The sequence below is a fragment of the Aotus nancymaae genome, unplaced genomic scaffold (assembly GCF_030222135.1).
Source record: "Aotus nancymaae isolate 86718 unplaced genomic scaffold, 86718_ANA_hifiasm-v0.15.2.pri h1tg000008l, whole genome shotgun sequence".
NCBI classification, from domain to species: Eukaryota; Metazoa; Chordata; class Mammalia; order Primates; family Aotidae; genus Aotus; species Aotus nancymaae.
Window position 1 is genome coordinate 58,380,585 of NW_026988419.1, and position 288,358 is coordinate 58,668,942.

The 288,358-nt window shown below is 39.5% G+C and overlaps 6 protein-coding genes and 1 non-coding gene across 22 annotated transcripts; 5 read left to right on the forward strand and 2 right to left on the reverse strand.

The window, feature by feature from the left end:
- The first annotated feature begins 19,078 nt into the window (after nucleotides 1–19,078).
- On the forward strand, nucleotides 19,079–70,428 carry LOC105728262 (Bardet-Biedl syndrome 5 protein homolog). Of its 4 annotated transcripts, none has more exons than XM_064373350.1 (17): nucleotides 19,125–19,264; nucleotides 21,790–21,872; nucleotides 27,004–27,069; nucleotides 28,061–28,110; nucleotides 28,244–28,371; nucleotides 38,898–39,033; nucleotides 39,749–39,844; nucleotides 43,466–43,528; nucleotides 45,318–45,452; nucleotides 48,863–48,982; nucleotides 50,077–50,100; nucleotides 53,464–54,585; nucleotides 58,611–58,768; nucleotides 58,891–58,998; nucleotides 62,596–62,781; nucleotides 64,952–65,098; nucleotides 69,930–70,428. In XM_064373350.1, the coding sequence occupies exons 1-17, from the start codon at nucleotides 19,206–19,208 to the stop codon at nucleotides 70,039–70,041; spliced, it is 2,793 nt and encodes a 930-aa protein (XP_064229420.1). In that variant the 5' UTR covers nucleotides 19,125–19,205; the 3' UTR covers nucleotides 70,042–70,428. The 4 variants fall into 4 exon arrangements, with proteins under 4 accessions (XP_021524670.1, XP_064229420.1, XP_021524667.2 ...); XM_021668992.2 differs by having other exon boundaries at nucleotides 48,863–48,946; XM_064373351.1 differs by lacking the exon at nucleotides 43,466–43,528.
- Nucleotides 70,429–72,224: 1,796 nt separating this feature from the next.
- On the reverse strand, nucleotides 72,225–113,674 carry FASTKD1 (FAST kinase domains 1). 4 transcript variants are annotated; one of them, XM_012468570.3, is made up of 15 exons: nucleotides 112,071–112,151; nucleotides 111,783–111,944; nucleotides 109,785–109,853; nucleotides 103,960–104,085; nucleotides 99,726–100,124; nucleotides 96,523–96,633; nucleotides 94,484–94,615; nucleotides 90,710–91,196; nucleotides 89,109–89,223; nucleotides 84,718–84,846; nucleotides 82,408–82,536; nucleotides 81,638–81,751; nucleotides 75,613–75,751; nucleotides 74,861–74,975; nucleotides 72,225–74,197 (listed from the first exon to the last, which is right to left on the reverse strand). In XM_012468570.3, the coding sequence occupies exons 4-15, from the start codon at nucleotides 104,013–104,015 to the stop codon at nucleotides 74,102–74,104; spliced, it is 2,022 nt and encodes a 673-aa protein (XP_012323993.1). In that variant the 5' UTR covers nucleotides 104,016–104,085; nucleotides 109,785–109,853; nucleotides 111,783–111,944; nucleotides 112,071–112,151; the 3' UTR covers nucleotides 72,225–74,101. The 4 variants fall into 4 exon arrangements, with proteins under 4 accessions (XP_012323993.1, XP_021524671.2, XP_012323994.1 ...); XM_021668996.2 differs by lacking the exon at nucleotides 111,783–111,944 and having other exon boundaries at nucleotides 112,071–113,674; XM_012468571.3 differs by lacking the exons at nucleotides 109,785–109,853; nucleotides 111,783–111,944; nucleotides 112,071–112,151 and adding an exon at nucleotides 104,785–109,285.
- An 8,750-nt stretch (nucleotides 113,675–122,424) lies between these two features.
- Nucleotides 122,425–172,384, forward strand: PPIG (peptidylprolyl isomerase G). 2 transcript variants are annotated; one of them, XM_064373353.1, is made up of 14 exons: nucleotides 122,425–122,544; nucleotides 138,148–138,199; nucleotides 138,449–138,598; nucleotides 138,684–138,758; nucleotides 140,048–140,155; nucleotides 140,820–140,864; nucleotides 142,418–142,505; nucleotides 147,775–147,804; nucleotides 147,895–148,034; nucleotides 164,235–164,445; nucleotides 165,220–165,387; nucleotides 167,721–167,808; nucleotides 170,735–170,871; nucleotides 171,063–172,384. In XM_064373353.1, exons 3-14 carry the CDS (start codon nucleotides 138,538–138,540, stop codon nucleotides 172,165–172,167), a joined length of 2,256 nt encoding a protein of 751 aa, XP_064229423.1. In that variant the 5' UTR covers nucleotides 122,425–122,544; nucleotides 138,148–138,199; nucleotides 138,449–138,537; the 3' UTR covers nucleotides 172,168–172,384. The 2 variants fall into 2 exon arrangements, with proteins under 2 accessions (XP_064229423.1, XP_064229424.1); XM_064373354.1 differs by lacking the exon at nucleotides 122,425–122,544 and adding an exon at nucleotides 122,929–122,949.
- A 14,343-nt stretch (nucleotides 172,385–186,727) lies between these two features.
- On the reverse strand, nucleotides 186,728–231,961 carry CFAP210 (cilia and flagella associated protein 210). Of its 5 annotated transcripts, none has more exons than XM_012468559.3 (10): nucleotides 231,815–231,903; nucleotides 226,338–226,445; nucleotides 225,689–225,915; nucleotides 221,429–221,602; nucleotides 221,138–221,331; nucleotides 206,444–206,600; nucleotides 195,788–195,927; nucleotides 192,209–192,401; nucleotides 191,331–191,495; nucleotides 186,728–187,497 (listed from the first exon to the last, which is right to left on the reverse strand). In XM_012468559.3, the coding sequence occupies exons 2-10, from the start codon at nucleotides 226,426–226,428 to the stop codon at nucleotides 187,156–187,158; spliced, it is 1,683 nt and encodes a 560-aa protein (XP_012323982.2). In that variant the 5' UTR covers nucleotides 226,429–226,445; nucleotides 231,815–231,903; the 3' UTR covers nucleotides 186,728–187,155. The 5 variants fall into 5 exon arrangements, with proteins under 5 accessions (XP_012323982.2, XP_012323981.2, XP_012323984.2 ...); XM_012468558.3 differs by having other exon boundaries at nucleotides 195,788–195,939; XM_012468561.3 differs by lacking the exon at nucleotides 226,338–226,445 and having other exon boundaries at nucleotides 231,815–231,961.
- Nucleotides 193,740–193,846, forward strand: LOC135273799 (U6 spliceosomal RNA). Its single transcript, XR_010341600.1, has one exon. It is a non-coding gene; the product is annotated as a U6 spliceosomal RNA (small nuclear RNA).
- Nucleotides 231,962–232,026: 65 nt separating the features above from the next.
- Nucleotides 232,027–241,406, forward strand: PHOSPHO2 (phosphatase, orphan 2). Of its 5 annotated transcripts, none has more exons than XM_012468554.3 (4): nucleotides 232,027–232,298; nucleotides 232,741–232,773; nucleotides 234,277–234,447; nucleotides 240,651–241,406. In XM_012468554.3, exon 4 carries the CDS (start codon nucleotides 240,674–240,676, stop codon nucleotides 241,397–241,399), a length of 726 nt encoding a protein of 241 aa, XP_012323977.2. In that variant the 5' UTR covers nucleotides 232,027–232,298; nucleotides 232,741–232,773; nucleotides 234,277–234,447; nucleotides 240,651–240,673; the 3' UTR covers nucleotides 241,400–241,406. The 5 variants fall into 5 exon arrangements, with proteins under 5 accessions (XP_012323977.2, XP_012323978.2, XP_012323980.2 ...); XM_012468555.2 differs by having other exon boundaries at nucleotides 232,027–232,178; XM_012468557.3 differs by lacking the exon at nucleotides 232,741–232,773 and having other exon boundaries at nucleotides 232,159–232,178.
- Nucleotides 241,407–271,906: 30,500 nt separating this feature from the next.
- On the forward strand, nucleotides 271,907–287,110 carry KLHL23 (kelch like family member 23). Its single transcript, XM_021668998.2, has 4 exons — nucleotides 271,907–271,954; nucleotides 272,832–274,046; nucleotides 278,772–278,924; nucleotides 286,790–287,110. The coding sequence occupies exons 2-4, from the start codon at nucleotides 272,834–272,836 to the stop codon at nucleotides 287,098–287,100; spliced, it is 1,677 nt and encodes a 558-aa protein (XP_021524673.1). The 5' UTR covers nucleotides 271,907–271,954; nucleotides 272,832–272,833; the 3' UTR covers nucleotides 287,101–287,110.
- Nucleotides 287,111–288,358: the final 1,248 nt, after the last annotated feature.

Genomic DNA, 288,358 nt, shown 5'->3' on the forward strand with positions numbered 1-288,358 from the left:
GAATGTTATTTTTAAGGGCTCAAAGAGAGCTTGGTAAATGTACAATGAGATGAAAGAAGAGGGAAAACCACTCAAGTTCTTTAGACATTATGGTTACCAATTATATTAAATTGGTCAGGGTGTTGGGTGTTTGCTGGAGTGACAAGTATATTTGTTATTTTATTATCATGATGTTAAGAAAATTCACTTTTGTTGAGACAGTCTCATTCTGTCACCCAGGCTATAGTGCAGTGGTGCCAACACAGCTCACTGCAGCTTCAATCTCCTAGGCTCAAGAGATCCTCCCACATCAGCCTCCTGAGTAGCGAGGACTACAGGTGGGCACCATCACACCCAGGTAATATTTTTTTTATTTTTACTGGAGATGTGGTCTTGCTACATTGCCCAGTGTGGTCTTGAACCCCTGGCTTTAAGCAATCCTCCACCTTGGCCTACCAAAGTGCTGGGATTATAGGCATGAGCCACCATGCCCAGCCAGAAAATTCACTTTTAATAATATTGAGGTTCAAGGTTTGGATACAAAACAAGATAGAATCATCTAAAGAAGTATAACACTTCTTCTAGTGTTAATTTTACTAGAAAACTTGCCTCAACACCCAAAACTAGATGTTAATGGGGAAAATATTTAGAACTGTCTATTGGTGTTATAAACCAAAAAGTATCTGAGACAGGTCTCAATCAGTGTAGAGGTTCATTTTGCTGAGGTTGAGGACACACCCAGGAAAAAGAGATACAAGCCACAGTAGGCGCTGCAGCCCATTCTTTTTCCTAAGAAGGAGGGAGATTTGCTTGTTTATTTGTTTATTTGGGATGGATTCTCATTCTGTCACCCAGGCTGGAGTGTAATGGTGTGATCTTGGCTAACTGCAACCTCCATCCTCCTGGGTTCAACCTCTCTCTCCTCAATTCAAACAATTCTCCTGCCTCAGCCTCCCAGGTAGCTGGGATTACAGGCAGGTACCACCATGTCCAGCTAATTTTTGTATTTTTAGTAGAGATGGGGTTTTGCCATATTGGCCAGGCCGGGATCCAACTCCTGACCTCAGGTGATCTGCCTACATTGGCCTCCAAAAATGCTGAGATGACAGGCATGAGCCACTATGCCCAGCCCCAAAGAGGATTTTGAGGGCTTTAACATTTAAAGGGGAAAAGTGGGCATGGGGGGAAAAGGGAAAAAAAAAAAGAGGGAAGGTATGGTGATATTCTTGTGAATCCACATATTGCACATGAAAAGGAGAGGGTAGAGGAATCAGTCAATTATCTATTCATCTCATGATCAGTAAATCTGTACTTTACATAAGAAAAAGTAGGCCAGACATGGTAGCTCATGCCTGTAATCCCAGCACTTTGGGAAGCAGAGGCGGGTGGATCGCCTGAGTTTGAGACCAGCCTGGCCAACATGGCAAAACCCCATCTCTAGTAAAAATACAAAAATGAGCCAGGCATGGTGGCACACACCTGTAATTCCAGCTACTCAGGAGGCTGAGGCAGGAGAATCACTTGAACCCAGGAGGCAGAGGTTGCAGTGTGCTGAGATTGCACTACTGCACTCTGGCCTGGGAGACAGAGCAAGACCTTGTCTCAAAAAAGAAAAAAAAAAAAAGGTAAACATACAGTAGACCAAACAGTCAAATATGCATTTGCAGGGAGAGGGATGATTTCTAATCTCCTCTTGACCTGCACCCATGAAGATAAGCTGTTAATTTTTATTGTCAGGGTTGGGGTGGGAGGTCCCCTGTGCAGACATGTGGCCTTTTATCTGTACCTATCACTTTGGAGCAAAAGGAAAGGCAGTTTTTTTTGTGATTCAGTTTTCAAGCTTAACTTTTCCCTTTTGACATAATGAATTGGAGGTCCCTAGTTTTTATTTTACTTTCACGATGGAATGATCTAGAATTCAATCTAAAGCAATGAGTTTACTGGATGTGAGGGTTGGTAGGTGACAATGTCACCTTTGAATGCCAGGTGGTTCCGAAGACTGCATTTAGGTATATATGTGAGTCCATATCCAATACAGAAGTAGATGGTGTAGGGGAAGAAAAAAACTCCTTTTTTACTCATCTTAAGTTCTCTAGCTGGTGCCATGTAAATTAGGCTGGCCAAAGACAGATTAACAAGACAAAATTAAACAGATGTTTATTAGCACATACCTGGTGCTTACGTAGGGGCATACTCAGAATTGATTGACTACATTAGGTGGTTAGAAGTTGGCTTTCTATCATCTTAGGCTTAAACGAGGAAAAAAGACTTTTAGTCTTCTGCATGGGGGAGGCAAGTGAGGGGTAGATGACCAGGAAAAGTATGATAAACAAGGGTTGTTTACAAGGTTTGTTATACAGATGGAAATGTATAACAAATTCCATTGTTTGTTATACAACAAATGTATAACAACTCCATTGATAGGAGTTGTTAAGGGTACTCTTCCTTCTGGTATCAGAGGGAAGTGCCATTTCTAAATGTAAATTGACTTTCTACATGTAATTTACTGGTCTTCTGGTTCTTAGCGGCCTTTAGCTCAAAATAAGCCGTATGTCAAATAGGCATATTTTCGGGTAGCACATTCTAGTACTCCTCAATATTCATAGGAAACTGAATATAAACTGTCTTGGAGATTGACTCTCAAACATCCAAGAAGCTCAGCTCCAGAAGGGCTGCTACTGGAATGAAGCCTGCAGAATCTGCATTCAGAAATGTGACTGCCTTGGAGAATTAAGAGAAAGAAAAATAGGAAAACACCAATCCAGCTATTCGAATGGTTTTTGATGTATGGGGGCTAAATTCTCACAATTGGTTGTGAACAAGTAAATATGCTAAAATCACCCATCTGTAAAGTTGAGGGTTTTGTCCTAAGAAGCAATAAATTATAAAAAAAAAAAAAGGGGGATTTTAGTTTTAGAGATATATTATTTTAAAAAATGCATATATATATATATATGGAGAGAGAGAGAGGCAGGCAGACAGACAGAGAGAGTATTTTGCTCTTGTTGCCGTCTGGAGTGCAATGGCACGATCTCGGCTCACCTCAACCTCTGCCTTTTGGGTTCAAGTGATTCTAATGCCTCAGCCTCCCAAGTAGCTGGGATTACAGGTGTAAGCCACAGCGCCTGGGTATCTTTTTAATTTCTAAAGTTACTATGGATGTCTACATCCCTGTATTCCCCCACAACTGCCTTTTTTTTTTAAAGACCTGGTCTCACTCTGTCACTGAGGCTGCAGTGCAGTGAGGCCATCATAGCTTACTGCATGCAGCCTGGAACTCCTGGGCTCAAGCAATTCTCCCATTTCAGCCTCATGCACCACCACATCCAGCTAATTTTTAATTTTTTTTTTTTTTGTAGAGATGGGGTCTCACTGTGTTGCCCAGACTGCTCTTGAACTCATGGCCTCAAGTGATCCTCCTGCCTTGGGCCCCCAAAGTGCTAGGATTATAGGCAAGAGCCACCACACCCAGCCCTTCTTCATTTCTTATTCTGAGAGGCTGAGACTAAATGGAGGAGAAGAAGAATGATGTAGTTTGGAAGTATAAAATTATTCAATTTGGCTACTTCTATGTTTAAACTGAGAAAAGAAAAATGGGTCAGAAACTTTGAGCTATCTGTGGTGTGCAACATCTAACAGGCGCAGAGAGACAGGAGGATGGAACTTCAGTAACAGTCCTGCCCAACATGCCCAGGGGCAATTATTTAAAGACATTTTATTCTTTCTTTTCTTCTCTGTAGTTTCCTCACCAGCTGCCTCCCCATTATCTTTGTGTTCCTAGAATTTGTTATACAAGGAACAATGTAATGCAAGGAACAAGCCAATCAAAAACTTATGTTATCTTAATATAAATTCTGGGTAAATAATTTAGAAACTGCCTCTTTCTTTTTTCCTTTAAAAACTGACTTGTGCCCAGTACAGTGGCTCATGCCTGTAATCCCAGCAATTTGGGAGGCCGAGGTGGGTAGATCACTGGAGGTCAGGAGTTCCAGACGAGGCTGGCCAACATGGTGAAACTCTGTTTCTATTAAAAATACAAAAATTAGACAGTCATGGTAGCATGCACCTGTAATCCCAGCTACTCGGGAGACTGAGGCAGGAGAATTGCCTGAACCCAGGAGGTGGAAGTTGCAGTGAGCTGAGATTGTGCCACTGTGCTCCAGCTTGGGTAACAGAGTGAGACTCTGTCTCAAAAAAACATAAATAAAGGCTGGTCGCAGTGACTCACACCTGTAATCCCAGCACTCTGGGAGGCCAAGGTGGGCAGATAACCCAAGGTCAGGAGTTCAACACCAGCCTGGCCCACGTGGTGAAACCCTGTCTCTACAAAAATACAAAAATTAGCTGGGCATGATGGCAGGTGCCTGTAATCCCAGCTGTTCGGGAGGCTGAGGCAGGAGAATCGCTTGAACCTGGGAGGCTGAGGTTGCAGTGAGCCAAGATCGCGCCATTGCACTCCAGCCTGGATGACTGAGAAAGACTCTTTCTCAAAAAAAAAAAATAATAATAAATTAAATTAAAATAAATAAATAAAATAAAACCAACTTGTAACTGCTGCTAATCAGAGAATATATTCAGGGCAATTTGAATCAATGCTTCTGGGTTATAGTCCTTAAACTGGCCCAAATACACTTCCTACTTACATTAATTTTGCATCAGTATTTTCTTTTAGGTTGACATATCTGGTGTAAGTCAGCAGGATTTAAAATGGCAGCCTGCTGACCATCTGGCATTCCTTCTCTGATTCAGTGGTTGGTACCAGCACAAACCCACTGTATTCTTCCAGCTCCAGAAGGTTCAGTGGCCACAAAAGTTTCAGTCCTGAATCTGGGTTTCCCTTTCCTTTTCAGCTGGGGTCTAGATTTTATTTGGGCTGTGTTTTTCAAATCCTCTCTTTCATGGCTGGGCATAGTGGCTCACTTTTATAATTCCAACACTTTGGGAGGCTGCGGCAGGAGGATAGCTTGAGGCCAGGAGTTCAAGACCAGCCTGGGCAACAGAGTAATACCCCATTCCTACAAAAAATTTAAAAATTAACCAAGCATGTTGCCATGTACCTGTAATTCCAGCTACTCAGGAGGCTGAGGCCAGAGGATTGCTTGAGCCCAGGAATTTGAGCTTGCAGTGAGTTATGATCACATCATTGCACTCTAGCCTGGGCAAGTGAGTGAGATTCCTGTTGTCATGGAATCCTTGGGGTGTTGCTTTGCCAGCCAGAAACCTCTGTGCTGGCAGTACATTCTGCCCGAGTGTTGCCTGCACCTGCTGGGCTCATTCTGCCCACTTGGCCTGTCAGGCTACACTCAGCTTACAGTACCGGCCTGGATCCCACACCTACCAAAGGTGAGCCGGGCACAGAGTGGTGGGGGTGTGTGGGTGTGTGAGTGCAAGGTGAGGCCACAGTGCACAGCCAGGAATGCTGGCTGCTACAGCAGGGCAGGCAGCTCCAGGCTCTGGCACATGTGCCAGCTTCATGTGAGGCTGTGGCTGGACCAGATGTATCACATGCAGCTTCTGCTGCAGGCACCCACGTCTGGACAAGGAGAATGTAGTGGCAGCCAGAAGCTTGGAGGTGACAGGAACCACAGAGCCCCAAAGAGGGTGTCACAGCCCTGGCTTGGAGATCCCCTAGGTCTGGGTTCCCTGAAGGGCCACAGCTCTTTTCCCCTTCTCATTGCCCACAGCGTGGTGAGCAGGGCGGGCTAGGGGTGCATGTTTCAGCTCCATTTGTGTTACAGCTCTTTCAGTGCCGTCATTGAGCAGTTCCTGAGTTCTTATCCCACATACAGGAAGAATGTGGTACACAGACAACTGGAGGGCGAGCAAAGCAGGGAGAGACTTCATTGAGTGACAGAACAACTCCCAGGAGACCCAAGGTGGGTAGCTCCTTTCTGCAGCCAGGTTGTCCCGATGAGTGTCCAGCTCTCAGAAGAGAGGAACCCAGAGCGGGTAGTTCCTATTTGAGGCAGGCTATCCTGACGTCTGTTTGAGTCCAGGATTTTTATGGGCTCAGAAGGAAGGAAGTGCATGATCATTAGCCCATAGGAGATCATGGATGGACTCAGAAAAAGCACCATAAGCTCTCACTTTAGGCGTGGCCTCCACCTGGAACTGGCAACCCCGCCCCCAGGCTTCAGGCCATCCCTCGCTTGAAGGTGAGCAGGGACCTGCCCCTTTCTGCCCAGCAACCTACCTCCTGCCATCAACATGCCATCCATGGCACCCAGGCTGTGCATTGCAACGGGCACCTACAGGCCCACACCGGGCTACCCTCGGCACCCCTCCCGCACTCATCAGTGCCCAAGGTCCAGAGGAGGCCGGGGTGGCATGTCAGCACTGTCCCAAGAGCACACACACCCGGCCGGTTCACGACAGCATCTAGGCTTGGCCACAACTTAGCTTCTGCAACCGAGTGGGCACAGGGTACAGGGGGAGGCCAGGGAGTGACAGCAGACACTTCTGAGCCTGTGGGACCAGCAGGGGCTTCCCCAGGAACACAGGATACCTGGGTCTGGAGCTGCAGCTACAGGGCTGCGGCTACACTCAGGGAGCACAGGGTTCCTACCCTGCCAACTTGGAAGCGAGCAGGGCTCCCGCCTGTTCCCAGCTCCTGTTGGCTCCATGGAACATGCAGCCCTGGCTGCACTTCCCCCACTGTAGCCAGCATCTTCACAGCAGCTGCTCCAGACAGGCTGCCGCTGTCTCTAAAAACTAAGAAAAAAGTCAAACCCTCTCTTTCCTCTAAGAGTGAGGGCCTTGGTCTCTGTGTTTGAATGTGAAATTTGGGTAAAGAGCTCTGCAGAGAACTGCCTTCTCTGCCTCTACCTCAGGACAGGAAGTTCAGGTTATAGTATGGGCAGTCTGGTACCAGCAGTTACACATGTTTTGGCCTAAAATTACATAGCATGCTTTAAAACTTGCAGTTGTTGTTGCACACCACTGGGTGTGGTGGCATCTTTACAAAAAATTAAAAAATTAGCCAGATGCACTGGCACGCACCTATAGTCTCAGCTACTTGGGAGGCTGAGGCATTAGGATTGCCTAAACCCAGGAGTTCAAGACCGCAGTGAACTATGACGGTACCACTATACCCCAGCCTGGGATCCAGAGTAGGAGCCCATCTCAATCCATCAATCAATAAAGTAAAATAAAAACTGCAGTTCCTATCTATTCCTTGTAGTTTAGACTTGTATTTTCACTTATGACCAATTTCTGTTAGTTTCAGACTGAAAGGTGCATAAACCTGAGTTTTCTTGCCTCCAAGAGAAGAGGCAACTGCTCCCTCTGACGCATTTGAGTGTCCTGAGTGGCTACAGACTGGACAGCGGCATCAGACTATTGCCTGGGATGTGAAGCAGCCTCATAGGGCATTTTTCACCAGAAGAACATTTTAGGGAATCCAACTCATCAGGAAAGGTTAAAAATTAAGGAGTTGGTTACCCCAATACCTTGAGCACCCTACTGCCGCCTGGCAGTTAGAGGCAGTCTGAGACACATAACAGAGAGATTCTTGACTCTCGGGTGACACCTGAGGAGTGACACTCAGAAGAAGCACACTTCAATGCAAAATGCATTTCTGGCCTTGGTCACTTTTGAAAAGTTTCTAAATTATGGGAATTCAAGCTTCAAAACTGGAGTGCTCTTTTAAGGGACAGTTCCTTTAGAAACACCAGCTGGTTTTTACATACAATACTTACAGGGTGTCCTCTTGTTAAATCCAGGAAAACGGACCCACATAACCCAGGATGGTCATAAACAGCAATGGCTGAAATGAGGGTCCTTCGAAATGCTTAAAATAACTCATGTGTGTGCACAATTGGAAAAAGCTGGTTTTAGAACCAGACAAATTGAAGGAGAACTACTCTCTGTTTGTGCTGGCTGAAATCTGAAAAGAGATTTGAAATTTTTTTTTTAAAGTTCTGTAGTTAGAAGTCAACTTAATTAAAAGCTGATTATTTAGGCTATAATTTTTTTTTTTGGAAAAAAACCTCTCTGCTTTTTCTGTTTTGGGTCCTGTTTCCGAGACTTTTTTTCAGTCAACTGAAATCCTTCATAAAATATGTTTGGTCCCTCTGTTTGCTTGCTTTTCTGTTAACACGATTCTACTAATAAGAATGTAAAACTTCACTGGCCTTTTAGAAAGCTTCAAACCTCCCCAAATTGGCTACTGTAGACTTGCTCTTCTATTTCCTTCTACTTCTACTCCTCTTCACTTTTGCCATTTTTAAAACCACATCACAAAATCTAGGAAACCAGCCTGACCAACATGCTGAAACCTCGTCTCTACAAAAAAAAAAAAAAAAAAATACAGGCTGAGCGCGGTGGCTCACACCTGTAATCCCAGCACTTTGGGAGGCCGAGGCGGGTGGATCACTAGGTCAACAGATCGAGACCATCCTGGTCAACATGGTGAAACCCCGTCTCTACTAAAAATACAAAAAATTAGCTGGGCATGGTGGCGTGTGCCTGTAATCCCAGCTACTCAGGAGGCTGAGGCAGGAGAATTGCCTGAACCCAGGAGGCAGAGGTTGCGGTAAGCCGAGATCGTGCCATTGCACTCCAGCCTGGGTAACAAGAGTGAAACTGCATCTCAAAAAAAAAATACAAAAATTAGCTGGGTGTGGTGGTGGGCACCTGTAATCCCAGCTACTCGGGAAGCTGAGGCAGGAGAATTGCTTAAATCTGGGAGGTGGAGGTTGCATGAGCCAAGATGGTGCCATTGCACTCCAGCCTGGGCAACAGAGCAAAACTCTGTCTCAAAAAAAAACAAAAACAAAAAACGGGCCGGGCGCGGTGGCTCACGCCTGTAATCCCAGCATTTTGGGAGGCCGAGGCGGGCGGATCACGAGGTCAAGAGATCGAGACCATCCTGGCCGTGATGAAACCCCGTCTCTACTAAAAATACAAAAATTAGCCAGGCGTGGTGGCACACGCCTGTGGTCCCAGCTACTCGGGAGGCTGAGGCAGAGGAATCGCTTGAACCCAGGAGGTGGAGGTTGCAGTGAGCCGAGACTGCGCCACTGCACCCCAGCCTGGCAACAGAGCAAGACTCCATCTCAAAAAAAAACAACAAAAATAAATAAATAAATAAAAATAAAAATTAGCCAGGTGTGGTGGTGTGCTCCTATAATCTTACCAACACAGGAGGCTGAGGCAGGATAATTGCTTGAACCCGGGAGGCAGAAGTTGCAGTGAGCCGAGATCGTGCCACTGCACTCCAGCCTAGTAGACAGAGTGAGACTCCGTCTCAGAAAAAAGAAAAAAAATCTAGGGGAGCAGCCTGATACCCCTTGAGGAACACAGAAAAATGTGCCCTCCCGGCCCACATACACACCTCCTCTTGGGGTCCTCTCTCTCCTTTGTGGAGTCTCAAGAGGCATGGGCAGGTTCCTCTCAGATGAAGTCAAAGGGCTTTGAGGGTATGAGGGATTACTTTGTACTGTGAGAGAGAACCTGACTTTGATGGGTCTGATGGCTGACAAGTCACTGGTAGGGGACTCCTTGTTTCTTTGCGTGATTAGATAACAAAGGTGTGGTTTGAATATGTGGGGGCTGTGGAAAAACTTGCCATCAAGGGATGAGAATGCCATGGGGAATGGGCTGATCACAGTGGGCAGATTGGTGTTGGGGGAATGTCTTCGTAGTGAGGAGCACTGCAGGATGTCATGCAGCCCTGTTGCATGGTGTTTCCCTCTTTTGAGGGACTCACAATTTGGTATAAAAATGGGATTTTTGATTCTGAAAGATCTCGATGCTCTGCCTTCTGGTTGTGCCTGCTTTTCATATATTTACATATTAGGCCCTGAAAACTGCAAATACTTTCTTTACCCTTTACACTGAAAGGCTCTACCCTGAAGTCAGTAATTGAATTAAGAAAGATGCTAAATGAATAAGGCCACCATTCTGACTAAATCAGTCTCCAAAATATAACTTTCTGATATTTACCTGACTATTTTGAAACTCTTTGTAAAAGAAATTTTTATCTATTAAGGAAATTTCCATTTGTAAGGGTATCTCTCTCTTTGCACCTAAACCATTGGACACTTTCATCACAAGGAATATATTGGCTTAAAGTTTATGTAACATACCTTACCTATTTAAGACACTCTTCCTGGCATCTCAACTGCGCCTTTATCTATTCTCTTCTTTGTCTCAGCAAGTAACGGTGTTTGTATCTAAATTCTATGCCTTTGAGATGTAAATTTTCTACCTTGTTTCATTTAAAGTTCTGTCTTTGTCAATGCAAATTTAGGGTTGCCTAGCTGACAACTGTTTAGGGCAATGGAACAGGTAATCAAAAGATTGATGGTCTAAAGGAGGGACAAAAACTTTTGAAAACTGGTGTTAAACTATTAGAGTAGGTAGTTAGCCAGACGTGAGCAGGACAGAAGAGCTTCTCCCAACTCCAGGAACATCGGGCAACCATCAGGTGATGATCACGGTGTTGTTAAACTGTCTCTCTGAAAATAATAATTGTTTGCAGCTGACACCAGAGAAAGCTTCCCAATAAATAGAAAACAGCTGAAGCTGGTGATAAACAGCTTCCCAGTAAGATCTCAGGAGTTGGGTGGGTTCAAGCATGGGGACTAAGAGGCAAGTGGTGGAGTTTAACTGGTATATGACCTTCCTCTAGAATACTAGACTGGTGAGGGAAAAGTGTCTCTAATGAGCATGCACACGACTTCAGCAAACACACTGCGCAAGCAGCCCCTCCCAAGTGCTGGCCAGCCACCATGCTTGTGGACAGCCTGCTCCAAGGGAAGACTGAAGGGAGAAGAAACACAAACCCTTGAACTACACCAATGTATAAAACCCCAAGTCAAGGGCCAGACGGGGCACTTGGATCTCAAGTCTCCCACTTGGCCCTCTTCCAAGTGTGCTTTACTTCCTTTTGTTCCTGCTCTAAAACTTTTTTTTTTTTAGACAGAGTCTTGATCTGCTGCCCAGGCTGGAGAGCAGTGGCGTGATTTCAACACACTGCAATGCCCTGCCTCCCGGGTTCAAGCGATTGTTGTGCCTCAGCCTCCTGAGTAGCTGGGATTACAGGCACGTGCCACCATGCCTGGCAAATTTCTGTATTTTTAGTATAGACATGGTTTCGCCATGTTAGCCAAGCTGGTCTTGAACTCCTGACCTCAAATGATCTGCCCACCTCAGCCTACCAAAATGCTGGAGTTACAGGTGTGAGCCATCATGCCCAGTCCAAAACTTTTTAAGAAACTTTCACTTCTACTCTAAAGCTTGCCTCAATCTCATCCTCTGCCTTAAACCTATTTTTGCTCCTCAGCTCAATTATTTCCTGCAGACCTGTATGGATTCAATGCTGGTAACAAACCTAATTTAAAAAGGATGAAAGTGACACCTCGAGACTCCTGCTGGTTACCCCACTGGCTGTTGTCTGCCCCACGTCCCTGTCCTTGTTTTGGCTGAACCATTCCCAGGAGGCAGAACCTGTGCTTCCTCCACCTCTGTGTCCCGCCTCAGGCCTAAAATCTGCCCCTAAACGGGGACAGTGGGGGCGACTGGCGGGCTCTGACAGACTGAATGTTCGTTCCCCCCCCTCCCACCCAATTCCTGTGTTGAAGCCCTAATCCAGGATAGATGATGGTATTTCGAGATGGGGCCTTTGGGAGTTCTTCAGGGTTAGAGGAGATCATGAGAGTGGGGCCCTAATATTGGGATTAGGGCCCTGGTAAGAAGCAGAGACCCCAGAGCTCTCTCTCCCCGACACGAGGACACAGTGAGAAGGCAGCCATCTGCAAGCCAGGAAGAGAGCCCTCACCAGAACCTCACCACACTGGGACCCTAACCTTGGACTTCCAGCCCCCAGACTGTGACAAATACATTTCTGTTTTTAATATGCTCCCCCAAGTCTATGGTCACTTTGTCCTAGCAGCCCTATGTGACTAGCACAAGTTCCATCATCTCAGGAACTTCTTTCCTAACTGGTATCTGGAAACCATGCATCAGAGCCATGGGAAAGAATGAAGAAAGGCTCAGTCCTTTACGATGGTCAGCACACAGCTTAAAATTGTTCTTTTAATACAATCAGTAAACTTCACAATCTGCTGATGCTAAAATAATAGAGGAGATTCAAATTAAGAATGCCAGCACTGAAAGAGAAGATATAACCACAGATCCTGTAGTCACTAAACAGGTAATAAAAGAACATACTAACAACTACATGCACACTCATGTTAAAAACTGACATGGGCAGGGCACAGTGGCTCATACCTGTAATCCCAGCACTTTGGGAGGCCAAGGAGGGCAGATAACCTGAGGCCAGGAGTTCAAGACCAGCCTTACCAACATAGAGAAACCCTGTTTCTACTCAAAATACAAAATTAGCCAGGTGTGGTAGTGCATGCCTGTAATCCCAGCTACTTAGGGGACTGAGGCAGGAGAATCGCTTGAACCCAAGAGGTGGATGTTGCAGTGAGCCGGGATAGCGCCACTGCACTCTGGGCAACAACAGCAAAACTCCACCTCAAAAATAAAAATAAAAATAAAAATAAAAATAAATTAGCTGGGCTAATCCCAGCTGCTCCAGAGGCTGAGGCAGGATAATCACTTCAACGCGGGAGGCAGAGGTTGCAGTGAGCCAAGATGGTGCCATTGCACTCTAGCCTGGGCGGCAAGAGCAAAACTCCTACCAAAAAAAAAAGAAAAAAAGAACTAGCCAGGCATAGTGGCATGCTCCTGTAGTCCCAGCTACTTGGGAGGCTGAGCCAGGAGAATCGCCTGAACCCGGGAGACGTGCACCATCCCACCCAGCTAATTTTTCTGTATTATTTGTAAACATGGGGTTTCACTACGTTGGCCAGGCTGGTCTCACAACTCCTGATCTCAGGCAATCCACCCACCTCAGCCTCCCAAAGTGCTGGGATTACAGGTGTGAGCCACCATGCTCAATACATCCTTTTCAATAAGCTCTCCTCTCTGACGTGACCCAAAGAGCCAGTACGTCCTAAGATTCCCATGTGTGTCAGAAGCCTGAAGTCAGTGAAATGAAGCCCAACATCAAGAATCAGAGTAAACCAACTTGTGGGGCAACAATGTAAAGAAAACACTGGGTAGTCTGGCTACAGTATAATTAAATTTTCTTGTTTTCAAAAGTTTGAACTCCAATAAAAGGATTTTCAATGTGCTATTTTTGCAATTTTCAGTAACAAATGTGTGTATACAGAAACAATAAAACTGACATATTCAAATAACATTAAAAACTTTTTTTTTCTTTAAAAAAAAAAAAAGGCTGCATGATGAATCAGTTACATGGCTTTGGCCCAGTACGGAGTGGAGCTCAGTTTCAACCCAGATGCTTCTGACTTGGAAGGCCATTCTTCCAGGCATCTTTTTCCTAGTATGTTAGATATACATTCTGACTCCAGGTCTAACTCCAGAGACTACACTGTTTTCACAATACCATGTCTTCTAAACTGAACAAAGCACTTGCACAAAATGGTTGATTCTCTTCTCCCAATTTCTTTTCATTCAGGAAAAGGGAAAGAAAACACATTTAATTAAGCATCCAATAAATATAAATAAATACAGTATTAACATTTAAATGCTTTCTCAGCAATATTCTTTTAAATGATAAACCATGTATCTAACACACTAGAAAAAAGATGCTAGCAATTAAGGAGTGCAACCATTAACGTTGTAACTACATGCAATCAGGTAAGTCACTGGGAAGTGAAAACCACCTAAATTTCTTCTAGTTAAAACCAAATTAATAACTCTCATCTTATAAATATGATAGCCAAATGTGAGACACTACCCACAAAATGCAGAGGGGCACAGACAAGCCGCAGCAATATCATGACCCCTCAGTTCACAAGTAAGGGAGACACACCATTATCTGAGATATACTGTAAAGACACCAATACATATGGCATTGCAATGGCTGTTTCAGGAAACATCCATTTACACTGTTTTCTGGATTTCAGGCATAAAAACATGATTGAAGACATATACCGGCCCTATTGCCTTGCCAATTCATAACCATTGTTAACAGTTACCATTTCACTACTCAGAAGATTATAAAAAAATTGCATTTTTCATAAGACTCTATGACCTAAGACCTACTACCCGTAACTCTGACATACACATATTGTACAACCTTAATATATAATTATCAAATCTGATAACCAACGTTCTGTAAATTACCAGATATTACAATATTTTGGTGTTTGCCTGTTAACCAAGCTGAGGGGAGGAGGGGGAGGTTGGAAGAAGCCTCATTTCACCTGCCCTTTCCAAAATTTCACTTCAAGAGTGTTCAAAAACTCAGTATGTCCAGGTATAAATCTCCAAGTTTGTCTAATTTTCACTGCTTAGCAAAAGCGACGTAGAGAGCAATTACTGTATCCTCCATCAATCTTTTCAGATTGCACAGAATTTCTTCCAGAAAACTCCAACAGAAAAAAAGACAGGTATTCCCATTTTAGTATGCATGTCGTCTTTCGCACAAGTCAGTGGAGAGTGACCTTTAAAACGTTTCAATGTTCCTGGTATTGCTTTCCGATGAACATGATAAAATAGACAAATAATCCATATTTACAAAGATTAAAAATGCTTCCACCACGTACGGAAAATCTCTCCAAAAACACAAAATCTAATTCAAACATTATAAATAACAAGAGACATGTAAAAACAATTGCATAAACAAACTTGGAAATGCATATGGGGTTGACAATACTGAAGCCATTACTCAAAAGAAACCTCTGTAAAACCAAGAACGCACAATCGACGCTGGAGAAAGCCAAACCAGAGGGGCTGTGCAGTCCCGCATTGCAAATTTCAACACACTCACTCCTAGACGAATACATCCAAGGCCACTCACTAAGAAGAAAAGTGCGTGGCTCTCCAGAGCACGCAAGTTTACCCGCCCGCATCAGGAAGCGGGCTGCGCCGGCGCGAGGACTGACCCGTGGGCGTTCCGGCAACCTACAGCTTGCAAGGACCACGGCCGTCCCCCGGGCCTAGGAAGGGTGGCCCGAGGGCAGGCCCGCGTCCCCAGGGTGACCTAACCCGCCCCTCCCCGCTCACCGCACCCAACTGCACAGCGCCGCCGCCCCCCGCCCGCCGGCCTCCCAGTTCTGCTTCAAACAAAGCGCGCGCTAAGGGGCCGGCAGCGGCCAGGGAAGTGGTGACAGGAGAGTGGCGGCCATGTTGGCAGGGGGCGGCGGAGATGGGGAGACGGAGTACGGGCCAGCGAAAAAGGAGCGCGCGCCCGCCCCGAGGCCCAGGCCCGCCCCGCCCGGGTCCCCGCCGCGACCCAGCCGGCAGTGGGCGCGGTGCGGGCGCCGCCGGAAGGACAATTCCCCACCCGGCCCCGTGCGGGCCGCGCTCACCTGCGCCCCCGGTCAGGCCGCCGCACCCCTGGCCCGCCCGCAACCCGCACCCTCTCATGGGCCTGCACGACCCACGCTCTCCCGCGCGGATCTTACCTGCTGGCCGCTGAGGTCGCCGTCCACATGCCCGCAGTTGCCGCCGTTACTCGTTCGCGCTCCCGCCGGCCCCAGCGCGAGCCAGAAGGCGCCTCCCTGCCCCCGCTCCCTCGCGGCGGACGCCGCTGGCTCCCCAGCAGCCAGCGAACCCGCGGCACTGCGCCCGACCGACTACAACCACCGCCCAGGGGCCGGGCGCCGACTGCCCACTACGCAGGCGTGGTGGAGCGGGGCGGGGCGATGGTGGGGGCGGCTAAGGCGGGGCCCGAGCTCGAGACTTCCACGTGCGCGCCGGGAATTGGCGGCGGCAGGCTCCCGGAGCCCAGAGAAGGGCTTCGTTTTTGCGCAGTAGGACTTTCGTTTTTTTTTTGTTTTTTTTTTTTTCTTTTTTGGAGACGGAGTTTCGCTCTTGTTACCCAGGCTGGAGTGCAATGGCGCGCGATCTCGGCTCACTGCAACCTCTGCCTCCTGGGTTCAGGCAATTCTTCTGCCTCAGCCTCCTGAGTAGCTGGGATTACAGGCACGCGCCACCATGCCCAGCTGTATTTTTAGTAGAGACGGGGTTTCACCATGTTGACCAGGATGGTCTCGATCTCTTGACCTAGTGATCCACCCGTCTTGGCCTCCCAAAGTGCTGGGATTACAGGCGTGAGCCACAGCGCCTGGCTTCATTTTCAATAAAAGCCTTCATTTCTTCCTTGCATTGTTTGTGCGTTTTGTCCAATTCTTTGTTCAAGATACCAAGAACCTGGACACCCTCCACCTTTTAACAAGTCCACATGATAATAAAGCTCCACCTGCTTTAATTCTTACACACAAAAATAGGTAGGCTGAAATAACCTGAGGCTGACTAATCAGTTATTCTCTATTATTCAGCTCCTTGTCCCTGCCTTACAACGAAAGTAATTTTGAAAACACCGATCTGCTTTTTGATCTTCATTTTTGCCTTCTTCAGCCTTTTCTGTCTGTTAAGCCAAACCCCTCCGCTCAGCTCATTGGAACACTTACTCTGTTCTATGTAATGAAGCACTGCTGCAGCCTAGAACCGAAAATAAAGCCAACAGAGATCTTTACATTAAATTGGTTATAATTTTGTCTTTTGACACAGGAAGTCTTTGGTATTGGTTTGATTCCCTGGCTCACATGCAGCCTTTTGGAAAAGAAAGAGAAGGTAAACTCTGGGGCATGGGGGCTCACAGGCCACAGCTGTTAACCCCTCCCCTCCCCCCTCCCCTCTCCTCCCCTCCCCTCCCCTCTCCCTCCGCTTTCCTCTCCCCCTCCCTTCCCTCCCCTCTCCCCCTTCCCTCCCCTCCCCCTTCCCTCCCCTCCCCCTTCCCTCCCCTCCCCTTTCTTGAGATCGAGTTTGCTCTTATTGCTCAGTCTGGAGTACAATGGCATAATCTCAGCTCATCGCAACCTCCGCCTTGCCTCCTATATTCAAACGATTCTCCCACCTCAGCCTACCTAGTAGCTGGGATTACAGGCATGCGCCATCACGCCCAACTACTTTTTGTATTTTTAGTAAAGACGGGTTTTCACCATGTTGGTTAGACTGGTCTCCAACTCCTGACCTCAGGTGATCCACCTGCCTCGGCCTTCCAAAGCGCTGGGCTGCTGGGCGTGAACCACTGCGCCCGGCCCAACCCCACGTTTTCTCAGGAACTGCCGGGCGCAGTGGCTCACGCCTGTAATCCAAGCACTTTGGAGGCCAAGGCGGGCGGATCACCTCAGGTCGGGAGTTCAAGACCAACCTGACCAACATGGTGAAACCCCGTCTTAAAAAAAAAAAAAATAGAAAGCAAGTTACGGGCGTGCTGGGCTGCCCCGGGCCGCTAGGTCGTCTTCTTTCCCAGGTTCAGTGCTCTCATCAGAGTGCGCCTTTCCGGAAGCAGGGAGAGGACCAGGAAAGACACCTGAGCCGGAGAGTGGGCACCGGCCGGCGACAGGTAGGACTGGCCGCTGGGGTCAGAGTGCAGCGCCGGTGTGGGGCAGTTCTGCCACTCAGCTGCGACTCTAAATGAATGAGTCACTTCTCCTCCCCGGGCGAGCTCCTGGTTGGGGAACTCCCGGGATCAGGAAGGTCCCAGAGAAACTCCCCAAAGGGGACGCTAAGGCCGTTCTGAGAGATCCAGAGTACACACAGTGCCAGTGCCAGCCCCACATCCCCGACCACCGGCCCAGGGCTGGTTCCACGCCGTCGTTTCCGCTGGCCCCAGCCGCGGGGCCACCTCCAGACACACGGACCCGGGCTCCTGCCTGGCGGCGTGACCTTGGGTTAGTCCCGAGCCTCCTCTAGCCGGGTTTCCTCCGCCACATGCTAGGACCGCGTGCGTAAGATTTCCTCTGTAGTAGGGGCGGTTTAATGAGTAACAGAACTGGCTGTTGGTTCTTGACAATTGCCCAGCTGCTCCACGGAGGGGAGAAGCAATAGCGGACGGAGGCTCCCGGCACCTTCCCGGCCCGGGATGGGAGGGGGACGGGGAAGGCGGGGCCTGTCCGCGGGCGGGCTCAGGGTGCGGTCCGCTGAGTCAGTGGGCCTAGGGCAGGCGGGGCCAGAGCCAAGCGGCGACCCCTGGGCGGGGCGCTCGCAGACTCTATTTGAGATTCACCTTGCAAGTGGTTCTCTCATTCGAGTGGTCTCGGGCACAGACCCTCGCTCCGCCGTCCGCGAGCCTCGCGAGAGCTGCTCCTTCCTTGGGCCCTGGAGCAGAGCGTTTGTCGCCGGTGTCGCCGTGCGAGGATGCCGCAGCGGGTGTAGGGTCCCTGCAGGCCGAGCGGTGAGTCGCCCGCGGCCCGGCTTCTGCCGTTCTCTCTTCCCGGGAGGCTGGCCAGTCCCCTGCCTCGGCGACGTGCCCGTTTACCTGTAGGCGCAGGTGCTGAGAAGGTGCGGATAGCAGGCCCGGGGCGGCTGCGCGGGGAGGAAGGCGCGCGGCCGGGAGGTTCCGGGAAACGGTGTGTGCGGGGCGAGGTGGGCGTCGGGGGAAGCGCGCGGGTGGGATGGCTTCATTGGGTCCACACGGTGCCCACCTCTCTCCCACGTCCCGGCGACCGAGTGCGAGGGAGGCAGAGCTGGCAGGGTCAGGTCCCGCAGGGCGCAGGCGGGCGCTTCTCGCAGCCCAGACCCGGGCGGGGAGTGCGGGAACCCCGAGAACTGTGCTGGGAGCCCCGGGCAGAGAGGAAGGAGTTGGTGACTAAAGTGACGAAGTGATGTTTTGTCCCCACCGCCTTTTAAAGGGAGAGGGGATAAAATTTCATTTGGAGGCTGATTGTTACAGGAGCCCTCCGAGTTCAGATGGAGTCAAGTGTCCTTTGAGTCAACATTTAATCAAATCGAATTCTTGGTCTCAAGTGATTATCCATCCTCGGCCTCCCAAAGTGCTGGGATCACAGGCAGAAGCCACCATGCCCAGCTTTAAATTTAAATCTCTTTACGGTGAAGAGAAATACAGAGAAGGGTAAAACGGCTAAAGGATGTCTGTTTGGAGGCAAGGAAGGTCGCCCAGAGGTCAGGCACGCTCCACCGCGCCCCCCCGCCCCGCCCCCCAACCCGTCGGCGGAAACAGCTGGGCTTCTCCGCGACTCCTAAACCCTACCTCGCATCTCTAATCAGCTTAACAACGCGAACCAGCTGGGCGACGCGCGCGCACTCTCGCGGAAGCTTGAGTCTCGGCGCCCACCGTAGACGTCGCGGCAGAGGCAGCCCGTTGCTTTGGAGCCAGCGAGACGCGGCTGGGCCTCCACCTCTGTGGAGAGGGCCCGCCGCGGGCTTTGTTCAACATGTCGGTGCTGGATGCGCTTTGGGAGGACCGAGATGTCCGCTTCGACCTGTCCGCGCAGTGAGTCTCCAAGATTCCCGAGGGGTCTTTGGCCTGTAGAGGGCGCCGCGGTGCGCGTTGGGGACCCGCGGGCGGAGCCTGCAGCCCCGCTGCACTCCACGCTGGCGAGAGTAGGATGTTTGCGTCCCTTGTCGGCGCCTCGAGAGTCCCCAGGCCGGTTGGGCCACTGCGGCCTTCCAGAGGCCGGCGTCGTGGCAAGAGCGCGTCTGGATACGTAGTTTTGGTCCCGTGCGACCGTCGGTCCCCTATCCTGGTCTGCGGGACAGACCAGGAATGTGAACCGGAGCACAACCAGGACCACCCAGGGCTTGGCATTCTGTATACACCCACCTGAGCTTGGGATTTCAGTTTCATGGAAGGAACGTAGGTCAGGGGCTCAGGAAACTAGGGTTCTAAAACTAAGTCTGTAATATCGACACACTGTGTGGGCCCTTGGACAAATGTCTTCATCATTCAAGCTGGAGTCTTCATGTCTGTAAAATAAGAGAGGTGGGGAGTAGGCAGTCTTCAGAAATTCCTAACCACGCAAACTTTATGTCCTTGGTAAGCTTTCATCTAGTTATTCATCTAAATCACCAAGAAGAAGAAGGAGCCCTCTTTTGCAGCCCTGTTTTTGGAAATTATCATACTTTAAATAGAAGCCCTGTTTTGGGAAATTATCATTCTTTAAAGAGAAGGTGGTTAGAAACCTCCTGCTCCAAAATCCAGGGGGGGAAATGCAGGTTGAGAAAATACTAAGTGTTGAGAAACACTAAAGCTAAGATTCCTGGGTTAATGGCATAGAGCTGCTTAGCTACCTCTTATCATTCCTTATAGACCTCACTTCCTTAGATAGAAAAATGAAATATTGATACATTTTCCAGGTTAAGTAGTGGCTGGATATCTAATACTAACATGTTAGATCCTTTAAGAAGATCAAAGAGAAAGGAATTTGTAAAATTACGGACCATAGTTACATATTGTGACATTCTATGACATTTTCTGTCATTTTTGTAGGGTTCTTAATGCAAACAAAAGGCCATTTCGTTAACATTAATAAACATTCATCAGTGCTTACTATGTGCTAATTACTATGCTGATAGCTAGAGACAGAAAATAATGGAAATAATACTCATATCCCCCTATTCTAGTGCAGGAGATATACAGACAACTGCTATAATAAATGTGGTAAGTACCATTCTGAAAAAATGAACGAAAAGCTGAGACTCATAGAAACAGAACAATTTATTCTGCCTGGTGAAGTCCTTGAAGAAGAATAAATATTCATAGTATTTGAGTTGGTCCCTGAAGAATGGGACCCTTATCAGGGTACACAGGAGGAGAGTATTCCAGAAAAGAATTAAGCATAAGAAGCAGAGTCTTGGAGTTGTAACCTCTGGCTAGAAGGCAGGGTCTGCTGCAGAGAGAGGTTGGAGGTACAAATAGAAAGATGAATTAGCCAGATTGTGACATTTTTAGCTCAGGATTTTGGACTTCAACTTCTAGGCAGCCGGAGGACATGGAAGGCTTTTAAGCAGGGAAATGAATCTGTATTTTCAACAGGTGATTGAGTTGGCTATATGGAGAGTATATTAGAAGGCTCTACTAGATATTTGCTGGGTTTTTTGGGACACTGTAGAATGTATTCTAGCAGTTAGCAAGCTGCCTTTATTTCCTTTTGTCACCTGTATCAATTTGCCAAGTTCCGAAGATGCTTTTCATATAGCTCTTCTTTAACCATTCCTTCCATAATTTCCTGATGTCCTTTCCTCTACTCAGAAACCTCTGGAGGTTCTCTCCTGTCCACAGGATAAGGCCTAAACCTAACAGGCTGGCATTCTGTGTTCTCCATAGTCTGGTTCCTCCTTAGTTATCCAACAGTATTTCTCTCACTACCTCCCAATATGGCCCTTCTTCTCTAGCTTGGCCAGTCTTCTCACATGTCCTTACTATTTCTTTTTCCTGGTCCTTAATGATGGATTCTCTTTTCATTTTTCAAAATTCTGTACCTCCTACTCATCTGGCTTACTCCAGATGGCCCTGGTCACTCCAGGCCCCACTGATCTTTAGGTTCTTGAAGTTCTTGAAGACCTTATCTTTAAATGAATGAACATTTGGTACAACATGACTTATGCTGTTGGCTGTTTTATGTACATATGTCTCTTTTCTCCCTAAATAGATTGTAAGTAGGTATAGTTGTAGGTATAAAAATCAACCCTTTAGCCGGGCGCAGTGGCTCACGCCTGTAATCCCAGCACTTTGGGAGGCTGAGGCGGGTGAATCACGAGGTCAAGAGATGGAGACCATTCTGGTCAACATGGTGAAACCCCGTCTCTACTAAAAATACAAAAAATTAGCTGGGCGTGGTGGCGCGTACCTGTAATCCCAGCTACTCAGGAGGCTGAGGCAGGAGAATTGCCTGAACCCAGGAGGCGGAGGTTGCGGTGAGCCAAGATCGAGCCATTGCACTCTAGCCTGGGCAACAAGAGCAAAACTCCATCTCACAAAAAAAAAAAAAAAAAATCAAGCCTTTATATTCACTTTAGGCAAATGAAAACAAGACCAGGAGAAGTCCTTATTGATTGTTTAGATTCAATTGAAGACACCAAAGGAAATAATGGAGATAGAGGTGAGTATATTTTTACATGTATTTTACATTCCTGGTTTAATTTGCAAACGTTGAATCATATTAGCTAGAGAATTTATGAAACAGCATCATTTTTCAGTGTAATTGTGAAAATGGGAGAGTTAAAACCACGTAAGACTTTTCTCAGATTTAAACAGAAGAAAGGGTAGGCATTAAACTTGTAGTTTGGTCCTTTACTAAGTCCTAGTTCTAACATCACCTTTATCCAATGTAACTGTTAAAACTCAAGGAGACCTGTTTGCAAGGGACATTAGTTCTGACCATTGGACCTGTCTCCCTAAAAAAGGATATGGGGTAGTGAAATATAAGGAGATCATAGCTGTAGTACCTGGAGCCATGCTTCCTTTTAAAAAATTTAGGAGTAATGAACCATCAATCACCTAGACATGGATATGTGGGGAACAAATTTAATGCTGCACTGTGAAATCTATTTGTAATTCAAGTACTGGATAATCCTGTAAGACTTCTCTGTCACTGAGGACCAGCAACGGCTGGACCCTAGAGTCCCTCCCAAACCAAATCTCCCCAAGGTTGCAACTTTTAAAAGTCCAGGCTGCCTATAGCAGCTGTCTTTGGAGCCAATGACCAGTAGGTCTTGGAAGCATCATTACTGTTCTTCAAGGAAAAAAATAGAAGATGTGGAATGACAGCTTAATGTATCCAGAAAATGTTTTAGGGGAGAGGAAGTTTAGGAGGGAGGGACGTAAACCTCTTACTTGAAAGGGGTAAGTGGGGAAATAGAGCAGACTTCATTCAGAAAAGGGGGAATCAATAAATCATCAAGAAGGAATGGTAACCCTTATTGGCAGAATATGCTTACTGTACCCCTTTGACTGGCTGCTTGCTTCCTGATACTTTCTTCTGATCAGCTCTAGGTTGGCATGTAGGCAGCAGGCCCTGTTGTAAGCTTTTCTTCTCTGAGGGTGGTTCCCCTCAGAGACCTTATTTTTAAATGCATGAACTTTTGGTATAGTATTATTTATGCTGCTGGCTCTTTTATATACATATGTCTCAAACTCCTGACTTCAAATGATCTACCTACCTGGGCCTCCCAAAGTGCTGGGATTACAGGCATAAGCCACTGCTCCTGGCTAATGTACATATGTCTCTTTTCTCCCTAAATAGATGGTAAGCAGGTATAGTGGTAGCTATAAAATTAAGGCCTTTATATTCATTTTAGGCAAATGAAAACAAGACCTGGAGATTTAGATTCAATTGAAGACATCAAAGGAAATAATGGAGATAGAGGTGAGAGTGGTTCCCCTCAGAGAAGAAATGCTTCCAAAGAGACCTGCTGCCTACAGGCCACCACCTATAGGTAGATCCTTTTAGTGGCTACAGGCCACCACCTATAGGCAGATCCTTTTAGTGGCTGGGGCCCATCCTTAAAGTAATGCTTAGATCACACTTCTAAAATGCTTCCTGGTGTCTGTCAGGCTCAGATGAGAGTGGAGTATGAAGATCTAGCAGCAAAAAAGTCTTAGTTTGTGCTTTTGAGATTGGAAAAATAATCCCAACTGTCAAGATGGCTGTATCTTGACAAAATCTGAATTAACTTGAGAAGGCCAAGATAAAGTTTCATACAGATTGGCAGGAACTTTTAATAGAGCATTTTTCAATTCTTCAAATACTCATTGAGTGCAGAATCCTGTACTAATACTTCAGAGTAGGAAGGACAGAAAGCCTCCCTGACCAGAAATCTCCAGTGCCTGAAATCCTACTATTAATAAAAACAGCCCAACTACGGTGGCTCATGCCTATAATTCCAGCACTTTGGGAGGCCAAGGTGGGAGAATTGCTTAAAGCCAGGAGTTAAGAGACCAGCCTGGGCAACATAACAAGATCCTGTCTCTACAAAAAATAAAAAGAATTAGCCAGGTATGGTGGTGCGTGCCTGCGGCCCCAGCTACTGGGGATGCTGAGGTGGGAGGATCACTGGAGCCCAGGAGGCTGAGGCTGCAGTAAGTCATGTTCGTGTCCCTGCACTTGGCCTGGGTGACAGTGCAAGACCCTGTCTCAAAATAAAAATAGAAATAACTGTGTGTGTGCACAGACCTCAAAAACCTTTTGAAATTTTACAGGAGTATACAGCACTTCTGATCATTAAGGAGTTAAAAAATGGAAGGGGAATCCTGCTTTCTAGCCCTCCACTTCCCCTCCCTTTCAGCAGTTTGGAAATGATCAAGTTGAGGCATTGCCAAGTTCAAGAGCCCCTACGTTAAAACTGTAAATATCCCAGAAGATTAGCACATTTAATCAATTTTCACCTGTTAGTACCCTGACTTGAAATTATCAGATTAGCTTTGCACAGTGCCTATAGTTCATAGCCTAGTTGTAGAGATAAAATGTTGCTTAGGTAAAATGTCATAAAGAAAACATAACCAATGTATCTATAATTTAAAAAGTCATAGAAATGAGTTTGTACAGGATTAAAATATTTAATAGCTGGTGAGAATAAAAGGGACAGCTATATTTCAGTGTTTGGGAGATTAGTAGAAACAGGGACAACCATATTTTGGTATTAGGCAGGATGGAGAGGAAAGTCCATGTGTGGAACACTGGGTTTGGAGCTGTAGGCTGGGGTCCTTCAGCAGAAAAGAAGTAGGGGTAAAAATCGTAGAGATTGTAGGAGATATTCCAGGAGCAGAGAAAAAGGCAAACGGGTGGTTGGGGTTTTATGTGGCAAACACTTCCCACTCCATAATTTCTCTTGGGACTGACAAAAAAATATAAAAGAATCAATAGATGTCCTGAGCCCATAGCCCATTTGTAGAAATAAAATGTTGCCTAGGTAAAATGGCATAAGGAAAACCAGTGTATCTATAACAAAAAAAGTCAAAAATTAGTTTGCAAATGATTATTTTTTAAATAACTGTTATTTTGGGAATGTTTATTGTTTACCAGTCACTGTTCTGAATCTTTTATATAGATATAACCTCATTTAACATTAATAAAAATAGGCCGGGCGTGGTGGCTCATGCCTGTAATCCAAGCACTTTGGAGGCCAAGGCGGGCAGATCACCTGAGGTTGGGAGTTCAAGACCAGCCTGACCAACATGGTGAAACCCCGTCTTTAAAATAATAATAATAATAATAATAATAATAATAATAAAACAAAAAATTTAAAGTAGATGCAGTCATATTTATTTTCAAATGAGGAAACTGAGGAATAGAGAGGTTAGTTCACTTTTCCAAGGTCATGTAGCTAAGTGATGAACCTAACTGCCTACATTGATTTCTAAACTGGTAGGGTCACATTATTCTCTTCTCAAAAATTTTTAGTCCTTCCCAATTCCAATCCTAAACCCCACCCCCAACTCTACTGCCTCTATTGCTAATAGGTCTAAGTCTGAATTTTTTTTGTCTAGCATTAAAGGACTTCTAATATGTCCAAAAACAATGTTTATCGCCTGTGCTACTATCTTCCATTTGTCCTTCCAGGTCTGGCATTCTTCTCCACCCTTTTCCCCTTGCCCTGGAAACATGACTTGTATAGAGTACATCTAAGGATTCCTTGTGTACTCTGGCTTCCAGTTGGAAGAGTCATGGCAGAAGATCAAAAAGAGGCAGGAGCATGAGGTCTGGGTATCTATTCCCCTGAGAGGTTGGCTGTCTCTCCTCTCAAAGCAGTCAGCTCCATAGGACTCTTGTTTTTTCCAGATTTCATTAATTGCTGCTCCCTCTTTTGTAAATAAACCTCAGTTATCCTAACTTGAGTGTACCATCTATTTTCCATTGGACCAATGACTGAAAGATGCAATACCTAGTCTTCTATGATCTTGTATGATCCTTACACTCCAGCCATGCTGAATTACTTATTATTTGTCATACATAATCTGTAATTTTCCACAATCTCCCTTGAGAATGCCTTTCCTTTTTTTTTTTTTTTTTTAAGAGACGGAGTTTTGCTTTTGTTACCCAGGCTGGAGTGCAATGGCGCGATCTCAGCTCACCGCAACCTCCGCCTCCTGGGTTCAGGCAATTCTCCTGCCTCAGCCTCCTGAGTAGCTGGGATTACAGGCACATGCCACCATGCCCAGCTAATTTTTTATATTTTTAGTAGAGACAGGGTTTCACCATGTTGACCAAGATGGTCTCGATCTCTTGACCTTGTGATCCACCCGCCTCGGCCTCCCAAAGTGCTGGGATTACAGGCGTGAGCCACCGCTCCCGGCACCTTTACATTTTTTAAAGCCACCTTTGTTATCCAGTTTCACTCCAGTATTCATACAGACCTAGTTTCTCTGATTTTAGACATTCTAGAGGTTTTCAGAAAGAGTATGACCTGGCTGGCTATAGATTACTCATCAAAAGAATTTTATGTTTGTAATTTGTTGGTGAAATAATGTGTTTAAACAAAATGTCTTATTATTTCAGAATATCTCAAAGCTGTCATAAAATGCTAATTTGTATTATACATTTCTAATACACCTAGTATGCCATTCTCAAATTTATTTTTTTTCTTGGAGCATCTATAAGGGATCACTGTTGTACAGGACACATTTTGAGAAATGAAGTATCTGACTTTGTATTTCAGTGTATGAACATCAGTCTGATGCTAAGATCAAAAAGTATAAAGCCTTAAGGAGACTTCAGCCTGACCATAACTTCTTAGGAACAAAGTAGTTTGCTCACAGCAAAATTGTGTGTATAAATATATGGTTCATTTAAATGAGAACTGCTAAGAAAGTACTCATATAGCAAGGATTAGCGTGTATGTGAGAGTTCTTTGAAAATCACAATTTCAATGAATGGCTGTGTAATTATCCTGTATTCATTCTCAGTTGACTTGTTGGGACTCCAGAACAGCTTCTACTAAGACAAAAAAACTAGTGCACAAGTCTTTCCTCAGTCAGAGTTAGAGCAAAGCTGTTGGCAGAGAACATCTGTATCCCTTATATAACTGTCAAATTTCGTTTCTCTGGGATTCTGAATCATACATTGTACACCTTATATAGGTTGGATATGCACAATATTTTCAGTTAATAAGCACATGAAAAATATCTATAAGTGTTGCTTCTGATACTAACCCAGAAGTTCCATATCCACCTCATTCAGTGCTGCAAAATGGGTCCTTATTTAAGTTAACCTATTTTTGTCTGTCTGCTTTTAGGTAGACTCTTGGTAACAAATTTAAGAATTCTCTGGCACTCTTTGGCATTACCAAGAGTCAATGTTTGTAAGTATCTTTGTTAGATAAGTCTGAAGAAAAAAAACTCTTTGTCACGTGAACTTGCATGGTGCCCTTGATACCAAAGAAGTATGTGGAAATATGTGTAAATCTTTTTTTCTCTTCTTTTTGAGACAGAGTTTCACTCTTGTTGCTCAGGCTGGAGTGCAATGGTGCAATCTCAGCTCACCACAACCTCCACCTCCCGGGTTCAAGCAATTCTCCTTCCTCACCCTCCCGAATGGCTGGGATTACAGGCATGCACCACCATGCCTGGCTAATTTTGTATTTTTAGTAGAGACAGGGTTTCTCCATGTTGGTCAGGCTGGTCTCAAACTCCCGACCTCAGGTGACCCACCCGCCTTGGCCTCCCAAAGTGCTGGGATTACAGGTGTGAGCCACAGCGCCAGACTAGAAATCTTAAGTTAATAAAAATAAAAAACCGTCAGAAATCCTAAACATTATAATGCAAACAGAATTATCCATTATTATTTTGGTCTGTCTATTTTGTGTCTTGGACATATGTGAGATTAGGGCTTTAACCTTGGTTATTTTTTTATTTTTTTGAGAACATGCTATCACCTGTTTAATCCCAAAGAAGTAAGATATAAGCTGTAATAAAAGTATAATATTTTCATTGTGTTAAATTTTGTTTCACTTATTTTTTTAAAGTATTTTAGATTACCCAGCTAGACTTGTTCTTTTGATGTAGTAGTGCTAAAACTTTCAGTAAATAATGTTGCAGAGGCTTTAGGGATGAAGACTTCCTTTTTCCTGTGTTACATTTTTGTTTGTTCAAAGAGACAGAATTAACCCTCTAGTTTTTTTTTTTTAATTATTTAAATTTATACTTATTTCTTTTAAACTTTTAAAAGTGTATTTCTATATATGTTTAATTTCTAAACTGTTAAAAGTTCTGTATATATATATTTTTTTTAGAAAAGTATTTTTCTCAGTGTACCATATCATGTTCTTTACATTCTTTGCTTTTGGATTTTAGCTGTCGGTTACAATTGCATACTGAATATTACAACAAGGACTGCTAACTCTGTAAGTCTAAAAATTCTTATTGAAATATATATATATAGTGAAGAAACTAGATATTTGAGGTTGATGTTTGTTTTCACTATAATGGAGAAATTGCTCCTAAAATCTGAACTTTGAAATAAATTTGTCCTTACAGAAATTACGAGGCCAAACTGAAGCTCTTTATATACTAACAAAATGTAACAGTACTCGTTTTGAATTTATATTTACAAACCTGGTTCCTGGAAGCCCTAGACTTTTTACTTCTGTGATGGCAGTACACAGGTATAGTAATACTTTATGGATTATTGAATATTTTTAGCTTATTCTATGGTTTTAGACTGCAACAGTCCCCAACCTTTCTGGCACCAGGGACCAGTTTTATGGAAGACAGTTTTTCCATGGATTGGGTGAGGGTATGGTTTTGGGACGATTCAAGTGCATTACATTTATTGTGCAATTTATTTCTATTATTATTGTTATATACTCACCAAAAGGTAGAATCAGTGGGAGCCCTGAGCTTGTTTTCCTGCAACTAGATAGTCCCATCTGGGGGTGATGGGAGACAATGACAGATCATCAGGCATTAGATTCTCATAAGGAGCACACAATCTAGATCCCTTGCATGTGCCGTTCACAATAGGGTTCACATTCCTATGAGAATCTAATGCTGCTGCTGATCTGACAGGAGGCATAGCTCAGCTTTGTTTGCTCACTCACTTGCCGACCGTTCACCTACTGCTGGGCAGCCTGGTTCCTAACTGGCCACTGACCAGTACCCATCTGTCTGTGGCCCAGGGATTGGGGACCTCTGTTTTAAAGAATAAAGCTTAGAAGTGTGGTACTGTTTTCTTCCAAGCTCTATTGTAAATATCAGGAAGATATTGAGAAGAACATATTTCATTATCATTTAATAAACACTTTGAAGGTATTTATAAAACACATAAAACTAAAGATTCATTAAAAATTTCTACTGATGAACAGATTAGATTAGCTACCAAGGTAGGTAAAGTGAAATAAAGAATTCAATATACCTAAACAAGTTGCATAATTAATTTAAAAGATTATTTTTCTAGCAGGTAGAAGGCACATTTGAGTGTCTTCCCTGAAGAGTTTTGTTGGTGGTTTTTTTTTTTAGGTTTGTGGCTTTTTTTTTTTTTTTAAATAGACATAGGGTCCTGCTTTGTCATCCAGGCTGGAGTATAGTGGTGCAGTCATAACTCACTGAAGCCTCAAACTCCTGAGCTCAAACGATCTTCCTGCCTTAGCTTCCTGAGTAGCTAGAACTACAGGCATGTGATGCTATGTCCTGCCAATTTTTTAAAAGTGTTTTTGTAGAGCTGTACATGGTGGCTCACGCCTGTAATCCCAACACTTTGGGAAGCTGATGTGGGTGGATCATTTGAGGTCAGAAGTTCAAGACCAGCCTGGGCAACGTGGTGAAACCCTGCCTCTACTAAAAATACAAAAAAATTAGCTGGGCATGGTGGCACATGCCTGTAATCCCAGCTACTCAGGAGGCTGAGGCAGGAAAATTGCTTGAACCAGGGAGATGGAGGTTGCAGTGAGTTGAGATCACTCCACTGCACTCCTGCCTGGGTGACAGAGCAAGACTCCATCTCAAAAATAAAAAATAAAAAAATTCTGATCTCAGAAGCTAAGCAGGGTCAGGTCTGGTTAGTACTTGGATGGGAGACTGCCTGGGAATGTCGGGTGCTGTAGGCTTTTAAAAAAATTTTTTTTTAATTAAAAAAATAAATTAATGAATTAAAATAAATAATTAAAAATAAATAAATAAATAATAAAATAAAATAAAATGAAAATTGTAGAGACGGGATTCTCACTTTGTTTCATAGGCTGGTTTCCAGCTCCTGGGCTCAAGTGAGTCTCCTGCCTCAGCCTCCCAGAATACTGGGATTACAAATGTGAGCCACTTCACCAAGCCTGGTTTTTTTTAATTATTTATTTTTTCTTCTTGTTTGCTAAATTCTTCTCTTTTTACTACCTCAGCTTTTTCTTTTTTAAACCAGCCCTAAGTACTATGATTTTTTTTAAATGTGTGTATATAATTGTTTAATTTGTATTTGCCAGTGAAGTTGACATTTTTAATCTATTTTATGTATTTTTTGGCTTCTTATAAGTTTCTTAATTATACCCTTAGCTGTCATATATATTGCCAATATTATTTTTAGTTTCCTAGTTTATTTGATTTTTAATTTTATTGATGTTTTGATCTATATAATGGTTTAATTTTTTAATTGAAATATAATTTACATAAAATTTTACATGTAAAATTTACAATTTTAAAGTATACAGTTTGATAGTTTTAGTATATTCACAGTAATATTCAGCTATTGCAAAGATCCAATTCCAGAATATTTTCATCATTCTCAAAATAAATCCCTTACCTATAGCATTCATTTTCCATTCCCTCACCCCAACAGTCCCTGATAACCTCTAATTTACTTTGTGTCTCTATGGAATAGAGTAGAATCATGTAACATGTGGCCTTTTATGCCTGACCTCTTTCACTTACACAGTGTTTTCAAAGTCCATCCATGTTGTAGCATGTATACGTAGTAGTTCATTCCTTTTTGTAGCTAAAGAATATTCCATTGTATGGACATACCACATTTTGTTTATCCGATCATGAGTTGATGGACTTTTGAGTATTTTATTTATTTATTATTATTTTTTTTTTAGTTCATTTTATTGCCCTTATCTTCTTCTTTTTTTTTTTTTTTAATTGCATTTTAGGTTTTGGGGTACATGTGAAAAACATGCAAGGTTGTTGCATAGGTGCATACATGGCAGTATGATTTGCTGCCTCCCTCCCCTTCACCTATATCTGGCATTTCTCCCCATGCTATCCCTCCCCAACTCCCCACCCCCCTGCTGTCCCCCCTCCCCCCGAACAGACCCCCGTGTATAGTGCTCCCCTCCCTGTGTCCATGTGTTCTCCTTGTTCAACACCCACCTATGAGTGAGAACATGTGGTGTTTGATTTTGTGTTCTTGTGTCAGTTTGCTAAGAATGATGTTTTCCAGGTTCATCTATGTCCCTACAAAGGATGTGAACTCCTCGGTTTTAATGGCTGCATAATATTCCATGGTGTATATGTGCCACATTTTTCCTGTCCAGTCTATCATCGATGGGCATTTGGGCTGGTTCCAGGTCTTTGCTATTGTAAACTGTGCTGCAATGAACATGTGTGTGCATGTGTCCCTATAGTAGAATGATTTATAATCCTTTGGATATATGCCCAGTAATGGGATTGCTGGGTCAAATGGAATTTCTATTTCTAGGTCCTTGAGGAATCGCCACACTGTTTTCCACAGTGGTTGAACTAATTTACACTCCCACCTACAGTGTAAAAGTGTTCCTTTTTCTCCACATCCTCTCCAGCATCTGTTTTCTCCTGATTTTTTAATGATCGCCATTCTAACTGGCGTGAGATGGTATGTCAATGTAGTTTTGATTTGCATTTCTCTAATGACCAGTGATGATGAGCATTTTTTCATATGTGTGTTAGCCTCATGTATGTCTTCTTTTGTAAAGTATCTGTTCATATCCTTCGCCCATTTTTGAATGGGCTTGTTTGTTTTTTTCTTGTAAATCTTTTTTAGCTCATTGTAAAATCTGGATATCAGCCCTTTGTCAGACGGGTAGGCTGCAAAAATTTTTTCCCATTGTGTTGGTTGTCGATTCATTCTATTGACTGTTTCTTTTGCTGTGCAGAAGCTGTGGAGTTTGATTAGGTCCCATTTGTCTATTTTGGCTTTTGTTGCCAATGCTTTTGGTGTTTTGGTCATAAAGTCCTTGCCTACGCCTATGTCCTGAATGGTTTTGCCTAGGTTTCCTTCTAGTGTTTTTATGGTGTTACGTCTTATGTTTAAGTCTTTAATCCATCTGGAGTCAATTTTAGTGTAAGGTGTCAGGAAGGGGTCAAGTTTCTGCTTTCTGCATATGGCTAGCCAGTTTTCCCAACACCACTTATTTAACAGGGAATCCTTTCCCCATTGCTTGTTTTTTTCAGGTTTGTCAAAGATCGGGTGGTTGTAGATATGTTGTGTCGCCTCCGACGCCTCTGTTCCATTGGTCTATATCTCTGTTTTGGTACCAGTACCATGCTGTTTTGATTACTGTAGCCTTGTAGTATAGTTTGATGTCTGGTAGTGTGATGCCTCCCGCTTTGTTCTTTTTGCTTAGAATTGACTTGGCTATGCGGGCTCTCTTTTGGTTCCATATGAAGTTTAAGGTGGTTTTTTTCCAATTCTGTGAGGAAGGTCATTGGTAGCTTGATGGGGATAGCGTTGAATCTGTAAATTACTTTGGGCAGTATGGCCATTTTCACGATATTAATTCTTCCTAACCATGAACATGGAATGTTTCTCCATCTGTTTGTGTCCTCTCTTATTTCGTTAAGCAGTGATTTGTAGTTCTCCTTGAAGAGGTCCTTTACGTTCCTTGTTAGTTGTATTCCTAGGTATTTTATTCTCTTTGTAGCAATTGTGAATGGCAGTTCGTTCTTGATTTGGCTCTCTTTAAGTCTGTTATTGGTGTATAGGAATGCTTGTGATTTTTGCATATTGATTTTGTATCCTGAGACTTTGCTGAAGTTGCTTATCAGTTTCAGGAGATTTTGGGCTGAGGTGATAGGGTCTTCTAGATATACAATCATGTCGTCTGCAAATAGAGACACTTTGACTTCCTCCTTTCCTAATCGAATACCCTTTATTTCTTTTTCTTGCCTGATTGCTCTGGCTAGAACTTCCAGTGCTATATTGAATAGGAGTGGTGAGAGAGGGCATCCTTGTCTAGTGCCAGATTTCAAAGGGAATGCTTCCAGTTTTTGCCCATTCAGTATGATATTGGCTGTCGGTTTGTCATAAATAGCTTTTATTATTTTGAGATACGTTCCATCGATACCTAGTTTATTGAGAGTTTTTAGCATAAAGGGCTGTTGAATTTTGTCAAAGGCCTTCTCTGCATCAATTGAGATAATCGTGGTTTTTGTTTTTGGTTCTGTTTATGTGGTGAATTACATTTATAGACTTGCGTATATTGAACCAGCCTTGCATCCCCGGGATGAATCCTACTTGATCATGGTGGATAAGCTTTTTGATGTGCTGTTGTAATCAGCTTGCCAGTATTTTATTGAAGATTTTTGCATCTATGTTCATCATGGATATTGGCCTGAAGTTTTCTTTTCTTGTTGAGTCTCTGCCGGGTTTTGGTATTAGGATGATGTTGGTCTCATAAAATGATTTGGGAAGGATTCCCTCTTTTTGGATTATTTGGAATAGTTTCAGAAGGAATGGTACCAGTTCCTCTTTGTATGTCTGGTAGAATTTGGCTGTGAAACCATCTGGTCCTGGGCTTTTTTTGGGTGGTAGGCTCTTAATTGCTGCCTCGACTTCAGACCTTGTTATTGGTCTATTCAGGGTTTCAACTTCTTCCTGGTTTAGGCATGGGAGGAGGCTACTGTCCAGGAATTTATCCATTTCTTCCAGGTTTTCTAATTTATGTGCATAGAGTTGTTTGTAATAATCTCTGATGATGGTTTGAATTTCTGTGGCATCTGTGGTGATATCCCCTTTATCATTTTTTATTGCATCTATTTGGTTATTCTCTTTTCTTTTTTATTAGTCTGGTTAGTGGTCTATTTTGTTGATCTTTTCAAAAAACCAGCTCCTGGATTTATTGATTTTTTGTAGGGTTTTTCGTGTCTCTATCTCCTTCAATTCTGCTTTGATCTTAGTTATTTCTTGTCTTCTGCTAGGTTTTGAGTTTTTTTTGATCTTGCTCCTCTAGCTCTTTCAATTTTGATGATAGGGTGTCAATTTTAGTTCTCTCCTTTCTTCTCATGTGGGCCCTTATTGCTATATATTTTCCTCTAGAGACTGCTTTAAATGTGTCCCAGAGATTCTGGTATGTGGTGTCTTCGTTCTCGTTGGTTTCGAAGAACATCTTTATTTCTGCCTTCATTTCAGTGTTTATCCAGTCAACATTCAGGATAAAGTTGTTCAATTTCCATGAGGCTGTGCGGTTCTGGGTTGGCTTCTGACTTCAGAGTTTTAACTTGATTGCACTGTGGTCTGAGAGACTGTTTGTTATGGTTTCCGTTCTTTTGCATTTGCTGAGGAGTGATTTACTTCCACTTATGTGGTCAATTTTAGAGTAGGTGTGATGTGGTGCTGAGAAGAATGTATATTCTGTGGATTTGGGCTGGAGAGTTCTGTAAATGTCTATTAGGTTTGCTTGTTCCAGGTCTGAGTTCAAGTCCTGGATATCCTTATTAATTTTCTGTCTGGTTGATCTGTCTAATATTGACAATGGTGTGTTGAAGTCTCCCACTATTAATGTGTGGGAGTCTAATTCTCTTTGCAAGTCTTTAAGAACTTGCCTTATGTATCTGGTTGCTCCTGTATTAGGTGCATATATATTTAGGATCATTAGCTCTTCTTGTTGCATTGATCCTTTTACCATTATGTAATGTCCTTCTTTGTCTCTTTTGATCTTTGTTGCCTTAAAGTCTATTTTATCAGAGATGAGAATTGCAACTCCTGCTTTTTTTTGCTCTCCATTTGCTTGGTAAATCTTCCTCCATCCCTTTATTTTGAGCCTATGTGTATCCTTGCATGTGAGGTGGGTTTCCTGGATACAGCACACTGATGGGTTTTGGCTTTTTATGCAATTTGCCAGTCTGTGTCTTTTGATTGGGGCATTTAGTCCATTTACATTTAGGGTTAATATTGTTATGTGTGAGTTTGATCCTGTCATTTTGATGCTAGCTGGCTGTTTTGCCCATTGGTTGATGCAGATTCTTCATTGTGTTGCTGCTCTTTACCATTTTGTGCGTTTTTGGAGTGGCTGGTGCTGGTTGTTTTTTTCTATGTGTAGTGTCTCCTTCAGGAGCTCTTGTAAAGCTGGTCTGGTGGTGATGAAATCTGTGAGTACTTGCTTGTTCACAAAGGATTTTATTTTTCCTTCACTTATGAAGCTTAGTTTGGCTGGATATGAAATTCTGGGTTGAAGGTTCTTTTCTTTAAGGATGTTGAATATCGGCCCCCACTCTCTTCTGGCTTGTAGGGTTTCTGCTGAGATATCTGCTGTGAGTCTGATGGGCTTCCCTTTGTGGGTAACCCGACCTTTCTCTCTGGCTGCCCTTAGTATTTTCTCCTTCATTTCAACCCTGGTGAATCTGATGATTATGTGCCTTGGGGTTGCTCTTCTAGAGGAATATCTTTGTGGTGTTCTCTGTATTTCCTGGACTTGAGTATTGGCCTGCCTTGCTAGGTTGGGGAAGTTTTCCTGGATAATATCCTGAAGAGTATTTTCCAGCTTGGATGCATTCTCTTCGTCACATTCAGGTACACCTATCAAACGTAGATTAGGTCTTTTCACGTAGTCCCATATTTCTTTTGACTCTGTTCATTCCTTTTTACCTTGTTTTCTCTAATCTTCCCTTCTCGTTTTATTTCATTGAGTTGATCTTCGACTTCTGATATCCTTTCTTCTGCTTGGTCAATTCTGCTGTTGAAACTTGTGCATGCTTCGCGAAGTTCTCGTGTTGTGTTTTTCAGCTCCATCAATTCACTCATATTCCTCTCTAAGTTGTCCATTCTCGTTAGCATTTCATCAAGTCTTTTTTCAAGGTTCTTAGTTTCTTTGCATTGGGTTAGAACATGTTCTTTTAGCTCACAGAAGTTTCTTATTATCCATTTTCTGAAAGCTGATTCTGTCATTTCATCACACTCATTCTCCGTCCAGTCTTGTTCCCATGCTGGTGAGGAGTTATGCTGCCTTGTAGGAGGAGAGGTGTTCTGGTTTTGGGTGTTTTCATCCTTTTTGCGCTGGTTTCATCCCATCTTTGTGGATTTATCTGCCTATTGACTTTGTAGTTGCTGTCTTTCTGATTTTGGTAATTTTAAGTCTGCAGCAGCTGAACTCATAAACCCCCTTTTCTTCCCCCCAGGTGTTCTGGCCCAGGGGGTTAGGGCTTTATGCTTTTCAGCTGTGTTGCTACTGTTTTCCCTGCCCACAAGGTGGCAGTCTAGTCACACTCAGCCTGCAGAGGCTTCACTGAGCTGCTGTGGGCTCCACCCAGCTTCCGTGTGAGCTTCCCTGCAGTCCTGTTTATATGGGTGTAGTTAGAACTGCTTCCGCTATGCTGGCCTGCCCCTGTAGTGACGGAGTCTCTGTAGTGGCGGGTTGTCTTGGTTACAGCAAATTGCCCCGGGAACTGCAGGGTGTTTCCCGATGGAGGACGCCCCTCCCCCACAGAGCTGGACCGTCCCAGGTTCAGCCGTGTTTCCAGGGGGGCCCTCTTTGCCCGGGAATCTCTTGGGTTGCCTCCTTGCCTCAGCTCCCCTTGCTGGCCCAGAGGGGACACAGTCTCGTTCACTTTGCTCAAGGAGCCGCTGCTCCCTGCCCCCGGTGCAGGCCGAGCGGCTGCTCTGGTCCAACCAGCGGCGCTGGGAACCCGTGGAGCTTCTCCGCCTGTGAATCTCCTGGTCTGTGGGCAGTTAAAATCCGCTGCCCTGTGTGCCGCTGCGTCAGCCGAAGCAGCGGCTCTGAGATTCGTGGCGCGTCCTTGCCCGGGGGTCTCCTGGCTTGAATCCCTGCTTCAGCTCCCCTTGCTGGCTCAGAGGGAACTCTGTCTCTCTCGCTCTGCATAAGAAGCCATTGCCCCCCACCCCAGGGTGTAGGCTGAGCGGCCATGCCGCTCAAACAGGCGGCGCTGGCAACCCGTGGGGCTTCTCCTCCTGTGAATCTCCCGGTCTCTGGGCAGTAAAAATCCGTCTGGAAATGCGGCGTCCACTCACCCTCTGCGCCTTCTCTCGGAGCTGCAATCCCGACTTCCTCCTAAGCGGCCATCTTGGATCTTCCCTTGAGTATTTTATTTTTTAGTGATTATGAATAACGTTACTATGAACATTTGTGTATAAGTTTTGTGTGAACATATGTTTTCAATTCTCTTGGGCATATACCTAAACCTTAGCTCTTTATTTCATTTAGAGAAGTACTATGAAAAGTTCTAAATGGAATATGAAAGGAACAGAAGCTGCTTTTCTTAAATAATATTAAAAACATTAGGCCAGGTGTGGTGGCTCACGCCTGTAATCCCAGCACTTTGGGAGGCCAAGGCGGGTGGATCACTTGAGGTCAGGAGTTTGAGACTAGCCTGACCAACATGGTGAAACTCCGTATCTTAAAAAAAAAAAAAAAAAAAAAAAAGCTATCTAAAAAAAGAAAAAAAATATTATGTGCTTCTCCCCAAAAAATAATTTATAGCATAAATAGTTTCCATTTCTTCCACTGGTTAAGTATTGATGATAACAGCACTAAAGAAAATTAAGACTTACAAGCAGAATGCTCAAATTCTGCTCTTTCACAACTTACATATTAGAAGATTAAAGTAAAAATTAGAAGTTCAACAATGAATATAATTTATATAAGTGAATTCTGATGTTATTAAGGTTAAGAAAACTTTACTTTTGTTAAATGGGTAACTTAGCCTGTTTTATGTGAAATATTAAAATTAACTAATCAAAAGTTAATTGGGGTTTCTTTCTGTGTTTATTATCAGTAGACATTGAAAAAAATTACAGGGATTTAGGCCAGGCGTGGTGGCTCACGCCTGTAATCCCAGCACTTTGGGAGGCCAAGGCGGACAGATCATGAGGTCAGGAGTTCAAGATCAGCCTGGCCAACATGGTAAAACCCCCTCTCTACTAAAAATACAAAAATTAGCTGGGCATGGTGGCATGAACCTATAATCCCAACTACTTGGGAGGCTGAGGCAAGAGAATTGCTTGAACTGCAACCCAGGAGGTGGAGGTTATAGTGAGCCCAGATTGTGCTGCTGTACTCCAGCCTGGGCTACAGCTCAAGACTCTATCTCAAAAAAATAAAGATTATAATTCTCTTTCTCTCCCTTCCCCTCTCCTTTTTCCTTCCTCTCTCTCCCCTTCTCCCTCCCTCCCAGTTGTTCTCTTCCTCCTTCCCCCTTCTCTCCTTAGGGTCCCTTTTGGATTCAGTACAGATTCATTCTAGTTTTCTGTGTAGAGGTAGATGTGAGCATGTTTTCAGGTTGCAGTGAGAAAAAGTAATTGTTTTGTTCTTGTTTTTGTTTTTGTCTTTGAGACAGAGTCTCGCTCTGTGGCCCAGGCTGGAGTGTGGTGGCACAATCTCCACTCACTGCAAAATCTGCAGTGGTTTCAAGCAGTTCTTCTGCCTCAGCCTTCCAAGTAGATGGAACTACAAGTGTGCGCCACCATGCCCGGCTAATTTTTGTATTTTTAGTAGAAACAGGGTTTCACCATGTTGGCCAGGCTGCTCTCAAACTCCTGCTTCAAATGATCTGCCCACCTCGGCTTCCCAAAGTGCTGGGATTACAGGTGTGAACCACTGCGCCCAGCCAAGAAAAAGTATTAATAATTAGATGCCTGTTTATGTCCTTCAAAAAACAGGGAAATGAAGAAAAGTTAGCATTTTGATAGAAAAAACAATTTCCATATGTATTTAAAAATAGGTTATTGTGATAAAATATGAAAATACTATACTGACAAATTCTACAGAAAACTGTAATTGCCAAACCTTTTTAAAAAGAAAAATATAGCTGCATGCAGTGGCACATGCCTACAGTCCCAGCTACTCTGGAAGCTGAGCCAGGAGATCACTTGAGCCCAGGAGTTTGAGTGATGTACATAAATACTAACAACTATATATTTTAGTAAATAAGTAAACATAACCCCAGAAAACCACATCTTCAGTTTGGGTTGTCTTTTGTCTGTTCTTTTTCACAGAGCATATGAAACTTCTAAAATGTATCGTGATTTTAAATTGAGAAGTGCACTAATTCAGAACAAGCAACTAAGACTGTTACCACAAGAACATGTATATGATAAAATCAATGGAGTATGGAATTTATCCAGTGATCAGGTATTGTGCAAAGAACTAGTGAACCTTTTGGGACAGTGTTTTGCTAATCATTTTTCCATTCGTCATTGGATTTATATAGTCAATTCTAATTGTTAAAATTAGCATTATAGGAAAGCATATTATTTTTCAGTAAGTTAATTCAATAAAACGGTATTCCAGTCCTGGACTGTCTCTTTAATTAATGAATCAAAAATTCCTGGTGCTATGCTAGGTGGTAAAGATCTAACTATGGAAGTCCTACCCTTATAAACAATGCAATCTAATGTGTTTTGATGGGGGTTATTACATATGTTTTGTTTCTCTTTCTTGACACAACTTCTTTGCTTTGACTTATCCAAGGTTTTGAATACTAATTTTAGTAAGGTCTAACATTTGTAGATTGCTTACTATGTGCTAGGCACTGTGCTAAGGGATTTATTTATATGGGATATTTAATCAGATCTCCATTTTTACATTTGACAAAATACATCAAGAAGAAATTTCCCCATGGTCAGACAGTTGGTAGGTACTAATGGTTTAATGATTAGGCAGCCTGACTCCAGAGTCCAGGCTGTTAGTTATCTAATTGTACTGCTATCAATGAATGATGAAGTCATTAATACTCAATTTTGGTATTATTTGCTGCTGTAATAAGAATTATTCTGGTGATTAGAAAATAAAGACTAGGTATCCAAAAAATGATCATTTCTATATCTCTCATTACTGTCTTTTACAGGGCAATTTAGGAACATTTTTTATTACCAATGTGAGAATTGTGTGGCATGCAAATATGAATGATAGTTTTAATGTCAGTATACCATATCTGCAAATTGTAAGTACATACATTTTGATGACCTTATTTTCATGTAGAATAAATATTTTTTGTTCAATAGTTAATGGGACTTTTAGGATTAGATGAGTTCTTGCCCCCTTTTTTAAGTGGTAGCAGTTATTAGCTGAGAGCATATTGTAAAGATGTTGATAATTTACTATGAAATATTTCAACATAGAAAAGATCTAATTGTACTTACTTTCCAGAGAAGCAGCACTATTACCAGCTTGCTAGTAGAAGAGAAATATACTGGATTCTAAAAATTTAAATAGTTGTACAGAGTAAGGTGTCTCTCAGATTCCATCCAGAGGGCTTTAACTATGAAAGTTTTCTGTAACCTTTTTGTGAGGCAAGTATATGGTGGTTCCTTGGCATAGCTTTAGCACACTGATCCACAGTTTTTCTTGACTCTCTTATCACTTTCTGCTCCAAAGCTTTTAAAAGCCAGAAGGAATTTATTAATTCTTAATTCTGTGAATGAACTACTTTCATTGTATTTAGATACAGAATGTAATACAAGCTGGATTCATACCACAGGTTTAATGAAAGGAATCAAGATGATTTTTAGTGATAATACTTTCAGCTTAAGTTCAGTTAAAACTATTAAAATCAGGCTGGACATGGTGGCTCATTCCTGTAATCTCAGTACTTTGAGAGGCTGAGATGGGAGGATTGCTTGAGGTCTGGAGTTCAAGACCAGCATGGGCAACATAGCTAGACCCTTTCTCTATTTTTTTTTTTTTTACAAAAAAACCAAAACAATTAAAATTCAAAATAAGAACTGACTATATCTGAGACCAATTTGTTTGGGGAGTAGGTAAAGATAGTTCTTTTTATTCTGTTGCTGCTATGATAAATAAGTGACTCAGTGAAACAAACTGTAAATTCTAATACACTAATTTTGTTTTATATAAAAAAACTACTTTCAGAATTCTAGTACAGATTAGATGGAACATAAAAATAGTTAATGAAAATCACATGAAGTTATCCTGTGATAACTGCCCTTATTGTAGGATGTATAGTCTTAAGACTATGGAGTTTTATTAATATTTATTGAGTAGACAGAATGTATGTGATACCTAGAAAATACCATTTTTAAGAAAAGAATTCCTGGCCCATGAGATGAATAATTCTTTGCAAAATATTCCCAACCCTATCTTTGGCTAAATTATTTGATTTCTGAGTTTTAAATTTCTGATAATTCATGCATTTATATGCTAAATTTTGAGCACCTACTCTGTGCCAGGTGCTAGAGATACAGTCATGAAAATCATGAACCAGTATACAGTTCCTCCACCATTCAGTCTGGTGGAGAAAAACAACATATTAAACAGAAAGTCATAGAATCGCATAGGAAGAAAATTATTTCTGGCCAACAAAAGAAATATAAAAATTTATAATCAAGGCTGAGATGATGTGACAAAATCTACATAGGTATTTGACAAATTGGTGTTTGTATTACTATTGCTTTTTTATATTGCATTAACGTATGTTACAGCTTGCCTAACCTAACTTCTATTATGCTGAATAATTACTGAGTAGTAAACAACCTTGTGCTTTCTGTTCTTTTTGTTATTTAAGAATAGAGTTGCCAAATATGGCCTCTGGAATGAATTCAGGCTGGCCCAAACGACTTGCAATCTGATATCATCACAGTCTGTCAGGGCCGCAGTCATTTTCTAACTTCAGCTCTGCACCTCAGCCATTACCCTGACCCCACTCCTAAAGATACATATATATCAGCTTCTTGCCAGTTTCTGTCTTACCAGCCTGTGTCACCCACAGACACCTGGTTAGATTACCTATTGAAAGCCAAAGTGCCAGTGTTCTATGATACTTTTTCTTTCTTTTCTTTCTTTCTTTCTTTTTTTTTTTTTTTTTTTTGAGGCAGGGGTCTCACACTGTCACCCAGGCTAGAGTGCAGTGGCACAGTCTTGGCTCACTGCAACCGCCGCCTCCCAGACTCAGGTAATCCTCTCTCCCTCAGCCTTCTGAACAGCTAGAACCACAAGTGTGCATGCCTGGCTAATTTTTTTGTAATTTTGGTAGCAACAGGGTTTCATGATGTTTCCCAGGCTGGTCTCAAACTCCTGGACTTAAGCGATCTGCCCAACTCAGCCTCCCAAAGTACTGGGATTATAGGTGTGGGCCACCACCCCTGGCCAGTGTTCTATGATTCTTAACTGGAATTGTACATATTCTTGTGGGGTATAAAGTAGTCCAGATGAAAGGCCATGTTTTCATAACAATTATCATCAAAGCCTTTCTTCTTTTTCTCAATCTCTTTCTCAAAGTTGCCCATCTGTCTAGAAGCATGATATTCCAACATCACCTGCCAAATTACCCTTTTCTGGGTTTTTGGTCTGCTGGTCATAGTGTTAGGTCCTCCATGGTTCTCCCCTATCCTGCCAGCAGGTACATTTTATTTCACTTCTACAGGCCCTACCTGCCATGCTGCTTCTACTCTCCCCTTCTCCCAGGCCTCTAGTCAATGCCCATCTTCCGCTGACCAAGCTTAGTCCTCATTTACCAGCTGATGTTAATTACACTTGATCTATCCCGACCTTCCTTGATGCCTAATGATAAATATTCAAACTTCTTTTTGTGTGACAGTGTCGTGCTCTGTTGCCCAGCTCACTGCACCCTCTGCCTCCCAAGTTCAAGCAATTCTCCTGCCTCAGCTCACCTAGTAGCTGGGACTACAGGCACCTGCCACCACACCCAGCTAATTTTTTGTATTTTGAGTAGAGACGGGGTTTCACTGTGTTAGCCAGGATGGTCTCGATCTCCTGACGTCAAGTGATCCACCCACCTGGGCGTCCCAAAGTGCTGGGATTACAGGTGTGAGCCACTGTGCCTGGCCCAAACTTATTTTAAAAACATAAATAGAATAGAGATTCTTTTAAGAATTTAGCCAGCTATGATGTAAGAAACAGAAGGCACTTGTGGCTTTAAATACTAATCTAGCCTTAGGAGCTACAGAAGACACTGGCTTACCAAAACTAAAAGATTGCTAGCCTTTTGTTTAAAAGTTGAGGCTGGACACCATGGCTTATGCCTGTAACCCCAGCACTTTGGGAGGCCAAGGCAGGAGGATTGCTTGAAGCCAAGAGTTCAAGATCAGCCTGGGCAATGTAGTATGAGCCCATCTCTCCAAAAAGAAAAAATTAGCTGGGCATGGTGGCACATGCCTGTAGTTCTAGCTGATCAGAAGGCTGAGGCAGGAGGAGGATCTATTAGCCCAGGAGTTTGAGGCTTTGGTAAGCTGTGATCACACCATTGTACTCTGGCCTGGGTGGCTGAGTAAGACCTAATTAATTTAATTGTCTCTAATTTTTAAAAAAAGTTCACTCCCTGGAAGTGAGAAATATTTGAGTCTGATAATTTTGTACATATTTCAGAGCTGTCTTTCTTGTATTGCCTCTTAAAAGTTTGCCACCTATTTTCAGTGTGAGTCTTGTTTCTTTTACTTGATCTCTGTGGGAGTTTGATGAAAGGAGGGAGAATTCTGTTCTTTAGACTATGAAAAGTAAATACTGTGTAAAGTTTAAAAACTGTGTTAAAGAGTCACTATTCAGTTAATAAAACCATGCATGTTTTCCTTTTTCATTTTACCTCTAGCGTTCAATAAAGATTAGAGATTCAAAATTTGGTTTAGCTCTTGTCATAGAAAGCTCTCAGCAGGTAAGATTTTGTATATTTTTATTAATCTCTGATTTTTAAAACTATGTGACAGTCTAGATTTTTAGTTTTATTTATAATCAGTTTACATCTGAGAATATTCGCTTTAATATGAAGTTTATATGAAGTGTTTGAAGTCTTATAGAAACTGTCCCCAGAGGAAGAATCATGCTTATATTTTTTTGTTGGACAGACATAATCACTTGTGATCATCACTTTTATTATTAATGATAGAATCAAGTCACTGTGCTGAGAGCTTTTCATGCATTATCCCAGTCTTTACACAATCCTACAATACAGCTACTATTTTTCCCCCATTTTACGGTCAAGAAAACTGAGGCTTAGAGAAGTTCGGACTTTGCCCATGATCTCACAACTAGTAAGTGGTGGAGCTAAGTTTTGATCTCAAGTCTGACTGATTTACCAAGACTGTCTCAGAAAAACATAACCATATATTTGTGTACACACACACACACACACACACAGTTTGAGATCTTATATTCTCATACATACATATGCTAACTAATTATATAACCTTCTGTACTCCGTTATGCCAGGTTTTTGCAGAAATGCATTTGAATAAAACACTCTGGTCTGATGGTAGTAGGTTTGACTGGCTAAGAAAAATTTTAAATACATATTTAAAAAGTGATTTATAAAATTACTTATCTAAATTCTAAATTTAAACATGAATGTCTGCTCATTCCTTCCCCCGCCTACAGCTGCCATTTATTGTTTACTCTGTTCCAAGAACTATATCAAATGTCATATATATATTTATCTTATTTAATATGACAACTTGATAATCATTTTATGGTTAGAAAATTGAGACTTAAAAAGGTTAAGGAAAGTTTCTGAGTGTCCTACAGCTAGTGAATTAGTGGTAGAACCAGAATTTGAACATAAAAGCAGTGCTCTCAACCCAGAGCATATACTCTTACCTATTATAGTATGCTACTTCGTTTTTTAACACTCCTCAAAACACTCTATCATGGCCCAGTTTCTTTCCTAATTCTTCAAGGAGATAGCCACAGATGGCCCATTTCCTTTCTTCTTTTCATGTACTCTGTTCCTTTTTAAGGCCTAGCTCGGCCGGGCGTGGTGGCTAACGCCTGTAATCCCAGCACTTTGGGAGGCTGAGGCGGGTGGATCACAAGGTCAAGAGATCGAGACCATCCTGGTCAACATGGTGAAATCCCGTCTCTACTGAAAATACAAAAAATTAGCTGGGCATGGTGGCACATGCCTGTAATCCCAGCTACTTGGGAGGCTGAGGCAGGAGAATTGCTTGAACCCAGGAGGCGGAGGTTGCGGTGAGCCGAGATCACGCCATTGCACTCCAGCCTGGGTAACAAGAGCGAAACTCCATCTCAAAAAAAAAAAAAAAGGCCTAGCTCAAGAAAAACTTAGTTCTCTTGGCCTTCACAATCTACAGTATAATTTTTAAATCTTGAAAGGTTACCTTTGATATTTCAGATGAAATTATATTTGGATATACTTCAAAATAAGCCTGTGTTGGAGGTGGGGGGTTTCAGGTGAGGGCGAGGTTACCGATGAAACAGAGTTGGCCACATGTTGCTGCTTCTTGAAGCTGTATGATGGCTCCGTGGAGGCTCCCTCGTTTGTACTCTTCTGTTTCTGTATATGCTTGAAATTTTTCATAATAAAAAGTTTAATTGAAAAAATGAACATACATATTGTGCTCTAAAATAAGGACTATTAAATTTATCATATAAATGCAATTCTTGAGACGTGTTTTTTTTTTTTTTTTAATAATTATTTTCTCTTGTAGAGTGGTGGATATGTTCTTGGATTTAAAATAGATCCTGTGGAAAAACTACAAGAATCAGTTAAGGAAATCAATTCACTTCACAAAATCTATTCTACCAGTCCCATATTTGGAGTTGATTATGAGATGGAAGAAAAGGTAATTTGTTGAGTATGTGAAAAAAGTTTGCTGAATTAGTTTTATGCAATCTGTAAAAGTCAGATATAAATATCAGTGTGTACCATTTAATTTTGAACTGTGTTTAAAATGGTGAATATACAGATTCTGCTCAAGTGGGCACAGCTCCTGGATTAATACTAATTTGTACCTACCACCTGTCTTCTAACTGGCTGCTTCATCATTCATTCATTCCTGCCCTCCATACTTACCCTTGTAGGTGGGCAGCCATCTGGGTAAATTTCCATGTGCAGTGCTCCTCTGATACAGACAGACTTGAGTCTCTCACTCTGTCAGCTTTATTTTTATTTTCAGCCCCTTATTACCATAGACAAGCCTTATAGGTCTCATGAATACCATCTTCTTTAGTACTCCACAATATAGCAACTCCAAGAGTTGGCTACATCAACACAGCCTGCATCCATTCCTGTTGATCTGTGCCATATCAGTCATGAAATATTTTGCATATCCTGCCCACTTGTCTGCTCTTTGTCTTCCTCTGATTTCTTTCCTGGTTGCTGCTAGTATTCCCTGCTCTCCAGGTACATCAGCTTTCTTTTGGCTTCACTTGTCTCTGCAGCTGGGACCCTCATTATCCAGTCTATCAATGGTGTCCTCACTACCCACTCCATTAGGGGTGTCCTTACTGTCCACTTTATCACCAGTACCCTTGCTAGGGGCACTAACTCTGAGGTACTTGCTGCCCCCACTGTCTGCTTTATCACTGGGACAGTCACTGTCCATTCTGTCAGAGGTGCTCTTGCCATCTGTTACACTGCCCTTGTTGTCCTCTCTGTCCTGGTCCCACCACTGATCACTCAGTTGTAGACTCCCTTGCTATCTGTTCTTTTACTGGGACCCTCATTATGCACTCTATTGCTGGTGCTCTTGCCATTTCCTTTATAATCAATGCCCCTGCTGTGGCTCAGCATGCTGAGCCATGTCACAGCCATTACTTATATCTCTCCTTCTGCTCTTGGACTACAGCATGTGACTTTAGTAAGGCCCTTATTGCCTGGTAATGCTCCTTGTACTTTATTTTTTCTCTCCTTATCAAATTCCATATCTTTCTCCTTCTAGCTAAAACTTCCATCTGAGTTACTGACATTATATTACATACATTATATGTATTTCATCATCTGAACCATCCTTTCTTTTTCTTCCCAACATGCTCTTTCAGCATTCTTCCTTTCACTCTGCCTTCTCTGTATATTCCTTGGTAATATCATCTGCTCATTCAGCTTCTTCAACTTGTACTTTTATGGATGACTCTAGAACTTTCCTTCTGACCTTGACATATTCTTTCAGCTTATGTTTCCAAATACCCTTGAATATTTTCATATAGATGAGCATGCCAAATGAGATGAGTGGAATTTCTCATTTCAGATTTATCTTAGTAATTTAAATAATTATGCAAGTCAATAAGATACACTAGGACTTAGATGAGCATCTCAAACTTGGCATACCTAAAACTGGCCTCCTCATCTTTTTCTCAAAAGCAGCAACCTACTGATTTATTGATTTGTTTACTTATATATTTTTGGCACTGTCAAAGTCAGCCGTACTCAAAACTTTGAAGTATTCCTTCATTTTTCCCATTATCTTAATTTAAACTTTCAGTTATACCCATCTCTTCTCTGTTTCTAGTTATTACTCTTCCTTGTAGAATAATGTTGTAGAACAAGCATGGTCCTTGGAGCCTGACTTTCAATCCCAGTTTCACCATTTATTTGTGATCCTAGGGAAATCTGAGCTTCAGTTTTCTCATAAAATTGAGATAGGGTGGGCCACAGTGGCTTATGCTTGTAATTCCAGCACTTTGGAGTGGCTGAAGTAGGAGAACTACTTGAGGCCAGGAGTTTGAGACCAACCTCAGCATAGTAAGACAACATAGTGACACCCTGTCTCTACTAAACTTTTTTAAATTTTTAAAAATTAGCCAGGTGTGGTGGTGCCCACCTGTAGTCTTAACTACTCAGGAGGCTGAGATTGAGGTCAGGAGTTTGAGGCTGCAGTGAGTTATGATCGTGCCATTGCACTGCATCCTGGGCAACAGAGCAAGACCTGTCTCTTATAAAAGAAAAAGAGAGAGAAAAACAGACATAATCTTTCTTAGAAAGTTAATTGATCATGTCCATAAAATGCCTGGCACATAGGAGACACTTGATATGTTAGTTCCCCTACCCATTTGTTCTCTTCTCCTTTTCTTTGACCCCAGTACATAATAGCAGCTAGCCATAATGTCTCACTGTTTCACTTCATATAAGTTCCTAATCAAATGCCATATCTTCAGGCTCTTCGCTGACTATTCTCCTAAAACAGCAACTCCCATCACCTTATTCTGTTTGCTGGCTTTCTGTCTCTCCCCTTCCTCCCTTTCTTTCAGAATTAATCAGTCTCCTCCGTTAGAACTTATCTCCATGAAGTCAGGGGTTTTTGTCTGTTTAATGACTATATCTCCAGCTGTTGAAACTAGCACATAATAGGCTCTTAGTGAGTACTCATATGTGTTGGATGACTGTGTTAAACATCTGCTGTTTGTCATTCACTGCCTTAGGAACTATATGCACCATCACATTTAATCTTTCCAACAATACTGTGAGAAGTATTATCATTATCCTTATCCCACAGTTAAGGAGACTGAGGCCTAGTTAATTTACTTGCACATAGTTATGCAACTCTGTACATGGTTGAAACACTGAGGCTATCCACAGCTTTGTTATAGCTGCTTTTCGTAGGTTGAAGCATATATTGATATTTTATCATTTTTGACTTATAAAAAATGGCAGTTTCATATGGTTCAATATAATATTTAGTTATTTGTCATTGAGCTTTATCTTTATCTCTACTCAGTAAATTATAAATCCTTTGTGGGTAAGGGTAGGATTTTATACCATTGGTAGCACTGGCATAGTATCTAATATAACAAAGGGGATATTCAAATATTTGAAAAATGAACAAATTAATAAATATTAGCTCTATATTTTATTCTTTACCTTTAGAACAGTCCATAAAAATATTCTTTTACTTTTCACAAATTATATATAATGATTCTTTTGAGGAAAATTGAACATTTGCTATTAGACAAAACTTAGCTTTTCTAAACAATGTGAAAGAAACTCATAAAAGTCAGAGTTTTTTCTTTAAAGATATCTGAGTATTAAGTATGTATAAATGTCTCTCTTTAGTTCTTTTCATGATATTGACTTCAGATATGAAAGCTTAGGTTTAATTGACTAGTTTTATTACTCATTAATTTTTTAATAAAATAAATTATACCATGATTTTTATAAGACTTTAGTAGCTTGTAATTGTTATTTTTAAAGTATTTACAGTTCTCATGGTACATTTAATATTGTCTCTGATGCATTTTAACATCTGCTGATTTTCAGCCACAGCCGCTTGAAGCTCTGACAGTCGAACAGATTCAAGATGATGTAGAAATAGACTCTGATGACCACACGGATGCTTTTGTGGTGAGCATCTTAAAGGAGAGCGTTAAATTTCTTAAGGTTTTTATCTCAGTCTTGTTTAATAAAATAATGGTGCAAATGTGTGAAACACCATATAACTTGAGACTTTTGATGATATCTTAAACATGAGTTTGAAGATGATATTTTTTGTGAGGGATTTCTTTTGTGACAATAACTTTTAAATTATCAAAATCAGAAATACTTTGAGGCCAGGCACAGTAGCTCACACCTGTAAGCTCAGCACTTTCGGAGGCCAAGGCAGGTGGATTGCTTGAAGGCAGGAGTTCAAGACCAGCCTGGCCAACATAGCAAAAATCCGTCTCTATAAAAAAAGAAAAAAAACAAAAGAAATATTTTGAAAACACAGTTATTCAGAGAGTTTTAGGATTTTAGATATGTAAAGTTTTTTCATACCATGAATAGAACATGGTAAATATTATAGTTAATTAAATTTAAAATCTATACTTTCCATAATGAATTTTTATGAAATGTCTTCTCTTAATTTATAGGGATCTTGTTTTAAAAAGGACATGTATTTGAACAATAGCTTTCCTATTTCCAAATTGGTATCATTTAACTTATAACCAAATTATAGTGCTTTCTCCATTCTGTGGCTATGAATCTGACTAGAATACCTGTCTGGTAACAAATGCTTTGAAACAAAAGTGTGAAATTAGTATAAAATAATTATAAACTACTACTACCTCAAACTATATGCATTTGCTGACACATGGAAGTACTTGTTTTGTTTTGCCAGTATCTTCTAAACCAGATGTAGAAAAGAAATTTTATAACTTCTAAATTATTTTTTCTCTTCTTTTTTTCTCTTTTTTACCTGCTTCTTACCATATGACAGTTAAGTCATGCTTTTTTTAATCTCCTTTCAAGTTAACAGTGCTAATCATATATTACAAACCACATTTTTTAGTTCTTAAGGTAAAAGTCTTATAGACTTTAGCAGAGTGAATTCTGCTACCAGCATTGCAGAGATAGGTGAAAAAAAATTAGATAACACAGTAACAGAATATGAAATACATTTATAAAATCATTCTGCAAATTAAGTATCTTAGCCCACTGATCTGTTGGAATATTGTATGTCCAGTATGTGAAATACAATTTTCTTTGTCTTATAGGCTTATTTTGCTGATGGCAATAAGGTAAGGACATTTATTTTACCTATAATATATGAAAAAACTTTCTATATTCCAAAATTTAGCATTCACAAACTTATGTGAAACCTATTTTTTTGTTTTATCCTCCTCTTTGCCCACCTTCTCGATTCCCATCTTAACCTCTTGTCTCCCAAAAAGCAACAAGATCATGAACCTGTATTTTCAGAAGAACTGGGGCTTGCAATAGAGAAACTGAAGGATGGATTCACCCTGCAGGGACTTTGGGAAGTAATGAGTTGATCTTGAGTTGAGATGGATTTCTATTTAAAGATATCTCAAGTTTAAAGATACTAGTCACCTGCCATAAGTCATGGAATAGTTTTTATATTTACAACATTTATATTTAAAGCTTTTAAGAGTTTTTTGATGATTGAGGAAAAACTCATTTAGAAAACTTAGTTTTCTAAAAATTATATTTAAAATTGTAATCAAAATGTATCTTGTTTATAAATGTTTATTTTGTACTTAATGCCTGTAAAGTCTTAGTTTTCAGATATTAAGTGACTGTATCATGTTGGGTTTAATAAAGAATTTATGCAGCACCATTTAACGTTTTGAAAGTATTATTTAAAAGAGAAAGACTGTTCTTATGGAATAATCAAAATTCTACTTTCTTAATTATAAAATTTAATAATGATTTAAAATTTAATATGGTTTAAATATATTATCCCATGGCTCCTGGCCAGGCACGGTGGCTCATGCCTGTAATCTCAACAATTTGGGAGGCCAAGGCAGGTGGATCACTTGAGGTCAGGGGTTCGAGACTAGCCTGGCCAACATGATGAGAGCCCCCCATCTCTACTAAAAATATAAAAGTTAGCTGGGCATGGTGGTGGATACCTGTAGTCCCAGCTACCTGGGAGGCTGAGGCACAAGAATCAGTTGGACCTGGGAGGTGGAGGCTATAGTGAGTCGTGGATCACACCATTGCACTCCAGCTCGGGCAACAGAGCGAGACTCTGTCTCAGTAAATAAATAAATAATCACATAGCTCCAAATGTGCACCAACTCTAATACAAACTGTAATTCTTACACTTATCATTTTTAGGGATCATTTTTGTAAAAACTAAAAATTATAACTAACTATGGAGTACATCAACCACCCTGTAAAATATTTTGGATGCTATTTTGTAAAGAATTTCAATGTAGTTTTGTCAAGAATACGTTTACTTTTTAAGAAAATAGTTCTGTTTATTAACTTTCTCTTTGTATTTATTGAAACTTCTTTGAGGTTTTCTTGTTGACCTCTCTAGCATCATTCAGTGGTTTTGACCACTATTTCCACGTAAAACGCATTGTAAGGAACCTTTTTCACATAACTGAAATTAGCCAATGGAGCCCTCTTCTTCCAGAGGGAAAAGTATGTAAAAACATCTAAAATAAGATGCAACTCTGTGTACAACCGTAGACATACAGTACAACCAAGTGCTAACCTAAGTTTATTAAAAATCAATGAACAAAAGCTACAGATTGGTTTTTTCATTTAAATGGAAAAAGATTTCTACATTTTATGGGTTGAAATTATAATTAACTACCTTTATGACGGAGGGAAAGAGTGTATGAAAAGTTTGTACTGGTCACATAAAATGCTGCCATAGCTATTGTTTAAATATTGTTTTTCAAGCAAAAGAGACTTTATAAAATTGCCGACTAGTAAGGAATAATCTCAGATGTCATATGGTGTTTGCATCTGACTCATTAATCTTTTCAAATGTTAGATGTTACGTGTAGAGAAATGAGTCATTTATTGTTTAAACAAGGAAGCAGCTGTTAGTTTTTTCTAGTGTGTTAAAACCTTTAGTGACATCTATAAATGGAAAAAGAGTCAATGAGCTCTTCTTTCAGCTGTTGTTTTAGCAGCTGACAGTACCATTGACTTCACTGTGATGTAAAATAAAAGAAAAAGCCTTTACTCGTGGATAGAGACCCTGAAGTTTAAAAATACATAATTCCCTGATCTGGAGCGTTCATTCATTCAACAAATATTTATGAAGCACTCACAAAACCCCTAGGCTATAGCATTTGAAAAGAAAAGACACTCCCACAATCCCTGTCTTCATGGAGTTTATGTCTTTTGGGGCATGTGTAAGAATACCAACCTTGAAATTATAGTATTTCTACAGCCCTACTTGAGTTTAGATAATGTTACAGTATGACTCTAATAATCTGTAATAAAGTATTTAATGAAGTATATGATACCATCTATATATAAACAAAGGACAGTTTTCTTTCAAATCATGACTTCTGCATCCGTAATTAATATGGTATTCTATTATAATCAACAACTTATGTCCCCAGTTATATACTCTTTTTTAAAAAAAAGGTGGGGGCTGTTCTCTCTGCTGTAGGACTTCATCTTGATTTTGCTGTGTTCTAGTTATAACATTGTTCTCATGGGATTATATCTATTTTTTAACCTTTAATGAATAATTTTTGGCACTTAAAATTACAGATTATCTTTAGTGATCTTATTTGTATGTGTGTGGACTTTTTCATTCCCTAGCATTGACTTTTAATTATTTTTTTCTGGCCCTGTGATTCCTTTTAACCTTTTGCTTTTATTTTACCTTATTATCGTTTGCCACATTAGATCCTTTGTACAACATGGCAGGATATGAATAAATAATTTTATAGTTTAATTCAATATTAATTAGTTTTTCCACAGAATAAAAATAATTTTAAATGTTTTAGAAAATTAGCAATTCCTCTGCATCCCTTATTTCAGTTATCATGGCAACATTAAAGGTTTTGTAAAACTATAGTACATAAGTAAACATCTTTAAGTTTACTACTTCTAAAAGAAATATCTATATCCTGTTTTGAGTAGAAAGTAAAAATTTGTATGTAACAATTATTGGAAATGGGATCTTGCTTATGAGTATTCAAATGAACACATCTCATATTCTTGACCTTTACATCATTAATTCACAGAGCCAAGTAGCTTGACACTAGAACGTATTTAGAGGAGTGATTCATTTTTATGATTCATTTTTCTGTTAATTCAATAAACATTTTCTTGTAGTAGCCTTTATTAGTATACCGCCTAATGCATTATGTATTTTTAAGCTTTCAATTTCACTTAAATGTCTTGCTTCTTAGCTGTTTCCTTAGTGATTAAAAGTTCCAGTTGTTACTTTCAATCTATAACAGCTGCTACAACAACTCTTCTTTCCAAGCCAGCTCTCCTAAATTCCCGTTGTTAGAGTTGGTATCTATATTTAGCCGGTGGGATTAAATTGCAAGGTCTTCAAGCCGGGCAAAGCACACTGATCTGCCTTTTTACAGCTAGACCGCTAGACCCGTGTGCTACAAGGAGCTAAGGCTTTCAGTGTCCCCTTCCTCGCCCAGGTTACTCGTAAAATGGATTCCCAGCGGGAACTTGCAGAGGAACTGCGGCTTTACCAATCTACCCTTCTTCAGGATGGTCTAAAAGATCTCCTGGATGAGAAAAAATTCATCGATTGCACCCTAAAAGCAGGTGACAAAAGTCTTCCCTGCCACAAATTGATTTTGTCAGCTTGTAGTCCTTACTTCCGTGAGTACTTTTTATCTGAAATCGATGAGGCGAAAAAAAAGGAGGTAGTACTAGATAACGTGGATCCTGCTGTACTTGATTTAATCATCAAATACCTGTACTCTGCCAGTATTGATCTCAATGATGGAAACGTGCAAGATATTTTTGCATTGGCCAGCCGCTTTCAGATCCCCTCAGTGTTTACTGTCTGCGTTTCTTATCTTCAGAAAAGACTTGCTCCTGGTAACTGTCTAGCCATCCTAAGATTAGGACTTCTTCTTGACTGCCCGAGACTCGCCATTTCTGCCCGTGAATTTGTGTCTGATCGCTTTGTACAGATTTGTAAGGAAGAGGACTTTATGCAGCTGTCTCCACAGGAACTGATCTCAGTCATTTCAAATGACAGCCTAAATGTAGAAAAAGAAGAAGCAGTATTTGAGGCAGTGATGAAATGGGTGCGAACTGACAAGGAAAACAGGGTTAAAAACCTAAGTGAAGTGTTTGATTGTATCCGTTTTCGCCTTATGACAGAAAAATATTTTAAGGATCATGTTGAGAAAGATGATATAATTAAAAGCAACCCAGAACTCCAGAAAAAAATCAGAGTTCTAAAAGATGCTTTCGCAGGCAAACTCCCAGAACCTAACAAAAATGTGGAGAAGTCTGGGGCTGGTGAGGTGAATGGTGATGTTGGTGATGAAGATTTACTTCCTGGTTACCTGAATGACATTCCCAGGCATGGAATGTTTGTAAAAGACCTCATCCTGATGGTTAATGACACAGCAGCAGTGGCTTATGATCCCATGGAAAATGAATGCTACCTTACTGCACTGGCTGAGCAGATTCCCAGAAATCATTCCAGCATTGTTACCCAGCAAAATCAGATATATGTGGTAGGAGGACTATATGTGGATGAAGAAAATAAGGATCAACCTCTACAGTCATACTTCTTCCAGGTAAGAAGGACTTTTTATAGACACAGTTGCTTAAAGGGAAGGCTGTTACTCACCATTCAGTTAGCTAATTTGTGAATTATTCAGGCTGCTTGCATTTTACTCTAATTGATGTTCTCTAAATGATGCCCTTGCACTTTTGCTGTTTAGAGAGTTGACAGAAGAATATTTGACTGCTTAGTTAATGTGTAATAAAAGTTTGGTGAATAATGAGGTTCTAATTAATGTTTAATGACTTAAGATGTTCTTTATACTATTTTACCAAAAATGCCTTGTTTATAGATGATGGTGACTGTAATCCCTCAAAGCCTAGTATTTTAGTAAAAACTAAATTTATTTTTTCTTGGCAGAGACAAGGTCTCACTATGTTGCCCCAGCTGATCTTGAACTCCTGGGCTCAAGCAGTCCTCCCAATCTAGCTTCCGAAAGTGCTGGGATTACCGGCATGAGCCACCGTCCCCTCTGTAAAAACTAAATTTAATCTTGTACACTCTTACCTATTAAAAATAGGTTAATGTCTTTCCCTAAATAGTTTCCCTAAATCAAAGTTCTTTACATATTACAAAGAAGTAATAATTGGTCAGATTTTCTTTTTTAGCTTTTTTTCTTTTTCATCTGCTGGCAGCTCTAAATTGGTCAGATTTCCTACCTTCTTCCAAGTTTTCTTGAACTCATTTAAAGTTCTTGGAGGTAGCATTTCATCTCTTATTTATAGTTACTACCTAAAATATAATTTTGTTGAAAATGAAGAAAACTTGTGTACATATTCGACATACTTTGGATTATCTTTTAGGAAAAACTGTCTACACAAAAGTCACTAATTTGAATTAATTATAGATAGAAGTTTTTATTACATTTATTTGGATCAGAGTTATACTTAGACATTATTAGAACTTAACAATCTGTTCTGTGAAACCACAGAATTTTCCAAGTAAATTAATTCTCCTAAACTAATAGATTCTTAGTAGTTTGTTTGAAGGGAGTTTGTCTTATATTATCAATGTATTATATCAATTTATGAAGGAATTGACTTAACCTTTGTCTTCAATAATGCCAATACTGAAACTTTGTAGCTTACAACTGGCTCAAAAGAGTTTGTGTAGGTCATAGCTAATCATGGCCTGTGGCTTATGGGCACTTCAGTTAAAAAGGCTAAAGATAAGCAAGTATTAAATGTCATACCACAGTCAGTATGCTCTCGAGGTGTGTGACATACTTTGCATTCAAAAAATACTATTATATCTTTCATCAACCTTTTATAATCTTGAAAAATGTAGTTGTAATAATACATATTAATCATGTTTCTTAATTTTCAAAGTTCTAGTGAAGAATGTTATAAGTATTTGAATGTGGGTCAGAAAATTTCCCAAGCCCTAATTTTAAAGTCAAATAAACTTCAAAAAGGGCAAAGTCAATGAAAAAGGCTATAAATGACATCCAGGAAGTAAGAATGACATCAAAACACAGACAGATAGGTAGCTACCTACAAATGACAGATCTACGGAATAGTTAGTGCCATAGAATAATTCTCCAAAACTACTAGAGTTTTAAATTTCATTTCATATTTACTTTATTGAATATATCTATAACACAGTCCTTTTTACTTTCAAGTGTTCAGTTTAATCTTTATCCTTCTCTTCCAGACTAATAAAACATTTACTTTTACTGACACAGCTTCTCATTTTTGGTTTAAGAAACCTATTTAATATTCCTTATAACCCCAATAACAATTATACAAAGTTGGAAGGTCAACTCCCTCTCACTACAAATGCCTTGCTGCTTTTAAAAAGCACTAATAGAACAGGATGCTAGGATAACACTTCACCATAAAAGAGGTGAAGTGATTCATCAGATAATATTTGTATGAGAATTTCAGGTTTTATATTTTTCTCCTTGGTCATATCTATTTAAAATGCATTAATTTAGGAGTAATTTGACCTTTCATTGTATGCTATAAATAGATTATAAGAATTTTTTTTTTTTTTTTTTGAGATGGAGCTCACTCTGTTGCCCAGTCTGGGTTGCAGTGGTGCAATCTCGGCTCACTGAAACCTCTGCCTCCCGGGTTCAAGCAGTTTGTGCTTCAGCCTCCCAGTGGCTGGGACGACAGGCACGCGCCTCCATACCTGGCTAATTTTTTGTATTTTGAGTAGAGATGGGGTTTCACCATGTTAGTCAGGCTGGTCTCGAACTCCTGGCCTCAGCCTCCCAAAGGGCTGGGATTACAGGCATGAGTTGCTGCACCCAGCCCCAGATTATAAGAATTTTTTATCTTGGTAAGAGAGGTTTTTTTCCCCCACTCATGAATTTGATGAATTAATAGATTCATCAAGTTTTGAACAGGTCTTAAAGTAATTTAGGTCCAAACTCTAATTTTAACAATGAGGAAAGAGGAACTCTGAGAAGTTAAATAGCTTGATAGCTCATCTATAACTGTTGCATCTGCTGTAGAAAGTGGCCTCTAAGGGGTAATATGGGAAGGTAGACAGTACTGTACAGTATGAGAGTTAAGTCCTCAGATATGGGATTATGATGGGTGCTGTTCCATTTTTTGTTGTTTTTTTGTTGTTGTTGTTGTTTTTTCTTGACATGGTGATTGTAGTTAGCTGTGTCTGCTGTTCCATTTTTTAAAACAAACTATGGATTTAGATGGCTTGGATTTAAATATCACCTAAAAGCTCTGTGTATTTGGGCAAATAATTTCATCGTTCTGTGACTCAATTTCCTCATCTGTAAAATGGGGATGATAGACATGCCTATACTGGAGAACTAAATAAGGTTACCTGTGAAAAGCATTTCATTCAAAACCTATGACAACAGTCAAAACTCCATAAATATTCATTATTATTTCTACACACTACCTTCATCATCAAAGAATTTCTTTCAAAAGTGGAAACATAAGGGATCAAAATCTAGCTACTGAAATTAGTGAATGCAAAGCTAACAATGCACATGTGGAGATTAAACCTCTCTTGTCACCTAGTCTTAATTAGAGCTTTGTTTAACTTAGGTTACTAGACCACATATAGATAGGCTTCCACAGACATCCCTGTCTATACAACTGCCATTTTATGCACATCTATCCTTAGTATCCAATGAAACTGGGTTTTATTCATTTTGTTTTTGCAATCTAGAAGTGGCACCACAGAGAACAACAAATCTGCAACTGTACTCTTGTAGAAAAGAGTTTTCTTGTGCCTTAGTATGCTAAAATGCAAAATGTAAAACCTTTAAATTACCAAAAGTAAGTGATGAAACAAGATGCCACCATGCCAGAATCACCTACCCCAGAGCATGGGCACAAGGAGATTTTCCTCCTTGGGAAAATCTTAAGCTTACAGAAGTGGTAGTGAGCAAAAACGAGCAGTTACTTATTAATATAAATAAATAAATAAAACAATAGAGAAGGGTATTTCAAATGACTCCCAACAACACACTAGGAAATTCACTTTAACACCTGCCTGTATCAGAAAGAAAAAGGCAAAAATACAGATAACCTAAAATGTTTGTAAAGAAAGAAAAAAAAGGTATTGCCTAACATCCCAGTTGTCTGTGGACTGAGCGACAGGTCCAGCTGTCCCAGCCGCTGGCATGGGGAGCATGTTAAATATAGTATGCAGGGGTCATTCACATTCTGTGACCCTCCCTGCTCTGACAGCCTTTCTTTCCCCAGTGTCTTAAAAGTATGAGGATCTCCTGTTTCAAAGCTGAACAAGGCAACATGGGAGAAAATCTGACAAGAAACCTCACAGTTCTAACTAACTTCTGGGGATTCTAATTTATTCTTTCTTTTCTTGAAGTCTTGAAGATTTTGGTATCTTTATCTGGTAGGCCAAATAGATGTACTTATTCTTCTTAGTAATTATGAGCTACAATATGATACTTTGAGATTGTAGTTTTATTTACTTGTGAGATATTTGGCTATCTCAATAACTTCTAAATAACATATAAAGTGTAACTGTTTTTTTGTATACTTGTAACTTTTTTCTAACAAGCTCCACAATCCCTCATACATGTATTTTTTTCAGCTCGATAGCATAGCATCTGAATGGGTTGGACTTCCACCTCTGCCTTCAGCCAGGTGTCTCTTCGGTCTGGGAGAGGTAGATGATAAAATCTATGTAGTTGCAGGCAAAGATCTTCAAACAGAGGCTTCGCTGGATTCAGTATTATGCTATGATCCTGTGTAAGTTGGCATGATATTCCTGTTCCCTAAGCATTCAAGTATATGCGTGCCTACAACACATTCATATTTTCAAAACCTGGAATTTACTGAAAGTACATAAATTCTGTCTCCTTTAATTTTAGGGCTACAAAATGGAACGAAGTAAAAAAACTTCCTATCAAAGTCTATGGCCATAATGTGATTTCACATAAAGGGATGATATATTGTCTAGGAGGAAAGACAGATGACAAGTAAGTACCTGAACTCTCGTGATTTATGTCCAAATGACTTTTTTTTTTTTTAAATAGAGATGGGGTTTCACCATGTTGGCCAAGCTGGTCTCGAACTGGCCTCAAGTGATCCACCCACCTCAGCCTCCCAAAGTGCTGGGATTACAGGTGTGAACCACCACGCTCAGCCCAAATGACTTTTTATTAGAAAGGTTTCTTCCTCTTTTTATTTGGATCTGCATACTAAAATGGGACATGGTTCTCACCTATCATATTGTGGAGGGAAAATCTTAAAATAAAATTTCAAGTTGCTGAAGTAAACATGTAGATACTCAGCATACTGCTAGGAATGAGCCTCGTACCCCAATCATAAGCATCCTTACAGTACAGGCAACATCTAGGAGCATAATCAAGTCCTCTATTTCACTGATTTACAATTGTATTTTACTACATTAAAACCAATGGGCTTTCTTATTCATTTAGCTATAAGTATTTGAAATGTATCTTCTAAGATAATTGTGCATAAAAAAATCATGGATTTGTACTTTACATTCATAAAAGGGACTTTAGCTAGGTCAGTTTGAAAGAAAAATATGGTGATTGAAAAGAGGGCAGTATCCCAGGAGCGGGGGACCACCAGGTTGCCTAAAGAGGGGTGAACCAGCCCAGGTCGGAAACGGAGCAGGTCAAAACTCCTGTGCTGATCAGTAGTGGGATCGTATCTGTGAATAGCCACTGTACTCCAGCCTGGGCAACACAGCGAGACCCTGTCTCTTAAAAAAATAAAAATTAAAAATTAAAAAAGAGGGCAATAAAAAAGACAAAATAAAAACAAAAAATGGGCCAGGTGAGGTGGCTCATGCCTGTAATCCCGGCACTTTGAGAGGCCGAGGTGGGTGGATCACAGGGTCAGGAGTTCAAGACCAGCCTGACCAACATGGTGAAACTCCGTCTCCACTAAAAATACAAAAAGTAGCCGCCTGTAATCCCAGCTACTCAGGAGGCTGAGGCAGGAGAATTGCTTGAACCCGGGAGGTGGAGGGTGAAGTGATTCAAGATCACACCACTGCACTCCAGCCTGGGCAACAAAGTGAGACTCCATCTCAAAAAAAAATAAGAAATGAAGGCAGTTATTTCTTCAACAGTGTTCCACATATTTACTCCCTGACAGAGGTAATATTCAAAATGGCTAACAACTGTTCAAAAACGGGCTCCCAGTGGCACCAGTCTCTGTGAGAAAACCAGGATGAGGTTTCATATATAAAGCTAACTGGATTTCTAGTCAATTCTCAAGGAATCAGTAATTGGGAAAGAGATCTTATAACTCAGAGAGAGGAAAAGTGAGTGAGCACCAAATACTCCAGCGACAGTCAAACCAGTATAGCCTGTCTAGTAAAATGAGCATTTTCAGTGTAGATGGTGAGAACTAATATTCTGACCCTGAAAACTCTGCCTAATTTGGCTTGTCATCATTTGCTCAGGCGGTTGAATTAATAGAGATGTCCAACCCTGAAAAGGGAGCCAAATTAAGAATTGTAAGGACAAAGCAGGAAAGGAGAGTAAACTATGGAAATGTGTTAGATGCCAAGAACTCTATTCTAGAGTTAATGATTAATGGGTATTAGTCAATTAAAATGGTAAATATAACACGGAAAAAGTGATTTTAAAAAGCAACGGTTTTTTTGATCTAGATGATTTGCCCAGTGTCGGGGGAGGGGGAAGCAATGGTTTTTAAACATCCACCTGTATTCAAAGATAATATATTCTAAAATGTTGATATCCTCCTTAATCCCACCTATTCCTATCAAATTTAAAGGAAGGTGTATTACAAGCTCACCTGGTGCGAGATCTTATTTTGGGCATTTTTCCTGAGTAAATGGAATGGAAAATCACTACTAAAGAGCGTTCTGACTTTGGAAACACAGGAACCTGCCAAATGATTTAAATTGTTTCCTTCAAGGAGCATTAGTAACTAGGAAATTGATATGTCAGTAAGAAGCATACAGTTCTTGTCAGTAGGAATATATTAATCTTGAGAATATGATTAACCAACACAACACTGCTTGACAAATGTCAAAGTCAAGAACTTTGAAGTGAGTCATTATCTAAAAGTAAGTGCTGAATTGCACCAGTTCCCATGAATTTGAAGAACATGATTTTGGATAACGTTCATACCCATAGTCAAGTATCAGAGGAAATGCTTATGCTCCAGATAACTGGTCTTTTATACAGTTAAGAAAAAACTGTCCTCACAAAAAATGTTGAGGTGTTTTTCATCACCAAATATATCCAGTTAATCAGTTATTATTTGGAATTCTGAACTCCCATCAAATTATAGATAACTTTAAGGAACCATAAAAAATACTAAGGGCTGGGTGCAGTGGCTCACACCTATAATCCCAGCATTTTGGGAGTCCGAGGCTGGAGGATCACTTGAGCTCAGGAGTTCAAGACCAGCCTGGCCAACATGGTGAAACCCTGTCTCTACCAAGCATAGAAAAAATTAGCTGGGCGCAGTAGCATGCACCTATGGAGTCCCAGCTACCTGGGAGGCTGAGATGGGAGAATCTCTTGAGCCCTAAATGCGGAGGTTGCAGTGAGCCAAGATCATACCACTGAACTCCAGCCTGGGTGACAGAGTGAGACCCCATAACATACTAAGAATAATTCAGATGAGTCCAGGTCTTTCTGGTAGCATTTAGCATATAAAACTCTTCTCATTATTCATCAGCTCAGATGATTCATTGTCTAATCTATAGTCCCAGATTTCTTAAAATGCACTGGTATATTTGTGCTAATATAAAATGATGTATCATATAAAATTCAAAGTAGATATATTTGCACCTAATTATTTTTTTAAGTTAACTAATTAATTCCTAGGATATTCAGATAATAAATAAACTTACCATTTGTTATTGAGGTACAATAAAAGGTTTACACTTTTATTTTTTTACTCAAATAGAGTAAAAAAAAAAATCTTAAATTGAATTTAGTAGATACGATTAAAATCAGCTTTGCCTGGGCTTCTAAGCAGCTACCCAGATGTAAAGGTACCCTACCTTCCAGTAGCCAAATTAAGTTATAATTTTTTTTTTTTTTTTAAGATAGGGTTTCACCATGATAGCCAGGCTGGTCTTGAACTCCTAACCTCAGGTGATCCACCCACCTCGGCCTCCCAAAGGGCTAGGATTACAGGCATGAGCCACTGCGCCTGGCCTTATAAAATAGATTTGATCCCCACATTTGGGCTTGTCCTTTGCTTAGTGGCATATGTTCAAATTAAGAATTCTTTGGGGCTGGGCATGGTGGCTCATGCCCGTAATCCCAGCGCTTTGGGAAGCCAAGGCAGGCGGATCACTTGAGGCCAAGAGTTTGAGACCAGCCTAGCCAAAATGGCAAAACCCTGTCTCTTTAAAAAAAATAAATAAATAAAATTTTTTTAAAAAATTAAAAAAAAATAATTCTTTGGAGTTTTTCTGATCTTATGCCTTACTACATATTTCTTATGATAAGCAAAGCCAAATTATTATGCCTTACTCCCTATTTCTTATAAGCAAAGCCAGAGGTGCTTTCAGAGAAAGAAGGTTCTAAAAGGAACATTTGTTTTTTTGTCTACAGAAAATGTACAAACAGAGTGTTTATCTTCAACCCAAAAAAAGGAGATTGGAAAGACGTGGCTCCAATGAAAACTCCTCGTTCCATGTTTGGAGTAGCAGTCCATAAAGGCAAAATTGTGATTGCAGGAGGTGTCACTGAAGATGGTCTTTCAGCTTCAGTTGAAGCTTTTGACCTTGCAACCAATAAGTTAGTTGCCACATCTTAGTAGAGCATATGAACAACTATATATTTTAATTGTTAACTTTGGATAAAAAGTAATCTTTCTAATTAGGATGTGTGGAGGGGAGTGTAGAGAACCACATATTACGGAGGAGGTATTTTCATCTGGGTTTCTTTTGCTGTTACTGGATGTAAATCTCATCTAACATTCTGATGCATTACATGTTTGTAATTTGGAACATATGACCCTCAAGTTTGTATTGTCATGCCCTATTTATCCTTGTTACTAACTTTGTGAACTTAGATATGCAAAGGTAATACTTGTGAATAACTTTATTTTTTTTTTATTTTTAAGAGACAAGGTCTGGCTCCATTGCCCAGGCTGGAGTGCAGTGGTGAGATCTCGGCTCACCACAACCTCCGCCTCCCAGGTTCAAGTGATTCTCCTGCCTCAGCCTCCCAAGTAGCTGGGACTACAGGTGCATGCCACCATGCCCGGCTAATTTTTTGTATTTTTAGTAGAGATGGGGTTTCACTATGTTGGCCAGGCTGGTCTCAAACTCCTGACCTTGTGATCTTCCCACCTCGGCTTCCCAATGTGCTGGGATTATAGGCATGAGCCACCATGCCTGGCCAGAACTATTATTACTTTTTTTAGGAACATGTATCCTGACTACAAAACAGACTTTAGTATATGAAAATTGCAAGGAACTTTTGTGGAACACGATTTAAATTATCATTAAAAACATATTTTTGAAGACTGTAATATGGGTAAACACTCATGATATAAGTTTAACAAGCAGCACACAAAATTGTAAATATCTTCTTAGTATCATTTATATGTATGGAAGTTTATATGTACATGCTTTTTAAAAAGATGACAATATTATATCAAATTGTTCCAAATTGTTGCTTGTGGTTATGTCGTAAGGTATGATTTTGGAGATACTTGCTTTCTTGTATATCGTTCCGTACTTTCCAGATTTTGTCAAACTTTTTTTTGTTTGTTTTTAGACAGGGTCTCACTGTGTCACACAGGCTGGAGTGTAGATTTTCTATAATGTGCATTTTCTTTTTTCTTTTTTTTCTTTTTTTGAGACAGAGTTTTGCTCTTGTTGCCCAGGCTATTGTGCAATGGCACTATCTCGGCCCACTGCTACCTCCGCCTCCTGGATTCAAACGATTCTCCTGCGTCAGTCTCCCAGTAGCTGGGATTACAGGCATGCGCCACCATGCTCCACTCATTTTTTGTATTTAGTAGAGATAGGGTTTCACCATGTTGGTCTGGCTGGTCTCAAACTCCTGACCTCAGGTGATTCACCCACCTTGGCCTCCCAAAGTGCTGGGATTAGAGGTATGAGCCACCGTGCCTGGCCTTAGAGTTGATGTATTGAAGGGTTTCTGTTTAATGAAGTTATATCTTTCAAATATTTTCTAGTAGCAAACTTAGTTTTCTACTTCTGGATGCCTATGCTACTTGAATTTTTTTTTTCTTAAAGACAGGGTTTTGCTCTATCACCCAGGTTGGAGTGCAGCGGTGCAATCATAGCTCACCACAGCCTTGACCTCAAGGGCTCAAGAGATCCTCTCAAGTAGCTGGGACTATAGGAACACACCACCAGGCCTGGCTTTTTTTTTTTTTGTAGAGACAGTTTCATTTTGTTGCCCAGGCTGGTCTCAGACTCCTTGGGGTCAAGCAGTCCTCCTGCTTCAGTCTCCCAGTGCTGAGATTACAGGCATGAGCCACCACATCTGGCCACTACTTGAATTTATTTACTTATTTATTATTTATTTACTTATTTATTTATTTATAATTATGGAGTCTCCCTCTGTTGCCCAGGCTGGAGTGCAGTGGCACAATCACAGCTTACTGCAACCTCCACCTCCCAGGTTCAAGTGATTCTCCTGCTTCAGCCTCCCAAATAACTGAGATTACAGGTGCGTGCTACCATGCCTGGCTAATTTTTTGTATTTTTGATAGAGATGACATTTCACCATGTTGGTCAGGCTGGTCTCAAACTCCTGACCTCAGGTGATTTGCCTGCCTTGGTCTCCCAAAGTGCTGGGATTACAGGCATGAGCCACTGCACCAGGCCACTACTTGAAGTTTTAAATTACGATTTCTTATACTTGTTCAGTAAGTACATATCTAGCATCTCTTAAGTTTTACACTGACTATATTTTTAATGACACCTAGATGGGATGTAATGACTGAATTTCCCCAAGAAAGAAGCTCCATCAGTTTGGTCAGCCTGGCTGGATCTCTGTATGCGATTGGTGGTTTTGCTATGATTCAACTGGAGTCTAAAGAATTTGCACCCACTGAAGTCAATGACATATGGAAGTAAGTTCTCATGACTTCAATTTTCAGAAGCACATTTTAAATCAGATGACTGAAAAATGATTTTGTAGTAAATAATAAGCCAGATTTTCCCAACATGCAAGCTACTTCTTGGTAGCAGACTAAATATTTCAAACCTAATTGAACTTTTGTACATGCCACTTACCTGAGTAAGTAACTATTTCTAATTGGCTGTGAGCCTGGGAAAGAAATTATCTGGGCCTGTTTCTTACAGTAAAATGAGAGTTGGAACTTTGATACTCTAAGCTTCATTCCAGCTCTAAGAGTGCAATGCTGTAGGCATCCAGTAGAGTGAAGGCCTCTTTGCTCCAGAGTAGTTTAATTTCCTAAGAAAACAGAGTTCTAAAGAAACATTTATTGATGTATTGATTTATACTTTTTAATTTTATTGATTTATTTATTTTGAGATGGAGTTTCAGTTGCCCAGGCTGGAGTGCAGTGGCACAATCTTGGCTCACTGCAACCTCCGCCTCCTGGGTTCAAGTGATTCTCCCACCTCAGCCTCCTGAGTAGCTGGGATTACAGGCATGCACCACCATGCCTGGCTGATTTTTATATTTTTAGTAGAGATGGGGTTTCACCATGTTGGCCAGGCTGGTCTCAAACTCCTGACCTCAGGTGATCCACCCACCTCGGCCTCCCAAAGTGCTGGGATTACAGGCCTGAGCCACCACGCCCAGCCTAAAGAAGCATTTAACTCTTGAGTTTTCCACTACTACTTTGGTTCTGTTTTGAATCTAAACAGCTTCCCAATTGTTTGAGGATTCAGCTAACAAATGCTTTTTTAAAATGAAAAAAGTCAAAGTAGCAATCCATTTTACCTCCTAAGTAGTTGCCAGGTAGTTCTCCCAAGTATGACACTTGGAGTTGTTACTCAATTGAACTATTTTAGTGAAGCTATTTTAAAAAGTTTGTTTTTATCTTATTTGAGCTGAGATTGTGCCACTGTACTCCAGCCTCAGCAACAGAGCGAGACTCTTGTCTCAAAAAAAAAAAAAAAAGAAAAGAAACAGAATCCTACATCCCACTGTATGAGAATCTGTATTTTAACAAGATTCCCAGGTGAACTCTTCGCACATTTAAGTTTGTAAGTACAGCTTTGGAAGAGTGCCATTTATACTTAATCGGTGAAGGCATTCCACTAAGCTTGAGACTGGAAAGTGGGTATTATTTGTTCTGTAACTCAACCAGCAGATGCTTTATTCCCAGATGGTGAAACAGAAAGGCTGAAAAGCTGGTACCTTAAGCAAACAATGATTTGTGCATTAGACATCATTTCCCCATGTTGTAATATTAACTAGCTGTGTAGAGGGCAAGAAAAAAAGTGGCTATATAAGGAAATTAACTATTATCCCTCTTCCCCCAAAAAAATAGGGAGGAAGAGAAGAGATTTCCACGGAGCAAAGAGGCTAGAATTAACAAGACAGTGAGATGGGAAAAAGCTGGAAGCAGTAGGAAAAAAGGATGAACTAATGAGGGCTGGGAAGGTTAGGGTTTTTTTCCAAAAACAGGGCCAGGTACCAAGTATAAATGGGCAGTGATTCTCAACCATAGCTATATGTTACAATCATCTGGGATGCTTTTAAAATACACCAGTGTCTGGGCCTTAACATAAACCAATTATATCAGAATTTCTGGAGGTAGAGTTGAGTGTATCTAGTTCCTAAAACCTTCCCAGGTCATTTTTTTGTGAGACAGAATCTCACTCAGTCGCCCAAGCTGGAGTGCAGTGGTGCAATCTTGGCTCACTGCAACCTCTGCCTCCTGGGTTCAAGCAATTCTCCTGCCTCAGCCTCCTGAGTAGCTGGGACTACAGGTGTGCGCCACCACACCCGGCTAATTTTTGTGTTTTTAGTAGAGACGGAGTTTCACCATGTTGGCCAGGCTGGTCTCAAACTCCTGACCTCAGGTAATCCACCCACCTCGGCCTCCCAAAGTGCTGGAATTACAGGCATGAGCCACTGAGCCTGTCCCCAGATGATTCTAATCAGCAGCCAGGGTTGAGAAACACTGATATTAAGGAATTGTGCTGTCAGTGGAACCTCACCAAAGCCCTTCTGGTTCCTAAGGGTTGTCAAAAGTCATGCTGCCCCTGCAGGGAAAAGCCACAGGCAGCAAAGGAAAGTACAGAATCTCCTATTAAAGTAGCCCTGACATTATTCAAGGGAACCTTGAAGTAATGAGGGATTATTATTGAACCTTGAAAGAGGGATCCTCTCTGATTGTGGTTTATTTTGTGATTAGGGCAGTGGTTCCCAAAGTTGCCCACACATTGGAATCACCAGCGTGCTTCAAAAAATACTAACATCTGCAAACCCCATGTAGCTGGAAAAAAATCAAAAGAAAAAAAAAATACTAACATCTCTGTCCCACTTATATTGACTGTGATTTAATTGGTGTGAAGTACAGTCTGAGCTTTGGAAGTTTTAAAAATCCCTGGATGTTTCTATATGTGTAGACACATTTCAGAACCACTGGATTGGGTAAAGAGAAGACGAGGACATTCATCACTATCTGCTTGGCTTTTTAGAGACTGGTATTTTCTAATTTGGGGTACTATCTGGAGCATGATTCTGAAACTTTGCTGCATATTATAATTACTTGGGGAGCTTTAAAAAATCCTGATGCCCAGGCCACCCTTCATTCCAATTAACTCAATCTCCAAAGTAGGACCCAGGCATCAGTATCTTTAACATCTCCAGATGGTTCTATTGTGCAATTAAGTTAGAGAACCAGTGATCTACTACAGTACTTCCCAAAGCAACGTCAGCATCACCTGGGTCCTTATCAGAAAGGCAAATTCTCAGGCCTCACCTCAAATCTATTGAATTAGAAATTCTGAGGGTGATAGGACCATTGATCTGTGTTTTACAAACCCTCCAGGAGACTTAGATGTGTGGTAAAGTTGAAGGCTGCTGATGTAGAGAAATGTGGCTGCCTATTTGCCCTCCATTTCCTAGTGAACCTCTCTACCCACACATGCAGAGGTGAAAACTCTCAGTATACCACATTCTAAACACAGACCCTCTTACTATGGTATGTTAAAAAAAAATCCATTCTTGTATTTTTTTCTTAAAATTGTTCTATTATTTGGGATTTACCAAGCTGAAAGTAAAAATATAACTACCAGGAAACAAACATTTTTAAGCCTCATTAAACCTTAACTTCGTATTGTTTAAATGTGGTCACTTTGTTTAGGTCATTTAAAACTATTTATCTCTTAATTTGTTGCCCTGAATTTTATGATTGAGGTTCTTCCCTTTATTAGTAGCAAAATTTTTTTGTATGCTGTCCTCTACATAAAAATTATACCATGAGTGCATGGTATAATGTTGAGAATTTGGAACACTGATGAAATTAAATCAGTGAATATTGTATGTAGGTACAAGCTAATTTTAATAATTATTTTAAATATCCTTCATTCATCACAGAATGATTTGGATAAATCTTTTTGTTTTTTTAATGGAGTCTTGGTCTGTCACTCAGGCTGGAGTGCAGTGGTGCAATCTTGGCTCACTACAACCTCTGCCTCCCGGTTTCAAGCAATTCTCCTGCCTCAGCCTCTGGAGTAGCTGGGATTATAGGCACATACCACCACACCCAGCTAATTTTTATATTTTTATTAGAGATGGGGTTTTGCCATATTGGCCAGGCCAAGGTCTTGAACTCCTGACCTTAGGTGATCTGCCTGCCTTGGCCTCCCAAAGTGCTGGGATTACAGGCATGAGCCACCATGCCAAGATGATTTGGGGTAAGTCTTGTGCCAAGTCTTCACAACTTGTGGAGAGATATTAAGGTGGATAAATATATTATTTGTCCTCAGATGCCTTCGGGGCTTGAGGACATTGACATGGGGGGAAAATTAAAATGGAGTGATAATTGCTATAATACCATATAAAGGATGATATGAGAAATGAAGAGAAAGCAACCAACTGTGCTTGAGGAAGGTGAGAAAGGTTTCAGAGAGAAGGCAGCATTTAGAAGCTTCCCACACAGAGAAAACATTCCTGGCACCAGGCAGAGCAGACATGTTCGGCACACATGGTACAAGGGAATTCAAGTTGTCTATATCTTTATAACCTTGAATATTCAGAGATGAAGACCAGTCCTTACCAAAGTCAAGTGCAAAGTCTAAGAGCTGTCCTCAAACAGAACAATAAAGGGGAAGGGGAACAAATTTTCATTAAGTGACTGCTGTGTATCAGGTGCCATGCTAGACACTAGTGTATAGGAACAACTGAAGGCATAACTAAGGCTACCGATAGTCTGCTCTCCCTCAGTTTTTCTCTTAAGCAAGAGTCTCCTTACCTTGACTCAAAGAGACCAGCCATCTTCCATCAGTTCAAAGGTGAAGAATGTTTAACTGCTTAGCTATTTATTCCTCTTCTCTGTGCAGTCTTTAATTCCCAGAGGAGGCTGAACTGAGTGGACGCAGTGGCTCATGCCTGAATCCCAGCACTTTGGGAGGCCAAGGCAGGTGGATCACAAGGTCAAGAGACTGAGACCATCCTGGTCAACATGGTGAAACCCCGTCTCTACTAAAAACATTAAATATTATTTTAAAAAAAGAGAGAGAAGGCTGAACTGCCTAGGCATCCAGATTAAATACTGTAGCAGTAGTATTTTCAGATACATGCTCATTCAGACTGCATATTTATTTGGGAGATATTCAAGTGCTGTTCTACCAGGCAGGTGCATCTTCCTCTGAGTAAGAGCCACTAGGGTTTTTTCAAAGATCCACATTTGTATACCAAACACAGGGAAACTTATAGAACTAAAGCTGCTTATTGATTACTTTTTTTTCCTCTATCAGGTATGAAGATGATAAAAAAGAATGGGCTGGGATGTTGAAGGAAATACGCTATGCTTCAGGAGCTAGTTGCCTAGCAACACGTTTAAATCTCTTCAAACTGTCTAAACTATGAACAAGGTGACAAAACATAATGGGGAGGTAGTTTGTTTGGTGAATGGGGCTTTAATTTGTTTTTTAAAAGCTTGTACAGATAATCATGTAGAAATTTTTCAGAAAATTGTCTTAGAGATGAGCAGTAGGTAACAAAACCTTAGTCACTGACTCTTCAATGTAATGTTCAGAACTTAAAACCATTTTCTAATAAGAAATTAAATATTCAGTTGAACAAATTATTTTGTGAATGTTTCACTCAATGGATTGTAAAGAAGCCTCCTAAATTTGAGTTATTTGCTAATCATTTCATTTGCATTGTTAGCGTATCTTTACACTACTCTTCTGTTACAATTGGAAGTGGAGAATATGTGCATCTACATTAAAAAAATGTTTAAGATATCAAAAACCTCTCCTCATGCTTCAAAATGACAGGAATCCTGTGCATTTTACTAAAAATTACATGCCGTAAGAAGACTTCAGAAATGTAATAAATGGATGGGGAAAAGTCTCTTCTAAGTAAAAATAGTCAAATTCAAATGGCCATTTTTCTCCTTTTTTTGTTGCTTTTTTGCAACACTGGCACATTATTTGTGGTTTCCAAACCAAATTTTTATTAAAACCAGTAAATCAGTCTTCAAGCCAATAACTACAGCATCTGTGGCAGGAGGGTAAGAGAGCACCCTTAGGAAGTGGATTGATTCTTTAATGCTGGGGCAGAAGTTGGGGTCAGTGGGAGATGTGGAGGAGGATGTGTATTCACTGATTTAAATTTTGGCTACTCTGTGAAAGGGCTATTTGCTAAATTTCTGACTGCAAGGAAGGTGACTGTATTACTTCATTTTCTGGGATGTGATGTCCTCCATTCACTGTTTCTTCTTAGTGCATATAGTAAGTTGACTCCTCAGTCTGCTCATAACCATCACATTCAACTCTGCAATTCATAAATTAATCATCACTTTTAGCCACACACCAACTTATGGGTCTCACATAGCTTTCATAGACATATATTTGACTTCTATCCTTACACGTTATTTTCTGAAAAACCTGACTTGGGACTGATTTGGAACATTCATGATTATTTGTCAAGGAGCTGCATAAAGAACAGACCTAAGTATCCATACACCATTTTTTCTCTATCATAAATACAGAAATATATTTAACGGAAACAAGTTTTATTTTGGATATTTAAAGTAGAATCCTGATTACTCCTCTTCTATATTGAAAAATACTTTTCTTAATTATAGCATGAATACAGAATCAAGAAATTCCCAAAGTGGAAAACCCTACAGGTTCTTCAACAAATAACTGTTAGGAAGCAAAAGGGACACTTTTAGACTCAAAAAGGCTGCAGGAAGAGGGGCCACAGGGATTATGGTATCCAGAAGTACACATCTGGGTGATAAAATTGTAAGAATCTCTTACTATAAAATCAGGATTGATGCTACTTTTGGGGAGAGAATGCCAATCTACATAGATGTAAAAATAAGTTGTAAAAATAATGCTTCTTGCAGGGTTTCTTTTGAGGATGATGATGTTCTGGAATCAGATATGGGTGATGGTTACACAAATATACTAAAAGCCACTGAATTATATACTTTTAAAGGGTGAATTTTATAATATGGGAATTGTATCTCAATAAAAAAATGCTTTAGTTTATAACAAGCTAACTTATTTAGATAGAAATATCATCAATCAAAAATATAATAGTATCTATATAAAGAAAACTATTTGCATCAGATAGCCTGGAGCAGAGTTCCCAACTGGCCCACACAGCAAGAGGCAAGCAGTGGGCAGGCAAGCTAGCATTACCACCTGTGCTCCACCTCCTGTCAGATCAGCAGCTACATTAGATTCTCATAGGGGCACAAACCCTCATTGTGAACTGTACACATAAGCGACCTAAGTTGTGAGCTCCTTATAAGAATCTCACTAATGCCTGATTTGAGGTTTTATATTGAAACAATACCATCCCCTCACTCTGTCCATGGAAAAACTGTCTTCCACAAAAATGATCCCTGATGCCAAAAAGCTTGGGGACTGCTGCCTAGAGAGAGTAAGAGATGTGACAGGTGAAAAGTTAGATCATATGTAACAACCAGTGAAAGTATACCAGGGTTATTTTCAATCAGGAGTTCCATGTTCCTCAAGTATATAATGACTAAATTTTCACTTATATCCAAAGGAAACCTTTTATAACCCTCATCAGCCTAATCATTTTATTCTAAAATTGCATAATATAATATTTTAACCTAACCAAGGGTTTAGTTCTTGTCATCATTTGCTTGAGAAATAGAACACAATCATGGAAATTAAACACTCTGAATTTAGCATTTCCACTAATATAAATCAATATGAGGAAATTTAGAAAGAGGAAGAGACAATGAGACATCTTTCACTTACTCTTCTGATTGTTTTTCACAAAACGTTTTGTGAAGTTAATATTCCACAAAATCATTAAGTATTGGAGTTCAAATCATGCAAAGTCATTGGATATTTTAAACATGTACTTCAACTAAGTCTAAGCCAAATATCAGTGAAGCAAATTACATGCAAGACACATATTTTAAAGCTATGCTTATGATTGAAGTGAGAGCGTCATAAGGTCAGAAGATAGCCACGTTTCAGATGGCCAATTACCGCCACCATCACCAGGTGGCCTCAGTGAGGGTAGTTAGGCTGTGGCCTGCTGAGCACAAAACCATCACTCTTAGAGGAAGGGTTGGGGATTATATCACATAGTAAGCCCTCAGTAACCATTTTATTTAATTAATGTGTTGTAAGACAGGGAAAATACCATTATTCCCTCAACATGTGTAGGCTCAGACCAGGTCAAGATTGGTCCACTCACCTACGACCCCATTTCTTTGCTTCCATTTAGGAGAAAACGTATATCCTCCCATTTTCTCTTGAACTAGTCAGGCTTTCACATGTGCCACTTCGAAATGACTCTTTTCAAAGTACTAATGATTTCCATGTTGCTAAATTTAATAGCCATTTCCCATTTCTCATCTTACCTGACCTATCAGCAGCATCTGATACAACTACTCACCTCCCTGAAATGCTTTACTCACTTGGCTTCTAGGAAGGATTACTACCTTCTTTCCTCCTATCTCATTGGCCATCCCTGCTCAGTCTCCTTTCCTGATTCCTCTTCTTCCTATTAATCTTTTAATGTTGGAACACCTGAGAACTCAGTCCTCGGCCCTCTCCTCCATTCACACTCTTATCTCATTTTAAGTGATTTCATCTACTTAATTTTATTTTAAGTGATTTCATCTCAGGGCATTGAATACTGCTGACAACTTATACATTGTATCTGGGGCCTGGATCTCTTCCCTGACCTCCAAGCTCATTTACTGAATTCTCTATTTGGTATATCCACTTAGATGTTTAAAAGACATCACAAACTCAACATATCTAAAACAAACCCGTGATCAACCCCACCACCTGCCCCATCTTGCTCGTCCTGTAGACTATCCCCATCTCAGTTAATGCTAATGACATCCTTTTAGTTGCTTAGGACAAAAACTTAGAATTATCCTTGACTCCTATTTCTCTCATACCTCATATCCACTCAGTGAGCAAATTCTGTTGCCTTTATCTTCAAAATACATCCAAAAATCTGACTACTACTCATTACCTCCACTGCTACCACTCTCTCCAAGCCACCATTCATTTCTTGCCTGGATTATTGCAATGACCTCATAGAGGGTTTTCTTGCTTACACATTTGCCTCATCATAGTCTTTTCTTATCTCAACAAGGTAGCCAAAGTAATGCAGTTAAAATGTGAGTTCATATCATTCCTTGCTTGAATCCCTCCAATGGCTTCTCATCTCACTCCAAGTAGCCAAGAGGTTGTATTTGACTCTGTTATCTCTTTCCTTTTCTCTTATATACTCCCACCCCACTCCCCACTTGTTCTGCTTCAGCCACACTGGATCCTTTGTTATTCTCAAACATGCCAGGCAGGCTCTCACCTTAGGATATTTGTACCTCTTATTTTATATTAAGTCAGGCCACTTAATTAAAATAAGTCCAAATGTGACACATGATAACATTAATTTTAAGTAACTACAATCATGATTTCACTTCTCCAAATATACGTTCTCTCAGGTAGTCCATCCTAGCATCCTTTGTTGACAGTGCCATAGAGTTCCATTCAAACTGAGAAATCTGTAAAATAAGTAATGTAATTTGAATGAAAGTTTTAAAGCAATAACAAAAAACACTGAGGAAGACATGTAAGTACTACTGATCAAAGCTGTAGGAATCCTGTGAAATTAGTTTACATAAGGATAGTCTGTGAACCTTTATTGGAAGCCAAGTGGGTCCTTCTGACCTTGCCTGGAAGACTTTTTTTCTGCTCCTTTCATCCTCCATTTCCTACAATATCAATGATGGACATTTTTTCCTACATAGTCTTCTATATTCATACACTAGTTGTTTCCTCTGATAATTCTACCCATTTTTACAGTGCCTCTCTCCTTTCCAAGGTATAGAAATCATAAGATATAGTCTAAAGACAAAAAAATAAATGACAACTTATATTTATTTATTTTTATGAGACAGACTCTTGCTCTGTCACCCACACTGGAGAGCAGTGGGATGATGATCATGGCTTACTGCAGCCTCAATCTCCTGGGATCAAGCAATCCTCCCACCTCAACCACCCAAGTAGCCACAGGCATGAGCTACTGCACCTGGCCTGTTTGAGGGATACATTAAAAAAATATATATTTTAAAAGATAATTCTGGAACTTACACATTAAAAGAAAGCACATGTACAGCTAGTGTCTCTGGGCTTTTTAGAGGCTGAATTACATGAGTATTTCATACCTGAATTACACGATAGCCCAAAATTTCCAAATGTCGTTTTTTCATAGCAGATTTTCCTTTTATGTGAGGAATATTTCTACAAAATGATTTCGAATCCAAAAATTCCAAAGCAATCCTACGTAAGACAAAAAATATTTACTTCCAAAATCAATATAAGAAACTGAATAATTACAAGCTTTTCAGGAGCAATATTGCATCTTTATAAACTAACAAAAGCCAATGAATATAAATGAGTATACCAAGTTACATTTCTGCTAAGAAATTAATAACTGATGACAAACCTATTAAGTTACACAAAATTATTGTAAATATCTGTCTGCTTTCATCCATTTTTTTGTCCAATATATATTTACACATGCCTATTATATGTAAGCCACTGTGAGGGGTACAAAGATGAAGTGACACAGCTTATAGTCTAACAGAGAACACATGATGTATATTAAGTTACTATAATGCAGTGTAGGAAGTGGCTAAGTGCTACGGGAAAAGTAGAGAAGTAGGGGAGCACAAAAGAAGATACTATTTTACTTCTAGTTGAGGACAATTCTTCTAGCACTATAGGGAGATTGCTAGGCTTTGGACAGAAGAAGGGAGACCATTAAAGCAAAGGGACAGGAAAAGCAAAGTTACAAAGGTGGAATGCATGACATAGGAAGAACAGATTCTACTACCTTCAATCCTTGATCACTGACTTCAGTATAGTATGCCAAATTTAACATTTAGATATTAATAACATCTAAGAAACAAATTACCTTTCAGCTCCTGGTGGCAGCCTTGATCCAACTATTTCGGTATTTGATTCCCAGGGCATTTCTGGTCGTTGTCCCAATGTTATATTATGGCTTCCATAAGGAAGAGGTTTTTTTTTTTTATCCAAGGCACACTCAAAATCTTAAGGAAGCATAGAAACTAGCAGTATGAATTAGGTAAAAGTTTACAGATAAAAGTTTAAGATATACTGAAATGTATATGCATATATTTATACACATACACACAAAAGAATGATGAACCTCTCAAATTATTCAAGTTATTTTATAAGATCTAGTTCAATGGCACCTCTCTTTGGAAATCAATCAATAAAAAAATCAACCAGAAAAATTACAAATAATATTAGGTACTGGGCTACATTTAGTACTGGGCTAGGCCAAATCGCATTAAAGAGTTTTAATCTCACTGGGCACGGTGGCTCATGCCTGTAATCCCAGCACTTTGGGAGGTCGAGGCGGGCGGATCACAAGGTCAGGAGATCAAGACCATCCTGGCCAACACGGTGAAACCCCATCTCTACTAAAACTACAAAAATTAGCTGGGCGTGGTGGTGCGTGCCTGTAGTTCCAGCTACTTGGGAGGCTGAGGCAGGAGAATCGCTTGAACCAGGGAGTCGGAGGTTGCAGTGAGCCAAGATCATGCCACTGCACTCCAGCCTGGCAACAGAATGAAACTCTGTCTCAAAATAAAAAAAGAGTTTTAATCTCCTTAAGTCTCTTGGTTATATCTGGAGGAAGCTAAACCAACTCATCTGAAAATTAATAAACAAAAAGATCCAAGCATTTATCCTGTCTCTCCTACATGAATTGCATATAAGGGTAACTAAACAGTTGATATGGGAAAGCTCTTTTGAGACAAATTCCGGCTAATAAATGTAGAAGGCATGATAGATGTAGAATATCACTACTTTACCACCCCTCTGAATGATGGATTTAGGCAATGAGTGATCATTAATAACTGCTAAAATCAGCAGGTGAAAAGCGGACAGGGGAACTTTCTGTTGAATGAATCAGCTGACAACATACAAACCCACGAATGAGTCCTAATATATAAAAGATAAACAGGCCAGGCACGGTGGCTCACACTTGTAATCCCAGTACTTTGGGAGGCCAACGCAGGCAGATTGCTTGAGCGCAGGAGTTCCAAACCAGCCTGGGCAACATGGCAAAACCCAATCTCTACAAAAAAATTTTAAAAATAAGCCAGGTGTACTGGCAGCTACTCAGGCTGAGGAGGCTGAGGTGGGAGGATCCCTTGAACCTAGGAGGTCGAGGCTGCAGTGAGCCATGCTTGTGCCACAGCACCTCAGCCTAGGCAACACAGCCAGACTCTATCTCAAAAAAAAAAAAAAAAAAGAAAAGAAAAGAAAAAGACAAAGACAACCAGCATTGTGTGCCTCCCGATAGAATGCAATAAGAAGTACAAGCCACTTATGAAGTTTCTGGCCAAAAAGAAAAACCTTAAAAAAAAAATTACTAAAATCTAATCAAGTCTCTAGATATCACTAATGGTTTACAGCAAACCGAGGTTTCCAGTAAAAAACATTTAAAACTGTTAGATGTCATATTAAATATTATCACAGGGTTGCAATTAGAAAAGTTCAAAATGTGAAAAAAAAACCTTATTCTCAAATAAATTTTAAGTTAAAAAAGGAGAAGTAGAAAAGAAAAAGTTGAACCAGAAACTGCAAACCAACCAAGTAGAATGTTAAGATCCCAATTTGAACAAATAAATTGTAAAATAAACATAAAAGACACTTAAAACAGGAAAAGCAAAGGTATAAGTGTGGAGTGAACGAGATGTATGAGGAACAGATTCTACTACCTTTGATGCTTCATTGAGTTCATTATAGTATGCCAAATCTAACATTTTGATAAAATGTTAAATTTTATTTAAAATGTCCCATATCTCTCTATTTATGTTAAATTTCCCATAATTCCACTGCCTTCAATCCTTGATCACTGAGTTCATTATAGTATGCCAAATCTAACATTTCCATAAAATGTTAAATTTTATCTAAAATTTCCCCTCTCTACTTAAAATTCCCATACCTCTCTACATTTCTTAAAAGATGTTAAAAAATTATTAATTGTTATAGGATGATAAAGATATTGTTGTTATGTTTTTAAAGTCATTCTCATCCTTAGATATACATCCTGAAATGATACAGTGTCTATGATTTGAAAAGAATGAGATGGAAATCAGGTGAAAAACTCAGGCACTGAACCATCTTTAAATTAATTATGAAACATGAAATATATAGCTTTCTCATTAAGAGAATGAATTCTAGAGCCAGAATGCCAAGGTCAAATCCTGGCTCTGTCATTTGCCAGGTATGCAACCTTGGGCAATCAATAATGTTTGTGGGTTTCAGTCTCCTCATGTGTAAATAATTTATATACCTCATAGGGATATAAGTTTACTATACACACACACACACATACAAGTACTTATAAAGCACTTAAAATGGTGTCTAACACATAATAAGCAATATGTCAAGATATCTCTATTATTGTTATATGAAATTGCAGCATTGTTTGACAGATGGACATAACAGCAAAAAAAATCTTATAGATTGATTAAATCATAGCATACTCAATGAAATATGCAGTAACTAAAAAAGATGTATAAGCATATCTGTTGGCATAGAAAAATATTCACAACATATAAAGTTATAAACTGCTATGATCTGAATATGTCCCTAAAGTTCATATGTTGAAACTTAATCATCAATGTATTAATAATAATAGTGGGACCTTAGGCCAGACATGGTAGCTAATGCCTGTTATCCTAGCACTTTGGAAGGCAGAGGTGGGAAGACTGCTTGAGCTCAGGAATTTAAGATCAGCCTGTGCAACATGGTGAAACCCCATCTCTACAAAAAATACAAAAATTAGCGTGGTGTGGTGGTGTGCGCCTGTAGACCCAGCTATTTAGGAGGCTGAGGTGGGAGAATCACTTGAGCTCTGGAGGCAGAGGTTGCAACGAACCATGATCATGCCATTGCACTCCTGGACTGCACTTCTGTACTGTACTCCAACCTAGGTGACAGAACAAGATGCTTTCTCAAAAAAAAAAAAAAAAGGCAGAACCTTTAGGAGGTGATTAAGTCATGAGGGCAAAGCCCTCTTTAATGAGATTAGTGACCCTATAAAAGAGCACCGTTTTTGCCTTCCTATCTCTTCTACCATGGGAGGACACAGCATTCAAAGTGCCATCTTGAAAGCAGAGATCAGGTCCTCACCAGATACCAAACCTGTTGATAACTCGAGCTTAGACTTCCTAACCTCCAGAACTGTGAAAAATGAATTTCTGTTGTTTATAAATTAACCAGTCTCAGGTATTTTATTGTAGCAGCAGGAAAGGACTAAGACGCAAACACTACAGAAGAAAAACATTTTTGTCTTTTTTTTAAAAAGTGAGGAAAACAGACACCAAAAGCAAACAGTGGCTATATCAATGGGTGATTTTTCTTTTTTGTTATCTTCCTTTTCTGGTTTTTCTATGCTATGCATGTCTCATGTAATTTTTTTTTTTAAGAGATGGGGTTATGTTCATATGGTTCTGAAGAAAAAAAGAAACATTTTAAAAAGAGATGTGGTCTCAATATATTGCCCAGGCTGGACTCAAACTTCTGGGCTCAAGTGATCCTCTTACCTCTGTCTCTCCAAGTAGCTAGAATTACAGACTTGTGCTACCATGCCCAGCTTCAATGTTTGTTGTCTTTGTTTTTGTTTTAGAGACAAAGTCTTGCTCTGTTACTCAGGCTAGAGTGCAGTAGCATGATTGTAACTCACTGTGGCCTCAAACTCCTGGGCTCAAGACATTCTCCCACCTCAGCCTCCCAATGGGACTACACAGGCATACCACCTTGCCTGCTAATTTTTATTTATTTATTTATTTATTTAGAGACAGGGTCTCACTATGTTGCCACCATGCCCACTAATTTTATTTATTTATTTATTTAGAGACAGGGTCTCACTATGTTGCCCAGGCTAGTCTCAAACTCCTGAGCTCAAGCCATCCTTCCACCTCAGCCTTCCAAAGAGCTAAGATTATGTGCATGAGCCATAATCATGCACATATTTATGGATTTTTGTTATACCCAATTCAATCCTGATTAATATAAAATCAAATAAAGGAAAGTATGTGTTTTGTAGCACAAGTTGAAAGTATTAGTGATTATCTAGTTCACCTTCCTGCCCTGTGCAGAAATCATACACATGTATCATCTGAATATTCAGCCTCTGCTTCAACATTACTTCTTCAGAAAGCAGCCAATAATTCTCCTTATACCAAGTTAAAATCTGCTTCCTTTCATTTTTACCATTTTTTCATCCCTGAGATAGAGATATCTAGTTCTTCTACTTAACAATCCTTCAAACGTTTTAAAATGTTATGGTCCCCATAAGACTTCTATTTTTCAGAATAAGCATCCTTTTTTCATTCTCAAATAAGATTTATTGGGCTGGGCACAGTGCCTCACACCTGTAATCCCAACACTTTGGGAGGCTGAGCTGAGGCAGGAGGATCATTCAAGCCCAAGAGTTTGAGACCAGCCTGGGCAATATAGTGAGACCCTGTCTCTATAAAAAAATAAAAATAAAAATAAATTTATTGAGCAATTACTATGTTCCAAGGGTAGTGTTAAAGGCTTTACATGCAATATCTCAGTTAATCCTATGAAGTAGGCATTATTATCTCCATTTCACTGATGAAAATCCTAATAAGGTTCAAAAGAACTTGCTCAAGGATAGAAATCCATCCAATCCTAGTCCTCTCTAGTTCTTTCTAAGACTTGATTAGACAAGATCCTTCACTATCTGTCCTCCTTTGTTTCTAGACCCTACTTGCCACTATCTCTTAAAAAGGATAAAATGCAAATACACACACACACACACACACACACACACACACACACAATATTAAGATGTCTGAAAAATAGAATACAATGGGATTACCAACTTTTTTGTTATTATTAACAATATGGTTTAAATAGTATTTGATTTTTGGCTACCATTTACATTGTTAGTTTATAACAAGTTTATAATCCCTTTAAATAGCCTATATATATGCAGAGGTTTTCTAAACCTAAATGTAGAAAGTTTATGTTAATTATCTAAAAATTTTATCTTTTTCATTTAAGATCACCACTTGAATGTATTAACATCTTTGAAAATTTTATATTGCCATCAGCATAAGCCAGTCCACTAGCTTTATATGATCCATAATCTAATCATAATGCCTTCTACAACTAGACCAGTTAAGAAACAAGATTAATCAGGTTAGCATCAAGCACAGTAGCTTTTCAGATGAACTTAAAACAATGAAATAGAGATAAAAAGTCATTTCTCTTATTTTCACACACTGAATGGAGAGGACAGAATCTTTTGAAGATCTGGAAATGTTCAGTGAATCTGAATCTGGGTTTTACTTAGAATTGGTAGAGGACTAACCTTAAATTTTTTTTTTTTCCTCAAGAACATCAAAATGCTCCTGGTTATCAACACTGGGCCACAGGAACTTGAGGATTTATTCTATTGTTCTTTCTACTGTTTGGAAATTTTCAATAATAACAACTTGAAAAAACTCAAAACGACTTTTTTTTTGAGACAAACTCTCACTTTGTCACCAGGCTGGAGTGCAAAGGCATGATCTTGGCTCACTGCAACCTTTCCCCTGCCTCCTGGGTTCAAGTGATTCTCCTGCCTCAGCCTCCCGAGTAGCTGGGACTACCGTGCGTGCCCCATGCCCAGTTAATTTCTGTATTTTTAGTAGAGACAGGGTTTCAACATATTGGCCAAGATGGTCTCAATCTCTTAACCTCATGATCCGCCTAGCTCGGCCTCCCAAAATGCTGGGATTATAGGCGTGAGCCACCACACCCAGCCAAAACAACTTTTAAAAATTCCAACCGAAAAACAAAAACAAAAATTCCAACTGATAAGATGATTCTATTCAAATTAGTTTGATTTTCTGAAAGTAACTAATAACCTACCAATAACTTACCTACTGTGTGGTAATAAGGCGTAAGAACTGAGGCTTTTACACAATTGATTCCTCCTAGTACCTCTGCTAACATTTCATAAATCTGCTGTTGTGCTCTATTCATGACACCAATACCTTTATAAAAATAAAAATAATTAGTCTACTTAATCTTTTTTTTTTTGAGACGGAGTCTCACTCTTGTTGCCCATGCTGGAGTGCAATGGCACGATCTCAGCTCACCACAACCTCCGCCACCCAGGTTCAAGTAATTCTCCTGCCTCAGCCTCCCAAGTAGATGAGACTAAAGGCACCCACCACCATGCTCAGCTAATTTTTATATCTCTTTAGTAGAGATGGGTTTTCACCATGTTGGCCAGGCTGGTCTCTAACTCCTGACCTCAGGTGATCTGCCCACATCTGCCTCCCAAAGTGCTGAGATTACAGGCATGAGCCACAGCACCCAGCCTTATTCAGTTTTTTAATGAAAATCATCCCAATTCTACAAACTGAAAAATAAAGATTAATATTTCTAATAACAGCTTCAATGTAATATCTTACGGAATGACACTAAATTCAAGTTCTTTGCTCTCAACTAAAAGAGCGTTATGTTCCAAATATTAAGAAATTCTTATAATGTTCCACCTACAATATCTCACATAAAATATTAAACATGTCATGATACTCTCGGGATATCTTGTGTCATGTTTAGGTATAACAAGATTAACAATGTACTACCTAATAATTTACTTTAGAATTAAATTTTGCTATCTAAACTAAAAGAAAACTCAAACCTTTATTATATTGTTGGCAGAAGCGGTCATGAAACCATGGAATCTGAAACTCAGGGCATTCCAAGCAGACTGATCTATTTAACTCCATAAGACGAAACTGGACTCTTATACTTAGAGATGAAGGTAAAACTGAAATTAATAAAATATTAATGAATTTTGACAGCTGAGACCTAGAACGACAACCCATTTTTTTCACATTCATTTATCCCCACTACTGGTAGATTCTTTTATTCTAATACTATAAAAACACTTCATTTACATATATATGCTTTATATTTTTAAATTATTACATTCAGTGGCATGATTAGGACCAACTCGTGCACTGTTCTCATTAATCATGAATGTTAAAAACACATTTAAAAAATACTCCCAAGAATTCTCATTCACCTAATAGTCCACACTTAGGTTTTTATCCTAAGGAAACAATGATTCATGTATAACAATTCATTACTTACAATAATGAGGAATTGGAAACAATCTGTAAGATGACAAATTTTATTATATCCATGTAATGGGATATGATGTAGCCAATAAAAATCATGACATCAAAAAATATTTAATAACATTAAAAAATTGTTCAAAATATAGTCAGATGGAAAAAGGCAGCATACAAAAGTGATATATAGCCGGCGTGGTGGCTCATGCCTGTAATTCCAGCACATTGGGAGGCCAAGGTGGGCAGATCATGAGGTCAGGAGTTTGAGACCAGCCTGGCCAACATAGTGAAACCCTGTCTCTACTAAAAATACAAAAATTAGCCAGGTGTGGTGGCATAAGCCTGTAGTCCCAGATACTCAGGAGGCTGAGGCAGAAGAATCACCTCAACCCAGGAGGTAGAAGTTGCAGTGAGCCAAGACTGCGCCATTGCACTCCAGCCTGGGTGACAGAGTGAGACTCCATCTCAAAAAAAAAAAAGTGAATGTATAAATAATCCAAATTTTGTTTTAAATTCATATAGGGGCCAGATGTGGGGCCTCTCGCCTGTAATCTCAGCACTTTGGGAGGCCGAGGTGGATGGATCACTTGAGGTCGGGAGTTCAAGACCAATCTGGCCAACATGGTGAAACCTCGTCTCTACTAAAAATACAAAAATTAGCCGGGTGTGGTGGTGTATGCTTGTAATCCCAGCTACTAGAGAGGCTAAAACAGGAGAATCAATCACTTGAACTGGGAAGCCAGAGGTTGTAGTAAGTCAAGATTGTGCCACTGCACTTCAGGCTGGGCAACATAGAAAGACTCTGTCTCAAAAAAAAAAAAAAAAAAAAGAAAGGAAAAGAAAGATGGCTCATGCCTGTAATCCCAACACTTTGGGTGGCTGAGGCAGGAGGACTGCTTGAGGCCAGCGGGTAGAGACTAGTCTGGGCAACATAGCAAGACTCTGTCTCAAAAAATAAAAATAGGCTGAGCGCAGTGGCTCATGCCTATAATCCCAGCACTTTGGGAGGCCGAAGCGGGTGGATCATGAGGTCAAGAGATCGAGACCATCCTGGTCAACATCGTGAAACCCCGTCTCTACTAAAAATACAAAAAAATCAGCTGGGCATGGTGGCGTGCACCTGTAGTCCCAGCTACTTGGGAGGCTGAGGTAGGAGAATTGCTTGAACCCGGGAGGTGGAGGTTGCAGTGAGCCGAGATCGCGCCATTGCACTCCAGCCTGGGTAACAAGAATGAAACTCCAACTCAAAGAAAAAATAAATAAATAAATAAAAATAAAAATAAAAAATTTAACAAATTAAAATTAAATACAGGCTGGGTGTAGGGGCTCATACCTATAGTTTCAGCATCTGGGAGGCTGAAGAGGGAGAATCACCTGAACTCAAGAGTTTGAGACCAGCCTGGGCAATACAGTGAGATCCCATCTCTTAACAAAAAAAAAAAATTAGCTGGGCATGGTGACACATGCCTGATGGTCTCAGCTACTCAGGAGGCTGAAGGGGGAGGATCACTTGATCCTGGAGTCCTAGGCTTCAGTGAGCTATGACTGCACCACTGCACTCCAGCCTGGACAACAGAGTGTGACCTTGTCTCAAAACAAAACAAAAAAACACAGATATATAAACATTCACACAAGAGAAGGAGAAAGACAGAAAAGAAATACTCCAAAACATTAAAAGTGGTAGTTTTACTTGTTACTAAGATGGGTATCTTTTTATTTTCTATGTTATACCTGTGTTTTCCAAATTTCTACAGTAAGCATGCATACTATTAGAAACAGAAAAAAGTTATTAACATTTAAAGTCTTCAGTATAGGTAGACCTGATACTTGGATATAAAGTACAACGGATAATGAAATAAAAGGTAGATACATACCTTCAAGTTGAGAATCCAATCTAGCTAAGAATTTGATGTTAAAAATTGCCTTTAGCAGATCTTCTGGAAAATATTCAAGTGTCGCCAAAGAGAAACCAAGAAGCACTAATATATGGGGATCGAATATACCTAAAAGAAAATCAAGATTCTTTTTAAAGGTATAGTTGCCTCACTTATATATAAACTTACAATTTATTCAGGCAAGGCCAGGTTTAAAAAAAAAATGATACATGGCCTTGACAAAACTAATCTATACTGTCAGGATAATATAATAGTTAAGTGCTTACCTTTGGGTGGGGGTCAAGTTGGAAAAGGAGATAAGAGGAGAAGGGTACTGTGATAATATTGTGTGTTTTGATCTCGGTACTGATTCCCTGGGTGATTCAATTTGCATAAATTCACACTATTATACTAAAGTTACATGAACATTTGTTATTACACTTTAGTAAGTTGTTTTAAAAATAGCCTTGGAAAAGGAGGCGGAGGTTGCAGTGAGCCGAGATTGCGCCACTGCACTCCAGCCTGGTGACAGAGCAAGACTGCATCTCAAAAAATAATAGTAATAATAATAGCCTTGGAAAAAGAAAGAATCCAAAACAAAAATGACAGTGGTGTATGTAAAAAGAAGTGATCTCAGTATTGGCGATAATAATACAAGAGTGTTCAGAGTATGTTACATACCGTTCAAAACACTTCACATATATTAACTCATTTATATCCTATTTCCATAATCAGTAGAAACAATTATCTCTGCTTTATAAACAAGCGCTAAGAAGCACAAAGAGGTGAAATGACTTGCCCAAGATCACAGAGTTGGCAAATGAAGAGTAGGTTTAACCCAGAAAGTCCAGCTCTGGAACCTGGACCATTATACTATGCTGCTCTCTGGGGATCTCAGATCTTCAAGCAGAGTGTACACGTTTGAGGCTTAGGTCTTGCCTAGCACCTCCTCCTTTACCTGTCACCCAGGAGCACGGCAGATGTCCCACAGTGTAAGGCTTCACCTATTTACCTGATTTGCCTCATCCAAGGGACATTTCTAATGTGGGGGAAAGGGTCACCTAAAACGCCTGATTGGCATCAATATTCTTACTAAGGACAAAAGGGACAACATTAAGTCTCTCCTTTTCCATTTTTTGCTGAGTTTATTTAATAAAGAAAGACTAGGTCATAAATGAAGTTAATAGTGAAGATCTCCATGAGCAAAACCAATCTGTCAAAATTCATCTTTACTTCAAAACAAAGAAAATTATTACTCCATTAGTTATTTAAAATTGTACTTACAAAGTTCCCTAGGAATTTTTACAACATTCTCCGATTAAATTTTAAAAACTCAAAGCTGTACTTCTCAATCTTTCTTCCCTTATACTCTTTAGCGAGAAAAATTTCTAATTTCTAAGACTCTATTTGGAGAATATGGGAAGAGATGTACTTTTATTTCCTTCTGGTTGTTGACACATGACTCAACAACCAGGAGAACAGACTCTAAGTCTCATCTTTCTACATATAGTTGTGTTACTAAAAAGGGGTATAAATGTATGCCATACATGTAACACATTCATATACACATATACATACACATATCACAGCCTCATGTTGTAGGCTGTGACACAGTAGTATCAAACATGGTTAGATGCTATCTGGCCTATAGATCCCACAAAAATGTAGCAAAGTCCATTAGCTTGATGCAGACACAATTAATATATTTATACTGATTTCAAACCAGCTTCACCAGAGGTCTAAAGGTCTATATAAATCCCTAATGTAGAGCCTAACATGTTATGCTGGATATGGAAGCTCTCAGTATCTGCTACTTGGTAGATTACTGGGTAATTATTCTTACTCTCCAGGCAGAGCAAAAAGATCTGAGGAAATCAGTCTCTGGCTGTCTCCCCAACTTTATCTCCTGCCAAGTCAGTCTCCCTCACTCCACTCCTGCCACACTGAATCTACTGTTCCTGAAAAAAACCAAACATGTTCTCATCAGAGGGCCCTTTCCACTTGCCTTTCTTTCATCCTGGGATTCTCTTCCCTATCTATTGACATGGATCACTCCCTTACTTCATTTAATCCATGGTTAAATGACATCTCCTCAGAGAGGCAGTCCCTGAATCCCTTATCCAAAATAGCACTCCATCTCACACTTACCATGATGCCCCAGCCTACACACTTTACCCTGCTCTAATGTTCTTGAAGGTACTTATTACCACATGATCTTAGAGGCTTGTTTATTGCTTGTGACAGTCTCCCCCTACCAGAAAGTAAACTCAATGATGGCAGTTTATCCATTTTTACTCTCTCCTGTATCTCCAGTGCCTAGACGAATACCTGATAGTAAGTACGTGGAAAGTGTTGACTGAAAAGGCAACGACTACTGAGCATTTCTCTTCTAAAACTTCTGTATCATACTGACAAGTACATAGCATCAGTCTGAAAAGAAAAGTCTCATAAAGCTCTACTCCTTGAAGGTCAAACTGTTCCAAACCCAACTCAGGATCCAAAATAAAAAGGAAAAGGAAAAAGTAATTTCCTGTCTCTGCTGTCCTCATATATTGTTTCTGCTAAGGCCAACAGCAGGAAGGACTATTTCTATTCTACTTTTGGTACTGAAACATTTACCAAAAGACTTTTTTGGCCGGGTGTGGTGGCTCATGCTTGTAATCCCAGTACTTGGGAGGCCAAGGTGGGAGGACTGTTTGAGCCCAGGAGTTTGATACCAGCCTGGGCAATGTAGCAAGACTCCATCTCTAAATTTAGGATAATTTTTTTAAAAAGACCTTTTTAAGAGATGCAAAATAATCAGCACAAGAGAAGCAACTCTTCAAACAATTCACAAACAACTATTAAGTTTCTTAAGAAACATTTTTTACTTTCTAAATCTACAGAAACAATCAGATATTATGTGCTTCCAGATGTGATAGAAATATAAGGTACACAGCACCACATACAAGTTATTTTTGCTGCAAGTGGTTAATCTGAACCTAACCAAGCATCTATACCTAACTTCTAGTTTACTACAAATGCAGGAAATGGAGAAGCAAGTTAAAGGAAAACAATCAGACAAATCCAGAATGTGCCACAATTTATAATAAATGGCCAATCATTTTATAAAAATAAATATCAAGCAAAATAAATGGAGGAAAAGACATAACCACTCAATGTTGATTGTTTAAAAAAAGTTATAAGAGATAAGTTAGTGACAACTGGGAAAATCTGATTATGGGCTAGGTAGTAGATGGTAATTGTTAATTTTCTTTGGTAATGGTAATGATACCAGTATTACAGTTACACAGGAGAATGTCCTTATAACCTGAAGTACACAGAGCTGACAACTGGAAGGTTCATCATACGCATACATGCTTATGCTCATACACAGAGCAAATGCGGCAAAGTTAATCAATACTCAATCACGATTGTGGGTCTACAGTATATTATACAGATGTTTGTTATATTGATGTTTCAATTTTTCTGTATATTTGAAAACCTGGATAACAAAAAGTTCAGAAAAAAACAAACAACCAAGTCAATGCGAAGAAAAGAAAAAAGGGAAAAGAAATTCCTGACTATAAGAGACTGAAGAGATAACAACCAAACACAGTAAGTAAATCCTGGATCCAAAACAACTACTCCAAAAGGTATTTTGGGAGTACTTAGGGAGACTGAAAAATGAACTGTGTATTAGATATTAGGGGATTAGGATTAAGTTTCTTAGGTGTGCCAACAGTATTGTGGTGGTATAGAATAATGTCTTTATTCTTAGGAGATGTATGCTAAAGTAATTAGGGGTTAAGGGTCACAATGCCTGCAACTTTGAAGTGGCTCAGAAACAAATAGAGTCAGAGAAACAAACGGATCAGGCAAAAAGGGTAAAATGTTAACATTGTTGAATCTACACAGTGAGTATATATGTGTTCTTTGTTCAATTCTCTACACAAGTTTGACTTTTTTCAAAATTAAAATGGATACAAAAGTTTTTTTATGGCTGGGCGCAGCAGCTCACGAATGAAATCCCAGTACTTTGGGAGGCCCTGGTGGGTGAATCACCTGAGGTCAGGAGTTCAAGACCAGCCTGGCCAACATGATGAAACCCTGTCTGTACTAAAAACACAAAAAATTATCCAGGTGTGTGGTCCCAGCTACTTGGGAGACTGAGTCAGGAGAATTGCTTGAACCCAGGAGATGGAGGTTACAGTGAGCTGAGATGGAGCCACTGTACTCCAGCCTGGGAGACAGAGCAAGACTCTGTCTCAAAAAAAAAAAAAAAAAAGTTTTTTTAGGTAGACAATTCACGGCTATTATGGATACCCTTTAAATGAGGGGCACGCCTAGCTGAGCAGCAATAGGTATCCTCTGACTTATTCACTCAATGCATTACCAAACAATATACCTACCTAAGTAAGAATTAAGATGTTGCATGCACGTTTCTAAAAATTCATCCCTTTGATGTGGATCATAATTCAAAACGCTGAATGGAAGAATAATAGCAAAAATTGTAAAAGGATGGATCTGTATAAAAAGAACAAATAAACCAGTCTAAACTTGAGGAAAATAAGACACAATTTTAACCTAATTATTTTTTAGGAGAACTCTTTTCCTACAATTGCTATAGTTAAATAATAAACTTATCACTTGCTTATTAATTTTTCTACCCTGCTATAATTTATTTAACCCCATCAACAATTATTAAAAACTCCAAAAGTGTTACCAAGAAAAAAAGTAAATCAGATAATCTACAAATTTATTTTGTTAGGTGTAAAATTCTGTTCTGGTTGGGAGTGGTGGCTCATGCCTGTCATCCCAAAACTTTGGATGGCTGAGGTGGAAGGATCACTGAGGCCAGGAATTCAAACTAGTCAGGCGCCGGGCGTGGTGGCTCACGCCTGTAATCCTAGCACTTTGGGAGGCTGAGATGGGTGGTTCACCTGAGGTCAGGAGTTCAAAACCAGCCTGGTCATCATGGTGAAATCCCATCTTTAAAAAAAAAAAAAACGACTAGTCAGGGCAACATAGTGAGACCCTGTCTTTATTTAAATTTAAAATAAATGAATTAATTACTTAATTCTGTTTCAGAATTCATTAGTCACTAAATTGAATAGGAAACAGTATCAGCAATTTCCATGATAATCAGTACATTTTATAGAATAATCATAATGTAGTTAAAGAAGTTTCTTAATTTATAATCATTAGTATTTATTTTTCTTTCATTTGCTTTTTTATTTTATTTTTCACTCATTCATCCAATACTTAATGACTGCCAGGCACTATACTAAGCAAGTAAGACAAATTTTTTATTTTCATTTGTGAGAAACATTGTCTTTTAAATAAAGGCCTTTCCCTGATATATTTATGATAGTGATTTTATAAGTAAGCTGCTTCTCACATAATCCATAAACAGGCATTTTACAAGTAAGTCCCAGAAATAAATCTGCAAGAAGATACAATGACAATTTAAGAATACTGTTGCCAATGGATACCTTATCACTTTCTGTGTTCAAGCTTATCTCACACTTTTGAATATATTCCTTTAAAATGATAAAAGTAATACCACAGGATTATAGAAAATAAGAAAAAGTAAAACCGAAAATCATTCATACGCCACTATCCTAATACGAGTATCCTCAAAGAATTAATTCCTAATCTTAATATTGTAAAGAACCAAAGGATGACTGCTGATCTTTCCAAATCTGCAATGTTGGAAGAACAAAGTGGCTTTAGGGTTTTTTAAGAGACAAGGTATCACTGTCACCCAGGCTAGAGTACAGTGGCAGTGCTGTGATCATAGCTTACTGAGCCTTAACTACTGGGCTCAACCCATCCTCCCACCTTAGCCTCCCAACTGCTGGAATTACAGGCATGAGTTAACCACATCTGACCCAGAATTTAATTTCTAAACTTCAAATTCCAATCCAGGTTCTCAAAGTGCCTATGATAAAAATTATGCTTGCATAAGTTGACAACTCTATAAAATTAAAGTCTAACATTCAAATTTCACCTTTTCAATCTGCTGAACAGCCACTGAGGCTATCCTATCAAGTAGCAAAGTACTGAGGTAATTAGTTTTAGAAATAAAATATGCAATCTCTGCAACATTTATGTAATTAATTTCATCCCTGAAACGCTGTAAAGCAGCAATCATTTCTTCAATAAGTGACTCAGGAAACACGTCTCCTTTGAGAGATTTCAGTTCCTTCCATAACAGATCAAAACTGTTGATGTGTTGTAGTCTCTGATGACTATAGTGATCTAATTTCTGAAGTAGTTTCAGTTGTTTCCCAGTATTACTATCCAAATGCATGTGGTCATACTGAATCCATCTTAAAACAGATGCGGAAAAACTAGTCAGCTTATTTAGGTCACATTGTGGTAAAACTGCTTCAATTCGGGATATCCCCACTTCATCCAAGTGAGGAGAAGGAAGCATGGAAATAGCACAGACCAGAAAGGACATCTCAGTTGGTATGAAACTAATTTTCAAATAACTGCAAAATGAAAAGAACAAAATTAATACATCAGCAACAAAACCAAAATATATATGTATTAAAATATGAATATACATAATTAGTACTGCAATTAATAGGTAAGATGGTGATTCAAAAAATCTCTTTCAAGCTGTGTTTTTCCTCTACTCTCAAACCACAACAATCATCAATACGGACGACTTCTGTGACCAAATGTGTGGGGGTTCTTCTAAGCAGTGGACACTAGCTGGGTGTCCAATTCAGTTCTGACACTATCTACCTGGAGACAGTGTCAGATCCCACAAGCTGGGAACTCAGTCTCTAAGACTGACCTCTGCCACAGAAACCCTATACTCCAGTTGCAAATGTAGGCCTCCAGAACTTCTGACCAACTGGCTTCAAGTTGGAATTCCCACAACCTCCTCTTTGGGTTTGATTAATTTGCCAGAGTGGTTCACAGAACTCAGGGCAACACTTACTTATGTTTACAGGTTTATTATAAAGGAAGCTATAAAGAATGCAGATGAAGGGACAGTAGGGTGAGGTATGTGGGAAGGAGTGCAAAGCTTCCATGCCCTCCCTGAGCACGCCACCCTTCAGGAATCTTCACGTGTTCGGCTATCCAGAAGCAGTCCAAACCCATTCTTGTTGGGTTTATATGACCTTCATGATGTCAGCATTTCTTCACACAGAGTGTAGGGTGGGATCTTTCAGGGGAGGGTCTTAAGACCCACAATCAGAAAGGTGGAGAAAGATTAGTCTTGCTTTGGGGCAGGAGAAAGATTCTGCTTCTGGAGGCCTAACACACCCAACATTGTAACAAAAGGTTATACCAAGAGCTATAAAAGTTATGAATTAGTAACTGTGAATGAAAGCCAAGGTATGTAACCATCACAGGTGGGCATAACACAAGCTAATTTAAGAAGAGTTAGATAGGCCAGGCATGGTGGCTCGCAACTGTAATCTCAGCACTTTGGGAGCGCAAGGCGGGCGGATTGCCTGAGGTCAGGAATTTGAGACCCATCTGGCCAACATGGTGAAACCCCATCTCTACTAAAAATACAAAAAAATTAGCTGGGCGTGGTGGCGTGCACCTGTAATCCCCAGCTACTCGAGAGGCTGAGGCAGGGGAATCGCTTGAACCAGGGAGGTGAAGGTTCCAGTGAGCCAAGACTGTGCCACTGCACTCCAGCCTAGGTGACAGAGTGAGACTCTGTCTCAAAAAAAAAAAAAAAAAAGAAGTTAGATAAATTCAAACATGACAGGTCCATGAAGGATTATTCAGGAAAGCCTAAGACGTTCTGAAGCACAGGTCAAAATTTTTTATTCAAAAATAAAACCACAGTCCCAGGGAAACAAAAAGCCCATGTCAGAACATGTGTTTCCAGTGCTGCTGCTGCTGAAGAAAGAATTTGGGTTCAATTTCTGATATGACCTGTCAGGCCCTGGCATACAGTGATCACATAATAAATTGGTTCCTTTTTCGCTTCTGATACGTAGTCCAACTTTTAAAACAAACAAACACCAACAAAAGAAACAGGACATACAGTTGACCCCATTCTCTACTTCTTTCCCAAATCCCCATGGTAAGAGTCCCAGGACACTAGGGCAACAATTGTTTAAAAAAAAAATTTAAAAACTAGGTGCCGGGCATGGTGGCTCACACCTTTAATTCCAGTACTTTGGGAGGCCAAGGTGGGGGATAGCTTGAGCTCAGAATTTCGAGACCAGCCTGGCCAATATGATGAAACCCCATCTCTACTAAAAATACAAAAAACTAGCTGGGTGTGGTAGCACATGCCTGTAATCCTAGCTACTAGGGAGGCTGAGGCATGAGAATCACTTGAACTCAGGAGGTAGAGGTTGCAGTGAGCCGAGATTGAGCTACTGTACTACTGCCTTGGTGACAGGGCAAGACTCCATCTCAAAAAATAATAATAATCTTTAGGTACAGAAGTAGTGGAAAGAATAATGCAATCTAAATTAAAATAAAATTGAGTTACTTTTAAAATACTTTTAAAATTATTATTATTATTATTATTATTATTATTATTATTAATTTTGAGACAGGGTCTCATTCTGCTGCCCAGGCTAGAATGCAATGGCGCAATATAGCTCATTGCAGCCTTGACCTCCTGGGCTTAGCCTCCCTACACACTAGGAATACAGGCACATGCTACCCCACTTACCTAATTTTTAATTTTTTGTTGTTGTTAAGACAGAGTCTTGCTTTATTGCCCAGGTTGGTCTTGAACTCCTGGGCTCAAACAATCCTCCCAGCTCAGCCTCCCAAAGTGCTGGGATTACAAGCATAAGCCACTATGCCTAACCACTTAAAATTTTTAAATTAGCCTACTAAAATAATCATAATATTAATAGTCAATGTTAGCAAGGGTGTACTGATACAGGCATTCTCATTTATTATTAGTGAACTTAAAAAGTTGGTGTAACTCCCTGGAAAGTTATTTAGCAGTATAGCTTGAGAATTTTAAAAGTATTTTAATTGTAACATTTGACATGGTCAATACCTGTTTGGGAAACTAACCTAATAGACTAATATAAAACCCAGGAAAGAGGGAAGCCTTTTGCTGTCGCAGTGGCTTACACCTGTAATCTTAGCACTTTGGGAGGCCGAGGTGGGTGGAGAACAAGGTGAAGAGATTGGTGAAACCCTATCTCTACTAAAAATACAAAAATTAGCTGGGCATGGTGGTGCACGCCTGTAGTCCCAGCTACTTGGGAGGCTGAGGCAGGAGAATCACTTGAACCCAGGAGATGGAGAGCCGAGATCATCTTACTGCAATTCAGCCTGGGTGACAGAGTGAGACTCCTCAAAAAAGAAAAGAAAAGAAAGAAAGAAGAACCTTTTCACTAACATCACCATTATACCTTATTCTCAAAATTTTGAATTTAAAAATTTAATAAGTCCTAAAATAGGCATGCATGCAAGACTGAAGGGCCCTAAATGTGAATGCTCCCAAATGGAGTTTAACTTTGATCAGCAGCCCCCATCTTTTCATGGTTATCCATTCTGCAGGAAAGGAGAATGGCTTTGCTATTCATCAGTTTACTGCCATTCCTCTCCTAGGGAACTCACTACCCTACTGGCCTCATTTCCATTTCAAAATATACCCAGCATGGGCATTGGCAGAATGGGCACGGAGGGAGATAAAGTGTCATAACATTTTTACTAATAAGCTTCACAATTTTGCCTCCATAATTTCTAGCACCTCTGTACATAGTTAAACAAAACAAATATTGTGGCTAGAAAATGAAATACTAAACAAACATTTCTATTTTTATCTTACCTAAGGAGTAATTCTCTAAGTTTCACAAAAAACTCCTTACTTTGGAAATGCAGAAAAGTCAATGCTTGAGTTATCTTCAACAACTCTAATGGTTTATAGTTATCCAAATGTTTATACAGAACTGAAGCAACTCTAAAAAAGGATTGATAGAGCATATATTATAACCAATGCATTCATTTATCACACATTTGCTGTGGTGCTTTCACTCCAGACACTGCTCTGTGCTGGAAAAACAGCAATGAATGAGACCAGATTTTCTATTCTTGAAGAAATGTCTCAAGATGGCTCTAGAAATGTAAACAACTAAAACAGAATGAAGTAAAAACGATCAATGAAGTATGATTGAAACAACATTCAATTATTAATTGCACAATAAAAGCATAGTTTCTTCCTCAATTAAACAAATCTCACAGAGCATCAAATTCCACATCCTCCCCATAACAAAATCTTTACCAAGAGTTACTAATAATTAGCAAAACTAATTTAATTTTCTTCCTTAAATCCACTGGCCATCAAATGAAGAACTAAGGGAAATACTAAGAGGCAATAAGTCGGAAAAAATAGGACATAAGAAATAGTAAAATAAAGGAACATATAATAGGTCATGAAAAATTAAGCATATGCAATTAAGCATATATTAAAATATATGTGCAATTAAGCATTTATAAAAAATAACTATATTTTCTCTTCTGAAATCTCAAGTTACCAAAAAGCCAACAAATGGCAGTATGATTTCTTTTGTTTTTCTGTTTGTTTGTTGATTTCAAGGTAACTTTGTGGTATGAGACAGTTCAAGTTTATAAAGACATTAACTGTGCTGCAGAAACTTTCCTTTTGAAAATTATGGCCTTGGTCATAATTTTGGGAGAATTGCTTGAGCCCACGAGTTCAAAACCAGACTGGGCAAAATAGTAAGACTCAAGCTCTTTAAAAAATTTTAAAAATAAGAAAGTAAGAAAGAAAAGAAAGAAAAAGAAAAGAAAAAAGAGGATATTTTCTCTATGCTCTCTATTTCACAAGGTTATGATGCTCCGCTTGAGTGCAATAGCACCAAATAAAATTTTTAAAATGCTATAAACAATTGTCTTTCTACTTTGAAAAACAAACTAGCACTTTGGGAGGCTGAGGCGGATGCATTCCTTGAGCCCAGGAGTTGGAGACTGGCCTTGGCAACATGGCAAAACACCATCTCTACAAAAAATACAAAAATTAGATGGGCATGGCAATAAGTGCCTGTAGTCCCAATTACTCAGGAGGCTGAGATGGGAGGATCAATTGAGGCTCAGCACTTTGGGAGGCCAAAGCAAGCAGATTGCTTGAGGTCAGGAGTTTAAGACCAGCCTAAAGGGCCAGGTGCAGTGGCTCACACCTGCAATTCTAACACTTTGGGAGGTGAAGGTGGGCGGATTACTTTAGGTCAGGAACTTGAGACCAGCCTGGCCAACACAGTAAAACCTTGCCTCTACTAAAAATTCCAAATTAGCTGGGTGTGGTGGCAGACGCCTGTAATCCCAGCTACTCCGGAGGCTGAGAGGAGAATCACTTGAACCTGGAGCAGAGATTGAGGTGAACCGAGATTGTGCCACTGCACTCCAGCCTGGGCGACAGAGTGAAACTCATCTCAAAAAAAAAGAAAAAGAAAAAGACAAGCATGACTAACATGGCAAAACCCTGTCTCTACTAAACATACAAAAATTAGCTGGGTGTGGTGGTAGGCACCTATAGTCCCAGCTACTCAGGAGGGTGAGGTAGGAAAATCGCTTGAACCAGGGAAGTAGAAGTTGCAGTGAGCAGACATAGTACCACTGCACTCCAGCCTGGGGATCAGAGTGAGTCTCTGTCTCAAAAAAAAAAAAAAAAAAAAAGGAAGAAAAAAGAAAAACAAAGTGGAACATAAAGAGATAACAGTGCCTTAAGCATTAATTCCTCATTTCTTCAAAACAACAGGTAGATTAAAGAAGAACACCATTTTTCCTCTGAAAAAAATAGGTACTTGTGAATGACAACAAACTTAACATCATAAATTTCAGAAAAGAAACCTTTTAATCAAATGTGAATTTCTGCTTTCCATATCTTCCAGTGCTCCCAACACTGCCAGGGCTTGCTCGCCGGTTAGCTTCTCTGCCATCAATAACATAGTTGATTTAAGTCTAGAAGAAAAAAAAAAAGTTTTTGGTTGAAAAACTGAAAATTAACCTGCAATTTTTCCTTTTTTTTTTTTTTTTTTTTGAGACGGAGTTTCGCTCTTGTTACCCAGGCTGGAGTGCAATGGCGCGATCTCGGCTCACCGCAACCTCCGCCTCCTGGGTTCAGGCAATTCTCCTGCCTCAGCCTCAGGAGTAGCTGGGATTACAGGCACGTGCCACCATGCCCAGCTAATTTTTTGTATTTTTAGTAGAGACGGGGTCTCACCATGTCGACCAGGATGGTCTCGATCTCTTGACCTCGTGATCCACCCGCCTCAGCCTCCCAAAGTGCTGGGATTACAGGCGTGAGCCACCGCGCCCGGCCTAACCTGCAATTTTTAAAAAAATAACAATTATTGGGTAACAAATGGGAAAAATTAATGTAAACAAAAACTGAATCCAGCATATAATTCCAGTGTTCTACATTTCTTGGAAATAATATAAAATATTACTGAATAAAGAAAAATATAATGTCTTCAATGCAATTCAGGCCTCAGTATAATCCAATCTTAAACTGTTTGAAAAATATAGATAAATGATCTTCCAAAGGTTATAATGGTTATAAAATACTATGATTCAGTGAAATTATTCAATACTAGGGAGCTAAGAAATGAACAATTGATATTCTGACAATTTCCCACATGCTTTAAAATTGAATAGTAACCAACTAGGAAGTCAATAAATCTACATATTATCAGAAATCTCATATACTAAACACTTGATATAACAGTATAAACTGAAAATTAACAAAGATGGCCCATTTTGACTATGACTAGTTATCATTTGAACTTCCAAAGTAGTGCAGTAATGTAAGTATCAATGATATAACTATGTCTTTCAGAATCATTTAGAAAGCAAGCTCAAAACATGACATCTGAGAATAGAATAAAGTAATTTATTCACACTGGATAACTCTATGCCATCCTTTCCACCAACCTTTTCAAACGTTTCAAACCCTGTTTCTCCCCATATTTTTCCCAATCAATTCAGTCTCTATTTTTCTCTCACTTCTGTCTGCTCACAGCACTATCCATATCACCAATTTTATTTATTCATAAACTATGTTGTTATGGTATTTACATATTTCAATTGTATCTATCCTCTCAATTGCGATATAAATTTCTTGAAGGCAGAGACTCAGTTAAATCCAACTTTTATACTGCTTTAGCATTGAGATTTTAATAGTATTTAGTCACAAAAAAAGGTTCCAATAAAGTTTTTTTTTTTTTTTTTTTGAGATGAAGTCTCACTCTGTTGCCCAGGCTGGAGTGCAAGGGCATGATCTCAGCTCACTGCAACCTACCAGCTTCAAGTGATACACTTGCCTCAGCCTCCTGAGTAGCTAGGATTACAAATGCCTGCCATTGCAACTGCCATCACTCCTGGCCAGTTTTTTGAAGTTTTTTTTTTCTTTTTTCTTTTTTTTTTCTTTTGAGGTGGGAGTTTCGCTTTTGTTGCTTAGGCTGGAATGCAATGGCGTGATCTTGGCTCACTGCAACCTCCGCCTTCCAGATTCAAACAAGTCTCCTGCCTCAGCCTCCCGAGTAGCTGAGATTACAGGCACCCGCCACCCAACCCAGCTTCTTTTTGTATTTTTGGTAAAAACAGTTTCACCATGTTGGCCAGGCTGGTCTTGAACTCCTGACCTCAAGTGATTCACCTGCCTCAGCCTCCCAAAGTGTTGAGATTACAGACATGAGCCACCACACCTAGTCCTCTTTTTTTGTATTTTTAATAGAGTTGGGGTTTCACCATGTTGGCCAGGCTGGTCTCAAACTCCTGACCTCAAATGATCTGCCTCAGCCTCCCAAAGGGCTAGGGTTAAAGGTGTGAGGCGCTGCACTCAGCACCGATAGTTCTTTTTAATAATCACCTTATCACCTTGTTTCCATCTTGATATAGACATGCTCTTAAATTTTTTCATATAATTCAAAGTATTCTTAAAAAATAAAACTTTCTCCATAAAGTTTTCCCTATCAGAGTAATGATACAGATTCCCCTATTATGCAATTCTTGGAACCCCTGCTTAAGTGAATCTACTAATCATACTTACGTGTTAGGACTATTATATAAAATTCTTTATTTTATTTTATTTTTTTTTTTGAGAGACGGTCTTTATTCTGTGCCCAGGTGGAATTCAATGGAGCGATCTCAGCTCACAGCAGCTTCAACCTCCTTGGGTTCAGGTGATCCTCATGACTAACTGGGACTCCAGGTGCGCACCACCACACCTGGCTAATTTTGTATTTTTTTGTACAGAGAAGATTTCACCATCTTTCCTAGGCTGGTCTCAAATTCCTACGCTCCAGGGATCCACCTGCCTTGGCCTCTCAAAGTGATGGGATTACACCATGCCCGGCTTATCATTCTAAACATTTCATACAATTATGCTGGGTGGGGGAAGTTTATGTCTAGTATAAATCCCATCACATGGCCTAGGAAGAGAGAATCTTATCTATTAACCATACTTATATATTAATTTAATATTTATTCATCATTATATCCCAAAGATTTCTACCTACATCAGTATCTAGCAAAACTGGAAATTCCTAAATGAGAGACGCCACATAAAATTTGCTCAAACCTGACATGGGGACATATACTGAGTGCATAATAAATGCTTTGATGACTGCCGGGTGTGGTGGCTCATGCCTATAATCCCAGCACTTTGGGAGGCCTAGGCAGGTGGATCATAAGGTCAGGAGATCGAAACCATCCTGGCTAACATGGTGAAACCCCATCTCTCCTAAAAATATAAAAAATTAGCCAGGTGTGGTGACACACGCCTATGTCACCACATGGTGTTTCCCCTCATTTTTTTTCATGTTGGCTAAGTATCAGAGGTTTACCTTTCAGAATATAGTAGGAGACTAAGAGTTTGAGATGTAAATCAGAATAATCAGAAAAAGAATCAAGGAGCATAGTGTAAGAGATTATTTTCCCTTCCACAACCTAAGGGGGTGATACCTGTACCTTCCAGAGCTGCAAGGAGACCTAAGCTTGAAGCCTCCATAAATTCACAACAAAAAAAGTAATGCATTTTAAACTGAACTTACTGTTTCTTTTCTTCAGGTCCTGCAATGGGTCCCAATGCTACAAATAATTTTACAAAGCTAGCAGGATGATTAAGCAGAGGAGTCATTTCAGTTAGCTTCTTTTTAGCCACCATAATAAATTTAAAACTATTAAACTGTAGAAATTTGTGTAGACTAAGTATTTTACTGATGGAATCCAAATCGAGGTGGTCCACATTACTTAAAAATATATTATTACACCTTTCTAATAGTGGTTGATAACGATATCTAACATTTCGAAGAAACTGTACTATTCTTTTTGCAAAGTCGACCTCAGAAGAATCCATGGTGTCAAAAAGAAGTTCTGTTTTGTTCACCAATTGTTCTTGAAAATGTCGTGATATTAAAGAAGATATGTTGACCATTAAGACAGACAAGGAACTGAAAAAGAAAAAAGATGCAAAGATTTTTACATTATTTAAGAATGATCAATTCTTTTTTTTTTCTTTTTCTTTTTCTTGAGACAGGGTCTTGCTCTGTCATCCACTCTGGAGTGCGGTGGCATGACCACAGCTCCTGCAACCTCCATTTCCCAGGCTCAAGCCTCAAGCTATCCTCCATCTCAGCTTCCTGAGTAACTGGGACTACAAGCCCAAGCCAACATGCCCAGCTATTTTTTTTTTTTTTTTTTGGTAGAAACAGAGTCTTGCTATGTTGCCAGGGTTGGTCTCAAAAATTATCTCAAACATTAGGATAGTGAGACTGTTGCTATTTTTCATTTCCAAATTTCTCTAATCGTTTTAATAAAATTAATTTAAAAAAAAATCTCCAATTGTACAATATTTTGGTTTCTCCAGTTACAATGTTTAATGTCAAGATTAACATTATTAACCTACATTGCTTTTTAATTTAACCATCACTCTCCTAAAATGATTTTTTTTAATGTGTAGATTCTCAAAGTGGTCTATAAGAATTTTTAAGCAACAAGCTAAAATAATTACTTTACAGCCATTTTTTTTTTAAGACAGGTTATCATCCTGTCACCTAGGCCAAAGTACAGTGGTATGATCATGGCTCATTGCAGCCTAGATCTCCCAGGTTCAAGCAATCCTCCTGCCTCAGCTCCCAAATAGCTAGGACTACAGGCATGTGCCACCATGCCCTGCCAATGTTTTATTTTTTATAGAGACAGAGTCTCACTATGTTGCCTAGCTTGGTTTTGAACTCCTGGCTGCCAGTGATTCTCCTGTCTCCACCTCCCAGAGTGCTGAGATTATAGGCATGAGTCACATCACCCAGTCCCACAATTCTTTAAAATGAGCAAAAGACGGCCAGGCATGGAGGCTCACATCTGTAATCCCAGTACTTTGGGAGGGTGAAGTGGGTGGATCACCTGAGGTCAGGAGTTCAAGACTAGCCTGGTCAACATGGCAAAACCCCAACTCTACTAAAAAATACAATTAGTGGGGCATGGTGGTGGGCACCTGTAATCTCAGCTACTGGGGAGGCTGAGACACAAGAATTGCTTGAATTGGAGGCAGAGGTTGCAGTGAGCTGAGATTTCACCATTGCACTCCAGCCTGGGCAACAGAGTGAGACTCCATCTCAAGGAAAAAAAAAAAAAATTAGCCGGGCATGGTGGCAGGCCCCTGTAGTCCCAGCTACTTGGGAGGCTGAGGCAGGAGAATCGCTTGAACCCAGGAGGTGGCAACTGAAGTGAGCCAAGATTGTATCACTGCACTCCAGCCTGGACAGCAGAGCAAGACTCCGTCTCAAAAAAGAAAAAAAAATTAGAACACTAGTTGCTGACATAGTAGGGAGGTAGAACTGACTGAGAAGGAACATGAGGGAACTTTCTTAGGTGATGCAACTATTCCCTACCTTGATCTTGATGTAGGTATATATTTGTCACAACTGATGTAACTGTACCTTTAAGATTTGTAATATCACATATTAATAAAGCCTTACTTTTTAAGAAAATAGCAATCTTCCTGCATAATTAGTGTGTTTATCCAGAAGTATGTTAAAAAGTATTTGTGATTGGAAAAATAAAACCACCCTCAGGTGAGAATCTTAGGCAGCCATGGGGTAGCGCATATATATATATATATATATATATATATATATATATATATAAAATACATATACACACACACACATATATACTCATATATATATATACACACTCATATATACATATACACACATGCATATTTATTTATTTATAAAGATGGAATCTTGCTCTTGTCACCCAGGCTGGAGTGCAATGGCATGATTTCAGCTCACTGCAACCTCTGCTTCCTGGGTTCCAGTGATTCTCCTGCCTCAGCCTCCAGAGTAGCTAGGATTACAGGCACCTGCCACCACACCCAGCTAATTTTTGTATTTTTAGTAGAAACAGGGTTTCACCATGTTGGCCAGGCTGGTCTCGAACTCCTGACCTCAAGTGATCCACCCCCCTCAGCCTCCCAAAGTGCTAGGATTACAGGTGTGAGCCATCGCCCCCGGCAGCATAGGTATTTTTTTTTAAAAAGGCAGGGGGCCGCACATGGTGGCTCATGCCTGTAATCCCAGCACTTTGGGAGGCTGAAATAGGCAGATATCACTTGAGGTCAAGAGTTTGAGACCAGCCTAGTCAAAATGGTGAAACCCCATCTCTACTGAAAATACAAAAAATTAGTGGAGTATGGTGGTGGGCACCTGTAATTCATGCCTTGGGAGGCTGGGGCATGAAAATCACTTGAATCCAGGAGGCAGAGGTTGTGTCACTGTACTCCAGCTGGGACAACAGAGGGAGACTCCATCTCAAAAGGAAAAAAAAAAAGGCAGGGAGATAGGGTGGAGTGGGACAAGAAAAGCAAGAAACTACTATAATTTAATTTTACCAAAGTGCTAGTCACTTTGTAAATATGGTAGAAAAAGCTGTATCTGCAACACCAAAGATAATCATAGTACTGGGTTATGAAGTTTAGCATTGACAGTAAGTAATCTTACATTAAAAATAAAACAAACCCACAAGCCACTGGTGTGAAAACCAGAGAAACTCCTCAAATGTTACTTTCAAATGAATAGTTCCTTGACATTCAGCAAAGGTAATTATTAAGTCTTCTTTAAGAAGCTGAAAAGAAAGTATTCCCAGACGGAAAAAATAAGAAAGACATAATTGCATGTAAAATTTGTGAACTCATACTTAATTTACTTATTATTTATTTATTTATTTACTTCTTTGAGATGGAGTCTCACTCTCTTGCCCAGGCTGGAGTGCAGTGGCACAATCTCACCTCACTGCAATCTCTGTCTCTTGGGTTCAAGCAATTCTTTTTTATTGTTGTTTGTTCTGTTTGCCTTTGAGTAACAAATATCTTTCTTTCTATTCTTTTATTTTTTTAGAAAGCAATTCTTGTGCCTCAGCCTCCTGAGTAGCTAAGCTTACAGGCACCCACCACCACACCCAGCTAATTTTTTATTTTTTTGTAGAGACAGGGTTTTCACTATGTTGGCCAGTCTGGTCTCGAACTCCTGACCTCAAGCGATCAACCCACTTTGGCTTCCCAAAGTGCTGGGATTACAGGTTTGAGCCACTACACCTGGCCAGTAAATTCATACTTAAATACTTCTTGGGTTTACTTTATGATATAATAACATCTACCATCCATTACTGAGAAATTTCTGTTCTAGATACCTAGAGACCATTTTCTGTGGGTTTCTGACTGCCTTTGTTCAGAACTATCTTTTCAAGGATATTTATGTAGCAAACATCCTAGAAGAATAGAGGTAATGTCTCCTGTTGGTGTAGAGTAGGCATGCGTTATTATAAAAGATTCAGGTTTCCTAAGCTCAGAGTTCCTCTCCTGGAACACAACCCATTGTGGGACAAAAGCTCAAGGAATCAACATAAGAAAATGCTAGTACTCTGCTACTGCTATTGCTATAAAAAACAAAGTCCTCTGTCTCTGACCTAGGAGTCTCAGGTCTTCCTCCAGCACCTATCAAAATGTGGCAGACAAGCTTAGCTTGCAAATAAGGTAAAATCTCAGATCCTCCACAGATCTCAACAATATTGTATTACACTTTATGTACCTGATGTCTAATCCCCACAGCAACACTGCAAAATAGCTATTACTATACCTCTTTTGCAGATGAGGATAATGAACTTCCAAGAGCTTAAGTAAATTAGCCTTAAGTCACATAAACTAAGAGTGGCAATTCTGATTGCATCCACATCCAAAGCGTAGGATACTTCTACCACAATACAAGATTTCCTAAATAAATTTACCTTAAGTCCTGTGTGGTTTCCAAGTTCCTATGAACAATATCAGCTATTTTTCCCATTAATGGACTAAAATATAAATGCTGCTCTGCTAGGCAAGAGGAAAATTCTGATAGCAGCTTAATATCAAACCTATTCAAGGAAACAAACAAAGGAGATCATTACCATTTACTTTCACTTAAAACACATAATACATAGTTACAAAATTAAAAGCAATCAAAATAGTAACATATTACTCACATAAAATAATTTTTTTCTAAAATGTTGATTATTATTATTATAAAAGTAACAAATGGTAACAGTTAAAAAGTCAGATATCCACCAGGCATAGTGGCTCACGCCCATAATCCAAGCACTTTGGAGGCCAAGGCGGGCAGATCACCTGAGGTCGGGAGTTCAAGACCTGCCTGACCAACATGGTGAAACCCCGTCTTTAAAAAAATGAAAAAAAGTCAGATATCATAGAAAGATTTTAAAAGGGGGAAAATCACTAAAAATTATTTGAATTACATACTTAATTTTTTGAGATAACAACAATTTTGACTCAAGGTTGCATATTAACAAATGTAACAGCTGCTACTACAACAGTGCTATGAAAAACTTCATAATTTTCTTTTCTTGAGGCAGAGGTTCGCTCATCACCCAGCTGGAGTGCAATGGCACAATCTCAGTTCACTGCAACCTCCACCTACCAGGTTCAAGCAATTCTCCTGCCTCAGCCTCCCAAGTAGCTGGGATTACAGGTGTCCGCCACCACATCCAGCTAATTTGTACACTTTTAGCAGAGATGGGGTTTCACCATGTTGGACAGGCTGGTCTTGAACTGCTGACCTCAGGCGATTCACGCGCCTCGGCCTCCCAAAGTGCTAGGATTACAGGCGTGAGCCACTGCACCCAGCCTCAGAATTTTTAATAGGAGAAATGATCCAATTTTTCCATGAGTAATTGGCAAGACAAAAGAGAGGAAAAAGGGACTGTTATAGATTGTATGACCTTGAATTCACTAAAAAACAAGCATAAGAAAGTTCGTAACAACACATATATAATAGCAAAAACCTGCAAAAAACCCAAATGTCCATCAAGAGTACAATGGATAAACTACACATATTCATACAATAGAATAAAATTACAGAATCATAAACATAATGGACAAATCCTAAAAATATACTGAACAAACTAAACTATAAACTATAAATTAACAAATTAATTTAATGGTGTTAGAGGTCAAGATCCTCTTGGAGAGGACTAAAGAGAATATGAAAAGAATTTATGATGTTGTTTCCTGATCTTGGTGCTGTTACATAGAAGTGATCAGTATATCAAAATTTATCATGCTGTATATTTATGATTGGTGTAATTTTATATGTTTTTTTCTGTAACGTTTACTTAAAAAGAGATGAAAAAAACTTAAGAGACACAGTAATTGTGAACCTTACTCAGAAACTGATTTAAACAAACTGCCTATAAAAAGACCTTTATAAGACAATCAAGAAAATTTGAACACCGATAAGGTACTAGGTAATACTAAAAATTTTAATTTAATTTCACCAATTTTATTATGTTTTTAAGAGACAGTGTCTCACTATGCTGCCCAGGCTAGACTTGAACATCTAGATTCAAGTGATCCTCCCACCTAAGCCTTTTTACTAAAACTAACAAAAAGGCCAGGCGCGGTGGCTCACACCTGTAATCCCAGCACTTTGGGAGGCCGATGGGGTGGATCACCTGAGGTCAGGAGTTCAAGACCAGTCTGACCAATATGGTGAAACCCCGTCTCTTAAAAAAAAAAACTAAAAAAAAAAATTTTTTTGTGGGTACATAGTAGGTATATATATTTATGGGGTACATGAGATTTTGATACATGAATGCAATGCAAAATAAACACATCATGAAGAATGTATTCATTCCCTCAAGCATTTATCCTTTGAGTTACAAAAAATCGAATTATATTCTAAGTTATTTTAAAATGTACAATTAAGTTATTATTGACTATAGTCACCCTGTTGTGCTGTCAAATAGTAGGTCTCATTTATTCTTTCTATTTTTTTATTACCCATTAACTATCCCCACTTCCTCCACAACCCCTCGTTACCATTCCCAGCCTCTGGTAACTATCTTTCTACTCTCTACGTATATGAGTTCAATTGTTTTGATTTTCAGCTCCCACAAATAAGTGAGAGCATGCGATGTTTAGCTTTTTGTGCTTGGCTTATTTCACTTAGCATAATAATCTCCAGCTCCACCCATGTTGTTGCAAATGACAGGATCTCATTTCTTTTTTTTTTTTTTTTTTTGAGATGGAGTTTCGCTCTTGTTACCCAGGCTGGAGTGCAATGGCGAGATCTCAGCTCCGCAACCTCCGCCTCCTGGGTTCAGGCAATTCTCCTGCCTCAACCTCCTGAGTAGCTGGGATTACAGGCACACACCACCATGCCCAGCTAATTTTTTGTATTTTTAGTAGAGACGGGGTTTCACCATGTTGACCAGGAAGGTCTCGATCTCTTGACCTCATGATCCACCTGCCTCAGCCTCCCAAAGTGCTGGGATTACAAGCTTGAGCCACCATGCCCAGGATCTCATTTTTTTTTAAAGGTTGAATAATACTCCATTGTGTATATATACCACATTTTCTTTATCCATTCATCTGTTGATGGACACTTAGGTTGCTTCCAAATCTTAGCTATTGCATACAGTGCTGCAACAAATATAAGAATACAGATATCTCTTCAATATACTGATTTCTTTTCTTTTGGGTATATACCCAGCAGTGGGATTGCTAGATCATATGATAGCTCAATTTTTAGTTTTTGGGGGAACCTCAAAACTGTTCTCCACAGTGGTTGTATTAATTTACATTCCCAACAACAATGTATAACGGTTCCCTTTTCTCCACATCCTCACCAGCATTTGTTATGGCCTGTGTTTGGATATAAGCCATTTTAACTGTGATGAGATGATATCTCATTGTAGTTTTGATTTGCATTTCTCTGATGTTGAGCACCTTTTCATAAACCTGTTTGACATTTGCAAGTCTTCTTTTGAGAAATGTCTACTCAAATCTTTTGCCCATTTTTCGATGGATTATACTTTTTCCTATCAAGTCATATGAGCTCTTCATATATGCTGGTTATTAATCCCTTGTCAGGTGTGTAGTTTGCTAATATTTTCTACCCTTCTGTGTATTCTCACTTTACTTTGTTGATTGTATCCTTTGCTGTGCCACCTCAGCCTTCTCAGTAGCTGAAACTACAAGCATGTGCCACCATGCCCAGCTGGTTATATATTTTTAAAAAGTCCTTCTCTCAGAAAAACATACTGAGGTATTTAAACATGAAATGATATCATTATTTAAAATATACTAAAGTACACTGAGAATGGGAGGTGATACAGATAAAACAAGACTGGCTATATGTTGATAATTGTTGAAGCTAAAGGACAGGTACATGAGACTTTATTGTACTACTCTTTCTCCTTCTGTAAACGTTTAAAGTCTTCTATAATAAAAAGTATTTTTTTTTTAAATTTGGATTTCTTGGGATGCCAAGGTGGGAGGATCCCTTGAGCCCCGGTGTTCAAGATCAGCCTGGGCAACATGGTGAAACCCCATCTCTACTAAAAATATAAAAATTAGCTGGGCTTGGTGGCATGCACCTGTGGTTCCAGATACTTGGGAGGCTGAGGTAGGAGAATGGATTGAGCCTGGAAGTTTGAGGCTGCAGCGAGCCCTGGTTGCGCTACTGTAACACAGCCAGACCCTATCTCAAAAGAAAAAATATATATATGGATTTCAAATACATGTTAATTATCCTTGCCACAATCCATCATATAGTACTAATCCAGAATAATCTATCCCATTTAAATCATTAAAAATTATATTTATAAAACATAAGTTCATAGACATTTTAGCAAGATCACTGTACTACTTATTTTGAAATAAAAATTTATAAGAAATGCTTGATTCACTATAAAATACAATCATACATGTGTAATTTAATTAATATAGTAATTGTAAAACACAAAAGACCATCTATTTTACAAGTGATTTGTTCAAGCTGCATAATACACATAGTGCAATGTTGCTTTGAAGAGAAATAAAATGTTGTGACCTATTATCAACACTGACCAAATTTAATCCCAAAGATCCAGTGAGTAGATAATTCGTACTGTTAACAAAAGGAGTAAGATTACTCTGCTTACCTTCAATATGGTTATAGGTAGAGAGCATAAAAGAAGACAGATGGATTTAGATAATTAGATTAACTAAAATCACAACTTAGTAGATACAGAATTTCTAAACCTAGAGAACTGTTCTGTCCCTTAATTTAATCCAGCTACTGTAATAAAAGCTTACAGAGTTTACCAATGTATGTCTGTAAGTATTTATTATAGTTTAAGCTTTAAGAGGCAATATGTTAAAAATACTTTAAAAATCAGAATGGTCACTCCTCTCTGTCTACAAATAAATAGCCTGTTGTTTCTCCTTCATCTTAGTCAAGCCTTTCCTGTCTGGTTTCTATTTGACCTAGAGGGAGAGTTGCTCTGTAGTTTTTAATATCCTCCTATCTCTTCCTCACGCTGATTTTTCTCTTTCCTCCTTAACATTTGCCTTACTTTACTAACAATAGACTACAATCATCCAGAATTCTTAGATTAAAAAATTCAAAGTTTTCAGAAATAGATGAAGATTTCCCAAAATGAGTCTGCTATTATCTCAGCCCTTTTATAAATAAAGAGCTTCTGATATATACTTAGAGAATAAATTTCTCTATACTCACAAGATTTTCTATTTTTCTGGATGATTATACTTTGGCAACATGCTAAAAGCAGAGCTCTGTATAGTATAGGAAATAGATCTAAATTAATACCATCCACAGTAGTGGACCTGAAGCTCACTTTCTTTAAAAAGCTTCTAAGTCACCTATAAGCTCTGGTCATTACCTCTCCATAAAAATGGAGTAACAGACAAGTAGCTACAGATGCTACTTCTAGGTTTTTATTGTTAGCCAATTAATCAAGAATCTTTCCTTTCTGAAGTATTCTTCTAGAAAAGAAGATTCAAAAAGGCGAGTTCATAAATAGCTGTGACTCTATCTTATTTATATTTCAACTAATTACATACGTGGAAAAGTATACTATTCCCCACTCTTAAAGAGAGAATATATGAAATACTTTCTTTTCTCTCTTAAAGAATACACAGCCAGGCATGGTAGCTCATGCATATAACTCCAGCACTTTGGGAGGCCAAGGAGGAAGAATTGCTTGAGCCCAAGAGTTTAAGACCAGCCTGGGCAACATGGCAAGGCTCTTAAAAAAAAAAAAGGGGCCGGGCGTGGTGGCTCACGCCTGTAATCCCAGCACTTTGGGAGGCCGAGGTGGGTGGATCACAAGGTCAAGAGATCGAGACCATCTCAGTCAACATGGTGAAACCCTGGCTCTACTAAAAATACAAAAAATTAGCTGGGCGTGGTGGCACATGCCTGTAATCCCAGCTACTCAGGAGGCTGAGGCAGGAGAATTGCCTGAACCCAGGAGGCGGAAGTTGCGGTGAGCCGAGATCTCGCCATTGCACTCCAGTCTGGGTAACAAGAGTGAAACTCCGTCTCCCAAAAAAAAAAAAAAAAAAAAAAAAAAAATGGGAGAGAGAAAGAGAAAGAAAAAAGAAAAGAATATACATTACACAATCAAAAAGTTTCAAACTAAACTGAGTTTAAATATATTTTTTACAATGAAGCTTGACAGGCAATCAGCTCCTGTTCTTTTCCTTCAAGATTTCACTGTGTTAACCCTGAAAAGGATAACCCTGACCTTCAAGATGCACCCAGAGTACTTGCCTTTCTAGCCTTCTCCATGATTCTGTAACTAGTGCTTCAACTAGCGGGTCGAAGGCCTCACCAGCAAACCTTAATAAAAAAGAAAGAAAGAATCCTCTATATATAATTATTTTAAAATCATCAAAAACATACGCAGTAAGAATTATAATGCAAAAGTGAACTTCAAGTTATCTTCCTCTTATACGAGCAGTCCTTATTTCTGGTCCACTTTTATTTCAGTATTCTGATTTCTTGATAAACATCTAATAAACATCTATACTTTATCCCTCTCACCCTTTTATCTGCTCATTTCAATATGCATGCCACTGACCAATGATAATGTTCAACAATATATTTATGTTAAAAGTACCTATAATATGTCTTACTTTGTTTTGATTTAAATATCTGTGGCCAGGTGTGGTGGCTCACACCTGTAATCCCAGCACTTTGAGAGGCTGAGGCGGATGAACACTTGAGGTCAGGAGTTCGAGACCAGCCTGGGCAACATGGTAAAACCCCATCCCTACTAAATATACAAAAATTAGCTGGGTGTGATGGCATGTGCCTGTAATTCCAGCTACTCAGGAGGCTGAGGCAGTAGAATCGCTTGAAACCCAGAGGTAGAGGTTGCAGTGGGCCAAGATTGCACTGTACTCCAGCCTGGGTGGCAGAGTGAGACACCATCTCACAGATAAATAAATAAAATAAATAAATAAAATTAAACAGCCAATAGTCACCAATCACCTTATTCATAAAGATTTAAGCATATCCTTCAAGTACCACAGGGAAAAAAAACTTTGTAACCAGGGAAAGACCACCAAAAAACATGGAATCAGGCTGGGAGTGGTGGCTCACGCCTGTAATCCTAGCACTTTGGGAGGCCGAAGTGAGTGGATCACCTAAGGTCAGGAGTTCGAAACCACCCTGACCAATGAGGTGAAACCCCATCTCTATATTAAAAAAAAAAAAAAAAAAAGAAAAAACAAAAACAAAAAAAAACCCAACATGGAATCATCCTTTTTTAGTTTAACACCAATCCCCAATATAAGCTTTAAGCCCCTCTCCTATAAATGCTAATTCTCTAATAAAAACAATTTATATCTCTAATTTATGTAATGCTGATGTTTAGAGCCATTTAAATAACTCCCAATGGTTGGGTCATCATATGAGAAAACTGCTGTTTTTCACCAATAAAACTGATAAACAGATTAGTTATAACTTTTGTATGTTTTTCATCCTTGTACAACTGTTGAATCCTTCATTTAGGGAACCCAGTTATTTTGAAGGCTGGATTTCCTTGCAAACAACATATTTCTTTTTTCCTCATCATTTTTTTCCTTCATAAATCCCACAACTGGAATGTAATATTTCTTAACATTTAACTTTATCTTTCAGTTTTTCCTTTGACACCAAGGAAGCCCTTTTTTATGTAACACCTATCAACAATTCACATAATTTGTACAACATTGTTATCAAATATAAATGAATCTATAAAATCATTTTATTTCCTTTTCCTTTTTTTAAAGAGATATTATTGAGAAACAACCTATTATACTAATAGCCCCTAGAAAACATATATGCCACCCATTTAATTACAAGAACCAAATTGCAAATAGGTTATTACAATTTTACAATTTACTAACTGCTGATTATTATTAGGCATTAATCTTTTTTTTTTTTTTTTTGGTGCCGTGACTTGGATATTTTTTTAAGACAGAGTGTCCCTCTGTTGCTCAGACTGGAGTATTATGGCATGATTTCGGTTCACTGCAACCTCCATCTCCTGGATTCAAGAGATTCTCCTGCCTCAGCCTCCCGAGTAGCTGGGATTACAGGATGCCCACCATCACGCCCAGCTAATTTTTATATTTTTAGTAGAGATGGGGTTTTACAATGTTGGCCAGGCTGGTCTTGAACTCCTGACCTCAGGTGATCCACCCACCTCAGCCTCCCAAAGTACTGGGATTACAAGTATGAGCCACCATGCCTGGCCAGTTAATCTTAAATCTAACTGCTTACCTACTATATCCTCATGTGCAGCCAACCAGATTTTTACAAAATTCCACAATAATCCAGTTTCAAATATCCGAAGTTAATCATTTCCTCTTTCATGATTGGTTACATTCTGATTTTTACAAATGTAATAAAACTAATAGGTATCAAAGAATATCATCCAAACATCTATAAAATATTAGATTATCAGGAAAAATACTGGAAAAAATTATTTTTCATTTTAAAGAGACTTTTAGAAAATTAAAATATAAACTATATAATCATTTCTATAAAATATAAGAGTAAATTACTTACTGTTGTGTGATGTATAACACATTCACCAGGGTATTGTCATTCATTAATTTGAATTTATTCATAGCCAAATTATGAAGAGTAAGAAATTGAGGATGGTCTCTGACATACTCCACATTTTTTACCAGGCTGGTCTTCTGCTTTTGAAGCTTCCAAAGCATATTAAATGCACATCCCACTTGCTGTTCTGAAAGTATGGCTTTGTTTCTTTCAATAAAATCAAATATTTGCTCCTCATCTGTACACTTATTCATCTGAATAATTAGTGGTTCAAAACTGATGGGTCGAAACTGAAACACTCTCCAGGAGAATGGACAAATACCTCTTAGACGAAGCATGTTTGTAACCAATCAGTCTAGGAAAACAGGTGTTTTTTTCATTTATATCACAAATTTTCTTAGGTAAACAAAACCATCTGCAATAGTCTCAAGTACAATAAGCAAGGATACAGAGAACTGTTTTTCCTTCATGCATTTTGCTTGCATTACAAGGACTGTAAACCCATTCCAATGTACAGCTTCTATAAAAGAATTAGTTTGCATTGTTATGCTTATATCATTAATATCAAAATAATTCCAAAATTCAAATTAAAGTAATACGTTTTATCTGCATTAACTAAATACTTTTTCTTAGTTTAAACCAGATAGCAGAATTTGGGGCTTCTTTCTGCATCCCATTTTAAAAGTGTTTTAAGTTTCACATTCACATAAAGTTTTCAAATTTATCACAAAAGGAAAAAAAAAAAAGCCCACAAACTTGAGCTGTCGTTTTGAAAAACAGGAAAATTGTTTAAAATAATCACCTTTAAAGTTTCTAAAAAGTGTAGGCATTAATTCAGAGCTATATATTTTTTTAAGTTTTCAGATGTATGATCTCTGGTTCATTTGCTTTCAGGATAATTTCTTGCTTCTTTTTCTTGTGCCCTTAAAGAGCTCAAATAATTCCTTCCCGAAGAAAAAAAAAATTAAAAATAAATAAATAAAAGAAGTCATACAATTTAATTATTACAGACCTTGGATAGGTTTTAACCAATAAACAAGACAATTAAAGCACCAATCAAGAAATACTAAGAAATTAAATAACGTTTCAAGCCATGCTGAAACAATATAAGAACTAAGGATAATTATGAAAAAGAATCATTTGTTTTAAAAATGTGCTATTAATGTTTACATTTATAATTGAGAAGCAATAGTTAGAAAAGTGAGGACTAGGCCGGGCGCAGTGGCTCACGCCTGTACTCCCAGCACTTTGGAAGGCCGAGGCGGGCGGATCACAAGGCCAGAAGTTTGAGACCAGCCTGACCAACATGGTGAAACCCCATCTCTACTAAAATACAAAAAAAAATTAGCGGGGCGTGGTGGCGCACGCCTGTAATCCCAGCTACTCAGGAGGCTGAGAGAGAAGAATCGCTTGAACCCAGGAGGCGGAGGTTGCAGTGAGCCAAGATCGCGCCACTGCACTCCAGCCTGGGCGACAAAGCGAGGCTCTGTCTCAAAAAAAAGAAAAAAAAGAAAAGAAAAGCGAGGACCAAAGTCATATAATCCAATACTTCTGCAACATGTTACCATTTACAAAGAACGTTTGAAACACATTATCTCATTAAATTCCCTCAACTAACCTTCCAGGTAGATATTATTTCCATTTTACAGATAAGGAAAAATAAGGTTCAAAAGGTTTTAAAAGTTGTTCTAGTACTAGTGAAGCTGGGACTACAACCCAGTTCTTTCCACTTGAACAGCCTCATTACACCAACAAATCAACACTGTATCACTAAAAGTCCGCTTGAGAACCCTCTCTATGGCTATGCCAAACTCTGGTCACAAGAAAAAACGACGCGACAGTACAGGCTATTTTGTAGCAAGCAGTACAGCATCCTGACCCAGGCTGACCTGGGTCACACACCCGCACAAGAAAATCCTGCACAATCAAAGGTATCCTCAAGATACTACCCATCCACTGAGCTGCTCAAAGTGGAAGCAGCTCAATGGTTAGCAAAGAAAGGTGTCGAGTCCCAAGCTTTGTCCCATCTGAATGACCTTGGGGAAGGAACTTAACTACAGGAGGGACCTTGGGACTCTTAAGGGGAGTATCCTCTGTGCCGGACGTACAGGAGAGCTGAACAAATGAGTGAATGAATGTGGTCTCTGCCCTGCCCTAGATCATAGGCACTTCAGAGAACCCAGTATCCGGAAGGGAGCCTCTGTATCTCAACCGAACCCTATGTCCTCAGTTCAAAAACCTGTTGGGTGAGAAAAGAAAAACCGCCGCCGCGACCCAGTCCCGACTTGCCAGCAAGGTTTTCCCTCAGCGCGCCGTAACTTTTCTGGAGGATCCTGGGGTTATGAAAGCTCAGAAGTCAAGATTATTCCTTGTCCCAACATGGAACGCAACAAGCTTGGTTGTCTCGCCCAACCCTCATAACCCAGGGTTTTACTGCCTTTCCTCGAGAGACATCACCTTTCCTACCGTAGAGCTTGCCCCTAAACCAGGAAAAAATGTCCGGTGAGGGCAGCGTGCACTGCGGAAGTCACGCACCACATATCCCAGGGGGCGCCGCGGCGATGTGGGTGAAATAGACGTCGCCCACGTATTTTGGGGGACTTCTGGGCATTGTAGTTCCTCATTCCGGGACGCTCTAGCGTAGTACATGGCTTAAGATGTTGAAGAAGATATAGGTCGTTTAGGTGATTCTCTACTATGTGAGGTTTTTCTCCTAGTCCTTGGAGGACTACTACTTTTATAATACACACAAAAATATGTTTAGGAAAATGAAATTTAAAAATGTAAACATGGAAAAGGCACGTAAAGATTTTTATTATTTTTAGCATATATGAAATAACTGTCGAGTAGCTTTGAAAGTATGCAAACTCTTACTCTCAATTTCTGCACTTATGTCGTGGATAGGTACGAGTTTTCAGACCATATTTTAAAAAAATTACCATGGTACTTGAATAGTCACAAGATTTGACACTTCAAAAAAAAAAAAAAAAAACCACTAATAAATAACCAAAGTGGAATGCTTACCAAATTTACAAGAGACGTAATGTTCAGCTGAGAATCGCTTCAACAAAGTAAGGCTCTAAAGGTACCAGACAAACTGATACTTGTTGGAACACGCTGTGCAAATTTCTTATTGTGTGGGTTACAGAGGAGGCTCTGGGTTTATGTGGTCAGGGTTCTTGTCATAAAACCAATTTCAGCACAGTTTTTGTTTCTTTTCTTTTTTGAGACAGGGTCTCACTCTGTCTCCCAGAACAGAGTGCAGTGGTACAATCTCAGCTCACTAGAACCTCTGCCTCTTGGGTATAAGTGATTTTTCTGCCGCAGCCTCCCAAGTAGCTGAGACTACAGGTGTAAGTCCTCATGCTTGGCTAAGATTTTGTAGTTTGGGTAGAGACAGGGTTTCCCCATGTTGTCCAGGATGGTCTCGAACTTCTAGGCTCAAGCCATCTACCCACCTCAGCCTTCTGAAGTGCTTAGGATTACAGGCATGAGCCACTTTACCTGGCCTAAAATTTCAATAGTTGTGACAGTGTATGCAAGATGCTGAGGAATGCCTTCCCCTGGAAAAAAATTAAAACTTGAAGACTTCCTTCTAGAATTTTCAGTAACCAATATATATTTATTCTGACATTTCTGAAAACAGAGCAAAATAAAATTGAATAGGTGCTGGCATATATCTAATATATCAGGTTTACTTTATGACTGACTAGTCTTAATACTTCTAGATTTGGGGGCATATAGGCAGCAGAATATTTTAAATTTGTTCAAGTAGAATAAAGGAAAAATTAGAGTCAAATGAGAATACATTTTTTGTCTAGTGTCAGTAACCTTCAATTAACCATGAAGACATAGGGGATTGTTAAGCCATCAAAACTAGTTTTTTTTTTGTCGTTGTTGTTGTTTTTGTTTTTGTTCTAGATGGAATCTTGGTCTGTTACCCAGGCTGGAGTGCAGTGGCTCAATCTTGGCACACTGCAACCTCCACCTCCTGGGTTCAAGCAATTCTCCTGCCTCAGCCTCCTGAGTAGCTGGGACTACAGGCACATGCCACCATGCCCGGCTAATTTTTGTATTTTAAGTAGAGATGAGGTTTCACCACGTTGGCCAGGCTGGTCTCAAACTCCTGACCTCAGGTGATCCCCCTGCCTTGGCCTCCCAAAGTGTGAGATTACAGGTGTGAGCCACCACTCCTGGCCTGATTGGATTTCTTCATTGGAAACTTGATTGGTCATTTGACTTCCTTTCTCACTAGCCTGCTAAGACACAGACATGGTTTCTGATAGTTGGGTCTTAAAAAAAAAAGTTAACTTTCATTTCAAGTCTTGTAAAATTTCCTAGCTTTCATAGGTTGTCAATATTTATATTGGGTGATTTTGTCTGCTTCACTTTTTGGTTTGGAGATGAACATTTACTCATAAAAAAATTGTTTCCCTCGGCCGGGAACAGTGGCTCACACCTGTAATCAGCACTTTGGGAGACTGAGGCAGGCAGATCACGAGGTCAGCAGTTCAAGACCAGCCTGGCCAATATGGTGAAATCCCATGTCTCCTAAAAATACAAAAAATTAGCCAGGCATGGAGGCACATGCCTGTAATCCCAACTACTCTGTAGGCCAAGGCAGGAGAATTGCTCGAACCCAGGAGGCGGAGGTTGTAGAGAGCAGAGATCACACCATTGCACTCCAGCCTGGGCGACAGAGCAAGACTCCACCTCAAAAAAAAGAAAAAATGGTTTCTCTCAACCAAAAGCTGTGGTTTTGAGATCTGATACCAATGATGCCCTCGCAAGTTTTATTGCTCTTCCTCTCAAGTTTTTTTCTCAGTTATAGGTACATCCAATCCCATGGCTTGCTTGGTGATTTGTAGCATCTCTGCAATGCACCAAAGGGTATTTTTTTCCATCATCTCTGGATTGCAAATTATAGCCCCCAGAGTGTGGAAATAGCCACTTTCTTCTTTATATCTGTAGTGCAAATAGGTTCAGGAGCTATTCCTATGTTTTCCAGGTCTTCTAGATTTAGCCATGATATTGGTTTACTTTATCAACTTCATCATCCTAAGAGGCCACAAAGTAGGCAGAGTTAGAAAGCAGCAACAGCACATCCACATCTCTGTGAGTAGCACCAAGGAGGGTGCACCCTGAAAATTGTCGCTGTAGCCAAGCAATAAAAATTACACCATAATACATTTTAATATGAAATAAATTCAACTCCTATTAATTTGTGCTACTTTCATCTTAGCTTTTAATATTGGCATTAATATCTACATCAGCCAGGTCAGGCACGGTGGTTCATGCCTGTAATCCTAGCAATTTGGTAGGCCAAGGCTCAGGAGTTCGCAACCAGCCTGGCCAACATGGTGAAATCCCGTCTCTACTAAAAAATACCAAAAAAAAATTAGTCAATGTGGTGGCACATGCCTGTAATCCCAGCTACTCGGGAGGCTGAGGCAGGAGAATCACTTGAACCTGGGAGGCAGAGATTGCAGTGAGCTGAGATTGCGCCACTGCACTCCAGCCTGGGCAACACAGTGAGACTTTGTCTCAAAAAAAAAAAAAAACCTAGGATTCCTTCTTTATATCCCCTCCCATAACAGCGTGGGAGCTCTAAAAAAAAAAAATTACATCAGTCAAACATGATCCTGAGTCAAAAATATGTCATAACAAAAAGCACTTGGCACATAACAGATGATTTAAAAATGTCCGCCCTCCCCACCCCCCATTTTTTTCTAAAATCTCAGCTGTGGTCCAGGTGCGGTGGCTCACACCTGTAATCCTAGCACTTTGGGAGGCTGAGATGGGTGGATCACGAGGTCAGGAGTTCAAGACCAGCCTGGCCAACATGGTGAAACCCCATCTCTATATAACAAAAAATTTAAAAAATCTCAGCTGTGGTAAATACTTAGTTGTCCCTCCATCAACCCTTCGGGGGTGGGGTGTAAAGAACACTTAATATAAACAAGAGACGCCCCAAAAAAAGTTCCCTATGTACTTGCCTACCCCCAACGTTTGCAGCTCCAAAGGAAAAGCTGCTCTATTCAGTTTTGTTTTCCCACCAGTGAGGTAAGCCCTCTTTCCACACTATGAAGACATAAATTACCAACACCAGGTGAAGCCTGACCCCTGCAACAATGGTTGCTGAAAGGCAGTGTCTTCAGGGGACATTAATATCAGACTTTGAAGAAGTAATCTACAGGAAAAATTTAACCCCACAGGAATATTAACCATAAACCCCTGCAAAAAGGAAAAAAACCTTGAACGTCATGGCCAGAACACCGACAGACTTGGGCTCTGTGGCAGCGGCTGCATGATTGGCAGAGCCTGTGGGAGTCCACCATCATCTGTCAGTCTGTCCAGTGGTCCATGCCTCCATGCTCAGACAACCGCCTGCCCCCAACCCCATGCCTGCAACAAATGCTGCCAATGCAGCAAGTGCAATAGGGGAGCACCAAGTCACTCCCAGTGGACACGTCTAGCTTCTGGATGCTCACTTCCTGACAGCTGGCAGCCCACACTTTTTTTTAAAACAGCTTTACTGAGATTTAATTTACATTCCATAAATTTCATCCATTTAAAGTATACTATTCAAGGGCGTTTTAGTATAGTCACAGAGTTGAAAAACTATCGCTAATATCTTAGAACATTTTCATAACTCCAAAAAGAAACCCTGTAACCATTAGCAGTAATTCCCCATGTCTCCCTCACCCCTTCTTGTCCTCCAATACCCTTGACTACCACTAATCCCAGACAATAATTTTGTACAGCACTGATTCGGGTTGCTTGGATCAACTGATAATAGATCTGAGATGAAGGTAATCTGAATGCACAGTATAGAAGGGGTTTTTAAACAAATGTGAGAAAAACATAGAAATGAAACAGCATGATTTATGTCATTGCCTTCCAGTCAAAAACCACCAGAAACACACATATAATTAAACAAAGTTGTGTTTATTGACTGGTTGCAATGAAGTAAACTATACCCTAAGAGGTGTCTCCATAAGAAGGTGTTAGAAAGAGATCATAATAGTATTTAGTCTTGGCCAGGCACAGTGGCTTACACCTGTAATCCCAGCACTTTGGAAGACCAAGACAGGTGGATCACTTGAGGTCAAGAGCTCAAGACTACCCTGGCCAACATAGTGAAACCCTTTCTCTACTAAAAATACAAAAATTAGCCAGGCATGGTGGCACATGCTTGTAATCCCAGCTACTTGGGAGGCTGAGGTGGGAGGACCACTTGAATCTAGGAGGCGGAGGTTGCAATTGCCAAGATTGTACCACTGCACTCCAGCCTGGGCAACAGAGCTGACTCTTGTCTCAAAAAAAAAAAAAAAAGTATTTAGCATATGTTAAGTGATTTTTCGAGAGTTTTAAAGTGGTTTCTCTACATTGGATGCTGTGAGTAAGCAAGGGTAATTCTATTTTAATAATCTTGATCTAGAAGGCAGGAAGAATGAAGTGAGGTTAAAGCTGTAATTGATAAAGAAACAGCAGCTATTCATATTAGCAAGAATAAATGGATGTTTGGTCATTTTTTTTTTTAAGACGGGGTTTCACCATGTTGGTCAGGCTGGTCTTGAACTCCTGACCTCAGGTGATCCACCCACGTTGGCCTTCAAAGTGCTTGGATTACAGGCATGAGCCACCACACCTGGCCTGTTTGCTCATTTTTATGGTTTGTACAATGTTCTTGTTTCCTTTTGTTGTTGTTGCTGTTTTGAGACAGTCTCACTCTGTGGCCAGGCTGGAGTGCAGTGTCACAATCTCGGCTCACTGCAATCTCTGCTGCTCAGGTTCAAGCGATTCTCCTGCCTCAGCCTCCCGAGTAGCTGGGATTACAAGTGCCCGCCACCACACCCAGGTAATTTTTTAATATGTTTTTTAGTAGAGGTGGGGTTTCACCATCTTGCCAGGCTGGTCTGGAACTCCTGACTTCGTGATCCACCCGCCTTGGCCTCCAGATGTGCTAGGATTACAGGCGTGAGCCACTGCACCTGGCCTATACCACATTTATTTATCCATTAATCTGCTGATGGACACTTAGGTTGCTTCCAAATCTTGGCTGTTGTAAACAGTGCTGCAACAAGTAAAAGAGATATCTACATGTCTCTTTGATAATGCTGATTTCCTTTCTTTGGGGGTATATACCCAGCAGCGAGATAGTAGAGGTTAGATGTTCACTTTGTAAATAAATGTATTAAGCTTATTTATGATTTACGAATGTATGCTAAATTTTAATTTAAAATCTTACCTTAAAAAAAGGCTGGCCAGATGTGGTGGCTCATGCTTGTCATCCCAGCACTTTGGGAGGCTGGGGTGGGCAGCTGAGTTGAGCCCAGGAGTTGGAGACCAGCTTGGGCAAAATGGCGAAACCTCATCTCTACAAAGAAATGCAAAACAAATTAGCCAGGTGTGGTAGCATGCACCTGTAGTCCCAGCTGCCTGGGAGGCTGAGGTGGGAAGATCACCTGAGCCTGATAGTGATCAAGCCACTGTACTCCAGCCTGGGCAAAAGAGTGAGACCATGTCAGAACAAATGAAAGGAAGAAAGGAAGGAAAAGAAAGAAAGGAAAGAGAGAAAGAAAAAGAAAGAAAGAGAGAAAAGAAAAGAAAAAAAGTCATGCAAAGTAAGTCAAAGACTAAAGCCACACTGGGAAATCTGTTTTGATGATTGTAAAAATATTTTTGTTAACAATTTTTTTTTTTTTTTTTTGAGACGGAGTTTCGCTCTTGTTACCCAGGCTGGAGTGCAATGGTGCGATCTCGGCTCACCGCAACCTCCGCCTCCTGGGTTCAGGCAATTCTCCTGCCTCAGCCTCCTGAGTAGCTGGGATTACAGGCACGCGCCACCATGCCCAGCTAATTTTTTGAATTTTTAGTGGAGACGGGGTTTCACCATGTTGACCAGGATGGTCTCGATCTCTTGACCTCGTGATCCACCCGCCTCGGCCTCCCAAAGTGCTGGGATTACAGGCGTGAGCCACCGCGCCCGGCCCTAACAATTTTTTTTTTTTTTTTTAATGGAATCTCCATAAGCCGCCAGGCTGGAGTACAAGTGGCATGATCTCGTCTCACTGCAACCACTGTCTCTTGGGTTCAAATGATTTTCCTGTCTCAGCCTCCCGAGTAGCTGGGATTACAGGCATCCACCATCATGCCTGGTTAATTTTTGTATTTTAGTAGAGACGGGGTTTCACCATGTTGGCCAGACTGGTTTTGGACCCCTGACCTCAGGTGATCCACCCGCCACGGCCTGCCGATTTCACAGGAGGTGGCTCTCAGGAGGTAATGCTTGCTTGCCTGCTCCTTGCCTTCTGCTGTGTGGCTGCTTTTCTAACAGGCCATGGACCAGTACCAGTCTGTGGTCCAGGGGTTGGGAACCCCTGTTTTAAGGTATTGCAGAATTGTCCCCTCCCCCTCCCTGCCCCACTGCAAAATGTAACTCCATTTAATCTCTGAACTGTCTAAAAATGAATATGCTGCTGCTCTCCTGCTATAAAGGGCAATGACTTAAAAGGAGCCGGAGTGGAGAGGCAGAAATGCCCTCTGTTTTACTGCTATGTAAAACTGGTCAAGCCTCTTAGATGCACCACCACCCCAACTGTTGTTGATAATTAATTTACCTGATGTAAGTGAGTGAAAAATTTAGATGACCATAACTTACGTTGCTTTTAAACGACAGGAACTATTTAAGTTTTCTAGTTAGCTAGTTCCTTTAAAACACACCCCACATTCATACCAGAATCGCTACCTACCTCCCCTCCTCCGCCCAAACAGCAATGGTTATTTATTTCTAACATAATCCGGGGACTCATGCCCCTTAAAATAAATAATATATGCCATATTTTCTTAGAAGGCACTGGATTTGGCATCAAAAGATTTGTCTTGGTATTCAGAAAACAGTGTGTTTGAGGAGGAAGCACTTATCTTTCCTGAGCCTCAATTTCTTTATCTGTAAAACAACAAAGAACATCAAAGCTCTTTGTAATTTCTTCCTCTTTCCTCAAATAACACTTTGTTCATCACCGCGTTTTTAGAACTTGTATCCTAGCGTTAAGTGGAAGCTTAACTGGAAGCTCCATGAAGGTAGGCCTTCCTTTCTAATAACCTGGCGTAATATCAATAAATGTTTATTAAATGAGGCACTTGACGTCACGAAGGATATGGCATTTTAACTGTTACAAGCGTTCCCAGTCAACCTACCCACAAAGCATTACGCTACTTATAACCTTAGGTATTTAAAAGGGACCAAAATCCTAGAAGTCCCGGGAGGGCGTGGTGACGCAAGCAGGTGAACGCTGGCAGATGCCGTCAACCCACTCCTGACGCACTTCCGGTGCGACGCTGTCTCTCCACGCCAGGACTGAGTTGTCGGGGAGGGAGGCGGTTAGCGGGCTTTAGCGCCTTTTCTGGCGGCGGTAGATTTGAAGCGCTTCAAAGGACCACACCCAGAGAAGAGGAAACTCTACCGGTGCAGGTAAGTGGCGTGAGGCTCTTGTTTTGGTGGCGTCATTTCAGTACTCCCGGGGTACGAAAGCGGGAAGGGCCTGGGGAGAGGGGCGGAGCCGGCGCGGCAGGCCCGGCCGTGTTAACTGTTTTTCCCCTGAGGTATCGGGCTGTTTGGGCCCAGAGGAGGTCCCTGAAGGCCGCAGCAGTGGCTTTGCCGCTGTTGCAGTAGGAGAAGGCTTGCAGTCGAGCCCCGGGGCCTGGGAACCGTCCTTCCTCTGCCAGCCCCCGCCCTCCCTACTCAGGCGCACACCTCCCTTACTGACGCATTTTGCCGCACAAGCTGTAACATGGCGGCAGCGGCTGCGGCCTGAACTCTAGGAAGCCAGGTTGATTTTTAAAGCTTCAAAATCATAAGACTGAGCACTGCTGCGGGGTAGGTGGCGGGGCTGGTGGGGAACGGGAAGACACAGCCTGACGTCCTGTCGGGCTAGGGTTGGAGAGTGACGGGTGAAGAGCCTGAATCACAGGGATTAAATTGAAGACTAGCTTTCCTCCTCTTTCGACCTTTTCCTCTCACACTACAGTGGCTGTCGTGCAGTTAAGTGGCACAGGCCACTTTGTTAAGCATTCTCCGAAAACTCAAGTCCAGGGTCTTACCTGAGCTCTCGTGAAGTTCTCCCATGTTTTGGAGGAGCTGTGAGCTGCGCAGGCCTTTTAGAAGGAGATAACTACTCTTTGGGAGATGATTTTTCGGAGCTCTGTATGCGTAAAGGGGAAGTGTGCTAATTTGGCTCATGTTTAGTCTTAATGAGCAAAGTCTAGATCTGCTGGCGAGAAATATGCACAGTCGTTTTGGAAATGTTATAAAAGCCTCATTTTGTGCATTGATTTTAATTTCTTCCCACAATAGCACTTTCTTCTATAACCAAAATTTTACGGTAGTGAACACAAATACAAAAGTATTTGCTTTTGTAGTTTGGTACTAGCATAGTTGTCCAAAGAACAATTAGATGTCTTAGAAATTAAGGGGTTCCATATTAATTTTCAGTAGTTAAAACCAGGAAAAAAAAAAAGTGTGTGTTTGTGTGTCGGTCACACACACGTTTTTGTATTTGTGTATTCCCATTTGATAACAGGATGGCCCGTAATTGCTATTCGTAACAATGATGGGGGGGAGGGGATTAAACGCTTTATAAATTTTGAATCGTGCCATAAAATCCAGAAAATATACAGACATTTAGAATGGCTGCTTCTCTCATGTTTTTTTTAATATATCCTGAAAATTTACTCGTTTTAGCCCTCCTTCCTTTTTAATTGGGACTGAATTCTTTCTGTAACAAATTACATGGTTCTGTGTCTTAAACAGAGCTCATCATACATTGTTTCGCTCTTTCTTTCTTTTCTTTCTTTTCTTTCTTTTTGAGACAGAGTTTTGCTCTTGTTGCCCAGACTTCGATCTTGGCCCTCCGCCTTCCTCAGCCTCCTGAGTAGCTGAGTTTACAGGCGCCTGCCACTACACCCAGCTAATTTTTGGTATTTTTAGTAGAGACGGCGTTTCACCATGTTGGCCAGGCTGGTCTTGAACTCCTGACCTCAGGTGATCCACCCGCCTCGGCTATTTCTTTATGATTCAATTATTGATGCTCTGAGATCCTGTAGGGTCTTGTAGTAGGATTCTGCGCATTTGAATGGTTGCGTTTCCTTCTTAAGGCTTTTGTCTTCTCTGCAGGTTGTCAGGGTTGTCTTCCCCTGCTGTTAGGAGTGTGTAAGTATGTAAACTTCCTAGGTTAGAAAATTTGGATTTTCTGTCTCAATCATCTTTCTGAGCTTCAGTTTCTTTATACCTACTTGCAAAATGATATTTTGATCTCCAGCTCCCGTCAGCTATGGGCTTGAAAATTAAATACTCAGGTTTGGTAAAATTGTGTGTGTAATTAGCTTTCATTAATTCAGTGGTTCCTTTATGAGTGAAGAGTGCTCATTACATTTATTTTTGACCATATACTCGATGTATTGTCGTACTTATTGTGGTCTTGCAGTACTGGTGGCCTCTACATATTTTTGATATTTTGCCTTAAATTAGATTTTCTGTGAGGCAGCACTATATTAAGATAAAGTGCTTTTAATTTTAAAAAATTAAAATTAATTTTTTTTTTTTTGAGGCGGAGTCTCCGTCTGTCTCCCAGGCTGGGGTACAGTGGTACGATCTTGGCTTACTGCAACCTCTACCTCCTGGGTTCAGGCAATTCTCCTGCCTCAGCCTCCCAAGTAGCTGGGATTACAGGTGTGTGCCACCATGCCTGGCTAATTTTTGTATCTTTTTTTAGTAGAGATGGGGTTTCACCATGTTGGTCAGGCTGGTCTTGAACTGCTGACCTTGTGATCTGCCCGTCTCGGCCTCCCAGAGTGCTGCGATTACAGGCGTGAGCCACTGCGCCTGGCTTAAAATTAATTTCTTAATTTTAAGAAATTAAAAGCACTTTATTAGAAGTGCTTTAATAGAAGCACTTTATCTCTCTATTATGAATGAAGTGGTGGCCATTTGTAATAGAGAGATAAAGTGCTTCTATTAGGACATTATCTGGGGTTAATTCTTTAAATAGTAGTTGCCCCTTTTAGTTTGGCTTTTTTCCTTCTTATTAGTTTATATGCAGAATATTTAAACATAATTATAGCATTTTTTATTTTTAGTATCCCAGTGTACTAAGATGTCATGAAGGAATCGGTAGATAATTGATTCAAATGATCTGAAGAGTTTGTTGCAAGTCTTTCTGCTGCATTATCACGTTACATGCTTTTTGCTTTTATTTATTTTTATTTTTTAATTTTTTTCAGACAGGGTCTTACTCTGTCTCCCAGGCTGGAGTGCAGTGGCATGATCTCAGCTCACTGCAACCTCCACCTCCTGAGTTCAAGCGATTCTCGTGCCCCGGCCTCCTGAGTAGCTGGAATTATAGGCCCCACCACCACACCTGGCTAATTTTTGTATTTTTAGTAGAGATGGGATTTCACTATGTTGGCTACGCTGGTCTTGAACTCCCGACCTCAAGTGATCTGTCTGCCTTGGCCTCCCAAAGTGCTGGGATTACAGGTGTGAACCACCGTGGCCAGCCTGCTTTTTGCTTTTAATATTAGCACTAAACTTCAATTCTTTTTTTTTTTTTTGAGACAGGGTTTCACCATGTTGGTCAGGCTGTTCTTGAACTCCCGACCTCAGGTGATCTGCCTGCCTCAGCCTCCAGAAGTGCTGGGATTACAGGTGAGCCACCGCGCCCAGCCTTAAACTTCAATTCTCTCTCTCTCTTTTTTTTATAATAAAGATGGGGTTTCACCTGTTGGCCAGGATGGTCTCCATCTCTTGACCTCGTGATCCGCCCACCTCAGCCTCCCAAAGTGCTGGGATTACAGGCGTGAGCCACCGTGCCTGGCCTTAAACTTCAATTTTCATGTTGCTTAAATGTCAGCAATTTTTCCCTGGTTTAATGCATAAATGGTCTCCATAAGAACTCAGGGTATTTTTATTTCTGTAGGACAAAACTTAAATCTTGAAATTTACTACAGACTGTTGTTATTGGGAGTTTTTTTACTTTTAGCAGTAGACAAGAAAACTTTTGAACTTTGTTTTAGAATGGTGGCTTAAAATGATCACACACTTTTTGATATTTTTATAACAGTTATAAATGTAAACATCAATCTTTTATATTAAAATGATTATTTTAAAAACATGAATGATTCCTTGTTTTAAAAATGAAGCATATTTGTGTTTGTGTGTGTGTGTATATACTAAGCTGTTAATTATTGTGTACATTTCAGCTTAAAGTTTATTTATAATTAAACCATTGAATTATGGTTATATCGTGAAAAGTATAATTAAGCCATTATGTGGAATATTTTTAGTGAGTCAACTAGTTTTTACAGTCAAGTTGTAGAAAGTACTAAACCAGAACTTTTGCTTTTTTCCATATGTGATCTTGAGTCAGTCATTTCATCTCTCTTGTCCTCTTGTTCTTGATCTATAAAATCAGAAGATTGGACAAGATCATCTCTTAAAGTTCCTTGAAACTCCAAATGTCCTTATTTTTTTATGGCGGAATTACTGGATTGAATAATGGAGTTAGAACTGTGTATATAGCTCTAAAAGCAGTGAGGGTAATTTTTTTTTTTGACTTTAGTAAATTTATTATTATAAAAACTTAGGTAATTGCCAAGTAAAACATTAGCAGTATTAGCCAAGATTTCCCAGTTAGTATTTGCTTTTGTAGTTTGGTACTAACCTAAGTTGTATTAATTTTTATGTCTCTCAGATCGTGTATATATAATAAGTATATAATATACTTATTTAACACTGCATTAGGCAACATTGTGGGTTATCTCTGTAAGTTTTCTAAAGGATTTAAGAATTTCAGAAGTGTCTGTACGCTGTTAGTCATGTTGCTACCAGTGCAGTGGTTTGCATCCGGGTGGTTTGTGTCCATCAGAAACATCAACGTTTGGGACGCTATATGAAAGAGCCTAATTGACTTTCCTGACACCTCAGAATGTTAAGCTTGTTTTTACTTTATTCATTAGCAACTTGGTATTTGTAAATGTACTCAAATGTTTTTGAAGCAGTGCATTTTCTTTTGTTTTTACAGAGTCTCGCTCTGTCGCCCAGGCTGGAGTGCAGTGGTGTGATCTCAGCTCACCGCAACCTCCACCCCCGGGTTCAAGCGATTCTCCTGCCTCAGCCTCCCGAGCAACTAGGAGTACAGGCATGTGCTACCACACCCAACCAGTTTTTGTGTTTTTAGTAGAGACAGGGTTTCACTTTTGGTCTCTTGACCTCATGATCCGCCCGCCTCCGGCCTCCCAAAGTGCTGGGATTATAGGCATGAGCCACCATGCCCAGCCTGAAGGAGTGCATTTTCATTTCTCATTTGATCTATGTGAATTACATGAGGATTAGACTAAAGAGACTGATAGGAATGTTAAAACTACTTTCCGTGAAAGTAATATGAAAGATCTACTATAGTTTTAAATTAATTCAACTTACATGATTTCACTTAGAGGTGGAAATCTTGTATATCAATTGTCTCCTGATTGATCAAATTTAGTGGATAAGTATAATCCTTCTTTGTTTCTTGGTGGTAAACTGAAGTGGATTCTCGTTTTGTTTTTTTTTTGTTTTTTTTTCTAAGAGGGAGTTTTGCTCTTGTTGCCCAGGGTGGAGTTCCATGGTGCAATCTCAGCTGACTACAACCTCCGCCTCCTTGGTTCAAGCGATTCTCCTGCCTCGGCCTCCTGAGTAGCTGAGAATACAGGCGTGTTCCACCACGCCTGGCTAATTTTTATATTTTTAGTAGAGACAGGGTTTCTCCATCTTGGCCAGGCTGATCTTCTCCTGATCTCAGGTGATCTGCCTCCCAAATTGCTGGTATTACAGGCATGAACCACCGTACCCAGCCGAGTTTTTTTTTTTTTTTTTTTTAAGGAACACTTATAATTTAGGAAATGTGTTCTGTTTCAGTTGTGGAGGAGGCAGAGAGGATGATTGCTGGTGGTAGGCTCTGGGAGAATTTACTGACTACAGATATATATATATAAGCAATACCCCCATGTAAGAAGTAAACAAGTACATATAATTGGATAGACACCAGATTACGATAGAGTCTAGTTCTGCTCATGCCTTAGTTAACATTCTTTCAGTTTGATAATGTCACTGTGCTTGGTGTTGAAGATAAAGATTTCTCAGCGGGCTCAGTGGCTCACGCTTGTAATCTCAGCACTTTGGGAGGCCAAGGTGGGTGGATCCTGAGGCCAGGAGATTGAGAACATCCTGTCCAACATGGTGAAACTCCATGTTTACTAAAATACAAAAAATTAGCCAGGTGTGGTGGTGCACACCTGTAGTTCCAGCTGCTTCAGAGGCTGAGGCAGGGGAATAGCTTGAACCTGGGAGGCAGAGGTTGCAGTGAGCCAAGATCATGCTGCTGTACTCCAAGCTGGCAACAAAGCAAGACTCTGCCTCAAAAAAAAAAAGGTTTCAAATTGGTGGAGTTTACAAACAAGTTTATTATAAGAAAATAATATTTAACAAGGGAGGGTCCTTTAAACCTCAAGAGAGTCAGAGTGAAGTTCCCAGAGAGAACTCTGGCTACCTAATTACCTGGCTAAGTTGCCGTCTTAAAGGACACATGGGAATCAGGGATAAGAATCTGAAGGGGCAGAGACTTGCTTGGCATCTTATAGTTAAAATTAATTTACTCAGAGTAGGCAGTATACCTACAAAAAATTTTAAAAATTAGCTGGAGGTAGTGGCTTGCACCTGTAGTCTCAACTACTTGGGAGGCTGAGGTGGGAGGATTACTTGAGCCACAGTACTCCAGGCTGAGGTGAACTATGATCTCACCACTGTACTCCAGCCTGAGCGATAGAGCTAGCCCCTGTCTTTAAAAAATAGCAAGAATTGGCTGTGCTCTGTGGCTCACACCTGTAATCCCAGCAGCTTGGGAGACTGAGGCGGGCGGATCACCTGAGGTCAGGAGTTCAAGACCAGCCTGACCAACATGGTGAAACCCCGCCTCTACTAAAAGTACAAAAATTAGCCGGGCTTGGTGGCATGCGCCTATAATCCCAGCTACTCAGGAGGCTGAGGCAGGAGAATTGCTTGAACCTGGGAGGCAGAAGTTGCAGTGAGCTGAGATTGTGCCACTGCACTCCAGCCTGGGTGACGGAGTGAGACTTGGTCTCAAAAAAAGAATTTACTTTCTATTCTTTCTAGATTGGAAACTCAGTGCTATGCTGACTTCCTCATAATGTGTGAAACTTCCAAATAACTTTTAAATATAGTAAAGTCACTGTATGTTAAGTACAAATGCCATGTCCACTACAATATATTTTAATAATTAGTTGCCTATATTTTTGTGCTCTTTTTTTATTTAATCATGTTGTTTTATGATGAATATGGAAAATATTTTATGTATGAAACTACAAGAATAAACTTTTTTACATGTTAACTGGTTAACTCTTACTGATAGTTTTTATGAAATGTATTTGTTGCAGATGTTTATAAATGATACCAATTCCTGATATTTTAAATTGTATTACTTTATTATTGAAATACAAGTGACTATATTATTGATAAATATTAAAAATAATGTTGTAATCACCTATACAGAAATAATAATATAATAAAAGTATTAAAAGCTATAGCTAAATTTTAGAATTTTTTTGCATTTTGTATGATTAATTTTTTCAGTGAGCTTATTAGCTTTATTGCTTATCTTGTTAAAATGTATTTTTATTATGATAAAAAAAGTAGATTTAGTATCTTATATTTAAATTTCTGAAGGAGTTGAGCAGGTGAGGTAAGTACATAAGGTCAAGTAGTAGACAAATTTCTTTTGAGACAGAGTTTAATTCTTGTTGCCCAGGCTAGAGTGCAATGGCACAGTCTCAGCTCATGGCAACCTCTGCCTCCCAGGTTCAAGTGATTCTCCTGCCTCAGCCTCCCGGCTAATTTTGTATTTTTAGTAGAGACAAGGTTTCTCCGTGTTGCTCAGGCTGGTCTTCAACTCCAGCCTCAGGTGATCTGCCCGCCTCAGCCTCCCAAAGTGCCGGGGTTACAGGCATGAGCCACCTCGCCCGGCCCCGACAAAACATTTTAACAGGTAATAAGCAATAGCCAGAATTAGGTCAAACTAGAACATATATATGTCATCTATTGGGAGCAGACTATGCTGATTGCTGTGTAGAAATGGGGCACAGTGCCAGATACAGTGATTTTTTTTTCTTTCAAGAAAAATTTAAGTCTGGATTTTATATTTCGTTCATTCAGACTAACAAATTTGCAGCAAACAAATCACCCATAAACTACTACTATGAAAACTTCAATTATATTCTAGTATTTTTAGGCAATTCATGAATTTTTTTTTTTTTGGCCTCCCTATGTGCTGGGACTGCAGGTGTGAGCCACCACGCCCAGCAGTTTTATTCATATATACATAATGTTTTGAGACGGAGTCTTGCTCTGTCTCCTAGGCTGGAATGCAGTTGTGCGATCTTGGCCCACTGCAACCTCTGCCTCCGGGGTTCAAGCGATTCTCCACCCCTCCTGACCACGTAGCTGGGATTACAGATGCCCAACACCACACCCAGCTAATTTTTGTATTTTTAGTACAGATGGGGTTTCGCCACGTTGGCCAGGCTGGTCTTGGGTCTTGAACTCTGGACCTCAAGTGGTCCACCTGCCTCAAAGTGCTGGGATTATAGGTGTGAGCCACTGTGCTTAGCCTATTCATTTTTATAATAGTTTCTTCAGTGTCTTCAAAGTTACTCTTTTCTTAATTTTTGTGGGTATAATAGGTATATTTATGGATTACGTGCGATATTTTAATACAGGCATGCAATACATAATAATCACTTTAGACTAAATGGGGTATCCATCTCAAGCATTTATGCTTTTTGTTACAAACTATCCACTTATACTCTTTATTTTTAAATATATGATTAAACTATTTTTGACTATTGTCAGTCACCCATTCTGCTAGCAAATACTAGGTCTTATTTTTAACTATTTTTTTGGACCCATTAAACATCCTTACTACCACCCCTACTAACCTCTAAAGTGTCTGGTAACTGTCTCTCTACTCTCTTATTTCCAGGTGTTCAATTGTTTTAATTTTTAGCTCCCACAGATAAGTGAGAACATGTGAAGTTTGTCCTTCTCTGCCTGGTTTATTTTACTCACTATAACGATCTTCCAGTTCCGTCCATGTTATTGCACATGACAGGCTCTCATTCTTTTTTATAGTTAAATAGTACTCCATTGTGTATATACCACTTTTTTTTTTCTTTTTGAGCCAGAGTTTCACTTTGTTGCCCAGGCTGGAGTGCAGTGGTGTCATTTTCGGTCACTGCAGCTCTGCCCCCTGGGTTCCAGTGATTTTCCTGCCTCAGCCTCCCAGGTCTGGGATTACATGCACCATGCCCCACTAAATTTTGTATTTTTAGTAGAGATGGGGTTTCACAATGTTGGCTGGGCTGGGCCGGAACTCCTGACCTCAAGTGATCCCCCTGCCTTGGCCTCCCAAAGTGCTGGGATTACAGGCATTAGCCACCATGCCCAGCCAAAAATTTTGAGTGACCTGAATCCCCAGATCCCAGGGAAACAGCCTTGGGGAAAAGCTGATGGTGCCAGAGGTAATGGCAGCAGAGCAGCTCACCTCACCTCCTTCAGGCTGCTTAGTGAGGCAGGAAAGCAGAGAACTTTCTTATAACACTCAGCAGCCTGAATGGCCTCACTCCCTATGAAACCTCAGGAAAGTTGAAGACTTAAAGCCTCCAGGGGTCACCTAATGCAGCAGTCCCCCAACAGTGTCTGCCTTAGGGATCACCCAACCAGCGCTAGTATCCTTCTGGTCCATTTTTCTTCTTAGAGTTTTGCTCTGTTACCCGGGCTGGAGTGCTGTGGTGCGATCTGGGCTCACTGCAACCTCTGCCTCCCAGGTTCAAGCGATTCTCTTGACTCATTCTCCTGAGTAACTGGGACTACAGGCATAACCACCACGCTCAGCTCATTTTTGTATTTTTAGTAGAGGTGGGGTTTCACCATGTTGGCCAGGCTGGTGTCGAACTCTTGACCTCAGGTAATCTGCCCACCTCGGCATTCCAAAATGCTGGGATTACAGGTGTGAACTACCATGCTCGGCCCACATATACTTTATCTAGTAATCTGTTAATAGATACTTAATGTTACTTCCAAATCTTGGGTATTGTGAATAGTGCTGCAATAAACATAAGAGTGAAGATACCTCCTCGATATACTGATTTCCTTTCTTTTGAGTATATACCTAAGAGTGGGATATGTTGTAATAATTTTTAATATATAATCATGTGGTATAAAATTGAAAACATATGAGGTTATAAAGTGAAAAATCTTAGCCCTCTTTTCCAGTTACCCATTTTCTCTCTCCCTAGATGATGCTTTGTTAAACAAGCAAATATATACTTGTAAACTTTAATTTGTTTTTGGAGACAGAGTCTTAGGCTGGAGTGCAGTGGTGCTATCACAGCTCACTGCAGCCTTAAAGTCCTAGGCTCAAACTGTCTTCCTACCTGATCCTCCTGAGTAGCTAGGGCTACAGGTCCATGCCACCATGCTTGGCCCCACTTTCATTTTACTCTCTTCTTTTAAAAATATGCAAAGATAGTATACCATACACAAGTCTGTACCTTGCTTGTTTGTTTTTAATAGAAACAAAGTTCTCCCTTTGTTTCCCAGGCTGGTCTGGAACTCTTGAACTCAAACAATCTTCCTGCCTCGGCCTTCCAAAGTGCTGAGATTATAAGCATGAGCCACCATGCCTGGGTGACTTTCTTTCTTTTTTTTTTTTTGAGACGGAGTTTCACTCTTGTTACCCAGGCTGGAGTGCAATGGCGCGATCTCGGCTCACTGCAACCTCCGCCTCCTGGGTTCAGGCAATTCTCCTGCCTCAGCCTCCTGAGTAGCTGGGATTACAGGCACGCGCCACCATGCCCAGCTAATTTTCTTTGTATTAGTAGAGACGGGGTTTCACCATGTTGACCAGGATGGTCTCAGTCTCTTGACCTTGTGATCCACCCGCCTCGGCCTCCCAAAGTGCTGGGATTACAGGCTTGAGCCACTGCGTCCTGCTGACTTTCTTTTTTTTTGATACAGGGTCTCACTCTGTTGCCCAACCTGGAGTGCAATGGCACGATCTCAGCTCACTGCAACCTCCACATCCTAGGCTCAAACGATCCTCCTGCCTCAGCCTCCCAGGTAGCTGGAACTACAGGCGTGTGCCACCACGCCTAGCTAATTTTTGTATTTTCTGTAGAGACAGGGTTTTGACATGTTGCTGAGGCTGGTCTGGGACTCCTGGACTCAAGCAATCCACCTGTCTCAGCCTTCCAAAGTGCTGGGATTGCAGGTGTGAGCCATCACATCTAGCCTTTTTTTTTCTTTTTCATTTAACAAAATAAGTTAACATTTACATATTTTAGGAAATAGTTCTTCCTATCTTGCAGACAGCAGTACATGAACAAATTCCTCATTGTTTTTAATAGCTTTGTATATTACATTTATATTATTTATTTTGTATGTTATATACTATAAATTATATATACATTATTAGTATTTATATTTATATAAAGGTACATATTTATATAAATAGGTTTATATTTGTATAAATATAGGTATAATATAAATATAGGTGTGTGTGTATATATATATGTATATATTTACATAACCTTTCCCTCCTTGATGGACAAATTATGGTACATTGAATAACCTTGAACATATCTTAATTTGCAAATGTGTAAAGATGTACGTAAAGTAAATTCCTAGAGTGGAATTACTGAGTCAGAGGGTATTAAAGGCATTTGTAATATGGATATTTGTTGTCAAATTGACAATCAAGTAGTTCTATCAATTTATCCCTTTACTAGCAGCAACAGTGAATAAGGTCAACATTTTTTATTTTTGTCAATTCAGTTGGTGAAAAAATGTTACCTTTGTAATTTTAACATGTAAGATTATGACTTCTGATAGATAGTATTTTATTTCACGGAGGTTTTTTAAAAGTAAGTCTTATTACTGTAGAATCATATTTTTTCATTTAGCTTTTAACAAACTTTTTCATGAAAAATGCCTATTCTCATCACAAATTAATTTAATTAACTATTGTGTTAGACATTTAGGTTGTTTGTGCTTTCTGTTATTAAAAAAAAAAAAAAAACCCAAGGACTGTTTTATTTTAAGTGGTTACCTTTACAGATATTCCAATACATAGAATTACTAAAATGTTAAAAGGTACAATAAATATGAATATATTCAAGGTTCTTGGTCTGTAATGCCAAGTTGCTTAAGAAAACTGCTGGTACCTTTTATGGTTTTTTGTATTTCACTTTTTGTGAATTTTCTGCTCATATACTCTTAGGTGGTGTTTCAGCTTTAATTTGATAGAGGGACATTGAGAGGTTTTGGTTGTCACAGTGACTGATAGTTAATAGTCAGGGCAAGGGTTGCTTAAGGTTCTGCGGTGAGTTGGACAGCCCTACTCAATGAATTGCTCTGGTGCCCCCATTCCTAAGCACTGTTATACAGTAAGAAAATTAATACATTGTCATAGTTGCTGAGAATATTTTCCCCAATTTTTTACTTTTTAATTTCACATAGACAAGTAGAAATAATAATTTTTTTCATTAGTTCAAATCTGTTTATTATTTACTTCATTAGTGAATCTAAAAAGCTATTTAATATCCAGAGTTCAGGTAAATATTCTTAGTTTCTGTTTTGGAAGGAGGTACACATTTTGTGAGGAAAATAAACGTTCTCTTTTTTTTGTTGTTGTTGAAACAGGGTCTCACTCTGTCACCCAGGCTGCAGTACAGTGGCTTGATCTTGCAACCTCGCCCTCCCAGGCTCAAGTGACCCTCCTACTTCAGCGTCCCCAGTATCTGGGACTATAGGCATGTGCCACCATGCCTGGCTAATTTTTGTATTTTTTGTGGAGACAGGGTTTCCCCATGTTGCCCAGGCTGGTCTTGAACTGTAGGACTCAAGCAATCTGCCTGCTTTGGCCTCCCAAAGTGCGGGATTACAGGTGTGAGCCACTGCTCCTGCCCTCCTAAGCTCTTTAACTGTTAAACAGCAGTACTAGTTGAGTATCTCTTACCCAAAATGCTTTGGATCATATTATTTCAGATTTTAGAATGTTTGCAATGTACTTACCAGTTGAACCTTCCAACTCTGAAAATCCAAAATGCTACAGAGAGCATTTCTTTTGGGCGTCTTTTTGGCACTCAAAAAATTGAAGATTTTGGGTTTTCAGATTTGGGATGCTCAGTCTGTAGTAATCATGACAGTGAGACACTTTAAAAAATGTCATTGAAAAACAAAAATAAGAAAAAAGAAAACAAAAAAAGTCATTGAAGATTTTAATTACATGCTTACCGGACTTTCTTTTGTAAGTCTGCTGTATAAAACCTAGGAAATGCAAAAACTGAAATAAAAATCACCTATAACTCATTTTCTTAGAGATAGACTCTGTTTCCTATTTTGTTTTACTGTACAGATATTTTAAATTTTTATCAATTTTAAGTTTTGAGAAAGTAATACGTGAACATACACTTATTGCAGAAATTCAAACCTTATACATAAAGCTGAAGTCTCCGTAAGACTTCCATTTCTAGACCCAGTCCCTTTTGCAGAGCTTCCATGAGAAGTTTGGTATATGTAGTATTCTTAAGATCTCTGTCTCTGTAGAAATAGGGAGTTATCTTATGGTGTTAAAAGAAATACAGACGATTTACTTTTTTTTCCTTTTCAACTAAACAGGTTTCCTGGCTTTTGTTACAGTGAGACTTTTAACTGCCACATAGTATTAAATAGCATGTTTATACCTTAATTTGTTCAGTTTCTCTCCTATTGTAAGATATTTTGAGTGTTTCAATTTTTTGGTTGTTATTACAATTTTGCATTCTCACTTATGCCTATCCTCTCACATTTATTCGTTCATTTAATAAATACTGATTTCTTGTCATATGCCAAGCACTGTTTGAACACTAAGAATTGAGAAAGGAGTAAGACTGAATATTCAGGTCTATCACATCATGGAACTTATATTCTAGCGAGAGAAGATGGATATAAAAATTGAATACTAATTAGCAATAAATGCTTGAAAGAAAAATAAAGCAGAATAAGAGGATGTAAAGTGTTAGGAGGATGAGAGCTCCTTTCTTAAATACAGTAGACTAGGAATGGGCCTCTATGTGAAGGTGATAATTGAGCAGCAAGGGGATGAATTATGTGAAGGGGATGAACTACGTGAAGATGGTTTGAGAGTATTCCAGGTGGAGGGAACAGCAAATGTAAAGGACCTGATGAAAGCGTAGGCTGTGGGATGTTATGGGAGGGGGGACAGCTGGATACCAATGTAGCTGAAATAAAGTTGAGGAAAATATTAGAAGATGTTAGGAAATGAAAGTTGAGGAAAATGCCTAGAGGTCAACAGGAGCTAAAATATTTAGAGCCATATAATTGAAATTACAGTAGCCACAAGCCACATATGCTGATTGAGCACTTGAAATGTGGCTAGTCTGAATTAAGATATGCTGCAAGGATAAAATATACACTGGATTTCCAAAGACTTGTAAAAAAAAAAAAAAAGTATATATATATATATATATATGGTGCCCCATCCCCAGGATATATCATGTATGTGTAAGTATTCCAGAATTCAAAAAAATCTGAAACACTTCTGGTCCCAAGCATTTCCTATAAAGGATGTTCAACCTGTACATACCAAGTTACATAGAATATATTAAAATTAGCCTGCTTTTAAGCAATTTGTCAAAATACGGCCACTAAAATTTTTTAAATTACCTATGTGGCTCATGTTTTTATTGAACGGTGCTGGTCTAGAGCCTAAAATCTATGCTGAAACTTTTCAGATAAATGGAATGTTAAGACAGTTTTAAGCAGGGAAATGATATGATAAGGTTTTATTTTAAAAGAATCATTTCGGCCAGGCGCCGTGACTCACGCCTGTAATCCCAGCACTTTCGGAGGCCGAGGCGGTCAGATTGCCTGAGCTCAGGAGTTCAAGACCCTCCTGGGCAACACATGAAACCCTGTCTCTACTAAAATGGAAAAAATTAGCTGAGCATGGCGGTGTGCACCTGTAGTCCCAGCTACCTGGGAGACTGAGGCAGGAGAAGCCCTTGAATCCGGGAGGCGGAGGTTGCGTGAGCTGAGATCATATCACTATACTCCACCCTGGGCGACAGAGCCAGAGTCTGGCTCAAAAAAAAGAATCATTCCACTCTGGCTACTTTGTGGAGAATAGGCAGTACAGAATTAGTATAATCAGAGAAAACAGTTCGGAGGCTATTGGAATAGTCTAGATAAGAAATAATGATAATGGTAAAGGTAATGAAAACTTTTGGGATAATTTTTGAAGCTGGAGCTAAGTTAGCTTCTTAATGGTTTGGATAATGAGTTGCTAGGGAAAGTGAGTGGAACTGAAGATGACCCCCAGGTTTTCAGCCTTAGCAGCTGGCTTGGAGAGTGATAATGTTTATGAATATTTGAGGGAATGGAGGTAGAAGAATAGAGTTTGTTTTAGTTGTATTATTTTTAATAAAGTAAATTTGTATCGAGGTGTATAACATAGCATATGAAACTATCATTTTTAGAGTCCATCAGTTTGGATACTATTTACACTTCCTGCCTTTGTTTCTTCTACCCTTTACCTTACCTGTCAGCTTCCAACAGATATTAGAATTCAGCATTTTAAGTCCTTAAAATAAATGTCTTATCAAAAGAACATCTGTTAAATAATAGCTTTCTGTTACAGAGATAAAGCTGTTACACAGAGTATCTCTTTGGTATTTTTGTATGTGTGTCTATACTAGCATATCTGTAAAGGCTGTTGCTCATAATCAGAAAGTACCCTCATATGTGAAATTGAATGTTGTACTTTTACTCAAAATGTAAATCTACCACATACGCTATTTAACAATACCATACTGTCATTAAAATACCCCACTTTTTCTTCTTAGATGATTTTTGCTTCTTAAAAGTCTCACATTTTAATCAGAGCTCTCATTTTTTCTTCCCCCGCCCCAGGAGCAAAGGGATCAGTTGTCCTTGGTTTTTTTGGTCTTTTCTTCGTTTGAAGGTAATCTGCTTATTGAGTTCACTAATCATAGAGAATACAATTTTCTGTGTGGGCTATTAATCTATATTCTGGTTGATAAATAGAAAGTTGATTATATAATAATGGTTAAGACTTTGAAGTCTTTTCTAATTGCCTCACAAAATGCAATCAAATTTCTTAAAAAAAAAAAAAAGCACTAATCATGTCATTTACCTCACAGAAATAAATATCAAAATAAATTCAAACTTTATTTCTAATTTTGTTTCACAGAACTTTTTTTCCAGCAATTTGTGAAAGATCTTTGCTACTTTAGTCTCCTTGTCTGAAAATATTTTACTCATAGATTAAGTATTGGAGCCATGGGAATAAAGGTTCAACGTCCTCGATGTTTTTTTGACATTGCCATTAACAATCAACCTGGTAAGAATACTAGTTAACATTTATAAATGAGTGTTTAATATTTTAAATTAGTGAAGAAGTTTAAACCAACTACCTTCTTTTTCAGCTGGAAGAGTTGTCTTTGAATTATTTTCCGATGTGTGCCCCAAAACATGCGAGAACTTTCGTTGTCTTTGTACAGGTTTGTTCACATTTTCAGCTGCTCTAATAGTAGTCTCTGTTGACCATGGCTTGCCTTTTTTATTTTTATTTTTTAAAGAGACAGGTTCTTACAGCGTTGTCCAACTGGACTAGAACTCCTGGGCTTATCAGTCCTTACACATAAACTTCCTCAGGAGCTGCGATTACAGCTGTGAGCTCCCACACCTGGCATAGCTTGCTTTATTTTTTTATTCACTCTATTTCAGATTTCTCCATGCATATTACTTCTTTTCTCTTAACATGAAGATTGCACAGCAGTGACTAGGGCATTAAAGTAATTCTTAGAAATATTATGGCTGGGCATGGTGTGACTGGGCATGGTGGCTGACACCTGTAATCCCAGCACTTTGGGAGACTGAGGTGGGTGGATCTCTTGAGGTCAGGAGTTCAAGACAAGCCTGGCCAACAAGGTGAAACTCGGTATTTACTAAAAACAAAAATTGGCTGGTCTCATGCCCATAATCTCAACACTTGCGGTGGCCAACATGGGCTGATCACCTGAAGTCAGGAGTTTGAGACCAGCCTGGGAAACATGGTGAAACCTGTCTCTACTAAAAATATAAAAATTAGCTGAGCGTGGTGGTGGGTGCCTATAATCTCAGCTACTCGGGAGGCGGAGGCTGGAGAATTGCTTGAACCCAGGAGGCAGAGGTTGCAGTGAGCTGAGATCACACCATTGTGCTTCAGCCTGGGCAACAAGAGTGAAACTCTGTATCAAAAAAATAAAAACATAGAATATTAGTTTGGAATAGTGGTGTGCTCCTCTAGTCCCAGCTACTCCGGAGGCTGAGATGGGAGAATTGCTTCACCCTAGGAGGTGGAGGTGGCAGTGAGCCAAGATGGCACCACTGCACTCCAGTCTAACCGATAGAGTGAGACCCTGTCTCAGTTTTAAAAAAGAGGCCGGGCGCAGTGGCTTATGCTTGTAATCCCAGCGCTTTGGGAGGTGGAGGTGGCCGGATCACTTGAGGTCAGGAGCTTGAGACCATATTGGATCACGCTACTGCACTGCATCCTAGGAAACAGCTAGACTTTGTCTCCAAAAAAAAAATTAGTTGTAATGGGATATTATTTGAGATTGATTTCTACATTGTCCAGAAATACATGGGTGATTTTTTTAAATGAATTTTTAAAAAAATTCATGAAAGGAGTGAAAGTAAGATTTTTTTAATTCTGTAAGGTTCAAGAGAGGCATATTTAACATTGCCCTTGCTTTCATACTACTTTGATTTCCTTTCTATTAAATATCTTAATTTTTCATCTCTTCAGGTGAAAAGGGGACAGGGAAATCAACTCAGAAGCCATTGCATTATAAGAGTTGTCTCTTTCACAGAGTTGTCAAGGATTTTATGGTTCAAGGTGGTGACTTCAGTGAAGGTGAGGCTTGAAAAAGTCCTGTATTATTCTCTGTTAAATATCACAGATCTCAAAGTTAGACAAGTGCCTAGAAGTTTTAATCTAATTTTCTTGTTACTCTCACTCCATTTAATCTTTGGTCAATTAGAAGTACTCATAGAAATATGTAAAAGAAGGAAGCTCATAGAAAATAATTTTGCCTTTGACACATGAATTAATTTCAGAAATATGCTTCTGGATACAAAACAAACACTGCATTCATCTCAGTAATCTGTCAGTATGTGTTTGATTTTGTCACAAGTGGTAATCATTACTACAGTATAAGTTTTACTTTTTTATTGTAAAAATATCAAAACTGTACTTTTAAACACTTTGAAAAAAATGTCATTAACCTGTTGCAAGACCAGAGTAATTATAATTAGAATCTGAAAGTTACTTTTTTTTTTTTTTTTAACATATTTTAATGGTCTTTGTTACATTCTTACTATCATATCATAGTGGAAAGAAAGTAATTTGGGACCTTGTTGTTATTGACATTAATTTTTTTTATGATTTGCTGTAGTCTTTGAATATTGTTAATTCAAAATTATTTAAAAATCTACTTTTTAAGAAGTATTTTGTTTAGGTAGCACCTTTGAGGAGCTTAATATCTTGAGAGTTATAAGAGTATGTTTTTCGTTTTTAGGAAATGGACGAGGAGGAGAATCTATCTATGGAGGATTTTTTGAAGGTAAAAATGTTTACATTTGTGTTTTAAATATTTTCTCTTTTATTCTATCTTGTTCTCTATTGAATCAATAAAATTATTCATTAAAAGGTATATTAATGTCTGGCTGCCTTCAACTAATCTGAAGGTTAATTTTCTAGTGAAAATTGCTTTTTATAGAGATGGTTTTTTTTCCTTCTTAGGACATTTTTACAACACATCATTTGAAAGGGTTTCAACAATCTGTACTTAATTCTTAGAATTATGGTGCTGGAATAGGAACTTCCGTAGATCAGTCTTAACCTTTATTGAAGGAGATTCAGCAGTATTTCTTATTGACAATACCCAAGTTTTTAGATCATTTTTCCTATGAAAAATTTTTAAAATATCTTTGGTTTTCTAAAATTTGACTATAATCTTTTGCAAAAATTGAAGTTTTTTTCTGGAATTTTTTTATTGATGTGAAGATCATTTGGAAAACTGTAAACATATTTAATGTGGAAATAATATTTTCCATGTTTTACTTTTGACATTTAGTGAAATTTTGTTTCAGAGTCCACGATTTGTTCTTAATATTCTAACCAAGATTGGAAAACAAGTTCCTCCCTTTGCAATAAGTGATGCTATGGCAGAAGTTAAGTTAATGAGTTCAGACTAAATAATACTATGTGAGCCTGTCTGTGCTCAGAAATGAAGCAGATGAAATATAAAGGAATCTAATCTGGACTTTCTCATTTTTTTTTAAGAGATGGGATCTCAGGCCGGGCGCGGTGGCTCACGCCTGTAATCCCAGCACTTTGGGAGGCCGAGGCGGATGGATCACGAGCTCAAGAGATCGAGACCATCCTGGTCAACATGGTGAAACCCCGTCTCTACTAAAAATACAAAAAATTAGCTGGGCATGGTGGCGCGTGCCTGTAGTCCCAGCTACTCAGGAGGCTGAGGCAGGAGAATTGCCTGAACCCAGGAGGCGGAGGTTGCGGTGAGCCGAGATCGCGCCATTGCACTCCAGCCTGGGTAACAAGAGCGAAACTCCATCTCAAAAAAAAAAAGAGATGGGATCTCAATGTGTTGCCCAGTCTGGAGTGCAGTGGCTTTTCACAGGGGTAGTCATAGTGCATGTTAGGTTCAAGCTCCTGAGCTCCAGTGATCCTCCTGCTTCACCCTCCTGAGTAGCTAGGACTACAGCCACATACCACCATGCTCAGCTGTTTTTATTTTATTTTATTTTATTTTATTTTCGCTGTTTCTTGTTTTTAAGGACAGTTTCATTTTTTTACTTAAATAAACAAAGTGGTTTTTTCTTTTACAGAAATCGTGAAGGACAAATATAAATGGAAAGGAAGGGGATTGAGATAGTATTTGAGTTTTATAAGCAAATGATAGAATATTAGTATCTGTCTTAGAAGATGGAAGGGAAATTGATCATATTGGATTTCATTCTTCTTTCATAACCTAACTTTGTTATCTAAGTAATTCGTGTCTGGCACTAAAGAATACATCAGATATGAATAGAAGTGAAAATGAAAGTTTTTTTGGAGGTTATACCTATAACTGAAAACTTTACTTCTCTATAGATGAGAGTTTCGCTGTTAAACACAACAAAGAATTTCTCTTGTCAATGGCCAACAGAGGGAAGGATACAAATGGTTCACAATTCTTCATGTAAGTATTTATAATCTGGTCATTTAAAACATCCCATTTTGGTCTGCCATTTCTCTGTGTGCCTGCCATTGATTACTAATAAATAGGAGAGGAATCTACAAGGGGGGGAATTGCTGAAGGAGGGGGAACAAAGAATTCGTTTTTTTGTTGTGTTTTTTTTGTTGTTGTTTTTGAGACAGAGTTTTGCTCTGTCACCCAGGTGAGTACAGTGGTGTGGCACAGTCACGGTTCACCACAGCCTTGACCTCCCTGGCTTACGCAGTTCTCCCCGCCTCAGCCTCCTGAGTAGATGGGAGTACAGGTGTGGGCCACCACACCTGGCTAATTTTTAAATTTTTTTGTAGCAACGAGGTTGCCCAGGCTGGACTCCTGGGCTCAATCAATCCTCCGACCTTGGCCTCCCAAAGTGCTGGGATTACACATGTGAGCTATGGCACCTGGCCAAAATTGTTGAAGAGGGAAAATCTTGAAAGGGGGGAAGTTAAATTGTTTCTGCTAATGTTTTGAAATAATGAAGACTTGTCAAGAGAACACAGGAGCCAAGTTAAAGGTTTCCCTCAAAATAAATAACAGTCATATTAGTTTATGGTCAAATAGGAACCAATAGTCTACATTGGTATAAATAAATGAATAAATAATGAAGGAGAAGGGAAAGCTGTTCCCATATTAGAATGTCAACTAATACATTTAAAAGGAATGGTGGAATTAGAAAAGTCACCATTTTGTAATCATCACAGTAATGATTGACTCAGGCAAGAATCTTCTATTAATGCTAAATTTAGAAGGGTGATTTCAGTGAGAAACTGGATGTTTACACAGAAAATTTCTCCATAAATTACTTAATTACAAAAAATGCAGTCAGTTCTCACTATTCATAGATTCTGTATTTGTGAATTTACCTTCTCACTAAAATTTATTTGTAACCTCCAAATGCTATTCTTTTCCAGTTCTGACTACAAAAAAATTGTGACCAGGCCTCCTGTCAGTAATGCCTATTTTTTAAATCTTGTCTTATGGGTGCAAGTTTGCTCTCTTCAGTAGCCTTGAACTCTCCTGGTCTCTGAGGAATTTAATCTGTCAGCACCATGTGGATTATTCTATTGTTTCCCTATTCCATATTTGTGACTCTTCAGCAGTGAGAAATCTGACCCCTGATTATCTTCAACATTTCTTTTCATTTATTAATCTTCAAATAAACAATTGCTGTACCATACTACTGTAAACAAGGACCTACTGACTAGAGTCCACTATTTATTTATGGTTGTTTTTGTTTTTAGACTGAGTGTAGGTAGTTAAAAAACAAGTTTAAAAGTGACTTAAACACTTTTTGGGTTTGGTTTTGTGATTCACTCAAAATACGTTAGGCTTATTCCTTTCTGATTGTATTTCATTTTGTTCTCCTTCCTACCTTGTTTTGACTTAGGTTTTATTTTGTTTTCCGCATTTTTTAAAGTTTATGAAATAGTAACATTTCCAAAGTCAAAAAGAATACTGTGAAGTGTCTCTCCCAGCCATCCCTTCTACTCCATTCCCATTTCCTTGTTTTTTTCACCCCAGTTCCATCTATCCATGTTAATAATCAACCTAATTTCCAGTTTATCTTCCTGTATTTTCATTTGTAAACATAAGCAGATACATGTATACATTTTCTCACTTTCCCTTATACAGTAGATGGCATACCATGTGTATTGTTTCACTCTTCACTTAACAGTATATCCTTTAAAACATTCCATGTCAGTTTATAGAGATCATTCTTACTCTTTTTCGCAGCTGCATAGTACTCTATTGTTTGTATATACCATAGTTTATTCAACTAATTGCACATAATGTGGGTCTCTCTGATTTTCTTTTTAAACAAAACAATTTATGGCTGGGCGCAGTGGCTCATGCCTGTAATCCCAGCACTTTGGGATGCCAAGGCAGGTGGATCACTTGAGGTCTGGTGTTCAAAACCAGCCTGGCCAACATGGTGAAACCCTGTCTCTACTGAAATACAAAAATTAGCTGGGCATGGTTGCAGGTGCCTGTAATCTCAGTGACTGGGGAGGCTGAGGCAGGAGAATGGCCTGAACCTGGGAGGTGGAGGTTGCAATGAGCCAGGGTTGTGCCACTACACTCCAGCCTAGGCGACAGAGCAAGACTCCATCTCAAAAACAAATAAACTACACAAAACAACTTATAATTACTTCTTTGTTGTTAAAAGAAAAAAAAACACAGATAAGCCACAAAAAAAAATCTCCAGAGCATCTTTCTATGCAATAAAAATGTTTGTAGAGTGTTGCTCTATAACTAACTTTTGGCTATAATACAGATCTCTGCACATCATTAAATATTAGAGTTTTAGTGGCCACATGTTAATCTCTTGCTTGAATGTACTGTGTATTATTAATTTCATTTTTTGACATTTTATTTGCTTCTTGTTTTTCAAACTACTCCAGTGAACATTGTGCCTATCATTTGATGCAGTTTTAATATTTGTTTATTTAATTAACCATTTACACATTTTTAAGCCTTTGCATATATGTATTGTTATGTTGACTTCCAAAAGGAAAGGATAGTTTATATACTACTCTGGCACCAGTAGTATGTAAATGCTAATTTCACCACATTCTCAGCAGAGTATTATAACTTACTTTCCTCTTTTAAATAAAATCCTTTCTGTGCTAACCAAAACTCCTATGTTAACATCATATAATCTTTCATACATATTTTCGGAATCTTCCCTCTAAATTTTGATTTTACCTTCTATCTTCACATTTTGTAGGTAACCTTTCTGTGTTCTGTATTTTAAAGGAAATTATGTCAATTTTTAGAGAGCTTCAGTCTTTAAAAAAATTTTTTTTGTACTGTAACATATATAAGATTTGCCATTTTAACCATTTGTAAGTGTACAATTAATTGATTAATTAATTCATTTATTTGAGATAGAGTCTTGCTCTCTACTCAAGCTAGAGTGCAATGGCACAATCATAGCTCACTGCAGCCTCAAAACTCCTGGGCTCAAGTAATCCTACCGCTGCAGCCTCCCAAAGTGCTGCGATTACAGGTCTGAGCCACTGTGCCCAGCGAGTCATGTTTCTTCACAGTGTTGTACAGTCATCACCACTATTTCCAGAATTGTTTCATCGTTGCAGAGACTATGTAACCATTTCCCCTTTTCCCCAATCCCTGGTAACCTCTGTAAATTTGCCTGTTCTGGATATTTTATTTAAGTGGAATCCTACAACTTTTATCCTTTTGTATCTGGCTTGTTTTACTTAAAAATGTTTCCAAGGGGCCTGGTGCTGTGGGTTCATGCCTGTAATCCCAGCGCTTTGGGAGGCCGAGGTGGGAGGATCACGAGGTCAGGAGTTCGAGACCAGCCTGGCCAACATGATGAAACTTCATCTCTACTAAAAATACAAAAATTAGCTGGGCGTGGTGGCGAGCGCTTCTAATCCCAGTTACTCAGGAGGCTGAGGCAGTAGAATTGCTTGAACCCAGGAGGCAGAGGTTGCAGTGAGCTGAGATTGAGCCATTGCACTCCAGTGTGGGCCTGGGTGACAAAGCAAGACTCCATCTCAGAAAAAAAAAATGTTTCCAAGGTTTGTTTATATATGTGGCATATATCAGAACTCCATTCTTTTTTACGGCTAATACTCCACCGTATGTATACACCACATTTCTTGATTTGTTAGTGGACATTTGGCTTGTTTACACATTTTGGCTATTGTGAATACTGCTGCAGTGAGCATTGGCATTTGAGTTTCTTTTTTCAGTTCTTTTAAATATATACCTAGGAGTTAATTGCTAGGTTATATGGTAATACTCTGTTTAGCTTTTTGAGGAACTTACATAGTGTTTTCCATAGTGGTTGCACTATTTTACATTCCCATTAGCAATCATTAGTTCTTACATTTCCATATCCTTGCCAACACACTTATTTGCCACTCTGTTTGTATCTGTGAATTACCATGTAAGCACCACAAACTGTAATTTTTAAATTTTGGGATTACAAATAAGTTTTAGTGAGCAGGCAGATTTGCAAATAGAGTATCAGTGAAGTGAGGATCAACTATATCTAGATGTAAATTGTATATATGCATTGTGACTGTAACATGTTATATGAATACACATATAGTGTACACCTAGGTTTTTATAGGTAATTTTTGTGAGTTAAGCATAGAGTTACAATGAGGAAACAATAGTAGGTCATTAACTTTATAGTTAGGTAAACCTAAAAATTCAGCTATGTGTTATAATTTTTTCAGTGGTATGGTACATGCTTTAACCAAAATTAGCATAAATTATGTTTTTTTTTTCAAATTTCTAATAGCTTTTTGATAAGGTTTTTTAAAATAACAAATCTCATAAAATACCAATCTTTAATTTTCATGCTAGTGTTTTTAGTACATATTCAGGTAGCAGCCTTCTTAACTACATAGCTTTAAGGTTGATGGTTGGGGGTGGAATTTTTTAAAAAGTAACTTTTTTGCCACAAAAATGCTTATTTTAATTTTTGTCACAACTCTTAATCCAGATCTTTTGCATCTAATTAAAAAACTTGTAAACACTCAGCTTGGCACAGTGGCTGATACTTGGAATCCCAGCACTTTGAAAGGCCAAAATGGGAGGACCGCTTGAACTCAGGTTTGAGACTAGCCTGGACAATATAGTGAGACCTCTCTCTACAAAAAATACAAAAATTAGCCAGGTATGGTGGCATGTACCTGTAGTCCCAGCTATTCAGGAGGCTGAGGCAAGAGGATGGCTGGAGCTCAGGATGTGGAGGCTACAGTGAACCAGCATTGTGCCAGCACTCCAGCCTGGACAACAGCATGAGACCTTGTCTCTAAAACAAAAACAGAAACAACTTATAAACACTATGTAAACCATTTCTGTTCAAGTCCAGCAGTATACGTCTGAGGACCATAGGAAGATAGCCTGCGCTTTACTGTTTAAAACGTTAAGATTGAAAAGTTCAGTAAGAACTCAGTTCTAAGTGCAAGAAACATGAATGGATAGAAATAATACTGAAATGTATATTTTAGTTACATACACGTTTTCAGCAGTGAATACCTATTGCTTTTATAATTAGAACAAGTTTGATACATTTTGTGGAAAGCATTTTGCCTTCTGTTCTAGTTAAGGTAATGTGATTAAGATAGCAGTTGATGTCTTTGTTTTCAACTTTGTTTCCAATACAGTTATTTTCTTTTCCTTTTTAGAGATGCTAACTTTGTTTTTCTCTGACTTTGTTTTTATTCTTCTATCTGATGACTTCCAAAAGAACAACAAAACCAACTCCTCATTTAGATGGGTAAAGATTATTTTTTTTTATTTTACAACTGTTTTAAATTAATCTTGAAATAAGAAGCTTTTATTTAATCATTTTTACTTGACACTTTAGGCATCATGTTGTTTTTGGACAAGTAATCTCTGGCCAAGAAGTTGTAAGAGAGATAGAAAACCAGAAAACAGATGCAGCTAGCAAACCGTTTGCGGAAGTACGGATACTCAGTTGTGGAGAGCTGATTCCCAAATCTAAAGGTAAAAATAAGTACAGATTTCTGAGAATACTTTAAGCAGAGACGCTCTAAATAATTAGCATGAACTTCATACTCAGGCTGATATAAAAATGAGGTTTTTGTTTTAAAATGTATTTTTGTGCTTTTTTTTTTTTACTTTTTTAAGTTGACACATAAAAATTGTATTTACTTACTGTGAACAATATGATGTTTTAAAGTATGTATACGTTGTGGAATGGATAAATAGAGCTAATTAACATGTATTATCTCACATATTTAATATTTTTTTTGTGGTGAGAACACGTAAAATCTCTCAGTGATTTTCAAGAATATGTTATTGTTAACTGTAGTCATCACATTATGCAATAGAATTCTTGGACTCATTCCTCTGAGCTAACTAAAATTTTATATCCTTTAACAACATTTGTCCAATACATTCCCCTCTCTAATCCCATGGAACCATCATTCTTCTCTCTACTTCTGTGACTTCAGCGTTTTTATATTTCACATGTAAGTGAGATCATATGGTATTCATCCTTTTGTGCCTCACTGATTTCATACAACGTAACTTCTTCTGGGTTCATTGATGTTGCTCCAGATGACGGGCTGAATAGTCTTCTGTTGTGTATATAAACCGCAGTTTTTAAAAAATCCATTTATTGGCTGAGTGCGGTGGCTCAAGCCTGTAATCCCGGCACTTTGGGAGGCCGAGGCGGGTGGATCACGAGGTCAAGAGATCAAGACCATCATGGTCAACATGGTGAAACCCCATCTCTACTAATACAAAAAAATTAGCTGGGCATGGTGGTGCGTGCCTTTAATCCCAGCTACTCAGGAGGCTAAGGCAGGAGAATTGCCTGAACCCAGGAGGCGGAGGTTGCAGTGAGCCGAGATCGCGCCATTGCACTCCAGCCTGGGTAACGAGAGCCAAACTCCATCTTAAAAAAATAAATAAATAAATAAATAAAATCCATTTATCCATTGATGGAAACAGATCAATTCCATATCTTGGCTATTGTAAATAATGCAGCAGTGAACACGAGAGTGCAGTTAACTCTTCAACATACTGATCTCATTTCTTTCAGATATATACCTAGTAGTGGGATTGCTGGATCATGTGTTAGTTCTGTTTTCAATTTTTTAAAATTATACTTTAAGTTCTGGGATACATGTGCAGAACGTGTAGGTTTGTTACATAGGTATACACGTGTCCTGGTGGTTTGCTGTACCCATCAACCTGTCATCTACATTAGGTACTTTTCGTAATGCTGTCCCTCCCACACCCAGTATGTGATGTTTGTCTCCCTGTGTCCATGTGTTCTCATTGTTCATCTCCCACTTGAGTGAGAACATGTGGTGTTTGGTTTTCTGTCCTGTGTTAGTTTGCTGAGAATGATGATTTCCAGCTTCATCCATGTCCCTGCAAAGGGCATGAACTCACCTTTTTTTATGACTGCATAATATTCCATTGTGTATATGTGCCACATTTTCTTTATCTATTCTGTCATTGATGGGCATTTGGGTTGGTTCTAAGTCTTTGCTATTGTGAATAGTGCTGCAATAAACATGTGTGCATGTGTCTTTATAGTAGAATGGTTTATAATTTTTTGGGTATATACCCAGTAATGGGATTGCTGGGTCAAACGGTATTTCTCATTCTAGATCCTTGAGGAATCACCACACTGTTTTCCACAGTGGTTGAACTAATTTATACTCCCACGAACAGTGTAAATGTGTTTTTATTTCTCCATATCCTCTCCAGCATCTGTTGTTTCCTGATTTTTTAATGATCGCCATTCTAATTGGCATGAGATGGTATTTTATTGTGGTTTCGATTTGCATTTCTCTAATGACCAGTGATGACCTTTTTTTCGTGTTTGTTGACCACATAAATGTCTTCTTTTGATAAGTGTCTGTTCATATCCTTCACCCACTTTTTGATGGCATTGTTTTTTCTTGTAAATTTCTTTAAGTTCCTTGTAGTTTCTGGGTATTAGCCCTTTATCAGATAGATGGATTGCAAAACTTTTCTCCCATTCTGTAGGTTGCCTGTTCACTCTTGATGGTAGTTTCTTTTGCTGTGCAGAAGCACTTTAGTTTAATTAGATTTCATTTGTCAATTTGGCTTTTGTTGCCCTTGCTTTTGATGTGTTTAGTCATGAAGTCTTTGCCCATGCCTATGTCCTGAGTAGTATTGTATAAGTTTTCTTCTAGGGTTTTATCGTTTTAGATTTTTATTTTTAAGTCTTTAATCCATCTTGAGTTAATTTTTGTATAAGATGTCGGGAAGGGGTCCAGTTTCAGTTTTCTGCGTATGGCTAGCCAGTTTTCCTAACACCATTTATTTAATAGGGAATCCTTTCCCCATTGCTTGTTCTTGTCAGGTTTGTCAAAGATCAGATGGTTGTAGATGTGTGGTATTATTTCTGAGGCTGCTGTTCTGTGCCATTGGTCTATATATCTGTTTTGGTATCAGTATCATGCTGTTTTGGTTACTGTAGCCTTGTAGTGTGGTTTGAAGTCAGGTAACTTAATGCCTCCAGCTTTGTTCTTTTTGCTTAGGATTGTCTTGGCTATATGGGCTCTTTTTTGGTTCCATATGAAATTTAAAGTAGTTTTTTTTCTAATTCTGTGAAGAAACACAATGGTAGGTTGATGGGGATAGCATTGAATCTATAAAAATTATTTTTGACAGTACAGCCATTTTCATGATACTGATTCTTCCTATCATGAGCATGGAATGTTTCTCCATTTGTGTCTTCTTTTATTTCTTTGAGCAGTGGTTTGTAGTTCTCCTTGAAGAAGTCCTTCACATCCCTTTTAAGTTGTATTCCTAGGTATTTTATTTTCTTTGTAGCAGTTGTGAATGGGAGTTCACTCATGATTTGGCTGTTTATTATTGGTGTATAGGAATGCTTGTGATTCTTGCACATTGATTTTGTATCCTGAGACTTTGCTGAAGTTGCTTATCACCTTAAGGAGATTTTGGGCCAAGATGATAGGGTTTTCTAAATATGCAGTCATGTCATCTGCAAACAGAGACAATTTGACTTCTCTTCCTATTTGAATACCCTTTATTTCTTTTCTTTCCTGATTGCTCTGGCCAGAACTTCCAATACCATCTTAAATAGGAGTGGTGAGAGAGGACATCCTTGTCTCGTGCCAGTTTTCAAAGGGAATGCTTCCAGCTTTTGCGCATTCAGTATGATATTGGCTGTGGGTTTGTCATGAATAGCTGTTACTATTTTAAGATACGTTCCATCAGTACCTGGTTTATTGAGAGTTTTTAGCATGAAGTGGTGTTGAATTTTATTGAAGGCCTTTTCTGCATCTGTTGATAATCATGTCGTTTTTGTCATTGGTTCTGGTTATGTGATGAATTACATTTATTGATTTGCATATGTTGAACTAGCCTTGCATCTGAGGGATGAAGCCGACTTGATCGTGGTGGATTAGCTTTTTGATGTGCTGCTGAATTCGGTTTGGCAGTATTTTTTTTTTTTTTTTGAGGATTTTCGCATTGATGTTCATCAGGGATATTGGCTTGAAATTTTCTTTTTCTGTTGTGTCCCTGCCAGGTTTTGGTATCAGGATGATGCTGGCCTCATAAATGAATTAGGGAGGAGTTCGTCTTTTCCTGTTGTTTGGAATAGTTTCAGAAGGAATAGTACCAGCTCCTCTCTGTACCTCTGGTAGAATTTGGCTGTGAATCCATCTGATCCTGAGCTTTTTTTTTGGTTAGTAGGCTATTAATTACTGCCTCAATTTTATAACTTGTTACTGATCTGTTCAGGGATTTGACTTCTTCCTGGTTTAGTCTTGAAAGGGTGTATGTGTCCAGCAATTTTTCTGTTTCTTCTCAATTTTCTAGTTTATTTGCTTAGAGGTGTTTATAGTATTCTCTGATGGTAGTTTGTATTTCTATGGGATCAGTGGTGATATCCCCTTTATCATTTTTTTATTGTGTCTATTTGATTTTTTTCTCTTTATTAGTCTGGCTAGTGGTCTATCTATTTTGTTAATCTTTTCAAAAAACTGTCTCCTGGATTCATTGATTGTTTTGAAGGACTTTTCATGTCTCTGTCTCCTTTTCAGTTCTGCTCTGATCTTAGTTATTTCTTGTTTTCTGCTAGCTTTTGAATTTGTTTGCTCTTCCTTCTCTACTTTTAATTGTGACGTTATGGTGTCGATTTTAGATCTTTCCTGCTTTCTCCTGTGGGAATTTAGTGCTATAAATTTCCCTCTATAAACACTGCTTTAGCTATGTCCCAGAGATTCTGGTTGTGTCTTTTTTCTCGTTGGTTTCAAGTAACTTATTTGTTTCTGTCTTATTTTGTTATTTGCCCAGTAGTCATTCAGGAGCAGGAGTAGGTTGTGCAGTTTCCATGTAGTTTTGTGGTTTTGAGTGAGTTTCTTAATCCTGGGTTCTAATTTGATTGCACTGTGGTCTGAGAGACTTAGGATTTCCATTCATTTACATTTGCTCAGGAATGTTTTACTTCCAATTATGTGGTCAATTTTATAATAAGTGGGATGTGGCGCTGAGAAGAAAGTATATTCTGTTGATTTGGGGTGGAGAGTTCTGTAGATGTCTATTAAGTCTGTTTGGTCCAGAGCTGAGTTCAAGTCCTGACTAGCTTTGTTTATTTTCTGTCTCATTGGTTTGTCTAATACTGACAGTGGGGTGTTAAAGTCTCCCACTATTATTGCGTGAGAGTCTAAGTGTCTTTGTGGGTCTCTAAGAACTTGCTTTATGAATCTCGGTGCTCTTATATTGGGAGCATTTATATTTAGGATAGGTAGCTCTTCTTGTTACATTGATCCCTTTACCGTATGTAATGCCCTTCTTTCTATTTTTAATTTTTTGAGGAACTTTCAGTTTTCTAATAATAGCTCTACTGATTTCCATTCCCACCAACAGTGTACAAGAATGTCCTTCACATCCTCTCCCTTGTTTTTGTTCCTTTTTGCATCTTAGCCGTTGTGTGAGGTGCTGTCTATCTCATTGTAGTTTTAATTTGCATTCCTTTGATGTTTAGTGACATTGAACATTTTTCCCATATACCTGTTGGCCATTTGTATGTCTTTCTTTGAGAAATGCCTCTTCAGGTCCTTTGCCCATTTTAAAATTAGGTTTTCCTGCTGATGAGTTGTTTGCATTTTTTATATGTGTTTTGGTTATTAACCCGTTGTCAGATGTATGGTTTGCAAATACTGTCTCCCATTTCAGAGGTGGTGTTTTCACTCTGCTGATTGTTTCCTTGGCTGTGCAGAACCTGGTTAGTTTGATGTAATGCCATTTGCCTGTTTTTGCTTTTTGTTGCCTGTGCTTTTGGGGTCATATCCAGAAAAATCATTGCCCAAACTAATGTCATGGAGCTTTTTCTGTGTATTTTCATTTAGTGGTTTTACAGTTGCAAGTCTTAAGTCTTTAAACCGTTTTTAGTTGATTTTTATATATGTTATAAGGGTCTGATTTTATTTTTTTACATGTGGATATCTAGTTCGAACACCATTTATTGAAGAGACTGTCCTTCCCCCACTGTGTGTTCTTGGCAGTTTTGTGTTTTAACTATGTTTTACCCTACTTCTCACTTTGTTCATTTACCATGGAATCACTTAACTTTTTCTGGTTATTAATTTGTAATAATTTACCCTTTTGCTTCCACTGAGTTTTTTTTGTTTTTGTTTGTTTGTTTGTTTGTTTTTTAGCAGTAGTTGTCTGAATAAGTTAGTAAATAAATACTCTTATAGAGGAAGAGACTCGGGCTAGATGGCAACTGAAGAGAGAAGATAGATTAAGAAACTTTGAGGGAATAAATTATTTTTTCTTTAAGCACTCCTTAGATTCAGAAGCATCCTACATGTTTGAGAAATTTCTTTTATTTAGACCAGACCATTTGAAGCTAACATGACTAATTTGATATATTGTCTGAAATGGTAAGAACTTTTAAAGTAAATATTTTCAGTCTTTATATTTGAAATATGTGGCTGGTACTATTTTATTACAGATACTGGGTTTAACATACTAAAAGTAATAATGGAGTGAGATTACCTTCAAACCTGTATAGAAAGCAGTAAAACCTTAAACTGACTCTGTTCTTACTACTAATAATATCCGTAATTAGTTTCTTAGGGTTAGCACGTGTGAGAATCATCTATAATACTTTCTGATTCTCACAGTAACTATAGTATTATATATCCCTATTTTACAGACAAAGACAGTCAAGAAGATTAAGTTCTTTACCATGTCAGGAAAAGAGACTTCAAACCCAAGTTCAAGAATTAGAGCTTTTTCTGTTATATGTTACTGACTCATTAAAGTTTAAATGTCTTTAACATTTCTTAAGAATTGCACTTAGTAGATCATTCTCATCTCACCTTTTAGGTATACTGATTTCCTCTATAATATTTAGAAATACTTACATTTTGTTTTGTTTTAATTATAAAATACTCCAGATGGCCATAGAGAAGGCAAAATGATTTTTTAAATTTTGTTTTTGTCTCTGCATTCCATTTTGAGTCTGCTAATTTCATTTTCTTCTCTGTGATGTCAAAAAAAATTTGCAGGTAAATGATTGCAGGTATATGCTGCAGCTCATGGGATTTCTTGATGTACATGAGGCGGGCTATCCTTACTTAAAAACAACAGGTGTAATGTATGCTTTATTTCTTGAAGATTCAGTAAAAAACAAGATGTTGAGAATCTTTGCATGATAGTCTACAAATGCAATTATTTAAATTAAAAAAAACTAAAAAACAATCTATAATGATGTTTGTTACTTCTAAACCCTGAACCTCCTACTAATGTTTAAACTTTAGAGCGTTTTTAGTATAGTGGGAATATTTTCGCTTAAGTCGCTTAAGGCAGTATTCTTCCCAAGTCATCTAGAAAATCTTCATTATATTTTAGTCTTTAAGGTCCCTTGTGTTAGGATCTTTTTGCCTCCTTGTAAAAGTTAAGTGGCCAGGCACAGTGGCTGACACCTGTAATCCCAGCACTTTGTGAGGCTGAGGCAGGAGGATTGCTTGAGCCCAGAAATTTCATACCAGCCTGGGCAACATTGTGAGACTCTTCACTACAAAAAAAAAAAAAAAAAAATTTTTTTTTTAAATTAACCACCTGTAGTCTGGCATCTTGGGAGGCTGAGGCAGGAGGATCACTTGAGCCCAGGAGTTTGAGGCTGCAACCTGGGCAACAGAACAAGACCCCATCTCTTAAAAATATTTAAGTAAATAAAGTTAACGATGCTCTGTGGTTTATATATTCAGAAAGAGATTGAGGTAATAAAAGAGTTTTTGGCCAGAGGCTGACTCACACCTGTAATCCCAGCACCTTGGATGGCTGAGGTGGACAGATGGATCACTTGAGGTCAGGAGGTCAAGACCCTCCTGGCCAACATGGTGAAACCCTGTCTTTACTAAAAATACACAAAAGTTTGTATTTTAAACCATAAACAGTAATCATAGACTCTCTAATAAATTTGTCGTAAATTGTCACTAAAAAGGCAGTACTTGAATATGTCTCTAAAAGAGGAAGTAAATGAATATAGCTCTTTATATACTACTTAGGTCTTTATAATGTATTGTAACCTAAAGAAATAAATGATAGTTTTGTCCATGCCATTGGGGCGACGAAGTTGATGTAACATCCAACTGTGTGTCCCTCAAACTCATGCTAAGCTAGCATACCTTGCCTTCATAAGTTTCAACAACCTGAGAATATTTAGCCCTTTATTAATATGTATCTGCTCAGGAATTTCTTAAGGGTCAGAGTTGTTTTGGGCCAGACCTCCAATGCCTACTCTTTTCTGAATCACACTGTGAAGAGGAAAAGATGTTTACTTTGAAAACACACACTTGGGCCCCTGTTACTCCATAATCCTTCAATTACCTTTCAGAACATCGGTCAGAATAGGTTTTGTCATGCATCTTAAAAATTTGATGGCCTCCTTAAAATAATTAGTTGGGAACAGGCAAAAAGCATTGTGTAGCACTGTGGTATTTATCTTCATTATATTTAAAGCCTTGTGTGAGAGAATTATACCCCAGTTTAAAAAGAAATAAATACAGAAAATTTTTTTTTTCTTTTTTTTAAACTTCCTGAAAGAAAACAAAAAGACTTCTGAAGAAATCTGACTGTCTGGGCCCATCTGTGTATGGTCTTGGTGAGTCTGGGCAATCAGTCTTCCTGGGCCTTTCTCTCTCAGCAATTTTGAGGTTGGAGATCCTGCTTTTTGTGGCTATTTGAGTGTGCCAGAGAAAATTCAAGGTCATGAGAAGAACCTTCCGGCAGATGCAGAAATGGAATGCTGGAAGCTAATAAAAGCTGCATCCCCTGTAGAGGCTCAGCAAAGGGCTGTCAAAAGTCAGAGTGGAGGATAGAACACAGACCAATACCTTGACTAAGGTATTTCCTGGTTTTTCAGGAGTCGATGTGACCTCAGATCATGCTCTTCTCTTTAGAGTTCACTGTAGTTGTTAACTCATTTATGCCAGAGGTTACAAATATTTTGTGTGAAAAATCAGATCTTGGTGATGACGTTGAGCAGTAGGATATACATACCTCCCACAAGTTTAGTGTTCCATTAATGGAACTAAGAGATGAGAGGATTGCTGTGTTACATAGTACACAGAAACAAGAACTGAGTTGTGGCAACATGGCAGTAAGTAGTTCTATGAGAAGAAATGGCAGGAGTTAGATTGCCTGGCAGTACAGAAAGAATAGCACAATAGAGGAAGCAGCTGGTGAATCTTGTACTCTGGAGACAAGTGAAGAGGAAAACTAGAGATTCATTTCTATGGTGACAGGGTCCCATTTCAGTGTCCTTATTCTGAAAGTAATTTTGGCACTTTTACTGGAAAGTAGCGGGATGTTAAACTTAGAAACAGTTTAGGAGATGAGACCCATGATGTGAAATGAGATTGTCTAAAGACCATTTTAGGAATAGTTCTGTTCTTTATTTCAAATCCTATTTTGATGGTGATTTCAAAATTTCTTTCATTTTCAAGGTTTCAAGTGAAATTTATTGGTATAAAATCTGTAGGTCTCAAAAAAACAGTGCAGCATTTTCTACCTTACAATAAAATAATCTGGAGTTATTTCTGGTTTTGTTTTGCTTTTTTGAGACAATGTCTTGCTCTTTTGCCAGGCTAGAGTACAGTGGTATAGTCATAGCTCACTGCAATCTCGAGCTCCTGGGTTTAGGCAGTTCTCCCACCTCAGCCTCTGAAATAGCTAGGACTATAGGTGCACCCAGCTACTTTTTCTATTTTTGGTGGAGACAAGGTCTCACTATGTTGCCCAGCTGGTCTCACATTTCCTGGCTCAGGCGATCCTTCTAACTTGACCTCACACGGTGCTGGGATTACAGGTGTGAGCTATGGACTTCTGTTGTTTTTTGTTTTGTTTTGTTGTGTTTTTTGAGGTGGAATTTTGCTCTTGTTGCCCAGGCAACAAGCAATTTCAGCTCACTGCAACCTCCGCCTCCTGGGTTCAAGCAATTCTCCTGCTTCAGCCTCCTGAGTAGCTGGGATTACAGGTGCATGCCACCACGCCTGGTTAATTTTTGTATCTTTAGTAGAGACTCAGTTTCACCATGTTGGCCAGCCTGGTCTTGAACTCCTGGCCTCAAGTAATCTGCCTACCTTGGCCTCCCAAAGTGCTATGCCCGGCTGGAGTTTGGTTTTTAACCTTCACGTTATATTAATAAGTTCAATGACTAATTGATAGGGTTATATCACACCATACTCCCAAGTAAAGGTCAGTGAGGAAGCTTGGGAAATCATTCTACATAATAATAAGCAAACTGCATAATCTAATTAACCAGAAATGGCCTGAATTGAAAGTGTTATTACTCTTTGTAATTCCTTTTTATTCATTATAATTCTTAACTTGAATCGTGGTTTTTGCTTTTAGTACTGTTTCATTTTACCTTTAGGATACTTAATATGCTTGTCAAAGAAACTTTGAAATCAGTTTTGTGTAAGTAGTTAGGCAGGAAGTAGGGTTTTTTTGAAGAGTCAGCTGAAAACTGTTGCCATATTTGGAATTTAAAATTTTTAATTGAGAAATTATCACTGTATATATTTATAGTATGCAATGTGATGTTATGATAGATGTATACAATGCAGAATGATTAAAACAAGCTGTTTAACATAGCTGTCACCTCAAATACGATTTTTGTGGTCAGAAATCTGAAATTTACTATCTCAGCAATTTTGAAATGTACAATACATTATTAGTAATTATATTTACCATTCTATGAAAATAGATCTTAACAAATATATTCTTCCTGTTTAACTGAAACTTTATACCTTAATCTTAAAAATTTAATACATTTATTTGGTTCACAATTTAGAAAGTATAAAAGGATAATTGGTGAAAATCTCTTTACATGAATTTCCATTCCCACATTTTGTACATTATTCCATGTGTATGTCAGTGTTGATCATGAAGAATAAATTTCCTTGAAATGGAATTGTCAGTTTACAGAGGTCGTGTATTTGTAATTTGGTAGACACTGCTACCAGAATAGAAGATAATAAGTTGCCCTACACCCTGTATAAAACCACATATTATCATAAACTCATCTTTGCCAGCCTAATGGTTTGTTTTTTTAACAAATGCTAGTTTCAATTAGCATTTCTCTGAGGAGTGTCATATTAGTGTCTCCTTAAGAGCTATTTGTTTCTTTTTATATGAACTGATTGTTAATTCCTTTACCCCCCATTATTTACCATTCTTTTGTTCTACTTTTGGAAGTTCCAAGCCTCCTTCTGTTACTTCTTTTCTCTTTGGAGAACTTCCTTTAACCAATTTTTTTTTTTTAAGGTTAGGTCTGCTGGTGACAAGTTATTCTAGTTTTCTGAAAATGTCTTTATTTCAGTGGGGTGTAGGGAATGGTTTCAGGATGAAACTTTTCCACCTCAGATCATCAGGAGTTTTATAAGGATTGCTCAGCCTAGATCCCTTGCATGCACAGTTTACAAGACGGTTTGTGCTCCTTTGAGAATCTAGTCCTGCCACTGATCTGACAGGTGGAGCTCTGGCAGTAATGCTCACTTGCCTGCCATTCACCTCCTGCTGTGTGACCTGGTTCCTAACAGGCCACAGATCAGTACTAGGGACCATGGCCGTTCATCTCCATGTTCTGACATTATGTTGACTTATGTGTGTTGATATACTTCATTTAAATAATACTTGTTGACTTTGAGAAGGATACAGTTTCAACCATATTCTCAATATGCCTTAATCATATTTTAAAATTTAGGTTAACATACATTTCAAAACTCAAGCCACAGTCTTAGCAGAATCAATATTGATATTGTCATGTCTCCAATTTTTTGCCTTTTTACCCTTCTGTCCTTTAACTGCCATGTCTTTCTCAGTTGTTTTCTTTTTTTTTTTTTTTTTAACAGACTTATAGGAAAAGGAAGGTAAATTAAATTTGCCAAATATCAAAAGAAAGGAACTTTTCTTTTTTGAAATAGAGTCTCACTGTGTCTCCCAGACTGGAGTGCAGTGACATGATCTCAGCTCACTTCAACCTCTGCCTCCCGGGTTCAAGAGATTCTCTGCCTCAGTCTCCCGAGTAGCTGGGATTACAGGTGCCCTCTACCACACCTAGCTAATTTTTGTATTTTTAGTAGAGACAGGGGTTCACTACATTGGCCAGACTGGTTTTGAACTCCTGACTTCAGGTAATCTGCCCTTTTGGGCCTCCCAAAGTGCTGGGGTTATAGGTATGAGCCACCACGCCTGGCCAAACTTTTTAATCTTAGAGCTTTTTTTTTTCTTTTTTTTAAACTGAGACGGAGTCTCACTCTTTCCCAGGCTAGAGTACAGTGGCACGATCTCGGTTCACTGCAGCCTCTGCCTCCCAGGTTCATGCAATTCTTGTGCCTCAGCCTTCCCAGTAGCTGAAACTACTGGCGCCCATCACCATGCCCAACTAATTTTTGTATCTCTGTAGAGATGGAATTTCACCACGTTGGCCAAGCTAGTCTCGAACTCCTGACCTGAAGTGATCCGCCCACCTCAATGTCCCAAATTGCTGGGATTACAAGCACGAGTCACCGTGCCCAGCCTATTTTCCTTTTATAGTTAATGCTGTCTGATTCTCAGGCAGATTATATTCCTATAAAAATAGTTATAAATCTCTTTCTGGCCTTCCACTTTATGTATTTATTTACTTGGAGGAGGAGTCTTGCTTTGTCTCTCAGGCTAGATTACAGTGGTGCGATGTTGGCTTACTGCAATCTCCACGTTTGGGGTTCAAGCGATTCTTGTACCTCAGCCTCCCGAGTAGCTGAGATCACTGGTTTGAGCTACCACACCTGGCTGATTTTTATATTTTTAGTAGAGATGGTTTCACCATATTGGCCAGGCTGGTCTCAAACTCCTGACCTCAAGCGATCCACTTGCCTTGACCTCCCATAGTGGTAGGATTACAGGCGTGAGGCATTGCACTGGACTTTACATATTATTATGATATCTTGCTTCACTGAAATGTTTTATTCAAAAGCAATGTGTAGATTAAATAATTGTTAATGAAATGTTTTCAGTACACTTGGTGAGTGGGCTTCCTTTGTGTGGTATGGTTTTTTGTTGTTTTGGAGATAGAGTCTCACTCTGTTGCCCAGGCTAGAATGTAGTGGTGCCATCATGGCTCACTGCAACCTCGACCCCTTGGGCTCAAGTAATTCTCCCTCCTTGGCCTCCCAAAGTGCTTAGATTATAGGCGCCATGCCCCCGGTGACCTTCCTGGCTCAAGTGATTCTTCCTCCTCAGAAGCCATGCTCCTGTTCAGTGGGCTTGCTTTTTTTTTTTTAATTTCAGACACTAAATGGGCTTGCTTTTAAAGTACATCCACTGTGATATATTTTTCATAGGAAAGAATCTCAATGCAAAATAAATAGAAATCAGAGCTGGTAATTAAAGCTTTGTTAATTGTGGGGTAGAGTTACTATATTTTAACAAGTATATTTTATGTTTAGTGTGGTATTTTTATTTTGCTTATATAATTTTATGTTTTTATTTCATTATGAATTTGTTTTCTGTGTTAGAGTTCTTTAAAATTTGATCCCCCCCTCCCCCATCTCCCTCAGGTTTTAGTTTAGTGTATATAAGGAGATTTTTCAGGTTATATGTGTTTGCATACCCACTCTGTCTCACCAGCAGCATTGGTATTGGATTCAGGTTAACAGTTGGGTTCATGAGACAAAATAAGCTTCATCTGGCACTAAGTTTACTTACCCTTAAGAAAGGATATAGGACAGGAAATGGCATGCTGGTACATCAACAGCATAGAAGAGCTCTCATGATTTCCAGGCACAGCTTGCATACATCCTAGACATCTCACACATGATAATGTAGATGTTTCTTAGAAATACAGCTGGGTAAAGAAGGATTACCTTAGTTCAGTGAAGCCATTACATCTACCGTCTCGTTAAATTTTTTTTTTATTTTGACACGGGGTCTTGCTCTGTTGCCCAGGCTGGAGTGCCTTGGTGCGATCTCAGCTCACTGCAACCTCTGCCTCTCGGGTTCAAGCGATTCTCCTGCTTCAGCCTCCTGAGTAGCTAAGACTACAAGCATGTACTACCACGCCTGGCTAATTTTTGTAATTTTAGTAGAGACATGGTTTCACCATGTAACTTCAGCCAGATTTTCATGTATCTTTTGTTTAGATATTCCTACAAATTATCAGTTACAAATTGCAAGGATGATTCAGGCACAGCAGCACACATGCCTGTAGGTCTAGCTGTTCAGGAGGGTGAGGCAAGGAGGATTACTTGAGCCTAGGAGTTTGAGGCCGGCCTGTGCAACATAGCAAGACCCCGTCTTCAAAAATATATAAGTAAATAAACAAGGCTAGACATGGTAACTCACACCTGTAATCCCAATGCTTGGGAGGTTGAGGCAGGAGGACCCCTTGAGCCAAGGAATTCGAGAACAGCCTTGGCAACATAGGGAGACCTTGTCTCTACAGAAATAAAAATAAAATTAGCAGGGCATGGTGGTATACACTTGTGTTCCCAGTTACTCAGGAGGCTGAGACAGAAGTAACACTTGAGCCTAGGAGGTCAAGACTGCAGTGAGCTGTGATCGGCATTTTAGCCTGAGCAACAACAATAAAAATAGCAATGCCAAATATCAACTCTTAAGATGTTCCTGAGGCTAAGGTGGGGCTAAAGGAAAGGTCACAAATCAGGTGATAACCTTTCAACTAAGGTTCTGTAACCAAACAGCCAACAGATAATCCAAAGATAAATTTTCTTTGTTTTCCTTGGCTATTATGGAAAACATTAATTTATACATAAGTGAATAAAATAGTATAATAAACAACTGTTCTTTACCTAGCTTCAGGAGTTTATTTATGGCCAATCTTGTTTTACTCATCACTAGCCACTTTTCCCTTTCCTATTATTTTGAAACAAATTCCAGGCGTAACATTTTATCAGTAAATATTATTTCTAAAAGATGATTCTTTGAAAAGCAGTACCATAATGATACATACATACACATTCCTAAATATAAAAAATCCTGACAGTGTTCAGATTGTAATTGTTTCATTAATGTTTTTTGTTGTGTGAATCAATCCAAATAAAGTTCAAACATTTAAATTGGTCTTGTAAGCTGTTTTTTGTTTTTTAATAAATTCTCTTACCATCTTATTTTATGTTCCCTTGAAATGTATTTGTCAAAAAGGTAGGTCATTTGTCATGTAGTGTTTTCTATAATTTGAACACACTGGATTTTACTAATTGAGTACTTACTGTGTTATGTAATGTTGATGAGATATAGTTGTGACTTGAAGAAATTCCTTTTAATGAAAGCAGGAGTCACACAGGACAAGCTGTCTCTGTATTCTGCAGCCACCATGGGTTATCAGTGCCTCACAAGAAGTTGTAAAACAATGATATTCTAACACTATAATTTCTTCTTCATTTATTCCTGGAGTACTTCTGATAAAGAGCTATTTCTCTTCATCTATTTTAATAGCCAGGGGTGTAGTTTGTACCAGAAAGGCAAGATAAATGCTTTATGAATATCACTGTGAATTAATAGATTTTTCTTTTTTTTTCTTTCTTTTCTTTTTTTTTTTTTTTTGAGATGGAGTTTCACTCTTCTTGCTCAGTCTGGAGTGCAGTGGCATGATCTTGGCTCGTCACGACCTCCGCTTCCAAGGTTGAAGCAATTTTCCTGCCTCAGCCTCCCAAGTAACTCAGATTACAGGCATGTGCCACCATGCCCAGCTAATTTTGTATTTTTAGTAGAGACGGGGTTTCTCCATGTTGGTCAGGCTGGTCTCAAACTCCCGACCTCGGGTGATCTTCCCGCCTTGGCCTCCCAAAGTGCTGGGATTACAGGCATGAGCCACCATGTCTAGCTGGATTTCTAATATAATCTGATGTATTTCAGTTTCTGTAGTTCTCATCTATATGTCAATATTGTCCCATCTTTGGCCCAAGTTAGCCTCTTCAGATCCACCATGATTTGAATGAGTATACCTTTAGAAGGGTCAAGCTCCTCCTAGTTTGTAGTATCTTCTTCTAATTCCTGTTACAGTTCACCTTCTAGCTTCACTTATTTATGTTAATTGACTGATCCTTTGAACTCTGAGTCTTTTGACCCTTTTAAAGTTACTGCTTCCTTAAACAAAATAAAATTTCAATTTAAAATGACTTTTTGTAGAGTCCCCAAAACATACTATTCATCATGGGCAATTGACTTCCCTCTGTTATGATTCTTCTCTTGGGCTAAATTTCTTAATTATTAGAAGATTCCTCAGGTATTGAAATAAAAGCCCATGCCAACGAAATCAATTTCTTATCTCTTCATGTTTCTGTAAAGTAGTTTTTCTGTTATTTCCCTGCACTAGTTCTACTGCCAATCTTGATAATAAAAGGGAAAGTGGAAAACAACAAGATTAGAGTGTGGGACTCTGCATTGTTATTCTGTGCTTTTTAGAAACTTTCTTATTCAGATGTTTATTAATATTAGTTTAGCATTTTAGACTCACCTATTTTTTAAAGTTCTTTGAATTCATAGATATAACTTTGACCATTGAATTCTGGAGATCTGGATTCTAATCCTGAGTCTTGACTCCTTTCTTGTACAGTCCAGTTCACATAGCTAGATGATCTAAGTGCTAAATCTCATCCCACCAAGTTTGTTTCAAAATTGTTGATCAAAACCCTTTTGTTTTTATTAAAGTTAAGAAAGAAGAAAAGAAAAGGCATAAATCATCATCTTCCTCCTCCTCATCCAGTGACTCAGATAGCTCAAGCGATTCTCAGTCCTCTTCTGATTCCTCTGATTCTGAAAGTGCTTCTGAAGAAAAATCAAAGAAAAGAAAAAAGAAACATAGGAAAAATTCCCGAAAACACAAGAAAGAAAAGAAGAAGCGAAAGAAAAGCAAGAAGAGGTCTTAATTTTACTTTGCTAATGCTAGCTTTAAATTCTGATTCCCCTTTTATAAATAAATTTGTTAGGATTTTGGGTCAATTATATGAGACTGTTAAAATAGTAAGAAATATTGTATAGCATGGAGCATAAGACTTTTGATATTCTACAGTCTTTAGATTAAATTTTGGATACAATAATTTTCTTTTGAAACTTATCAGTTCATTTTTTGTGTGTACTCAATGAAATGGCTTTGGTGTTATAGATTTGTATATTTTATAGGAGGATTGTGGGAATCATGAAAATTACAGGAAACCACAAGTTGTGTTTGCTATTTCCAGTAGCAGTCCCCTTTGCTCTTATGATAGCATTCAGGTAGAAAGCAGATAATATCAATTTATTTTACTTTGTTTTCCATTTTGTTTGAAATAATCTGTGTTTGTACTGAAACTTGTCTTCATCTGCCTGTTGACTCAAATGCAATTAATTTCTTTACCCATGTTTTAAAGTATTTTAAATTTATCAGAGTGCATTGCCCACATAGTTTCATATTTTTGATCCATTTTGTAGGAAAATATTTTTTGAGAGTGTGATAATCGAAACATTTTGTTTTGTTTTTGATTGGTTAGTTGGTTTGTCAGAGGAATAGAAGATTTTTCCCATGCGATCACATCTTTGGTAAGGACAGGACGTTTACATTATAGTGATACAAAGGAAAGAAATACCAACAATTGGATATTTGCGTAAGGATATAATAACCAAATGTAACTTGTTTTTTGTATTTCTATATATTAAGTGCATCTAGTGAGAGTGAAACTGAAAATCTTGAAGCACAACCCCAGTCTACTGTCCGTCCAGAAGAGATCCCTCCTATACCTGAAAATAGATTCCTAATGAGAAAAAGTCCTCCTAAAGCTGATGAGAAAGAAAGGAAAAACAGAGAGAGAGAAAGAGAAAGAGAGTGGTATGTGAATATGTAAATTTTGTCTTACATGGTTTACCATAGAGTTTTTCTTACTTTTAAAAATGTTTGTTTATTTTAAACAAGATTTAATTGGTGACCTTGTCCGAAGATTGAAATCTTTTTAATAAAATGTTCTTGTTCTTCCACAATTCTTTTTTGCCAGCCACATAGCTAGAAAGGTAAATTGACTTATGTTACAAGTAGATTCTGAAGTAAAGTTACACATAATAAATACTAATACAAAAAAGATATTAAGCAGTGTTCCAAACCAATAACAAGATACTGTTTAACCAGTAAAACAAGATAGTATTTTATCATGTTATTTGCATATATTAAACCTTTAAGCAAGTAATAACCTTGGTTTTTCAGTTTGTGTAATAGGAAAAACTGCTGTTTTCCCTACTTGGTTTACAATATCGTAATAATAAAAATTGATGTCATGTTCAAATCCTGAAAACAATTTTACTACATAAATCTACATTAATATCTGTAATGCTAATGGCTCTTAAGTCATTTTAATAACTATGTCCAAAAATAGAAAAAGGAATATTGAAATCTTAGTTTTGATCAGAAATACACTGTCATAATGCAAGTAATACAATTCTTGGCCAAGCACAGTGACTCACACCTGTAATCCCAGCACTTCGGGTGGCCTAGGTGGGCAGATTGCTTGAGCTCAGGATTTCGAGGTGAGCCTGGGCAACGCAGCAAAACCCCACCTCTACTAAAAATAGAAAAAATTAGCTGGGTATGGTGGTGCACACCTATAGTCAGTCCCAACTACTTGGGAGGCTGAGGTGGGAGAATCACCTGAGCCCAGGAAGTCGAGGCTGCAGTGAACAGTGATCATGCCAATGAGCTCCAGCCTGGGTGATGAGAGTGAGACCCTGACTAAAAAAAAAATTTTGAGCATTCTTCCTATACTTCAGTCTTCTCTATACAATAAAAATGTAAAAATAAGATGTAGTATTTGAAACTTCGTAATTTTGATGAATTGGATTGAGTTAATTTTTCTGCTAGTATCGGAAAGGACATTTCCAAGGAAATAAAGATTAAAGAAAAAATAATTGAACTACTTTTCAAATATCACTTACATGGATGTTATTAATGTACTAATTAAATAATAACTGATATACTATTTTTGGAAAAGAAACAGCTTCCCTTTTTGGTATAGACCATCACATGAATGTTTAACTAATTCAGACCAGCTTGTTTCTGCTTAGTTCAGGTTACTTAGCATTTCTCTATAGTTCTGTTACCAGTGAACGACTGTTTAAAGGATAATAAGGTACTTTGGGATAAGATAGTTTTAAAATTGTTGTCTCAACAGCATGTAGCCCCTTCTGAGCTCTTTTACATTGATTTTTCTTAGCACTATCAAATTAGTTTCATCTTAGTAATTCTAATATATGGCATTATCAATAAGATATGATTGGCATTTTGAGACAGGAAAGTTCTTCATGCTGACACATTTCAAGGCCTTAGCATTTCTGACTCCTGGGTCCTACTTAACAGTAGCACTCTCTAGTCATGGTATTTTTGATTGATAACCACTGATTATACATTTATCTTTTGTATCCATGGGGAATTGGTTTCAGGACCCCTTGTAGATACCAAAATATGCAGATGTTTAAGTCTTATTAAAAAATGACTTAGTATATGCATGTAATCTAATATTCCCATGTATTTAAAATCATCTCTGGATTACTTATACCTTACCTAGTGTGTTATAATAATCTATAAAATAAAATAGTGTAAATTCTGTGTAAATATTTGTTTTACTATATTTTGGGGTTTTTAAAAAAAATTATTTTTCAGTTGAGTTTTTCTCCTTCAAATAATTTTGATCCCTGGTTGCTTCAATCTGCAGATGTGGAACCTCCGGATACAGAGACCAACTCTCCATAGAATTTTAAATTTGTTATTTTAGATGAGTAAAGCTGTATTCTACAGATTCATTTTTATTAAAATAACATGTCATGGGGCCAGGCATGGTGGCTCACATCTGTAATCCTAGCACTTTGAGAGGCCTTGGCAGGTGGATTGCTTGAGCTCAGAGGTTCAAGACACGCCTGGGCAACATGGTGAAATCCCATCTCTACCAAAAATATAAAAAATTAGCTAGGCTTGGTGGTGTGGACCTGTGGTCCCAGCTACTTGCAAGGCTGAATTGAGAGGTTAGCTTGAGCCAGGAAACCGGAGGTTGCAGTAAATCAAGATCACACCACTAAACTCCAAACTAGGTGACAGAGTAAGACCGTGTCTCAAAAATAATAATAATAATAAAGGATGTTTTTTAAAAATGTGTTAACTTTCTCTTTGCTTCCTTCTAGTAATCCACCTAACTCCCAGCCTGCTTCATACCAGAGACGACTTTTAGTTACTAGATCTGGCAGGAAAATTAAAGGAAGAGGACCAAGGGTAGGTGACTTTCCCCAGAGATTTTCATACTATTGCATTTGTCTTCCTTAAATAATTTGAGTGTTTCTTAAATATTATTTTACTTTGCAAGTAACTAAAATTTAGGGGAGAAGGAGGTATTGAATTATATATTCTCTTTCTTAAGCAGCTTCTGTATGTTGGTACTTCCCAACAGAAAAATCCATGAGATATAAATAGATTTTACATTTACATGGCATAAAATGGGATTGAGATCTTTCATGTCACCCTTATTACTTTGCAATAACTGTATCTCTATTTTTGTTAAACATAAATAAAAATTAACCATATTCTTGTATTTCATTCTTTTTCTCTTTACTAGATTGTCCTCATCAGAATTTAAATATCTTGTGCTTTCAAAACTTTATAGAAACTTGGCTACACTTTTCTCTCTTATGTCTTCACTTCCTACTTATTCCTCAAGCACTTCTACTACCTTTGTTCTGCTGAAAACAGCACTTCATATATAATTAGCTCCATGTCACAAAATCCAGTGAATCCTTTTCAGTCTTTATCTTAACTTAATCTTGCTCCTTGTAATACTTTTTCCACATTTCTTTTTTTTTTTTGAGACTGAGTCTTACTCTGTTGCCCAGACTGGAGTGCAGTGGCACAATCTTGGCTCACTGCAACCTCTGCCTCCCAGGTTCAAGTGATCCTCCTGCCTCAGCCCCCCAGTAGCGGGGATTACAGGCACGCCCCACCATGCCTGGTTAATTTTTGTAGTTTTAGTAGAGGCAGGCTTTTGCCAGTCTCGTCTCGAACTCCTGACCTCAGGTGATCCACCTGCCTTGGCCTCCCAAAGTGTTGGGATTACAGGCGTGAGCCACCGCGCCTGGCCTCCACATTTCTTTCATCACATTTTCTTCCTATCCCTCTAGCCAGTTTATCGTAAATTTCTAATGCTAGTTCGTACTCCTTAAACTGACCTTTTTTTGAGACAGGGTCTCACTTTCACCCATGCTGGAGTGCAGTGGTACAATCAAGGATCACTGCAGCCTCAACCTTCTAGTCTCAAGCAATCCTCCCACCTCAGCCTCCCAAGTAGCTGGGACTACAGATGTGCACCATCACATCTGGCTAATTTTTGTATTATTTTTGTAGAAATAGGGTTTCGCCAAGTTGCCCAGAATGGTCTCGATCTCCTGAGCTCAAGCGATCTGCCCACCTGGGCATTCCAAAGTGCTAGAATTACAGGCATGAGCCACCATGTCTAGCCATTTACCTAAGTTTTAAATACTGTAGTACATCAAGGTTCCCATTCAACTCTTCTCACACTGCATATACTCCTTCAGCATGACTCGTAACTGTCAAATTTTTATCTGCACTTTTCAGCTCCAAAGACTTGCTTGACTAATGAATACCTCAAACTTAGCTTTTACGAAGCTGAGCACAAGTTCTTCATCTTCAAATCTGATCCTTCTTTAGTGTACTGATTTTAGTGCCTGGCACCACCACCTGTGCAGTTCCTGCTCAAGAATAATCTGATTCTCCCCTTTCAGTTTATACCTTAACTATGGTAAGATACACGGATATATCTTACCCATCACCGAATACTGTCTGTTCTGCCTCCTGAATACTTGGAAATTCATCTGTTTCTCTCAAGCTTTACCCCTGCCATGTTAATTCAACTCCATCATATTGTCTGAACTGTAAATTTTGATGGTTTTCAATTATTTTTTTTTTAACCTTAATACCTCTTTCATGTTAAAAATTACTGAGGACCCAAAAGAACTTTTGTTGGTGTGGGGTATATCTATCAATAGTTACCCTTTTAGGAATTAGTACTGAGAAATATTTAAAACATAATATATAAGCACACATTTCATTGGCTGTGAAAGTAATGATATCAAAACATGTATACTGAATACACTATTGTGTGATAATGAAAGAATGAAAATGGAAAAGGCAAATACTGTGATATTATGAAGATAGTTTTAACCCAGGAGTCTTTGGATCATAGATCCCACTTTGAGATTCACTGTCTAATCTTTTTTTAAAAATAGTACTATCACCATTTAAAAACGAAAATCTGATTTTTTGTGCAGCTCATTTACAATTGATCTTAGGATAAACCCAGACTTACTACCATGGCCTATGGCATTTCATAAAACCTAGTCCTTGCTTACCTCATCAATATTATCTAGTACTACTTTCTCTTGCAGTTTTTAGCTTTGGCCATATTTGGTCTGTCTTACCAGCATTTTTTAAGCATGCTATGTTTCTTCTTATCTCAGAACCTTCCTGTCTCAGCATCTTTTCCGTTTTCCTTTTATATCCATTTTATTGTAGCTGCATATATATTTAACATATGTAATTATATATTGATTCACATGCTCTCCAAGTCCTGTAGAATGTAAGTTCCAGGAAAGCACACTCATATATCTTGGCTCACTAATGGTCTCAGTACGTGGTAGAGTGTTTGATCATCCTAAGGGTTGAATAAGTGAACATGTACACATTTACTCTGTTTTCCCCACAATGTGGGAAATACTTGCTTTGAAACATTAAGTATTTATAACAGATTGGAACCTGGCAACTTATAAATTGCTCTAGCATTGGATAGGACTTTTCCATGGAGAAGATGTGTATGGCTGGTGGCTAGAGTTTTTGTGATTAATGTTTCTTAACTTGGAATTTGCAACATGACTACTTAAATTTCTCTATCTCATTGATTTCCTAAATGAAAATTGGAAAATTTTAGTAATTTTCAGGGCATAGAAATACCAGACATTTTATTTTAACCTAGAAACATACACTTTTTAGCTACTGTTATAATGCTTTTTATATATTTTTTTTATTTTGTACCCCTTTCTACCCCATGACCCTCGCCCCAGTACTTCGCTCCCTCCATGTGAGTCCCTCTATACCTTTATACCTTAATTTTCCCCCTTTTAATTTTCTTTAGCGTTATCGAACTCCTTCCAGATCCAGATCAAGGGATCGTTTCAGACGTAGTGAGACTCCTCCACATTGGAGGCAAGAGATGCAGAGAGCTCAAAGAATGAGGGTGTCAAGTGGTGAAAGATGGATCAAAGGGGATAAGTAAGATTTAACTATTATTATTCAAATGTAATAAGTATTTGTTTTTACCGTTATACATAAAGTTATTTTATTGTCATTTTAATTATTGTTAAATACCTTAAGAAAAGTTGAATATCATTTTAGCTAATAATATCTACCATTCTTTTCCTAATAACATTTCCCCAATTCTTTATTTTTTCTTATTTTTTTAGGAGTGAGTTGAATGAAATAAAAGAAAATCAGAGAAGTCCAGTTAGAGTAAAAGAGAGAAAAATAACTGATCACAGGAATGTATCTGAGAGTCCAAACAGAAAAAATGAAAAGAAAGTTAAAGACCATAAATCTAACAGCAAAGAGAGAGACATCAGAAGAAATTCAGAAAAAGATGATAAATATAAGAACAAAGTGAAGAAAAGAGCCAAATCTAAAAGTAGGAGTAAGAGCAAAGAGAAATCAAAGAGTAAAGAAAGAGATTCAAAACATAATAGACATGAAGAAAAGAGGATGAGATCAAGGAGCAAAGGAAGGGATCATGAGATTGCTAAAGAAAAAGAAAAGCAGTCTGATTCTAAAGGAAAAGATCAGGAAAGAAGTAGAAGTAAAGAGAAATCTAAACAGTTAGAATCAAAGAGTAATGAGCATGATCATAGTAAAAGTAAGGAAAAGGATAGACGTGCACAATCCAGGAGTAGAGAATGTGATATAACTAAAGGTAAACACAGTTATAATAACAGAACAAGAGAACGAAGCAGAAGTAGAGACAGAAGCAGAAGAGTGCGATCAAGAAGCCATGACAGAGATCGCAGCAGAAGTAAGGATTACCATAGATACGGAGAACAGGAATACAGGAGAAGAGGACGGTCACGAAGCCGAGAGAGAAGAACACCACCAGGAAGATCAAGAAGTAAAGATAGGAGGAGGAGGAGGAGAGACTCACGGAGCTCAGAGAGAGAAGAAAGTCAAAGCAGAAACAAAGAAAAATACAGAAACCAAGAAAGTAAGAGTTCACACGCAAAAGAAAATTCTGAGAGTGAAAAAAGAATGTACTCTAGAAGTCGTGATCATAATAGCTCAAATAATAGCAGGGAAAAAAAGGCTGATAGAGATCAAAGTCCCTTCTCAAAAATAAAACAAAGCAGTCAGGATGTTGAATTAAAGTCCTCCACATTGAAAAATAAGGAGGATGAGAAGATCAGATCCTCAGTGGAAAATGAAAACCAAAAATCAAAGGGTCAAGAAAATGACCATGTACATGAAAAAAATAAAAAATTTGATCATGAATCAAGCCCTGGAACAGATGAAGACAAAAGTGGATGAGTGAGTTATATAAACTTACTTCCATTCTATTTTGAATTTTAAGCTTGAGAGACTCGCTAATGAATCTCCTTTATGTTGTTTTCCTTTTCATTGTTTTTGGGTTGTTTTATGTTTGTCCTTTTTTTAATGTGCATTTCATTGAGTTGATCTTTTGATAAACTGCAATCTGGATAATTTGTACTGCTAAAGTTTTAATAAACTTGAAATGAGAAAAACACTTTGGTGTAGTACTGTGTGCTGTGTTTATTTTATGTATGCATTACAGCAATCAGCCAATCGTATTCTAATTTGTTTACTCAGCCATTTGGAATGGTTGCAGTGCATTGTTACGAAAGCTTGTGTTTCTCATGATTAAAGTAACTTTAGAAGCCAGTAGAAGACATCTTGTATAGATTTTCTGATTGTGTTAATAATAGAGATTTGCAGCAGTTTCTTTTAATTACACAGAAGCAGGGTCCTAATAACCTGAGATCTTAAGTCATCACTTGATTTTATAGTAATTTGTGCTTTAAAATAGATGTTTATTTATATTACACTCATACTCTGTTCTTTCTAGTTCCAGCCATAGCTTGTTTCCTATTAATGCTTTTCCTGTCTTAGTTGTGTTTTACTTAACTGCCTATAAAAATCATAAGAGTACTTTTTTCATTTGATGTACTGATTGAGCTTGAGTTGCTGTTATACAGCATTTGACAGGAACTATACTGTGGAAAATCAGATTGTGATTCTCAATTCTGTGTTGCTTTTGGTTTGAAGAGTTTTGGAAACATTTTAATTATTATTACCCTTCTCTAAAATTAAAAAAAAAAAAAAACTTTTCTCATTAAAACCTACCACTTGTGCAGGTCCTTAAGCTATACAGATTCTAAAATTGTTAGTATTGAAACATTACTATTGAAACATTAACTTCTAAGATATCTCTTTTTTGGCCTCCTATTATAGAGTTGAGTGTTAACTCTGCATGGATTTTTTTTGTTTTAATTGAACTGACTTCTCTAACTCATAGCTGTGAGTTCCAAATGGCAAGAAAATGCATCTTTTCTATATATGTATCATGGTAGGCTATAGCATGTTTATGACTCTGGTTTCTTTCTATTCAGGTGGTTTTATACCATTACTGTTAATGTTATTTTAACTTGGCATGTATTACATTGCCATATAGAGTAGAGTAGAAAGTTGCAAATTTTGATAGCTTACAGAGTTAAACAGTAAACATATCCAAAGTCCATTTAGAGTTTTGGGTGTTGTATTTTGCTATTTTTGTGATGTGTGGCTTTTTATTCTGTAATCTCTCTTCTAAATAAAACATTGAACATCCAGCAAACATAAAACCTGCCTCATTTGAAGAGAAATTTCAAAATTCCAATTAATAGTATTCTTTAGAGAGTTTTGTACTTTAATATTTGTCAATGTAGTGTCAGCTCTATTACCAAGGTAGCTTCTTGGTAAATCCGGTAGCTACTTAATGCTATTTGTACTGAATAAAGCAATGCTTAACATGATACTTCCCATTATTGATTATTACAATATTGATATATTTGGCGTTGTGGTAGCTGTTGCAGAATCAATAGTGTAATGCCATAAGATTGCTTGGAAAATTGTGATAAAGATACCCACAATGAATTCTTTACATTTTTTTTTTCTGATGATAAAAGTAGTAGATGTTTATTATTATCCAGGGTGATTGATTCCTTAGAGACTGACCACAAACCCACATTAGGGATAATTGAGTTTGAGTGCCCAAACTATATAATGTTACATATTTTAAGTAAGTTATTATTTGTCTTAATTTTAGTTAACTGCATTTTAAAATCGCTATTTGAGCTTTAAGAAAGGTGCTATTTAAGAAAGGATTTCTAATAAACAGTTAAATATTTTTTTTAGTCCATGCTAGGTAAGTATATGTTGTCCTATCCCAGAACTTTATCTACTAAGAATTATTCACAAGGATTTCCAAATCTTAGGGTTTCAAAAAGTAACCGTAGAGGAAAAAAATACAGCAATTTCTTTAGGCAGTATTCTGTTTGAGTTATCAAAAGAGCAACTCCATGCTCTACGTTATTTATAATCCTTATTTTAAAGTTTTAGTAGGTCTCAACAGAACAGATGTGAAGGGATTGAGAGGACAATAATCAACTAGATTTTATTTTTGGAATATAAAGAACATTCTAAAAATGATTAAACAGCATTAACTGTACCTCAAGATCTGTGCATGCATCTCAATAGCACATGGCTCAAATGGTTCTTTCCTTTTGTTACATTTAATAGTTGTGTCATCTTTAGTTTTCGCTTTGAACATTGTAAAGTCAACTATTACTTTCCCAAGTTGATTTTATAGTTGTCTGAATTTATGGTTCATGTCAAAGTATCTTTGAGTTAATGTCTTTTTAAAGATATTTAAACTGATTTATTTTTATTGCTTGGTTGGTGATAGCTGAGAAAATTTTTTGAATATGTAGAATTTTCATGGTTATTTTGTGTGAGTTATTTTTCTGGATAAGCCATCTGCCAAGAAATTGACACTAAGGTGAGATTAACGTTAATGAAGTGAGCAGTAGAGAAGCGACTGGATTGCTTTAAAACATTCTTTGATGAAATTACTCGATAGTTGGTGAGTTCATAGAGCAATATAGTTTTCTCATTACTTAATTGAAGCCCTCAGTAGTTGCAAAGAATTTATCTGATGAATCTGCCTTTGCACAAGTGTGATACGGATGCATGGAAGGCTTTGCTGAATGGCCTTTGATATTTGTGGCTAGTGGAAGGTATGGAGCTAAACAATTAAGATTTCTTCATTATGGATAGGCACACATTGGGTCTCCGGTATTTTGGGTAGTGGTATTGACAATTCTAATTTATTTTAAAGTTAGTATGTGTAGCAAGTTAGTATGTTTCTTAGTTGTTTATTGTACTTCATTCCAGTTGATAATATAGTTTTCATCACACTAAACTTTTTATACTAAATTTCTGTAGAAGCTTGTTGGGTTTACCTTCACCAGAAGGTATTTTAAATACCTACCATATAGCTGATTGTTATAAAGAAACAAAATTGAGTATTTTTCTGTTTCCTTTTGATTATGTCTACTATTATGTTATTTAGGATTTGTACATTTACAATTGAATAAACTATTATAGGTTGATGACCTGTTTATTGTGAAAAGATGTGTTTTTTTGTATACAAACTACTTGTTTAAAAATTAATAAGCCCCAGGAAGTACAGCATTGACTGGCACAACTGCCCATAGTGGGCTTCCCAGCTAACTGCCTTTAATGGATTCAGGCAAATGCAAAGTTTCTAGCCTGTTGTGTAACAAAGAAGTATATATTAAAGGAAAAGAAAAACGAATAAGAGTTCCTTCAGCAAGGTTGGAGTAGGGAGTGGTTGAGGTGTTTGATTTGTTTTTTGGTATGGAAGGGAGTGGTGGGGTGATTTGTGTTTGACTTTTTTTTCTTTAAGCAAATTCTATATGTTACCGAAAGCACATGCTGTATATTTTCTTGCCCTTTTGTGTGTATATAGTATTTTGAAAGATAAATGAATTGGGTATTTGTATGTGGGGATGTACAAAATTGTGGCTGCTCTCTTGGTGGAAGGAAAAAACATAAATGAAGTTAATGCACTTCTTTTCCTAGCCCAAAAGTCACTGTGATTATATTTTTTTAATGAAATTTAGAAATAAAAGCTGTTGTCTTCTCAATTGTAAAATTAGTTTCAAAATGCTGCTTCTCTTATCATTAGTCTAGTAATTGTTGAACTGTTTTCTGCAAACTGCATTTTACAAAATTTAAACTTGGAAACTGTATTAACTTTTATAGTTAAACATTGTATTAAATAAACTATACTAAATAAACAGTTTGGTTTTGAATTTTTTTAATTCTATTATCCAGCTTTTTAAAAATTAAAAGTTAACTAATGAAAATAAACCAGTTAAAACATAGTTTTACTCTCAGAGATATATAGTTACTTACATTATGAAAAAACTGAACGAAGAGTTTAACACCACTGAGCTTCTTTAAGAATTTAGCCAGCAGGGACAATTTCCATGTTTGAGAGTAAGTTCTAATGTAAATATTTAATCATACTTGAGATTGTAGTGTGTTTTTGCCCAGCCAACTTTTAAGATTAAACTCGGAATTTGTATTACTGCCTACTAGAGTACTACCATTTGCTTCGTAAGTCCTCTGCATTTTTTCCCAGCATTAGGACCACTGTAATAGATCCTTTGCCTATAAGTGGTAAAGTCATGTAAACATAAATGTTAATTGACTTCTACTTAAATTAGACATAGGGAAAATGCACTTAGTTAACTTGAAAATGAGTCATTGAAAATGTATGCCTAGTTATACTGATATTGACAGTGAAAAAAAGTATATGGCTATGTAAAAAACATTCTGAACATTTAGTAGTTCGTTAACAGGTGAATATTATTAAACTCTCAAAATCTAGAGTGTTCTTAAAAGCTTTATCCAAGAAAATGTATAAAATGTGAGTGTAACCAACTGCAAATTGTGTATTAAGATACTTTAGGCATGAATTTGCTTTTTCTATTTACCTTCTTGGTTTCCTTCTTAAATGTATTTCCTTACCTTATAACTTTTTCTTTTTAAATATTGATTAACAACTTACATTTCCCTGCCCCCATCAAAGACCTCTCAGTACTCAGAATGCCTTGTTCCAATTTATGTCTTTGCCACAGATTTTATCTATGAGTTTCTCTTATCAGATGAGTGCAGTTGCGTTTCCACTGCTGTGCCATTCCATTCTTTTTACTGAATTACTTTGCGATTATTTAAAAACATTTGTATAGCCTTACCTTTCTTTTTAATGTACTCTAGTGGAAAGCCCAGCCGAATTGAAAGTAAAATAAACTGTATATATCAGGCAGAAAAACTAATAATGTCTGATGTTTTATGTTAGCCTTCACTCAAGCTAAGTTGGTTGTATAACATTTATGTAATTAGCCATTTGGTAGAAACTTACTTCCTGTTTTATAATATGGGGAAAGATAGCTATCTGAATTACTAATTACCAATATATATATAATTTAAAGGAAACGACATACGGCAGAAGACTTTGTTGGTTCACTTTATCTTTGTGTCTCAATAATTTTAACACGGTGTTAACCCTGGGCAGAAGAAATATGTTAACAGATCTGTTTATTATAGTTAAAAAGGCCAGGAGCACGCCTATAATCCCAAAACTTTGGGAGGCTGAGGCAGGAGGATTGCATGAGTCCAAGAGCTTGAGGCTGCAGTGAGTTGTGATTCTGCACTACATTCAAGCCTGGGCCACAGAGTGAGACCCAGTCTCTCATAAAAAAATGTTCACATAGCTAAAGTATATCTAATAACTTAGCCATTTGAAATTTTAAAAAATATTTTTACAATTGCATTCTTAACCACAATGAGTTAACTAATGGCATGTGTGCAACTGTTGGTTACAGCACAACTTCTCAAACTTTGGAAACACATTGCATACACCATCCTCTCCTATGATACTCTGATTTTGTGTAGTATATGAATCTTATCCCATCAACTGCTGAAAATCCAACTTTACAAATAGGATGTCATCAAAAGGAATAGTGTATTTAATATGTTGAACTACCTCAAGCTAGTCTTGCCGACGTCAGATAGTTTTTCAGAAATTTAAACTGTCCCACCAACTGTGCCTTTGTGAGTTCACTGTGGTTCCTCAGTATGCCTTGGCACGTAATTTGAGAATCAGTAGATAGAGTGTTGTTTTCAGTACCACCTATTTTACTCCTTCAAAACAGTTTATTTTTTAAAACTTGAGGTCCATAAACCCTCCAAACAGTAACCTAGAATGATGGTTGCCTGCAGAATCTGCCATTTTTAAAAAACACAACCCAGAGATACTGAGCCACAATCTTGGGTATATGTTAGTCACTGCTGTGCAGTCTATGAGAGGGCATTGTAGAAGTCCTTAAAACTATATGCAGAATTTTAGAGTATATTTGTGTGTACCTTACTGCTGAAAAAGCCACTAAGTTTTATCAGATTCAAAGAGGATCATGACATAAGTAATTTTTGTTCTAAGACTTGGTCTCTTAGAGAATGATATACTGAACAATTTACACTTTTACCCAGCATTCCCATTTGTAGAAATCTATGTCAAAGGTTAACTGATAGAAAAAGAAAAAGGCAGAAAGCTGTTAATTACAGAATTTGTAATAGAAGACGAAACCACAAAAATATTGATATGCCACTGGTTGAATAAACGGTTACACCCTTGCAAGAGAATACTGTCAGTTGGAAAATGAATGAAGACACTTATATATGCTATGCTGTGTCTCTAGAATATATTAAGCAAAAAGAACAAAGGTTTTTTTGTGAAAGAGCAAAATACGTTTTTGAAGAAAAATAAGCTAAGAACAATGAAACGGCAACCTAAGGAAGGAAAAATATTTGCAAATCATTTATCTGATAAGGGGTAAATCTATATAATAACTACGGGGTAAATCTAGAATATATAATAACTACAATTCAACAAGACAACTGATGAAAAAATGGACAAAGGACTTGAACAGACATTTCTCTAAAGATAGACAAATGGCCAGCAAGCATATGAAAAAAATGTTCAATGTTACTAATTCTTAGGGAATGCAAATCAAAATCACAATGAGATGTCACCTCACAGCCACTCAGGATGTCTACTGTCAAAAAATACATGTTGGTGAGGATGTGCACCTTGTGCACTGTTGGAAATGTAAAATGGTTCAGCTGCTATGGACAAGATTATGAGTTTCTAAAATTTATATGATTCAGCAGTTCTACTTCTCAGTATATATCCAAAGGAATGGAAATGATCTTAGAGTTATTTATACATCCCTGTTTAAAGCAGCATTATTCACAATAGCCAAGAGGCAGAAGCAACCCTAGTGTCCATTCATGAAGGAATGATTAACAAAATGTGATAGACATACAATGGCGTATTCAGCTTTAAAAAGGAAGAAAACTGACATAAACTACAACATGGATGAACCTTGAAGACATTACACTAAGTGAAATAGTCACAAAAGGACATATACTATAGAGGTCAAAATTCATAGAAACAATACAGTGTTTCCCAGTAGTTGAGGGGAGGGAGAAATGGAAACCAGTTGTTTAATGTATACAGAGTTTCAATTGTGCAAGATGAAAAAATTCTGCAGATTGTCTAGCAATATGAATATACTTAACACTATTGAACTATACACTTAGAAGTGGTTAAAATGTTAAAGTATGTGTTCTGTGTTTTTTTTTTACCACAATAAGAAATGAAAAAACAGCAATGGGTGCAGTTCACAAAAACACACAAAATTCAGTGGTGCTAAGTACATTCACAATATTGTGTAGCTATGACCATTATCTAGTTCCAGAAGTTTTTGGTGCTCCACCTGGAAACCCCATAATCATTAAGCAGTTACTACCTATTTCCCTTCCCCACAGCCACTGGTAACTGCTAATCTGCTTTGTCTCTGTGGAAACAAGTTTTGTCTCAAGTTGGCACAACTACATAGAGAATTATTTTAAGTGACCTCAAAACATGATAATGTGTAACATGTCTAATGAGATATACTCTATTAAACCACAAAGAAGTCTTTGTAAAAAAATATATTTTTTATTGCATTTTACGTTTTGGGGTAGATGTGAAGAACATGCAACATTGTTGCATAGGTACATACATGGCAATGTGGTTTGCTGCCTTCCTCCCTATCACGTATGTCTGGCATTTCTCCCCATGTTATCCCTCCCCACCCCCGGCTGTCCCTCCCCTATTCCCCCCCAACAGACCCCAGTGTGTGATGCTCCCCTCCCTGTGTCCATGTGTTCTCATTGTTCAACACCCACCTATGAGTGAGAACATGCAGTGTTTGATTTTCTGTTCTTGTGTCAGTTTGCTGAGAATGATGGTTTCCAGGTTCATGTCCCTACAAAGGACACAAACTCATCGTTTTTGATGGCTGCATAGGATTCCGTGGTGTGTATGTCCCACATTTTCGCTGTCCAGTCTGTCATCCGTGGGCATTTGGGTTGGTTCCAAGTTTGCTATTGTAAACAGTGCTGCAATGAACATACGTCTGCATGTGTCCTTATAATAGAAGGATTTATAATCCTTTGGATATTTACCCAGTAATGGGATTGCTGGGTCAAATGGAATTTCTATTTCTAGGTCCTTTAGGAATCGCCACACTGTCTTCCACAATGGTTGAACTAATTTACACTGCCACCAACAGTGTAAAAGTGTTCCTATTTCTCTCCATCCTCTCCAGCATCTGTTGTCTCCAGATTTTTTAATGATCGCCATTCTAACTGGCATGAGATGGTATCTCAATGTAGTTTTGATTTGCATTTCTCTAATGACCAGTGATGATGAGCATTTTTTCATGTTTGTTGGTTTCATATATGTCTTCTTTTGTAAAGTATCTGTTCATATCTTTTGCCCACTTTTGAATGGGCTTGTTTTTTTCTTGTGAATCTGTTTTAGTTCTTTGTAGATTCTGGGTATTAGCCCTTTGTCGGATGGGTAGATTGCAAAAAAATTTTTCCCATTCTATTGGTTGCCAATTCACTCTAATGATTGTTTCTTTTGCTGTGCAGAAGCTCTGGATTTGATTAGATCCCGTTTGTCTATTTTGGCTTTTGTTGCCAATGCTTTTGGTGTTTTAGTCATGAAGTCTTTGCCTATGCCTGTGTCTTGAATGGTTTTGCCTAGGTTTTCTTCTAGGGTTTGTATGGTGTTAGGTCTTATGTTTAAGTCTTTAATCCATCTTGAGTTAATTTTAGTGTAAAGTGTCAGGAAGGGGTCCAGTTTCTGCTTTCTGCACATGGCTAGCCAGTTCTCCCAACACCATTTATTAAACAGGGAATCCTTTCCCCATTGCTTGTTTTTGTCAGGTTTTTCAAAGATCAGATGGTTGTAGATGTGTGGTTTTGCCTCTGAGGTCTCTGTTCCATTGGTCTATATCTCTGTTTTGGTACCAGTACGATGCTGTTTTGATTACTGTAGGCTTGTAGTATAGTTTGAAGTCAGGTAGTGTGATACCTCCAGCTCTGTTCTTTTTGCTTAGAATTGACTTGGCTACGCGGGCTCTGTTTTGGTTCCATATAAAGTTTCAGGTGTTTTTTTTTAAAGTTCTGTGAAGAGGGACACAGGTAGCTTGATGAGGATAGCATTGAATCTATAAATTACTTTGGGCAGTATGGCCATTTTCATGATATTGATTCTTCCTAACCATGAGCATGGAATGCTTCTCCATTTGTTTGTGTCCTCTCTTATTTCATTGAGCAATGGTTTGTAGTTCTCCTTGAAGAAGTCCTTTACATTCTTTGTTAGTTGTATTCTTAGGTATTTCATTCTCTTTGTAGCAATTGTGAATGGCAGTTCATTCTTGATTTGCCTCTCTTTAAGTCTGTTATTGGTGTATAGGAATGCTTGTGATTTTTGCATATTGATTTGGTATCCTGAGACTTTGCTGAAGTTGCTTATCAGTTTCAGGAGATTTGGGGCTGAGACAGTGGGATCTTCTAAATATACAATCATGTTGTCTGCAAATAGAGACAATTTGACTTCCTCCTTTCCTATTTGAATACCCTTTATTTCTTTTTCTTGCCTGATTGCTCTGGCTAGAGCTTCCAATACTATATTGAATAAGAGTGGTTAGAAAGGGCATCCTTGTCTAGTGCCAGATTTCAAAGGGAATACTTCCAGTTTTTGCCCATTCAGTATGATATTGGCTGTGGGTTTGTTGTAAATAGCTTTTATTATTTTGAGATACGTTCCATCGATACCTAGTTTATTGAGAGTTTTTAGCATAAAGGGCTGTTGAATTTTGTCAAAGGCCTTCTCTGCATCTATTGAGATAATCATGTGGTTTTTGTCTTTGGTTCTGTTTATGTGATGAATTATGTTTATAGACTTGAGTATGTTGAACCAGCCTTGCATCCCCGGGATGAAGCCTACTTGATTGTGATGGATAAGCTTTTTGATGTGCTGTTGCAATGGGTTTGCCAGTATTTTCTTGAAGATTTTTACATCTATGTTCATTATGGATATTGGCCTGAAGCTCTCTTTTCTTGTTGAGTCTCTGCCAGGTTTTGGTATCAGGATGATGTTGGTCTCAGAAAATGATTTGGGAAGGATTCCTTCTTTTCGTATTGTTTGGAATAGTTTCAGAAGGAGTGGTACCAGCTCCTCTTTGTATGTCTGGTGGAATTCACCCGTGAACCCATCTGTACCTGGGCTTTTTTTGGTTGGTAGGCTGTTAATTGATGCCTCAACTTCAGCCCTTGTTATTGGTCTATTCAGGGTTTCCACTTCTTCCTGGTTTAGGCTTGGTAGGGTGCAAGTTTCCAGGAATTTCTCCATTTCTTCCAGGTTTACTGGTTTATGTGCATAGAGTTGTTTGTAGTAATCTCTGATGGTGGTTTGTATTTCTGTGGAATCTGTGGTGATATTCCCTTTATCATTTTTTATTGCATGTATTTGATTCTTCTCTCTTTTCCTTTTTATTAATCTGGCTAGTGGTCTGTCTATTTTATTGGTCTTTTCGAAAAACCAGCTCCTGGATTTATTGATTTTTTGAAGATTTTTTTTTTTTTTATCTCTGTCTCCTTCAGTTCTGCTCTGATCTTGGTTATTTCCTGTCTTCTGCTAGGTTTTGAGTTTTTTGATCTTCCTCCTCTATCTCCTTCAATTTTGACGATAGGGTGTCAATTTTAGATCTTTCCTTGCTTCTCATGTGGGCATTTATTGTTATATATTTTCCTGTAGACGCTGCTTTAAATGTGTCCCAGAGATTCTGGTATGTTGTGTCTTCATTCTCATTGGTTTCGAAGAACATCTTTATTTCTGCCTTCATTTCATTGTTTATCCAGTCAGAATTCAAGAACCAGTTGTTCAGTTTCCATGAAGCTGTGCGGTTCTGGGTTACTTTCTGAATTCTGAGTTCTAACTTGATTGCACTGTGGCCTGAGAGACTGTTTGTTATGATTTCCATTCTTTTGCATTTGCTGAGGAGTGATTTACTTCCAATTATGTGGTGCTGAGAAGAATGTATATTCTGTGGATTTACGGTGGAGAAATCTTTAAATGTCTATTAGGTTTGCTTGTTCCAGGTCTGAGTTCAAGTCCTGGATATCCTTGTTAATTTTGTCTCATTGAGCTGTCTAATATTGACAGTGGAGTGTTAAAATCTTACACTATTATTGTGTGGCAGTCTAAGTCTCTTTGTAAGTCATTAAAAACTTGCTTTATGTATCTGGGTGCTCCTGTATTGGATGCATGTATATTTAGGATCATTAGCTCTTCTTGTTGCATTGATCCTTTTACCATTATGTAATGTCCTTCTTTGTGTCTTTTGATCTTTGTTGGTTTAATGTCTGTTTTATCAGAGACTAGGATTGCAAATCCTGCTTTTGCTCTCCATTTGCTTGGTAAATCTTCCTCCATCCCTTTATTTTGAGCCTATGTGTATCCTTGCATGTGAGATGGGTTTCCTGGATACAGCACACCGATGGGTTTTGGCTTTTTGTCCAATTTTCCAGTCTTTTGATTGGGGCATTTAGACTATTTACACTTAGGGTTAATAATGTTATGTGTGAATTTGATCCTGCCATTTTCATGCTAGCTGGCTGTTTTGCCTGTTAGTTGATGCAGTTTCTTCGTTGTATTGAATCTCTTTACCATTTGGTACATTTTTGGAGTGGCTGGTACTGGTTGTTCCTTTCTGTGTTTAGTGCTTCTTTCAAGAGCTCTTGTAAAGGAGGCCTGGTGGTGATGAAATCTCTTAGTAATTGCTTGTTCGTAAAGGATTTTATTTGTCCTTCACTTATGAAACGTAGTTTGGCTGGATAGGAAATCCTAGGTTGAAAATTATTTTCTTTAAGGATGTTGAATATTGGCCCCCACTCTCTTCTGGCTTGTAGGGTTTCTGCTGAGAGATCTGCTGAGTGTGATGGGCTTCCCTTTGTGGGTGACCCAACCTTTCTCTCTGGCTGCCCTTAGCATTTTCTCCTTCATTTCAACCCTGGTGAATCTGACGATTATGTGCCTTGGGGTTGCTCTTCTTGAGGAATATTTTTGTGGTGTTCTCTGTATTTCCTGGACTTGAATATTGGCCTGCCTTGCTAGATTTGGGAAGTTCTCCTGGATAATATCCTGAAGAGTGTTTTCAGCTTGGATTCATTCTCTCTGTCACATTCAGGAACACCTATCAAATGTAGATTAGGTCTTTTTACATAATCCCATATTTCTTGAAGGCTTTGTTCATTTCTTTTTACTCTTTTTTCTCTAATCTTGCCTTCTTGTTTTATTTCATTAAGTTGATCTTCAACCTCTGATATCCTTTCTTCCTTTCTCTGATAGCCTGGTCAATTCGGCTATTGAAACTTGTATATGCTTCATGAATCTCGTGTTGTTTTTCAGCTCCATCAATTCATTTATGTTCCTCTCTAAGCTGTTTCTTCTCGTTAGCATTTTGTCAAACCTTTTTTTAAAGGTTCTTAGTTTCTTTGCGTTGGGTTAGAACATAGTCTTTTAGCTCAGAGACGTTTGTTATTACCCACCTTCTCAGGCCTGTTTCTGTCAATTCATCACACTCATTCTCCATCCAGCCTTGTTCCCTTGCTGGTGAGGAGTTTTGATCCCTTGGAGGAGGAGAGGCATTCTGGTTTTGGGTGTTTTCATCCTTTTTCCACTGGTTTCTTCCCATCTTTGTGGATTTATATACCTGTGGTCTTTGTAGTTTGTGACTTTCAGATGGGGTCTCTGAGTGGACGTACTGTTTTTTGATGATGAAGTTCTTTCTGTTTCTTAGTTTTCCTTCTAACAGTCAGGCCCCTCTGCTGTAGGACTTCTGGAGGTCCACTCCAGACCCTGCTTGCCTCAGGCTCACCTGTAGTGGCTGCAGAACAGTAAGGGTTGCTGCCAGTTTCTTTTTCTGCTGTCTTTGTCCCAGAAGGATACCTGCCAGATGTCAGTCTGAGCTCTCCTCTATGAGGTGACTCTTTGGATATACAGGGGTCAGGGAGCTGCTTGAGGAGACAGTTTGTCCTTAACAGGAGCTCAAGTGCTGAGCTGTGAGCTCCATTGTTCCATTCAGAGCTGCTGGGCAGGTATGTTTAAGTCTGCTGCAGCAGACCTCATGACCACCTTTTTTTTCCTAGGTGCTCTGTCCCAGCAAGGTAGGGCTTCATAAGTTTCTGTAGTGCTGCTGCCTTTTTTTCAGGGATGCCCTGCCCAGCGAGGAGGCAGCCTAGTCACAGTCTACCAACAGAGGCATTTCTGAGCTGCTGTGGGCTCTGCCCAGCTTCTGGGTGAACTTCCCTGCAGTCCTGTTTATAAGGGTATATTTAGAACTGCCTCTGCAACGGCAGTCTGCCTCTGTAATGGCGGACTCTCTCTGTAATGGCAGACTGCCTTGGCAATGGCGGACTGCCTTGGCAATGGCGGGCTGCCTTGGTAATGGCAGACTGCCTTAGCAATTGTAGACTGCCTCAGCAATGGCAGACTGCCTTGGTAGTGGTGGACTGCCTCAGTAATGGTGGACGCCCCTCCCCCACAGAGCTGGACCATCCCAGGTTCAGCTGTGCTTGCTGTGAACCTCAATCCAGAGCATTTCAGATTGGTGGTCTTTGTGGTGGTGGGACAGGCCATGCCTGATCACCTGGCTCCTTGCTTCAGACCCCTTTTTTTTCAGTTGAACAGGTGACTCTGTCTCCCAGGCATTCCAGTCACCAGTTTAAATGGCACCCAGATTTATCTGAGTTCTTGTGCAGAGACCTGCTGCGCTGGCTGAAACAGCCGCACTCGGGGATTGTGGCACTTTTTCACCTGGGAATCTCCTGGCCTGGTTCCCTGTTTCAGTCCCCTTTTTTTCAGTTGAATGAGCGACTCTGTCTCCCGGGCATTCCAGTCGCCTGTTGAAAAGGTGCCCGGATTTGTGTGAGATTTTGTGTAGAGGCCCGCTGCGCTGGCTGAAACAGCTGTGCTGCAGACTCGTGGCACTTTTTCACTCAGGAATCCCCTGGCCTGGCTCCCTATTTCAGTCCCCTTTTTATCAGTTGAATGGGTGGCTCTGTCTCCCACATGCTCCAGTTGCCAGCTGAAATGGCGCCTGACCCGTCTGAGTTTTTTGTGTGGAGACCTGCTGCGCTGGCGGAAACAGCCATGCTGGAGACCCGTGGCACTCCTCCACCCGGGAATCTCCTGGTCTGTGGGCAATAAAAATCTGTCTGGAAATGCGGCATCCACTTACCCTCCGCACTCTTGCTGGGAACTGCAATCCAGAGCTGCTCCTACTCAGCCATCTTGGATTCCCTCCCCCCACAAAGAAGTCTTAAACTTCATTCAGTAATCACATTAGTGTAATAATGCTGGTATGTAATTATTTGATACTACTGAAAGACAAAACAAATAAGCATACGAATTTCTCCTGAGGAGAAAAGAAATATATCAAGAATACTATTCAGCGATTAACAGAATTGAGGCACTTAAATATGGCACAACATGGATCAACCTTGAAAATATGCTAAGTGAAATAAGCCAGACACAAAAGGCCACAGTATGATTGTTTATTCAAAATACCCAATATAGGCAAAGCAGATTGACAGTTACCAGGGGCTTTGGGGAAGGCGAATGGGGGAGTGACTGCTTGAGTACAGGGTTTCCAGTCAGAGCACTGAAAAATTCTCTATCTACACCATACTCATGGCTACACAATATTGTGAACGTATTTAATACCACTGAATGTACATTTAAGAAGTAAATTTTACCTGTGTATTTTATCTCAGTTTAAAAAAGGAATCTCAAAATTGGGGTTTTATATATACACAAAAGAAATACTGTGAAGAGTCAATTAAATCAGACATAATTGTACTTAGATGGAGAACAGTTTATTAACAGAAATTGTAAGTATATAATCCTTTACATTTGTAGGTCTTATATGCTACAACTTAAGTCTTCTCAATGTTAAAAATAATTTTTTTCTACCATGTAAAACCTAGCCTTCTCTTTGACTTTTGAAAATTATATTTTGGTCCCTGAGGGTTATAAAAAGGGAGCTGGACTCCAGTAATATCATTTGCCTGATAGCTGGGTCTTAATCCACCTCTGTCCACAAACACTGGTCCACGGCCACCTCCAGGTCCTTCCTGTACAGCTTTTACAAGAGGGTAAATGTATTTATTTGTTGTTTCCGATTCAAGTTCAATTACCTCTCTGGCATAGTCCTGAAATTCTTTCTCCTTTACAGCCACAAGAGCTTCAGTAAGTCTGTAATAATCTAATTCTGCTTGTTTTGCTTGCTTTGCAATAAACTTATTTTTGGCCTATTTGGGAAAGAAAGGAAATTTAATATTGGTTAAGAACATGAACTTTTTAAATATAGGTAGCATTAGAAAATGTAGGTATAATTTTCTAAAATCATTGATGTTTTACAAGTTCTGATTTGACAACTATATACTATCATTTCAGAAACTCCTATGCTTCTTAGAATAGCATCATGCTCAAAGTAGTGGCTGAATGAAATCTTTATTTATAGCCTTATGTGATACATTTTCAAAGAAACAACATAGTGAAATAGCAGAAAGTATGAAATTTAGATAAAAGTCAGGTAACTGAGGTTAGAATCCTATTTCAACCACTTTGAAGATGTGAACTCTGGCAATTTAGAATGCTTACCCACCATTGTCTCTACCCATGCACTATTCTGGAGGAATTCACTCAACTCTACAGTGCTGGGTCAGCCCAATATACCATGTCCCCAGCCACATAAGATTAAATCAGGAGTGAATTCTGGACTAAATTAAACTATTTATATTATCATCTATTTCCCAAAAATTTGAAATTGGAACAATGAGTGACATTTGTCAGTGTAGGTTGAGAAGGCACTGAGTGAAGTAAGTAGGCAATTTGCCAAAAGCCAATTTACCATTTTATAAAAATTTTGTCTTTTAATTGCTTATATTAATTTACATAGGATGAGATTATATATATGGCTTTTCTGTGATGCTCTGGTTGGCAACTTTTCATTTTGTATTCTCTGTGGCATTTTAAGAAATGCTGAGTTTGTTTTCTAAAATAACAGTTACTGGTCAGGCGTGGTGGCTCATGCCTGTAATCCTAGCATGTTGGAATGCCGAGGCGAGTGGATCACGAGGTCAGGAGATCAAGACCAGCCAGGCCAAGATAGTGAAACCCTGTCTCTACTAAAAATATAAAAATTAGCTGGGTGTGGTGGCACACACCTGTAATCCCAGCTACTGGGAAGGCTGAGGCAGTGAATTGCTTGAACCTCGGAGGCAGAGGTTGCAGTGAACTGAGATCACACCACTGCACTCCAGCCTGGGCAACAGAGAAAGACTCTGTCTCAAAAATAAATAATAAAATAACAGTTACTTTGTTTCTACTTAGGATTATATTTAATTTTCATAAAAATAGTTCTCACAATCCAAAATGTTGGCATAAAACAGTAGCTCAAACCTGATACCTACCATAAATTTAAATTTTTGATGGAATAGAACAACCATACTAATGTGAAATACCAAAATTTTCATTATTGAGTGCTGCAATTCAAAATCAAGTTTACATACTGTTTGTGAAATTGGGGATAAAATACCAAAGTTTTAAAAAGTAGAAAATGTCAATAAGACTGGAGAAAAAGTAAAAAAAAAAAAAAGACTAAAATCTATCTCTCATCAAAGGTAAAATGCTAACGTGGGAACTTAATAAGCAGCAATTCAGATATGTTAGTTTAGTAAACGTTTGTAGAAAAATATTGAGGGAACAGCAAGAACCATTTGAAGCACAGAAAGGGAGTGACAATGGAAGGAAAGAATTACTATGACGAACATATGATTGGTACCTCACATTTGATGTGCATTAAGCATAAATACAAATTTATAAAGAAAAATCTCCAAAAAATTAAGTTTAAAATCCTAAAAATGCTAACAGATAAAGTAACAAGTACATTTGGAAGATAATAGCCAATTAACTATCCTGAAAACTGGAAAATAAGGCAGAAAAAATCAAGTATTTATTCTGATTTTTCTTTAAAAATTATATTTAAGAAGAACCAAGTATTTGATCATGAAAACTTCTTGAAGACTTCAACAAGTAAATCAGAAGGATTCCAAATACTGATCTTATTTGATCCTGATTAAAACAGCAAACTATATTTTGGCACCCAGCCAGAAATTAAACTTTTATACATCAAAGATATCAACAGAGTAAAAAGGTAACTCATGGGATGGAGAAGACATTTGCAAATCATATATCTGATGATATACAGAATATTTTAAAAACTTCTAAAACCCAATAACAAAAAAATCCAATTCAAAAATGGAGGCCGGGCACATTGGCTCATGCTTGTAACCCTAGCACTTTGGGAGGCCAAGGCAGATCATTTGAGGTCAGGAGTTCAAGACTAGCCTGGCCAACATGGTGAAACCCCATCTCTACTAAATATACAAAAATTAGCCTGGTGTAGTGGTGGGCACCTATAATCCCAGGTACTTGGGAGGCTGAGGCAAAAGAATTGCTTGAACCCTAGAGGTGGAGGTTGCAATGAGCCAAGATTACACCACTGCACTCCAGCCTAGGTGACAGCAAAACTCCGTCCCAAAAAAAGAAAAAAACAAAAATAGGCAAGGATTGGAATATGCATTCTCCAAAGAAGATATACAAAATTGCATTAAAGGATACTCCACATCACTAATCATTAGGCTACAAGGAGATACTACTTCAAAGCAATTGCAATGGCTATTAAATAAAAAGAAGAAAAACAAGTGTTGTTTGGCAAAATCCTTGTGCATTGCTGGTGGGAATGTAAAATAGTGCGGATACTGTAGAAAACATTATGACATCTCAAAATATTAAACATAGAATTAACATTATTCAGAATTTCCACTCTTTTTTTTTCTTTTGCTATATAACCAAAAGAATTCAAAGTGGATACTTGAACAAATATTTATATAACAGTGTTCACAAAAACATTATTTGCAATAGCCAAAGATGGAAACAACCCAAATACCCATTGATGAATGTATGGGATAAACAAAATGTGGTATATATACACACAATGGAATATTACTCAGCTTTAAAAAGGAATGAAAGTGATTTATAGATATATTACAACATGGAAGAATGCTGAAGACATGTTAAGTGAAATAAGCCACACAGAAAAGGACAAATATTGTCTGATTCCATTTATATGAGGTATCTAGAATAATCAAACTCACTGAGACAGAAAGTAGAACAGAAGTTACCCAGACTGGAGGAAAGAGGGGATGGGAAGTTACAGTTTAACATGTACAGAGTTTTGGTACAGGGTGATGAAAAATCCTGAAGATGTATAGTAGTGATGATCAGTGTGAATGTACTTAATGCCTCTGAACTATACACTTAACTGTGCTTGAAATGGCATTTTGTATGTTACGTATATTTTACCACAATAAAAATCAATTTTAAAAACCTCAGCACTAAGAAAACAACCCAATTAAAAATTGGCAACACTTTTAAATAGACACTTCACAAAAGAAGGTATACAAATGGCTAGCAAGGATGTGAAAAGATATCCATTATCTTTGGTCATTAGAGAAATGTAAAATAAAGTCATGAGCTATCACTATACCAGAAGAGTTAAGGTATGACGATATCAAGTGTTGGTGAGTATGTGTAGTAAGCTGTGCTTGCATACATTGCTGGCAGGAATGGAAAATGGCACAGCCATTTTGAAAGCAAGTTTTAGTTACAAATGATTGGATGCCAGATCCTCTACACATCTCTTAAAATCTGTTATCTCCATTCACTTCAAATCTGAAACCTATGAGATCCCAATCATAGTATCTGAGATGTGGGAAAAAAGTAAAAGAAGACGAGCATTATGGCCTGCTACATTCATTTGTATTTTCTTTAATATTTACTAGAGCATAATAGACGCTAAAGAAGGATAAACATTCATTTAAAAGATAGAACTCGCCTGCAAACTTCACTGAAGATAAAAACAGAAACTAACCTCACATTTTAAATATATTTTATTGTATCATAACCATAATGACCATTTTTTCTTACCTGACAAACTGCTTGGGATGTAGAAAACTACCATGAATTCTGTATTATATACTTATTGTTAAAGTAAGTATAAACATTCGGGAATAATTACCATTTGCTGAATATGGGCATCTTGAACTTCTTGGTGTTTTTTATCAGCTTTGCATTTTTTCTCCTTTTCATATTCCCAGAAAATCTGATCTGCTTTCATGACAGCCAGCAATTGTTCTTTAGCCTCTATTTTTCTTTGTCTTTCTTCTTCCTCTTTATTTTTCATCTAGATGTTTACAGGCAAAGGAAACAAATTAAAACCAGTTTTAGCAACCAGTCCTGTCTAAAAAGGCACAGAGTTAGAGAGCTGCAAGAAGAGGAGAGTCAGCCAGGAGCAAAGCAGAAGGAGAAAACTGCATGCCTCTGGGGTAGTTCCCATGAGGACAGTTTACTTTGGTTTTATTCTATTTCCTGAATATCAGAAAACACCCAAGTGATAAAGGACAATCTATATTGGCTTGAAAAAGAAAACACAGGAAAAGAAAAGAAGATCTTCTCAAGGAAGGGAAATATATGTAAGTAAAAAATTAATTGTTCTAATGTGTATAAACTACCTAAATTAAATATTATGATAATCAGTCATGTAGGATATAAGTTTTGAAAGATTAAGAAACAGAAATGTAATAGGATAATTTTTACGTGGTTTGTCTTTAAAACATACAAATGAAAAGTATACCAAATAAATAACCTTTCCATTTCAGATGGTTCTGAAACAGAAAAGATTATTATTTTGCATCTATAAATATCTTACTGGTAACCGATTGTCATCTTTGTTAGGAAGTAAGCATTGTCCAATTTCAAAAATATAGGAAGATAATTCATACATTGTTTTTAACATCTTGGCTAGTTTTTGGTTAGAGAGGCACATGGGATGGAAACCACAGTAGAAAGATCCCAACTTTGTCTTTCTGTTTTTATTTTCATAATTGAATTGTTTACCACAATGGCTCTATATTCTGCAATTGCTTTTAATTCTGCTTTGCTTTTTTCATCTTTTTCTCTTTCTCTTTTTTCCCATTCAGCATCAGCTTCTGCAAGATCTCTAGCAATAATCGTATCTTCATTGTCAAGTTTCTCTTTCGTTAGTTCACTCAAGAAGTTATGTATTCTTTCTCTTTGTTCCTCCATAAGCCTATAACAAAATAACCATATTTGTCAAATCTTCATGAACAGATGTCCAGTGGAGCCAACATAATTTAATTAGGGAGTCTGAGATACTTTGCAGTCTCTTACAAAACTAACAGGAGCCCCACTGCTCCTTACATACATTGATTATTTTAACTGAAAATTATGTTTTAACGTAGAGTAACATGTATTCTAAAAATCTAAAGAGAGTAATATGTATAATATATAAAAACATATTAATACATATAATATGTCTCTGTGTGTGTGTATGTCTATGTAAGAAATAAGATCTTAAAATTATCTACATTGAAAAACATTTTAGGCCAGGTATGGTAGCTCATGCCTCTAATTCCAACACTCTGGGAGGCTGAGGTGGGAGGATCACTTGAGCTCAGGAGTTAGAGACCAGCTTGGGTAAGATGGCAACACCTCATCTCTACAAAAAATTATTTTAAAAAATTAACCAAGTGTGGTGGTGCACACCTGTAGTCCCTAGCTGGGAACTCCCACTTGCATCGGGAGGCTAAGGCCAGAGGATTGGTTGAGCCCAGGGGTTCAAGGTGGCAGTGAGCTGTGTACCACTGTACTCCAGCCTGAGTGACAGAGTGAGACCCCATTAAAGAAAAAATTAAAGGAAAAAAAATGTTTTTGAGATGGAGTCTCACTGTCACCCAGCCTGGAGTGCAGTGGCAAGATCTTGGGTCACTGCAACCTCCGCCTCCCAGGTTCAAGCAATTCTCCTGCCTCAGCCTCCTGAGTAGCTGGGATTGCAGGCACCCATCACCAGGCCCAGCTAATTTTTGTATTTTTAGTAGAGAGGGGGTTTCACCATGTGCCCAGGCTTGTGTCGAACTCTTGACCTCAAGTGATCCACCTGTCTCGGCTCCCAAAGTGCTGGGATTACAGGCATGAGCCACTGCACCTGGCTACAGAAAATATTTCAGTACTTTATCAGACTACCCTGCTTACTCTATCACTGGAGGCTGGGGCTATAAAAGGCTTTTATTTAAATAAAATCTAGAAAATAACCTAATAAAAGTTATCAAAATCCTAAATATCCATCCCCTCAATACCTGTCTGGAATTTATTCATAGCACTTCTTTGACTTGATCTGTTTAAATTTCTCTCTCCCTTTACACTATAAGGTTCTTTTTTTTTTTTTTTTAAAGAGACAGGATCTTGCTATGCTGGCCAGACTGGTCTCAAACTCCTGGCCTCAAGTAATCCTCCTGCTTTAGTCTCTCAAATTCACCATGAGGTTCCTCAGGTCAGAAACTGAATGGGTGCTCTTTCTAGTTAAGAGCCAAGCATGTGCCTGGTATATCATAAGAATAAATACATTTTGGTGCTCGCTTTGGCAGCACATATACTAAAATTGGAACGATACAGAGAAGATTAGCATGGCCCCTGTGCAAGGATGACAGGCAAATTCGTGAAGTGTTCCATATTTTTAAATAAAAATAAATAAATACATTTTGTTAAATGGCATTTTTATTTATGCAATTGTCTAAAAAATTTTGTTGTGACAAATTCACTTATTGAGTGAATTTGCAAAGCAGCATGTGAGAAAGAATGAGAAAGGATACAGTGCATACTCCAAGAAAATGACAACTTAAAGTGGAGAAAAGACATTTATGCAAATGTATTTATAGTTATACAAGGCGAAGGGTAGTAAATCCATGAGAAAGGTAGAAAATTATATGGACAAAGGAGAAAAAAAGAAAGCCTTCAGAGAAAAGGTGACATTTCAGGTAGAATTGAAAAAAACAATATTTTAAACAGTTGTATTGATTGCTTACTATGTGCCTGACACTATTCCAGTTGCTGGGGACAGACATAACAGTGAACAAAAACATTAGAAGTTGGGCATGGTGGTGCGTACTATAGTTCTAGCTACTCAAGAGGCTAAGACAGAAGGATCCCTTGAAGCTATGAGGTTTAGGCTACAGGGCACTGCGATCACATCTGTAAAGAGTCATTGTCCTCCAGCCTGGGCAACATAGCAAGACCTCAGCTCTAAAGAAAAATGTTTTAATAAAAATAAGAATCTCTGCCCTAATGGAGCTTTCATGATTGCTGGAGGAGAGGGACAGTAAACAAAATAAGTAATTTAAAAAATACATATCAAGCAACAAGTGGAGGGAACGCAGGTAAAGTGATAAGCAATTGGGGAGGGGGTATAATTTTAAATAAGGTAGTCAGAGAAAGCCTCAATGAGAAGGTAACATTTAAGTACAGATCTGAAAGAGTTAATAAAGCAAGTTATGTGCTCTATGGAGGTGAGCATTCCCTAGAGCAGGCAGAGGCAAGTCCAGTGCAAGTGAAAAGAGGGAGAGGAGAGAATAGTAAGAGAAGAGGTCTGAGGGATAATGCTGGAGGGATGAACTGGGAAGATGGAAATTTGGGTAGGTAGAGAGCCTTATGGGCCATTGTAAAGACTCTGAGATGTAAAGCCATCAGAGGATTTTGCACAAGGGGAAAGCATGATTTACAGAGAAACACCCTGTAGTGCAATCTGGCCTCCTACTTTTATCTCTACACTCCATACCAAACTGCTCACTAATATAAGCAGTGTCCTCTAAATCTGATGAATACTTCATTTTAAAAATTGTACTTAATCCCATTACTGACCTAACACTGATGACTGCTCCCTTCTTACTGAGACTCTTCTCGCTGATGTTTCCCTGGTTTTTCTCCAATCTCTGGAAACTCTTCTTTGGTTTTCACATTATCTTATTTTTCCATTTGACTTTTCAATGGAGTTCTCTAGGGACCATGCCACCTTCATTTCTTACTACTCACCCTAGGTGAGCTCATCTGTATCCACAACCCCAACTACCAATTACATAACAATGCCTCACAAAGCCATCTTCAGCTCATATTCCTCTGGGACAGCAGATCAGCGTTTCTGACTATCTATAAGATGATGTCCTCACACCCACGTCCCAAACGGAAATCAAGTCACTGAATGGTCTAGTCATATATAAAATAAGATCTCTGTTCTTGTTTTTGTTCTTTTTTTTTTTTTTTTTTTTTTTGAGACAGAGTTTCGCTCGTTACCCAGGCTGGAGTGCAATGGCGCGATCTCGGCTCACTGCAACCTCCGCCTCCTGGGTTCAGGCAATTCTCCTGCCTCAGCCTCCTGAGTAGCTGGGATTACAGGCACGCACCACAATGCCCAGCTAATTTTTTGTATTAGTAGAGACGGGGTTTCACCATGTTGACCAGGATGGTCTCGATCTCTTGACCTCGTGATCCACCCGCCTCGGCCTCCCAAAGTGCTGGGATTACAGGCGTGAGCCACCGCGCCCGGCTAGATCTCTGTTCTTAAAGACTACTCTCATAATAATTATAAAATCACAGTACTTTATTATACACATTATTAAAGCTTACCTGTGTGTTTCAGCTTCTTTTTCTTTCCTTATTTGTATAAGGCGCTTTTTTGCTTTGATAAATTTTCTAATCTTTTCATCTTCTTCCTCTTGCTGCTGCTGTTCTACAGCTTTGATTATATGTTTATCCTGCATATGTTCCTTGGGGGAAAACTGTATATTAACTTATCACAAAGAAAAATATCAACATATCAATAGCTAAGAAGAACCTGTCCTAATCCTCCCTCCAGAGGATTGTTTCTAGTTTCTTGTCCAGACTTTGCTTTTGTGTACATATAAGGAAATACAGATATGTATTCTAACAAAAATTTTACAAATAGGTTACTAGTATTTAAAACAAAAGGTAAAAATCTGTTCATGTTAGCATATGTTCTATGATCTCAGCTTGAGTTAGCCATCATAAAAACAGATGCCATTGAGCACAATAGCCTGGGTATATAGATATATTAGTATATTCTGTTATTTAAACAGGGTGTCTGTTACCCAGGCTGGAGTGCAGTGACATGATCACAGCTCATGATGAGGAGGAGGAGGAGGGGAAGGAGAAGGAGAAGAACAGAGGTAGGAAATAGAGTACTCTCTTTTGACCTTCATCTTTTCTTTTTTCTTGCTGCCCAGAATGTGGACATGAGGGCTGAAACTCCATTAGCTATTCAGGGCCATGAGGCAAACTTCAGAACAGATGCCGTGCATGTACAAAGAATAACAGAGTAGGCCGGGCATGGTGGCTCATGTCTGTAATCCCAGCACTTTGGGAGGCTGAAGCAGGCGGATTACCTGAGGTCAGGAATTCGAGAACAGCCTGGCCAACATGGTGAAACCCCACCTCTACTAAAAATACAAAAATTAGCCGGGCATAGTGGTGGGTGCCTGTAATCCCAGCTACTTGGGAGGCTGAGGCAGGGAGAATTGTTTGAACCCAGGAGGTGGAGGTTGCAGTGAGCTGAGATCACATCACTGCACTCCAGTCTGTGTGACAGAACAAGACTCCATCTCAAAAAAAAAAAAAAAAAAAAAAAGAGTAACAGAGTTAAAAAAAAAGAAAAAGAAAAAGGTGTCTTAGTCCTGTTAACTCGACAGCTGCCCTTACCAGACACCCCTCCACTTTAAACCTATATATTATTTTGGGTTTTCTATCATATGCATTTAAGTCTTAACTATGAGAAAAGATTCTTAAAAATTACAGCATTATTTCAAAAAGTCCAATATCTATCAGAGGGATTCTAGAACAAGAGAAAGACAAAATAGGAGGGGACAAAATTATCTAAGAACTAAAGCAATAAAAGTTCTTAGGATGAAAGAAATATGAGTTTCCAGAATAAAAGCATCTGAATGCCCAGAAAAATTAATGAAGGCACATTATTCAAGGCACGTCATTGTAAAATTTTAAAGCACCAGAGATAAAGAGAGGATCCTAAAACCATTCAGAGACAGAGAGAAAGAAGAAAAAGAAAAAAAAATGGCTGGGGGTGGTGGCTCACGCCTGTAATCCCAACACTTTGGGAGGCCAAGGTGGATGGATCACTTGAGGCCAGAAGTTCAAGACCAGCCTGGCCAACATGGCAAAACCCTGTCTCTACTAAAAATACAAAAATTAGCCAGAAATGGTGACACACACCTGTAATCCCAGCTACTGGGGAGGCTGAGGCACAAGAAGTGCTTAAGCCTGGCAGGCAGAGGTTGCAGCAGTGAGCCAACATCATTGCCACTGCTCTCCAGCCAGGGAGGCAGGGTGAAACTATCTCAAAACAAAACAACAAAAAAAGAAAAGCAAAAATGATTACATATATTAGATGAAGATCATCAATGGCATCATGCTTTTCAATAGCAATTCTGGATGCCAGAGGAATATAAAACGATGAATACAAAATTCTGAATTCTGAACCCAGAATTCTCTAACCAGTCAAATTATATAAATCATGCATGACTTTAAAAGATAAGCTTTTCATACTATCATACTGATCCTTAAAAAATAATAATTAAGAAGATAAGCTTTTCAGATAATTCAAAAAATTTACCTCCCATACATCCTTTCTTAAGGAAGCTACTCAAAGATGTATTTTATCAAGATGAGGGAGTAAAACAAGAAAGAAAAAGACATAAGATTCAGGAAATGGGAGATCTATCCCTAGAAAGTAATATTCTATGCATACATCACAGTTTTTAATGTTACCAAAGGTTAAACACATAACATACATCCTTACAAAAAAAGTGAAAATGCAAAATTAAAACTTTAAACAAAAGTCTTACTAATTAAAAAAAAAAAAAAGCTTGTGTTGGCTACCATTTGTACAATACATTTAATTTAAATGTTTTCATTTTGGCAGCACATGAAAAAAGTGATAGTAGAAAAGAATGTCTTTGGGGGTTTTCAAATAGCAGAATAGGCAGTTTTGCCATGTAGGAGAAGCAGTATTAAATGTTAGTTTCCCCAAAATTCACATCTGAAAATGTTTAGTTAAAAGTCACAGAATTTTTTGCAGTAGAGACCCCAATGCATAATTAGCCACTGTAGGTGACCTGTTTGAAAGGACGATATCTCTTTAGAGTATAACTTTACTCATACGGACATAGAAAAGAAGTCTTAAGAATATGAACATGATCTTAAAGGAGGCAAGAGGAACAGGGGAAGACATAAAAGCAAGAAAAATGACATGCTAACTGCAATCACTAAAATACTATATTCTCAGTCCGTGCAGAACACTGTCTTCTGTCTACAACAGGTGCTTATTCCAGAACTGTTATTGCAGCATGGATTTAATTTGCTTGTAGTCTCATCATTCAAATGTTTTATTGTGTACTGGAGAGCATTTAGAAGATATTCTACACTATTAGGAAGTTGGTCCTTAAGAACTTTGATACACACCAGTTGTGATAGCTCACACCTATAATACCAGCACTATGGGAGGCCAAGACGGGAGGACTACTTGAGCTCAGGAGTTTGAGACCATCCTACACCACATACCCCATTAGCCAGGCATAGTGGTGTACACCTAGTCCCATCTACTCAGGATGCTAAGGTAGGAGAATCGCTTAAGCCTGGGAAGTCAAGCCTTCAGTGAGCCACGATTGTGCCACTGTACTCCAGCCTGGGCAACAGAGCAAGATCCTATCTCAAAAAATAAAATAAGTAAAAAATCAGGAAGGTATGTTACTTTTGTCTACCAAATTAGGCTAAAAAAAAAAAAACTTTGATACAACCTTTTATATCAAGTTTGGAAGTTTTGGCAAATGCTCCTACTGTCATAGAGTATTATAATAGCTGCTGTATTAGTCCATTCTCAACTTGCTATCAAGAACTACCTGAGACTGGGTAATTTATGAAGAAAACAGGTTTAACTGTCTCACAGTTCCACAGGCTGTATAGGAAATATGACTGGGAGGCCTCAGGAAACTTATGATCATGGCATAAGGTGAAAGGAAGTAAGCAGTCTTTACATGATGGCAAGACAGAGAGCATGAAGAGGGAAGTGCTACACACTTTTAAACAATCAAATCTCATGAGAATTCACTTATGAGACTGCACTAGGAAGATGGTGTTAAACCATTAGAAACCATCCCCCATGATCTAATCACTTCCCACTAGGCCCCACCTCTAACATTCAGGATCACAATTCAACAAGGGATTTGGGTGGCGACACAGAGCCAAACCGTGTTGTTCTGCCCAACCCTTCCCGAATCCCATGTCCTTCTCACATTTCAAAACCAATCATCCCTTTCCAACAGTCCCCAAAAGTCTTAACTCATTCCAGCGTTAACTCAAAAATCTAACTCCAAAGTCTCATCTGAGACAAGCAAATCCCTCCCACTTGAGGCCACAAAATCAAAAACAAGTTAGTTAATTTCAAGATGCAATGGGGATACAGGCATTAGGTAAATGTTCCTGTTTCAAAAGGGAGAAACTGGCCAAAACAAAGGGCCTACAGGCTCCATGCAAGTCCGAAACCCAGCAGGGCAGTTATTAAATTTTAAAGTTCCTAAATTATTTTCTTTGACTCCATGTCTCATATCCAGGGCATGCTGATGCAAGGGGTGGGCTCCCATGGCCTTGGGCAGTTCCACCCCTGTGGCTCCGCAGGGTGCAGCCCCGTTGACTGCTTTTATGGACTAGTGTTGAGTGCCTGAGGCTTTTCCAGGTGCACAGTGCAAGATGTTGCTACGTCTACCATTCTGGGGTCTGCAGGACAGTGGCTAACATGGTTTGGCTCTGTGTCCCCATCCAACTTCTCTCAAATTGTACTCCCACGATTCACACATGTTCTGGGAGGGACCCGGTGGGAGATAATTGAATCATGGGGGCAGTTTCCTCCTTACTGGTCCCATGATAATGAATAAGTATCACAAGATCTGATGGTTTTATAAAGAGGCGTTCTCCTGCACAAGCTCTCTCTCTGCCTGCTGCCATCCATGTAAGATCTGACTTGTTCCTCCTTGCCTTTCACCATGATTGTGAGGCTTACCCAGTCATGTGGAGCTATAAATCCAATTAAACCTCTTTCTTTTGTAAATTGTCCAGTCTTGGGTATGTCTTTATCAGCAGCATGAAAATTGACTAATACAGTAAATTGGTACCAGTAGAGTAGGGTGTTGTTGAAAAGATACCTGAAAATATGGAAGTGACTTTGGAACTGGGTAACAGGCAGAGGTTGGAACAGTTTGCAGGGCTCAGAACAAGACAAGAAAATGTGGGAAAGTTGGAACTTCCTAGATACTTGTTGAATGGCTTTGACCAAAAGCCTGGTAGCGATATGGACAATAAGGTCCAGGCTGAGATAGTCTCAGATGGAGATGAGGAACTTGTTGTGAACTGGAGAAAAGGTAACTCTTCTTATGTTTTAGCAAAGAGACTGGTGGCATTTTGCCCCCTCCTAGAGATTTGTGGAACTCTGAATTTGAGAGAGATGATTTAGGGTATCTGGCAGAAAAAATTTCTAAGCAGCAAAGCATTCAAGAGGTGACTTGGGTGCTGTTAAAAACATTCCTGCTCTGTATCTCTAAAGCAGGGACTCAGGCTGTCAGTCTCTTTACTAAAGCATAGTAAGAGTAACCTTTACTCCAGTTCCCAGTAAGTTCCTCATCTGCATCTAATACCACCTTAACCTGTACTTCATTGTCCATATTACTATCAGCATTTTGGTCACAATCATTCAACAAGTCTCTAAGAAGTTCCAAACTTTCTCTCATCTTCCTGTCTTCTTCTGAGCCCTCCAATGTTTCAACCTCTGTCTCTTAGACCAGTTCCAAAGTTGCTTCCACATTTTCAGGTATCTTTATAGCAATGCCCCACTCCCAGTACCAATTTTCTGTACTGGTCCGTTCTCAAACTGCTATGAAGAACTACCTGAGACTGGGTAATTTATAAAGAAAAGAGGTTTAATTGACTCACAGTCCCACAGGCTGTATAGAAAGCATGGCTGAGGAGGGCTCAGGAAACTTACAATCATGGTAGATGGCAAAGGGGAGGCAAGGCACATCTTCACATGACAGCAGGAGAGTGAAGGGGAAGGTGCTACACATTTTTAAACAACCAGATCTCATGAGAACTCACTCAGTATCATAAGAACAGCAAGGAGGAAATCCAATCCCCCTTGATCCAATCACATCCCACCAGGTCCCTCTCCAAACACTGGGAATTACAATTTGACATGAGATTTGGGTAGGGAAACAGCCAAACTATATCGACCTCTTAGCCATTTGTATGTCTTCTTTTGAGAAATGTCTATTCATATCTTTGCCCATTTTAAAATCAGATTATTAGAGGTTTTTTTTTTTCTATTGAGTTGTTTGAACTCCTTATATATTCTGATTATTAATCTCTTGTTAGATGGATAATTTGCAAATACTGTCTCCCATTCTGTGGGTTGTCTCTTCACTATTTTGTTTCTTTTGCTGTGCAGAAGCTTTTTAACTTGATATGATCCCATTTGTCCCTTTTTGCTTTAGTTGTCTGTGCTTATAGGGTATTACTCAAGAAATCTTTGCCCAGTCCAATGTCCTAAACAGTTTCTTCAAGGTTTTCTTCACAAATTCAACAAGGGATTTGGGTGGTGACTGTTTTCTTCACAATTCAACAAAGGATTTTAGTTTCATAGTTTGGGCTCTTAGATTTAAATCTTTAATCCACTTTGATTTGATTTTTAAATATATATATAGAGAGGTGGGGTCTTGCTATGTTGCCCAGGCTGGTCTCAAATTCCTGGCCTCCCGTGATCCTCCTGCCTTGGCCTCCCAACATGCTGGAATTACAGGTGTGAGCCACTGTGCCTAGCCTAATTTGATTTTTGTATATGGTGACAGCGGTCTAGTTTCATTCTTCTGCATATGGATACCCAGTGTTCCCAGCACCATTTATTGAAGAGACTGTCTTTTCCTCTATGTATGTTCTTGGCACCTTTGTCAAAAATGAGTTCACTGTAGGTGGTCGGGGATGGCTGCTCATACCTGTAATCCCAGCACTTTGGGAGGCCGAGGCAGATGGATCACTTGAGGTAGGAGTTTGAGACCAGACATGGCCAATATGGTGAAACTCCATCTCTACTGAAAAACACAAAAATTAGCTGGGCATTGTGGTGAGTGCCTTATTCCCAGTTACTTGGGAGGCTGAGACAGGAGAATCACAAGAACTTGGGAAGCAGAGGTTGCAGTAAGCCAAGATCATGCCCCTGGACTCTAGACTGGGCAACAGAGCAACACTCCATCTCAAAAACAATTTTATAATAAATAAACACTTAAAAATAAGAAAATGAGTTCACTGGAGGTGTGTAAATTTGTTTCTGGGTTCTGTATTCTCATTCCATTGGTCTATGTATCTTTTTTCATGCTGGTACCATGCTGTTTTGGTTACTATGTCTCTGTAGTACAATTTGAAGTCACGCAATTTGGTTCCTCCAGTTTCATTCTTTTGCTCAGGATAGTTTTAGGTATTCTGGGTCTTTTGTGGTTCCATATAAACTTTAGGATTGTTTTTTCTATTTCTGTGAAAAATGTCATTGGTATTTTGACAGGAATTACATTTACTCTGTAGTTTGCTTTGAGTAGTATGGACATTTTAACAGTACTGATTCTTCCAACCCACGAACATGGAATATCTTTCCATTTTTTGTGTCTTTTTCAATTTCTTGCATCAGTGTTTTATAGTTTTCATGATAGAGATCTTTCACTTCTTTGATTAATTCCTAGGTATTTTATTTCATATGTAGCTTTGTAAATGGGATTACTTTCTTGATTTCTTTTTCAGATTGTTTTCTGTTGGCATTTTTATGTGCTGATTTTGTGTCCTGCAACTTACTGAATTTGTTAATCAGTTCTAATACTTTTTCGGCACTGTCTTTAGGGCCTTTCAAATAGAAGATCATATCATCTGCAAACAGGGATAATTTGACTTCTTTCTTTTTATTTTGGATGCCCTTTGCTTCATCCTCTTGTCTGATTGCTCTAGCTAGGACTTTCAGTACACTGTTGAATAACAGTGGTGACACTGGACATCTTTGTTGTGTTCCAAAAAGGAAAGGCTTTCAAATTTTCCCCATTCAGCATGATTCTAGCTGTGGGTCTGTCATATATGGCTTTAATTATGTTGAAGTACGTTCCTTCTATCCTGTTTTTTGACGAGTTTTATCATGAAGAGCTACTGAATTTTATCAAATGCTTTTTCAGCATCAATTGAAATGATCATATGGTTTTTGTCTTTTATTCTGTTTATAGATCACATTAATTGATTTACATATGTTGAACCATCTTTGCATCCCAGGGATAAATCCCACTTGGTCATGATGAATGATCTTTCTTATGTATTGTTGAATTCAGTTTGCTAGTATTTATTTATTTATTTATTTATTTTTAAGACGGGGTTTCACCATGTTGGTCAGGCTGGTCTTGAACTCCTGACCTCAGGTGATCCACCCGCCTTGGCCTCCAAAGTGCTTGGATTACAGGCGTGAGCCACCACGCCCGGCTTTGCTAGTATTTTGTTAAGGATTTTTCATCAACATTCATCAGAGATACTGGCCTGTAGTTTTCTTTTTTTGATGTGTCTTTGTCTGGTTTTGGTATCAAGGTAATACAGGCATCACAGAATGAGTGTGAAAGTATTCCTTCCTCCTCTATTTTTCACAGTAGTCTGAGTACGATTGGTATTAGTTTTCCTTTGCAGGTTTGCTAGAATTCAGTAATGAAGCCATTGGGTCCCAGGCTTTTCTTTAACTGGGAAACTTTTTATTACGGCTTCAATCTCATCCCTTGTTATTGGTCTGTTCAGATTTTGGATATTTTCATGGTTCAATCTTGGTAGGCTGTATGTGTCTAGAAACTTATCTATGTATTCTAGGTTATTCAATTTATTGACATATAGTTGCTCATAGTAGCCTCTAATGATCCTTTGAATTTCTGCAGCATCAGTTGTAATGTCTCTTTTCATCTCTGAGTTTTTTTATTTAGATCTTCTCCTTTTTTCTTAATCTCACTAGAGGGTTGTAAATTTTCTTTATCTTTTCAAAAAATCAACTTTTCAGGCTAGGCACAGTGGCTCACACCTGTAATTCCAGCACTTTGGGAGGCTGAGGGAGGAGAATCACGAGGTCAGGAGCTCGAGACCAGCCTGGCCAACATGGTAAAACCCTGTCTCTACTAAAAAAAAATAAAACTTAGCCAAGTGTGGTGGTGCATGCCTGTAATCCCAGCTACTTACGAAGCTGAGGCAGAAGATCGCTTGAACCCAGGAGGCAGCGATTGCAGTGAGCGGAGATCGCACCAATGCACTCCAGCCTGGGCAACAAAGCAAGACTCTGTTTCGAAAAAAAAAACAAACAACAACAACAAAAAAATAAACGGGGCTGGGCACCAGTGGCTCACCCCTGTAATCCCAGCACTTTGGGAGGCCAAGTCAGGTGGATCACCTGAGGTCAGGAGTTCAAGACCAGCCTGGCCAACACAGTGAAACCCTGTCTACTAAAAATACAAAAAATTAGCTGCGTGTGGTGGCATAAGCCTGTAATCCCAGCAACTTGGAAGGCTGAGGCAAGAGAGTTGCTTGAACTGGGGAGGCGGAGGTTGCAGTAACCAAGATCACACTACTGCACTCCAGCCTGGGCCACAAGAGCGAAAAGATGCCTCAATAAGTTGTTTATTTGATTTATTTATTTTATTTTTTTGAGACAGAGTCTTGCTCTGTCATCCAGGCTGGAGTGCAGTGGCGCGATCTTGGCTCACTGAAACCTCCACTTCCTGGCTCAAGCAATCCTCCAGCCTCAGCCCCCGGAGTAGCTGGGACCATGCTTGGCTAATTTTTGTACTTTGTCTGGCCTGACAGTACATTATTAATCCTCATACAACTCAATGTTCTTCTATAATGGGTGAAATAATTCTGTAAAGCAGGATTTGTCATCCTGAGTTCATCAAACCAGAATGTGAAATGAAGAATTTCTGCAAACTCTTTAGCAAAAGCCTGTTCATGTGCTAGATGCTGGGTGGGAGAATATGGGTTACTTGTCAAGGCTCCTTGAAGACCTTTTAATGCTGCTTCTAACCACTGAGAACATCCATACAATTTCTTTAATTTGTCTGCCAGTGGAAGAAATGCACTCTATGCCTTCTCTTGCAACTTTTCGTCTGCTGGCTGCTGGATTGCTTCTTGTATTTCATGGTCAGCTCCTCTGTATGACTGTAAGTCCTCCAAGATGCCATTTGCATCTTTCAATACTACATTCACCTAATTATAAATTTCCTTCTCAGACTCTATAGGCTACGCATTTTCAGGCACTACTTGTAATTCTATCCTTATCCTCTTGTCCTCCTCTTGAGCCTTCAGGCACTCTCAGCCTCTCTCCTCTGCCCTCCAGGAGCTGAGCTGCACAAGGTGGCTCCTCAGTAGTGCTAGGGAAAGCCCCAGCCTGGAACTAGGGAGCAGTGGCACTAGGACTAGGAGACCCTCCAGACATGCCCCTGTCGTGAACTGCGACAAAAATATTACCATTTGTGGAGCCCATAATAATGGCACAATAGACACCAAATATAAATCACCCCATTCATTCTTCATAACTCTTAAGAAAATAAATTCATTTTTTAAAAATCACATTTTCTCTTTTCTCTTTCTTGTTCATGCATGAGAGCACATGTACATAAAACCACAGCAAATATAGCTATCACAAAAGTATGCATTCCCTAAGAATCCCAACTTAATAGCAACTTGGGAGTAGATCTTCTACTCTACCATTTTTTATTATCAAAAGTTAGGCATTTGCAGGCACAGAAAGACAAATGTATTATGTTCTCACTCATTATGTGGGAACTAAAAAATGATCTAATGAAGGCAGGAACTAGAATGACAGTTATTCTATCAGAAGCTGGTAAGGATGTATGAACTTACAGTTAGACATAAGGAATAATTTCTAGTGTTTGATAGCATAGTGGGGGGACTATAGTTAACAATACATTGCACGTTTCAAAATAACTAGAAGATTTGAAATGTTCCCAACAGAAAGTAATGATAAATGTTGAAGATGACTGATAACTTAAATTCCCTTACTTGATCATTACATAATGTATGCATCTATCAAAATACCACGTGTATTCCATAAATATGTACAAATATAATGTATCAATTTTAAAAGTTAGGCATTTGACTTTGAACCTTTTTGGAAATTTTGCATTTTGAACTTACAAGAAATCGTCTCTTGCTTTCATGTATCTCTTCTTTTTTCTTTTCTAGTTTTTTTCTCATTTCGATTTCATATAGTGCATTCTGTCGCTTTATTTCCTCAGCATCTTTTTCTTCATGTTTTTTCCTTCTTTCCTCTTCTTCCTCATGTTCTTTTATTCTAAAGCAAAAACATAATTATAATTGAGAACAAAGCAGAAAAATAGGTTATATTTTTAAGAAATGAATTCAATTCTAACCTCAAATGATTTGAAGCTGCAAGGACGAACTTGTGAATTTCTTTGGGGGGAAAGAACAGACATGAAATAGTAGTAATAGTAAACTAATCCAATCTTGGTTAACCTAGAACTGGCAATACTTCCCTTTCCTCAAAATTTATTTCATTATTCACCCAAGTAAGTGTTCTTTTCCTTTAGAAAGAACCAGTTAATGGGATGACAGTAAGAAGAAATGGTGACATTGTTTTACAGAAAGGCTCCTAATCCCTAGTGCTTCCCAACTTCAGCCCTAGATGATGCTACATAAACAGTGTGCCTAGCCTCTCAAGCAATGGGGTTTGATGGAATGAGAGGAAGAAAGGTCTCCTTACCACTTGGGTTGTAATGCTTTCTCTAGCCAATACTGACTAGCTGATGATTTCTTCCGAGTGATGAGCCTTCCTGGCTCTTTCAGAACTTATGTGTGAGTTCTTCAGAGATCCCTGAGGGTCCTCCTCACTGCAGAGTCCTGATCTGGGCAATTTAGCTCCTGCTGCATCTCTTCAACGTGTCCATAAACCCCACCACCGTCACTAGCAGGAGCTCCCACTATCAGTTTATTACAGACTCCAGGTCTCAAAGGCCCCTCATCCGGCAGCCCAACCTCTGCATACTGGTAAGACAGCACAAGTCCAAGTTGTCTGCTTGCCCATAGAAAACTCATGCATCCTTGTTAGCCAATCAACAAGTATACAGGCTTTCTCACTACTCTATCTGCCCTCTCTCTTGCTCTTCTTTTTTTTCCCTGAACAGGTAGGCATAGTGTAGATCGACAACCCACCTAAATAGATGAATGACTAAGAAATAAACCTTTTTTTCTTTAAAAAAAAAAACAAAACTTTTTTCTATAGAAATTGGCTCTTGCTATGTTGCCCGACTGGTCTCAAACTCCTGGTCTGAAGCAATTTTCCCGCCTCAGCCTCCCGAAGCATTGAGATTACAGGCCTTAGCCAATGTGCCCAGCCAACCTTTCTTTCACATGCACCCAACTGAGAAAACATTTTCTTTACTGGAGTCTCCTCACTTAGCTTCAGGGAAGGGAAAATTTCCTTCCCCTATGCCATGGAGGACTATACAGTTAAGTGAGCCAACAAGTTCACTTTGTTACTGTTAAGCCAATCCAAGACAGGAGATTCCTACTTGATTCATCTGTGCAGAATAATAAGCTTTAGAGTCAGAGTCACTCTCTTTAGGAGGATGTAAGAAAAAGGTCACTGTTGGCCAATGCTAAACAAGGTTTATCATTGCCCTAAAAAAACCTCAAGTTTCCAAAATTTCGTTAGAACTATTTAATATTTTATAACTATTTAATATTTTATATCTACCGATCTCCTAGAAGCAAACTCACAAGTCAACAGTCAAGATTTGAAGAACATGGCCTGGTGTGGTGGCTCATGCCTATAATCCCAGCACTTTGGGAGGCCAAGGCAGGCAAATCACCTGAGGTCAGGAGTTCAAGACTAGCCTGGCCAACACAATGAAACCCCATCTCTACTAAAAAAAAAAAAAAAAAAAAAAAAATTAGCTGGACATGCTGGTGCCCACCTGTAGTCTCAGCTACTCGGGAGGTTGAGGCAGGAAATCACTTGAACCTGGGTGGCAGAAGTTGCAGTGAGCCAAGATCACACCACTGCACTCTGGCCTGGGTGAGAGCGAGACTCTGTCTCAAAAAAAAAAAAGATTTGAAGAATATTATAAGAAGAGATTTATTCAATTCTAAGAATAGAAGATTTTTAAGTTTTTAAATTGCTACTTTAAGGGAAAACAACAAGATACTTTTAAAAATTTCAACTTTAATGTTACTTAACAAATCTGGAAATCACTAAGATTATAACTATGCATCCATTGAATAATTCATCATTTCAGCAAAAAATTTACCTATTCTGAGAATAACAAAATTGTCTCTAAAGTCACTTAAAAGATAATATATTGCCAGTGACTTACATAATTCACAATAATTAAAAATTTAATTAGCTGTCAAAAGAGTCTTTTTCCTTAGTTTGAGTAGTTTGAATAGACTTCTCATCTATCTGCCATTAATTTGGCTTAATGCAAAGTTAACTTGTTGAAGTAAATTTGAGATCCTCCAGTTCAAAGAAGAAATACATACATTCATATTGTTACTTCCAACTCCCATTCCCAACGCAGATGTCAGCAACCAACACAGAACTCTTTCCTGCTGATTCCTGGTCCTTCGCAACCAATGCATCGGCAATCAGAGTCGAATATGTCAATGCCTTGCTATCCTTGAGTGAGCTCCTTGCTATCCTTGATTCACATTCTGAAGGTTCCAAATCTGTATTTATCTAGCACAGATCTGATTCTTGGGCTTATATAGATGTTGTACAGTTCTCCTGTAAAAGCAAGAAAGACCACTGCCCCAAATTTGGTTCAGATGTCTAAGATGATGACACTACATCCCCAGAAAACTTGGTAGAAAGTATTACTCACATGAGGGACTCCCGGGAAGAGCTGAGCAGGCATAAGTAGGTCTTGATTGCCTTGGACAGAGCAGAGGGAGTGGGTTTGGGCCTTTATTATGGCTAAGAGGTGGGACTGAGGAAAAGTTTTTGAGCATGGGGGATTTAAATTAAGCACTGGTGCCAAAAGAGAAGAGTTCTAGGAGCCTTCTTATCAGCCTGTACAGATATAGGGCCAAGAAGGAAGTGAGGGTGAAGCCTAAAAAAAAGGACAGTAAACAGACATCTCAAGTGAGCTCTCTCTCTCTCTATTACAACAGACAACTTTGCTTCTTTCATTTTTAAAAACTTTTTTTTGGCCGGGCGCGGTGGCTCAAGCCTGTAATCCCAGCACTTTGGGAGGCCGAGGCGGGTGGATCACGAGGTCAAGAGATCGAGACCATCCTGGTCAACATGGTGAAACCCCGTCTCTACTAATACAAAAAATTAGCTGGGCACGGTGGCGCGTGCCTGTAATCCCAGCTACTCAGGAGGCTGAGGCAGGAGAATTGCCTGAACCCAGGAGGCGGAGGTTGCAGTGAGCCGAGATCGCGCCATTGCACTCCAGCCTGGGTAACAAGAGCGAAACTCCATCTCAAAAAAAAAAAAAAAAAAAAAAAACTTTTTTTTGAGACAGGGTTTCACTCTCTCATCCAGGCTGGAGTGTAGTGGTACAATCATAGCTCACTGCAACCTCAAACCCCTGGGTTCAAGTGATCCTTCTGCCTCAGCCTCCCATGTATCTGCAACTGCAGATATGCGCCACCACACCCAACTAATTCCAGCAAATTTTTTTTTTTAAAGATGCAGTTGTTGTAGGGGAAGGATGGGCTATTGATATGGGGTAAAAGAATTTGCCAAAACAATTGTAGATAAAGAAAAGCAGATTTATTAGAGAAAGTATAAAAATACATTGCCAGGGAGGCAGTGAGCAGCCTGAAAGAAAGAGGCTGACTTCAAGGAAACAAGGCTTGCTAGAGATTTTATAGGATACTGTTTATACTATATGCTAAGGAGGGCTTTGTGCAGTAATGATAACACCAAGGTTGCAGTGAGCTTACTTGTAGATGGCTGGTGGAAGTTGGGCACAGGAAGATTGTAAATTATTTGTACAGAAGGGCTATGTGTCCTGGACCAGGAAGAAAGGCAGATTTGTAGCTTATCTGCATCGTCTTTTTGCTTTTTCTTGCTCCCACCAGTCAAACTCCTTTTCCCTAATTAGGACTCCATAGGAGTCTCACCATGTTACCCAGGATGGTCTCTGAACTCCTAGGCTCAAGTGATCCTTCCCACTCAGCCTCCCAAACTGCTAGGATGATAGGCATGAGCTACCATGCCAGGCCTACCTTGATTCTTATAGAGACAACCCACTAGGCATCATCACCTGGCTATTACATAGCTACTTTACATTCTCTGTGTCTAAAACCAAATTCATCATCCTCCTCTTCTAAACTGATTCTTTTGGTCTCTTTTCTTTATTTTGGTGAACAGTACCATCATCTTTTCAGTTACATATGGTAGGGACTTAAGAATTATACCTAACTCTTCTCTAATCCTTAGACCTCTCATTCATTTACCTAGTATTTATTGAATTTCTACTACAGTGAATAAACAGACATGGCTCACTCAAGAAGCTCACAGTCTAGTGAAGGAGACAAACAAAAACAAGCTAACAAGTAAAGTACAGGCATACCTCAGAGATATTGGGTATGGTTCCAAACTACTGCAATAAAATAAATATCTCAATAAAGTAGGTCATTCAAATGTTTTGGTTTCCCATTGCATATAAAAGTTATGTTTACACTCTACTATAGTCTATTAAGTATACAATAGCGTCATGTCTAAAAAATGTATATACCTTAATTAAAAAATACTTCATTGCTAAAACATGCTAACAACCATCTCAGCCTTAGGAAAGTCGGAATCTTTCTGGTGGTGGAGGGTCTTGCCTTGACATTGATGGCCGCTGACTGAACAGGTGAAGTTTGCCATATTGACTGACTCTTCATGAAAGATTTCTCTGTAGTATCTAATGCTGTTTGATGGCATTTAACCCACAGTAAGACTTCTTTGTAAATTAGAGTCAATCCTCTCAACCTGCTGTTGCTTTATCAATGAAGTTTATGTAAAATCCTAAATCCTTTGCTGCCATTTGAATGGCCTTTACAGCATCTCCACCTGCAGTAGATTCCACCTCAAGAAACCACCTTCTTTGTTCATCCATAAGAATCAGCTTCTCATCCATTCAAGTTTGATCATGAGATTGCAGCAATTCACTCACATCTTCAGGCTCCACTTCTAATTCTAGTTCTCTTGCTATTACCACCACATCTACAGTTACTTCCTCTACTGAAGTCTTGAACCTCTCAAAGTCATCCATGAAGGTTGGAATCAAGTTCTTCAAATTCTTATTAATGTTGATATTTTAACTTTCTTCCATGAATCACAAATGTTCTTTTTTTTTTTTGAGATAGAGTCTCGTTCTTGTTGTCCAGGCTGGAGTGCAATGGCGCGATCTAGGCTCACTGCAACCTCTGCCTCCTGGGTTCAAGAGATCCTCCTGCCTCAGGCTCCCGAGTAGCTGGAATTACAGGCATGTGCCACCACGCCTGGCTAATTTTTTGTATTTTTAGTAGAGACGGGGTTTCACCATGTTGACCAGGCTGGTCTCGAACTTCTAACCTCAGGTGATCCAACCACCTCAGCCTCCCAAAGTGCTGACATTACAGGCATGAGCCACTGCACCTGGCCCAAATGTTCTTAATGGCAACTGGAATGCTGAATCCTTTCCAGAAGGTTTTCAATTTAGTTCACCCAGGTCCATTAGAGGAGTCACTATCTATGGCAACTATAGTTTTATGAAATGTATTTCTTTAACAGTCAGACTTGAAAGTCTAAATTACTTCTCGATCCATGGGCTGCAGAATGGATGTTATGATATCAGGCATGAAAACAACATTAATCTCCTGTACATCATCAGAGCTCTTTTTCTTTTTTTTCAGTCTTAAGGTTATACCCGAAATCATCAGAGCTCTTATTACTGCTCACTGACAATGACCAGGTGCATTGTCAATGAGCAGTAATATTTCAAAAGGAATCTTTTTTTCTGAGCAGTAGATGTCAATAGTGGACTTAAAATATTCAGTAAACCTTGCTTTAAACACATGTGGTGTCATCTTGGCTTTGTAGTTCCTTTTCCAGAGCCCAGGCGGAAAAGATTTAGCATTATTCTTAAGGGTCCTAGGATTTTCAGAATGGTAAATAAGCATTGGGTTCAACTTAAAATCACCAGCTACATTAGCTGCTAACAAGGAAGTCAGCCTGCCCTTTGAAGCGCTGAAGCCAGGCATTGATTTCTCTTCTAGCTATGAAAGTCCTAGATGGCATTTTCTTCCACTATAGGACGGTTTCATCTACATTGAAAATCTGTTGTTTAGCGTGGCCACCGTCATCAATGATTTAGCCATATCTAGATAACTTGCTGCAGCTTTTTCATTAGCACTTGAGGCCTCATCTTGCACATTTATGTTATGGAGGCAGCTTCTTTCCTCAAACCTTACGAAACAACTTCTGCTAGCTTCACTTCCGCAGTGTCCGTACCTCTCCAGACATCACAGACTTGAAGAGAGTTAGGACCTTGTTGTGGATTAGGCTTTGGCTTAAGGGAATGTCGGGCTGGTTTGAGCTTCTATCTAGACCACTAGAATTTTCTCCATATCAGCAATAAGGCTGTTTGGCTCTTTTATCATTTCTGTGTTCATTAGAGCAGCACTTTTAATTTCCTTCAATAACTTTTCCTTTGCATTCACTGCTTGGCTGTTTGGTGGAAGAGTCTGTATTTTCAGCCTATTTTGGCTTTTGACATGTCTTCCTCACTAAGCTTAATCATTTCTAGCTTTTGATTTCAAGTGAGAGATGTGCACCTCTTCCTGTCATTCGAACACTTAGAGGCCATTATAAGGTTATTAATTGGCCTGATTTCAATATTGTCATGTCTCAGGGAAAAAGGAGGCCTAAGGAAAGAGAGCGAGATAGGGGAACAGTGCTTGGTAGAGAAGTCAGGACACACACAATACTCCTCAATTAAGTTTGCCATCTTATATGGGTGCAGTTCGTGGGACCTCAAGACATTACAATAGTAACGTGAAAGATCATTGATCACAGATCACCATAATAGACACAGCAATACTGAGGAATTTGAAATATTGCGAGAATTACCAAAATGCGACACAGAGACATAAAGGGACATGCTGTTAAACAAATGGTGCTGATAAATTCGCTCAATGCAAGGTTGCCACAAACTTTCGATTTGTAAAAAAACCACAATATCTGCAAAGTACAATAACGCAAAGCACAAACAAGGTATGCCTATAGACAATGTAATTACAAATTGTAGTGTTGTTTAGAAATAAGAGACTAAGTAAAAGCGTAATAATTGAGGTACTTAGATAACTTTCAACAGAGTTGAACTCTAAGACAGGAAGGCCTCCCTGCGCTGGTAAAAAGTCTACAGATGAGGGGAGAGATCCAAGATGGCTGATCACTAGCAGCTCGGGCTCGTAGTTCCCAGTGAAAGCACGGAGAACGAGAGGACGCCACACTTTCAAATATTTGTTGCTCACGGACCAGGAGATTCCCAGCAGAGGAGCCCCACGTGTCGCCAGGGCAACTCTTGTGGCCGGCGCGGCGGTTTTGCTGGTGCCTTAGCACGCCAGTTTTTGGTGCAGAGTCCAGAGATTCCCGGGCAGAAAAGCACCATCAATCTTAACACCGCTGTTTTGGCCGGCGCAGTGGATTGCTCAGATGTCGGCACTGGGAATCAACAAGTTGGACGTCTGCTCAGAGACCTAGTTAGAAAGTCGGTAATTACAAAGACAACAGATGGATAAATATATAATGAAGGGAAGAAAACAGCGTAAAAAGGCAGAGAGTACTCAAAATCAGAATGCCTCTCCCTCTACAGGGGATCGCAATTCCTCATCAGTAATGGAACAAGGCTTAATAGATTACACATGTGTTCCAATAACAGAAGCAGGTTTCAAAACGTGGGTGATAAGAAACTTCTGTGAATTAAAAGAACTTGTTCTAACCCAATGCAAAGAAACTAAGAACCTTGAAAAAAGGTTTGACGAAATGTTAATGAGAATGGACAATTTAGAGAGGAATATAAGTGAATTGATGGAGCTGAAAAACACAACATGAGAACTTTGCGAAGCATGCACAAGTTTAAACAGTCGAATTGATCAAGTAGAAGAAAGGATATCAGAAGTCGAGAACCAGCTCAGTGAAATGAAACGAGAAGACAAGATTGGAGAAAAAAGGATGAAAAGGAATGAGCAAAGTCTCCAGGAAATATGGGACTATGTGAAAAGACCTAATTTACGTTTGATAGGTGTACCTGAATGTGATGAAGAGAATGAATCCAAGTTGGAAAATACTCTTCAGGATATCATTCAGGAAAACTTTCCCAACCTGGCAAGGCAGGGTAATATTCAACTCTAGGTAATACAGAGAACACCACAAAGATATTCTTCAAGAAGACCAACCCCAAGGCACATAATCGCCCGATTTATTAGGGTTGAAATGAAGGAGAAAATACTAAGGGCAGCCAGAGAGAAAGGTCAGGTTACCCATAAAGGGAAACCTATCAGACTTACAGCAGATCTCTCAGCAGAAACCCTACAAGCCAGAAAAGAGTGGGGACCAATATTTAACATTCTTAAAGAAAAGAACTTTCAACCCAGAATTTCCTATCCAGCCAAACTAAGCTTTATAATCAAAGGAAAAATTAAATCCTTTGCGAACAAACAAGTACTTAGACAGTTCACCACCACCAGGCCTGCTTTACAAGAGCTTCTGAAAGAAGCACTATACATATAAAGGAACGACCAATATCAGCCTTTCCAAAAATATATCAAAAAGAAAAGAACATTAACACAACGAAAAATTTACACTAATGGGCAAAACAGCCAGCTAGCATCAAATGCCAGTATTAAAGTTATATATATTCTAATTGGATAAAAAGCCAAAACCCATTGGTATGCTGCATCCAGACCCATCTCACATGCAACGATACACAAAGACTCAAAACAAAGAGAAGGAGGAAGATTTATCAACCAATCAGAGAGTAAAAATAAACAAATAAATAAAAAGTAGGAGATGCAATTCTTGCCTCTGATAAAGTAGACTTTAAAGCAACAAAGAGCAAAAGAGGCAAAGAAGGACATTACATAATGGCAAAAGGATCAATGTAACAAGAAGAGCTAACGATTTTATAGATCAACAAGACAGAAAATTAACAAGGACATCCAGGACTTGAACTCTGACCTGGAACAAGTAAACTTAATAAACATTTATAGAACTCTCCACTTCAAATACATAAAACACACATTACCACCTCACACCTATTCCATAAGTGACTACATAATTGGAAGTAAATCACTCCTCAGTAATCGCATAGCATTTCATAGGTTTAAATGAAATATTGGTTGGCTGCTCGTTTGTTATTTTCTTCCCTTATTCCTTCCTGTTTACATCAAGTATAATTATTGGTATAAAAGAGGTTTTCAATACCCATTACTAAACTGCATTCTAGCCTGGGCAAGAAAGCAATACTCCCATTCTCTCTCTCTCTCTTTCTCTTCCTTTTTCCTCCTCTTCTTTATTTTCTTGCTTTCTTTCTTAAAAACAAAACAAACAAAAAAAAAAAACGTCTACAGATGAAGAATGGAAGCGTAAAATTCCAGACAGTAGAGAAAACATGAGGCAAGAATGGTCTGGTAGATGCTCAAAGCCCTGGAAGATCAGTGTAACAGAGGCATCATAACTAGGGAAGGAATGGTAAGAGAGGAGGTTGAGAAGTAGGCAGGCTGGATCACACAGGGCCTTGCAGGGGATGTCAAATTTCCATTGTATTTTCAGTTGAATGGAAAGCCATTGAAGTGCTTAAGGTAGAATAATAATATGATCAATTTTCATCTTGATAAAATATCTCTGGATGATAAATAAAGAAGAGCTTGGCAAATAAATAATGTGAGGCCAATTAAGAGACTGATACAGTAACCCATGGAATATATGAGGGTTGCCTGGACTAGATGAGAGCAATAAATTCAAGATTTGTTTTGGAGAAAAAAAGCAACATGAATTGCAGAGAGATCTGATGTGGAAGATAACAGAAAATGAGGAACCAAGGTGAATTCCTTAGTTTCTGGTTTGAAACACTGGTTGGATCAAGATGCCGCTGGAAATCAATAATTCTGTGTAGACATTTTAAGTTTAAGATACTATGAGACACTGAAATGGAGATACCATGGAGGCAGCTGGATATGTGAAGCTGGGGTTCAAAGGGATGGTCTAGACTAGAGCCGTCACATTTAGGATGGCACTTAAATCTGTAAAATGGATGAGATCACTTAAACCCTCTTCTTTCTTTCTACTCTCCCTAGATAATCTTTATCCAGGGAAAAGTGATGCAAACTATCCTATGACCACTTTTTCTTTGCGTGTGTGTGTGTGTGTGTGCGCGCGCGCGCGCGTGTGTATAGCTGATGGGATTAACAGACAGTAATTAGTGAGTTTTTTCTTAAGCGAAGTCTATGTGTCTGTTCCTAGAGAAAGGCTTACCTACTTATCGAACAAAGAAGGCCTATACAGTGTTTATAGATACAGTGTTAAGTTTCTTTTTAATAATTATGTATAAGATTCCTGGTCAAAATCCCTCTATTTGAGGATTTTGGTGTCACCGTGGTATCTTATTTGCTTTATCCCCATCATGCCGAAGGGGCTATTAGTCACAAAAAGACTCTGATACTGGTCAAAGCCCCACAGCAGCACAGGCTTCCCAGGTCTGGAGCCAATAGATTGTTTAGAAAGCACGTGAAAATTTTCACTTTCAGGCACAGGGCCAGCAGCTGTGCAATGAGTTTCAGTTTTCTATTACTGAGTAACAAATTACTCTAAAACTTAATAGCTTTAAACAATAAACACTTATTATCTCATACCATTCCTGAGAGTCAGGAACCTGAGAGTGACTTAGTTGGATGCTTCTCAACCATCTTGTAGTCAAGATGCCAGTTGAAGCAGTAGTCATCCAAGGGCTTAAATGAGGCTGGAGAATCCATTTTCACATATTTGTTGTCAGGATGCCTCAGGTCCTTGCCACATGGACCCCTCCATTGAGCTGCCCGAGTATCCTTACACCATGGCAGTTAGGCTCCCCAATGAGCAATCCACGAGAGACAGCAAGGAGGAAGCCACAATGCCTTTAAATATCTTAAACTTAGATGTCACACACCATTATTTCTGACACATTCTATTTCTTGGAAATGAGTTACTATGTATAGCCACACTTAAGAGGGAAATAAATTGGGCTCCATCCTCTGAAGGAATGAGTATCAAAGAATGTGTGGAAATACTTTAAGTCACCACAAGGTAACACTTGGTAATACAATTGATAGGGCATGCAAAAAGAGACTTGCCTCTTGGTATTCTGCAATTTCCATTTCTTTGTGATTAAAAGAATAAAAATATGGTCTTTGCTCAAAGAAGACAGTCATTCCAAATTTTGGCAGACCTTAAGGCACATAACCTACAAAAGACATCATGATCTGATCCTAGCCTGTCTCTCCAACTTTATCTTTCACAGTGCCCCCTTAGTCCTTTATACTACAGCCATCTTGACTACTTGTAGTTCTCCAAATCCATCATATTCTATCCCACTCTGGGCCTTCACCTGTGTTTAAAATACCTCTAAAGCCTACTCTTAGCATGGCTTATTACTATTCATTCTTCAAACTTAGGTGCAGGAGCCAGTTTATTCTGAAAACCCTTCTCTAGACTGGGTCAGACACCAATTTTATATGCTTGCACACACCCTCTACACTTATATTTATTTATTTATTTTTTTAGATAGAGTTTTGCTCTTGTTGCCCTGGCTGGAGTGCAATGGCACAATCTCGGCACACTGCAACCTTCACCTCCCAGGTTCAAGCAATTCTCCTGTGTCAGCCTCCTGAGTAGCTGGGATTACAGGCATGTGCCACCATGCCTGGTTAATTTTGTATTTTTTTAGTAGAGACGGGGTTTCACCGTGTTGGTCAGGCTGGTCTTGAACTCCTGACCTCAAGTGATCCACCCACTTCAGCCTCCCAAAGTGCTGGGATTACAGGCGTGAGCCACAACACCTGGCTGTGAACTTCTTAAGAAGATTACATCATATTCATCTTTGTATTCTCAATAACTGGAATAGTCAGGGGCAAATGGAGGTTGTTCAATAAATGTTTGTATGAATGAAGGAATATCATAATGAAGAATAAATAGCCTATTTTGAAATTTTGCTCTGGATTAAACTCTTAAGAAAGGGGAAAGAAACTCTCCTTTGCATCTCTTTTCTACTACATGCTCCTCCTCTTCCCAATTCAGGTTAATACCAGTGCTATTACTCCATTTCTGTTGGTTTAAAGAGGCTTTTTATAGGCTCATCTCCATTCCTAACAGTGTTTTAAAGTAACAAGCATTCTGAATTCCATAAAACCCATACACCAATAAACATTCAACAGAATACAGCTTGGTGATAAGTTTGTAAACTCATATACTTAAATATATAATAATAGATTTATAATTTCCTATGTTGTTTTCAATTACAGATTTGAATGTTTCTTATCAAATTTAAACTGTAGGACTTTGGAAACAAATCGGCAACCCAGGTTCACATGCTGAACGTCTCTATTAGTCAGGGTTCTCCAAAGAAAAAGAACCAAGAAAGTGTGTATATATGTGAGTTTATTTGGGAGAATTAGCTCACATGATTACAAGGTGAAGTCCCACAATAGGCTCTCTGCGAACTGAGGAACAGAGAAACCAGTAGTGCTCAGTCGGAGTCCAAAAGCCTCAAAACCAGGGAAGCGCACAGTGCAGCCTTCAGTCTGTGGCCAAAGGCCCCAGAGCCCCGAGCAAGCCACTGGTGCATGCAAGTCCCAGAGTGCAATGGTGGAAGAACATGGGATCTGATGTCCAAGGGCATGAAAAGCAAAGGAAGCATCTGGCACCGATAAAGAAGAAAGCCAGAAGGCTCAGCAAGCAAGATTAGCCCACCCTTCTCTGCCTGCTTTGTTCTAGCTGTGCTGGCAGTCGACTGGATGGTGCCTACCCCACTGAGGGTAGGATTTCTTCTCCCAGTCCACTGACTCAAATGTCTATCTCCTCTGGTGACACCCTTGCAGACACACCCAGAAACGATACTTTACCAGCCATCTAGGTATCCTTCAATCCAGTCAAGTGGACATGTAATATTAACCATCACAACATCCTTCCTAATTCCCCACAATGCAACCAATCTAATGCGGGAAATTCTGTTCCATTGGTCTTATCAACATAACTGAATTTTCAAGAAATTTCAAATGAAAATAGGAGAGTTGAGAGTACAGTGAGGATAAGTAACACTTGGTCACCATCCACAAGGACAAAGTCCACCATGAGAAGTAAGTAAAGGAATTTATGCTGACCGCAGAGTTTGATGAACATTTCCTAGAGTGCACTGAAGAAATTCCAAAGAATATCTTAAAATAAATCCTATACCAGCTTGAACCTCTAACCTACTGAGATATACTACAAGGAAAAAACATGCTGTGGCCGAAACACAGCCTAGATACAAGGGCTATCGGTAGATAGCCTGTGAAGGTGTTAGCACTTGCCTTCACAGGCTGTCTTGTGCAAGGTAGCTTGCTAGAAATCTGACTGCCACCTCTGAGCTCCAATATAACAAGAGAGATTTCTCAAACACAAGTGATTCACTGGCCAAATACTTGCCTCCCTTTGCCAATGGCTTTGTCCCTAACTTGTACAAACCTTTAGATTTCTATACTACCAATGAAAAAAATTACAATAAATCCAAACATTTTTCTTCCCTTGTTACTAAGGAATGAACTGAAAAATACATAATTTGGCAATATATATATTCTGATAACTGATGTCTGTGTCATTTAGACATAATGTGATTTTGATAAATACATATGACATACAGGTATGTGATAAAAGCATGTAATAAGACAATACTCCTCATTCAAACTTCATTTTATAAAATGTGAGTATATATGCTCAGAAAAAATGTCTGTATCAATGACTGTCAGAGGCTGGGGGCAGGAGAAAACTTACAGCAAAGGGGCATGAGAAAAATTTTGGGGGTGACGGAAATGTTCTATATATTGATTTCAGTGGTAGTTATGCAGCTATACTTTTTAAAAGGTGAATTTTAATGAATGCAAATTGTATTTCAATAAGCCTGACGCCTCCTTCACACACACACACAGAAAAAAACTCTGCATGGCTATACACCAAAACAACAATAGTAACTTCTTGTGGTAGTTTAGATTTATTGTTCAACAAAGCTTCACTCCCTTTCCCTTCCTGCCTCACTCTCATGGAAGTCTACTTCTCTGTTCCGTTGTTGTTGGGGTTGGCCGTGTGACTTGCTTTAGATTGATGGTAGGCTAAGTATACTTCCTTGTCCATTGACTTTGGGTTTAGCTGCGTTCTTGCAAGCTTAGGCTCGCGCTCTCGAATCTCTGTCAATACCATGTGAAAAGTTTCCCTGGGTGGCTGCTTCATCCTGAACCTCAGAATGTATACTCATGGAGTGGTTCAGAATCCTCCCCACAACAATGAGCAAACCCAGCCAGTCCTACAGCTTAAAGAAAAGTTGCCCAGCTGATTCCAGCCTAGATCAGCCAACCCCTCGATGCATGAGAAGTAAACACTTTTTTTTTTTTGTATGCCACGAGACTGTATGGTTGTTTATTATATTGCATTATTATGACAATAATAACCAATATATAATCTCTGGGTAAGAAAGTGATAGTGATTTTTAACCTCCTTTTTGTACTCTTTCTACTAATTAACAACGTATTATTTTTATAATCAGAAAAAAAGTCACCTCCATTATGAGAAAAAGAGAAAGGTACAAAAGGTATTTTATGTATACATACTGTTTTAGATGATCTTTGGCAAGAGCCACTCTTTCTCTATGCCGTTTTTCTGCTTTTTCTTGTTCTTCTTTAAAAGCTTTTTCAATGTTGAGTTTCAATTGTTCCTCCCATTTTTTATCTGATTTTATCTTACTCTTTTGGAATTCAATCTGGGCATCACGTTCCTTCATAACTCTACTAAGAAGAAGTCCCGACTACAAAAGAAAAATTATAGTACTTTAAAAAAATGATGCCTAATTATGTATAGATATGTTAAATATATATATAAATACAAGAAAACCCAAGTCGTACATGAAAGTTTTTCACTCTTTCTGTCTGGTAAAATTGATACTGCTTTGCATTTTCAATGGCCTTTTTTCTTTTTCCTTGTTTGTATATTTCTTCTTCCAGATCAAGAATTTGTCTTTCTGCCTCTATTTCTTCATCATGCTTCTTTTTGGCTTCAAGTTTCTGTTCTTTCATCCCCTGTAAAAAGACAAACACAATCTTCTGTTTTTATTTTTCAATTTAATTTTACTATAATTTAATATTATAATATGATAATTTGAGATTTTGTTTTGATTGTAGTATTTTATTAATAAATAAAATAGAGGCTATACTTACGAGCTAATTTTTTAGACTGACTTTTTAAGGTAGGTAACATATTTACATGGTTCAAAATTTCAAAATATTAAAGAGGTATATGAACTTCTCCTTCTGTATTAATCTCTTCTCACATAAATGGGTAATTTACAAAGAAAAGAGATTTAATTAGTTCACAGTTCTGTAGGCTGTATAGGAAGGATGATGCTGGCATCTGCTCAGCTTCTGGAGAGACCTCAGGAAACTTACAATCATGGCAGAAGGCAAAGGGGGAGTAGGCATGTCATGGCCAGAGCAGAAACAAGAGAGTGAAGGAGGGAGGTGCTACACACTTTTAAACAATGAAATCTCACGAGAACACACTCAGTATTTTGAGGATAGTACCAACAGGGTTGGTGCTACACCATTCTTGAGAAATCTGCCCCCACGATCCAACCACCTCCCAACAGGCCCACCTCCAACACTGGGAATTACATTTCAATATATTTGAATGGGGACACACATCCAAACTGTATCACCCTCCAACCCATCTGCAATCTCCTCTCATTCTAAGATAACCACTATTAGTTTATTTTGTTTACTTCTAAAGTTCCTCCTCTCTATAGTTACATAATAAATATATATCTTACTACTTTTGCTGCTTTAAAAAACCAACAGTTCTATATTTAAATGCTCTTCTATAACTCTGAGGACTCCACTCCTCATCCTCATGTCATATAAGGTCTTCCTTTTCCTTACTAGTCCTATTGTCTATGTCTTAAGAAAACCTTACTTACTCTGATATCCTGAAGATATTTTAAAAGTTTTAGTGTTTTGCCTTTTAAATTTAGGTAGTTAGTCTGGCTGAAATCTATTTTTCTGTATTCTGTATCATTGAGATGTAATTTAATCTCTTTCATATGCCAATTATCCCAGTATCAGTTGTTGAATTCCCATCCTTTCCTTTCCTACTTGCAATGACATTTTTGTCATATGTCAAGTTCCTACATGGAACATGGGTTTGCTTCTAGGTTCTCTCTTCTGACCTATTATTTTGTCAATCTCTGTGTCTATATCACAGTTTTTACTACTATGAGTTTATAGACAGTCTTGCTGCTGGTAATCTTAATAGACATCAAAAAAGTATTTTAAAAAATCTAACATCCATTCCTGATTTCAAAAGAACCAAAACACTCAACAATTTTGATATAGAAGGCAATTTCAACTTGATTAGTGACATCTACAAAAACTGTATACTTAGCATCATACTTAAAGGTGGAAGAATGAGTACTTTTTCCCCAAAGTCAGGAATAAGGCAAGAATATCTACCTTCACTACATTTATTCAATATTATATTGGAGCTTCTAGCCAGTGCAGTAAGTCAAGAAAAAGAAATAATGTGCATCCAGATTGGAAAGAAAGAAGTAAAACAGTCTATTCTCTGATGCCATGATTGTCTACATAGAAAATCTGATGGAATCTACCAAGAAGGCACTAGAACTAAGTGAGACTAGCCATGTTGCAGGATACAAAATCAATATAGGAAAAATTAGCTGCATTTCTATAGCTAATAATGGCAGATTGAAACTTTTAAAAAATGTCATTTACCATAAAATTAAAAATATTAAATACTTAGGGATAAATCCAACAAAAGATGTATAAAACCTATATACTGAAAACTAAAACACTGCTGACAGAAATTAAGACTTAAACAGAGAATGTTCATGGTTCAGAAGATTTAATATTGTCAAAATGTAATTATCTCCAAATTGATCTAGAGATTCAACATAATCCCAATCAAAATTCCAGCCGGCATTTTTGCAGGAATTGACAAGCAAATTCTAAAATTCATAATGGCTGGATGCAGTGGCTCACGCCTGTAATCCCACTTTAGGAGGCCGAGGCTGGCAGATCACTTGAGGTCAGGAGTTCCAGACCAGCCTGGCCAACATGGTAAAACCCCCGTCTCTACTAAAAATACAAAAATTAGCCAGGCATGGTGTCACATGCCTGTGGTCTAGCTACTCAGGAAGCTGAGACAGGAGAACTGCTTGAACCTGGGAGGAGGAGGTTGCTGTGAGCCAAGATCATGCCACTGCACTCCAGCCTGGGTGACAGAGTGCAACTCCATCTCTAAATAAATAAATAAATAAAATTGATAAGGATGTGCAAAGGACCTAGAATAGCCAAAAAATCTTTGAAAAAGAACTGATTTCAAGACCTGTTATTAAATCTACAGTCATCAAGACTGTATTATTGGAGTAAAGATAAATAGAGCAATAAAACAGAATAGATAGTGCAGAAACGTTGCTTGCATATATATATGCAACTGGATTTTCAAGAAAAGTGCAAAGGCAATTTAGTGGATAAAGAATAGTATTTTCAATAAATTATGCAAGAACAATGGGATCTTCATATACAAACACACACACACAAAAAATCAACACTTCACTGCATATAAACATATATTTTAAATGATCCATAAGCCTAAACATGAAACCTTAAAAAATATTTTTCTTTCCAACTTTTATTTAAGGTTCAAGGGGCACATGTGCAGGTTTGTTACATAGGTAAGCTGCATGTCACGAGGATTTGGTGTACAGATAATTCTGTCACCCAGGTAATCAGCATAATACCCCATAGGTAGTTTTTTCATCTTCATCTTCTTCCCACCCTCCTCCACTCTTAAGTAGGTACCAGTGTCTACTGCCCCTTTCTCTGGGTCCATGTATACTCAACATTTAGCTCCCACTTATAAGTGAGAACATGCAGTATTTGGTGAAATCTAATTAATTTTTAAACCTCTAAAAGAAAACATAGGAGAAAATCTCTGTGATATCAGATTACGTAAAGATTTTTTGGATAAGTCACTAAAAGAATGATACATATAAGAAAAACTGACAAACCATACTTTATTAAAAGTAAACACTTTTGCTTTTCAAAAGATACAGTAAGGAAATGAAAAGACACAGAGTGGGAGAAAATATTTTCAAGTCAAATACCTAATAATGGACTTGTATTTGGAATATAGTTTAAAAATTATCTAAGCTCAATAATAAAACTAATTTTAAACTGGGCAAAATATTTGAACAGATACATCACCAAAGAAGATATACTGGTAGAAAATAAGTTCATTAAAAGATATTCAACATCATTTTTATTTAGAGAAATTCAAATTAAAACCATAATGAGATATTTTACACCTATTAGAATATCTATAATTAAAAAGACCAACTATATCAACTTTTGTTGAGACTGTAGAGGAAACAGAACTCTCAAAGATTACTGTTGGGACTGCAAAATTACAACTACTTTGGAAAAGAGTTTGGAAGTGTCTTACAAAGTTAAATATACACCTATCATAAAAGACAGCCATTCTACACTAAGATATCTACCAAGAGAAATGGAAGCATATGTCCATACATAGACTTAAACATGAATGTTCACAGCAGCTTTGTTTGTAATAGCCAAAAAAAAACCAATTCAAATGTCAACATTTCATTAATGCCAACCATCAGTAAGTGACCAAATAAACAAACTGTGGTATATCCATACAATGGAATACTATTCAGCAATAAAAATTAACAATTGATACCCACAACATGAATGAATCTCAAAGTCATTGTACTGAATAAAATCTTTAATAGGAAGTAAATGAGTGGTTACCTACGGATTTGGAGGAGGAGCAAAGAGGAATGAGAGGGAATAAAAGAGGTCATGAAGAAAATTTTGGGGTGAAGAACATGTTCATTATCCTATAGTAATGACAGCTTTGGTGGTTTATACATATGTCAAAATTATAGGATTATACATTTCAAATATGTCTGATTCATTGTATATCACTTTTACCTACATAACACTTTGAAAATGTGTTTCGATGCATTTTTATGAAATTTTACATGTAAAAAATTTTATAAAGGAAGCATAAGGTTACTAAGAAACAAGAGTAAACCTTCAGTGCATGTGTACTCCTGAGTGGTTAATACTTACTGCATATGTATTAGTCCAATGTTTTACCGCTTCTTGGGATCGCAAATGCATTTCTTTCTTTGCCTTTCTTTCTGCACGGAGGCATGCTGCTTCTCTTGGCAGCCTGTCAAGACTATCTTGAATCTTTTTCCACTCATCGTGTGGAATTATGGTGACCTGCTGGAGATCTACTTTACTAGGTAGAAGAGGTGGATAGAGAACTTGATCTTCTTCAGAGTTTCTTATTTCTAATAAATTGTAAACAAAAAAAAAAAAAAAAAAGATAAAGACTTTCAGGAACAGTTTAAGTGATATTTTTCTCAGAAGTTCTGATATTGGCATGATAACTGAAAACTACTTCAAATACTTAATTTACTCCTGTTATCCTAAGAACAGCTATGATTAAGTGGAAAAAAAATACAAGGTCTTGAAATCAGAAGACATGTATTTGAGTCCTTGCTTAAGCACTTCCTTACTGTGTAAACTTAGGCAAGTCATTTAACTATTTGGAATCTCAGTATCTCATGCTTAAAATAGAGCTCTTCTAGTAATACCTATTCCAACAGCTTGTTATAAAAGCATTTTTCAAAGTTAACAAAGTGGCAGTTTATAAATGGATGACTGTGGGTGTTCATCTTTTGGGGTTGTAGGCATTATGACTGACTCTAACCTCTTCCTGCTGAGCAGCAGCAACACAATTTGGAGAACTCACTGTAGTCCCAGGGTGGGCCTAATTGGTTTAAGAACACTTGGATCTTCATTGTCAACCATTATTCCTCTAAAAAGCAAAGAAACAGGACAAAATGTTTACTTGCAACTTTTAGAAAATTTCTTCCTTGTTCTTCTGGGAGAGACATCCAAAAGACTCTCAAGCTAGGTATGAATAAGGAAGCAAGAAAGAAAGATAAATAGTCATCATCCTACAACCACAAGAGAAACCAGCCTTGAATGAAGCTATTATTGCAAAGAAGCTGTTACTGTGAAGAAAAAACGAAGGGAGAATCTGAGGCAATAATGATCTCATTGTTCTGCTAATCAACTTAACCTGAAGCCTGGAGTTTCAGTTATATAAGTGAACAAATGTCCTTATTTTTGAAGATGATTGAATTGGGTGTTCTGTTATATGAATTCAAAGCATCCTAAATGACACAGTGGAACTCCTAACAGCTCTCCTTGGAAAAACAGTTCTACCCATTTAATCAATCGAGGTTCTTAATTATTAACAGCCAAACTTACTCTAAGTAGTTTAGGCAGAAAAGAAATTCATTAAGGGGCATTAAGTAATGGATTTTCAATCTCGTAGAGAGCTATAGTCATCCATATAAGCTATATATGCAAAACATCATACAAACCACATCATGAGGTTCCAGTGAGGGCCCATGGCAACGGGCTTTGTGTAGGCATCTCAACTTGCCCCATTTACAACTTGCCCCACTGGATACCAAATACTTGAATCTTCACCACTGTTGCCTCTGAAATTGGTACACTTTTGTTGCCATTTTCTACACACACACACACACACACACACACACACACACACACACAAATTGATTCAACATGCTGTTTGCTTCCTTATATTGCTCTCTTCAGAATATCAATCTGGCATATGTAAAATTGATTGGCTGAGTCTTTATCCCATGCCTGTACTCTAGCTGTAAGGGAAGCTGAAAACATGAATTCTGCCTTCTATCTTAAGGAGGTAGGACGTCAAAGGAAGGAAATTCACCAAAATAGTCATTTGAACAATGATAGGTAACCACAGGCATAACAAAGGTAGGATAGCAGAGTGGGTAAGAGTGTGGATTCTGGAGTCAGACTACCTAAACTTTTTCTAAACACACCATATATTAACTATATGAATGTAGACAAAATTACTTAACCCTTGTGAGTTTGCTTCCTTAATTGTAAAATGGGGTCATTAACAGTATCTACTGTATGTAAAGAACTTAAGACTAGCGCCTGGTACATAATGTGTTCTCAACAAATATTAGCTATTATTATTTTTACTATTTGTATGAGGAGAAGAATGAAACAGAAGTAGAGAGAAAGGCAGAAGCAAGAAAATCATGTGGTTCCAGAAAGAGAAAGATACTGAAAGAAAAGCAGTTAGAAGTTGGTGGCTAAAGTGTGAGTTTGAACCACAGGCACTGTCTTGCCTACCACATACCAAACCTCTGCATGCATAATAAAGCCAAACAAAGCTGACTTTATCATGACTCTTTAGTTGTAAAGAGTATTACCTTGAGTTGCAGAGTATCATCATGACTCTTTAGTTGCAAATGACTAATATAACTCATAGTAGTTACAATAAAAAGGAGAATATTGTGTCTCTCCTATCTGGGGATTGTGCTGTAACTTGATTCAGGACCCTGTTCTACTTAAGAGTCATGACCAATACATCCTTATATCCTTGTAACAAATTTCCTTTATTTTGCCTAGACCAGCTCAACTTGGCTTGTGTTACTTGCTATCAGAAGCTAACCAAACAACCGCCTCTAAGTTAAACCATCTGCCTTTTGATTAACAAATTGCCAGGCATGTTAATATTTTTGTCTGACCTGAGAGTCATTCTCATTCTTTAATATGTGAAATAAAATGCAGAAAATTTAATTCGCCAAAATTCTAAAGAGGCTCAGTAGAGCCAATGGCCCATTCTGGCAGGAGATGCTCCCCACAAAGCAAACAGTGGTAAGTGGGCTTTGGCAGTGGTGGCAGGAGAGCAGGATTTTAGCAAGCTATGCAGTGCACAGCATGGTCCCTCCTCTTTGACATCTCAAATCTAGAGTAACTGTGTTCACAGGATGTTTTATTCAAGTAGATCTTTTCATGGACTCTGATACAAGAATGAACAAAGAGAACAACCACAAACACAGGAATAGAGGTGGGTAACCACAAAGAAAAAAATGAAGACAACAGGAAGCTTGGGAAAGGCTTTTTACTATCTCAGGCCACTGAAGTTGGGGCAAGTTCCCCCATACTTTGAAGATCAGGAAAGCCTTGGTTAAGATCAGAGTTATAGATGATTTCATATAACCCCGCTTTAATCCACTGGTTGATGTAAAATTTAGTTCTTAGAGGGCAATCTTATTTCCAAGATTCCTACCTCACAGTGGTTCTCATACAATGTTAGTAGAGGCTGTTAGAGAAGTTCAAGAAGGCAGGCCACAGCTGAATGAAGGGACATGAAAGACAGAGACAGATGGACAGAGAGAGAATATAAATAGGCAGACTCACAAGCAGGAGAGAGGGGACAAAAGCAGTGGCAAATTACCTAAAGTATCTAAAATCAGTCCATATACCTGCCATATTGACATATTTTCCATGGATTAGATCATCTTTTTATTGAGTTATAATACATATAAAAATTCACCACTGTAAAAGGGTGAATTTTTATTCACTCAACAGTTTTTACTCTATTCACAAACCTGGGCAACTATCACCACTATCTAATTCAGAATATTTTTATCACCCCAGAAGGAAGCTCTGTATGCATTAGCAGCCCTCTCCTCCCCACAGCTCCTGGTAACCATTAATCTACTTTCTGGCTCTATGGATTTGCCTATTCAAGATATTTCATATGCATGGAATCATACCTTTTATATCTGGCTTCTTTCACTCAAAGAATGTTTTCAAGGTTCACACACATTATAGAATGTATCAATACTTAATTCCTTTTTATTGTTGTTGCTGTTGTTGACACGAGTCTGTCTCTGTCATCCAGGTCTTTCCTGGGCATGTACATAGCTCTATGCATGCATTTGGCTTTCTAGATTCCCAAATCTAGAAGCTTTCCAAAGCCCCTATGGGCGTATCATTTCCCAACTGATCCTTTTCAGTTTTTTGGTCAGCTTGTTTGCCCCCAACTGTATCACTGCCAGCCTATTTCATGCTGTTAGGATACCTGGGACTGGGTAATTTATAAAGAATAGAAATTTATTGGCTCATGGTTCTGGAAGCTGAGAAAGCCAATATCAAGGTGCCAGCATCTGGCAGAGGCCTTCTTGCTGCATCATAATATGATGGAAGGCATTACATGGCAAAAGGGCAAAGAGAGGGTAAGAGAGAGAGAGAGAGAGGGTGAGAGAGAGAGGAGAAGAAGAAGAAAGGAGGAGGAAGAAGGAGGAGAAGAAGGAGGAGAAGGAGGAGGAGAAGAAGAAGAAAGAAGAAAAGAAAAGAAAGAAGGAAGGAAGAAGAAAGAAGAAAGGAAGAAAGAAGAAGAAAGGAAGAAGAGAAAGAGAAGAAGAAAGAAGAAGAAGAAAAAAGAAAGAAGAAGAAAGAAGAAAGAAGAAGAAGAAGAAAGAAGTAACAAGAAGAAGGAGGAGGAAGAGGAGGCCAACCTTCCCACATTTATAATGAATCCACTCCCAAGATAATGGCATTAATCCCTTTACTCTGCCCTCACGGCCTAATCACCTCTCATTAGTCCCTTCCTCCCAACATTACTATATTGGGGATTAAGTTCCCACACATGCTTTTTAGAGGACACATTCAAACTACAGCAATGTCTCAGGTAGCTGTGATACTTAAAATTGCCACTGATCATTCGACAAACATACTTGGTAAGCTTTAAGTCAGACCAAATAATAATAAGCCTCATGAGTGAGATTTTCCAAGGAACTATCAGTCATGTCAAATAATAACAGTTATCTGGCTTTGGAGTGGGTCAAATTCTGTTTTGTACCCTCTACAAGTTGCTAAGTCACTATTTTTTACTGTGATTGCTGTGGTTATCTAGGCTGCCATGGGGCTGGGAGAAAAGTATAGGACTATGGCAAGTTAAAATGCCAAAAACCTTGCTGTTGTTACAAAAATTCATCTATTTTCCTTTAGTAAACACTCCCCAGATTGTTGCAAACCTTTGGTTAATTTCCAGAGTTCTGAAAAAGCTGACATTGACGATTTTTGCCACTATTCTTGTTGATTTTATGGAGGAGAGGATTTCAGGCATAGATCCTATTTCACCATTCTGGCTGATGTCACCCCACTAAATCTTTATAAATTATTTGTTTTACAAATAGCTGCACATATCTCTGAACCCCTCTCCTACTTAACCTTCCCCTCCAAGTGGAGATTAAAATTTAGCAATGAGACTCAGATGGAAGCTTTTGAGCCAGTTGCCACAAACATTATTTAACAACTATTAGGTATATCTAAATCAGGTAATGCAGAAATGCATATGCAGGAAAGTGAACGTGTGGGAGTAATTGTGCTTTTTCAATACTTGCCATATTAGTACTGTCTCTCTCCTTTTACATGACAAAAGTCCGCTGCTAACCTCATAAAACCTCCACTGCATAAACATCCAGTAGTGAAGAATGGCTGGCTCTCACCCTGCATCTGGTGTAGGCGGCACTATTGCTTCAGAAGCTTGGGCAATGACATGAAGATACTTCAAGTTGCCAAAGGTCTAGCTGTCACCATGACAACATTAATTGCTAATTTACAGACTTAAGAAACTGTCGTAGCTAAAATGATAGAGTTCTTTAGAAGTCTATTTCTATTCTAAAATCAAATTGTTATAATAGGTCATCTGAATTACAGTACTTTATGTCGTCTGATTTTTTTTTTAACTCTATGAAAGCATTTAACTTAGAGAGAGATCTTTACTTCAGAGAGGAGGAAATGGAGATATTTCCTTCAGAGACTTTTAGTAAAGACCAATCAGCAGGTTTGCAGCAGAGCCAAGACTCTAAAGAGGTCACTTGTATTTCCAAGAGATATTTCAACAGAAACAGTGAATAACAAACTTTTGAGAGTGCGGTAAATTTAACAAAGCCCAGACTCTCAGAGCTGCAACTGCACGGTTTCAGGTCAGCCTGGGGCGGAGGGAGGGGGGGCGGAGGGAGGGGGGCGGTGTGGGGTGCGGCGAGGAGGATGGGGGTGGGGGGTGTCTCTAATTTCCTATCTTTTCTCCACCCCTATTTTTGTCAACATTCTTCCACGTCCACTCCGTTTCCCTCCTCCACCCATTCACCTAAGGGCAAGACGGCCTAACTTCCACAGAGCCCAAAGATGCTTATTGAAGATGCTTGCGACTTGTTGCAGTTCATTTCAAAAGGCAACTGAAGTCCTCATTCGGCATCCCCACCTCTCCATGCCAGGGGTCCAGAAACAATCCCTGTCCCTAAATGGGTCAGTTTAGCTCACCTGTGCTTTCCTTCGATTGTCCACAATGCCGTCCAAACCGTACCAGTATCTCAGACGAGGTATCCATGGTGCTCCCAAATCCAGAAAAGTGACTCCGGCGCCGCTATACTCCGCCGACTCCAGCCAGCGGAGTGTTTCTCGAACCACGTGGTTGCTCGGCAACGCCGCCGGAAGTGACGCCAGCCTTCCCGGAGGAACAAGGAAGGCGCTGTAGTTGGCAGTCGGGCTAGAGAAGAGAAGCGCCTGCGCCTACGAGTCGGGCTTGTGAGTGGGGCGGCCTAGCGGGCAGGCGTGGGGCCAGGTCAAAGGACTGAACCCGCAGGAGCGTCACGGGCGCCGAGGCGGCTGCCGACGGCGGGCCTGGGTCAGTGAGAAGTCCCCGGGCCCCCGCCCTGCCTGCTACTCCCATCCCCACCTGGTGCGCGCCGCACGAGGGACGACCCCCAACTGGGTATCATGCCTAACCTCAGGGTGGAGCCGGCAGGTGTGTGAGCCCGCACGTCTCCTCGCGGGTGGAATGTGAGGAGCAAAGCCCTCCCTTATCTATAAAAACCCGCGGATTCGTTGACGTAAACGCTGTTTTTAAATCCTTTGGTTTCTGAGGCACGGTCAGGACTAGATGGGGCTAAGTTTTTTTAAAATAGGAATGTTAAAACTTAATGATATGTTTAGAACGTTCATGTTAGGACCTTTGAGATATTTAAATTTCTTGGTAAATACATGACCACGGAAATCTGTTAGGAGTAGCTGCTCTCTTGGTTTCAAAAGATCCTTTTCTAACGCATTGATGTACAGATAACTTCATCACTGACAAGTTGGCTCTGACATGTACACATTATGCGCCAAATTGGAGTCTCTCAAAATGAAAGAACAAAACGATTTTAATAACGAAAGTTCTAACACACAGTCGTGCTATTTTTCTTCAGCTTTTCGATCAGATGTTCCACATAGTAATGCTGGTAAGTATGGAAAAATTAAAATATTTGTAGACAGAAATTAGTTTGTGCACATACAGCGCTGGTAGGTTTTTGGAAGCATAGCTTAAAAAGTGTCAAGAACTAGGAAGAATCAGAGATTTTACTCTGTTTGCAAGCTAACTTAGCCGGAGACAGTTTCGTGGAAGACACATTTCATCCATATTCATTTCAGGGATGAATTACTCCCAGTGGTAGCCAGACTATCAGCAATTTTGCCTGAGTTCCCTCAACTCCCAGTTCCCACAGGATGATGTAAAGTGAGCAAGAAGTCACCTAGGTGTAGAGTGTGTTGAATTACAGGAAAGGAGCCCTGAACTTAGGGAACCCAAATATTTTATCATTTGGACAAAAACATATGTTATTCAAGGCTGTCCACTGTACAAACATCCTTGAGACAATAGTCTAGGGCAAAGGGCAGTGAGTGAGTGCCTTGCTTGTAAGACATGCAGAACCACCAGAGACACAGGGAGAATTGTCTCCCAACAAAAATTATCTGGAATTTTAACAAAATTGGTTGTAAAAAGTATTGAATCTCATGATTTGATGTCAATTACTTGCCGATTTGACATGGTGGTCAGATATAATTTGATATCATTTGACTTCAGATTCGAGATTCCAGCTCCAATCTGTGGCTTGTCACAACCAACTCAATCTAGAGTTATGTCTCCTATACCCACCACTCTTTTTTCTTTGCTGTGCATTTAAGAAGGTAACATATGCATTCTGATCTGAAACAGAGTTTAAATTATTCTGAGAAGGAAAAAAAATTTTATTACAAAATTAATGTAGAAATAGTGAACTATGGTTGAACCAACCATAACCATCCCACTGCACAAGTAAACATTTTCTAAAACAAAAACAGGATTATACTGTACACACTATTTTGTGTGTGATTTTTTTTTTATTTAATTTGAACTGAAAACCTTAGCTTTGACTGGCTGGATATTCTATTATATGCTATCACATGCATCTCTTATTAATTTCCAATTCTTGGATGACTGTGTGGTTTCTAATTTTAATTATTGTGTAAAGTACATAGGATATTGTTACACTGTGGAAGCATTGTAGACATGCCAAATAGATACAGATTGTGCTTTTGAAGAGAACAGTTAACTTCTTGGAATTTTAACAAATTGGTTTCAAAATAGATTTGCATTCTTAAAACTAAATCTTTGCGCATATCCTTAATTTTTGGAGACATTTTAAGTACAGCACTAAATTTCTGAATGTCTATTGACAACAATGTGGAATTCCGCTAGTATTAAACAAGTAAAAAGGAAAAGTGGACTCTGAAAATCTCAATCAGCTTAACACTTTGATTTTATCCACTGGACAAAAACTTATTTTCACATAACATTTCCTATTTTGTTTAACCAAAACTTTGTTTATCCAATAAGGCAAGAGATGATTTTCTGATATAAGGAAAGACAACATAATTACAAAACACAAATGTTAAAGCTTTTGAAATACTTTTATTAATTTTAGGAGTTAAGAAGTTTCCATTCTTTTGCTGCAAACCAGAAGACTGTGTTCCCTGTATATAGAATGGGAGTAATGTTTGAAAACAACTGGCTGGTGTTTAAAATTAAAGATTGTTGTGACTGTTTGTCCTAATCCCAATGCTGAAGTAAGATTGTCTTGGAAATACTAATTTGGGTAAGTATTTTTATAAGGGTTTATATTGAGTGGTGAGAAAAGACTAATAGAAAAAGATGTGAAATTTTTTCAAGTGCACTTTCAGATCAGCAGGGGAACTATGTTACCTCAGTCTCATGCTATTTTGAGGCTAATAGTTCAGGAATTTCAGTAATTTATGGCTAATTAAGTTTAGGGTTGAGGCAGTTTTTAAACAGCAGTGAGTTACATTTGAAATTTGTTTTAATTATAAATTCAGAGTTCTCAGAAAGCATGTTTAATTTAAAATGTGCCTCGTTACAGTACTAATGTGATTGTCAATTATGCCTTATTATTTATTACTTATTTATTTATACCCACTGTTTCTGTGGGAAAGTGAATTTTGTATTTAAATCTCAGAGAGCCAGTCAGAAGCACCTGGATTAGGCATTTAGCGATACAAGGATCCAGAGTAACAAAATATTATGTACGAGCCACATTCACACAACAGGTGATGCCCCTGTAGGTTAATTATTCTCTAGGTGTGCTAAATTAAGAGACACAGAATACTTAGTATTACGTGATCAAGAGCTCTATTCTGTCTTCACTACTGGGTTATAAACTGGAGAATATGTGTGGTTAAATGCCATGTTTTTGATTTTTAATTGATTTTTTTCTTATTGGTGGGGTTCTATGCCTTTTTAGGATTTCTTGCAAAAACCTCAAAATGGTTATAAAGTGGATCACATAGATGGTGTTATGGTTAGTGTGTACTTTGAAACTAATGAATGTTTTTATGTAGTTAAATACCTTTCTGCCAAAGTGACCTACTTAGTATTTTATTTTTAAACTAATGAGTAGTCATTAAATATTATATTTTTTAGCACTATAATTTGATACTTAAAAGCATGAAGTTTGGAATCAAATCAGCCTGAGTCTAAGATTCCAGCTCTGGCACTTTACTAACATCTAATCACTTTCAGATCTAGTTTATTTATCTTTAAGATGAGCATAATAATTATTCCTACTTAGTAGGTTTGTGACAATTAAATGATACGATATTGGCCGGGCGCGGTGGCTCAAGCCTGTAATCCCAGCACTTTGGGAGGCCGAGGCGGGTGGATCACGAGGTCAGGAGATCGAGACCATCCTGGTCAACATGGTGAAACCCCGTCTCTACTAAAAATACAAAAAATTAGCTGGGCACGGTGGCGCGTGCCTGTAATCCCAGCTACTCAGGAGGCTGAGGCAGGAGAATTGCCTGAACCCAGGAGGCGGAGGTTGCGGTGAGCCGAGATCGCGCCATTGCACTCCAGCCTGGGTAACAAGAGCGAAACTCCGTCTCAAAAAAAAAAATAAATAAAAATAAATGATACGATATTGTAAAGTTTTTAGGCCAGTGCCTAAAAAAAGTGACTCTCAAAATTATCATTATCTGTTTATACACATTAATTATATCCTTTTCTGGATATTCTATATAGTTTTTTTAATAAATGATTTTTATTCTTACCATCAGTGGACCAGCTTATTCTTTCTTTTTCTCTTGAGATTTATAATTAATCACCTTCATTGTCTTCTAATAAAAACAGAGACACAAGTAATTGTCACACCATAAACAATATGATTACTCAGGTGTATTCAAATTATTTGGCACCCCAGAGCTAAACTATCTAGAGCAGATATAAATAAACATGTGAAAACTCTTAACCAAGTTACTTCTATTTTGGAAGAATTAAATTGGCCTTCAGTTCTCAGGTGATTTGTTTAGAATATCATATAGAGTGTCAGCAATCATTTAATTATAATATTGGCATTTAGAAACTGATTTTAAGCTAAATACCTTATATAATTTTTTTATTTCCTACTTTTAAATTCAGGGGTACATGTGCAGGATGTGTAGATTTGTTACATAGGAAAGCATGTGCCATGATGGTTTGCTGCACAGATCATCACATCACCTAGGTATTAAGCCCAGCATCCACTAGCTGTTCTAGCTGATGCTCTGCCTCCTCCCACTTCCCAACCTCCAACAGGCCCCAGTGTGTGTTGTTCCCTTCCATGTGTTCTTATGATTCAGCTCCCACTTATAAGTGAGAACATGTAGTAGTTTTTTGTTTCTTTGTTTGTTTTTTGGTTCCTGCATTAGTTTGCTGAGGATAATGGCATCCAGCTCCATCCGTGTCCCTGTGAAGGACATCATCTTACTCCTTTTTGTAGCCGCATAGTGTATAAATACCACATTTTCTTTATCCAATCTATCATTGATAGGCATTTAGGTTGATTCTATGTCTTTGCTATTGTGAACAGTGCTGCAGTGAACATATGTATGCATGTATCTTTATAATAGAATGATTTATATTCTTTTGGGTATATGCCAAGTAATGGGCTTGCTGGGTCTAGTGGTATTTCTGCCTGTAGGTCTTTGAGAAATCGTCACACTGTCTCCCACAATGGCTGAACTAATTTACACTCCTACTAACGGTATAAAAGCATTCCTTTTTCTCCACAACATTGCCAGCATCTGTTGTATTTTAGCTTTTTAGTAATAGCCATCCTGACTGGTATGAGATGGTATCTCATTGTGGTTTTAATTTGCACTTCTCTGATGACCAGTGATGTTGAGCTTTTTTTTTCATATATTTGTCTTCTTTCCAGAATTGTCTATGTCTTTTGCCCACTTCTTAATGGGGCTGTTTTTTTCTTGTAAATTTGTTTAAGTTCCTTAACAAGAAACTACATGGTTCTTTTTTTTTTTTTTTAAAGAGAGAGAGAGAATAGGAAGGAGGAAAAAGGAAGAGAAAGAGAGAGAGAGAATGGGGAGGAGGGAGAAGGAAAAGAAAGAGGGAGAGAGAATGGAAGTATTGCTTTCTTGCCCAGGCTAGAATGCAATTTAGTAATGGGTATTGAAAAGCTCTTTTATACTGATAATTATACTTAATGATGTAGTCAGGAAGGAATAAGGGAAGAAGATAACAAACAAACAGCCAACCAATATTTAATTTAAACCTATGAAATGCTATGCGATTACTGAGGAGTGATTTACTTCCAATTATATAGTCACCTTTGGAATAGGTGTGAGGTGGTAATGTATGTTTTGTGTATTCAAAGTGGAGAGTTCTATAAATGTTTATTAAGTTTACTTGTTCCGGGTCTGAGTTCAAGTTCTGAATAGCCTTGTTAATTTTCTGTCTCGTTGATCTATAAAATCGTTAGCTCTTCTTGTTACATTGATCCTTTTGCCATTATGTAATGTCATTCCTCGCCTCTTTTGATCTTTGTTGCTTTAAAGTCTACTTTATCAGAGGCGAGAATTGCATCTCCTGCTTTTTGTTTATTAGTTTATTTTTATTCTCTGTTTGATTGGTAAATCTTCCTCCTTCTCTCTGAGTCTTTGTGTATTGTTGCATGTAAGATGGGCCCGGATGCAGCATACCGATGGGTTTTGGCTTTTTATCCAATTAAAATATATATAGGTTTAATACCGGCGTTTGATGCTAGCTGGCTGTTTTGCCCATTAGTTGATGTAAATTTTTTATTGTGTTAAAGTTCTTTGCTTTTTGATATATTTTTGGAAAGGCTGATATTGGTTGTTCCTTTATATGTATAGTGCTTCTTTCAGAAGCTCTTGTAAAGCAGGCCTGGTGGTGGTGAACTCTCTAAGTACTTGTTTGTTCGCAAAAGATTTAATTTTTCCTTCGCTCATAAAGCTTAGTTTGGCTGGATAGGAAATTCTGGGTTGAAAGTTCTTTTCTTTAAGGATGTTAAATATTGGTCCCCACTCTTTTCTGGCTTGTAGGGTTTCTGCTGAGAGATCTGCTGTAAGTCTGATAGGTTTCCCTTTATGGGTAACCTGACCTTTCTCTCTGGCTGCCCTTAGTATTTTCTCCTTCATTTCAACCCTAATAAATCGGGCGATTATGTGCCTTGGGGTTGGTCTTCTTGAAGAATATCTTTGTGGTGTTCTCTGTATTACCTGGAGTTGAATATTACCCTGCCTTGCCAGGTTGGGAAAATTTTCCTGAATGATATCCTGAAGAGTATTTTCCAACTTGGATTCATTCTCTTCATCACATTCAGGTACACCTATCAAACGTAAATTAGGTCTTTTCACATAGTCCCATATTTCCTGGAGACTTTGCTCATTCCTTTTCATCCTTTTTTCTGCATTCTTGTTTTCTCGTTTCATTTCACTGAGCTGGTCCTCGACTTCTGATATCCTTCCTTCTGCTTGATCAATTCGACTGTTTAAACTTGTGCATGCTTCGCGAAGTTCTCGTGTTGTGTTTTTCAGCTCCATCAATTCACTTATATTCTTCTCTAAATTGTCCATTCTCGTTAACAGTTCGTCAAACCTTTTTTCAAGGTTCTTAGTTTCTTTGCATTGGGTTAGAACAAGTTCTTTTAATTCACAGAAGTTTCTTATCACCCACGTTTTGAAACCTGCTTCTGTTATTGGAACACACGTGTAATCTATTAAGCCTTGTTCCGTTACTGATGAGGAATTGCAATCCCCTGTAGAGGGAGAGGCATTCTGATTTTGAGTATTCTCTACCTTTTTACGCTGGTTTCTTCCCTTCATTATATATTTGTCTGTCTGTCGTCTTTATAATTACCGGCTTTCTAACTGGGTCTCTGACGTCCAATTTGTTGATTCCCTGCGCCGAGATCTGAGCAATCCACTGAGCCGGCCAAAACGGTGGTGTTAAGATTGATGGTGCTTTTCTGCCTGGGAATCTCCGGACTCTGCACCAAGAACTGGCGTGCTAAGGCACCAACAAAACCACCACGCCGGCCACAAGAGTCGCCCTGGCGACCCGTGGGGCTCCTCCACTGGGAATCTCCTGGTCCATGAGCAACAAATATTCGTCTGAAAGTGTGGCGTCCGTCCTCTCGTTCTTTGCGCTTTCACTGGGAGGTACGTGCCCGAGCTGCTAATCATCAGCCATCTTGGATCTCTCTTTTTTTTTTTTAATTGAGACGGAGTCTTGCCCTGTCAGGCTGGAGTACAATGGCATGATCTTGGCTTACTGCAACCTCTGTGTCCCGGGTTCAAGCGATTCTTCTGCCTCAGCCTCCTGAATAACTGGGATTACAGGTGCCCGCCACTGCACCCAGCTAATTTTTTGTATCTTTAGTAAAGACAGGGTTTCACCATGTTGGCTAGGCTGGTCTTGAACTCCTGACCTTGTGATCTGCCTGGCTTGGCCTCCTAAAGTGCTGGGATTACAGGGGTGAGGCACCGCACCCCACCAGAACTATGTGATTCTTATCAAAAAGGATTTTGGACAGATTTTAAGGGCAGAGTCTTTAAATATTTGGGAGATAAAGGCGAAAGAGTAGGTAAAATGAAAACAGTGGTGACATCAATGCCTTTGACTCCAGGGATGGTGAAACTTTTCAACTTTATAATACTTGCTGGATATTAGACCTTTGTCAGATGGATAGATTGCAAAAATTTTCTCCCGTTCTCTAGGTTGTCTGTTTACTCTGTTGATTTCCAGAAGCTCTTTAGTTTAATTAGATAGCATTTGTCAATTTTTGCTTTCATTGCATTTGCTTTTGGCATCTTTGTCATGAAATCTTTGCCTGTGCTTGTGTCCTGAATGGTATTGCCTAGTTTCCTCTAGGGCTTTTGTAGTTTTGGGTTTTACACTTAAGTGTTTAATCCATCTGAAGTTCATTTTTGTATATGGTATAAGGAAGGGGTCCAGTTTGATTTTTCTGCATATGGCTAGCTGGTTCTTCCAGCACCATTTATTAAATAGGGAATCCTTTCCCCATTGCTTGTTTTGGTTAGTAAATACCTTTTTTAAAAAAGTTATTTTACATCTTGCAGGATTTCATGTTATGTTAAATTTGTTCAGAATTTTGTTTAGTACATAGTCTGTTATACGTGACCTGTTATTTAATATGAGGATTATTGTAAATATTTTAATCTAATAAGTGTGATTGTGATTGATGATTTAATGAAAGTAAGAATGCATTTTTTTCTGTCTTAAAACTTCTATAAGAAACATGCCCCCAGGAACACGAGAATACTATGAGTGTCCTTTTTATATATTTTGTACTCAAATATGAATTTTGCTTCTTAGGGAAAATTAGTTAGGTAGTGGTCTTAATACTTAATCACTTTGTTTATATTCCTTGTTTTAGCAGATTAACATTTAGTTATGTTTATTAAATAAATATTTTAGCTAGACACATAAACAGAGTATGTTTAGGGAATAATATTTCTTGTTTTTCAGGGTAATCCAAATCTTCTGGAACCATGAAAATTTTGCTGGTTTTTGACTTTGACAATACGATCATAGATGACAATAGTGACACCTGGATTGTACAGTGCGCGCCAAACAAAAGGCTTCCTACTGAACTGAGTGATTCTTATCAGAAAGGATTTTGGACAGAATTTATGGGCAGAGTCTTTAAGTATTTGGGAGATAAAGGTGTAAGAGAACATGAAATGAAAAGAGCAGTGACATCAATGCCTTTCACTCCAGGGATGGTGGAACTCTTCAACTTTATAAGAAGGAATAAGGATAAATTTGATTGCATCATTATTTCAGATTCAAATTCGGTCTTCATAGATTGGATTTTAGAAGCTGCCAGTTTTCATGACGTGTTTGATAAAGTGTTTACAAATCCAGCAGCTTTTAATAGCAATGGTCATCTCACTGTGGAAAATTATCATACTCATTCTTGCAATCGATGCCCAAAGAATCTTTGCAAAAAGGCAGTTTTGATAGAATTTTTAGATAAACAGCTACAACAGGGAGTGAATTATACACAAATTGTTTATATTGGTGATGGTGGAAATGATGTCTGTCCAGTCACTTTTTTAAAGAACGATGATATTGCCATGCCACGGAAAGAATATACCTTGCAGAAAACTCTTTCCAGAATGTCTCAAAATCTTGAGCCTATGGAATATTCTGTTGTAGTTTGGTCCTCAGGTGTTGACATAATTTCTCATTTACAATTTCTAATAAAGGAATAATATGCCAGCAATTGAAAAGTGTATCATCACTTAAGATTAGGTTCAGCAGCGTAAAACTAAAATCCAAAATACCAGAGGCTTAAAAAAAAAAATCAAGAAAATTTTTTTTTCTCTCACATGAAAATTCCAGAGGTAAGTATTTCAAGATTGCTGTGTTACTCTACCAGCCTCAGCACTTGGCATTCAACCCATGATCCAAGGTTGCTGGTGAAGCTCTAGCCCTCACAAAGCTCTCTGGCCAGCAAGAAGGAGGGCAGTGAGAAAGTTCCATCCCGTCTAAAGAAATTTCCCAGAAGTTGTACCCAGCACTTCTCTTGAAATGTCATTGGCCAAACTTAGTCATAATGCCCACTTGTAAATAGCAAGGAAGGATGCAAAATAGAGCTTTCGTTCCATGTAGTCATGTGCCCAGGAAAAGTTCGGGGAGAAAAGTACAGAATTGAGGTAGCTACAGCTAGTGGTCTCCACTAAAGGTAGTTGATAGGTTGTATTTTTTTAATTTATTCCTGAAACAAGTAGGCATATTTTATTCTCTTAGGTATTCCCTCCTTTTTTGAGACAAGATCTCTGTTGCCTAGCCTGGATTGCAGTGACTTGATCTCTGCACACTGCAGCCTCAACTGCCGAGGCTCTAGTGATTCTTGCACCTCAGCTTCCTGAGGAGTTAGGACTATGGGCTCACGCCACCATGCTGGCTAATGTTTAGTTATTTTCTGTAGAGATGAGGTCTCACTACTTTGCACAGATTGATCTCAAAATCTTGGATTCAGGTGAACCTCCTGCCTCAGCCTCCCAAAGTGCTGGGATTACAGGCATGAGCCTATTTATTTTAAAAGTATATCCAGTAGTTACAGATCTTTAAAAATAAAGCCTGATGCTTTATTTACATAAGAATAAAAGGCTGCCAAATTTATATAATATCCTCTGAAATCAGTGTATTTTACAGATAGGGATGGAGTATCTATTGAAGTTTTCATCAATTTCAGGCTTTCCTTTTGAAATGAAGTACATGTTAATGTCCTTCAAATATTTTAACTTTATATCAGCACCATAGACAACTACAGTTTGCTAGTTTAATCTGTGTTGTTTTTATTTGGCAGTGCAGTCTTGAGCAATTCAATACTGTGTATAATTTGTAGGAATACTCAATATTTAAGACTTTCATATAGGGATATTAGTAAAATATCAACTGATCTAAAACATTTCCTAAATCCATGCTAATTTCTAGATTCACGTTTTAACCATAAAAATGCAGTATTTGGCCAGGCGTGGTGGCTCATGCCTGTAATCCCAGCACTTTGGGAGGTCGAGGCAGGCATATCACAAGGTCAGGAGTTCAAGACTAGCCTGGCCAACATGTTGAAACCCCATCTCTACTAAAAATACAAAAAGTAGCTGGGCATGGTGGTGCATTCCTGTAATCTCAGCTACTCCAGAGGCTGAGGCAGGAGCATTGCTTGAACCGGGACCCAGGAAGCGGAGGTTGCAATGAACCAAGATCATGCCACTGCACTCCAGCCTCAGCTATAGAGCGAGACTCCATCTCAAAAAAAAAAAAAAAAAAAAAGGCAGTATTTAATAATACTGTATTTTCCAAATTATGGGAAGCTCCAGAAATAGAAATATTCAATATAATTAGTACTCTCTAATCTTTTTTCTTTGTTTTGCTTTAGGTTAGATTATGTTGAAACACATCTGTGTTTCAGATGTGTTCAGAGCTGAGATCTCAACTGAGGCTCCACTGAAGCAGGGTTCACTTCCAAAATAACAGTGTTGTTGGCAGTATTCAGTTCCTAGCAAACTACTAGAACAAGAATCTGTTTTCTTGCTGACTGCTGGCTAGAAACCACCCTTAATTTCTTGCCATGTGGCCCTCTCCAAAGGCTGGACATAAAAAAGTAGGCTGAGCACAATGGCTCACACCTGTAATCCAGTAGTTTGGGAAGCCAAGGCAGGAGGATCGCTTGAGGCCAGGAGTTGAAGACTAGCCTGGGCAGTATAGGGAGATCCCATCTCTACAATAAATAAAAATAAAGGCTTTCATTTTTGATAATGGTAGACCAAGAAATTTGTCCTAGATCTCTGAGAACATTGAGAAAAGCTGGCAGCTGAACAAAATTTTTAAAACATCTGGGCTGGGTGCGGTGGCTCACACCTTTAATCCCAGCACTTTGGGAGGCCAAGGCGAGGGGATCACTTGATCCCAGGAGTTTGAGAACAGCCTCGGCAACATAGGGAGACCCTATCACTGAAATAAAAAGACAAACAAAATAATTAAAAACACCTGAGCTGGCAATGATGAAAAGTTCCTAAGGAAACAGAAACTTTGGTAGGGGAGCTGTTTTCCCCTCTATTGGCCAATTCTGTAAGTTGTAAGTGATTGCTGAGATGTTGAATGGCCATTTTGGTAACCTTATGGGACAAGGAAGAAGGGACCTGCACTGGCAAACCCTTTCCCTTACTTAGAGTGAGGATCCCAAATGACTACTCATTAGGGGTAGCAGTGGTCCAGAGGTAAGCAGGCCTTCAAAGAGATTGGCAGCCCAGCTTCAAATACTCTCAGTCTCTGAAATTTGACTGAGGTTACCTAAGATTTTTAGAGCTCCCAGATACATGACAGAAGCAAATCTACATTTGCTTTTCAGGAAGAAACATCCTAGGTGTGGCAGACGCTAAAGTGGCCACTGTAATCCCTGTCCCTTGGTATTCCTTGTGTGGAGGGAGACTCTTAGGACTTGATTCTAATCCATAGACTACCATGAAGATGATGGGATGGACATGATTACACCAAATTCTAATATCCATCTTATTAAGAGACTCCTTGTTGACTTTGAAGAAGCAACTGCCATGCTGTAAGCCACCCTTTGGAGAGGGCCTCATGGCCAGAAACTAAGGGTGGCCTCTGGCCAGTAGTCAACAAGAAAACAGATCCTTGTTCCAGTAGTGTGCTAGGAACTGAAGATTGCCAACCTTGTTATTTTGGAAGTGAATCCTGCTTCCCTGGAGCCTTAGCTGAGACCTCAGCTCTGGCTAACACCTTGATTGCAGCCTTTTGAGACCAGGAAACAAAGAAGCCAGCTAATCTGTGCTTGGACTGCTGACCCACAGAACCTGTGAGATAACAAATGTGTGTTGTTCTTAAGACACTAGATTTGTGGTAATATTGTTACATAGCAGTAGAAAACTAACAAACTAGGCATCAAAATAAATCTATAAATAGTTTCACAGGTACACTGTAGAACATATAATAAAAAGTAGCCACACAAAGAGGCATGATTGAACACCAGCAGAAACTTCTATTTAAACATCTGTAGGGACCTCTAGATATTGGAGTTTTCAGAGACAAACTTCTAAAAAAAAAATTACAAGAATTTTGGCAAAGAATTGAAAATTATATTCAAAATGAAAAAACTAGATGGGAGGAGTAAGTTCTAGCATTCTTTAACACTGTAGGATAACTATAGTTAACAATAATGTATATTTCTAAATAGAGGACACTGAATGTTCCCAACACAAAGGATAAATGTTTGAGTTGAAGAATATGCTAATTTCCCTGATCTAATCACTATACAGTATATGTATCGAAATATCGCCATATATGCCATAAATATGTACAGTTTTTTGTGGCAATTAAAATTTTTTAAAGGAAATACTAGAACTGAAAATTAGCATGATTGAAATTAGGAGTTTGATGGACAGATTTGACAGGACAGGCATAGCTGAAAAAAGAATTGGTGAATGAATACAAGTTAGAAGAAAAAATCCAGAATGATGTAGAGAGACAAAATAATAAAAATACAAAAGTTGAGACATAGATTTAGTAAGAATATCTAACAGAGGAAATTTGTGTCCCAGGAGAGGAGAAAGAAAATGAAACATAATAGTTTAAGAGATAATTATCAAAAACCTTACCAAATTGAAAGATAGATCCTAAGGCAGGACTTGGGTAAAACCAAAAAAATAAAAATGAATAGAAAACATGTATTTAAAAAATTTTTTAAAAACAAAACTGAGAGACATCAAACTTCAGATTCAAGAACCCTTATAAACCCCAAACAGGATAAATAAAATGAAAACCACATGAAATTACACCATTGTGAAACTGCTGATAACCAAAGATGGAAAAAGCATAAAGCAGCCAAAGAAAAAAATATACTTTGAAAGGAGCAACAGTTAAGCTAATAGCTTGTATTTTTTTCTTTCTTTCTTAAATGCTTGATAGAATGCAATAATGAAACTATCCAGACCTGGAGTTTCCTCTGTTGAAAGCTTTTAACCATGAATTCCATTTCTTTTATAGATATAGGACTATTCAATTGCGTAGTTTTTTTGAGTAAGCTTTGGTAGTTTGAGTGTGTTTTTATCTATTATCATTAAATATTATCTATTGCTATATAATAAATTACTTCAAAACTTAACAGCTTGGAACAATAAACAGTTATCTCACAGTTTCTGTGGGTCAGGAATTCAGGAGCATTTAGCTGAGTAGTTCTGGCTCAGGATCAAAAACAGGTCAAGATGTTAACTGAGGCTGAAGTCATATGAAAGCTTGACTGGGGCTAGAGGATCTGCTTCCAAGGTGGTCCACTCATGGTTTTTGTCAAGAAGCCTCAGTTCCTTATTGGCTATTGGCAGGAGGCCTCAGTTCCTCACTGACAGAAAGGCTCAATGTATTGCTGATTGGCAGAAGACTTCATTTTCCAACTACATGGGCCTCTCCATAGTGCTGATCAAGTGTCCTTTAAAAAAACAAAATGGTAGCTGTTTTCTTGTCACGCGAGTGATCCAAGAGAAAGGGCAAAGAAGAAACTACAATGCCTTTTGTTACTGGTCTCAGAAGCGATACACCATTACTTCTGCCATATTCTGTTTGTTAAAATAGAACACTAGTCTAACTCACACTGAAAAGGAGGAGAATTAGACACCACCTTTGGGTGAATGAAAGTCAAAAAAAAGTGAGGACATTTTAAAACCACTAGTATCACTTGAGGACTTTGTTCATTTGATCAAAGTAGTGAAATGTATAATTTTCATAATATTATTTTATTAACCCTTTAATTTTATAGCAAATGCCTATAACCCACTATCTAGATTCTCCCATTAACATTGACTCTTCTTGTTTTGTCACATATCTATCTATTCTATCTAGCCATTCTTTTTTTTTCTTCTGCGTTTTTTTTTTTTTTTTTTTTGAGATGGAGTTTCGCTCTTGTTACCCAGGCTGGAGTGCAATGGCACGATCTCAGCTTACCACAACCTCCGCTTCCTGGGTTCAGGCAATTCTCCTGCCTCAGCCTCCTGAGTAGCTGGGATTACAGGCACACACCACCATGCCCAGCTAATTTTTCGTATTTTTAGTAGAGATGGGATTTCACCATGTTGACCAGGATGGTCTCGATCTCTTGACCTCGTGATCCACCTGTCTTGGACTCCCAAAGTGCAGGGATTACAGGCGTGAGCCACCGCGCCCGGCCCTCTTCTGCCTTTTTAACAAAAGTATTGTCTTTTCTCTTTCCTTCTTTGCTCCCTAGTTGATTAAACCACTGCTTCTCTGGGGCTGATTGAGACTCAAGTGTCTTCCACCTTTGTGTGAGCTCTGGGAATTGTTTAGCTTATAGTTCTGAGGGTCATTCTCTGACCAGACTTAGAGGATTTCATCCTACACAAGTATGGCTTAGTATTCAACCACAGACTCAAGGGGACATCCTCCTTTGCAGATTTCCGGAACTCTTTCTTGATTTACCTTCTTCCTTTCTGGTACTCTGCCCTGCAAATTCCAGCCACTTCTCCTCCTCAAACTGATCTCCACTCCTTCAACTCAGCGAGACTACTGTGGTATGTTTGGGGATCCCCTCCTTGCACCTTGGGCTGGAACATGTCACTGGGCAAAAGTACAGGCAATTATAAGGCTCTCCTCATTTGTTTCTTCTCTCTCGGGGACCACAATTGTGTACTGCCTGTTGACCAATGCTCAAAAACTGTTATTTTGTATAATTCGTCCAGTTTTTAAACTATTTACAGTAGGAGGATTAGTCCAGTCCCACTTCGAAACAGTAATTCTGGAATCTCATTTTTATTTTCTAATGCAACATAGTGATTAAGACCTCCACCCTGAATTACAAAGACCTGAATTTGAATTCTAGCTCTGAATCGAATACATTAATAGCTTCTTAGCACCCCAGTTTTATATTAAGTGTGTATAATAAAAGTCCCTACCTCCTTAGATTATTGGGAAGCTTTACTGAATTAGGCATTGTATTAGTTTACTGTGGCTGCTATAACAAATTACTACAAACTGGGTGGCTTAAAACACAGTTTTGGAGACCAAAAGTCGAAAGCAGTTTCACTGAGCTGAATTCAAGGTGTCAACAGGACCATGGTCTTTCGCACGCCCTAGGGGGGAATTCATTCCTTGCCTCTTCCACATTCTCGTGCCCACAGGCCTTTGCCTACATAGTTATATTCTTTTCTCCTCTTTCTATCAAGTTCTTCTCTGCCCCTTTCTTATAAGGATTGCATTTAGGACCCACCCAGGTAACCTAGGATAATCCCCTCATTTTTAAGATCCTTAATCACATCTGCAAGACTAGGCAACATTTCTTACAAGCCAATATTTACAAGTTCCAGGGATTAGAAATGATACCTTTCTGTGGCCATTATTTAGCCTACTACAAGGTAATAAACCGTTTGACACATATTCACTAATAACCAAAACATTTAAGAACCGCTACAAGGCACAAGGCACCAACCTATCAGATAATAAGCACCAACCAGTAAGAATGGATGCTGGCCACAGACACCCCTGACAATGCCTTTGGCTGAATAGCAGCCCTGTACTTGCTGTATGCCAGCATCTCAGACATCCTATACACTGAATGAATATTAGTTCATTGAGATCCAACTTTAATAAGCCATTTCTACTTCCTCTTTTTAAATGTCTGGGCATACTCTTTGGTCATTTATCTATAAGGTCTTGTGTTCTGCTTATCTGTTTTTCTGAGTACTTCGTATAGGGAGGATGCTAACATTCCCATATTTGTGACAAATGTTTGCATTATATTGTGTTAATATTTTCTAAATCTTATGCTTGATTATGTGTATCTAGATAATATATTCTTAATGTTCATTTTTTAATATAAACATTTAATTTGAATATATGGTTTATTATCTCATTAGATTAAACTTAACGAAACAAACATTGGTATATACTAACTAGGCTTTTTGAATGCAAGATTCTTCTTTAAATGTTTTTCTTTGCAAACAAAAAGATCTCTGTTTTCCCCAAAGATAAGCAAATTTGTCATGGCCAGTTTTTATTATGCTTAACCGTGTGCTTATAAAATAGAGATTAAGAGTTAAATGTGAATTGCAACGACTTTTTTTTTTTTTCTTTTTGAGACAGGTTCTCTGTAGCCCAGGCTGGAGTGCAGTGATGCAATCACAGCTCACTGCAACCTCAAACTCCTGGACTTAAGCAGTCTTCCAGTCAGCCTCCTGAGTAGCTGGGGGACTACAGGGACACACCCCTATGCCCAGGTAATTTATTTATTTGTTTATTTAATAGAGACAAAATCTCGCTATGTTGCCCAGGCTAGTCTCAAACTGCTAACCTCAAGCTATCCTCCTGTCTCAGCCTCCCAAAGTGCTGGGATTATAGGTGGGCATTACTGTGCCTGGCTGAAAAGACTATTAAAGTCATGATAGGGTTGGATAGAGAAGTCGAGTATAGGAACCTCTTGTTTGTTGCATGAGTCTCTCTAGGACAGTTGTAGTAGGCAGAATTCTAAAATGGTCCCTAACACTCCCTGCTGTACACACCCTATTACTGTAAATTTGATGTATCTACTACTTTGAGTAGGTTATGCTTTATGGCATGTTGACCTAAAAATAGGGAGATTATTCAGGTGGACCTGACCTAATCCAGATGAGCCTTTTAAAAGCAGAGAGTTTTACCGGCTGGGTGCAGAAGAGGAAATCAGAGAGTTGAAGCACATGCCATTGCTGGCTTAAAGATGGAAATGGGTATGTAGTAAGGAATGTGAGCAACCTCTAGGAGCTGAGAGCAGTTCCTGGATGACAGCCAGCAAGGAAACTGGGACCTCAGTCCTGCAAGAAAATGAATTCTGCCAACAACCGTTTGATCTTGGAAGAGTATCTCAAGCCTCAGATGAGAAACACAGCCCAAGCTGACACCTTGATTATAACTTGCTGAGACTGTGAGCAGAGAGCCCAGTCACATTATGGCCAGACTTATGACCTACAGAAACTGGGAGATAATAAACTCTTGTTTTTAAACTGCTACATTTGTGGCAATAGAAAACTAATATCTAATTCCATCTCTCAAGGAATAGATAGCCTAATTTCACAAGCACACTTTTTGGAATTAATTATGTGTTTGGCAATTTATACTATAAAGTACTGAATTGTTTTTTATTCTTCTGACTAAACACCAAGCATCATTGTGATATGTGAAGAGATGCTAGTTAAAATGTCTCTGCCAGGCCAGGCGCAGTGGCTCATGCCTGGAATCCCAGCACTTTGGGAGGCCAAGGCAGGGGGATGACCAGAGGTCAGGAGTTTGACGCCAGCCTGACCAACATGGAGAAACCCCGTCTCTACTAAAAATACAAAATTAGCCAGATGTGATGGCGCATGCCTGTAATCCCAGCTACTCAGGAGGCTGAGGCCCCAGGTCTCCAGGGAAAATCCCCAGGAGGCAGAGGTTGTGGTGAGCCGAGATTGCACCATTGCACTCCAGCCTGAGCAACAAGAGCAAAACTCCATCTCAAATAAAATAAAATAAAATGTCTCTCCCCTTGAGAGTTCTAAGGGTGATATATTTTTCTGCAAATCTATTTCTAATTTTTAATGAGTATGATTTTTTAAAAATAAAAACAAATTTAAAGAAATAACCACCCCACAATCTTCTACCAATGAATGGGCCAGAGACGAGCTGCCAGACAAGACTGACTACATAATCATGAGGCCCAGAACACAGTGAAAATGCAGCATCCCTTGTTCAAAAAATTATTAAGAATTTCAAGATACGGGCAGCAGAGCATTAAACCAAGAGTGGGGGACTTCTGGACATGGGTCCTGTATGATGGGACAGGTCACAAAACCATGGAGTCAACCAGCTCTGTGCCCGGACCTTCTCCAGCACCTTCCAGATAAAAGCTTAACTAAGAGCTACTTACTTTCCAAAGGCCCCATTGCTTCTTCACTGGGTGACATTTACAAATTAATTGCCCATAATGCCACCATCTACGACTACCAAATCCTTTCAGAATTTTCTCCAAGCATGTATGCGTATACGGATGTGTGTTTGTATATGTGTTCTCTTTTTCTGACATAGGTGGATTATTCTTATAATTGCTATACGATTTTGTCACTTAAAATTATAGCAGGAATATTTCTCTGTATTAATAAACATCTAAGAATAAAATTTAAATATTCACATATTTCTCATTTTTTATATCAGAAAATCTCAGCGAGGTCACAGAGCTAAGTAATAAAAGGATACTTGAAAAGTAGGTGCTCTGGAGTCAGAACTAAATTCTAGTCCCAGCTCTAGCAGCAAATTAGCTGTGTGACTTTGATAAATAATTTCACTTCTCTGGAATTCATTTTATTTTCTGTAAAATGACTAGAGTAATGGATTTTTATACCCCTAAATACCTTCCAGTTCTAAAATTCTATAATTCCAATATCATTATGGATTTGAGTGGTCTTTAGGTCTGGCTATGGCTATAAAGGTCTTTTAAAAATGTATCTTTGAATGAAACTAAGTCATTATCCATCCAATTTTTAAGGCCTTTAGAAGGAGGTTTTTGTTTTACTGTAATTTAAATGAGGGTCAGCCTTTGTCATGACAAGGTCAGGTTCCAGCCCCAGCTGAAGGCTGAGGGAGTGGGTGGATTTGGGGCAGGGAGCTGAAGAACACTCGAGACAGCAGGTGGATGAGACATGGCTTTATTGAGCAGCCCCCGTGCCTGCAACTGCATGGCCAGCTCTCCCTGGGCTTCAGGGTCAGCAGCTTAACTCTTTCTCTCTCTGGACACAAGTGAGCCAAGCTGTGTCCAGGCTCCCCTCTGTCCATCTGCAAATACAGACAGCTTTGACTCTCCCAGCATGCCTGCACAATGTCAACAAGGCAATCATACATTTTACAGACAATAGTGGCATACAGCTGAGTGATGGCTTTCCCATGTATGACTACATGGCTGTGATAGCAAGTGGAGTTATATGCCTGTGCTCTAAACTTGCTGAGTCACACAAGATGTGAACATCCTACCTCAGCCTATCCTTGACTAAAGCACAGCCATGTTCCTTACACTCCACCCCCTAGGCCAAGGGAGACATATGCCTTGGATACACAGTTTATACACATAAGCTTCAGGTACATAGGCTAGATATACACACACAGGCTTTATACATACATTTTGGGCACATAGGTTTGATAAACAGGCTTGGCACCCAGGCCTTACATTCCACCCCGGGACTGAGGGAGTTCTTTTAGTGTAGACCTATGCACATAGGGCAGCACCCTGAATTCATAGGTCACAGCAACAATACAGAGAATAAACAACCTACCATTAATATTCCTGTTATATTACCTATGATTATTAGAGCCCAACCTAGGGTAGTGTCCAGAGACACCCACTATCTCTGTAGGGGGTCATCAGTAAGGCGCTCATTCACCTTAATCTCCCGTGACACTCCTTGTAAAGCTGCCATTATGTTCTAGTGGTTGTCAGGGATAAATGTATGAGACTGTGTCCCTACAAGGGCACAGGTGCCACCCTGGGCAGCAGTGACTATGTCTAAGGCCATCCAGTTTTGTAGCACCACCTTCCTGATCTGATCAACCTCATCAGTTAGCAAATGGAGAGCAACTCAGGTGTAATTCAGGGCCCAAGCTGTGTGCTCTGCAAGGGCTGTAACTTGTACTTCTACAGTAACGACACCTGCTCCAGGGATAGTTATTGCTAAGGGGTGGAGCCACCAGGAGGTGGTGAAAACCAGGAATGCAACACCTCCCAGTTATTCGGGTGACTAGCCAATGTGGGAAGCACAGTGGCAGGCACAGAAGGCCACCCTCAGGTACAACGTCCAGTCCAATTAGCTGGCAGGTACGGCCATCAGGTGTCCCCACAGACCCATAAACTCCCAGTGGGCACAAAGCCCACTGGGGCCCAGCCTTTGTAAGGCTGCTTCCACAACACCCTTAGTGTGGTGACACATGTTATGTTTGCACAAACCTCAGCAGGCAACATCCCACAGTGACTTTACCCCAGTGCTGCTCTGTGCATGGTGGTGCCTGCAATGGGGGCACCAAGTGTTCTCCCATTAGCCAGCCCAATCCATCATGGACACTATGAGTCAGCCAGGGGGCAGGCTTGCCATGGGTTTTGCAACACCTCTTGTCCAAAGCCTATCGTGTTGCATCCCACCAATTTTCTGTAGAACCCCAAGTTTCTAGCTGTGTCCAGTTTTTCACAGAAGTTGGATGTGTGTGCCAGGGCAAGCCATCCACAGCTGCTGCTGGAAGTGCAGTGCAGATCCAACAGCTGGAGACATTGGACACCTTGGCGTAGATGTGGGCCCAGTCCACGATGCAGTTGGAGCATGCCCACCTGCGGCTGGAATGACAAGGCAAGCACAGGTACTAACAAGGGTAAATCATGTCCCTTAGGCAAAATGCAACCCAACTTTTATCTCTAGATAACAATGCAGCCGCCAAGAGCTTCTGCCCTGGGTGATGGTAACACACCTTATCAGTTCCTTGTGGTTCTTTTGGGTCCTATACCCAGGCCAAAGTCACAGGGGAGCTCACAATAGGCAACACAGACAGTATATATATCCCCCACCAGAGAAGGGTTTCTTCCCTGGCCATTCCCCCACAAACAGTCAATCATGGAGGTCACACATTAAATACCCAAGGAATAACATATAAGTCATACTGCAGACCCTCCCCCCAGGGGGCTACGATAGCCAACCATCTGTCGCCAGGCTGGAGTGCAGTGGCACGATCTCAGCTCACTGCAACCTCTGCCTCCCAGGTTCAAGTAATTCTCCTGCCTCAGCCTCTTGAGTAGCTGGGACTACAGGCACATACCACCAAGCCTGGCTACTTTTTTGTATTTTAGTAGAGATGGGGTTTCACCATATTGGCCAGGATGGTCTCGATCTCCTGACCTCGTAATCTACCTGCCTCAGCCTCCCAAGGTGCTGGGATTACAAGGCATGAGCCACCGTGCCCAGCCAACAACAGGTTTTTTTGTTTGTTTCCCTATCTTTAGGGACATTGGGGCAGGCAATAACAGATTGCAGTTTGTCCCCACACCTGGTTGGAGAAGGTCATCCTTCCTCTCATAGATCTGGCCACATGGCCTGGCCCTACGTGGGCTGGTGACGAACTAGCTAATTCTGTAACTTTCAGGTAATTAACCACAAGGTTAAGGTTAAGCCTTGATCAACTGACCAGCTTTGGTGGAGATTACCATGGGTGTCACCTCCTTGGTGATCACCATCCACATTGCCGTGAGTTCAACTTATTGAATACTTTGCCCATGCTTGGTATCAAACCATATAGTATCAGTACTAGGTTGGACTGCAGCAGCAATCCAGGCAGCAGCAGTACTCTGGCTAGACCTATCTATATACTATGCCTCACCAGGAATGGGGCAGGGGTGGCTCAGGTCCCATGGCCTTATCTAGGATTACAGGCCCTAAGACCTCTTGTAACTCTGCTGCTAAGGGACTTGTACTCAGTGTACTTCACTGCTCCAAGTAGGTGCCCCACTTGGCTAAAGTGGATGTCTGTGCTGTCCCAGTCTAGAGGAGTCGCTACCCATGAACACACCCGTCCTGCTATTGGGTAAGTCATCTGCACGATGACTGTAGCCTGTCCTGCCATGCTCTTATGAGTCTGAAGGGCAGCATATGCAGTAACTAACTGCTTCCCAGTCCAGGGGGTCATTATCCATGAACATACCCATCCCACTATTCCTCACTGCTTCTCTATCAATAAAGACTGGAGCTCAGCTCCCTTCCATAGTTGGAGCCAAAGCCTACTGGCATACTCAGGCACTCCATGAGCTGCTATAGGCCCTAACTGAAATTATCTGTGTTCACATGCACATCTAGCTTAAATGGGCACCTCTGGTCAACTACCCATAGGGCTTGTGCCGCTAAATAGCCTGCTTGAGATAGCTGGGACAGCTGTCTCAACCACATCATCCAATCCCAGGCAAGAGGGGCGTTGCCGCTTCAAAATCTGCAAGAGAATCAGAGGTTAATATAACATCATCAATAAAACCATGACACATGGTGGGGCTATGCATATAGCCCTGCAGCAACACCATGAAAGTCCATCGTCACCCTCCCATGAAGACAAGCTATTCGTGGCTCTCTGGAGCAATCTCAGTGGAGAAGAATGCATTATTCAAGTTCATCACAGAGTGGTACTGTCCCGGTTCTGTTGTCAAGCAGTTCATCAAATCCGTGATGGAGGGTACAGCTGCATGCAGAGGGGATGTTATTTTATTCAGTTCCTGATAATCCACTATCATTCTCCAAGTTCCAGCAGGCTTTTTGACTGGCCATACCAGGGAATTGTGGGGCCTATGGGTGCCATGCACTATTGGCACCTCCTGTAACTTCTTAATAGTCTCAGTTACCTCTGTATGACCCCCTGGCAAACAGTATTGATGAGTGGAAGTAACCCATCAGTGTTGTGACAGAATTTGGGGCTGGTGATGTGTATGTCTACGCAGTACCAGCTTTGCTACACCAACTCAGAATCTGAATTCTCCAGCCATGGTGCGCAAGTCTAGACCATGCAAAGTGTCCACTCCCAGAATATATTCAGGTATGAGAGAGAAGAGAGACATACACAGTGTATAGGCAGAGAGCCAAGTGGCTGATGCCAAGATGCAGAGACACAGGTTTCACTTTCACTGACCAGCTTTCATAGCTGGTAATAACTGCAGCTCTGCCAGAAAACTTATCTGTGTTCTCATAAACTAGACTGCAGTCTGCAGCAGTATCTACCAGTGCAAAAATCCTCTGTGACCCACTGTACATTAGTAGGGGACCAGTGGATTGCCAGCTTCACATATAGCCTCCGGGTGTCTGGTTCCCCCCACTGAGATGGGCAACTCAGCCAGTTTCCTAATCAAACAAGAAAGGCTCCATATCTCTGCCTGTCTGCAAATAGACCTTGAGTTGCAGCTTCCGGGCAGGAGTAGGTCGAACATTTCTTCGCCCCGCATTAGGCATTCTCTGGAATTGCTGCTCCGGGGACAATTGCCTCCACAGAGCCAATAACATTCCATTGGGTTGCCTGTCAGTTTTCTCTGGAGCAACCCCAGCTGCAAGTAAATCAATCTGCATCTGCATGCAGGTCACCTACTGGGCCCCTTTTTATCACGTGGGATGGTTACCTGCAGAGGGGGCACCTTCCCCTTCTTTACGGCATGGGTTCTCCGGTCCTGCCAATATTTTCTGCCTCCCCGAGGGCTGCCATAGCAGTAGTCACTTCATGTATGCAGCGCTCCACATATGGGGTGAGAACAGCAGCTAGAGAGCCAAAGGCACTCGGGGGCACGGAGCCCGGCACAAGATCCTTCATGTGGGAGGTAAAGCATTTATCATCTGGCCCCAGGTGTTTAGATCAAACAGCCTGCTGAATACCCAGCTCTCAGAGTATTTGCACCAAATCAGTGTATGATTGCCATTTACTCACAGTTTCTGGTATCTTTCTGGCATCGTTCCAAACAGTCCATATGGCTGCCATTAGCCACTCGATTAACATGTGATCACCTTGCCCTTGTGCTAACTGTCCTCATAGCTGCAGCCATTGATGAAGGGAGGGGTGAGTTGTGATAGAAGCCAGCTTCTCCAGCTCGGAGGTGGAGCAAGAAATGCTGTCAGTTCCCTCGGACACTGTTGGCACTGTTTACTTAATTCCCGTAACTCAGTGGGGGTATAAGCACTATAAGAGGTATGTTCCACCACTGTGTGATGGTGGGGGGGGGTTCCCTGGGCTCTCCCCTGGGGTCCCATCAGCTGTTCATGGTCTACCTTCTGATGGATCACAGGGCAAGCCCGAAGCAGAGGAGCCTTCTCCTCCTCAGCATCAGACCCAATAGGAATGTCCGGCCAGGAGGATGGGCTGAAGGTCGCGCTGACAGCTGTTGCTAACTCCTGTTCCAGGCTGTTTATCTGGGTCTCTAAGTGCCCTGCTTGCACCTGGAGGTCCTTCACCCCCAGGTTTTGCTCCAAGCTGTGCACTTGGGTCCCCAGGCACTGCGCTTGTGCCTGAAAGTCCTTTATCTGCGCTGTGTCCTGCAGGGACTGAGCCTGTACTTCACGTAGTGCAGTCAGAAATGCCCATCTGACTCTGCTGGCGAAGGTGCATTCCTTCTTGGTGCTGTGAGCTTCCAGATGTTTCAGTGCCTTCTCCACACTCATGAAAGATCCATCCTCTGCCTCCCACGTTTCCACTGGGGCCCATCCAAGCAGCATCTCTGCTATAGGTTACCACAGCCCATTCTGTGGCCGCATAGCCAACCCAGGACCCTCAGGGGTTGAAGATCCACTCACCTCATCCTGCCGACTACACCAAGTATAATGCCCAGGGTCAGCTTCCAGCCCCAGCTGAGGGCTGAGGGGAGTGGGTGGATGTGGGGCAGGGAGCTGGTAAAACACTCGAGACACAGCAGGTAGATGAGACGTGGCTTTATTCAGCAGCCACCACACCTGCAGCTGCATGGCCTTCTGTAAAAACTGACAGCTCTGACTCTTTCTCTGGGTGCCAGTGCACCTACACCGTTTCAACAGGACAATTATACTCTTTCCAGACAATAGTGGCATAGAGCCAAGTGATGGCCTTCCCATGTTACGACTACATGGCTGTGATAACAAGCGGAGTTATACGCCTGCACTCTAAACTTGCTGAGTCATGCAGGATGTAAACATTCTACCTTGGCCTATCCTTGACCAAAGCACAGCCATATTTTTTACAGCCTTGTTTGCCATTTCTTAGTGTATTAGATCATACACTTGAACTTTACATATTGCTTAGTTTTCTTTTCTTTGAGGTAATTTCTTTATCTGATCCTTTCAGAAATCTATTTTTATTTTCATAACACTTCTCTGACCTACTCACAGGTCCTCTCTGACCTTCAAGATCATCCCTGAACCAGACACTGTACTGTATGCAAGAGTCAAGTCACTGATTAGCCTTTTCATTTTTCTCTGATAAGCATTATCTTTCTCCTCTCTTCCTTTTTTTCAGTCAATGTATTAGGGCAGTATTTCCCTGGGAATTGTGTTAAAATGCCAGTTCTCTTTCAATAAGCAGGGGTGGGACTTGAGATTCTGCCTTTCTAACACATCCACAGGTTATGCTGATGCTGCTACTCCCTGGACCACACATTCTGTAGCACAGTATATTCTGTTGAAATGTGCTTTGTTAAAAAGGTTTGTTTAAATAACCTCTTTCTCACAACCCTAAGTAGTAGCAATCCACAGAATTGTGTTGAGTGTTGTGCTGGACACATATTTACCTAATATGGGTGGCACAGTGTTTGGGAGGCAGAAGAGACCAGGAGCCAGCAAACAAGACATGGAGTTGCACTGGAGGCTTACATACAGGGGACAGAGTCCAGTGACAGCAGCCTGGACAGGATATCTGCATGGCCCAGTGATGGTGGACTGGGCAGAAGAATTGCAACTGCTTGCAAAACACATGCAGTTTATATACCATTTTCACCTAGCACCCTCCCCCTAACAACCTCCACCTGACAACCTCCTATTAACCCAAAACAAGGGGCCTCAATGTACTGGCGAGTTCCACGAGAGGGGCTGGGGACTCAGATGTTTCTCATAGACAAGGAATGGCTCTCCAGGTTGGCCACTCCCAGATAGCTTGGAACTCCCACCTGCATTCAGGTGCGTCTGCCATAGAGGCATTCTCAAGGTATGCTTCAGTTATTGCTATCAGGTGTGTTTACCATACAGCAAGTTAGCGTACTCTTTTTCCAGGAATGCTGCCAGGACATATCCAAATTGTGCATTGCTACTACAAATACTTCATGTACTTAGATGCCTCTTGATTAACTCATCTTGCTGAGTCTAGCACCATTTCCTTTAAAGACAGTAGGAACCTGAAAGCAGGCCAGGCACGGTGGCTCATGCCTGTAATCCCAGCACTTTGGGAGGCTGAAGTGGGTAGATAATAAGGTCTGGAGTTCAAGACTAGCCTGGCCAAGATGGTGAAACCCCATCTCTAATAAAAATATAAAAAATTAGCTGGGCGTGGTGGCAGGCACCTGTAATCCCAGCTACTCAGGAGGCTGAGGCAGAGAATTGCTTGAACCCAGGAGGCGGAGGTTGTAGTGAACTGAGATGGCGCCACTACACTTTAGCCTGGGTGACAGAGCAAGACTCCATCTGAAGAAGAAGAAAAAAAGCCTGAAAGCAATCTTGACTGGCCCATAGATTGTCTGGGTGCCACAGAAATAATCTGAAAGTCAGTTCACCCCTTAAAATTGAGTCCAATCTCACCCTGTCTAAATAAGCAGCCAAATGTGATCACTTTCGAGCTTACCTGCCACAGAATAACCTACCCTAGCTCCTGTGCCTACCCCAAAGAGGAAGTACTAGACACAAAAATAAACTGTTAGAGTAGGACCTGGTATACTACGTACCTTAATGCAGCTTTCTCAACTTTGGTACCATAGGCATTTGAGGCGCGATTATTTCTTTGGTGGAGGAGGATGGGGGAAGAGTTTCCTGTGCAGTGTAGGATATTTAGCAGCATCTCTGATCTCTACTCAATAGCAGATGCCAGCTGCTATTGAGTAGAGATCAGAGATGCTGCTAAATATCCTACAGTATATATTATAATACTGTATATGTTATATTATATATTATATACCTACAGTATATATTAAAGAATGGCTTCTCTTTCCTGTAAAAAAAATTTCCTTATCAAGTTTGTAGCCTTGTCACAGCACAACAGTCATCATTTGAGTGTTTAATAAATATTTTTGATGTCTAACTCAATCAAAAGTTAGGCATTTTTTTGTAATGCCTACTTTTACTTCTTGTGCTAGATACTTCTTGTGTTAGATACATATTAGATTATTTTCCTACCCAGGTATTATACATTTATTGTGGCACATATCTATTTGCTTAAATCTGCATTTATATATTTATTTATTCGAGACAGAGTCTCATTCTGTCACCCAGGGAGCAGTGCAATGGTGCGATCTTGGCTCACTGCAACCTCCACCTCTCAGGTTCATGTGATTCACCTGCCTCAGCCTCCTGAGTAGCTGGGATTACAGGTGTGTGCCACCATGCCCAGCTAGTTTTTGTATTTTTAGTAGAGACGGGGTTTCACCATATTGGCCAGGCTGGTCTCAAACTCCTGACCTCATGATCTGCCCACGTTGGTCTCCCAAAGTCCTGGGATTACAGGCATGAGCCACCACACTTGCTTTTAAGGTCTTTTGTACAAAAGCTAAAATCATATCTCTATTCTCCTTGTTTTTAAGTTCATATCTGATATCCATTAACTTTTACAGCATTTGAATGTTTTAGATTCTGATTGAAACTAGCCCTGAAGAAGAATTAGATATTTCTCTTTATAGTCTTATAAACTCCTTCAAGGGACAGCTGATAGATTGATAGGACAACAGCAGGCATGTATGAGACGGACTATAGTGACTCTGTTAATAATGTGAGTGGTGTTGGAATTTGTAGCAACCTCACTACTTAATACCGGATAATGCTTTTTTTTAGAAGATGGAAGAGTCCATTATTGACCTAATCACCCCAAAGTACATCTTCAGATGAGGACAGTTGTAGAGGACATATGGTTAATAATGAATTGACCAAACCCTTTTACCTAATCCCCTATCATTTTGTATAACCTGCTGTTCCTTTTTTAGGTGGACAGTGTGGTAGTTAGGTTGTAAACAGATTTTTTTTTAAAGACAGGATCTCAGTCTGTCACTTAGGCTGGAGTGCAGTGACGCAAACTCGGCTCACTGCGGCCTCAAACTCCTGGGCTCAAGTGATCCTCCCACCTCAGCCTGCTGTGTTGCTAGGACCACAGATGTGTGCCACCATGCCTGACTGATTTTTTCATTTTTTTGTAGAGATTTAGTCTCATCACATAGATTTTTAGATGTGCTCTGTAGGGCATATGGAACAGTATGTTCTGAGCTAAAAGCTAAATCTATTCTACTTGTTTGTGTTGTACAAAATAATGTCTGTGTGATGATGGTTCATATGGAAACAAAATATTAACATGGATGTTTCCCAAACAGAATTCTCCAGAACTCGCAATTGTTTATGACAGATGTTACTTAGCAAAAAAATTAGTTTCTCTTTTATATCTAAGTAATACATTTTCAGTCATGTAGCTAAACAAATAGCAAAAAAATATTTACAATTAAACTAAATACTGGTTGCTGCATGGACATTTATAATCAGTATAAAATGGAAACCTTGCTCATTCACATTTTTGTTTTGAGACAAGAGCCTCGCTCTGTCGCCAGGCTGGAGTGCAATGGTGCGATCTTGGCTCACTGCAACCTCTGCCTCCCGGGTTCAAGTGATTCTCCTGCCTCAGCCTCCTGAGTAGCTGGGACTACAGGTGTGCAACACCACGCCCAGCTAATTTTTGTATTTTTTTAGTAGAGACAGGGTTTCACAATGTTGGCCAGTATGGTCTGGAACTCTTGACCTTGTGATCCACCCACCTTGGCCTCCCAAAGTGCCGGGATTACAGGTGTGAGCCACGGTGCCCGGCCTCATTCACATTTTTCCTACCACTCTACAGTTGTACTCTGGATGTTATTACATACTGCTATGGTTTGAATGTGTCCCCTCCAAAATTCAGATGTTGAAACTTAATGGTTGATGTGATGATACTATTAAGAGGTAGGGCTTTCAGGAGGTGATTAGATCATGAGGGCTTCTCCCTTCATGAATGGGATTAAGGCCCTTTTAAAAGAGGTTTCACAAAGGATTAAGCCAGCTTTCACCTTGTAAAGGATGGCCTTCCACCTTGACAGGACTCAGCATTCTTCTCCTCTGAAGGATGCTGCAATAAGGGCCATCTTAGAACCAGAAAAGGAGCCTCACCATACAAGCACACCTGTCAGCACCATGGCCTTGGACTTCCCGGTCTCCAGAACTGTGACAAAATCAATTTCAGTTCCTTATAAATTAGCCAGATTAGTCAGTCTCTGTCCTCCCCTCCCTTCCCCTCCCCTTTCCCTTTTTTTTTTTGAGATGAAGTCTCGCCCTGTCACCCAGGCTGGAGTGCAGCGGTGCAATCTTGGCTCACTGCAACCTCCATCTCCCGGGTTCAAGTGATTCTCCTGCGTCAGCCTCCCAAGTAGCTGGGATTATAGGCGCCCACCACAACGCTTGGCCTTTTTTTTTTTTTTTGTATTTTTAGTAGAGATGGAGTTTCACCATGTTGGCCAGGCTGGTCTCGAACTTCGGACCTCAGGTGATCCACCCACCTTGGCCTCCCAAAGTGCTGAGATTACAGATGTAAGCCACCATACCTGGCCAGGCATTTTCTTCTAGCGGCCCAAAAACGACTAAGACATGTAACAAAATCACAACTCTTTTCACAACCAAATTTAAGCAATATTTTATTATCCTCAGTTCAATATGAAAGTATATTTTTGGGGGGATTTTTTGACAATTTAGCCCTTTTCACATTTAAATCCAGAACACTATCTTACTGTACAATTTTTGGTACTAAAAATACTTCATTCAACAAATATTTTTGGGTACCTACTATGTGCAAAAAACAAAATAACTTGTGGAAGTATAGGAAGTGTAGGATTTGCTGGCTCATGCCTGTAATCCCAGAACTTTGGGAGGGCGGATCACAAGGTCAAGAGATCGAGACCATCATGGCCAACATGGTGAGATCCCATCTCTACTAAAAATACAAAAATTAGCTGGACATGGTGGCGCCCGCTTGTAGTTCCCGCTACTCGGAAGGCTGAGGCAGGAGAATCACTTGAACCCAGGAGGCGGAGGTTGCAGTGGGCCAAGATCACGCCACTGCACTCCAGCCTGGTGACAGAGCAAGACTCCATCTTAACAACAACAACAACAAAAGTAGGATTATATCTTACAAAGAATGATGTCCTTCAAAGAATTTACAATTTGATTGAAGAGGTGGGATGTGAACATATATAATACATAATACCAAGATATGCTTCATAAACATCTAAAAATCAGCACACTAACAAAAGTACTTAAGAGGGGAAAAGATGATTACAGAGCACTGAGTTTTGTAATCAATCAGTTAACTGTGAAATAAGAGTAGACTTATAAAAGAGGTAAACAGTGGTTCATGCCTCAAAGCAAGCTTATCCAACCTGTGCCTATGGGCTGCATGTGGCCCAGGATGGCTTTGAATGTGGCCCAACACAAATTTGCAAACTTTCTTAAAACATTATGAGATTTTTTTGCTTTTTTTTTTTTTTTAGCTCATCAGCTATCATTAGTGTTAGTATATTTTCTATGTGGTCCAAGACAGTTCTTCTTTCAGTGTAGCCCAGGGAAGCGAAAAGATTGGACACTCCTGCCTTAAAGGATAAGAAGCATTTGGATAGATGAAAAGGACTCAACAGAGCTTTCCAGATGATGGGAACAACATAAACTGAAATGAGAGTGAGCAGATTGCTCATTAGGTAGTGATGAGGTGGCTGGCCTGATGAAGTGAAGGGTTTAAAGTGGGGAGTAGTGGAATAAAGCTTTGTAAGTGGGATTTGGCCAATTTATGGTCTGGTTTGAAAGCCGATTAGAGAAGTTTGAACTTTTTCTTGGCAGCTCTCAGAAGCAAGTAAAAGAAAGCGATGTGGCTGGGCATGGTGGCTCATGCCTATAATTCCAGCACTTTGGGAGGCAGAGGTGGGCAGATCACTTGAGGGCAGGTGTTTGAGACCAGCCTGGGCAATATGGTGAAACCCCATCTCTACTAAAAATAAAAAAATTAGACAGGTGTGGTGGTGCACACCTGTAATCCCAGCATTTTGGGAGACTGAGGCAGGAGAATTGCTTGAATCTGGGAGCAGAGATTGCAGTGAGCCGAGATTGCACCATTGCACTCCCGCCTGGGTGACAGAGCAAAACTCTGACTCAAAAAAAAAAAAAAAGGGGGGAAGATGTGATGTGAGGAAAATGGTGTTTGGAGAGGATTAAAGATGGTGTACGACTTGCGGGGGAAGGAGAGAGACTGACACAGAAACGTTTTGCAGTAAACCAGATGAGAAGTGATAAAGACCTGGATAAGAGTGATGTCAGGGAGAATGAAAATGAAGGGATGGATAAACCAGATGCTTTGAATCTAAAAAATGAAAAACAGCACAAAACTTTTAGACCATATGCTGCAGAAGGGCAGTATCTGTGGATAAAGCCACTTAATGCAATTTCTTAAACAACTATGTGCCCTTGAGCAAGTTTTTTGTTTTTTGTTTTTGAGACAGTCTTGCTCTGTCACCAGGCTGGAGTGCAGTGGTGATCTCAGCTCACTACAGCCTCCACCTCCCAGGTTCAAGCAATTCTCCTGCCTCAGCCTCTTGAGTAGTTAGAACTACAGGCATGAGCCACCACATCCAGCTAATTTTTATTTTTTTAATTACTTTTTTATTTTTTAAAATTCTTAGGAAGACCTCACCGGAACCAGCTAATTTTTCTTTTTGTTTTTGAGACACAGCCTCATTCTGTTGCCCAGGCTGGAGTGCAGTGATGCGATCTCGGCTCACTGCAAACTCTGCCTCTTGGGTTCAAGCAATTCTCCTGCCTCAGCCTCCTGAGTAGCTGGAATTACAGGTGCCCGCATCATGCCCAGCTAATTTTTGTATTCTTGTAGTAGAGATGGGGTTTCACCATGTTGGCCAGGATGGTCTCCATCTCTTGACCTGGTGATCTGCCCGCCTCAGTCTCCAAAAATTCTGGGATTACAGGCATGAACCACTGCACCCAGCCCTCCCTTGAGCGAGTTTTTAAAGAAACTCTGAGTCTTACTCTTAATCCAGTCAAGTTTTCATTTACACAACAAATATTTATTCAGTATCTGTTACATGTTATGAACTATATATAGCAATGAAGAAAACATGAAAATCACTGCTTTCATGGAGCTAACATTCTAGTGGGAGAAACACAATAAGCAAAATATATAATATAAATGATAATAAATAATATGAATTAAAATAAAGCAGGGATGGAGAATAGAGAATAACAAATAATAGCAAAATCGTTTTTAACACATTGGTAAAAGAAGGTCTTGCTGGGAAGGTAGCATTTGAGCAAAAACCTAACGGAACCCCATAAGCACAGACAACTAAAGCAACAATGGACAAATGGTATCACATCAAGTTAAAAAGCTTCTGCACAGCAAAGGAAACAATGAACAAAGTGAAGAGACACACCGCAGAATGGAAGAGAATTCAACTCTTCCTCAAACAACTCTATAGGAAAAAATCTAATAGTCTGATTTAAAAATGAACAAAAGAACTGAACAGACATCTCTCAAAAGAAGACATACAAATGGCAAACAGACATATGAAAAGGTGCTCAACATCACTGATCATCAGAGAAATGCAAGTCAAAATTACAATGAGGTAGGGCGGGGTGGCTCACGCCTGTAATCCCTGCACTTTGGGAGGCTGGGGTGGGTGGGTGGGGGGGGATGTGGATCACTTGAGGCCAGGAGTTCAAGACCAGTCTGGCCAACATGGCAAAATCTCATCTCTACTAAAAATACAAAAATTATCCAGGTACAGTGGAGCATGTCTGTAGTTCCAGCTACTTGGAAGGCTGAGGTGGAGGAATCAGGGAAAATCACCAGAGGCTATAGACGAGGCTGCCATGAGCTGTAATCATGCCACTGCTCTCCAGCTTGGGCAATAGAATAAGACCCTTTCTTTAAAAAAAACCTTAAAAAAAGAGCTGCCAGGGGCCGGGCGCGGTGGCTCACGCCTGTAATCCCAGCACTTTGGGAGGCCGAGGCGGGTGGATCACGAGGTCAAGAGATCGAGACCAACCTGGTCAACCTGTTGAAACCCCGTCTCTACTAAAAATACAAAAAATTAGCTGGGCACGGTTGTGCGTGCCTGTAATCCCAGCTACTCAGGAGACTGAGGCAGGAGAATTGCCTGAACCCAGGAAGTGGAGGTTGCGGTGAGCCGAGATCGCACCATTGCACTCCAGCCTGGGTAACAAGAGTGAAACTCCGTCTCAAAAAAAAAAAAAAAAAAAAAAATAGAGCTGCCATATAACACAGCAATCCTGCTGCTGGGTATATACCCAAAAGAAAGAAATCGGTATATCAGAGACATCTGCACTCTCATGTTTGTTGCCCCATTGTTCACAATAGCCAAGATTTGGAAGCAACCGAAGTGTCTATCTACAGATGAATGGATAAAGAAATGTGGTAAACATACACAATTAAGTACTATTCAGCCATTAACAAAAAAAAAAAGAAACAAGATCCTGTCATTTAAAACAACATAGATAGAACTGGAAGGTTAATAAACTAGGGCTTTTTCCATTATAAGCAATGGAAAAACAATACAAGTAAGAGCATTGGCTCAACTAATCCAAGAAAGACTGATACCATTATATATGTCAGAGATTAAAGCTTTTTAGTAGTGATGGGGTTTCACCTATCTCTACTAAATTATATTAAGTGAAATAATCCAAGCATAGAAAGACAAACATCACATTTTCTCACTTATCTGTAGGAGCTAAAAATTAAAACAATTGAACTCATGGAGATAGAAAGTAGAAGTTTACCAGGGGCTGGGAAGGGTAGTGGGGGACTGTGGGGATGTTTAATTGGTACAAAAGGTAGTTAAAAAGAATAAGTCAGACCTAGTATTTGCTAGCACAGCAGGGTGACTATAGCCAAAAATAGTTACACTTTTTCAAGTAACTAAAAGAGTATAATTGGATTGTTTGTAACACAAAGGATAAGTGCTTGAGGTCATAAATACCCCATTTACCATGATGTGATTATTATGCATTGTATGTCTGCATCAAAGTGTCTCATGTACTTGTATAAATATATACACCTACTATGAACCCACAAAAATTTTAAAAAGCCCAGGTGTGATGGCTCACACCTGTAATTTCAGCAATTTGGGAGGCTGAAGTGGGCAGATCACTTGAGCTCAGATGTTCGAGACCAGCCTGACCAATATGGTGAAACCCTATCTCTACTAAAGTACAAAAATTCACTGGGTGTGGTGGCATGCACCTGTAATCCCAGCTACTTGGGAGGCTGAGGCAGGAGAATTGCTTGAACCTGGGAGGCGGAGGTTGCAGTGAGCTGAGATCATGCCATTGTACTCCAGCCTGGGTGTCAGAGTGAGAATCCGTCTCAAAAAAAAAAAAAAAAAAAAAAAATTCTAATGGCGGTGAGTGAGCCAGTCCTATAGTGGTAGCTGGGAAAGAGTAGCCAAGGCAAAATAAATAGATAGTAGCAAAGCCCAGAGAAAGCCCTGAGGCACTGCTTCCTGATGAGGGCCAAAGCAGAACTGGGTAGGAGGATCTAGAAGCCTATTATAAGTACCTGGGCTTTTACTGATAGCAAGTCTTTGACAAACTTTAATCTCTGACATATATAATGGTATCAGTCTTTCTTGGGTTAGTTGAGCCAATGCTCTTACTTGTATTGTTTTTCCATTGCTTATAATGGAAAAAGCCCTAGTTTATTATCCTTCTGTCTTGTATTAATTTTATCTGGGATTGAGCTCTAATTGTGGCACAAAAACATATTCCCAAATAAACTGCTATCTTTTAAATAGTAATAATACTGCCCCAAATAGTAATAGCCTAATTCCAGTTTGGGGACCAGATCAGTGGTTTTTCAAATCTAATAAGTTTGAAGAACTGTGTACTCACTTCCGTATTTTTAGATCGATATTGAAAACTTCTCATTGCAAGTTTAAATATCTGCCAAGGTTGTAATTTCCAACATGTTATAAATATTGATTTTATAATAGGCTGTTAAATAATACTTTTAAATCTATTTAGTAAAAACTAAGTATAGCCTGCTGGGTGCAATGGCTCACACCTGTAATCCCAGCATTTTGGGAGGCTGAGGCAGGCAGATCACTGGAGGTCAGGAGTTCAAGACCAGCCTGGACAATATGGTGAAACCCTATCTCAACTAAAAATACAAAACATTAGCTAGGTGTGGTGGTGTCCACCTGTAATCCCAGCTACTCAGGAGGCTGAGGCAGGGAGAATCGTGTGAACCAAGAGGTGGAGTTTGCAATGAGCCGAGATCATGCCATTGTACTCCAGCCCAGGCCACAGTGCAAGACTCTGTCTCAAAAAAAAAAAACAAAAACAAGACTTGTCTCAAACTCCTGACCTCCTGATCCACCACCTCAGCCTCTCAAAGTGCTGGGATTACAGGTGTGAGCCACTGCGCCCGGTTCCCCCTTTTTTTTTTTAACTTGGTAGCAACTTGTTAATCCAGTATGTAAATGAAGAATACTAAATGTTCTGTCTATACTCATCATATCTACACACATTGATAATCATATCACAGCATATCAAACATTTAATGGCATGACTGTACTTAGCGGAAAGATGTACTAGTAAGGTAAAAATTATAAATAAAATCATTATTTTTAGAACGAGGAGTCCTTTGAAAGCTGAAGTGTGATGTCAATAAGGCATCTAACTCCATGCCAAGCTTCGTGTCTGCCAAATCATTTATGTCTCATTTCCATGATGGCACTTTATTTCTTTAAGACTTGGAACCACAGATGGCACATCTGTTTTCTTTTTTTTTTCTTATTTTTTTTTTCTATTCTAATTCTATGTTTATATGAGTGTATGAGATGCACATCTGTTTTCTTGAACAGTATCATTAATTTATTTGACTTATGAATGCTAATTATATGTTTCTGAATGATCAAATCTATCAGCATTCGCAGTGGTCTCTTGGATAAGCATAGGGTAAAGAGGAACTATTCCAGGCAATATCCTTCAGGATCTGCTCTTCTCTTGGCAAAGTGAAGAAGTAGAATAGTCTAATATGTAATATACACTGATATACACATTTAAGCAATAATTCACAACCAGGGAACATCAGGCAATGAAAGCAAGAGTTTTAATTGGTTCATGCAGCAATCTGAAATAACTGCACAAATGACAGTATAGTGAATTCTATTATTCACGAATCACTTATTATTATATGTAGTTATGATTCTAGAAGCCCTTAATCTAAGTTAGATGGAGTCTATATATATACACATATATATATACACACATATATACACATATATGTACACATATATATATAAAAACATATATATGTGTGTGGGTATATATATATGTGTGTATATATATTTGAAACAGAGTTTTGCTCTTGTTGCCCGGGCTGGAGTGCAATGGTGCAATCTCGGCTCACCGAAACCTCTGCCTCCCAGGTTCAAGTTATTCTCCTGCCTCAGCCTCCCAAGTAGCTGGGATTATAAGTATGCACCACCACACCTGGCTAATTTTGTATTTTAGTAGAGACGGGGTTTCTCCATATTAGTCAGGCTGGTTTCAAACTCCCAACCTCAGATGATCCACCCGCCTCAGCCTCCCAAAGAGCAGGGATTACAGGTGTGAACCACTGCAGCCAGCCGAGCCTATATTTTTTTATACATCAAAGTTGGCAAACACTAACTAGAGCTACAAAAACAGCCATCTCTACACTTCAGTGACAAAAATGGTGAGAAGGCTCCTTCAATCAGTCACAATTGTGTCCTTGAATGGCAACACTGCCAACAGCATCACTATCAGTTATGAAGGGCAAGCTATAATTACTGTTAACTACAAATTTCACAATTTCTGAAGACATGTTAAGAAGATGCTAATTTCCAAATTAAAGTTGTGATGCAGAATTAAGTGTAAATATTCTTTCAGTATAGTAGCTAACATTTATATACCAAGTCCTAAGTGCTTCATTATTAATTTGTCTTTCCAGTAACCTTAGGTTAGGTTGAGAAGGTATGGCTGTTGTCTGTATTTTACAGATCCAAAGACTAAGGATCAGAGAAGTTTAGTAATTTGTGAGAGGCTACGTGTTAGATAAGTGGCAGAGATGAGCTTAAGCCTGAAACTAAACCTCATATGCTTTCCTTTTCTACTAAAGTGTTGGGATGTTAAACTTTCATCATCCCAGATGTTGGGATGTTAAACTTTCATCTTTCTTTCTTTTGGGTCCAATACATTCTCTTATTTGTGCATAAGAATCACCTGCTGCCCTTGATTGGAATGCAGATTCCTAGATCTCCAACCCATGGAAGTCTTCACGTGGGGTGTGGTAGTTGTGGGGGGGGGGCCTGCATAACCAGCATCCCACATAATTCAATTAAGATGAATTGATTTGTGGAGTTAAACTAAAGCCACCCACAGAAGAACAAACAGATGCTATTTATTCAGAGCTTGCTGTAGAAGAGAGTCCCAGTCACCATCACTTGACTTTGTCAGAGGCTCAAAGGTGGGCAGAGAAGTGGGAAAGCTTTATAGAATTGAAGAAAAGCCCCAGGTATGCTCTGATTGGAAGTTGTTGCCATGGGAAAGCTGCAGGTGGGCTGCTAGAAGCATGGGTATCTTATGTGATTGGCTTGTGAAACATTTGGCTTTCTCTGGTTGGTGCTAAGGTGGAAGTAGGGGTAAACATAGGGAAGTTGCACTTTGGAAAGCCCAGGCAGGAGGATCGGCTGAGTCTAGGAGTTTGAGACCAGCCTGGGCAACATAGTGAGACCATGTCTCTGAAAAAAATCTTAAAAATTTAAAACATTGCACACCTGGGCTGGACGCGGTGGCTCACACCTGTATCCCAGCACTTTGGGAGACCTAGGCGGGTGGATCATGAAGTTAAGAGATCGAGACCAGTCTGGCCAATATGGTGAAACCCCATCTTTACTAAAAATACAAAAATTAGCTGGGAGTGGTGGCATGTGCCTGTAGTCCCAGCTACTCAGGAGGCTGAGGCAGGAGAATCGCTTGAACCTGGGAGCCGGAAGTTGCAGTGAGCCAAAATTGCGCCATGGCACTGTAGCCTGGCAATAGAATAAGACTCCCTCTCAAAAATAAATACATAAATAAATAAAATAATTCCACACCTGTAGTCCTAGGTACCTGGGAGGCTGAGCCCAGGAGATCGAGACTGCAGTGAGCTATGATTGTGCCACTACATTCCAGCCTGGGCAACATAGCAAGACCCTGTCAGAAAGAAAGAAAGAAAAGAAAGAAAGAAAGAAAAGAAAGAAAGAAAAGAAAAATAGGGAAATTGGCAATCCTTGACTACTTATTGACTCTTCTGGTTCAGCTGCTGCCAAGGTTGTGGTCTGGCTTCTTGGGCTTCTGTGGTTCAGAATTCTGTTGTCATATACTATGTGGCCATTCATGTATATTCTGTCTCTGAGACCATACTCTGGGAAACACGTGGTCCTCTGGTGGTAGTGAAGGTCTCTGTGAGCTAGGGACCATCTGTCAACACTCGATCACTAGTGCTTATCCCTATCAGGCACTCGAAGCACTTAATAAAATCTTGCGAATGAATGAATGAATGATATATGAACATATTTGATACTGGCTTTTGTTGGAACAAGAAAATGAACTTTGTGTACCACATAGACATCTGTGACTAGACTGGCTGTCACCAGAAAGGCTGCTCCTTCCAGCTACCGTGTTATAAATACAGTAACGTGAATCCTAGCACGACTGGACTTCGCCTTGGCCCCGGCTGCCCTCAGTTTTTCTCAAAGCTCCAGCTTAACCCATAACGTGCCCACCAGCCCCAAGCCTCCCTCCTGAGTGCTCTGCTGGGGGTGGGATGGCGTTTGTGGGAAAGGGCGGCTACTTCTGGCATTTCGAAGGCGCCTCCAATCCCTGACCTTTAGTCGTGCTGCATTCTCTCCACTCATTCCCCCTTCCCTGTCCTCACAATTGGGCCCTGGGTTGGTGAGAGCTACTGAGGGAGGGGAAAGTGTGCACACACACAGACACACTCATATATGGCGTTATTAACAATTCAGGACTCAGTTTATCTAAGAGAAGACGCTCGACTGGTGTGAGAGAGCGCGGGAGAGAGAGAGAGCGCGCCAAAGAAGGGAAGAGAGCGCCAAGAAAGGGGAAAACGGCGGCGCGGCGGCGAAGCCGTCCCACCTGCTGTGGGGGGCGCCACCGGGGAGGGGCCGAGTCGCGCGCACGCCCGGACGCCCGCACGCCCCGCCCCGTTCGCCGCGCGGCCCGGCGACGGGGGAGTTCCCACGAGTGGCCTCGCGCCCAGACTGCGCGGGGGGCTGTTCGGGTGGAGGCGGGGGAGTAGCCGGGACGCCAAAATAGGAGCTGCTTGTGGGCTGGAGCCGCACTAGCTGGCGGCCTCGGCGCGCCTCTTCCAAAGATGGTCAGAGGGGCCAGAGGCGCCCCCGCTCCCGCTCGCTGCTAGCCCGCTAGCCAGCGCCGCGTCCCGAGCCCCGGCGGGAGGTAGGTGCGGTGCAGACCTGCGGCCCGAGGTTGGCCTGCGGGGAGCCAGTGGGGCCGGGCGTGAGGAGCGAGGCCGTGCGGGAGAGGAGCGCAGACAATGGCTGCGCGGGCTCCGGGCCGGGCCGGGCCGAACGCGTTGCGCGGGGGCTGCCTGCGGCGTCCTTCCCACACCTGCGCTGAGCGCCCGGCAGAGGGACTCGGGCACCGGGCCCGCCGGCGGCACGCGGCGCCCTCGAGTCCCAGCTCCGCGCCTACCCGGGCGGGAACGAGGGCCGGGGCCCAGGCGCGGGACGCGCGGAAACCTCTGCGCGGGCGCGGGGGAGGGGGCGCGGGCTGCAGGGGCTGCGCCCGGAAGCCTTCCTTTCTCTCCTTCCTTAAGCGAAAGGGCAAAGGATTTTCCTTTGCCGAGATCTCTTTTTGTCCGCTTATATTTCCATCATCATCCCTTTTTGGCATTTCGATGTGATTTGAAAGGGAGACGGAGGTCGGGTAAAAGGCTGAATTGGGGCCGAGCCGAGACAGCTGAGGTCCGGCCTCGAGTGGGGTGACTCTCGGACACTTGCCTTGCCTAGTGTGGGATCTCATCTCCGACCACCAGGCCAGGGTAGACTGCGGTGAATGGAATAGCAAATCAGTACTCTCAAAAAGACTACTGAAAAATTGGGGGGGCCTCATTTTGAGCTCTCAGCTACCCTGAATTTAAATTGACAGCCATATAAATGATCAAACAGTCCATCCACATTTTGCATTTATCATTTAGAATGCTGAACTTAGTCCAGTTTTGGAGTATATCCGATGCTAGTCAGTTATTTAGCATTGATTATTTGAGATAATGGGCAAAATTGAAAACACATTTGTTATTTCATATTTATTGCAGCCATGGCTCTAAAAGGACAAGAAGATTATATTTATCTTTTCAAGGATTCAACACATCCAGTGGATTTTCTGGATGCATTCAGAACATTTTACTTGGATGGATTATTTACTGATATTACCCTTCAGTGTCCTTCAGGCATAATCTTCCATTGTCACCGAGCTGTTTTAGCTGCTTGCAGCAATTATTTTAAGGCAATGTTCACAGCTGACATGAAAGAAAAATTTAAAAATAAAATAAAACTCTCTGGCATCCACCATGATGTTCTGGAAGGCCTTGTAAATTATGCATACACTTCCCAAATTGAAATAACTAAAAGAAATGTTCAAAGCCTGCTTGAGGCAGCAGATCTGCTACAGTTCCTTTCAGTAAAGAAGGCTTGTGAGCGGTTTTTGGTAAGGCACTTGGATATTGATAATTGTATTGGAATGCACTCCTTTGCAGAATTTCATGTGTGTCCAGAACTAGAGAAGGAATCTCGAAGAATTCTATGTTCAAAGTTTAAGGAAGTGTGGCAACAAGAAGAATTTCTGGAAATCAGCCTTGAAAAGTTTCTCTTTATCTTGTCCAGAAAGAATCTCAGTGTTTGGAAAGAAGAAGCTATCATAGAGCCAGTTATTAAGTGGACTGCTCATGATGTAGAAAATCGAATTGAATGCCTATATAATCTATTGAGCTATATCAACATTGATATAGATCCGGTGTACTTAAAAACAGCCTTAGGCCTTCAAAGAAGCTGCCTGCTAACCGAAAATAAGATCCGATCTCTAATATGCAATGCCTTGAATCCCATGCATAAAGAGATTTCCCAGAGGTCCACAGCCACAATGTATATAATTGGAGGCTATTACTGGCATCCTTTATCAGAGGTTCACATATGGGATCCTTTGACAAATGTTTGGATTCAGGGAGCAGAAATACCAGATTATACCAGGGAGAGCTACGGGGTTACATGTTTAGGACCCAACATTTATGTAACTGGGGGCTACAGGACGGATAACATAGAAGCTCTTGACACAGTGTGGATATATAACAGTGAAAGTGACGAATGGACAGAAGGTTTACCAATGCTCAATGCCAGGTATTACCACTGTGCAGTCACCTTGGGTGGCTGTGTCTATGCTTTAGGTGGTTACAGAAAAGGGGCTCCAGCAGAAGAGGCTGAGTTCTATGATCCATTAAAAGAGAAATGGATTCCTATTGCAAATATGATTAAAGGTAAGTGGAGATTATGTTTATTTTGTGTTTTTTAGCTGTCTGGGGCCAGGCCAGCGGTCTCACTTCTCTTGAATTTATCACTTTTGAATGCTATCTAGGAACTATAGTGGATTATACAAATAATGCTGCACAGAATGTTCCAGATAAAAACAGTATAGCATAGTTCCCAACTTGTTTGAGAGTTACGAGAATTTATATTCACGTCAAGGGCTAGATGAAGAGACAAATCTGGACAGTTTTCATTTCTTCGTGTTCTTAAAATTGAAATATTTTAATTTCTGCTTTTAACTATTCAACTTTTTTCCTCTCAAAATATGCGATCAGCTCTTGTCCTTCATTAAAACCTTGGAAGGTTTGATCCCTACAGGATGTAACAAAGTACATTGTTCCAGGACTAGAGACAACCTCTGCTTTTGCAATTCAGTCCTCTCTGAGAGGGGCAGACACCATACCCTCCCTCATGTGGCCCACGGAACCTGGCACACCTCTGGGTCTCAGTATCCGTCTGATATTTTCTGTATTTTCTGATGTGTTTGGCAATTTGTTTGTTAGCCTTGCTCTCCTCTCCCAGTGGAAGAAAAGTTGAACCAGAATCTTACTTCATTATATTTATTCATTGGTGCTGAGGAGTTGTACAACAACAACTGGTAGGTTGTTACCAAATTTGTATCATTTTGTCCCGAATGTTTCTTCCCAGGCTTTTCTGTTTCTTTTTTAATGTTAGTGAGAGTGTGGGAATTTGACCTGGTCTGGAAATTTGACCTGGTATGATCTTTGGATGACAGGCCGGAAGCTGAGAGGCAGAACAATCTTGAGACGCTGTCTCTGAAGCTAAACCGCCTGCATCCAGATCCCTGCTTTCCTCTACTTGCTGATGAGCTCTGGCAAATTGTTTAATCACTCTGTGCCCCCATTTTGTCATCTGTACAATGGGGATGACAATACCTAGTCTTGGATCATGGAGAAGATTAAATAAATCTATGCTCATGAAGTGCCTAGAACAGTGTCTGACAGAGAGTAAGCATGCTGTAAATGTTAGGTATGATTGTCCTGAACGTCAGTATTTGAGGACACGTCAGCTCTGATAGAGCAGAAATTAATTTCATGTTAAGTTGTGACCACTCTCACGCCAGGGTGGGAGAAGGTAGCAGAAAGCCTGGTGCTGTTGCTGCACTGGTTTTTGGCTTTGCCTGAGACTTACCACTACTTGCTGATTCCAGGAGGGCTCTGAATGTCCTGACCCCTCTCCTGCAAGAGAAACAAGGAAAGTCTGCATATTTTAGCAGCTATTATAAACTAGCATACATTTCTGATTCTGTTTTTTAAGGATAATGTAACAGTTTCAGTGGTTTTGTGGTTCAGAATATATTTCCTCTTTTTTTTTTTGAGATGGAGTCTCACTCTGTTACCCAGGTTGGAGTGCAGTGGTTTGATCTCAGCTCACTGCAACCTCCACCTCCAAAGTTCAAGCAATTCTCCTGTCTCAGCCTCCTTAGTAGCTGGGATTACAGACATGTGCCATCACACCTAGCTAATTTTTATATTTTTACTAGAGACAGGGTTTCACCATGTTGGCCAGGCTGGTCTTGAACTCCTGACCTCAAGTGATCTGCCCACCGTGGCCTCCCAAAGTGCTGGGATTATAAGCCTGGGTTCGGAGTATATTTCTTTGAGAATGAAAGCTTGTTACTTCACTGAAATTTTTAAAATTTGTATTTAGAACAATGCTTGCTGAAAAAAAATATGCTGCGATGGTGTATCTACTGTGAAACAAAAGCCATATGTGTGCTTGCCTTAACCTTGAGTAGAGTAGGAGACCTTCATACCTCAGAGTCCTCCCTCACCTGCTAACTGCGTCTGAAATTCCAGTTTTATACTTTTAACTCAAAGCTTTGATTCTTGTTTATGTCTTTGATTCTTGTTATGTCATCCCAGGGAGAGGTAACGCTTTACCAGTTCTCTGCAGTTTTGACTAATACTTGTTTTGGTGGGTGGACTCATACAGAAAATTTTTTAAACAACTTTTAAAATTTAATTTTTAATTTTTTAAAATAGAAATAGGGTCTCACTATGTTGCCCAGGCTGGTCTTGAACCCCTGGCCTCAAGTGATTCTCCCACCTTGGCCTCCCAAAGTGCTGGGATTACAGGCATTAGCCACCGCACCCCGCCATACTGAGCTTTTATAGTTTCCCATTTTGGGGTAGAAAGGATGACATTTTTTTCTATTCGTTTTATTTTGTAGTCTTTTTTTTTTTTTTTTAAGTATCTCTGTTTATTGATGTTCATAAGGTAAGATGTTTTGCACTAGTTGGACCAGAATGAATATGACTGTTTTGTAGTCTTGAAGTGAATTAGCAGCTTTCTCTGGTAATGAACTTAATTCGGGTACAGTCAGATTTAAAATTTATTTCCTTTTTTGGTCCTAGACCCAAATTAAGTTTATTAATATGCAAAGAAGAAATAAACACTTGACTGTTTAGGAACTCCTAAATCTTTATTTTTTTTCCGTCATAACTGCCCTTCTTATAAACCCACTTTTATTTTGGAATAGAAAGGAACGAGAAGATTGAACTTTATCCTGCAAAATGGTGCTAAGTAAAAGTTGGTGGAAAGACAAAACCAGCATTTTCAACTAAAATGAGCCTCATCATCTTTCTTCCTTTTTCCATCTTCCCTCTGAACCCGTTTCCTGGTCATCCTCCTCCTTACTTTTTTGGCATCATTGATTCCAATTTTCCCCGCTCAGGACCTCAAAATCACTCTGGTTTGCGTTTGCCTCAGTCCGTCATCAAGGCCGCTGTGTTTTACCTGTGTCTCTTTGCTCTATGTTCTTCCATCCATACCCAAAGCCCCTTCAAAATCAGGCCCTCGGGATTGCTCACCCCAGCCAGTACCTAGATCTTTCTGGTACCTGTCTTCCTCCTTTTGTTAGTTGCTCTCTTCCTCTGTTTAAAAACCTAAAAAATCTGGCAGAATTAAATCCAGATTCTTTGTTGGGCATCAGATTATCTTTGCCATATGGCTTCCACTTACCATGCCAGCCTTAAAATTCCATGCAACGACCCCCAGTGTGCCACCTGCCCTGGTCAAACTGGGCTACTTGACATTGTCCAGTAAGCCTTTGCAGTGGCTTTTCCCTCTGTCTAGAATGGCCTCCTCTCACCTGTACCTGCCAACTTCCTACCATCACCCAGGTCAAATTCCACCACCACCTGCTGTGATTTCCCTTGTCAAATGCAGTGCCTCCTTGCCCTGACCATCCCCAGCAGTTCATCTGTCCCCTTTTAATGGTGTTTTTTCCATTTTATACCTAATGTTCTAATTACAGCCATGTGTCACTTGACAGTGACAGTGGGGATATGTTCTGAGAAATGTGTGGTTAGGCAGTTTTCGTTATGTGAACATCATACTTACACAACAGGCTATACCATCCTAATGGTACATCCTAATACACATCTAGGCTGTATGGTATAGCCTGTAATCTTAGGCTACAAACCTGTACAGCGTGTAACTATACTGAATGCTCTAAACAGTAGAACACAATGGTAAGTCTTTGTGTATCTAAATATAGAAAAGGTAAGGTAAAAATACAGTATAAAAGATAAAAATGGTAGATCTATTTAGGGCACTTACCATGAATAGAGTTTGCAGAACTGGAAGTTGTTCTGGTTGATTGAGTCAGTGAGTGAGTGTGAGGGAATTTGAAGGCCTAGGACATAACTGTACACTACTGTAGACTTTACTTTTTATTTTTATTTTTTGAAACAGGGTCTTGCTCGACACCCAGGCTGGACTGCAGTGATATAAACAGCTCACTGAAGCCTTGACCTCCTGGGATCAAGTGATCCTCTTGCCTCAGCCTCCCAAGTAGCTGGGACTACAGGCACATGCCATTACACGTGGCTAATTTTTTATTTTTTGTAGAGATAGGGTCTCACTTCGTTGTCCAGACTGGTCTCAAACTTCGCCTGGGTTCAAGTGATCTTCCCGCCTCAGCCTCCCAAACTGCTGGAATTACAGGCATTACTGTAGACTTTGTATAGCTGTATGAAAATATTTTCTGTTTATCCTTATTCTGTAAGCTTTTTTATATTATAATACAATATATAATAATATATAATATGTATATTATATATATAACATTTATTTTTTTACTTGTTAAACTTTTTTTGTTAAAAAATAAGACACACAAACCATTAGCTGGGGCCTATTCAGGGTCAGGATCATCAATGTCAGAATCATGAATATCACTGTCTTCCACATCCGCATCTTGTCCCACTTGTAGGCTCTCAGGGGTAATAACAGGCATAGAGCTATCCTCTCCTGTGATCATAATGCCTTCTTCTGGAATACCTCTTGAAGGACCTGCCAGAGTTGTAGATTTATTTAAACTAGTATCACCAGAAACACATGAGAAGGCTTTATGCCATGTCTTTAAAACAGCTACAACAATATCACTAGGTGATAGGAAATTTTCTGCTCTGTTATAATTTTATGGAGGTCATTATGTGGTGTATGGCTGTATTTTGTGTACACATCTCACCCTCTCTTAAAAGAGCACAAGGAGCCTTCCTTTTTTATTTTTTTGTCCCTTATGGCACTTAAAACAGTACCTTGCATTTTACCATCAATAATAACAAAAACAATAAATTTAGCTCAGTGTTCACTGCAAAAAAGAACAAAAAAAAGATCAATCTAAAGATGTGATTTTAATTAATACACAGGTGTGGGAAATGCTACTGCCTGTGTCTTACATGATGTTATCTACGTCATTGGTGGCCACTGTGGCTACAGAGGAAGCTGTACGTATGACAAGGTTCAGAGCTACAATTCCGATATCAACGAATGGAGCCTCATCACCTCCAGTCCACATCCAGGTAACAAAAATACTATCTCAAATAGTATATGTTGTGATACAGTTTATCAGCATAAGGGATGGCTAAAAATGGGCTGGAAATAGAAGATGCTGATTTTATTGTAGATTACACATGGGCATAATTAAAAGGCTCAAAATATTCATATATATCCATCCAACAATAATCACGATGAGATTCTGATCGGGTGGTATCTACAAATATTTTCCCTGATGTCTTTATACAATGCACATTATAAGTCCATGTGGTCAAAAATGTTAGCTTCTTTAAAATTGTTTTCACGTAGTTCTTTTTTGTGTTTTCCTTTATGTGCCATCTTTCATTTACGACATGAATTATGTGAAACATAATGTTCATAAGTAGTTGAAAAGCACCATCTGTCTATCAAATAGAAAGGGTACCCAGTGATTGAAATTCAGCTAGAGAGGTTGTTTTCTGTTTTGGAAGCGTGTTCTTTCCAGGTTTCACTTGCTATTAAGCACTCACTTCTACAGTGTGCAGAGCCATATGTTGGCCTTAGCTTAACAGTCATACAGGGAACATGCTGTCTGGCCATGAGGAATGGCCTGCCTCTTGGATGCCTTCTGTTCTTTGACTTGTCTCTTTGTGAAGAGCTCAGAGGGAAGCATAGGTTTTAGGCTGTTTCAGTTATGCCGTAGGTTTAAGTTGTTTTCATTAGGAAAGAGTTATATCATCATACTACCATGTTACCTTGAATCATTTTCCATAGCGCATCAGGCTTCCATGTGGGTCACTGGAGAGGGTAGTTGAAATTCACAAGCTGGAATCATCTGAGAGGACTAGTAATACTTCTATAGATCAGGCACTGAAGTGCTTCATATGTATATTACCTCAGATTCTCACTACAAGTCTGTGAGCAGGTATTGTCTGTCACTGTTTTATGTATTTGGGAATGGAGGCTTAGAAACAATAAGTAACTTTTTCAGGGTCACAGTTTCACAGTTTGAAAGTGGTAGACCAGGATTCAGAATCTGGCAGTCTGATTCCGTAACTTGTGCTATAGCCACTAAACAATCTGCCTCTCCTTAAGGGAGCAGACTCCTGCTTTCAACCAAGACAGCTACTTCCAGCCCATATATCATCTATCCCATATGGTGGTTCAGCTGAAGCACACCTAAATCTGGTGCTGAATCTCCATATGCCCAGGCTTTGCGTGAGAAGAAACTTCAGCCACAGGCTTCCCTGGCTCCAGAGACATCATGGAATGGGTAAACCTCTGCCTCCTAGTAGCTCAAATGTGCCATCCCAGACTCCCCACCACTTTCTGCTGTGATCAATGACATTATAATGGAAGGGAATAATAACAGCTCATAGTGAGTAATAGCATTTATTCAGTCAGTGTGTGCCAGGCACAAACTATTCCAGTAATTGTACATGTATAATCTGTTTAAACCTCACAATAATTCCATGAGCTAGGTACTGTTTTTATCACATTTTATGGGACACTGAAGTACAAAGAGATTAAATAACTTGCCCAGGCTACTTTGAGGTTCAAACCTAGACAGCCTGGCTTGAACTTCACTATTATCTCACTTGAACCTCATGTTAACCTTGGGAGTTAGATGTTACTCTGCCTATTGTGGACAGACTTACCTTTACAAAGAAAATCCAATGCATGAAAAGTCAGAAGTCACAAATTAGAGGGCATTTATTTATGTTGTAAATTTAATGTATGTGTCATTAAGAGGTTCCCTCAAAAAGTTTTGCATAACATACTTAAATTTCATATAGCTTGTTAACTACATGAAAGAGTCTGAAAGACAGTGTGACTTTAGAATTAATCCAAAGTATTAATAAGCCATGGCAAATTGAAAATCCGAAGTCAATGTTAAATTACAGTATAAATCAATGGTAACATAATATACATCCATTTGTAAAGTTTTGGTTTACATTGAACTTTTTCCTGATGAAACATAAAAAAACAGATTTTAAATCAGCACCTTGCATCATAATGTTTTGTTTAGCTTTCACAATGCTTAAGATATTTTTGAACTGGCTTGTTACCAATATTTAAAATTTAGGAAATTTCAAATAAGAATCATGATTTCTGTCCTTTAGAAGAGATGGGAAGACCTGGCACCCTTGGATGTATTCCTTCTAGGCAGTAGTTACGGGAGCTGGGGGACAGCTGTTCCCCTAAATGAGGCTTGTGTGCTCCGTTTCATCACAGTCCTTCCTATTCTCCTCACGTCACTGACCAAGGGGGCCTGTGCTGTTGTTTTTCTTGCTCCTGGCCAGCTTCGCTCAGCTAGTCTGTTAAATCCTTAACCCCTGAAGGCTGTGCATCTGCCTCCACTGAATTATAGCAAGGTTTGTTTCTTACGGACTTTAGCAGCACCTCCTGAGGAATATAAAATGTCATCCTTGAGTCAACCTCATGGAGATACATAGCTTACACTGAGAAGACATGACTACTATTATTTTTTAAAGATAATATAAATATTATCTTTTAACCCCTTTAATGGGGTAGTTTGTATAACTGGAAAACATGGGACTATAGTTACATTGAATTCAAGGCGACATTTATTGTGACCCTACATTGGAAAAGGTAAGATTCTGTTACTTTTGTAAGATGATTAAGTGCTAGTCTTTACTGCCATAGGAGCTCAGAATCCAGGAGGAAATATACATACATAATGGAAATATAGGACAATCTCTGCTAAGTTCTGTAAAAACAAAAGTGCTATTGAAATTGAGAATAAAGAGAGTGTAAGTCTAATTGAGGGCAAGAGTGTAAGTCCAATTCATCTTAGAATGCTTCCAACAGTAAGTGGTTATGATCTGGGCCTTAAAGAATGGCTCCAAATTAGGAAGGTAGTTTTTGAGGAAGGGTTTTTCTGGCAAGAAGTCAGTCCAATGGGGGAAGGTGGAAAGGAAAGTTTCAGGTGTATTCCATTACCTGCGAGTAGACTGAATGAATGGAATGTAAGAGGGTAGAATGGGAGATCGGATGGGAGAGCTCAGTTGGAGAGCTTTGAATGGCAGTCTGGATGCAGAATCATCAATGGTTTTTGAGCAAAAGAATGATGTGTGATCAGCTGTAGTTTGTGTTGTTGTTGTTGTTGTTGTTGTTTTTTGAGACGGAGTTTCACTCTTGTTACCCAGGCTGGAGTGCAATGGCGCAGTCTCGGCTCACCACAACCTCTGCCTCCTGGGTTCAGGCAATTCTCCTGCCTCAGCCTCCTGAATAGCTGGGATTACAGGCACGCGCCACCATGCCCAGCTAATTTTTTGTGTTTTTAGTAGAGACGTGGTTTCACCATGTTGACCAGGATGGTCTCGATCTCTTGACCTCGTGATCCACTCGCCTCGGCCTCCCAAAGTGCTGGGATTACAGGCGTGGGCCACCGTGCCCGGCCTGTTTTTTTTTTTTTTTTGAGACAGTCTCACTCTGTTTCCCAGGCTGGAGTGCAGTGGTGCAATCTTGACTCACTGCAACCTCCACCTCCTGGGTTCGGTGATTCTTGTGTCTCAGCCTCCCAAGTAGCTGACCTTACAAGTATGTGCCTCCATGCCTGGCTAATTTTTGTATTTCTGGTAGAGGCAGGGTTTCACCATGTTGGCCAGGCTGGTCTTGAATTTCTGGCCTAAAGTCATCCACCCACCTTGGCCTCCCAAAGTGTTGGGATTACAGGCATGAGCCACCACGCCTGGCCCAACTCTAGTTTTAAGGAGCGAACTCATTTTAGGTAGACTGGGAGAAAAACAGCAAGGGGATATGCTAAGACTGTTGCGTTTAACCAAGGGAGAAATACTGAAAGCCTGAAGAAGTGGTATGAGTAGAAAAGAGGGGCCGATGTGAGGAATGTCATAGATTCAGCAGCAGCTGATTGCCTCCTTGGCTGACAGCATATAGGGGACGAGGGAGAGAAAGGAGTTGACAGTCATCTCAGGGACTCTGGTTCGTTTATATGGGAGAATGGGGAGTACTGAAGGAGGAGCTGACAGGGAGGTTAAGAGGGAAGATGATGAGCTCAGTTTTGTAGTTCAGAGTGAAGGACTCATTGGATAACCCAAAAGAGCTGTCCAGCAGGCAAAGGGAAATGTGGGTCTGCAGTGGAGGAGAAGGGAGGTTGCTGAATGTAGAGATCTGGGGATTGTTTGCTTAGGTGGTGGCTGTGGGTATGGGGATGAATAAGATGCCTTGGGATGGTGGGACCAGCAGTATAGCTACAGGCAGAATCCTAGGAAACGGGCAGAGTTGAGGGATAAGCTGAGGAAGAAGAGTGTGTGAAGGGCCGAGAAGAAGCAGTATGTGATAAAGAAGGACCTGTGGAGAGCTGTGTCAAGTAGGGAGAGAGCTCTCCTGGCTCTGCCATTTAAACTCTTGGGCCTTACTTTCCAGTAAAATCAGAAAGTTAGACTACGTAAACTTTACAAGCTCTTTAATGAGAAAACATCTTAGAAAAAAAGTTGAAATCAATTCAAATGGATATTGTGGTTTTTTCTGAATCCCTCTAGTTGTTTGTTCATATCATTCATGTAACACTGAACACAGACTGCCGTGTGTGGATGTTTAATACTTGTGTGTAAACTTTTGAGCTGTGACAGATGGCGTCACTCCCATCCTTGATTATTCATTTGTTCGCTCATTCATGTCTAACATATCTGCTGTGTGCATCCTACATGCTGCTGTATACACAGTGCTAGGAGCACAGTGAGCAAGGCACAGTCCCGGAGCCTCAGTGGCTTGGAGGGGTTAACCAACAAGAAAAGAAGCAGTTACAGCTCAGGAAGAAAAAGTTCCTATCAGCAATATCAGAACATGTGTTGTATTTGAGTAAAAGAGAAAAAATGATTAGGATTCACTATAGTTTAAATATTTTTACTGCTAGGAAGACTGAGATGGCTTTCTTAACATATGAATCAAAAATTCGGGTTTTTTGGTAAGTTTTTTGGTAAATTTTGAGTAATTTAAGAAAAGCCTAGTAAGTGATGGTGAATCACTTTTACCAACTGATAAAATTTTTGAACTATCGTTGATTTTCACAATAGCCATTAATGTAGTGATTCATATAATTGATATAAGCAATGTTTTCAAGTACTTGAAACAAGTGAATCCTATAAAAATTCAACATATAAATAAGTAGAAAGTAACAAATGAGTTTTTAAGAAGTAGGAGAATTACTTTCTTGGATGTCAGTAACTTGAGAAAAATATGTGGAAGCGAAGCAAAAATGCAGTCTTTTAAGACTTTCCTTAGCTGTCAAAACCCAGGGAGGGCTGGGCACGGTGGCTCATGCCTGTAATCTCAGTGGATTGCTTGAGCCCAGAAGTTCAAGACCGGCACCTGGGCAACATGGCAAAACCCTATCTCTACTAAAAATACAAAAATTAGCACCAAATGTTAAAACATGCACTCTGAATGAAGAAAATGAAAAAAAGAAAAATTAGCCAGGCATGGTGGCGTGTACCTGTAATCCCAGCTGCAGCACACATCTGTAATCCCAGCTACTTGGGTTGCTGAAGCATGAGAATCACTTGAACCCAGGAAGCAGAGGTTGCAGTGAACTGAGATCATGTCACTGCACTCCAGCTTGGGAGACAGAGCGAGACTCTGTCTCAAAAAAAACCCAGTAACAAAAGAACTGAGGGAGAAGAACTTTACTGATAGGAAGTTGTCTTCCACTTCTAAAGAGGAAAACAATTTTTTTTTTTTTTTTTAGAGACAGTGTCTCACTGTATTGCCCAGACTAGCCTTGGACTCCTGGGTTCAAGCAAACCTCCAGCCTCAGCCTCCCCAGTAGCTAGGATTACAGGTGTGTGTCACCACACTCATGTAGAAATCACATTTCTGATTGTATTATTCTTTCTAAAGAGGGGCTTGCTTATAAGCTTTCCTTCCACCTTATAATGTGAGGACACATTGGGACATGAGTGTACAAAGTACAATTCATTCATTCATTCAACAAGCATTTACTGAATTCTTGCGAGGTGCCAGACACTTGCCATTCTCCAATTAGGAATAGATTAGTGGGCAGGACACAGTTCCTGGCCTGCCAGGAGGGAGAGAGAGATGATAAACAAACATACCTGGCCAGGTGTGGTGGCTCATACCTGTAAGCCCAGCACTTTGAGAGGCTGAGGCAGGAGGATCTCTTTTTTTTTTTTTAGACAGAGTCTTGCTCAGTCACCCAGGCTGGAGTGCAATGACACGATCTTGGCTCACTGCAACCTCTACCTCCTGGGTTCAAGCAATTCTCCTGCCTCAGCCTCCTGACTAGCTGAGATTACAGGAGCCTGCCACCACACCTGGTTAATTTTTTGTGTTTTTAATAGAGATGGGGTTTCATCATGTTGGCCAGGCGAGGCAGGAGAATCTTTTGAGGCCAGGAGTTTGAGACTAGCCTGGGTAACAAAGGGAGGCCCTATCTCTACAAAAAATACAAAAATTAGCCAGTTGTGGTGATGTGTGCCTGTAGTGAACTGGGCATCTCAAGGTGCCCAGCTTCTTGAGAGGCTGAGATGGGAGGATTACTTGAGCCCAGGAGTTTGAGACTATATTGAGCTAAGATTGTGCTACTACACTCCAACCTGGGTGACAGCGCAAGACTTTGTCTCTAAAAAAAGAAAAGAAATGTTCCAGATAATGAGAAGTGCTATGGAGAGAATTAAAATAGCATGATGTGATACAGACGCCTGACTGGCCACTTCAGGCTGGGTAGTCAGGGAAGGCCCTTTGAAGACATGAGAGTAAGACAAATCCTGAATGACAGGAAGAACACAGCTGTGCAGAGACCTGGGGAGGGGAGAGACTTCAAGGCAGAAGGAACAGCTCAGCGATAACGAGCTAAATCTTTCTTTGCTTTAATTTGAATGCGCTGACTAATCCTCCTCTTCCTTCAGGGCTGCAGCTAGAGGTATTTAAGTGTAATTTTATGACTGATATTCCCAGAGAGTGAACTGACAGGTTAGGAGTGATGACAAATGCGAGGGCATGGAAGAAACAGGGCAGGCACCAGGATGAGGCAAAGTAGATGCTTCAGGCACAAAATGTAAGGCGACGCATGCAAGTGACTCACAGAGTTCTGCCTCCCTGCATTTTGCATCCTAAGCACCTTGCTAGCCTCACCCTTGTCATAGCCCTGGGAAGAAGGGAGAAGAAGTAGAGTTGTGAGATAATCCTGGTGCTTTGAAGATCCAGTAGGTTTGGGTGTAGAAGAGGATATAAAATGGAAAACACTAAAACAGCCTTGGAGGGGAACCTCTTATATACAGACTCCCAGCGCCAGGACCCAGATCCCACACAGCAGCCCTCTGCCTGGGGTGCCTTTCACAGCTTCAAAGGATGATAGACTGTCATGTCCCACAAGTCTGGGTGTGTTTCTTTAACTTCTTGCATTTATAACTGGACCAGCAGTGTGAGAAGCACACAAGGCCACCCTGTGTGGCACCTGTGGCAGCAGGCATGCCGGATTGCCTGCTACTGGCTAAGGAGACAGCTGCCAAGACCTGAAGGGACACCACCGCTTATCGAGTGTGTCTTTCTTCTATAAGGACTCCACTGCTACTGTCTTTTACAAATAGGTGTCAAGTAAAAGTTGTCTGTGTTGAGAAATTCTCAGAAAGGTAATCTGTGGGGTGAGTTCCTCCCTGGTCTCCTACAGAGCCAGCTAAAGACAAGCTGAAGGATAATGGCAGCATGGCAGGAAGAGGCCATTTGAATTGGGTGATGGGAATGATTTTCAGCCTCAGTGTTGCAGTATTGTGTGCCAGAATCAAATGTCACCACTCCCCTATTTTTTGTGTGCTAAATTGTAAAGGATTATTACATAACCACACTGTGGTATCTCTTTTGTTTGTTATCCTTTAAAATAATTACTCTTTTCTTTTTTTCTTTTTAAAAGAATATGGATTGTGCTCAGTTCCGTTTGAAAATAAGCTCTATCTAGTCGGTGGACAAACTACAATCACAGAATGTTATGATCCTGAACAAAATGAATGGAGAGAGATAGCTCCCATGATGGAAAGGAGGATGGAGTGTGGTGCTGTCATCATGAATGGATGTATTTATGTTACTGGAGGATACTCCTACTCAAAGGGGACATATCTTCAGAGCATTGAGAAATATGATCCAGATCTTAATAAGTGGGAAATAGTGGGTAATCTTCCCAGTGCCATGCGGTCTCATGGGTGCGTTTGTGTGTATAATGTCTGATTGAATCTTTAGAAATGACCAAGCAATCACTGTTTTGGAGTATAGTTAAAAAAGAATGCAGGATTTGAAGTTCCTTACCTGATATTGTGTCTGGCACATGATAAGGGATCAGTAAATTGTAATTCCTAACCCTACTCTACTCCGAAATGCAATGATTCATGGTCAAGAAAATCTTATGTATATACACAGTTGAATCAGTGGGATTCATACCTATAATCTCTGCTGTTCAAAGGTAATATGGAATATTTGACACTTGGTAAAAGGTGAACTACCTTTGCAGTGAATCTTTTCCTCTTGGTAGCATCAACACTGGGGATAGATCAGAATCATTCTGTGGAATGAAATGTCTCTCAAGAGCCTATGATATAGTAGATAGCATTATTAAGATGCCTGGCTGGGTATGGTGGCTCATTCCTGTAATCCCAGCACTTTGGGAGGCTGAGGCAGGAGGATCGTTTGAGCCCAGGAGTTGGAGACCAGGCTGGTGAGACCCTGTCTCAAAAAAAAAAAAAAAAAAAAATTCATTAGCTAACAGGGATTTGAAATTTAAAGAGGGAATCTTCTCTACCTCTACAAAATCAACACTTAACACTTTTTTCGCCTTTAGAATTATTTAGAATGAGGATTTACTTTGTCTAGTTTTTCCTTTATAGTATAATTTATTGTTATTATTGTCTATTTACTGCCTACCAGCGATATACAAAATACTGTGCAAAAGATTGTTACTGTTCAGAGAGTTTACAAATGAAATTTAAAAGAATGGCAAGTCTGAAAAATCGATGAGAAGATAGTCAAATATTTGTTTATGCTAAGAGCTGTTTTTAATTTTCAGCTTTGATGTAAATTACTAGTTTAGGTGTCTTTAGTTCAAGCATGTTAGGAAATCCTCTTTATTCTTAAATATAGATACACATCTGCACATATGATTGAATTTTAGAGCCAGAAAGCATGTAGAGCAGTTGTGATTAGTAGAAAATACATTGACAAGAAGATATTTGCATTTATTTCCCAGCGCTGCCACTAACTAGATTGTGTAACTTGAGTTTAAATCATTTAATGTCTCCTTGATGAGAGCTTCCTGAGCCATGCACACTGGCACTGCAGATCACAGATATGCCTAGATACGGATCCCCTTACCCCTTGCTACACCCAGAGGTGGCCTGAGTGGCTGGAGCCTCTGGGCCAGAACCACCTTTGTTCATTTTCCTCAGTGTGCCTACAGCATCACTTTCCATGTGTGCCATAACTTGGGAATGGT

What these genes read in the sequence shown, in the direction of transcription:
- LOC105728262 (XM_064373350.1), top strand. Translation starts at nt 19,206, where the DNA reads ATGTCGGTGCTGGATGCGCTTTGGGAGGACCGAGATGTCCGCTTCGAC. An exon ending in GTATACCATATCTGCAAATT is followed by an intron (nt 39,845 to 43,465) that starts GTAAGTACATAC and finishes TTTTACCTCTAG; the next exon opens with CGTTCAATAAAGATTAGAGA. An exon ending in TCATAGAAAGCTCTCAGCAG is followed by an intron (nt 43,529 to 45,317) that starts GTAAGATTTTGT and finishes TTTCTCTTGTAG; the next exon opens with AGTGGTGGATATGTTCTTGG.
- FASTKD1 (XM_021668996.2), bottom strand. Translation starts at nt 112,405, where the DNA reads ATGCTTCGTCTAAGAGGTATTTGTCCATTCTCCTGGAGAGTGTTTCAG. An exon ending in GTGTTATACATCACACAACA is followed by an intron (nt 109,854 to 112,070) that starts GTAAGTAATTTA and finishes TTTTTTATTAAG; the next exon opens with GTTTGCTGGTGAGGCCTTCG. An exon ending in CTGCCAACAATATAATAAAG is followed by an intron (nt 81,752 to 82,407) that starts GTTTGAGTTTTC and finishes ATTTTTATAAAG; the next exon opens with GTATTGGTGTCATGAATAGA.
- PPIG (XM_064373353.1), top strand. Translation starts at nt 138,538, where the DNA reads ATGGGAATAAAGGTTCAACGTCCTCGATGTTTTTTTGACATTGCCATT. An exon ending in GCTGATTCCCAAATCTAAAG is followed by an intron (nt 148,035 to 164,234) that starts GTAAAAATAAGT and finishes TTTTTATTAAAG; the next exon opens with TTAAGAAAGAAGAAAAGAAA. An exon ending in AGATGGATCAAAGGGGATAA is followed by an intron (nt 170,872 to 171,062) that starts GTAAGATTTAAC and finishes TTATTTTTTTAG; the next exon opens with GAGTGAGTTGAATGAAATAA.
- CFAP210 (XM_012468558.3), bottom strand. Translation starts at nt 226,428, where the DNA reads ATGAAGATCCAAGTGTTCTTAAACCAATTAGGCCCACCCTGGGACTAC. An exon ending in ATTGGACTAATACATATGCA is followed by an intron (nt 221,603 to 225,688) that starts GTAAGTATTAAC and finishes GTCTTTTTACAG; the next exon opens with GGGATGAAAGAACAGAAACT. An exon ending in GCCAAAGATCATCTAAAACA is followed by an intron (nt 206,601 to 221,137) that starts GTATGTATACAT and finishes TTTTTGCTTTAG; the next exon opens with AATAAAAGAACATGAGGAAG.
- PHOSPHO2 (XM_012468554.3), top strand. Translation starts at nt 240,674, where the DNA reads ATGAAAATTTTGCTGGTTTTTGACTTTGACAATACGATCATAGATGAC.
- KLHL23 (XM_021668998.2), top strand. Translation starts at nt 272,834, where the DNA reads ATGGCTCTAAAAGGACAAGAAGATTATATTTATCTTTTCAAGGATTCA. An exon ending in TATTGCAAATATGATTAAAG is followed by an intron (nt 274,047 to 278,771) that starts GTAAGTGGAGAT and finishes ATTAATACACAG; the next exon opens with GTGTGGGAAATGCTACTGCC. An exon ending in CACCTCCAGTCCACATCCAG is followed by an intron (nt 278,925 to 286,789) that starts GTAACAAAAATA and finishes TCTTTTTAAAAG; the next exon opens with AATATGGATTGTGCTCAGTT.